Source organism: Macaca mulatta, chromosome 8, assembly GCF_049350105.2.
Source record: "Macaca mulatta isolate MMU2019108-1 chromosome 8, T2T-MMU8v2.0, whole genome shotgun sequence".
Lineage (NCBI taxonomy): Eukaryota > Metazoa > Chordata > Mammalia > Primates > Cercopithecidae > Macaca > Macaca mulatta.
In genome coordinates, this window is record NC_133413.1 from 12,370,832 (window position 1) to 12,659,189 (window position 288,358).

The 288,358-nt window shown below is 43.1% G+C and overlaps 3 protein-coding genes and 4 long non-coding RNA genes across 16 annotated transcripts; 2 read left to right on the top strand and 5 right to left on the bottom strand.

Moving 5' to 3' along the window:
- Window positions 1–551: 551 nt before the first annotated feature.
- On the top strand, window positions 552–108,903 carry MFHAS1 (multifunctional ROCO family signaling regulator 1). Of its 6 annotated transcripts, XR_013397089.1 has the most exons (4): window positions 687–4,106; window positions 27,438–27,548; window positions 95,446–95,572; window positions 106,211–106,734. XR_013397089.1 is itself a non-coding variant. In XM_001090936.5 (3 exons), exons 1-3 carry the CDS (start codon window positions 1,109–1,111, stop codon window positions 106,242–106,244), a joined length of 3,159 nt encoding a protein of 1,052 aa, XP_001090936.3. In that variant the 5' UTR covers window positions 552–1,108; the 3' UTR covers window positions 106,245–108,903. The 6 variants fall into 6 exon arrangements, 4 of the variants coding, with proteins under 4 accessions (XP_001090936.3, XP_077799147.1, XP_077799146.1 ...); XM_001090936.5 differs by lacking the exon at window positions 27,438–27,548 and having other exon boundaries at window positions 552–4,106; window positions 106,211–108,903; XR_013397088.1 differs by lacking the exon at window positions 27,438–27,548 and having other exon boundaries at window positions 687–4,235; window positions 106,211–106,276.
- Window positions 36,957–39,421, bottom strand: LOC144330710 (uncharacterized). Its single transcript, XR_013397092.1, has 2 exons — window positions 39,332–39,421; window positions 36,957–38,493 (listed from the first exon to the last, which is right to left on the bottom strand). It is a non-coding gene; the product is annotated as an uncharacterized LOC144330710 (long non-coding RNA).
- On the bottom strand, window positions 40,947–44,952 carry LOC144330709 (uncharacterized). The gene is made up of 3 exons (XR_013397091.1): window positions 44,885–44,952; window positions 41,747–42,432; window positions 40,947–41,184 (listed from the first exon to the last, which is right to left on the bottom strand). It is a non-coding gene; the product is annotated as an uncharacterized LOC144330709 (long non-coding RNA).
- On the bottom strand, window positions 100,967–141,782 carry LOC106999685 (uncharacterized). The gene is made up of 4 exons (XR_013397090.1): window positions 141,691–141,782; window positions 117,654–118,932; window positions 110,770–110,813; window positions 100,967–101,184 (listed from the first exon to the last, which is right to left on the bottom strand). It is a non-coding gene; the product is annotated as an uncharacterized LOC106999685 (long non-coding RNA).
- A 22,440-nt stretch (window positions 141,783–164,222) lies between these two features.
- LOC144330711 (uncharacterized) lies at window positions 164,223–207,766 on the bottom strand. The gene is made up of 5 exons (XM_077943024.1): window positions 207,629–207,766; window positions 204,290–204,471; window positions 170,942–171,029; window positions 170,116–170,168; window positions 164,223–164,837 (listed from the first exon to the last, which is right to left on the bottom strand). Exons 2-5 carry the CDS (start codon window positions 204,404–204,406, stop codon window positions 164,778–164,780), a joined length of 318 nt encoding a protein of 105 aa, XP_077799150.1. The 5' UTR covers window positions 204,407–204,471; window positions 207,629–207,766; the 3' UTR covers window positions 164,223–164,777.
- Window positions 190,265–192,867, bottom strand: CLDN23 (claudin 23). The gene has a single exon (XM_001091185.5). The coding sequence runs from the start codon at window positions 191,982–191,984 to the stop codon at window positions 191,115–191,117; it is 870 nt and encodes a 289-aa protein (XP_001091185.4). The 5' UTR covers window positions 191,985–192,867; the 3' UTR covers window positions 190,265–191,114.
- Window positions 195,014–221,131, top strand: LOC106999675 (uncharacterized). Of its 5 annotated transcripts, XR_001446560.3 has the most exons (4): window positions 204,485–206,618; window positions 206,743–206,851; window positions 207,593–214,608; window positions 216,481–221,131. It is a non-coding gene; the product is annotated as an uncharacterized LOC106999675 (long non-coding RNA). The 5 variants fall into 5 exon arrangements; XR_013397093.1 differs by lacking the exons at window positions 204,485–206,618; window positions 206,743–206,851 and adding an exon at window positions 195,014–196,089; XR_013397095.1 differs by having other exon boundaries at window positions 204,485–206,851.
- The last annotated feature ends 67,227 nt before the right edge of the window (window positions 221,132–288,358 follow it).

Here is a 288,358-nt window from a genome sequence, read left to right on the forward strand (position 1 = left end):
ATCAGCCCATAGACTCTAGTCAAGTGAAACTGCTGTCTGGAATTTTTTTTCTCCTGTGACCACCCTGCATTACTCCTGTCTCATGCTCAACACAAAATAGGGCCTCAGGAAATAGTTACCAAATGAATGAATGGTTCTGCTTTTGTTTAACCACACTCTTGTCTTAAGCTCCTATGACGATACCCAGGGCCCCCGAGTTCTGCCAGTTCCACTACGGCATAGATGCAGGGCGAGTGGCAGGTGAGCAGGTAAAGGATGAGTAAGGGAAGCCTGCAAATCCGACGCATTAGAGAACAAGAAAAAGAAATCCTTAGAGACTGGGGGCCAACAAAGAGCCAGGCGCGGGCGAACCCACAACGAGAAGCCCGAAGCCCCACATCCGCTGCGGGGACGACCACCCCCCTCAGCGCGGTCCCGGGCGCGGTCCCGCCCCCCGCCCGGCGCCCCCGACCCCGCACCCGGCGCCCTCCGCAGCTCCCGCCCCCGGGGCGGTGCCGGGAAAACGCGGCGCCTCCGCCGGTCACGTGGGGGCCGCTCCGGCGGGCGGCGCTGCCGCTTCCCAATCGCGCCCTCCCAGCGCCGGGGACGCGGCGCCCGCGCTCCCGCCCGAGCCCGGGGAAACCGAGACAAGGAGGCGCCGCCGCCCCCTCCCCGCGGCTGCGCCCCGGCCCTGCGCCCGCAGCATGCCCGCCGCCGGGCCGAGCGCCGCCCTCCCCCAGGAGCTCGAGGAGGCGACGCTGCCGCCGGCCGCGGGGCCGCGGCTGCGAGGGTAGCGGGGCCGGAGCCGGGCACCCCGAGGCGCCGCGCGGCAGGCGGAGAGGGAGGAGGCGCAGGCATCCTCCGCGGCGCGCGGGCGGCGGCCCTGCTGTCCGGCGCGCCCATGGCCCGGTCGCAGGGAGAATGCGAGCTGCCCTGCACGCGCTCGGCGCCCCCCAGAGCAGCTCGCGTAGCCGTCGCCGCCGCCGCCCCCCAGCCGCGGGCGCTCGGCCACTGGCTGCGCTAGGACCCGCGGCCGCTGGCCGCCAAGAGCGGGAGGGCCCGGGGCGCGGCGCGGCATGTAGCTGCGGGCTCCCGCGACCGCGTGAGGCTGTTGGCCCGGGGCCCCGCCATGGCTGGGATGGACAGTGGCAACCTGAAGACGGCGAGGCTGTGGCGGGACGCCGCCCTGCGTGCCAGGAAGCTGCGGAGCAACCTGCGCCAGCTCACGCTCAGCGCCGCCGGGGCCTGCCCCGGGGCCGGGGCCGACGCGCTCGAGTCCCCCGCCTCCCCCCAGCTCGTGCTGCCGGCCAACCTCGGAGACATTGAGGCGCTGAACCTGGGGAACAACGGCCTGGAGGAGGTACCCGAGGGGCTGGGGTCGGCGCTGGGCAGCCTGCGCGTCCTGGTCCTGCGCAGGAACCGCTTCGCCCGGCTGCCCCCGGCGGTGGCCGAGCTCGGCCACCACCTCACCGAGCTGGACGTGAGCCACAACCGGCTGACCGCCCTGGGCGCGGAGGTGGTGAGTGCTCTGAGGGAGCTGCGGAAGCTCAACCTCAGCCACAACCAGCTGCCCGCTCTGCCCGCCCAGCTGGGCGCTCTCGCCCAGCTGGAGGAGCTGGATGTCAGCTTTAACCGGCTGACGCACCTGCCCGACTCCCTCTCCTGCCTCTCCCGCCTGCGCACCCTGGACGTGGATCACAACCAGCTCACTGCCTTCCCCCGACAGCTGCTGCAGCTGGTGGCCCTGGAGGAGCTGGACGTGTCCAGCAACCGACTGCGAGGCCTGCCTGAGGATATCAGTGCCCTGTGTGCCCTCAAGATTCTTTGGCTGAGTGGAGCTGAGCTTGGCACGCTGCCCGCCGGCTTCTGCGAGCTGGCCAGTTTGGAGAGCCTCATGCTAGACAACAACGGACTGCAGGCTCTGCCCGCCCAGTTCAGCCGCCTGCAGCGGCTCAAAATGCTCAACCTCTCTTCCAACCTCTTGGAGGAGTTCCCTGCCGCGCTGCTGCCCCTGGCTGGTCTGGAGGAGCTCTATCTTAGTCGCAACCAGCTCACCTCGGTGCCATCCCTTATCTCGGGCCTGGGCCGGCTTCTTACCCTGTGGCTGGATAATAACCGCATCCGCTACCTGCCGGACTCCATCGTGGAGCTGACGGGACTGGAGGAGCTCGTGCTGCAGGGGAACCAGATCGCGGTGCTGCCCGACAACTTTGGCCAGCTCTCCCGGGTGGGCTTGTGGAAGATCAAGGACAACCCACTGATCCAGCCACCCTACGAGGTCTGCATGAAGGGGATCCCCTACATCGCAGCCTACCAGAAGGAACTGGCTCATTCCCAGCCGGCAGTGCAGCCCCGGCTCAAGCTGCTCCTGATGGGGCATAAGGCTGCAGGAAAGACTTTGCTGCGCCACTGCCTCACTGAGGAGAGAGTGGAGGGATGTCCAGGAGGAGGGGACAAGGAGAAGTGCTACCCACCATCACCTCCCCCTGTGAGCAAGGGCATCGAGGTGACCAGCTGGACGGCCGATGCCTCCCGGGGACTGCGGTTCATCGTGTATGACTTAGCTGGGGATGAAAGTTACGAGGTGATCCAGCCCTTCTTCCTGTCCCCAGGCGCCCTATACGTGCTGGTGGTCAACTTGGCCACCTATGAGCCTCGCCGCTTTTCCACCACCGTGGGCTCCTTCTTGCATCGGGTCGGGGCGAGAGTGCCCCACGCGGTAGTGTGCATCGTGGGCACCCACGCGGACCTGTGCGGAGAGCGTGAGCTGGAGGAGAAGTGTCTGGACATTCACCGCCAGATCGCCCTGCAGGAGAAGCACGACGCGGAGGGGCTGAGCCGCTTGGCCCAGGTGGTGGATGAGGCACTGGCCCGGGACTTCGAGCTACGCTCTGCCAGCCCCCACGCAGCCTACTACGGCGTTTCGGACAAGAACCTTCGACGGCGCAAGGCCCATTTCCAATACCTGCTCAACCACCGGCTGCAGATCCTCTCCCCCGTGTTGCCTGTTAGCTGCAGGGACCCGCGCCACTTACAACGCCTTCGGGACAAGTTGCTGTCAGTTGCTGAGCACCGAGAAATCTTCCCCAACTTACACAGAGTACTGCCTCGATCCTGGCAGGTGCTGGAGGAACTGCATTTCCAGCCACCTCAGGCCCAGAGACTGTGGCTAAGCTGGTGGGACTCGGCGCGCCTGGGCCTGCAGGCGGGTCTGACCGAGGACCGACTGCAGAGTGCCCTCTCTTACCTGCATGAGAGCGGCAAGCTACTTTACTTTGAGGACAGTCCGGCCCTCAAGGAGCACGTCTTCCACAACCTCACCCGCCTCATCGACATCCTCAATGTCTTTTTCCAGAGGGATCCCTCCTTGCTGCTGCATAAGCTGCTCCTAGGGACCAGTGGAGAGGGCAAGGCGGAGGGGGAAAGCTCCCCGCCCCTGGCGCTGCCCACCCCGAGCCAGGAACTGCTCCGGGCCACCCAGCTCCATCAATATGTGGAGGGCTTTCTGTTGCACGGGCTCTTGCCAGCTCATGTCATTCGGTTGCTGCTTAAGCCTCATGTCCAGGCCCAGCAGGACTTGCAGCTGTTGCTGGAGCTGCTGGAGAAGATGGGACTCTGTTACTGCCTCAATAAACCCAAGGGCAAGCCTTTGAATGGGTCCACAGCTTGGTACAAGTTCCCATGCTATGTGCAGAACGAGGTGCCCCATGCAGAAGCCTGGATTAATGGGACCAACCTAGCTGGGCAGTCTTTTGTGGCTGAGCAGTTGCAGATTGAATATAGCTTTCCTTTTACCTTTCCACCTGGGTTGTTTGCACGGTACAGTGTCCAGATCAACAGCCACGTGGTGCACAGGTCGGATGGTAAATTTCAGATCTTTGCCTATAGAGGGAAAGTTCCTGTGGTGGTGAGTTACAGACCTGCCAAGGGAGTCCTGCAGCCAGACACCCTGTCCATTGCTAGCCATGCATCACTACCAAATATATGGACCGCATGGCAAGCCATAACCCCCTTGGTAGAGGAACTGAATGTCCTACTTCAGGAATGGCCTGGACTGCACTACACCGTGCACATTCTCTGTTCTAAGTGCCTTAAGAGAGGATCGCCCAACCCACATGCTTTTCCAGGTAAGCGGAGAGAGGGAAGGGGTTCTTGAAGATACTTGGTTCTCATTTGGCTTATGTTTATTTAACTTCATGGGTTCTCCAGGAAAAGCTGCATAAGGAAAACGAAGATTTGGAGACGAGCAAAAGGCAGTAAGTACCTGAGCATTATGAAATGCAGGCACAAGTGTCATCCTCTCCTAATAGACTCGGACTTCCCAAACGGGTTTCGGTCACAACATTTGCCATCTCCTTTCCCCTCTTGTCGATGTAGCCCACATTTGGTGGAAGGAAATTTCAGGTGGTTGAATAGATGCTGGGCAGTGTCTGATGTTAGCTTCTTACTGAGCCTCGGCTAAAGTGCTTATTAGACACATCTCGAAGGGGTAGATGAGTTTGAGTTTCAAGTGTCCAGTGTCACAATTTTTTAAAAAACTTAAATGTTTGTGGGTACCTAGGTGTGTGTATTTATGGGGTCTGTGAGATGTTTGATACAGGCTTGCAATGCATAGAAATCACATGGAAAATGGGGTATCCATTGCCTCAAGCATTTAAGCACTCTGCTTACATTCAGAGTGTGTAATTAGAAAGTAAAAATTACCGCTCACTTTTCTTAAGAAATTCCAGAGAAGATCTTTTGTAATTGGAGTGAACGATGGATGACTAAAGACAAAAATTTCAGACTGTAATGCATGACTAAATCCTGGGGCTGCTGCTCGCCTCCGCCCACTGGGGCATGGAAGATAGATGACTGAAATCTTTGAGGGGCGTTTCCTCGGGAATTTCCTGGCAATTTCGAGTTTTATAGACGTCTTAAGGTTTGTTTTTTGGTAAGTGTTAAGCAAATGAAGCTTTCTGGGTGCTTAATAATTGAGATGGAAGGGACAAAAGGCTAAGAGTTTTCTGGGGAGTGTTTTCCAGTAGGCTTTTTTTTTGTTTTCTTTTTTAAGCCATCATAAGTAAGTGGAAGAATTACAGGACTAGTTGTCTGGTATTTTTTTTGAAGTTCTTTTTTTTTTTTTTTTCCCTTAGAGCAGTTTTAAGTTTATAGCAAAACTGAGCAGAAGGTACAGAGATTTCCTATATATCCCCTTCCCCACATGTGTAGCTTCACCAACATCAGTATCTCCCGCCAGAGCGGTACATTTGTTTCAGTTGATAAACCTGCAGTGACACATCAGTATCAGCCAAAGTTCATAGTTTACACAGGGTTTACTCTTTGTGTTGGGCATTCTGTGGGTTTGGACAAACGTCCAATGACCTGTATCCCCCATTATAGTATCATACAGAGTAGTTTCACTGCCTTAAAAATCCTCTGTGCTCTGCCAATTCATTCCCCTCGACCCTGGCAACCACAGATCTTTTTACTGTCTCCATAAATTTTGCCTTTTACTTGTATGGGATTTTTTTTTTTTTTTTGAGCCTGGTTAATTGGTATCAAACTAGTTTTTAGTTGGGAGCATGTCCATTTCCTCATCCTTTGTAGTTCTTTAAACAACTGTTTTTGTTGTTGTTGTTGTTGTTGTGTGTTTTTTTTTGTGGAGCAGGCTTGGTTAACAACATTCCAAGTGTCCCAAGCACAAACCAGACAGAACAATAGCATCCTTGCACGTTTCTCACCTGGGTCCTCACCTCCAGGGGACACAGGGGTGACGAAATGGAAGACTGTGTCCCACTCTGATCTTTGTCCTGGTCAGAGGGGGACAACAAGAATGCAGCTGGTAATAGTATCAGGAAGGAATTGAATACCAATATTTCCGAAGGTGACATCTTTCCGTTGCCCTAGATCTAGGTTGAATTTAATTCTTCAGCATGAAAAAAGCCACTGTATTCAGTTACCAGTCAACTGAGCCGTCCATTCTGTATGTTTATCTGGAATCTTGTCACACTCCATGACTTGGTAGACTCTTCAGTTTGTTTTATATTTGTCAATGTGTGTTATTCATGGAAGCAAGATACTTCTTTATTGTGATACCAAATTGAATAAAGTGACTGGGAGTTACACATTCACAGGGTAGTTTACTGAAGGAGCTACCTGAAGCCATTCTTAAACCAAAGTAATTAAAACAAATGTTATTAACAACAAAAGGAGAGACATAGGTTATTGAGCAAGTAAAGATCTTCTAAGAACTTGGAGGAGTAAGGAATGAGCCTGGAGGTTTTTGTTTTTTGTTTTCTAACCTCAGCTCTTTATGTTTGATTTTTACCAGTCATAAATTCCACAGACAAGCTTGTACTGAGATGCAGAAACAAACCCCTTGTCTTGTTGTTTTGTCTATTTGCCTTTCAAATGAGGCACACCTGGTTTGGCAATCCAGGCTATAAGGAAGAGATTTTTTTTCAACGTGGAAAACATGATTGAAAAAGTGTAAAATTATATATTGAATAGGAATAAATCATCAGTTGTTTTTAGAACACAATTATAAAATATATACATATAAGTATTGGTAAATATTTTTATCTTATTTATAGTCTTTGTTTTTTTTTGAATTGTGTTGTTTTTCAAAAGTAGCAAAGGGCATAGAATAGTAGAACAGATGATTATAGTACATTTTTCATTACATTAAGAAGATGCAAAAAACATTTTCCTCTTCTGTATTTTTCTGTGATTGCCATCATTTGTTAGTAATAGTTACAGTTGCAAAAGACTTGGTAAGAGTTAAAATAATGAGTTAGAAATAAAAGCTAGATGTAGGAACAGAATTATGTTGAGTGTTTAAGTAGAGCATACATTAAAAATAGATTCATTGAATACCTAGATTATTAAAATATATATTAATTCAGCAGAAACCCTTTGAATCTGTTGGTAGCCTTTGTCTTTTCGTGTTTTTTTTGTTTGTTTGTTTTTTGAGATGGAGTCTTGCTCTCTTGCCCAGGCTGGAGTGCAGTGGCGTGATCTTGGCTCACTGCAACCTCCACCTCTTGGATTCAAGCGATTCTCCTGCCTCAGCCTCCCAGGTAGCTGGGATTAGACGCATGTGCCACCACACCCAGCTAATTTTTGTATTTTTAGTAGAGACGGGGGTTTTGCCAGGTTGCCCAGCTGGTCTTGAACTCCTGACCTCAGGTGATCTACCCACCTCAGTCTCCCAAAGTGCTTGGATTATAGGCGTGAGCCACTACGCTTGGCCACCTTTGTCTTTTTAAGAAGGCATTTCGCTTTTGGGGACATTAAAAGTTGGTTACTTTTATGTTTTATAAAAGTGTCAAGTTGTCCTATAAACTATAACAATTTTATATGCAATGCTGAAAAAGGACTTTGAATTTTCTTGGGATGTTAAAGTAAGAGTAAATAGTAAATTACTGTCTCCCTTGATTTTATACAGAAAAAAGTAAATTTGCACTAATATCTTGTAAAATATTTTTATGTGAAAAGTCTATTTTGGCCTTGTCCTATTGGATTTTCTGGTCTGAGCTGCCCTACGGTAGTTGACCATAGGAAGTATAATGATAAATTTCTCTTTTCTTATTTTGGTTTATACAAGAAAAGTAATGGGCAGTGTGCAGTGACTCACGGCTGTAATCCCTTTGCTTTGGGAGGCTGAGGCAGGAGGAACACTTGAGTCCAGGGGTTCGAGACCAGCCTGGGCAATGTAGCCAGACTCCGTCTCTACAAAAAAAAAAAAAAATCAGCTGAGCATGCACACTTGTGGTCCCAGCTAGTCTGGAGGCTGAGGTGGGACAATCACTTGAGCATGGGAGTTTGAGGCTGCGGTGAGCTTTGCACTCTGATCCTGTCTCTTAAAAAAAAAAAAAAAAAAAAAAGAAATTATTGGAAAACGCACAGCCAGCAATCACTAGTTTCAGCGTTTTTTATAAAAATAAATCACATTTTCAGAGAGATGACCTGTTTGTCTTATTTTAAATAGGTAGTGTGACAATGTGATTATCTTTTTAAGACACCTTATTTAAGACAAATGGGTTGAGTGACAGGAGATTGTTTTGGAAACTCAGAGATGGCCTGTGATGAAGCCTAAATGTCACTGTGAAAGCCTTGACCTACTTTCTCCATCCTGGCCACCATCCCAGCCTGATCAACCTGGTGAAACCCCATCTCTACAAAAAATACAAAAAAATTAGCTGGGCATGGTGGCTACTGGGAAGAATGAGGCATGAGAATCCTTTGAACTTGGGAGGCAGAGGTTGCAGTGAGCTGAGACTGTGCCACTGCGCCCCAGCCTGGGTGACAGAGCAAGACCCTGTCTCCAAAAAGAGTCTTTACCTGCTTCCTGCAGGTACCCTTTCGTTTTTGCAGACTTGCTGCCCGTAGCAGATAGCCAGGATTCCCTTCCTTTTGCTGTTTTCCTTCTCATTACTTGGTCCTGTGTACTTGTCTTAGAGCAAGTTTCTTCTTGTGGGGTATTTGCTTATGCTTTTATTCTGTTCTACCGATATGACCTCTAAACTCGAAAAGTTGACACTGTTGAAGTTGAGCGATGATATATTAGGATGTGGTGGTTAGAACATAGGCCTGCAGCAAGATTCGAGTGCTTTGATATTCCTTTTAAGCAGATGAGTGAATACTGTGTGTTGTTGAATTGGAAGAGTGTGTCTTAGTGAGTCAAACTTGCATTGACTGCAGATTTTCACTAAATATCCTACTCTCCAAATGATTTAAGGTCATTTTAAAAAATAATGAGAAAGCAATCCAAATCAGTAGATAGAATTAGTTTTGTGGCTTTCTTTAGCTTTACTGTCTTTCATGTACTCAGTAACTTGATGCCTTTCTATATCTCCTGCCAAATGTGTTCTCTCCTTCAGTTTCTTGCAGACGGAGTGTACCTCTCCGACAACACTCAGCATATTTGACTTGTTTTGTTGGTGTTTGGGTGTGTCGTGATATCGCTTTGATTAGGTTGTTCACTTGCTTCTTCTGAGCCAGAGACACACCCCAGACTTTGTAGCCTCTTCAGAACCTCTCAGATGTTTGCTGAATGATAGTTTGGTCTTTTGTGAGAAATATCTTTTTTTTTTTTTTTGAGACAGGGTCTCACTCTGTCACCGAGGTTGGAGTGCACTAGGGCAATAATGGCCTACTGCAGCCTCGATCTCTTGGACTCAGGTGATGATCCTCCTACCTTAGTCTCCTGAGTAGCTGGGACTCCAGAAATACCCTACAATGCCTGGCTAATTTTTATGGGTTTTTTTTTGTTTTTGTTTTTTTTGTTTGTTTGTTTGTTTTTTGTAGAGACGGGGTTTCACTGTGTTGCTCAGGCTGGTCTCAAAGTCTACCTGCCTCAGCCTCCCAAAATGCTGGGATTATAGGCATGAGCCACCATGCCCAGCTTAAGAACTGTCTCTTTTTCTTTGTTATTCACACACTCAGTGAAAATCCCAGGTAGTACTGTAATGATTATCTGGCTTTGTTTCGCTTCCCAACTCCCTCCCCCTCACAGTGTTCCTCCAGCATTCCCATTGTGCCTCTATGACTGGTCTTACCCTTGAATGGGTCCTTCATTTTGACCACTGAAGCAAAGCAAAATTCTTGCCTTATTATATCTAAGTTTTAGAATTACTGGAATTTGAGCATGACCTAGTTGTTTGGATTGAATTAGTCATTGTTTTTAATTTCACAAAGGTTATTCAATATCTCTTTCATTAAACTTTATTAATATTGATGCTTCTTGGCTTTTCTTTTTATGAACAGACCTCTGAACTCCCTGGGACTTTGTTTTATGTAAAAATCAAAACCTTAATCAGATACTAGGATAAACAAATACCGTGCAGAATAGAATTCTAGAAGGCTAGAAAGGCCTTTGGAGTATTTGAATTATTTTAAGTGTTGGGTGCCTTTTCTTTAAACCCTGGAATAGGTTCTCAAGTCCGTCCCGCACAAGTGGTTTAGAATTAAAGTACTTTTTCTTTAAAATTTTTTTTCTTTCTTTTTTTTTTTTTTTGTGAAATAGGGATAGGGCCTTGCTATGTTGCCCAAGCTGCTCTTGATCTCCTGGGCTCAAGTGGTCCTCCCCTCTCAGCCTCCCAAAGTGTTGGGATTAGAGATGTGAGCCACCATACCCAACCAGCATTTTTTATTTAATAGATATTTTATGTCATACTCTGAAGTTATTCCCCTTTGTCTGTGAAGAGGTGAGGGGCTTTAGCTCCATAATATAGGATTGGAATGAGTGGGGAAAGCTGGAATTGGATATTTCTGGTTGTCTTCTCATCTACCCATTAACTTGCTTCTATCCATGGGAGCTCCCCCTCCTTTTTTTTTGGTTTGAGACTGAGTCTCGCTCTGTTGCTCAGGCTGGAGTATAGTGGTGCTGTCTAGGCTCACTGTGACCTCCATCTCCTGGGTTCAAGTGATTCTCCTGCCTCAGCCTCCCAAGTAGCTGGGATTACAGGCATGCACCACCACACCCAGCTAATTTTTGTATTTTTAGTAGAAATGGGGTTCCACTATGTTGACCGGGCTAGTGTTGAACTCCTGACCTCATGTGATCCACCCGTCTTGGCCTCCCAGAGTGCTGGGATTGCAGGGGTGAGCGACCACCCCTGGCCCGTGGGAACTCTTTTTGATTAAGGACACCTGACCATCCATCCATTAGGGCATCAGAATGCCTTTTGATTTTGTTTTGCTTTGTTTTGTTGTGCTTTTGTTTTGGGCAGGTGCAGGCCCAGTACTGGCCTGTCTTGTCTCTGACAGCCTTGGCGTCCCAGTTCCCTGGGGATGGAGGTCTGCTTTGTGTTTCCAGTCCCTGTGGAAAGCACATCAGGTAGGGTCAGCTTGGGGCAGACCCAGTCAGGTCTCAGGCCTGTCTGGTTCAGCTTTTCTTTTCCTTTTGTTTTTGTTTTGAGATGGAGTCTTGCTCTGTCACCCAGGCTGGAGTGCAGTGGCACAGTCATGGCTCACTGCAACCTCCACCTCCTGGGTTCCAGTGATCCTCCTGCCCCAGCCTCCTGAGTAGCTGGGACTACAGGTGTGCACCACCATGCCTGGCTAACTTTTGTATTTTTAGTAGACACAGGGTTTCACCATGTTGGCCAGGTCTCAAACTCCTTACCTCAGATGATCCTCCCTCCTCGGCCTCCCAAAGTGCTGGGATTACGGGCGTGAGCCACTGCACCCAGCCTGGTTCAGCTTTTCTGATTGCAACATTAGTTGCTGGGGAATGGTTGTCAGGTTTACCTTGTTCTCGGGGCTGGCAGCCATCTCTTCAGCAGGGAGGGATTAGGAACCCCTGTTTGACCTGCCTTCTCCAAGGCTGCTCTAGCGTGAACGAAGCTGGTCCCTCCCCCGGCTTGGCTTTTGAAGTCTGTGCAGTGTGTAGAACCCAGAGTGACTGACGGGCATCTCAGACAACCACAGAACACCTGTGATGATGTGTCATTGTTGAACTCTAAAGACCCTCTCGTATGTTAGGAGTGGCAGCATCACTGCACAGGTACATACTGTGCTGTCTGCGTTCTCACACTTCACGTGATGATCCAGGACTCTGTGCAGTGCCTGGCGCAGGGCTGAGCAGGTAGAAGGGGCTCAGAGCAGGTTGGTTATTTTGAAAGAACTCAAGAAACTCTCGTGTTTATTTTATTTTATTTATTTTTTTTGAGACAGAGTCTCACTCTGTCTCCCAGGCTGGGGTGCGATGGCGCGATCTCAGCTCTCTGCAGCCGCCACCTCCCAGGTTCAAGCCATTCTCCTGCCTCAGTCTCGTGAGTAGCTGGGATTATAGGCGCGCGCCATCATGCATGGCTAATTCTTAATTGATGCCTGGCACGTGCTTTTTTGGTTGTTTATGGTTTTGTTTGTTTTTGTTTGTTTTGAGACTGAGTCTTGCTCTGTTGCCCAGGCTGGAGTGCAGTGCCACTATCTGAGCTCACTGTAATCTCCACCTCCCAGGTTCAGGTGATTCTCCTGCCCCAGCCTCCTGAGTAGCTGGGATTACAGGCACGCATCACTATCCCCAGGTAATTTTTATATGTTTTTTAAGTAGAGACGGGGGTTTCTCTATGTTAGCAAGGCTGCCTTGGCTTCCCAAAGTGCTGAAGTTATAGGTGTGAGCCACCATGCCTGGCCTGTGATGTTCTTTATCTTAAAGTATGCATTTTAAAGGAAACCAGTGTCATTTTCCCATATGGTTTTTCTGGTGTACACATTCCTGTCCTCCATATCTATCCCCTAATTCTTACAGAAATGGGGGAAGAGTGGGCAAGGGGCGCTTAGCAGCAGGTTGCAATTGTGCATTTAATGTAGGAGCTGGCCACGGAACGCCTTCTACCACCTGACCTTGAGGCAGTGAACACTCCAACCTTCCAAAGCTGATGGTTCCCTGGCTGCTTCTTTCTTTCTTTTATTTTGAGACGGAACCTCACTCTGTCACCAGGTTGGAGTGCAGTGGCTCAATTATCCTGCCTAGGTTCAATTGATTCTCCTATCTCAGCCTCTCGAGTAGCTGGAATTACAGGCAACTGTCACCATGCCTGACTAATTTTTGTATTTTTAGTTGAGACAGGGTTTCACCATGCTGACCAGGCTGGTCTCAAAGTCCTGACCGCAGGTGATCCATCCGCCTCAGCCTCCCAAAGTGCTGGGGTTACAGGTGTGAGCCACTGCGCCTGGCCCCAACTACTTCTAACCGAGCCCCGACCCTCCCTTGACTTTAGCCTCTATAGGGGGTGCATATAGATGGTGAGGAGCATGAGGTCTGATGGTGGAGGTGGAATAGGTGCAGGAAGGAAGATGTTTTCAGTGGTTCCCAGAAAGTGTGGACAGGTTACACCTGCTGGTGTGAGTTCCTGGAAGGCCATGGAAGAGTGACTGGCGTAATGCAGAGATGATCGCATGTGTACTCTATATGATGGTGGCAGCATGGATAACAATTCCCAGATTCCACTGCCAGCAGGGCTGACTTACTCGTGGAGAGCAAGAAGGAAACATTCTGAGTTATTTTTATTTTTGGCACTAAATGTTTCAAAACATTTTTCCTTCCTCAATCCCTTAGCTGAAAATACTGGGGCTTTGTTTATTAAAAGAGTAAATTTAATGAAAAGCTATCACCAGCAAGTTTTTTTCTTTTTCTGTACATTTGTAGAAGCAAAGAGTCTAAAAGTTCACGTTGGAGCAGGGGAAGGCTGTGGGCAGACGAAGGCAGAGGCACTGGGTTACTGGTGGTGGGCTTGCAGGGACATTGTGAGTTTGGAGCCTGTTTCACCCACTTTAGGAAGGGATGGGTCGGGCGTGGTGACTCACACCTGTAATCCTAGCACTTTGGGAGGCCAAGGCAGGTGGATCACTTGAGGTCAGGAGTTCAAGAACAGCTTGGCCAATGTGGCGAACCCTCATCTCTACTAAAAATACAAAAATTAGCCAGGTGTGGTGGCGCGTGCCCATAATCCCAGCTACTCGGGAGGCTGAGGCAAGAGAATCACTTGAACACAGGAAGCGGAGGTTTCAGTGAGCTGAGATCGTGCCACTGTACTCCAACCTGGGCGACAAAGCAAGACTCCATCTTGGGGGGGGAAAAAAAGGAAGGGATGTCCTGCCCTAGACCGGCAGCCCCCAGCACCCAGCCTATTGCAGTGGTTTCCTTCACTTTTGCAAATCTGAACAAGCACACTTGGGAGAAGGGTGAGGAGGCGGGGAAACTGGAGTCATATTAAGACTGCTGTCTGGAGGTTTCTGTTTTGCGTGTGCCATTCTGCTTTTTGGGTGATGTGGTTTAATGAGTCAAGCCCTGATGACTGATGCTGCTCTTCTTCCTCATCTTCCTCCTCCTCCTCCTATTGAGTGAAAGTCACATAATATGAAAACGTCATTTTAAAGTGAATTATTCCATGTCATTTAGTACATTCCCAGTGTTGTGCACCTGCCACATCTCAGCCAAGCATCTTTGGAGGGGTGGGGCAGATACATTGGTGGCATTCTTCTGGGGCCTGGGAATTCTTTTGCCAGGCTTTGTAGCAACTTTCTTTCCAAGGTATGACTTAAGAAGAGTAGGGGTTTTGGGGCTAGGCCTGAAGATGCAGTGTTGATTGGAGATCTTTGACTTGGTTGTGGGGATTCTTAGTGTGCATGAGAGGACAGAAAGGAGGGCATCCAGGCCTCCTGGTCTGTTCTGGGGTTTATGTGATTTAATGAGGGGCTGATACACACAGGCTCTGTAAAAAACACATAGAAGAGAAGTACAAATGAACGTTGTATAATTCCTGTCTTCTGCATAGAGCTTTTTTTTAAACATAAATTTTAAGTTTAGCTCTGGAATGACTGGCAAGACCCAATTGAAGGTAGGGTGGCAGCCGGTGGTGATGGTGGCAGTGATACACATTTAGATGATTACCAAATTAGACAGATAACTGTCATCAGTCACTGTTGAATACCTGTTCTATACAGAAGTTTGTACTGAACTAGGAGTTCTAGGAAAATAAAATACATGATCTAGGGCATGGGGAACTGTGTTGGGATTTTGGTTAATGTCGTTGATTCTTGTAAATATGGAATCTGACCTCATATGGAGAAAATCATTTGCGTATTTGAAAATTACTTTGGGGGGAACCGTGGCTTTTGATTTTTCCAGAAAAAAAATGTGATCCTCCTGAGCAAAGCAGGCTGCAGCTTTGAATTTCCTTCATATGTATGAGTAGGTGGAAAGTAATGCTCAAGTCATTCTTTTGAGTTGACTTTCAGTTTGGATTATTTGTTTGCGAGAAATCTCAGGCAGAATTTGTAAGGATGCTGGAAAAAGAAAATTCAGTGTACATCAGGCTTTCTAAAAACTTTCCAAACGGATCAGCCTTTCCGAGGAAAAGAAATGCCTCTTCTTCAGAAGTCCTTACCTTTTTTTTTTTTGAGATGGGAGTCTTGCTCTGTTGCCCAGGCTGGAGTGCAGTGGTGCGATCTTGGCTCACTGCAACCTCTGCCTCCTTGGTTCAAGTGATTCTTCTGCCTCAGCCTCCCAAATAGCTGGGACTATAAGCGCGTGCCACCATTCCCGGCTAACTTTTTTTGTATTTTTAATAGAGACGGGGTTTCACCATGTTGGCCAGGCTGGTCTCAAACTCCTGACCTTAAGTGATCCTCCTGCCTTGGCCTCCCAAAGTGCTGGGATTACAGGCACGAGTCACCTTGCCTGGCAGTAGTCCTTACCTTTCTTGTCATTTATAGACTTGCTCACATTTGGGGAAGGATTCAAATAATTAGTCATTTCCAGACACCAGAGATTACATGAACACTGACTCTAAAGACAGCATCCGTTAAAGTGCATACCATCATAATAAAAATATATGACTGCTGGATTTCTTTGCTGAGAGATGCTTTGATGAAGCACTTTTCTACTATTAGCATATTAAATGTTGAGGAAATTAAAGAGTTTAATTTTCTTAGATCCTCCTTATTCCTAAAATGAAGTCTATGCTAGTAACATTGTATTAGTACTAGGTTATAGTAGTAGTGAATTTTAGGCCTATAGAATAAGCCTTCCTCTCTTACTCCTCACTCTTTCTGTCCTTCCTTCCCTCCTGTTTTCCTTTCTTTTTAAAGAAGGAATTTTTAAAAAGGTAATGGAAAGGGAAAATATAAAATCAGAAAAATATTTCCCCTGGGTGCCGTTGTTTGACTTACCAACTTTATTATTGTTTTCATATGATTCTTGTTTTTCATGTCATAAAGGTTATTGTTTTAATCATCATATCAGTCTCCCTATTTTTGAAGAATAATAGAAGAGGTGACAATGTTGACATTTTCTTATGTCGCAGAGACGGTGCTAAGTGCCTCCTAGGGGTGATCTCATTTAATCCCCACAGCAACCCTAGGAAGTAGGTATTATTACTGTCTTTGTTTTCAGAAGGAGAAGTTGACGTTGAAACCCCGTCTCTACTAAAAAAAAAATACAAAAAACTAGCCGGGCGACGTGGCGGGCGCCTGTAGTCCCAGCTACTCGGGAGGCTGAGGCAGGAGAATGGCGTAAACCCAGGAGGTGGAGCTTGCAGTGAGCTGAGATCCGGCCACTGCACTGCACTCCAGCCTGGGCGACAGAGCGAGACTCCGTCTCAAAAAAAAAAAAAAAAAAAAAAAAGGAAATTAAGTGAATTCCCCCAGAGTTAGAGAACTCTGGGGTATCAGCCCCGAACCTCTGCTCTGACCCACCATCGTGTGGGTCTCAGGTTGCCATTGATTTCCAGAATACACCAACTCACCTCCTCTCCCTTCATATTCTAAATTCTGGGCAGACAGGGTCTGGTACTGCATGGGAGCTGCCCGTGCATAGCTCAGTGGAGGTCATGGTCAGGTAGAGGTAAGGTGGGGAGAGCGCCATCAGGGGTCTCAGAAAAAGGTTCCTGGAAAGGCCACACTGCAGTTGAGTGTCAGAGGCTGATTTCCAGTTAACCACCTGAAGAAGGGAGGTGGAGCATTTGAAGTTAGAATGCCATTTAAAAGGCAGGGAGCAGACAATACTTCAGCGGGCCTAGGGGTGGGCATGTGTGCACAGATGTGTTTTGCATTTAGAAATTATAATGAGGGAGAGGCTTCTTTGTTTAAATGACATTCATGGACCGGTAGACACTTGCCAGTGACCCACTGGCCCATCAACTAGAGTTTTGGAAGCATTGTTCTGGCCTGTCCCTTTGGCATTGGGCTGGGCTCTCTTGAGACCTTGGAAGAGATTTATGGCTGGGAAAACGGAAGGGTAGTTTTACATGATTTGCTCAGACTCATAATCAAGTTATTGTTAAGCTGAGAGAACACCTGCTCTGCCGAGCCATGTCTAAGCGTGCTCCTGGTCACTTTCACCGTGTCAGAGTAGAGGGAGAGGAGGAGCGTTGGTTATTCATTCTAACGTTAGCCAGAGAGCTGCATGCCTCTGTAATCCCTAGGAATGTATCCCAGAACATCGATTTTCCTTGCTCTAAATCTTACCCTAATAGACCCTGCAATGAAGGCAAATTCGGATCTGACACAATTACCATTTTATTGTGGGCTGTTTAAGTTTCACTATATGTATTTTATGCTTTTTTGTGTGCGACACTACTCACTGACTGAAAATGCCATTTTTATTAAATTTGTATTAATGGAACACCATAGTTTTTTTGTTTTTGTTTTTGTTTATTTTTTTGAGCCTGGGTCTTACCTTGTCACCCAGGCTGGAGTGTGCAGTGGCACAATCACAGCTCACTGTAGCCTTGACTTTCTGGGTTCCGGTGATCCTCCCACCTCAGCCTCCCCAGTAGTTGGGACTACAGGCACATGCCACCATGCCCAGTTAGTTTTTGTATTTTCTGTAGAGACAGGATTTTGCCACGTTGCCTGGGCTGGTCTCGAACTCCTGGGCTCCAGCAATCCACTCACCTTGGCCTCTCAAAGTGCAGGGATTACAGGTGTGTGCCGCTGTGCCCAGCCCTGGACCACCATGTCTTATGCACTTCATTTGTTGGACACTACTTACCATGCTATGACAGTGGTTTCTTTTTTTTCCTTTTTCTTTTTTTTTTTTTTTGACTAAATCTTACTCTGTCATGCAGGCTGGAGTGCAGTGTCTGGATCTTGGCTCGCTGCAACCTCCACCTCCCCGGTTCAAACAATTCTCCTACCTCAGTCTCCCACGTAGCTGGGACTACAGGCATGCACCACTATGCCCGGCTAATTTTTGTATTTTTAATAGAGATGGGGTTTCACCATGTTGGCCACGCTGGTCTCGAACTCCTAACCTCAGGCAATCCGCCTGCCTCAGCCTCCCAAAGTGCTGGGATTACAGGCATGCGCCACCACACCCGGCCGACAGTGGTTTCTTGCATCTTACCGTCATTTGAGTTTGTCTTCCCTTGCCTGCCAACTTATCAAGTTTCCTCAATTACATTTAACCAAATCCTAGGAAGGACAAGATATTTTTAAGTGTTAGTTTATATTTTGTTTCTATTTGCTTTATAATTTGACTTGAAACAGTTGGGATTTGGTGTTGTTTTCTAATTGAAGCATTATAATATGGTGGTTAGTTGCAAGAGCTCTTGCGGTAGACTGCTGGGCTCTACCCTGTGCCACTGCTTCTTAGTTGTGTGACTTTAGGCATCATAATAGTTTGTGTTGGTCCTGAGGATTGAGTTATATGTGTTAAATGCTTAGAACAATGCTTGAACCTGGCAAGAGCTCAATAGGAGTTTGCTGCTGTTTCCACCATTCCAGAAGGTACAAGAGTCTAAACATACATTTAGAAGAGTGATAAGTTTGTGGATAAAAACTATTTTCTTCATAGAAGAGGTGGAATACAGTATGATCTCTGTTCATATGAACACCTTATGCTCTTTTAAAAATACTTTTTCCTCTTTATAAAAACTTACAGGCCGGGCACGGTGGCTTACACCTGTAATCCCAGCACTTTGGGAGGCCGAGGTGGGTGGATCACGAGGTCAGGAGTTCGACACCAGCCTCACATGGTGAAATCCCGTCTCTACTAAAAAAATGCAAAAATTAGCTGAGCGTGTTGGCGTGCACCTGGAATCCCAACTACTCAGTAGGCTGAGGCAGGAGAATCGCTTGAACCCAGAAGGCAGAGGTTGCAGTGAGCTGAGATCGTGCCACTGTACTCCAGCCTGGGTGACAGAGTGAGAGTGACTCAAAAAAACATAAAAAATTTGGAGGGTAGAAGAAAAAAAAAGTTTCCCATGGTGGGTGTCTAAAGTAATCACTACACATTTTGCTTTGTGTCTTTTAGCTTTGTTTCCTCCTTAAGCTTAGTATTTAAAAATATGTAGTTATAATTGTGTAAATAATTCCAATATCAATTTTTAAACTTAGGCTAACATGAATATAATTTCCTGTGATTAATATTTATACAGTAATTAAAAATGTTTGCATAATAGTACATCAAGGTGATTTTTCACCTTTGTTTTTTTAACTTTGTGTTCTTTTTGTTTATCCAACCATTTGTGCTCTTGTTCCCAGTATTTTTTGTGAGTGATTCTCTGATGACTGTATTTCTTTATAAAAACTCTTTTTTATTTGGGCAGTAATCCCCAAAGTAGAGTCATCGAGTCAAAGGTAAAGAATGTCATTAAATCTCAATACACGTTTACGATGCTTCCCATGAGGGTGGGCACGTCAGATGCAAGATCTTTGTCACTGTACCTCCTCAACATTGGGTATCATCTATAAAATGCACTAACATTTAATGGAAAACAATATGTCACTGGTGACTAAAGATTTTCACTAGTGGATGTGAACATTTTCTTGTATAAATGTGGCCTAATTGTGTTGCTTCTTTTCTGAATCCTCTGATAACATCTTTTGGCATCATCTGGGTGGTTTTTCTTTCTTTCTTTTTTTTTTTTTCCAATCACAGTGTTTTATCTGTTTATATTAACTCTTCATATATGAAAGATAATAACCTTTTGTCTATCATACTTAAAGGCATTTTTTTTTCTAGCTTGTTTCCCTTTTTGCGTTAAAAACCTTTGATGTTTTGAAGTTTTAAATTCCATTCGGTATAGTAATAGCTTCCACTGTGCTTTCTTCTAGAGCTTAAAAAAAAAAAACCTTATAACAGTTTTCTAAATACAAAGGTGACAGCAGGAGTCACATAGTAATTCTTCACCCTTATGACTTTAACTAAATAAAGAATAAAGAAATAAAGAAAATAAAGAAAGTACTATCCATATGTGGATGGTAGATTCATGAGCAAAGGCCCCTTTTTGATAACCCCTCCCCAAACCGTCTCCTCTGTAAAATGTTTCTTGCTGATTTCTTCCAGGGAAAATAAAGCATGTATTTGCATATATTTTAACAGGAATGAGATCATGCTGTACTCATTGTTCTGCACCTCACATTCGATCACTTCAGAATATATTTTTGAGATACCTCCATATGAACAGCTATAACCCTGTTATAGAAGATTGTATGTGTGTGTGTGTGTGTGTAGAATGTTATAGTATATTTTACAAATATAGCCCAGTATTCTCCCAATGGATGTACTGTTTAGTCACGCCTATACTGACAGACCTTTGACCCTTTCCAGATTCTTAAGCTAAGTATGTTCTCTACCTTCCAGAGGTTTAAGAAATACTCAGTTTTATTTCCTTCAGGGTTAATAATCCCTCTCTATGCTCGGAACACTCTTGAGATGCAATTAGAAAAAGACAAATCTCTAAATCAAAGTGGTGGGACCTAAAAAAAGCCTCGAGGGTTATGAAGGCTTCACTTTGTGATTTGAAACAAGGTACTTTTTTTAAATTGGCTTTGGTGATGCATATTGGAACACCATTGTTTTCAGCATAATTTATGTGTTTCACAGCTTAATTCAGCCATTACACGTGATGCAGTGTTTAGACATAGCAATAATTACAAATTGTACATGTTTACAGATAAACATACCTCTGATCAAAACAAAACAGTGGCAGCAAGAATGATGTTCTGTCCATGTAAGAAATCGATGAAGAATAATTAAGAATGAACTGTATCTCATTGACTCAAAACATTGCATCTGCCTTTCTGTCCCATCTGTTTTCTGAACAAAAATCTGCCTGTGCCACGTGGTTGTTTTTATTTGTATCCTATAACCAGCCTCTTGAGTTCCACACCATTGTATTTTCTACACTTAAGCTTAGTGTGTTTTGCACAGGAAATGTTTCTTGGATGTTTTATCCTCATACCAAGTGAGAATTTAAAATTTAAGAGATTACCCACACTCTTTGCTTTTCTGTACATGTGATGAAGAAAGAGTGGGTCTAACCCAGCACACTAAAATGTGTTTGACCTGTAAAAAAAAAAAAAACCAGTAAGCAATTAAATCCTGTTATAGTTGCTTCTGTGTTTAAAACGTACTTAATGGCATATATATTTACTTGAAGCTAACAAAGTCCCCAGTCAGGTTCTTGGGAGTTTTTTTTACAGGGCTCATTGAAGTGTTTGGTCTTTAAAATCCTTCATCTCATGCTAACTGCCAAGTCAATGCAGACAGTATGGCCGAACAGAGCTGGTCACATTTTCCCTGAACATGCTATTAAAAATATATTCGCTGGGATTCTTTTGACTCGTGGCATAGCTGAGGTGCCTTTGATTCAGGAGGGCTGTTGCTTATGAATTGCATGTGGAAGAACTAAAAATAGAAATGTGAATTTTCCAAAAGAACGCTATGATACCAAAAATGGCTCACTGGCTTGCCTAGAGCTGGGCTGTTTTGTGCCCAAGGTACAGTAATAAGAACTGGGATGCAAAGCCCTGTAGGGTGCATCTGTCCCCTTCCCTGACACCACTCACCCCCAGATGGCTCGTGAGTGGCACTGTGTGGTTGTCTCCGTCTCACTCTTGTGCAATGTTCTGCTGCCTGTCTGGGATGGAGCAGGTGTTCTTTTGAATGTATTTGTTAAGCCTCTGAAATGTATGCATTTCCCCCTCCCCAAGAAAAACACACATGTGCATGCTCTGTGCTTTTCCCTGGTTACTGTATTGTTCCCATCGCTTTTTTATTTTTATTTTTTCCCTTGGGTTAGGGAAAATCCACTCATTTTCTATTTGGTCCCTTCTGGAATTTGCCTTAGGGGCTGTTGGGCCAGGCTTCACTGCAGCCAGACAGAGCTTATCAGCTGTGTGTTACCTCTCCCAGACACTTCTTGAACACTGTTCTTGCAAGAGAGCCCATGCATCTGAACCTCCTCTGTGTAATGTGGTGCGGCATTAAAAGCTTACCCAAATAGCAGGGATGATTGCATCTTGTTGATTTCCAGGGCTGATAACATTTTCTTGCTTAGCTAAAAAGAAAAGCCAGATGACTGTTTCCAGGAACTGATAAACTGCCGTGCATCGGGCCCCAGGTGGTCCGCATGAAGGAAGCTACAAGGTTGGAGTCCTCCTGCCGTCCCCTTTTACAGTTCATAAATCTTCTGATTTATGGGGCCATTTGTGATTGCAGACACGTTTATTCATGGGGGATTTCCATCAAGATCATAACCCACTGTAAAGCAGGAGGAAGAATCAGGAATTAGAATGGTGTACATTGTTCTTTGTTAGAAAAGAATCCCGATTCTTTGGTCATAGACAAATATTTGCTTTTGAAGAATCTGGTGGTGTGTCGGTGGCTTCGTTCACATCAGTGCACAATCATATGCTCTCTTGCCGCCCAAGGACGCAGAAGCTTATGTTACACAGATCATTTTATAATGTTTGCCATCCAGGCATGTGTTATTCAAAGTGTGAGTAACTTTTTGCCTTATCTCCTCTTCCTTCCCTCCCTCTCCCTCCTCTGATTTAGCTCATTTCTGGAGTGGGGCAGATTTTCATCTCAGGGAGTTGATAATGGTTTCCTAGGGAGGGTGACAGAACAAGTGTCACCTTAGCTATAGCTGGAGATGAATATTGCCATGCAGCTTATTTGCTTTATGTTAAACCAGCATTAGGGAAAGAGGCCTTGCATCTTTGATCAGCAGGATGTTACCTCTCCCAGACACTTCTTGAATGCCATTCATCCATCTGAGCCCATGCATCTGAGCCTTGGATGAAATTAAAGGCAGTGGATTAGGAAGTCGGGGGCCTGGACCTCTGGGAAGCCCCTTGACCTCCCTGGGCCTCAATTTCTTCTATAAATAGGAAGAAATAATTCTAACAATTCCTAAGCATTTGCTGCTGCTGTCAGTGTCTCCTTAGATGTTGTGAGGGGGAAAGGAATGAATGGAGGTCAAGTCCCCAAGTAGTTTTGTGTTTGTCTGTTTGTGATCACTGTGTCGCCAGGCTGGAGTGCAGTGGAGTAATCTTGGCTCACTACGGCCTCCACCTCCCGGGTTCAAGTGATTCTTGTGCCTCAGCATCATGAGTAGCTGGGATTACAGGCTTGTGCCACCACGCGCAGCTAATTTTTGTAGTTTTAGTAGAAACGGAGTTTCACCACGTTGATGAGGGTGGTCTCAAACTCCTAACCTCAAGTGATCCATCCACCTTGGCCTCCCAAAGTGCTGGGATTACAGGTGTGAGCCACCATGCCCAGCTGCAAGTAGTTTTTGCCATATAATAAGGGCTCAGTAAACATTAGCTCTGATTACCATCATCCTGGTTTACAGATGAGGAGCGGAGACACAGAGGAGGGCAAAGTCACGTGGCCAGGGTAACACAGCACGTAGCAGAGTCGAGGCTGTCCTCAGGAACCTGTGGTCTTTGCTGTCACCCTGTGCTGCTTCTCAGGAAGGTAGTAGCTTGTCACCCATTAAAAATGGGTAGTTATTTGAATGAAAAACAGAATAACCCCAGGAGGCAGAGGTTGCAGTGATGAGCTGAGATTGCGCCATTGCACTCCAGCCTGGGCAACAGAGCGACACTCCTGTCAAAAAAAAAAAAAAAAGTAAGGACTCCTTGTGTGAAATGCACATGCTTGCTTTTAACATTGCAGTACTGGACTATAAACATTTGCCAGGGACTGGCAGTGACCAGCCATGGGGCAGAGCATGGGAGGGGAGCAAGGCCCTGATCCTGGGAAGCTGCAGTCCAAGGAAGCAGTGTAGACAGTAAGCAGAGACTTGCAGGGCTGTGTAATAAATTCCAGGAGAAAAAGAAAAAGATTTCCAGGGGCTAGGAGGGGCCTGTGGGATGGAATCCGTCTTGATCCAGGTGTGTGTGTATGGGGTGGTTAGATGGATGGCAGGTCTCCAGGGGAGGTGATGCTTAGGGACTTTCTGTAAAACCAGGCCCCCTGACGTGCGATGGGCTGTACAAATGACTGGGAGCCTAACTAGTCATTTATCAATGCACGTCTGTAAATATTTTTGTTTTCTTTTTAAACCTGTTTTTTTTTTTTTTTTTTTTTTTTTTTTTTACTAGGAGACAGAGTCTTGCTCTGTCATTCAGGCTGGGGTGAGGTGGCGTGATTTCAGCGTACCACAGCCTCAAGTTCCTAGGCTCAAGCTATCCTCCCACCCCAGCCTCCCAAGTTAGCTGGGACTGTAGGCGTGCGCCACCATGCCTGGCTAATTTTTTTGTTTTTGTTTTTTTTTTGTAGAGACAGGGTCTCACTATGTTGCCTAGGCTGGTCTTGAACTCCTGTGCTTAAGTGATCTGCCCCAACTTGTCCTCCCAGAGTGCTGGGATTACAGGTTGAGCCACTGTACATATCCTGTGTAAGTACTTTTTAGCCTACGTATTCACTAGCTAACACTTTTTCACCAGAAGGAACTTTTGGCAGCTCGATGTTAAGCTAAATTAAAGCCTGTTGGTTTTTTTCAGAGGGTGAGAGGGAAATATTGAAGGGTCAGATGGGGAAATGTCAAATTTCCATTTTGTCAGCATGCTCAGGGCAGCAGTGTGGAAGATGGATTTCAGTGGAGTAAGAATGGAGTCAGAGGGACCACTTAGAGGCGATTCAGACAATAATAAACAATAGAGGCCTCCAGGTAGGTCCTTGGGGATGAAGGCAATTGAGTCCCGGATATTAGTAAGGCAGAGTCCTGGGCCTCCTCCTAGCTCTGAGATCTTGAACCTTCCCAGGCTTCAGTTTTCTCATCCATCAGACAGAAAGCATGACTGATTTGAGTGTATGTTTCAGGCAAAATTTTAACCACAGTGGGAAGAAGACTGCGGCATGTTTTAGAAAACAGGAAGCAGAAGTGATTTGGTAAGATTAATTTCAGCAGGACTGATGTGGGTTGGCTGCTAGCTTAATTGGTTTATTAGGGTCTTGTAGGCACCCTCTTATGATAGATACCAAGTGAATTCCAGGAGATTTATAGTCTTAGGTTTGTCAGTAATGCCATTTGCAGAGGAATAAGGTTCTTTATTTCTTAAATTTGGAAGGGTCTCGTAGAAATAAGATACTTCATAAATATCTAGTAACCTGTCACTGCTTTGAAATACCGCAAAGATAAACGATGCTGATTGCCGCGTGCTTGGCTTGATGAATTATGTATGCAGCCTGCCCTGGAGTTCTTTATGGCCGCGCATAACGAATCAGCTTTTGTTCTAGGTATTTTCAGTGGTAGTGCTTGTAAAAGAAGAGGTCAAAGCAAATGCATTAAAGAGATGTGGTTGGTGCAGGATGATCAGGTTTTGCTGTCCTGTTCTGTGCATTGCTTCTGTTTGTGCTTTGATTTTTCGTTATCAACTTTGGGGAGGGTGGGAGGAGCAGCCTTGTGGCATTAACAGCTGCGTGATAGTACAGAGCAGGCAGCGACTCTTCTTGGTTCATGCACCTCGAAAGCGGCTCTCTTTTTGCCTTCCTTCTCCTCCTCTCTGCACCTGCTTTGCATAGCTCTTTTTTTTTTTTTTTTTTTTTTTTTTTTTTTTTTTTGAGACGGAGTCTCGCTCTGTCGCCCAGACTGGAGTGCAGTGGCGCGATCTCGGCTCACTGCAAGCTCTGCCTCCCGGGTTCACGCCATTCTCCTGCCTCAGCCTCCGGAATAGCTGGGACTACAGGCGCCCGCCACCACGCCCGGCTAATTTCTTTTTGTATTTTTAGTAGAGACGGGGTTTCACCGTGTTAGCCAGGATGGTCTCGATCTCCTGACCTCGTGATCCGCCCGCCTCGGCCTCCCAAAGTGCTGGGATTACAGGCTTGAGCCACCGCGCCCGACCTGCATAGCTCTTAACTACTTTTCCACCTAGTAATAAAAAAAAAATTGAAATAAATGGTTAGGAACATGCCCATGATCTTTTTTCTCACTGACTTTCTCTAGACTCTAGATGAAACTAGAGAGGATTAAGAAATATGAAACACAGCAGAGAATGTCTTGTTTTTCCTCTCCCTTTTTCTCCTCCCCTGGCAAAGATTTCTTTAGAATCTGAGCGAGATATCAGAGGTACTGTTTACATGTGAAGTAGTGATGACCATGGGTGGAAGCCAGTTGTAACATTGCGTTGTCATTTATAACTTCTTTCGATGTGAAGGTTACTACCGACTTTATGAGGAGTCTCCCAGACACAGGTGTCATGACTGACTTATGAGTAATTCATTAGTAAGGGCCAACCTGTGTATTTCATTGTGGGTTTGTGAGCAGCCTCATCTTCCATAAGATGATCATTTGTTGGGCTGATCCAAGGCAAAGATCCGAGTAGTTGGGAGTAGCTACAAATTGAGATGAGCCCAGGCCTACTGTTTGGAAGGGCACATCTGTCTACCAAGGGCTGGTTTCAGTGTATTAGCAGAGTGACACTAGGCAATCAGTTTATAGTCAGTTTAAAAATGTTGAGGCTGTCCTCAGTGATTAATTATGGCTTTTAGCTCATACTGGATTAAAAAAAAAATCTTCACATCTTTGCAAGAATAATCATTAACTTAGTTTGTCTATAATATAGCTGAAAGATGCAACACAATGCTCATGCAATGTAGAGAAATGAGATAACATCTAGAGTTTACGTGTAAGTAGCTATTTGTCAGGATATGTATTCATTGATTCTAGATTCATTTGGTAGGAATTTCCAGAGGCCTTGCCGCAAGGGATAAGCACCTGGGAGATGCAGCTGAATCACCCTTAGAGTCTGTGCGTGGGGAACTTGGTCTAGAAAATGGATCAGGCTTGTGCACTATACCACTTACTATAATAAATGGTAAAAAGTAAATCTGGACAGAGTGCCACGGGAGTTCAGACGAGAAAGAGGATCCTTCCAACTGCGCGGGGCCATGAAGAAACTCGAGTTCCATTTATCAGTGGTAGGAAAGGCATGTTGAGAATAAAGGATGGAGTTAAACAAATGATCTTTCCCTCAAATCCCAGGGTTTTTAACCTGTTACTGGAAAAGTATAGCAATTTATAATGTTTGAATTATTAGCCTATTGACATGTAATAATACTTTGCATACTTTTAAAATCCTGGGGTTGGATTAATAATAAGAGTGGAAACATTGTTTTTATAAAAAAAATTTTCTGTGTAACACACTATAGGGAAGTAGCTATGGGCCTCCTTTTAATTTTAGGCTATTTTAGGCATGTTTTATTTTATTTTTGGTGTCTTAGGAACTGTCAGAAGCATACTTTGAAGAACATGAGGGTATATTTTTAACTTTTGTTGTAAAAATGTAGCAAAAAATTTATATGGTGAAGAATTTAGTGGATTTGCATATGTTAATGACAATTGTGATTTTAATAAAACCACAGCCTGTGTTTAATTGCATTTCCTACTAGCACAGACTTGAAGAGTTCAATCCATCTGCTTTATTATCTTGTTTCCTTTAATCTGTATTAATGCACCTTAGCGGTATCAGAAATTTTGTTAATATGTTATGTGTAGCTGAACTGTAAGCTAAAAATAGATCATACCAACCCATCTCTCTTTCTCTTTCTTTTTTTCCCCACTGTGACCTTCAAATTTATTGTTAGTGACTTGCAAATGATGGGATTATACCTTAAAAATTGTCTTGTATCAGATATATATTTCCCCCTTCTCTAAAGAAAGCTAATTATGCAAGTACACTGTTCTTTCTTGATTCATGAATTCATATGATTTTATTTTCAGATTCCTCGAGGTAATTGCTTATTAGACTGGTTCACAAGATGAGAGATATCCAAGTAGTCACATGAACAGTTTCCATCCCATTCATGCCGTTCTTTCTTCTGCAGAAAATAAGTGAGTCAATCACTGTTCATGAGAATGTGTAAGAGACTGGGGAGAGAGAAGGGACTCAGTGGCCATTTTGTATCATGGATCCTTTTTACTAAGGATAAGAGTGATCCTTACTGGCTGGCTGCAGTGGCTCATGCCTGTAATCCCAAAACTTTGGGAGGTTGAGGTGGGAGGATTGCTTGAGCCCAGGAATTCAAGACCAGCCTGGGCAACATGGCAAAATCCCATTTCTACAAAAAATAAAAAAAATAGCTGGGCATGGTGGTGGATGCCTGTAGTTCCAGCCACTGGGGAGGCTAAGGTGGAAGGATGGTTTGAGCCTGGGAGGCAGAGGCCTCAGTGAACTGAGATTACTCCACCGTACTCCAGCCTGGAGGACAGTGAGACCCTGTCTCAAAAAAAAAAAAAAAAAAAAAAAAGTCATCCTTGCTAAGTCACCATAGATCCCTGTTCTAGGTTCCCATTCAGTGTCAGAGTTTTATCATCTGATAAAACAGGGATCAGTTAGAGAGCTTTCAGCAGGCAAAATGACACTGAGTTTACTGGACCAATGGTAAAAAGAAGTGCTCCTAGGTTCCCAGGCCCTCTTCTTCTATATTCTTCCTGCTTAGAGAAAGAGAATAATAAAACCACTTCAGCTAGGAGTAAAGCTTTCCAAAAACTGCCCAGCCAAGTCCCCAGGGAAAGCAGGATTTCAGCTTCTCTGTCATCACCTCTGTTTGAGCTTGGCATATGCTTTGGCACTTTTTCCGTGGCTCTCACTGTCAGGAGAACCAAGCCGCCTGAATAAGGAGGGGTGCGGAGGACAGTCATTCTGTAGCTGGAATAATCCCTGCCCTAGTTTTTCTGCCTTCCTGAGAAAAATACTAGATACCACTTGTTTTACATAAACCAGGCTTCTGGCCTTTTTGGACTATGAAAATTAAATTCTTCTAAGACACTAAATGTCAAATTTGGGAACCAAAAATAGTTGGACTAAGTGGCTGCCTGATTTAATAGTGGCAACTCAATTCAGATCATAATTACTAGAAATTTCAAAGAAGTTATAGGAGCCTCACCTTGAGTAGACTAGGATATGACAGCTGAGTGATATAAAATTGTACTTCACAGCCACTTTCTAAAATGAAGTTTTCTGGAGAGTAATGCATGTCACGTGTCATCTGTTGCTTTTCTATGTGATTCCACTTCACCAGGGCTGTCCTGGGAGGAGTCCCTGGTTGTGTTTAGCTTTCATCGAATTAGGGTAGTAACTCCTAGTCTCCTTCCTCTCCGTCCTCTGTACCTTGTGTCTCTCTTCCCATTTTTGATTATTGTAAACAGGAGTGTCTAAATTTTGCCTTTTGAGTTTTGTTTCTTAAACTAAGTAGAGCTACGTTTTTATGGGGAAATAATTTCTCAGCCTATCATCTTGAGAGTGAAACATGTTTTTTTTTTTGTTTTGTTTTGAGACAGAGTCTCACTCTGTCATCCAGGGTTGAGTACAGTGGCACAATCTTGGCTCACTGCAACCTCCAGCTCCTGGGTTCAAGTGATTCTCCTGCCTCAGCCTCCTGAGTAACTGGGATTACAGGTACATGCCACCATGTCCGGCTAACTTTTTGTATTTTTAGTAGAGATGAGATTTCACCATGTTGGCCAGGCTGGTCTTGAAATCCTGACCTCAAGTGATCCACCCACCTTGCCCTCCCAAAGTGCTGGGATTACAGGTGTGAGCCACCACACCTGGCCTGAAACATGTTTTTGATTTGTTTTTTAATCTAGATGGATTCCTAATTGATTTGTTGGAAACTAGATATCCTTTCTAGTAACTAATATGTGGTTCATACCTAAAGCCAAAAGAAATCTCAAGTAATTTTTTGGATGAGACAATTTCAGCACCATGTTATGTAACTTTATGATATCATCTTATCTGAGTCCTCTCTCCCTCCCTCTCCCCCTTCCCTTTCCTTTTTTCCCTAGTGCCTATAGGTGTGAGTTTAAAGATAAAACGACTGCCAAGTGACCCAAAGTTCAAGGACTTTTGTCCTGGCATGCAACTGGAAAATTCAGTTTACATGATAAATTTCAAAACTGTCTGGTAGATAACTGGTACAAATAATAGGAAGAGAGTAATTTTATGCTCATTGTGGTTCTATAAGATGATATAAATATATGAGGATTTTAGGAGAAATAAATTAAAAAGTGATCTCACTGAAACAGTTATTTGTAGATTGCATTTTGACTTGTCTGAAACACGTCAAGGTTAACACAAGAATATTTAGGATATGAATTTGCTCCAAGGAACATTAAAAATATTTTTACTTGGTGATTCTGATAGGAAGATACTGTGTCTACTAATGTGGGAGGGTGGACAAAGAGGAGGAGCGGGGCAGGGCCATTTATGTGAATAGCACCTTTGAGTTGTGCAGTGGACAGCCCTCATGGCCAGTAGCAGCAGATTTGGTTGAGCATAGGTGTAGAAAATGGCTTTATTTTTTAATTTACTCTTCTGTGTGTATGTTACTAAAACACCAGAGATTTGGTTTAGGTCCTGCTGCTTGCCTCACAGAAAGCCAATCACTGAGATGAGTGTTGCCGGGGAAGAAGGCTTTAATCAGGTACTGCAGCCATGGAAATGGGAACTCAGTCTCAAATCCATCTCCCTAACCGACTAAAATTGGGGGCTTACATAGTGGGAAGGCAATGTAACTACGTGCCGGTAAACAGGAATTAGGGAGGTATAAGGAAGAGGAGTTGGTCAACAGGAAGCTGGTGGTCACTGAGGCAGCCATAATGGGTGAAGGGTCTGGCGTCTCCTTATCCAAATGCAATGATGTGGTGAGTTTCAGCTCCTTGATATCTGGGAGACCTGATGGTTGGTTTTCTGAGAAAGGAATTCAGATAAAACAAATGTAACTTTCTTAAGTTTTAAGACAGGGAGGGTCAATTTCTAAGCTCATTATTAATATGTTAGTAATTTATAGTATTAATATATTATATTAATTAATATATTAGTTCTGTGAGTTGATGGGGTGGGTTTCAGTTAGAGGTAAGGGCCAGACTCTGAGTGAAACAGGCCATGGTCTGGGTTAAGGACCAGTATGTTAGGGAAATGATTCTCTGAGGCAGTCCAAGTAGGTAGAAAGCAGATGATCAAAATAGAGGTTAGAAACCTTTTAATGATATGGTCTGGAAAAATCTAAAGACTAGAGACCACGGGTACAAGGGGTCGTGGCTAGCGGAACAAGAGAAGAACATACGTGGTAGTAATATAGGTAAGAGTCCATTCTGGATGAGGTCAACTGGGCAGGAATTCTTTATGTTCTATCTAAGCAGGAAATAGATGGAGGCCTTTGAAGGCCCACTGGCATGTGTGCAAGGAGCCACTGTTAATTTACAGAGAAAAAAGGAATGGAGGGAGTAACAGCATTAGTTTGAGGTCCTGTGATATATCCATTGGGGATGAATTGTCTCACAGTTACTAAATTATTTAAAAATCAGTACTGTGTTCTAAGGTACACTGCCTGATTTTAGTGCTTGCTTTCAGGCTATAGTAATCAAGACAGTGTAGTATTGGTGTAAGTATAGACAGACAGATTGATGGAACAGAATAGACCCACACATACATGGCCAATTGATTATGGACAAAGGTATAAATATAATTAAATGAGGAAAAGAATATTTTCAAGTGGTGCCAAAACAATCAGATAATTGTATTAATAAAAATGAACCTTGAGTCATTCCTTGTACCAGATACACAAATTAACTTGAAATGGGTAATAGATCTAAATGTAAGTGCTAAAACTACACAGTCTTACCAAGGAAGCATCGGAGAAACTCTTAGTGACCTTCAGAGGGGCACAGATTTTTATTGTTAAATAGACATTATGTTTTAGAGGGGTTTTAGGTTCGCAGCAAAATTGCACGGAAGGCATGAGATTGCCCATCTGTTCCCTGCCTCCACACATGCGCAGCCTCCCCCGTTAGTAGCCTCCCCAGCCCGAGTGAGACTGATTATAATCAATGAACCTGCATTGACACAACGTTGTCACCCGCAGTCCAGTAGTTCACACTAGGTAGGGTTCCCGCTTGGTGTTCCAAGAGTTTGGACAAATGTGTAATTAGATGTATCCACCATTATAGTATCATACAGAAAAGTTTCACTGCCCTAAAAATCCTCTGCACTCTGCTTGTTCATCACCTCCACCCCTTAACAGCAGATATTTTTTCTTTTTAGCATAGAAACTGTGTAAGATTTTTTTTTTTTACTTAATTTAAATTAAAAACTTTAGGTCTTCAAAAGATCTGTTAAGAAAATGAAGAGGCAATCTATAGTCTAGAAGAAAATATTTGAAAAATATATATTTGAGTTAAAAAAAACTCTTATAGTTGAGACAACTCGGTTACACATGAGTAAAATATTTGAATAGAGATTTTCCAAAATATGATGTATGAATGGCAGGTAAGTATAAGATGTCAACATCATTAGTCATTACAGAAATGTAAATTAAACCACTAGGAGATACTACTGCATGTTCTCTAGAATGGCTAAGATGAAAAAGACTTACCATACCAAGTGTTGGTGAGGAGCTGTGACAACTGGAGCTTTCCTACACTGTTCTTGGGAGTGGAAAATGATACAGCATTTGGGAAAACAATTTGCTAGTTTCATATAAAGTTAAACATATGTTTACTAGCTCACTCAGCAATTTCATTCCCAGTTAATTCACCCAAGGGAAATGAAAGTAAGTTTTAAAAAGACACACAAATGTTCATAACAGCTTTTTCCACAATTGCCACATACTGGAAACAACGTGTCTGGTGCATGGATAAACACATTGTGGTATGCAGTGTGGCAAGGGAAAGAGATGAACTACTGATAAAGCGACATGGATGACTCTCAAAAGCATGCTGAGTGAAAGAAGCCAGGCATGAGTACATATTGTGTGAGTCCATTTATGTGAAATTCTAGAAAAGGCAAAACTGATACAGTGTCAGAAAGTGGATCCGTTGCTGGTGGTATGGGGAAGGGATTTACTGCAAAGGGGTACAAGAGAACCTTTTTGTGGTGTGGGAATATTCTATCTCATGATTGTAGTGGAGGTTACAAGACTACATATATCTGTCAAAATGCATCAAGTTCTACATTTAAAATTGGTGAATTTTATTACATGTAAAATGTCTTTATTACATCTTATTAATTTAAAAAATAAGTTTTGATTAAACGATTTCCTTAGATGTCCTGAAACGTGTCCTTTTCACACTAATTTGGTATATGCCTTGTGATTATATCCTTTGTATATGAATACTTTGGTAAGTGGAATATTGTTGTTGGAGATATATCCAGATTTTCTACCTTAGTTTGTATGATTGACTATATTCTCTTAGACTGAACCGCATGAAATTGTTGATATCCAATCATTCTTTACCTACAAAAGCAACAATTTCACATGGCATAAGTATAGTAGAAATTTTGTTTGCTTTTTAATTCATTGGAAAGACTTGGCAATGGTCACATCTCGATTGTTAAGTTTCAAGGATTTTGTAAGACAAAAGACCTCAGTGTTCTGTTTTAAATTACATGTTTTGTTTTGCTTTTATTCAGTTTGGTAGATGTTTTATATATCTCTACCACTTTTCAGGTATTCTACTTGAAACTACAGTGGGTGAATGTAAAGATGAGTTTCATATTACCTCAGCCCAAGAAACGAATGAAATTAAAAGGCGTGTGTAGACTTTCTGTCATAATCGCTAATAGGGACTGTGAAATAGAACTCCCAGTACTTGTCATGTCCATTGCAGTGATTATAATAAGGTATTTGGGCTTTTATAGTGATGAAATAAGTGGTTGTAGGTTTGTATATGTATGTATGCATATGAGCCCAGAAGAAATGGAAACGAGACCAGTGATTTAATTTGCATGAAAATTAGAACGTTCTGCCAAGAGCAAACGTCTCTCTCAGCCCTTTTTCAAGAGAAGAAAAGGTCTTGTAGTTCGACATTACTCAGTGGATGACCTCACACTGACTCTCCTTTAGTTATTGGTTGAATGCATGGAGCCCTCAGTCCTAAGTGAGATGATCTGGATGATGTTACGGTGTTTCATTTGGGAAAGCGGCTGTCACTTCATCCTTAAGCCTCCTGTTTGCTGTGACGTTGGCAGAGCCACACTCAGCATCACAGGAAGAGCCCCGGGGAATTCCTGAAGACACATTCTAGAGAATCTGGTGCAAGTGTATGTAGGTTGGTCACCTTGATGCCATATTTTCTCAGCCTTATAGTAGAGATGCATCCCAGCAAAATGGAAAGGAACAGAGGGCGTTCTTGAAGTTTCCTAACTGGCATATTTTCTCCTCCTCTTTTTCTGATAATTAAGTACAGGGGACTGAGAAGGCAGGGGATGTTGTTATTTTTACGTGGAATGGACCTACCCTAGCAATCATATGAGACTGTTGACACGTAGCACAGTCTGTTGTCTTTGGGCGTCTGCCACCAAAGAGGGTATACCCAAGAAGGACTGTTGTGTGAGTGGGAGGGATTTCCATGTTTTGTTCTGTGCTCTTTCTGTGGAGTCTCAGGCCTACGTGTGCTCCCTCTGACCATACCTTTGCTCTTGATGAAGGATTTGCAGCCCTGAGAGGGAGTAGGCAGACCCAAATTAATTATTTCCATTTTTTGTGGCACTGTGGGACAGTGGGAGAGAATACAGGCTTTGGAACCAGCCAAATGTGGTTTCAGATTTTTAATCCTCTACCTAAGGTATGCAGTCCTGGTGGGCAAGTTATTTTAATTTGTTGGAACTGCCACTTACCTGAAAATGGGGTTAATACCAGATGTCACTTAAAATTAGTAGAAAATACAGTTGACCCTTGAACAATGCAGGCATTGGGGCCACCGACCCCCCATGCAGTTGAACATCTGAGTATAACTTTTGACTTTGCAAAACTTAACTACTAATAGCCTACTGTTGACTAGAAGCCTTACTGATAGCATTAACAGTCAATAACATGTTTTGTATATTTTATATATATATTATATGCTGTATTCTTACAATATAGTAAACTAGAGCGAAGAGAATGTTATTAAGAAAACCATAAAGAAGAGGAAATATATTTACTATTCCTTAAGTGGAAGTAAATCATCAGTAAAGGTCTTCATCCTTGTCGTGTTAAAATTGAGTTGACTGAGGAGGAAGAAGAGGAGAGGCTGGTCTTGCTGTCTCAGGCATGGCAGAGGTGGAAGAAAACGGTTATGTAAACAGACCTGCACAGTTCACACCGTGTTGTTAAAGGATCAACTGTATTCTATTAAGCTGTCTTTGAATAGCACCAAGTATCTTAGTGTATGAGAAGGCCTCTGAGAAGTTCCACAGTTAGGAAGCATGTTGAGCTTTTTTGGCACAGAGTCTTGCTCTGTCATCCAGGCTGGAGTGCAGTGGTGTGATCTTGGCTGACTACTTGCAGTGATTCTCCTGCCTCAGCCTCCCGAGTTGCTGGGACTACAGGCATGTGCCACTACGCCCATGTAATTTTTGTAGAGACGGGGTTTCACCATGCTGGCCAGGCTGGTCTCGAACTCCTGACCTCAAGTGATCCTTCCATCTCAGCCTCCCAAAGTGCTGGGATTACAGGCGTGAGCCACCACACCCAGCCATGGTGAGCTTTGTTTAACCAAGCATTTTTCAAACGTATTGACTGAAGAATCTCTGTGTGTGTGTGCGCGCGCATGTGTAAGACGTAACATCCCCTGGAGCTGGTGTTGTGCAGAAAATATGCTGAGAAATACAAAACAGAGAGATCTAGCTTATGTTCATCTATATAGTCTTTTTTTGACTGAGAATGCTTTATCCTTGTTGTTATGGATAGTTTCACTTTCTTTATTTCTATTTTGGTCTGAATCATGAGTGTCGTTGATCCTTGAACGACATAGATTTGAACTGCATGGGTCCACCTGTACGCCGCCTGTGCATACGGAGGGCTGACTCATCTCGTATGCAGCTTCCGAGGGCCAGCTTCAGGACTTTACGCATAGATTTTGGTATGCTGGGCGTGGGGGCCCTAGAACCAAACCCCCCATATATACTGAAGGAGGACTGTCTATTTTTGTTTTTTACACAGCTGTATTGAGGTGCATTTGTCATCCAGTGAACTGCACACGTTTCAAGTATACAGTTTGGTCAGTTTTGACGTGTATATACCAGTGAGGCCATCACCACAATCAAGAGAGTATCACCTAAAAGGCATATTTTTAATATAGTTGTAATCGTTGCATTGCATAATGGTTTTCAGTAACATAGGTCTCATCTGTTGCTCCAGGTCTTATAAAATAAATCATTCTTATTGAACCTTCCTAGCCTCTAAAACTGGATGGGCCATTTAATAGAATTTTTTATATTTAGTAGAATTTTAAATACTAAATTTAAATTTTCTTTCATTTATTAAAATTTTCAAAGGGTAATAATGTTATATATTTAGATTTTGATGACATGGAGACATCTGGGACTTGCTTAGTTTTAAAAAAGCAAAATTTATGTCATAGAGCTATTGTAAGGACTGAATAAAATAATGCATATAAAAGTGCCTAAGACAATGCTTGGCATGTAGTGGGTACTCACTAAACAATTTCCTTCCTTCCCTTCCTGGCTCCTTAACTACTCCCTGCCTTGCATACCCCCAGTGCTCTGCCCCAGTTTGTGTTCAGATACTAGACAGATGGCTGTTGCTTTGGGATAGGTCAAAGGCTGTCAGGCATGGAGGCAGGCAGATGACCCAGATCAGTGAACACTAGTCATTGTCTTAGAGCATTTTGTTTTGTTCAGCTCACCTATTTGAATCATCTGGGATTTTCTCATTTGTTTAGAAAAAGGTTTCCCCAAAATTGGTGGTGTTGGGTTCCTGATAGCAAAATGTGTCAACAAGTGGGCAGTCAGCAGATGGAATTTGCCCACCTCTACAGGGAAACTTGCTTTAGGTATTTTAAAAGTTAACTTGTCAATGTCACTGTAGGACAGTTATATATCTATTGAGTTTACAAACAAAAGTTTTTTTTTTTTTTTTTTGAGACGGAGTCTCGCTCTGTCACCCAGGCTGGAGTGCAGTGGCGCGATCTTGGCTCACTGCAACCTCTGCCTCCCAGGTTCAAGAGATTCTCCTGCCTCAGCCTCCTGAGTAGCTGAGACTACAGGTGCCCACCACCACGCCCGGCTAATTTATATATATTTTTTGGTAGAGACGGGGGTTTCCCCTTATTGGTTAGGCTGGTCTCGAACTCCTGACCTTGTGATCCACCTGCCTGGGCCTCCCATAGTGTTGGGATTACAGGTGTGAGCCACTGCGCCGGGCCTGAATTCATTTTTAATTAGAATTATTATTTCAGTGGCCGCATGGAGGAAAAAAGAAAGGACCTAAGCCCAGAAAATTCACAGGTTTGTTTCAGGGTAGAAAAATTTGGCATGTTTTGGCCTGGAAGATGTCTCATTATGGAGTCAGAAATCCGAAAGGGATGTTAAATTAGGAGTGAACTTGTCCTGTGTTGGTTAACCATTGAAAGTTGCATAATTAAACAATAGGGCCACATGTGGAATTTACTGATCTCTCATGAACTTTCTGTTTAAATCTTTATTGCTTTGAATTTGAATTTATTTGAATTTATTGCTTTGAATTTTTCCCTCCCACTTTGCTTAGGGGACTGAATCTGTTTTTGGCGTTCGAAGACTCTCTTTAGAATTTGGCAATGCCTCTCTAGGATGTTTTCTTCTGCACTGCCTCCAAAACAAAATTATAAACAGGCTGACTTTTTTGGGAATTTTTTTTTTTTAACTTTCCTGATGTAAAAGTGTCAGGTTTTGAGCAAGTTTGAAAGATGAGAACTAGAATATATTTTTCTGATCTAGAGAATCCTAGTGGCTTTTAGGGCAGTGTATAAACAAAGCCATGTGGCTGCAAGATTTCCCGTGTGCAGCAATAAACTGATAAATGCTGATGACAGGGAATCTGGCTCATGGCCTTGAAACCATCCATTAACTCATTAATTGATCAGACATCATGGGGGGTCTGCTAAGTGCCATGGTGACGCTCTGTGCTGGGAATGCAAAGATGAATAGTCTAGGAATAAAAGACCAACTTTATGTTTTAAAGTGTCAGTATTTTTAGTATTGAAATGTAGGACCTTATAAGTAAAATACTATTAAGCTAATTTTCCAGTTTGAAGTCTTTGAATTATTGTCTTGGATATTAAATATATTCAGTGTTTTGCACCAGTGGATCCCAAAGCCTCACCTGATAATTTTGGCAATGGTCAGACCCTCTTTTTTATACGCCAGAGGAATTCCAACAGGAAATATGTACACACCACCCCTTACCTCCCTTGCTGCTTTTCTTTTCTGCCTCCCACTTTCTTTGATCTTGAAATAAGGGGAAGTGCAGTAACTTCAGGAGTGTCTTCTGGGCAAGGGCTGTTTCTGTGCCAGGCTGTACAGATAGTGCTTGCCCCAGTGCCATGAGAAAGACACTCGAGTGAGCCTGCGGCATCTCTCCAGCACTGTCCTGACTTGACCCCACCTGACCAGTGACTCTTGTACCTTGCCCAGCTCCTTTGGCTGCTGGTGCAAAAAGAGCTAGAGAGTTTGTTTTCCAAATATGGGCCCCAGATCATACTTTCAGAACTCTGCATGTGAGGAGTTCATGGGGAATCCCTCATCTCAGCAGAAACGGGGAAGGCTGTCTTCTAAACCGTAGTTCCGAAACAGGTCAACTTTCAGTCCCCACTCGCTCTCAAAGCACAAAAGTGAGGAGGCTTATTCGGCATTGAAATAACTCAGCGTCTTTTCTCATCTGTGTTTTTGAATCTGTTATGGCCAGTGTTTTCTAACCCCCTTCACATTACCTTGTCAGTAACTTGCTTCAGGTGCAAATAACGGCAGAAAGCATAATTCTTTTTTTTTTTTTTTTTTTTGAGATGGAGTCTCATTCTGTTGCCCAAGCTGGAGTGCAGTGGTGTGATCTCGGCTCACTGCAGCGTCAGCCTCCCAGGTTCAAGTGCTTCTCCTGCCTCAGCCTCCCAAGTAACTGGGACTACAGGCTCCCGCCACTACGCCTGGCTAATTTTTGTATTTTTTAGTAGAGAGGGGGTTTTGCCGTGTTGGCCAGGCTGGTCTTGAATTCCTGACCTCAAGTGATCCACCCGCCTCGGCCTCCCAAAGTACCAGGATTACAGGTGTGAGCCACCGTGCCTGGCTGAAAACACTTTAGCAAGTTCATGAATTAGGATTAAAGAATCTGTGGGGTGTAGAGAATGATAGAAAAAATTCCATAATGTTCATTTTCATTGTGCAGGATAGAGACATTCGTGTGCATCTCAGTTAGGATTTAATTGCTCCTTCCCTGTGTTCTTGAAAGCGCTTGGTAAACGCCTCTCATCCTCCATTGTATGATTCTAGTTCAGATCTGGCTCTTTCACCAGAAATGAGCTCCTGTGGTAAGATACCATGTCTTAATTCATCTGTTTTCCCCTTGTCCTACTACAATGTTTAAGATTGCCAGATAAAATACAGGATATTGGCTGAGTGTGGTGGCTCACACCTGTGATCCCAGCACTTTGGGAGGCCGAGGCGGGTGGATCCCCTGACCCTGAACCCAGGAGTTCGAGACCAGCCTGGGCGACATGGCGAGACCTCTCTCAACAAGAAATAAAAAATAATTAGCGAGGGGCACACGACTGTGGTCCCAGCTTCTTAACAGGCTGAGATGGGAGAATCACTTGAGCCCAGGAGATGGAGGCTACAGTGAGCTGTGATAGTACCACTGCACTCCAGCATGGGGCACAGAGTGAGATCCTGTATCTTATCAAACAAACAGACAAACAAAAAACCCAGAAACCCAAAACCAAAAAAAAAAAAACAGGATAGCCAGTTAAATCTGAATTTCAGATAAACAATAAAGTGTTGATTATGGGTGGGTCTTATGCATACATCTATTGTTACATCTGAATTTCACATAAGGAATGAATAATTTTTAGTCTAAATATGTTCCATGTGATATTCTGATTTAATTAGTCATAATACAAATTTTTCTCTTTCTTCCTTTTTTTTTTTTTTTTTTTTTGAGACAGAGTCTCCCTCTGTCACCCAGGCTGGCGTGCAGTGGTGTGATCTTGGCTCACTGCAACCTCCACCTCCCAGGTTCAAGTGATTCTCATGCCTTGGCCTCCCGAGTTGCTGGGACTAGAGGCATGCACCACCACACCTGGCTAATTTTTATATTTTTAGTGAACATGGGGGTTTTGCCACGTTGGCCAGGCTGGTCTTGAATTCCTGACCTCAAGTGATCCTCCCACCTTGGCCTCCCAAAATGCTGGGATTACAGGTGGGAGCCACCACACCCAGCCTATATTTTTATTTTGTAAATTGGGCAACCCTATACAATGCCCATGACTTAGAAACTATTTTTTGCTCCTAAATCAGTGTAATGTGAACACAACTAAGACAAATCAAGGTGTTCATGGAGTTGGTCGGTCTCTTTTATGGAATGCAAAATGGAAATTGGAAATAGTAATTACCTTCCTTTACCAGTGTGTTAGTGAATATGGACTGTTTAACCTACAACAACTAGATAACCTTGACAATAGAAATATGTAGCTAAGCCAGGGGTGGTGGCTCCTAGCACTTTGGGAGGCCGAGGTAGGCGGATCACTTGAGGTCAGGAGTTCGAGACTAGCCTGCCCAACATGGGAGAAACCCTGTCTCTACTAAAAACACAAAATTCGCCAGGAGTGGTGGCACACACCTGTAATCCCAGCTATTCAGGAGGCTGAGACAGGAGAATCACTTGAACCTGGGCGGTGGAGGTTCCAGTGAGCCAAGATTGCACTATTGCACTCCAGCCTGGGTGATAGAGCGAGACTCCATCTCAAATGTAAATATGTAGCTAGGACCTGAACTAATGGGTGTGCCCACACTGTTTGCCTTGTACGTGCCAGGCACTTGCAATCTAAGTTTTGCGTGTTTTTTTTTAAGAATGAGCAGACATCTTATGCGATTGTCCAGGTTAACTAACAAAAATAGTTGTCTGGGTTTATGGAACTGTAAGTAGGTGACAGATCCTGGTTCCCTTCTGCCTTCTCTGCTATTTCTGGTTGCTCCTTTTTATTCCCGAAAGGTAGAAAGGGGGAGGTAGGGCAGGAGCTTGTTGCCTGTTGAGCTAGAGGGAGTAGCTTCAGAGCAAACTGTGACAACATGGGGTCTTTTAAGCCTCCCGTTTTTTTTTTTTGTGGGGTGTGTGAGTGTGTGTGTGAGTTGGTGTATGTGTACACAGTGCAAGTAAATAAGCCTGAGTGGATGGCAAGGGCCTCGTTTGTATAGTAGGAGAAATGGAGCCTCGTTTGTATAGTAGAAGAAATGGAGCCTGTAGGGGCAGAGTCGGGGTCTTGAGAGCAGACACACGGGCTGAGTCAGACAGTTGCTGCTGAGAACAGAATTAGGACCTCCTGCTTCCTTTGGGTTATGTTGGGTTTTTAGGCCACCTTCCCAGCCACGAAGTAAGACTCTGAAATACATCTGGGTATAAATGTATAAAATGTATAAAAGTGAAATGTAATCACTTCTGACTTTAAGTATGTAGAAGTGAGGACTCATACCCTTCTCCCAGAATGTAAATTTGACTCACTGGGGCTAACGACAATGATAGCCTAATATAAGAAACTGTTTACCGGACTTTGTTCTGATGTCAGCCAAGCTAGAGCTTTGCACGGTGGGAAGCTTTCTGTGGGCTGTGCCCTATTAGGGAAGGCAAAAATAGAAAGCTTTTTCTCTGGACTTCAGAATGAATCAATGCATGGTTATTAAAAGCATCAACGGCAAATGGCCATGGAAGTCAGAATCTCAGCCTTAATGAAGGGCGATGGTGTCCCCAGGACCCATTATTTTGCAAAGAAATAAAATAATAAAATCCTCCCATTGGTTTAAGAGTGGCTGAAATCAGCAGGCACCAGGTATAAACCCTCTTGCGGGTGTGTGTGTGTGTGTGTGTGTGTGTGTATTTGAGACAGAGTCTCGCTTTGTTGCCTAAGCTGGAGTGGCGTGATCTCAGTTTACTGCAGCCTCTGCCTCCCAGGTTCAAGCAAGTCTCTTGCCTTAGCTTCCCAAGTAGCTGGGATTACAGGTGGATGCTACCACACCCAGCTAATTTTTGTATTTTTAGTAGAGATGCGGTTTCACCATGTTGCACAGGCTGGTCTCGAACTCCTGACCTCAAGTGATCTGCCCGCCTTGGCTTCCCAAATGTGATTACGGGTGTGAGTCACCGCACCAGGCCATTGTGGTGTGTTTTAAGTAGTCATGCTAATGACATTTATACCTTGCCTGGCACTCCTGAAACCTCAGCTCTCTGGAGGACAGAATATCTGCTAAGGGTACGACTCCCATGGTGCTGGAGAGGGGTCTCCTTCGAATGGAATCCGGAGTTCCACCACCCACTCCCTATGTCTCCAAAACTGGGCTTGGCATCGCTGTTCCTGAGGGAGCTCTCAGTCCTTATTCGGGATCTGCCTGGTGATCTGAAATTTACACTTAAGCTTCAACTTTGTCTAGAGAAAACATTTTCTCTCTATCACCGGGAGAATGGAGAACACTATGATTGCTTTTCAAGTCTCACCTGCCAGGAAGTCTTTATTTTGTGGGAGGCATCAAAACTTCCTCTTTTTCCATGTACCTTAGTTTACTATTACTTTAAGTGTTTTGGTTGGATTAACTTCCTGTATTTGTTCTTACTTTAAGTACATTCTTTAGTTAAAGTGTTACTCAGTGAATGGAAAGACAACAACAAGGCAAGAGGAAGGGGTATAATATGAAAGAATAGGGTTTGTTTCCAGTTTTGTTTTGCACCGGTAGATAAGAACCATAAACTTTCTAGTCCTGGTTTTTAAATAGTACATAGAAACTCCATTTTGTTGTGCTACATGGTAGGATGAATTTAATTAAGCTCCCAAGCAAACTTGTTGATTAAGATAACAACTCCACACATAGAGTTTGAAGAGGCTGTTTTGCAGTATCTAGACCTCACTTTCAAGAGTATTTCCCTGAACCTATCCATGCATTTCTGAGACAGTTTTTTGCTGACTGTTCGTTTTATGTTTGTGCAAAGCCTAGTGTCCTACTGACTTGTAGGGACTCATCGAAATGGCAGAAACTGTGTGCATATTAAATGCTGGAGGAACGCTCAGTGTTAATATTTGGGATCAACCACAAAATCCAGTTTCTAAGACACCCAAGACTAAATAAACTGTAGGGCAAATGAAATGTGCACATTCTTTTTGGTAAAATTCAGCATCCTAAAAACTACCAAGAGTTAAGAGAAAGAAAACTTTGTATTTTTCATCTTCTGTAATTCATCTAGCCTTGGGATTTTCTCCTAAGCTCTTGAGGCACACTTACATACATGACCCTATGTAAGACTTCTGGGTGATAAAGTCGAGGAGACCCACTGAGGAAGAAAAGAGCAGGCGTAGGTGATTAGTGTCCAGGGTGGTACCATGGATGGAGCTATCGGGTGAGTATGGAACCTGCTGGCTGGAGATGAGGAAAGAGAAGAGACTGCTGAGGTTACGTGAGTGTTGAAAGGTTAGTTGAACTGGTGTGTAACAGTGCTGGCCTGGTCTTTCTGGGTGTTCTGATTTTTTATTTTTTATTTTTGAGATGGAGTTTCACTCTTGTTGCCCAGGCTGGAATGTAATGACGTGATCTCCACTCACTGCAACCTTTGCCTCCTGGGTTCAAGCGATTCTTCTGCTTCAGCCTCCTGATTATAGGCACACGTCACCACACCCAGCTAATTTTTGGGTTTTTAGTAGAGACAGGGTTTTGCCATGTTGGCCAGGGTGGTCTCTAACTCCTGACCTTAGTGATCCACCTGCCTCGGCCTCCCAAAGTGCTGGGATTATAGGCGTGAGCCACTGCACCTGGCCGTGGGTGTTCTGATTTTATCTCTATTAATAAACTCTGTGGCTTTGGACATTTCAGAGTCTCTGGTTCTGTCTCCTAATCTTTAAAATGAGAAAATGGATTAAATGATCTCTAAAGTCGATTCCAATTTTAAAATTCTACTATCAGCACAACAGTCTATCTCTCTAACATGGGAAGTTTTTTCAGATTGGGTGTCAGTGAAACTTATATTGCTATTAAACATTTTATAAAAAGTGGGAAATTATTAGTGTGTATTATCACAGACATGTTAAGCTATTTGCATTTTAATGAATGAAAGCGAACTCTAACTGTTAACATTTACCAAGGGGTGTAGCTGAGAGCTAATAGTTTACAAGGGGTATAGGTGAGAGTTAATGGTTTGTAAATGTTAACTAGTTTAATAGCTGTCAGTTGCCTCTGGATTTAAAGGTGTACACACTGTTTTTTGGTTTTGGTGGCCTCAAACCTAGTCAAGAATCATACAAAATTACCTTCATTAGAACAAGCATAGTGTTAGCCATCAGTGCTATGTAAGGTAAAGATTTCAAACTCTCTGTGAGGCTTCATTAAATTCCTTTGCTTTCCTGAAAGTTTCTACCATCCTGAGAAAGTCTAGCAGCTTCTTCAGAGACCGGGTTGCTTTCTGTCTCAGAATATTTAAAGGAAAGTACATTTTCTCAAAATGGAATTTTCCCTGGGTCATACCAGGCAATTAGGGCTTTGAGCCATGAACCGTCTTCAGGATTTGGTTCCCTCTGAGAGAAAGGGAAAGGAGATAACTTTTGCCCTTGCTAGAAAGTAAAGCTTATCTACCCTTACCTATTTGCAGTTTAGACAAAGAAATAGTTTATTTATACAAAAGCATAGTTTCCCTTGACCACAATGAAGTATCCACTTAGACTGCTCTTTTCTTGACCAGGAGACACAAAATACATTTTCAGCCCAAGGGAGGCTCTTTGGGGCCACAGTTGGACTGAACAGGACTGTAGCTTTGAAAGTCTAATGTGCAACTGGTAAATATCTTTATAATAACCCCACATTTTTCTTACACAGAATACACACACGCGTAAGCGCACACACATTATGCATATGTGGGCTGGTAAAGGCAGAAAATCAGTGATCTGATAACTTTCAGAATTAATTGCGGCAAGACCGGGTGCGGTGGCTCACACCCGTAATCCCAGCACTTCAGGAGGCCGAGGCAGGCAGGTCACTTGAGGCCAGGAGTTCAACAGCAGCCTGGACAGCATGGCAAAACCTCGTCTCTACTAAAAATACAAAAATTAGCCGGGTGTAGGGGCACACGCCTGTAGTCCCAGCTATTTGGGAGGCTGAGGCAGGAAAATCTCTTGAACCTGGGAGGCAGAGGTTGCAGTGAGCTGAGATCGCGCCATTGTACTCCAGCCTGGGCAATAGAGCGAGACTCTATGTCTCCAAAAAAAAAAAAAAGAAAAAAAGAAAAAGTAAAAAAGAATTAATTGCTGCAGAGCTGTTCTTTGCATTGTGTACCTTTACCCTGCTACTGGGAGGAAGTGGTCAATTCAATCACTTAGCAATTTAAGAAAAAAGTAAGTATAATAGTGTTTTGAATTCAGAAGTAAATCCCCCTTCCTACCTTTAGAAGAAAAAAGGTAATTTGACTTAATCACTTTTTAAAAACACCAGTTTTGAGAACGGAAGCCGGCTTCCCACTGTTTGATAAAGCGGTTCTGTGGCTATTAAATTCATTTGTGTTAAGTAGTCTGTGGGCCAATGGCTTGCCATAGCAGTCTGTGTGTTTCATTTGTTTGCTTTAAAAAACGCGTCCTAATGTAAGGACCAAAATCTTTGTCCATTCTCCATTTAGTGCTTGATTTATGGTTTAAAAATAACTACCTCTTGCGAGATCTGGTTGTTTAAAAAAAAATTAATAAATGCCCAGCTCCGTTAGTAGTAAAAGGGCTTGTCTTTATCTTATGAAGTATTTTAATTCAATTTCTAGTTAAATGATCAGGGGTTTTTGAGTTCTGCCTGAGCTGTTTGCCGTATACATGTGTCTCTTCATGTTAATGGCTTTCACTTTTATTCCTTTGCCTGCAATGGAGAAGAAAGTGAAATGGGATGGCATGGCTTTCCCCCCCCCTCCCCCCGCCCCCTTCCTCTTTAGGCCTGACTGGCCCTTTATAAAATGGAAAGTAGAGGCAGTCCCTCCAAATGGCTATCACGGGTTCAGCGGTGTGTAAATTGGAGTCATAATCCCTTCTTTGAAGACTCGGAGGAGGCTATCATGATAAATGTTGTAGAAATGATTAAAGAGATGAGAACAGCAGGATGCAAGTGGCAACTGCAAACTCCGTGGTGTCAGGTGGGACACCCTGGGAGCTTGGCTAAGAGGGACAGAGGAGCAAAGGGATTAGCCAGTGCAGCCCTGGGCGGGCTGGGTGGAAAGCAGCCATCCCACATTATTGTCCCAGCAGTTCAGCTGCAACCCAGTGTCTAGGCTGTGCTTTGTTTTTTCTCACGTTTTATCCTAGGATGGGGAAAATATCCCCTAACAGGGAAGGATGTTTGTATAATGCTTTTAATTTTACCTATGTGCATCATAGCAAGTATACTGCCTCTTTCAATATTTACAAATCTTTTTCTTAAGCATAACTGTGGTGTGAAATTGAGGTTGTTCAGCAACATGGGCTATACCAGGTATTGATTAGACTAAGTTGAGCATCCCTCAATGAATGAATTGACTAAACGCCTGCTGTCTGAAGTGGTTGGGAATAGAAACCTTTCTATCACTGTTTATGAGAAAATGGATTTTAGTCCATATACATTTTTGAAGGCCCAGAATGTGCAGGGAGTTTACTGCAAAGTTGTTTTATACATCTGTCATGAGATGTCTTCATCAGGTAGTTGGTAGTTGACAATTCTAAGCATAGGCTGTTTTTATTTATTAGTATATAACCACCAGCTGTCTTATCAATAATGAATTTCCATTCTGTCTTTTTTCAAGTAGATCCTACCTGCTTCTGACTAGATCCTGCCTGCTTCTTTGTTTCTTAAGACATTTCTGGCCGGGTGTGGTGGCTCACACACCTGTAATTCTAACACTCTGAGAGGCCAAGGCAGGTAGATCACCTGAGGTCAGGAGTTCGAGACCAGCCTGGCCAACATGGTGAAACCCCATGTCTACTAAAAATACAAAAATTAGCTGGGTGCGGTGGCACATGCCTGTAATCCCAGCTACTCCAGAGGCTGAGGCAGGAGAACCACTTGAACCTGGGAGGTGGAGGTTGCAGTGAGCCGAGATCAAGCCTTTGCACTCCAGCCTGGGTGACAAGAGCGAAACTCTGTCTCTCAAAAGAAAAAAAAAAAGATATTTCTAACTAGTCGGTATATACAAGTACCTGTGTCTCCATTCTTCCTGCCAATTAAAAAAAAATCTCATTGATATTAGCCTCATTTTGGTGATTCCTCTGAAATCTAACAGTTGATTTGCTGAGTGTGTTTAGAGGAGGGGTGTTGGAATTCACTCATTCATTTATTCATCCATTCAACAAATATTTATTGTGTCTAGCATATAGTAGATGCATAATAAGTTTATTCCTTCACTCTGCAAGCATTTGTTGAATGCAGCGTATCAAAGGTCATCGTAGACACTGTGCAAAGTCGTTGTTTTTATGGGTTTTTCATACTTGTGATGAGAGACAGAATGATGGGCGGGGTGGGTGGGTGCTATTTTAGATAAAGCAGCCAAGGAAAACCTGTCTGCGAGGGATAATTGAGCAGAACCATGAATGAAATAAGGGAATGAGCAATCTTGGTATGTGAGGGAAGAGCATTTGAGGAAGGGAGAACAAGTGCAGAGGCCCAGAGACAGCTGTGTTCTTGGTTTGTTTGAGGCACGACAGGAAGGCTGCAAGCAGGGGGAGAAGGAGAAAAGAGATCAGAGAGGTGCCAGCAGCAGAGGGAGATCCTGTGAGGGTTGGGAACTTTGAGCTGAGAACGTCTTAAATGAACTGGTTTTGAAAGATCCTGGAGAGTGTGTGGTGAACAGGTGAGGGTGAAGGCAGCCAGGTAAAGCAGGAGACTTCAGCAATAGTTCGGGCAAGGAACACTGGTACCTTGGACTTGCATAGTAGCAGTGGAGCTGGTGACTAGTGGTCATTTTCTTCTCCTCCTCCTCCTTCTCCTCGTTGTCATCCTCGTCCTCCTCCTTCCCCTTTCCCTTCTCCTTCCCCTTCTCCTTCCCCTCCTGCCTCCCCTTCTTTCCCTCCTCCTCCTCCTTCTTCTCCTGCTTCCCTTCCTTCCCCTTCTCTTCCCCCTCCTTCCCCTCCTCTTCCCCCTCCTTCCCCTCCTCCTCCTTCTCCTCCTTCTCATTCTCCTCCTCCTCCCCACCCCCCTCTTTTATTTTGAGACATAGTCTCGCTCTGTCAGTTGGGTTGGAATGCAGTGGCCTGATCGGGGCTCACTGCAGCCTCCACCTCCCAGGTTCGAGCGATTCTCCTGCCTCACCCTCCTGAGTAGCTGGGATTACAGATGCATGCCACCATGTCCAGCAAATTTTTGTACTTTTAGTAGAGACAGGGTTTTGCCATGTTGTCCAGGCTGGTCTCAACCTCCTGACCTCAAGTGATCCGCCTGCCTTGGCCTCCCAAAGTGCTGGGAATACAGGCATGAGCCACTGTGCCCATTTCTAGATCTGTTTGGAGGATCAAGCTGAAGGGGTTGTTTATGGATTTATTCTGGGTTATGAGAGAAAGAGGTAAAGACAAAGGTTTTTGGCCTCGCAACCAGAAAGATAGAGTTGCTGTTTATTGAACTGGGAAAGCTAGGAAGAGGAGCAGATTTTGTGGGGAAAATTAAAATTGGGTGTGGGACCTGTTTAGTTTTTTAGTGTGGTTGTTATGAAAAGCTATTATTGGCTCATTAAGTCTTCTCTATGCTTTTCTGTAGGGATAAGTGTGCTTTTGTTAAATCTCAGAGTATAACACTAGGCTTAAGATAGGGAAATATTAAGTCAAAGAAAGGAAAATTCAGGATAAAGACTAGAAAAGACCACTGAGGAAGAAGCATTCCCAGGAGCCTGCCATGAGCCCCCCCAGCAGGAGGGTCTTGTCAAAGGCCATTTAATGAAACTCTGAGTGTCTTATTGAGAACCTGTTTCGGCAGCCTCACAGATGCCACTCACAATCTTCTGTTCCTGGGTCTCCCTCTAGATAAGTGTATACCCAGGCTTGGGTTTCACTACCTGATGTGCTCTGTGATATGCTAATATTACTAAAAAGGAATATGATTTTCTGCTGCTTCACAGATACATCAATTGTAATCTTGCCAATGTTGGTATTGACGATGAAAGCACCTTTTTAAAAAAGTTTTTAAGTGTTCATAGGACTGTTTCTGACTTTTATATGAACTAACCTAGAAAACTACCATTATTTGTTTAGCTGATTAAATCTGAAAAGGAATGGCAGTTGAAGCAGAACGTAAAAAATCCATTTGATTTTACCCTCTTTGCATATGAATGACAGGGCCAGTTTAAAATCCATTTGATTTTACCCTCTTTGCATATGAATGACAGAGGGCCAGTTTAAATTTCTGTTCCTAACTCTAAAGGGAAAAAACACATGTGCATTCAGAATACTGAGGGTAGTTGGATCTTAATCCATTTTATAGGTCGTCTTAGTTTTCCTCTTACTCCAACAAAAGTGAGTTCTTTTTTTCTTCTTTTTTTGTTGCTCTTGTTGATATCTTCATCCTAGGATTGCTTTGTCATGCTGATAGTTTTGGGCCTTCTTTTTAAAAATACAGCAACAACCTCACTGACGAGTATTAGAACTTAAATTTGCTTATTTGGCCAGTGGTTATGGCCTCTGTGCCAGACACTGTTTTGATGTAGTAGTAGTGCCAGGTAACACCCCTTCTCTCTAGGAGTTGAAAATCAAGTTGGGGAAGAGGAACCGTCAGTAATCCAATATGCCAATGTATAATTTAAGCTTTGAGGAGATGTAAGAAAGGATCAGGGGATAGAGAGTGATGGGTGGTGCATGGGAGATTGTCTGAGAAGGAGATTGTCTGAGAAGGAGGCATCTGAAGCGGAGAGCTTACCTTGCAGGAGCCTCCCAGAAGGTGGTTTATGCCGGAGAAGGTGGACAGAAGCCAGCCCTGCCTCTGCAGAATTAGAGCACGCCAGTTGTGTCGTTTTTAGATCTTTTCAGATAAGAAGCTGGTGCAAGAGTCAGGCTCACATTAGACAATGACAGGTGTGCTGTGTATACGCCTAGGCATATTTGTATTTTTGTCAACAAGACTGGCTAAGTGTGAATAGAGGCATGTTTTGAAGAAGTCTGGACTATTTCCTGAAATGAGCAAATGACACAGTTGAAGCCTGCATCTGGTGAGACTATCTGTGGGTCATTTTTCCCATTTTAAAGAGAAGTAGTAATATTGAGACAATGATTGTGACTTAGAATCATACAGTTTTTAGGGCTCATATGGAAGGACCTTTGGAGACAACGTTGACTGATTTTTTCCCGTTTCTTTGGATGACAAAGTTGAGCCTGAGAAACTGCCCACAGTTTCCCTGCTAGGTTAGTAGTAGAAGGGCTTACAGTACATTCTGGGCTTGCTGACTTCAGAGTTCTTTCTTCTCCACCTGTCATTCTTTTCCAAAGGATTAGAATCTGTGTCTCCATGCCTTTCAGCATGACACCCATGTGGGTGGACTCCCAGAGAACAGTGGATTGTTAATTACTGAAATTGATCCCACAATCACTTATAAAATAGGATTCTGCTATTTTTTTTATATTTTGTCCTCTTTAGGCAGGTAATTCTGCTTTGGTTAATGATAAAACAGAGGCAATTAATTCTTCAATTTCTACCTTTCCATTTTTGGACCTTAGCGGAAAAGTTAGGTTTAAGAGAAATGCGACTCCTTTCTTTCCAGCCTGTTAGATAGGGATGAGTTTGCTGGTGTTTATGGGAGCAGGTGCGGGGTGAAGTGTGGGGAGAAGTGAGCCTCTGCCCTCTCTTCTGACCTGCTTCTTCTACACTGGACCCGCTCGCCTTTCACTTTCTTCTTTCTCTCTCCCAGATAGACCCCGCTCCCTGCTTTCTCTCTCACTTTCTTTTTATTTATTTATTTATTTTTGAGATGGAGTCCCACTCTTTCGCCCAGGCTGGAGTACAGTGGCGTGATCACCACTTGCTATGGCCTTGACCTCCTGGGCTCAATCCATCCTCCTGCTTCAGCCTCCTGAGTAGCTGGGACTAAAGGTGCACAACACCATATCTGCGAGTTTTTAAATTTTTTGTAGAGATGGGGGTCTTGCTATGTTGCCTAGGCTGGTCTCGAACTCCTGGCCTCAAGTGATTTGCTCACCTAAGCCTCCCAGAATGTTGGGATTACAGGTGTGAGTCACAGCGCCTGACCCTCTTTTGCTTTCTTAGATGCTAAACCAGATACTACCCTTTTGTTTTCCTATTAATTCAAACCATGCTAATTTGTAAATGCAAATTGCCAAGTCCCAAATGAGAAACTGAAGAGATCACAGGGAGCTCTGTGAGCATCCGTCCATGTGTCCTGCAGCATCAGGTGGGAAGGAAGAGGAGGCAGCGTCTGGGATTTCTCCGTGATGGTACATGGGTTACCAGGATTAGGATGTTGCTTCTCCAGCTTTAATGTGCTGTCCAATCACCTGGGCACCTCGCTCAAAATGAATGATGCTGAGTCCAGAGATTGGGGCAGGGGCTGAGGTTCTCCTTTCCTTACCAGCTCCTGGGTGATGCCAGTGCTGCTGGTGCAGACCACACTTGATAGCAAGGCTGTATGGACGAGGCTTCTAGTGCGATTTACACGTGCCTCCTGCGTCACTTTGATGTTGAGAGTTACTGTGTACTGAGGAAGTATTAGCATTCAAAATCAGATGTGGGGTCAGGCATGGTGGCTCACGCCTATTATAATGCCAGCACTTTGGGAGGCTGAGGTGGATGGATCACCTGAAGTCAGGAGTTCAAGATCAGCCCGGCCAACATGGTGAAACCCCGTCTCTACTAAAAATACAAAGATTAGCTGGACATGGTGGTGGGTACCTGTAATCCCAGCTACTTGGGAGGCTGAGGCAGGAGAGTCGCTTGAACCCGGGAGGCGGAGGTTGCAGTGAGTCGAGATTGCGCCACTGTACTCCAGCCTGGGCAACAGAGCGAAATTCCATTTCAAGAAAAAAAAAAAAAAAAGAAAGAAAATCAGACATGTAAAGTTACAGTCTCTCCGGAATAAGGTAGGGTGGGTTGTGCTGCTGCTTTCAGGACTTGCCTTGAAAACCTGCAGCAGGCAGTCTGGTTACTTAGATGATTTTAAAGGCACAGCCTTGTTGGCACTCAGCCTCCCACATTGCCTGTCTCTCCGTTTCATTCTTTCACCATAGAGAAACCGGCCCTGATTATTTTTAACTGCATGCCTTGCTGAGACTGAGTAGGGGTTTTTATTTCTGGAGCTAATGCAGAACACACATCCCTCTTTCTTTAAATGCAGAAAATCTCACATAGGGTTGCCAGAGTAGGATGGCACATTTCCTAAAATTATGAAGCAACATAAGGGTGGTTTATTCTGGGATACGAGCAGGAAGATCAAGTCTTTTTGTCTGGTTCAACCCAAACGCTCGCACCAGTGGGGTGTGGCGTACGTGGGGTCAGGAAGGCTTCGTGGAGCAGTGAAGGGTAGAACCAGGGGCTGCCTTCTTATTCCTGGTCAGTCTCTCTGCAGCCTGGAAGGAGCTACTTAACTCCCTTTTGGCCTTACCATTGCCATGTTTGAAAGAAAAGTCCTCTACTCGACTGGCTGACCAAGCGATTGCCAGCTCCCAAGGCCTCTTACATTCAGCATGTTTGCTTGAGGGGAGTGAGTGTTATGCACGTGGTGGCTCCATTCCCAGCAAACAACAAAAAGAAGTCTTTTTTTTTTTTTTTTTTTTTTTTTTTGAGACGGAGTCTTGATCTGTCGCCCAGGCTGGAGTGCAGTGGCTCATTCCGGCTCACTCCGCCTCCCGCGTTTAAGCGATTCTCCTGCCTCAGCCTCCCGAGTAGCTGGGATTACAGGCATGTGCCACCACGCCCAGCTCATTTTTGTGTTTTTAGTAGAGATGGGGTTTCACTGTGTTGGCCAGGCTAGTCTTAAACTCCTGACCTCAGGTGATCCTCCCGCCTCGGCCTCCCAAAGTGCTGGGATTACAGGTGTGAGCCACCATGGCCGATCCAAAAAGAAGTCTTGAAGTACAGCCTGCCATCAGTATTTTTAGCACATTAAGAATATGTTAAAGAATATGTGAAGAAGATATCACATATTTAGCTTGACCTTTATTAAGGCACTTGGTAATTGCCCTACATTTTATTATTTTTTACTTATTTAAGGTTAAATGAAGACATTTAAAATATTACATGTGATGGGGCTTATAGTTTTACATACAATGTCGAAGTTTTTGTGCCTTGTTTAAAACAAATCCAATATGAGAATATACTTTTGTGTAAGAAGTGTATCATTTTACAAAAAGATTTATAAGATATTTAGAAGCAGGAATCCTGTAGTACTTTATAAAGTGGTACCTTCTACACCATCTTTTTAGGAGCATATTTATCACACAAGGGAAGGCAAATCACTAAGTTAGGCATCCGGGTACATAGAATTAGATTAGAAGCGTAGTGAGGTGTGAGATTTAGGGGGACAGGGATTCTAAGAACCAACGGCATCGAACTAGCAGACTTGTTCCTAAAGGAATGTTGAAGAAGTGATCATCCATCTTAGAAGACTGTGCCTTCGGAACAGTTGAAGGATATTTTGCTCTTGTGTACAGTGTGCCGAGTTTGATGATATGTCATCACTGGGTAGGGTCCATGAATGACCAGCACCGTCATGGCTGCCACGTCCTTGAGATTTGAACAAGATGTTCCAGATGGTAATGAACCTTTTTTTTTTTTTTTTTTTTTGGTGTGTGTGTTGAGATGGAGTCTTGCTCTGTTGCTCAGGCTAGAGGGCTGTGGCACAATCTTGGCTCACTGCAACCTCCGTCTCCTGGGTTCAAGTGATTCTCATGCCTCAGCCACCTGAGTAGCTGGGACCACAGGTATGTGCTACGATACCCGGCTAATTTTTATATTTTTAGTAGACACAGGGTTTTGCCATGTTGGCCAGGCTGGTCTCAAATTCCTGACCTCAAGTGATCCACCTGCCTCGGCCTCCCAAAGTGCTGAGATTACAGGTGTGAGCCACTGCGCCCGGCCAGTAATGAACATTTTGTTGTGTCCCTGGAGTCTTCCAAATAATGAGGTAATGGCAGTGGGGTTGGAACATTAGGTGCTTGGATATATCTTTTGATGGATAACAATTCTTTAGAAACACTGAGTTACACTGTAAAAATACATGTGTGTGTATATGTATTTTTTATATATATATGTATGTATGTGTCTATGTGTATATATATATCTCCATTTACCAGAATTAAGAGAATGCATTCAAATACTAGTGAGTCTGTATCAATTTTTTTGTTCTTTTTCCTCCAATTATTGTGTTTATCTTGACTTATTATCAAAGCTCTGGAAATACTCGTCTGAGACAGTCCAGGCATGGTAGGTTCTGGATCTTCCACTGTAATACTAAATGAAATGAGATATTGTTTCTTAGAAACAGCTGGATTCAGCCCGGTGATTGTTACTCTTTGGGCTTGTGTTACAAGGATATCATGATGGTGTTCCATTGATATATGTAATCAATAATATATTACATTATTTCAGCCAGACTCAGGAATAAATAATACTGAGAATTAATAATACTGCTCTCTTTTATTGAGAGCGGCTTGGTGATTTTCCATTTGTTTATATGCCATCATCAGATCTGCAGAGCAAGCTTATGAGATGAGGAAGGCATGGATTGATTGGTGGACATAAGAAATGGAGGGTTAAGGCAAGTGGTTACTTACCCACAGTCACTAAATTCATAATTGGTAGATTTGGGACCAGAACTAGGATATCTCATTTCCAGCCCAGCGTTCTTTCTTTCTGTGATATTTGTTAAAGAGACCGTCTGGTTAAAGGGACAGTCTGGCTCTTTAATGAGGATAGCTTTCAAATATATAACACTTTACAGTTTGACAGGTTTTTATATAGCTAGCACATTTTCTTCGCAAAAAGACAAATAATGTCTTTACATTACATATGTTGGATTAAGATGTGGAGAAATTAGAGCCTTTGCATACTGTTGAGAAGAAAAATAACTTTATTTTTCTCTTTCTCAGTCAGTTTTTGCATCAAGTCTTTCGTAGTCCCCTTTTTTTTTTAAATTCTCTCCTCCCCAGGTTTAATTTTCTTAAGAGGTGGAATTATAATATTAAGTAATGTCCAGAATAGATAGTTCCTGCAGGAAATGCGTTTATTGTTCTCATAAATTTTAGGGGTCTAGTTTGTCAATATTATTCTCATTTCTTAATAGCATTTGTCTTTCTGAGTAGTAACTTGTACTTGAGTTAAAGTCTTTCACATGTGTAGAGTGGAACGAAGAGACCCTGTGTGTATTATAAAATGGTACATCCCTTTGCTTAGTTGTCATCATGTTAGAGCAGAGAAAGTCCTTTAAACTATGAAAATAACTGGTACTCAGGAAGGGAGAAGAGAAGGTTGAAGATACGTCGAATTTTATTTTATTTTTTAAGGTAGGGTCTTGCCCTGTTGCGCAGGCTGGAGTGCAGTGGTGCAATCTCGACTCACTGCAACCTCCGCCTCCCAGGTTCAACTGATTCTCCTGCCTCAGCCTCCCGAATAGCTGGAATTACAGGCACCCACCTCCATGCCCAGATAATTTTTGTATTTTCAGTAGAGACAGGGTTTTGCCATGTTGGCCAGGCTGGTCTCGAACTCCTGACCTCAGGTGATCTGCCTGCCTCGGCCTCTCAAAGTGCTGGGATTACAGGCATGAGCCACTGTGCCCAGCTGATATATGGAATTTTATGTGAGGCTTACTAGGGCATGTGGGGTATAGGGGGAAGAAGGGCAGCTTTGCTTCTTTTCATCTTTCTATATGAAAGCACAGCAGGATAATGTAAAATTTTTTTAACGATGTATAGTTTGCATACAATAAAACGTACCATTTTAACTGTACGTTTGGGTGAGTTGTGACAGATTTAGATACCTACCATCACAATCAAGAATATAGACCCTTCTCCTCAGTCCTGGGGTTCCTTCCTGCCTCTTCCCAGCCAGGCCTCCCTCGTGGCAGCCTCAGGCAACCACTGATGGGCTTTTTATCACTATAGATTAGATTTGCCTTGTCTAGAGTTTCATAGAAATCCTAACAGATAGTCTTTTTCTGACCTTTTCACTTAGTGTAATGTTTTTGACATTCACTCTTGAGCTGTTGCATGGGTCAGTACTTAGTAGAGACGGGGTTACACCATGTTGGCCAGGCTGGTTTCGAACTCCTGATCTCAAGTGATCCGCCCACCTCGGCTTCCCAAAGTGCTGGGATTACAGGCGTGAGCCACCGCGCCCGGCCAAGCATCTTCTTATGTACTTAGTGGATGTTCTTCTTTGGAGTAATATCTGTTCAACTCCTTTGCTGCATTGCTTTTTAAAATCTTTGGGCTTGAAAGCCCAGCAAGGATAACTATTTTGTTCTTCTGCTCTAAGAATATATAAAGATCTTGCTCAACTCAGCAGAACATTTGTATCATCATTTCAGAACTGCAGTGGTATGAACATCTAGCTGCTAATTACGTATTTAGAATAGTTCATATTTCAGAATGCTAAATAAATATTTGTGGGCACTGAGCCTAGTTATTATGTTTTGCCAGAGTCACAAGTTCCCCCATTGCATGTCCAGATCCAGTTCAGCTTCTACAAAAATGCTTAAAATCTTTTTTGTGTGAAACTGTGTTTTGGTCATGACATTAAGAAGACAGAATGAGGCTTATATGTCTTTGAAGAGTCATTTTAAATAAACAGCAAGATGACTGTTACTGCAGGGGAACAAAAAGGAAAGAAGTAAGGTTAGTTAACTTAGAGAAAAAATGGCAAAATTCAGATGGGAAAGGGAATCAGAATTTTGAGACCCCTGTGAGTAGAAAGGAAACTAAAGAAAGTTATTTAGCTCTACTTCATTTGTTCTCCCCAACCTTGAGTTCATGGATAGAGATGAATTGAGATGCCAGGAAGTGTTTAAAAGGAAAAACCGAGTGGCTGGACGAGGTGGCTCATGCATTTAATCCCAACACTTTGGGAGACTGAGGAGGGAGGATCACTTCAGGCCAGGGGTTTGAGACTAACCTGGGCAGCATAGCAAGACCCTGCCTCCACAGAAAAAACAATATGGGCTGAGTGTGGTGGTAGACCCATCTAGTCCCCAGCTTCTTGGGAGGCTGAGGCAGGAGGATCACTTGAGCCCAGAAGTTCGAGGCTGCAGTGAGTTCTGATAATGCCATTGCACTCCAGCCTGGGCAACAGAACAAGACTCTGTCTCTAAAAAAGAAAACAAAACAAAAAGGAAAGCTGGGTGCTTTTTCTAAGAAGCCAAGAGCCATTGATAATTACAACTCACGGAAGCAGACTTTTTGAGTGGGACACCACCCAAAACCTGAGGCTATTCAAACTATTATTTTGTCAGAAGCAACAGCCTTGCCTGAAATTTGCATTTGAAACAGTATACTTTTCCCGCATACACAGCCTTTATGTAATTGTTCAGTTGTGTTTTAAAAAGAAATAACATCATTGAGGTGTTTGATTTTCTCCTTTTCTTTCCTGTCTGTCTTGCATGGTTCAGCATGTTGTTTTAGGTCAACAGATATATTATAGAAACTTTTTCGGTGAAGGGCTAGATGGTAATTATTTCTCGCTTTGCAGGCCATAGTCTGTCTGGCAACCACCTACCTGTGCCACTGTAGTAGCACTGATTATCAGAATTGCACCATCTTGGAAAGCAATCATAGATAATATGTAAATGACTGGCTGTGATTAAGTTCCAATAAAACTTTATTTACAAGAACAGGCAGCAGGCCCTCTTTTGCCAAATTTTGTTCTAAATAATCACAAGAGGCCATGAAAAGTTTCATTTCCATACATGAGAAGTGGGTCTGAATATTGAGTCTTCTATGTAGTATAATTGGGGTCCCAAATACTCTTACCCAGTAAAGGATCTTTTAAAATTTTAATTTGAAACCATATTCAGTGGCAAGAATCCTGAGGGAGTGAGAGAGGAAAGCTTTATAAATATTAATAAGTGCTGACAATTAAGTTGTTGAAAAAATTGTTCTCATAAAAGATTATTATATAGCAAGTTTGGAATTTAGTTTCAATTTTCATTTCCTTGTGGAAACCTCTTCCTCGTGAGGAAAATCAGGGAATTAGTGAACATATGTTTCCTGAGTGTGAGCTGTGATATCTTGTAGTCACTGTGATGGTGGCTGCATGGTAGGCATCTCCTAATTCTGCTCCGGGATGCCCACCATCTAGAAAGATGCTCAAGACCCATGGGATAGGATATTTTTTAGGGATGTGTGTTTTAAACTTTTCTTGCAGTATTTTATTTCTAAATACACTTTATTAAGGTATACTTTATATACAGTAAAAACGCACCTATTATTTTAAGTGTATGATAGATTCTATGGGTTTTGACATGCATTCACTCCCAATCAAGATAGGGAGCATTTCCATTATCCCAAATGTACCTTTGCTCCCCTAATGCTCACCCTTGAACGGCCACTCATCTGCTTTCTGTCCATGTGAATTAGGTTTGCCTCTTAGAGAACTTCATAAACATTCAGTCATTTAGTATGTACTTTTTTGTGTCTGGTTTAGAGGTTTCCAAACTTGCTTGGTTCATAGCACCTTTAGAATCCATAATTTTTTCATGGTGTTGAAAGTTAAAAGGGATACCTACCAGTTCCATTAGATCCAGGTAACTCATTAAAAGTGGCTTACATGGTGTCCCACAATTATGGCTGTTTCCCTCAAAAAGTTAAAATATTCAGTGGCATGTCTGTGAGTTCACTGGGAGCCCTGGGGTGATTTTGTGCACAGTTGAGGAACCACAGGTCTGGCTTCTTCTATGTAGCATAATGTTTTGGAGGTTTACTTATGTTGTTACATGAATGGTCATGTGTCCCTTAATGATGGGGATACTGAGAAATGTGTCATTAGACAATTTCATTGTTGTATGAACATCATAGAGTGGACCCACACAAACCTAGATGTTACAGCCTATTATGCACCTAGGCTATATAGTCAAGCCTGTTGTTCCTAGAATCCAAACCTGTGCAGCATGTTACTGTGATGAACAGGCAATTATAACACAATGTATTTGTATCTCAAATCTGAACATAGAAGAGGGACCGTCAAAATACAGTTTACAAGACCAAAAATAGTGCACTTGTATAGGACGCGTCTCATGAATGGAGCCTGCGTACTGGCAGTATCTCTGGGTGAGTCAGTGAATGAGTCATGAGTGAATGTGAAGGCCTAGTACATTACTGCACACTACTGTAGGCTTTATAAACATTGAACACTTAGGCAACACTAAATTAATTTTTTAAAAAATTGAGTTATGGCGGCTATGATGTCACTCCGTGATAGGAATTTTTCCACTCCATTATAATCTTATGGGACCACCATAGTATAAAATGTCATTATGGTGCACATGACAGTAGTCTGTTCCTTTTTTTTTTTTAAGACAGAGTTTCACTGTATTGCCCAGGCTGGAGTACAGTGTCACAATCTCGGCTCACTGCAGCCTCTGCCTCCCGGGTTCAAGCGATTCTCATGCCTCAACCTCCTGAGTAGCTGGGATTACAGACATGTACCACCACGCCCAGCTAGTTTTTGCATTTTTGGTAGAGACGGGGTTTCACCATCTTGGCCAGGTGGGTCTTGAACTCCTGACCTCAAGTGATCTGCCCACCTCAGCTTCCCAAAGTGTAGCCTGTTTCTTTTTATCGTTGAGTAGTATTCCATTTTAGGAAATACTGCAATATGTTCATTTGATAGGACATTTGCGTTCTTTTCATTTTTTGGCAGTGTGAATAACCACTGTGAACATACACATGCAAGGCTTTGCGTAAGCATGTATTGTCCTTGCTCTAAGATTAGAATTGCTAGGTCATATGGAAAGCGCATGTCTAGCTTTTTATTTATTTGTTAATTTAATTTATTTATTCTTAGAGACAGGGTCTTGTTCTGTCACGTAGGCTAGAGTGTGGTCGTGCAATCGTGGCTCACTGCAGCCTTGAACTCCTGGCTTCAACCAGTCTTCCTACCTCAGCCTCCTGAGTAGCTGGGACTTCAGGCTTGCACCACCATGTCTGGCTAATTTTTAAATTTTTTGTAGAGATGGGGTCTCCCTGTGTTGCCCAGGCTGGTCTTGAACTGGCCTCAAGCGATTCTCCCACCTCAGCCTCTCCATATGTTAGGATTACAGCATGAGCCACCGCACTCAGCCCATGTCTAGCTTTATAGGAAACTGCCAAACTTTGCCAGAGTGTTTGTACCATTACATTCTGATATGGTTTGGATCTGTGTCCCCACACAAATCTCATGTTGAAATGCAATCCCCAGGGCTGAAGGCAGGGCCTGGTGGGAGATGATTGGATCGGGGGTGGGGGGAAGGGGCGGTCTCTAATTGTGTAGCACCAATCCCCCTTTGGTGCTGTTGTCACAATAGTGAATTCTCATGGGATCTGGTTGTTTAAAAGTGTGCGGCACCTCCCTCTCTCTTTCTTCCTCCTGCTCCTGCCATGTAAGACACCTGCTCCCCCTTTGCCCTCCGTGATGAGTAAAAGCTCCTTGAGGCCCCCCTAGAAGCAGATATTTCCATGCTTTTTGTAAAGCCTGCAGAACCGTGAGCCGATGAAGCCTCTTTTCTTTATAAATTACCTGGTCTCATATATTTCTTTATAGCAGTGTAAGAATGGGCTAATACACACTTCGACTAAAAGTATGTGAAAATTCTTAGCCCGAGCAACAAAAAGAGACCTTGCCTCAACAAAAAATTAAAAGTAAAAACTTAGCCTGGAGTAATGGCGTGTGCCTCTAGTCCCGGCTACTCAGGAGGCTGAAGTGGGAGGAACGCTTGAGCCTAGGGGTTCAAAGCAACCGTGAGCTGTGATTGAGCCACCACTCTCCAGCCAGGGTAAGAGAGAGACAGACTCTGTCTTAAAAAAAACAAACAACCAACAAAAAACAACAACAACAAAAAAGAAAGATAGAATAAAGAAAAAAAAGAAAAGAAAACTCTGGTTGCTCCACATGTTCATCGGTACTTAGTATTGTCAGTCATTTTCATTGTAGGCATTCTAGTGGTTATGTCGTATATCTTAGTGAGGTTACTGTTTGCGTTTCCCTGATAGCTAATGATGAGCATCTTTGCTCACTGTGCCATTTGTGTGGTTATTGGCTGTGTGTGTGTGTGTTTGTATGTGTGAGTGTGTGAAGCGTCTTGTTCTAATTTCTGCCCATTTTTAATTGGGTTGCTTGTCGTCTTACCATTGAGCTGTATGAGTTTTTAAATACATTCTAGAAACACGTCCTTTGCCTCATGGATGTATTACAAACGTTCTCCCAGTTGGTGGCTGGCTTTTTCATGTTCTTCAAGTGTCTTTTGAAGAGCAAGAGTTTAACATTTCAATTTGTCAGAGTCTTCTGGTTAGTACTTTTTTTTTCTTTCTCTCTGTCCTTCTCAAGGTTAAGAAGATCTTCACCTAGAAGTTTGTAATTTTGGCTTTTACATTTAGGTCTAGGATTCATTTCAAGTTACTTTGGTGCATGTGTGTATGTGTGCGTGTATGCATGTGCACACACGCCTGTATGTGTGTGTGTGCGTGCCTTGAAGTAAGGGTTGAGGTTTATTTTCTTTTCCATACAGATACCCAGTTGTTTTAGCACCATTTGTTGAAAAAAAAAGCTATTCTTTCTCCTTTAAATTGCCTGGGCTCTTGTCAAAAATCAGTGATGGCGGGGGCGGTGGCTCACACCTGTAATCCCAGCTCTTTGGGAGGCTGAGGCAGGCAGGTGGATCACTTGAGGTCAGGAGTTTGAGACCAGCCTGGCTAACATGGTGAAACTCCATCACTACTAAAAATACAAAAGTTAGATGGGCGTGGTGGTGGGTGCCTGTAATCCCAGCTACTCAGGAAGCTGAGGCACGAGAATCGCTTGAACCCAGGAGGCGGAAGTTGCAGTGAGCTGAGATTGCACCACTCCAGCCTGGGTGACAGAGTGAGACTGTCTCAAAAAAAAAAATTGACCATTTATGTGTTTGTCTATTTCTGAACTCTGTTCTGTCCCATTGATCTGTATGTCTGTTCATATTACCTTGTCTCTTGTAGCTTTGTGGTAAATTTTGAAATCAGGTAGTTATGGAGATGTATTTTTCCCATCCAAGTACTAACCAGGCCCGACCCTGCTTAGCTTTCAAGATAAGGTAGTACGGCTGTAGACAAGAAGGTGTATTTTTAAGTTGGATTTATTTGATCAAACTTTTTATCAAGTACATTATTCTACTCATAATGAAAAAATGAAGTAAGAGTATCATTTTTCAAAGTTGGCATTGCTTGGGACTGATTTGTGACTCCCAAATTATATGGTGTAGCCCCAACCCCCAATGTATACTGGAGATAGAGTCTATAAGGGGGTATTAAGGTTAAATGAGATCTAAGGGTGGATGCTGATTCAGGGGGATTAGTGTCCTTATGGGAAGAGACCCCAAAGAGCCCACTGTCTGTCTCTGTCGTGTGAGGGCATAGCGGGAAGGCAGCGTTCTACAAGCCAGGAAGAGGCCCGCATCAGAAACCAACCATGCAGGCACCCTGATCTCGAGCTTCCCAGCCTCTAGACTGTGAGAAACTACATTCCTATAGTTTAAACTACCCAATCTGTAGTATTTTGGTATAGCAACTTGAGCAGACTAAGACAAAGAGCAAGCTGACTTTAAAGGAAGGAAAAGTACACTGAGAATATTGGCTGGGTGCAGTGGCTCATGCCTGTAATCCCAGCACTTGGGAGGCTGAGGTGGGCAGATCACCTGAGATCAGGAGTTCGAGACCAGCCTGCCAACATGACAAAACTCCGCCTCTACTAAAAAACACAATAGTTAGCCAGGCATGGTGGTGCTGTAATCCCAGCTACTCGAGAGGCTGAGGCATGTGAGTTACTTGAACCCTGGAGGCAGAGGTTGCAGTGAGCCGAGATCGCACCACTGCACAGCAGCCTAGGAGAAAGAGCAAGACTCCATCTCAAAAAGAAATATGTAGGACAGGATTCCTTGCTTTAGGGCCAGCTTTGGTGACCTCGGGTGTGTGTTTCCTTTCCTGTAAAATTAGAAAATTGGTCCAGAGAACTCTAGAATAGTCCCCACTAGTGTCCTATTTAAATTTAATAACCTGTAATTTTAGATGGATTATGAGTGATTTCCTCTTTTACTTTGTACTCTCTGCCCTGATTCAGGTTTTAAAATAGCTGAAAAAAACAATACTGAAAGCCAAATCGTTTGATGAAAACAGTGGCTGGCACTTAATAATAACTGTCTTCTTTTAGTTAAAATGCTTCAGGAACATCCTAATGTAGAACCAGACTCTAGTTTATTTTAGGAGTTTTTAACAGGCATTCCTTCCCTGGGCCTTTTGCTTGGTGTTTCCTGACAAGAACTCGAAGCAATGCTTTCTCCTTAGTTAATGGTTCCCCAGGCCAGAGGTGTGGGGCCACCTCTCATATCTGTGTCCTGGGACAGATCTCAGGATTGGAGAGAAATTAGAGGTCATCTAGCCCCCTGTGTTTCAAATGTGGTCCCTGGACTAGCAGCTTCGCTCTCTCCTGGGAGAATGTTAGGAATGCAGAATCCCAGGCCACACCCCAGACCTGCCGAAGAGGTACCCCCTAAAGCAAGGCTGAGAAGCTCTGTTCTAGTTGAACAGTGAAGACTCTTCGGTATGGTCTTCCCAGCAGACCATCTGGCCTCTGGACACCTCTGAAGGTGACCTCATGTGAGGCAATCTGTTCCATTTGTGGATAGTTCTGTTCAAGTCTCTTTTCTGTATTTATCTGAAATATATCTTCCCCTACCTTCTAGTTTAACCTGCTGTCATCCATTGGTCCTGCCAGTGTGTCAGGCATTGAGGATACCCCACGCAATCTCCTTTCTCAAAGATCTCACAATCTTTTGTTTATTTGAGACAGAGTCTCACTCTGTCGCCCAGGCTGGAGTGCAGTGGCGCGATCTCAGCTCACTGCAGCCTCCGCCTCCTGGGTTCAAGCGATTCTCCTGCCTCAGCCTCCTGAGTAGCTGGGATTACAGGTGCCTGCCACCTTGCTTGGCTAAGTTTTGTATTTTTAGTAGAGATGGGGTTTTGCCATGTTGGCCAGGCTGGTCTTGAACTCCTAACCTCAAGTGATCTACCCACCTAGGCCTCCCAACATGCTCTTATTACAGGCATGGGCCATGGCACTGGACAGATCTCAAAATCTGACATAGAGATGTCCGTGAATGAACTGGAGCACAGTGTGAGAAATGCAGTGAAGAAGATGATGTCCAGGGTGCTGAGCTGCACGGAGAAGGGTGCTGGAGAAGGCCTCCAGGTGGGGGTGCAGCCCGGTACCCATACTGAGTTGGAATCTGTGAGACTCAGGGTGGGGAAGGGGTTCTGGGAGGGCACTCCAGACCCAGAGAAGAGCTTTGCAGAGGCATGAGAGGTGACATGTTGGGGTCCCTGAAAAGTCTGATTTCCTTATGTTAAAGTAGCAAGGAGCTGGAAAAGTCGGCGGGGGCTGGATCACAAAGGGCCCATTCTGCAGTGTCCAAGGAGTTCACTTGAACGTGGGAGGGTGGGGCGAATAGATTGGCATTGCAGGAGAAAGGCTGCTGGCTGCACTAAAGGAAGATGGACCAAAGGGCCGGAAGAGGGAGGCAGGGGTGCTCTCAGCAGACTGACAGAGCCTAAAGGAAAGACATGAAGGACTGAACTAGGCGCAGGATCAGAGCTCGGCCCCAGGCTGTAAGGAATCTCCCTCAGAAATCTAAAGCAGCAAATCCTGTCCCCTCAATTCTCTACTTTTGCTCCACGCTTATTTATTAGGGGCCAGCCCTTTCCAGGCTATGCACGCCACGAGGAGTGCACAGATAAAGGTGGCATGAGCCTTGCCCGCATTACAGAGTGTCACTGCTTAGTGGGCAGCGGGCATCTCCAGTTATGCCTTCTTCACGTGGTATTGTTTTAAATGCCCTGAGCTTTTGTGTTTTTCCTCTCTGGAGTGGTGTAGTTGATATTCCCCTTAACTGGTCGTGTCTGAAACTGAATTGCAGGCTCTAGGTAGTGGTGTCAGCAATGTGGACCAGGGCCCGGGCTGTTACCTTCTTTCTGTGAAAATGGCCTGGGATACCGTATGGACCTGCATCTTTGAAGGCCATGTGAGAGCAGCTTCAGACAGCCCTAGGTCAGAGCTACTGGCAGCGTCCCAAGGAGGCCTTGGCATGGGTTCTGCCTCTCTGCTATTTCTCTTCTGTGTCTGATGCTTTTGATTTCACCACACCTGAGTGTAAGCCCAAACTATATCCTATTAGACATTATCTTGTTAAACAGTTCCTGTTGCTCCTGGCTTTTGAGATGTTTTTTAATCTCTGGTTTCATCCTGTTAATTCTATTCTCTTGGTTGTAAGCCAGACAAATGATTGACGAGTTCCCTTGTATATTTGCATCAGCATCATTCACTGAAATGTTCATGAAGGTAGGGCATATGTCAGAGTCCTGGCAGATGGAGGCTGCTTCACACTGTGCCTCCAGATCAGGAAAAGGTGGCATTCCTAATCACCGGGGGAAGTAAATTCATCAATAAATGTGGTTTGGGACAGCTGAAGAGCTGTTAGAAAAAAAAGGGAGCTGGGGTCCCTCCAACATTCCTTAGATAAAAATAAACTACCTAGCAAAGAAAATCTCTTAAAAAAATTAAATTGGCTGAAAGATTTAGACTTAAATAATGAAATCATAAAAATTATTAGAAGAAACATGAGTAAATTTTAAATATATCTTGGAATGGAGACAAAAGACTTTTTCCCCCCAAGTGTGTCACAAAACACAAAAGCTGTAAAGAAAAGACTAACTTTCCTAAAAGAAAAATTTCATGAGAAAATTTTAAAGTTCTGTTGGGCAAAAATTCCATAAATAAGGTCAAAAAACAAGGAATATATTGGAGAAAAATATTTGCCGCCTATGTGTCAGAGCTAATTCGTTTCATTTGGAAAGAAGTCTTAGACGTCAGTAGGAAAAATGAAAAATGGAATAGTTAAACCAATGTTCATTGCTAGAAGTGAGCATGTGAAAACAGTAAACTTCACTTTGTTTAAAAATACAAAGGAAAATAAAGAGATCTCATTGTTTTCACCTGTGAGATTGGCTGTGCTTCAGTTTGATAGTACCCACCGTGCTGGTGAAAATCTGAGAAAACAGACATATTGAGTTGACCAGTGTTGTTGAAGGGCATTTCCACAATATCCTTAGACCAGAATTTAAAAGGTTCATATTCTTAGACTCAGTAATTCCACTAATGACCCTATAAATGTTTTCCAGCAAGTACACAAAAATAGCTACACAGATATTTGTAATAATAGCATTTATACTAGCAAAAAATAGAGGCAGCCTATATGACCATCTGTAGGTGTCCAACAAAATACAGTGTAGTGTTAAAAATGGCACAATTCTCTATGTACTAACTAGGAAACATTCAGGATACTAAATGGAAAAGCAAATCACTATGCGTGGAGGGTATTATGTTAAAAAATTAAAAAGATATACAGGATATCAGGAAGATATTAGCTATAAATTAACAAAAATGAAGGGGACATATTTCCCTTGTACAACAAGACATCTGCATATGTCAGCGGTGCAGGGTTGGGACAGGGTCTCACTATGCCATCCCTGCCTTAGGAATGCCATCTTTCTGCTGTGCAGTACTAATTATGTGGGCCTCTGTCCTCATGGCAGCAAGATGGCTGTACTGTACCAGATCTCACATCTTCATTTCTGATGGAAAAAAGATGTAAGGAGGAAAGTAAGAAGCTGGAATCAGAAAGCCCAAAATATTTCCAGAAATGTCCAACAAACTTCTTCTTTTTTTTTTTTTTTGGTTAGACAGAGCCTCACTCTGTCACCCAGGCTGGAGTGCAGTGGCGTGATCTTGGCTCACTGCAGCCTCCACCTTCTGGGTTCAAGCGATTCTCCTGCCTCAGCCTCCCGAGTAACTGGGACTACGGGTACCCACCACCACCAAAAATTAGCTTGGCTAATTTTTGTATTTTTAGTAGAGATGAGGTTTCACCATGTTGGCCAGGCAGGTCTTGCACTCGTGACCTCAAGTGATCTACCCTCCTGGGCCTCTCAAAGTGCTGGGATTACAGGCGTGAGCCACCATGCCTGGCCCAACTTCTGCTTACATTTCACTGGCTAGAACTATCCCATGGCTACCCAGACCTTCAGGGAATCTGTCAAGGCAAAAATTTTGATTAGGCACGTGTTCTTCCCTGGCACACAATCCAGAGTTCTGTGAATATGGAAGAAGAGGAGAAAGGATATTGGGTAGGCACCTAGCAGTGTGCAACACACACACACACCACGCACTCTGTGTTTGCATGCAGTATTTCTGGAAGGCGCCTGAGAAATGGGTAACAGTAGTTACCTCTGTGGAATAGACTGGCAGGAGGAAGGTGGACATTTATTTTTCACTTTACAGTGTTCTTTCCTGCAATTAAAAAAAAACAAAAAAACAAAAACAAAACAAAAAAAACAACGAATATGTGTTAACTTTAAAGGAAGGAAGTTGATAGGAAGCTGACAACAATCCATTATCAGAACCTCTTGGGTACAGCTGTCCAACCAGTTACTCAGAACCAGGTCACTTAACCTCTGTGGACTTCAGCCTCAACTGCAAAATGAGAGGCTAGAATAGATAATATCTTAGGCTCCTTTTACCTCTGAGCCTCCTCCAGTTAATTACACAATCTCCAGGAGCTGAAGGAGAGAACTAAGCGTCACCTCCTTTAGCAAGAAAAGACATCCAGCATTTTAAACAGATTCTTTTTTAGCCTTTGTTGTGGCTGAATTGTATTCCCTCTAAAATTCATATGTGGAAATCTTAATTCCCAGAAGGTGACTGTATTTGGAGTTGGGGTCTTTAAAGAGGTAATTATGGTTCAATGAGGTCATTAGGTTGGGCCCTAATCCAGTATGACTGGGGTTCTTACAAGAAGAGGAAATTTGAACCCAGACTTCCACAGAGGGAAGGCCACGTGAAGACACAGGGAGAAGGCAGCCGCCTGCAAGCGGAGGAGAGAGGCCTCAGAAGAAGTCAACCCTGCCAGCATCTTGATCTTGGACTTCCAGCCTCCAGAATTGTGAGAAAATAAATACCTGTTCTTAGGCTGGGCACGGTGGCTCAAATCCGTAATCCTAGCACTTTGGGAGGCTGGGGCAGGTGGATCACTTGAGATCAGGAGTTCAAGACCAGCCTGGCCAACATGGTGAAACTTCGTGTCTGCTACAAACACAAGAATTAGCCGGGCGTGATGGTGGGCTCCTGTAGTCCCAGCTACTCGGGAGGCTGAGGCAGGAGAATTGCTTGAACCAGGGAGGTGGAGGTTGCAGTGGGCCGAGATTGCGCCACTGCTCTCCAGCCTGGGCAACAGAGCGGGACTCCATCTCAAAAAACAAAACAAACAAAAAACCCCTTTTCTTTAAGTCCTCCAGCCGGTAGCCCTGTGTTATGATAGCCTCAGCAAGCTGATACAGTCTTCTGTCCCTTTACACTTTTGTGAGGGGAGCTCTGCATTTTGCAGAATCTCTAGGACAGCATGAGGTTGCATTGACTTAGCTACTGCCTCTATTCCCTTCCCTGGTGAAAGCAGGTCCCTTCGGAGTCTAGCCTGGGAACTTGCAAATGCTCAATGTGGGCTGGGGGCAGAGAAGCACATCCGACTGGAAGAAGCAAATCTGTTCCCGTGAGGCCAGTGCAGCCTTCCTCCAGGGTCTGATCGCTGTGCACACCTCCTTCCTGGGTTCCTTGGGGCCTTGCCTCCAGCTTGCTTACCTGTTCTTTCATCTATTTTCTTTCCTTGAACTTCCGAATTGATGGATACCCTGTCTCACTCTTGATTCCTTGCCTGGCTTCTGACTGCTAAACCCATCTGGACTACAAATGGCTTATCTTTTAGAGATGATCTGTCTCTCTTCAGTTGGTGAGATTGGAGAGCAGGATCTCATGTTATATGAGTGACCTTATCATAGATATTGGCAAGAATCATTTTCTTCTTCTGATGGAGCAGAAAGGGGTGTGTGTGTGTGTGTGTGTGTGTGTGTGTGTGTGTGTGTGTGTGTGAGAGAGAGAGAGAGAGAGAGAGAGAGACTTTCATTGCCCTTTAAGCCCTCACCCCAGCACTGCATCTGAGCCAGAAGACTCTGAAATGGCCTGCAGTGTTCCAGGCCATTTAAGGGAGACTGGATCTTTTCTGAGGCTAAGTGAGGGCTGGTTTTCCTGAGCTGGAGTGGGTAAGGACTCCGGGGTACCCTGTGTGCTGGGAGGGAGGCAGGCCTGCATTTCTAACAGATGCTTAGATGATGGAAGGTAAGGAGAGGTTGGCCTCCAGGCAGCCTGCTCCCCGCAGAGCCCCTGAGAAGGTGGCCTTATTTATGGAGTTTGCCTGTCTGTTTATTGGCTTCTCATGGGAGCATATAGAGGACCCTGCTGGTCAGGTGTCAGACCAGAGAGCTGTACAGATGCATAGATGTAGTGCTGGCTCGCAGGCAGGTAGCCTGAGCTCCTAGAGGGAACTGTTTTTGCTAAGTAGGGAATGAAAAGCATGTTTATTTATGCACAAAATTAAATCTCTCCTATTTTTATACGATTTACCGTTGTTTTCTTCCCTGTAGGGAAATCTGCTGTGATAGAGAACTGAGTAACAGGCCTTTTATGTGAGCACTCACTCATGCATTATGCACGACGTGGCTAAGATCTTTGAAGCCCGCGGAGACAGGCACATCTCTAGTGGAGAGATGCTCTCTGTTTTCAGCCCTCACTGTCTTCTGTGCTACGTCGGAGGTGGAGGACAGCCTCCGTGGGTCTGTTGAAATTTCACAGATGATGCTTTTCTCGGTGCCCTGTGGGTTCATGACCTGTGTCAAAGGCTGAAGACGGGAGAATTAGGGAACTGGTGGCAGGTAGCCTGGGAGAACCAAGGACATGTTTATGTGCCCTATTTAGGAGATTGTTCTACTTCATGATAAATTTGTGAGGAGTTTTATGAAGCCTAGAAAATTAAGTAGAAAATATATTTTTACAGTATTTTAAGCTGGAACAGACTATTTAAAGCAGGAAGAGACCCTAGAGATAAACCAATTCAGTCTCTTCGTTTCGCAGTAGAAGGGGCGAGGCCTGGAGGACTCTCGGTGTTTGGGGAACTGGCAGGGAGTTAGCGCAGCACCAGGATCGGAGCGCGGGGCTCTGTGTCCAGCTCCTTGCTCTTTCTGTTCTAGCAGCGATGCCCACCGGGCCTTCACAGTGCATTTCTCTGGATACAGAGAAAAACATGATTCGTCTTAAAGCCAAAGTTTCAGAAGCTGTTTTTATAATAATTTGTCAGAGCCACATAATAACTTGCAAATACACATTTACAGTTAATGAGAAAAGTGGATACCCCTGAGGAAAACGGTTTGTAGTTACTGTGTTCTAGTCAGAGCTCTTGAGCTAATTGAAAAGGAAAGTCAGGAGGAGGGCTGTTCCAGATTCCAAGGATGGGAAAGAGAATCTCTGTGTGGACTGGAGTTTAAGACTGGTCTGGGTCCCTCTGTCTCTCCTTCCCGGTCTTCTCTCTGTGTCCTCTGTGCGGGATCCCGTGCTGGGCTCTGTTACCCACCCTCCCCGCCACGAGCCTGTCGGTACCTCCTGTCCGATTTTCTGGTTTTCAGTCATTCCCACCCCTTCTCAGTTCCCCTGACTTGGTCCCTGTCCCCATCATTCCCCCGACTTGGTCCCTGTCCCTGTCTCAGTCCCCCGACTTGGTCCCTGTCCCTGTCTCAGTCCCCCTGACTTGGTTCCCTGTCGCCGTCTCAGTCCCCCTGACTTGGTTCCCTGTCCCCGTCTCAGTCCCCCTGACTTGGTTCCCTGTCCCCATCTCATTCCCCCTGACTTGGTCCCTGTCCCCTTCTCAATCCCCCTGACTTGGTTCCCTGTCGCCATCTCAGTCCCCCTGACTTGGTTCCCTGTCCCCGTCTCAGTCCCCCTGACTTGGTCCCTGTCCCCGTCTCAGTCCCCCTGACTTGGTCCCTGTCCCCGTCTCAGACCCCCTGACTTGGTCCCTGTCCCTGTCTCAGTCCCCCTGACTTGGTTCCCTGTCCCCATCTCATTCCCCGTGACTTGGTCCCTTTCACCGTCTCAGTCCCCCCGACTTGGTCCCTGTCCCTGTCTCAGTCCCCCTGAGTTGGTCCCTGTCCCCTTCTCAATCCCCCTGACTTGGTTCCCTGTCGCCGTCTCAGTCCCCCTGACTTGGTTCCCTGTCCCCGTCTCATTCCCCCTGACTTGGTCCCTGTCCCCTTCTCAATCCCCCTGACTTGGTTCCCTGTCGCCGTCTCAGTCCCCCTGACTTGGTTCCCTGTCCCCATCTCAGTCCCCCTGACTTGGTTCCCTGTCCCCATCTCAGTCCCCCTGACTTGGTCCCTGTCCCCATCTCATTCCCCCTGACTTGGTTCCCTGTCGCCATCTCAGTCCCCCTGACTTGGTTCCCTGTCCCCATCTCAGTCCCCCTGACTTGGTCCCTGTCCCCGTCTCAGTCCCCCTGACTTGGTTCCCTGTCCCCATCTCATTCCCCGTGACTTGGTCCCTTTCACCGTCTCAGTCCCCCTGACTTGGTCCCTGTCCCCGTCTCAGTCCCCCTGACTTGGTCCCTGTCTCCATCTCAGTCCCCCTGACTTGGTCCCTGTCTCCATCTCAGTCCCTCTGACTTGGTCCCTGTCTCCGTCTCATTCCCCCTGATTTGGTCCCTGTCTCCGTCTCATTCCCTATCTCCATCTCAGACCCCCTGACTTGGTCCCTGTCTCCATCTCAGACCCCCTGACTTGGTCCCTGTCCCCATCAGACCCCCTGACTTGGGTTCCTGTCTCCATCTCAATCCCCCGACTTGGTCCCTGTCCCCATCTCAGTCCCCCGGTGTGGTCCCCTGTCTCCTGCTCCATCCCCTGCCCCCATCTCTGTGCCTCTGCCTCAGGCATGGTCACGTCTCTGCCATCTCACCCTCTCCCTGAGGACTTGCTCCATTTTCCTCTCCCCTCAGACCAGCTTCCTCTGCAGCTGCGCACAATCCAAACAACCGCTCCAGCCTCTCTTGGCTTCAGTCCCCCACCACAGACTAATTCTGTCTCTCACCCCAATTTCAATCCCCAAGGAGCAGTCTGATCCGCCTGCTTCAGCTCCTCTTAGCCTGCCTGCTGCTGCCACACAGAGGAACTGGCTGCCCGTGGCCGGGTGGACGGTCCTTGTCTTGTGTGTGGCCAGGGCCTCAAGGCCTCATGCTACACACTTGTGTATAGCCTAGCCTCTCATGCAGGTTTCACCACAGTCTTATGAGGCATGCAGTGACCTCGCCCTTAGACATGTGCAAACTCAGGCCTAGAGCTGTCAGAGCCATTTGCTGAGGGACTTGCTGCTAGGAGGTGGCAGAACTGGAGCCAGCCCCCAAAGCCAGCGCTGCGATGTTCTCCTTTTGATGTGGGCTTATCCAAAGTTAATCAGTGAATTCCTCAGATGTCCATATGTTCCTATGCTTAGTAAACCCAACAAAACCTTGATGGAAAACCTGTGTAGTATCTGCGAACATTTTTGCATGCTTGGGGGCAGAGGAGGATTTAATATATATCAAGTCTGTGTAGCAACATCAAAGGAAGATTTAAACATTGCTGACTTTTTGGTGTGATATTTAAAAAGCACCCCCGCCTTTTAAGAAAATGTGAAGCTCTGGCATAAATCAAAGTGTGATTAATCAGTGATGATTGACTTGTATTTTCATAACCTCTGGCATTAGTAACAACTTTGTATGGACATAAGAATTGTAAGCAAATTTGGGAGGGAGGTGACTGCTTCTGTGCTATTCTCCATGCCGATCTTCATACATACTTACTTGCATTCCATAAAATTCAGCGGGATGAAATCCAAGAACCAAGACTTAGTAGTAAGTGACCTTGTATTTCCACTTCCCTCCTCCTTGTTAAGATTCTTTGACCTCCTGCCACAGGGGCCTTAGAGGCATCCCGTAAGCTTTGCACAGAAGCTGCTAATCCCTCGGCAGGCAGTTCATTCTGTTTCCATCTGGCAGCTGCTCCCTCTCACACCCAAGGACTCGCAGGGAGTGGCGGCTGGGCCTGCAGACCCCGGGGGACAGGCAGGGGGTAATATTTGTGGAACTGAGACCCAGAGGCCTCCCCACTTCCCTGTGCGGACTCATGTAGGCTCTCATCGCTGTTGGCTTTTGAAGGAAGAGGGGTAGGAAGGACAGTGAAATTAAAACCCTTGCCAGGTCTTGCTTGAGAGCTTCTCTCTCTCACTGCTGCTATTTTTTCTTCATCAAATGTGTGATGTGGGTTTGTTCAAAGCATTCAGTGGCTTCTCCACTTAGATCATTTAATTCCACAGTGCAAATGGCACCACAGCTTTGTCCTGGAATCACACTTTGCACTTGGTCAAGGCCACCTTTAACTGCCTGGCCAGGCGGCTAGAGATTTTCCCGGGGCACCCCTGGAGTTTTTCCCATCCTGACTAGAGAGAATCTCAGAGCAGGAGCCAGCCCCAAGTGGGAGGGCCTCTGAAAGACCGCAGGATGGGAACATGGACGTGTAGACTCGCTTCCTCAAGGGGATGCGAGGAGATTGATTAGGAAATGGGGGATTCCATGAAAAAAAAATATTTTATGATATTAGTCCACTTAAGTAAAATTGTTTGGGTGAGCGCAAGCGGAGAGCCAGGCTGGGGAAGAGAAAGACATTGAGATCAAGTGAATAAAGGAATTGGAACCAAATACTGTTCTCACGCTAACTTGACCATCAGATAATATACTGTCAGATGAAAGAAGAGAATGTTGCAGTTACGCTTATGGCATGATTCTGCTTGGAAGAAAAGAAATCAACACAAAAAATTCCTGATGTGTGCATGCGCTTTTGGAAAAAGGTGTAGGGAAGGACACACAGCAGTCTAACGCTGGGCACTTGGGAAGGGGGAGTAAGGGAAAGGATTATATCCTTTTCTTTACACATCTTTATATTTATTTACTTATTCAAACCAGCACTGTTAATTTTTATAATTAAATAAATTTAGAGAAAGACTTTTTAAATGTGAGAGAGCTGTTCTGGGGGAAAAAATCAGAACAAAAACCAGATTTACACTGGGATAGATTATTTTAAGTTGTGTGTTTCATAGATGGTCTATATAGACTGGGTGTGGTGGCTCATGCCTGCAGTCCCAACACTTTGGGAGGCTGAGGTGGGAGGATAGTTTGAACTCAGGAGTTCGAGACCAGCCTGGGTAATGTAAAGACCCCGTCTCTATCAAAAATAGAAAAAGTCAGCTGGGCATAGTGGTGCGCACCTGTGGTCCCAGAAACTCGGGAGGCTGAGGCAGAAGGATTGCTTGAGCCTGAGAGGCTGAGGCTGCAGTGAGCTGTGATCGCACCACCACACTCCAGCCAGGGTGACTCAAAAGGTACAAAAAACTCTGTGGGGAAAAGAAAGTTGTCTGTTCTGTCCACAGCCATGTATTTCCCTTCCTGGAGGCAGCCACTTTGGCCAGATTCTTGGGTATTCTTAAAGAAATGCTCTATGTTTTAAAAAATCTAGAGATTTGTTTATATATAATGTATATATTTGCATGTATATAAGTAGGGAAAGAAAGTTTCCCACCCAAAAATGGCAGTAGAATAGAAACAGTATTTTGTATGCTTTTTAAAAGTTAAATATATATACTGCAAAATACTGGTGTATGCAGAGCCGTTTGATTCTTTTTTATTGGCTGCATGATATTAAGTCAACTTTATTTAGCCAGGCTTCTATTGATGAGCGTTTTGATTGTTTTCAGTGTTTTACTCTAGAAACAACACTAAAGACTTGAGATTGTATTCTTTGACACGTGTTAGTATATCCATAGAATAAATACCTTGAAGCGGAATAATTTTTCTCCAAAAAGGGGCTACAAATAATACACTTCCTTCAGAAACATGTGAAAGTGCTAGCTATTCTTTATAGAACAAGGTCTGCGTTGGAAGTGGGATAAAATATAATGATAACGACAGGGACTTTAGAGAAGGAAGTAGGAAAGTCGCCCTTGCAGTTGCTTCTCTCATAGACACCTCTCTTTCCAGAAGGTATTTTTGCTCAAATTTTGGTTTTTATATTTCAGGGTAACAAGGGTGTGAGGAAGGAAATCAGCATTGAGTGAGTCGCTTTATGTGCCAGGCCTAGGGTTAAGTCAGTTGCAAGTATCGTTGAAGTCTTATAGCATTCCTCTAAGGTCCATGTTTGGCATTTACTATCTGCAGTTCACAGATGAGAAAAATGAGGCTCAAGAGGCTAAGTCAGTTCTGCAGGGTTATCCAGTGGATAAATGGCAGAGTCAACTTTCAGATTTCATGAAAGCACTCATGCTTTTTACAGTCCTTTCTCCTTCTCTTCCTCGTACACAAATAGAAATCTCTATAACTCTTGCATTGTGAAGGATCTGGGGATGCATGAACCATGAACTAGGTGGAAGACCAATTTCACCTGAGGTTGACTTGTGATGTGTGACTTTGCTTGTGCTTAAGAAGTCGCTTTTAATAAGTTTGTGGGGTGTGCAGAGAAAATTTACTGTTGGATTATGTGGATTGTCTTTAACCACAAAGGGCTGTGTTCCAGAAACTCTTTGGAGTCTACTGACTTTAAATGAGAAGAGCCAGCCCCAAAGTGTGATGCTCTGAAAGCTGGTTAGGTTTCAAGGTGGATCCACAAAGCCCATATAACTTAGAACATTCTGAAAGAGTATGGTGTATGGGTGGCCATGATTTCTTGGTGTTCTCAGTCCGTAATGGGATGCATAGGTGAGAATGTATGGATAGGTACACGCTAGACCTCAAGGTCTAGCTCAAGGGGGTGCTCAATCCCTGGGCCACAGACTAGTACCAGTTCATGGGCTGTTAGGAACTGGGCTGCAGGGCAGGAGTGAGCAATTTCATTTGTATTTATAGCCACTCCCCATCGCTCGCATTACCACCTGAGCTCTGCTTCCTGTCAGATCAGCAGCAGCATTAGATTCTCATAGGAGCATGAACTCTGTTGTGAATTCTGCATGCTAGGGATCCATGCACTCCTTATGAGAATCTAATGCCTGATGATCTGAGGTGGAGCAGCTTCATCCAGAAACCATCCCCCTCCCCCACCGTCCCTGGAAAAATCATCTTCCATGAAACTGATTCCTAGTGCCAAAAAGGTTGGGGACTGCTGGGTTAGAGCCACAGCAAGGAGAACAGGAGGGGCGAGAGTCCCCCCATCAGTGGGCTGGGATGGAGTCCAAGGGCACTGCGGCAGCACTGAAGGCTACAGCAAGGCTGGGGCTGTGGCCAAGGATACAGGGCAATAGGCAGCCTCTTAGGTGGAAATGTTGAAAGCCTCAGAGAGAGAGAGCACTGCGAGGAGGAATGAGGCCATTTATTATTTTTGAAAGTCAAGTATCTGTAGGTTGGCGACTGCCCATACTTTTTATTTCAAATGGCTTTATTAAATGAATTACCTCGAAAAAATGGACGTAAATTAACAAAGAGCTTGGATGTAATTTCTCAGCTCAAGAAGTCAAGTGCTTTTTTTTTTTCCTTTCATAAAAGCCAGGGTAAATTTTCTCATAGCTGATAGAGATTATGATGGTAGTTACTCATTTTATCCGAAGTGTTATAATACCCAGTCTAGATGGAGAGAGGATGGTGCTCTTTGGAGCTAATTTTCAGAGTCTGCCACTAGATTGCTGTGTGCTTCTATACTGAAAGCAGCCAGTGTCCTGATCTCTAATTACCCTTAGCCTTGATGTCTCTTTGACGTTTGGAGGGGGATATGTTGGATGAACGAAAACTTGTGTCTCACTTTCAAGTTATAGTTCTCTGAACCTTGTAAACAGGTAGGGAGTCATTTCCTGAGGCTGAAGAAGAAAAGGAGAAAGAAGCCAAGCTTATATATGTCTTTAGTTGATTAGAGATGGGTAAGAGTATGTTAACCTTGACTTACCTTTCCCTAAATGTCAGCTCTTACATATGGGTCCTTCAGTCAGTAGGTGTGTTTCCATGCTATTGCTACTCCTTCAAAGCTTACAACCATCAACTATCTTTAACTACTTTGACCTACTGATGTAATAACCGTTGGTAGGTAGTGTCATCTACCAATTATTATTAGATACTATCTAGTATTATTAATATTAGAACTTTCTACATGTTTGCATATAGCTTCAGCTTGAATTTCATCTCATACTTTTTTACAAACAATACAGTGAGGCACAAATGAAATAATCATAAATATTTCGCAAAAAGATGCATGCTTATATGGCATTTCTGCCTGTGCGTGCATTCGATCTGTGAGATTCCCTGATTCTTTAGCATGAAACTCATGGGATATGGTCAATGAAATTTGTCCCTCTCAGAACCCGTCAAGTATTTTGTTTTCTTGGGGAGGATGGTCATGCCATAACCTCAATTGATATTTCTTAGTGATAGTTTAGGTGTTGGGTTAACCACAGGGTTTTGTGTTTTTGTTTGTTTGTAATTGAGATGTAACTGGCACACAGAAAAATGCATAGTTAAGTGTCCAATTTGATACATTTTCAGATATACTTACACCCGTAGAATCATCACCACAGACCCCATGATGAACATATCCATCACCCTCACTCCTTGCTCACTTCTATTCCTTCCTGGCTCCCGTCCTCACCCCCAGCAACCACTGATCTGCTCTGTCACTCCAGGTTAGCTTGCATTTTCTAGAGTTTTGTTTAATGGACTCATCCAGTATGCACTCTGTTTTTGGTCTGGCTTCTTTTACTCAGCATAGTTATTTCCAGGTCATCGATGTTGGTGTTTATATACATGGCTCATTCCTTTTTCTTCCTGGATAGTAGTCTATTGTATGAATACACCACAATTTATCTGCCGACCTTTTAACGGACGCTTGTATTGCTTCAAATGAGGGAGTTTCTAGTTTTTGACTACTTCAGATGAAGCTGCTACAAGTCTTTGTATGGATGTATAGTTTCTTGTCTGTTGGGTAAATATCTAGGAGTGACATAGCTGGGTAACATGGTAGGTGTATGTTTCAACTTTTCAGGAAATGTCACCCACAGTGTAGGAGAGTTCCAGTTCCCCCACATCCTCACCAACACTTGATTATGCTGAGTGTTTTTCATTTTAGAAATTCTAGTAGGCATGCAAGAAACATATGAAAAAAAGCTCAACATCACTGATCATTAGAGAAATGCAAATCAAAACCGCAATGAGATACCGTCTCACGCCAGTCAGAATGGCAATTATTAAAAAGTCAAGAAACAACAGATGCTGGCGAGGTTGTGGAGAAATAGGAATGCTTTTACACTGTTGATGGGAAGGTAGATTAGTTCAACCATTGTGGAAAACAGTGTGGCACTTCCTCAACGACCTAGAACCAGAAATACCGTTTGACCCAGCAATTCCGTTACTGGGTATATACTTAAAGAAATATAAATCATTCTGTTATAATGATACATGCATGTGTATGTTCATCGCATCACTATTCACAAAAGGAAAGATGTGGAATCAACCCAAATGCCCATCAGTGATAGACTGGATAAAGAAAATGTGGTACATATACACCATGGAATACTATGCAACCATAAAAAGGAACAAGATCATGTCCTTTGCAGGGACATGGATGGAGCTGGAAGCCATTATCCTTGGCAAACTAACACAGGAACAGAAAACCAAACACTGCATGTTCTCATTTATATGTGGGAGGTGAACAATGAGAACACATGGACACAGGGAGGGGGACAACACGCACTGGGGCCTGTGTAGGGGGCGGTGGGAAAGGGAGAGCATCGAGAAGAATAGCTAATGGATGCTGGGCTTAATACCTAGGTGATGGGTTGATCTGTGCAGCAAACTGCCATGGCACACGTTTATCCGTGTAACAAACCTGCACATCCTGTACATGTACCCTGGAACCTAAAATAAGAAAATAAAAGAAATTCTAGCAGGCGTGAAGTAGTATCTCAGGTGGTTTTAATTTACGGCTCCCCAATATGCATTACGTTGAGTGTCTTTTCATGCTCTTATTTATCATCGGTTTACCTTCTTTGGTGCCTGTTAGAACTTTACCCATTAAAAAAATTCTTTTATTTATTTTCTTAAGTTTTGAGAGTTCTTAACATATTTGGTACACGGGTCTTTTATCAGATATATACTTTGCAAATATTTTCTCCCAGTCTGTGACTTGTCTTTTCATTCAGCATTTTGGAAGAGCTTAACTTTTTTAACTTTGATGACAGACTTACCATTTAAAAAGAAACTACAGTGATTCCTTGCTTAACAATTTGGATATGTTCTGAGAAACACACCCTTGGGCACTTGTGTCATTGCGTGAACATCACAGAGTGCACTTATACAAACCTAGATGGTCTAGTCTACTATACACCCAGGCTGTAGCGTCTAGCCTACTACGCACCCAGGCTGTAGCGTCTAGCCTACTACGCACCCAGGCTGTAGAGTCTAGCCTACTACGCACCCAGGCTGCAGGGTCTAGCCTACTACGCACCCAGGCTGCAGGGTCTAGCCTACTACGCACCCAGGCTGCAGGGTCTAGCCTGTTGGTCTTGGGCTACAGACCTGTACAGCATGTGGCTATACTGAATATTGTAGACCATTGTAACAGGATGGTAAGTATTTATGTATCTAAACATAGAAACGCTACAGTCAAAATACAGTATAAAGATAAAAAATGGTGGCTCATGCCTGTAATTCCAACACTGTGGGAGGCCGAGATGGGCAGATCACTTGAAGTCAGGAGTTTGAGACCAGCCTGGTCAACGTGGTGAAACCCTGTCTCTACTAAAAGTACAAAAATTAGCTGGGCGTGGTGGTGCACACCTGTAATCCCAGTTACTTGGGAAGCTGAGGCACAAGAATTGCTTGAACCTGGGAGGTGACGGTTGCAGTGAGCCGAGATCATGCCCCTGCATTCCAGCGTGGGCAACAGAGTAATACTCTCTCAAAAAAAAAAAAGAAAAAAGAAAAAATGTGGTATACGCCTGTGTAGGGCACTTGCTATAAATGGAGCTTGAAGGAATGGAAGTTGCTCTGGGTGAGTCAGTGTGAGTAAATATGAAGGCCCAGGACGTTACTACTGCTGTAGACTTCAACACTGTACATTTAGGCTACATCCAATTTATTGAATCTTTATTTTTTAAATAGTAAATTAACCTTAGCTTACTGCTACTTTTTTCTTTAAAAACTTTAAATATTTTTAACTTTTTGATTCTTACAATAACACTTAGCTTAAAATACAAACATTGTACAGCTGTACAAAAATATTTTGTTTCTTTATATCCTTATTGGATGCGTTTTTCCTGTTTAAATTTTATAGTTTTTTAACTTTTAAAACATTTTTTGTTAAAATGAAGACACACACACATTAGCCTAGGCCTGCACAGGGTCAGGATCATCAGTGTCACTGTCTTCCACCTCCACATCTTGCCCCCCTGGAAGGTCTTCAGGGACAGTGGCGGTGATGGAGCTGTCATGCGCCATCATAACAACGCCTTCTTCTGGAACACCTCCCGGAAGACCTGCCTGAGGCTGTTTTACAGTAGTTTTTTTTTTTTTTTTTTTTTTTTTAAATAAGTAGGAGTATACCCTGAAAGAATGATAAAAAGTATAGTATAGAAAGCACATAATCCAGTAACATAGTCGTTTGTTATTATATACTGTACATAATTGCATGTGCTAGCATTTTATGACTGGCAGTGAAGTAGGTTGTTTACACCAGCATCACTGCAAACATGAGAATAATGCATTGCTCTACGACATCACTAGGTGCTAAGAATGTTTCAGCTCTTTTATAATGTTATGGGACCGCCCTTATAAATGTGGGGTCCACCATTGATCAAAAAGTCATTCTATGAAGGCCACGTGCGGTAGCTCATGCCTGTAATCCCAACACTTTGGGAGGCTGAGGTGGACGGATCACTTGAGGTCAGGAGTTTGAGACCATCCTGGCCAACATGGTGAAACCCCGTCCCTACTAAAAATACAACCATTAGCTGGGCCCACACCTGTAACCCCAGCTACTCAGGAGGCTGAGGCCGGAGAATCGCTTGAACCCGGGAGGTGGAGGTTGCAGTGAGCTGAGATCACTCCATTGCACTCCAGCCTGGGTGACAGCGAGACTCTATCTCAAAAAAGCAAAAAAGAAGTCATTAGACGGTGCCTGACTATGTTCTATTCACTGTATCAAACACTAAAAAACCTATGACAAAAACAAGCACAAAGCAAAAGCAAAACGTGACTGTAGCCACACTGCCCTTCCCGCCACAGCAGTGTCAGGAACCATATTCATTCACACACCTAGGGCAGAAACCCCAGTCAGATATATAAAGTAATGATTTCCAAGACCGTGAGCATCAGGCAGCAAAGGACAGTGATCCTGAGCTAGGAGAAATGAAGGAGGCAAGCCCTGTCTTTGCCCCAGCTTACTGTCCTGAGAGTTTCCAGGCTGTGGTGCCAGGAGGGTGGCCTAGATAGCCGACCCAGAGGAGAGAACTGCAGAAAGAAAGATCTCCAGAGATGTGCCCACCACCCTGGGACCCAGCAGGGTACTGACCAGCCCATCTAAGTAACCGAGACTGGGGGACAAAAAGGGGGATGCTAAGATCTTACTCCAGCTTCAGTCTCCTGCCGCTACCCCACACCCCCAAACCACTAAATGATTCTTCGTATCTCTGCCTTCCCCCTCTCAGAGGAAGCCATTTGCAACTACGATTCACAAGAGAACATTTTGCACTACACTTACGGGCTTCCCCTAAAGAGTCCCTGAGCCATGTAATCCTCAAAATTGAGAAAATATTTTAAGAGGTTGGCATTAGAATCGCCTCAAAGGGAACTTGACTTTGTTGTGGTTTTCTCTTTAGTTTGAAAAAGATCCAGTAATCTGGGAAGACAGAAAAGCAGGGTGACCACTTCCTGGAGTGCTTCTGGTTTAGGGGTTTTTTGTTTGCCCTTGGATGGCATGTGGAGAAGGTGGTACTGCCCAGGGAAGTCTGGAAGCTTCCTAGCCGGGCACTTGTGTGCCCCGTAGAAGAAGAGGGTGTGGACTCTGGTCCCCACAGCCTAACCCTGCGCCACACCAGTGTCAGATTCTGAACCACACACCTGAGGGCACTTGAGAGACCTCTGTGTTTATGCACCAATGTATGGATTCAGGGTTGGATGAATTTAGTTCTTCAACATATATCTAGGGCCTGCAGTGTGCCTGGCACTGTTCTGGATGCTTGGGATTCAACAGTGATCAAGGAAAATCCCGCTTTTGTGGAGCTTACGTCCCTGCAGAGGAGATGCAGCATTAGCTAATGGGTCCTATCAGACCTCCCAGCCACAACCTTCACTCCTCCTCCTTCCTCCCTTCCTTGGAGAAAAATGAATTTGCAGAAATGTTAGGAGACAAGAAGCAAGTACAGTTGACCCTTGAACAACTCGGGGTTCGGGGGCATTGACTACCCCGCTCCCATGGAATCACATCCACATTTAACATTTGACTCCTTGACTTAACTACTGATAACCTATTGTTGACTGGAAGCCTTAACGGATAACATCAATAGTCGATCAACACGTATTTCGTATGTTATATATATTATATACTGTGCTTTTACAATACACTAAGCTAGGGGAAAGAAAATGTTTAAAAAATCATAGAAGAGAAAATGTATTTACCATTCAGTGGAAGTGGATCTTCATAAAGATCTTCATCCTCATCGTCTTCATATTGAGTAGGCTGAGGAGGAGGAAGAGGAGGGGTTGGACTTGCTCTCTCAGGAGGTGGCAAAGGTGGAAGAAAATTCTCCTGTAAATGAACCTGCACGGTTCAAACCTTTGTTGTTCAAGAGTTGACACTATATGGCTTCTCGTCATTTTTTTTTCCCCAAGACGGTCTTGCTTTGTCACCCAGGCTATAGTTCAGTGGCATGATCTAGGCTCACTGCAGCCTCCACCTCCAGGGTTCAAGCGGTTCTTCTGCCTCAGCCTCCTGAGTAGTTGAGATTACAGGTGCCCGCCACGATGCCTGGCTAATTTATGTGTTTTTAGTAGAGATGAGGTTTTACCATGTCGGCCAGGCTGATCTCGAACTTCTGGTCTCAAGCAGTCTGCCCACCTCGGCCTCCCAAAGTGCTGGGGTTACAGGCGTGAGCCACCGCGCCCGGCCTGGCCTCTGATCATTAGTAAGGACTTCACATGATTCCCCTTAGTACTTCAAAGTCAGGTGGATTTTGATAAGGTCCCTGGGGGCTAGTGTTTATCATGTCAGGTCGTAAAGGTTCCTCTCCTCTTATTTTCTGTTGAAAGGAAAATGAATGTTGGGAGGAGAACGTTGTGGTCTGAATGCTTTTATGCCGTCTGCAGTAACTTCTCTGAGCCTGGAACCATTTTCCAGTAAGAAGTAGGTGACAGGCTATCAAAATAAAGAGTAACCTTTTGAAAGTACTTCAGTGCAGCACTGTGGGCTTTTTATAATCTTGACTTGCTTTTTGTGAGAGGAGAGGGCTGAGCTAGGTTTGGGCTCTGCTCCTCCCCGTCTCCCTCTCCCCAACTCTCTTTGATCTGTGAAGCTTGTCTCATCCTTAGCCAAGTCTGCTGGAACTTTATCCAGAGCAGGAAAAGGGGAAATAGTTTTCCTTTCTTGGGTGGATTTGTATTTATATAAACCCTTAGCGAGCAAAATGGAGCCAAGTGGCACACGCATCTGCAGGGAGGCGTGGTGGGACAAGTGAGTGGCGGGAAGAGGCGGCTTTGACTTGGGTCCAACGGTGTCAGACCTTTTAAGGGTCAGTGAGGAGAGGATGGTGTAAGTCCTTGTGCACGTTTTCTTAAGGTCATACTTACACGTAGGGCCATTATAGAGCAACAAAGGACAGGGTGTGTGCGCATCTCACTGTATGGCTGTATCACCATAGAGCAGCTGTCTCCATCCTTGTTTGGCACCACAGACGGTGGAATGGTTTCACCATGACTCAAGGGCATTACATTAATAGTGCACTTTATTTCTATTATTATTACATTGTAATAGATAATGAAATAATTATACAACTCACTATCAGTGGGAGCCCTGAGCTTGTTTTCCTGTGTCTAGTTGGTCTTATCTCGTGGTGATGGGAGTGACAAATCATTAAGTGTTAGATTCTTATAAGGAGCGCGCAACCTAGATCCCTCACATATGCAGTTCACAATAGGGTTTGCCCACTCCTATGAGAATCTAATGCTGCCCTGATCTGACAAGAGATGGAGCTCGGGCGGTAATTTGAGCAATGGGGAGTGGCTGTAAACAGATGAAGCTTTGCCTGCTCACTTGCCACTCACCTCCTTCTGTGCTGCCCATGGACCTGTACCAGTCCATGGCCCCAGTGCCGGGGACTCTTGCTATAGAGTCGTTCCCCTAACACTTATCTGTGAGGGATACTTTCCAAGCCCCCCATTGGTTACCTGAAACCACGAATGGTACAAAACCCAGTTGCCATCAGTTAGAAAATGTTTCCTGTCATGTCTTTCGCCCACAAATGTCACGCCTTTTTCATTTTAACTAAGCACTTAGCAGGTGCTATAACCACACCTTTTGCAGTTTGAGGTGCAGCAGCAAAACTAGCACGGATTTATTTTTCCTTTTTCACAGTTTCACAGATAGAATATTCACTCTCACTGTAGATGTAGTAATTTCAGCATACAATTTTTTTTGTTTCCTTATTAAGTCAAGACCTTTTAGCTTTTTACTAAAGCACTTAACAGCTTCTCTTTGGCAGATGCAAATCACCAGCGTCACTACTCTTGCACTTTGGGGCCATTATGAAGTAAAATAAGGGTGATATATTAAGCACTGCAATACTTTGACAGTGGATCTGATAACCGAGAAAGTGCCTAAGTGATAAGTGGGGGAGGGGTGTCTACAGTGTGGGGACACTGGGCGAAGCAGAGTTCCCAGGGGAGCGTCTACAGTGTGGGGACACTGGGCGAAGCAGGGTTCCCAGGGGAGCGTCTACAGTGTGGGGACACTGGGCGAAGCAGGGTTCCCAGGGGAGCGTCTACAGTGTGGGGACCCTGGGTGAAGGAGGGTTCACCGTGCTGGGGGTATGGACCTGGACAGCTCGAAATTTCATCATGCTACTCAGAACAGTGCTAGGTTTAAAACTGATGATTGTTTATTTCTGGAGTTTTTCATTTAATGTTTTCAGACCCAGATTGATGGCTGGTAGCTGAAACCTTTGAAAGCAAAACCGCAGATTATGGGGACCACTGTATATCTAAATATGTCACTATATATAGTGATACATACAGATGAATGACAAGTTCAAGTTCATTTTACTTTTTTTTTTTATTGTTACTAAGAGAATAATAATGTTGTAGAATCCTTAGCTCTCCTTTGCAACATTGACCTTGGAAGTTTCAGCTTCTCACAATATGTCCCACTATTAATTCACCTCCATGAATTAGTCTCAACCTTTCACACCAGCCCCTGGCCACTTCTTGTGGATGGGGAGGTTTTAAGTGTGCGCGCCATCCACGCGAATGCTTTCTTTTCATTGTAGGGAGTGCAGGGAAAACTTTTCCTTTGCTCTCAGAAGGTTCAGTGAAAATCAACTGATGAAAGGCAAATTAATAAGAATAAGAAGATTACTAAGGCAAATAAATTTATTAACATTCGAGGGGAATCACAGTAGGATACAGAAGCTATACCCTTTTTCATAGGAGGGGGGAAGAGATGAGAATGTAGACAGTTCTTTTGAGAGGCAGTAAGTGATGATTAGGGAGAATGAATGAACCACAGAGACCTAAATGAACTTGTAAGTGATTCTTTCGAATCTGAATGGGCCTGAGAGGCAGACTTTATCTTGGGAAAAAGTCTGTCAGGTGTGGTCACGTTCGTCAGGCTTTTTTCCTGAGATAATGAGATTCCAGGGAGGGCTTAGAAAGCTTTTATGTTTCTTTTGGTAAGCTTTCTTGGTCAGATAAGGACGTTCGAGAAATAGTCCCTGCCCTTGGGATTTGGGAAGGCACAAGATGAGGTTAGAGGAACCTTCATTCTGAGGCTTATTTCTGAGGCCGCTCAGCTTTCAAAAGCGCCCAGCGCACTCAGGTGCCATATTTTGAGGAATGATTTTTCTATATCCCCCAACATCATCAAACCACCTCATTTAAGCTTCGGGTGATAGCCTATGGTTCCTTTCTAGGTTTCCTTTTTTTTTTTTTTTTTGAGACAGGGTCGGGTTGTGTCCCCAAGGCTGGAGTGCAGTGGCACCATCTCGGCTCTCTGCAAACTTTGCTTCTGGGTTCAAGAGATTCTTCTGCCTCAGCCTCCCAAGTAGCTGGGATTACGGTTGTGCACCACCTCACCTGGCTAATTTTTGTATTTTTAGTAGAGACGGGGTTTCAACATGTTGGCCAGGCTGGGTCTCGAACGCCTGACCTCAAGTGATCTGCCAGCCTTGGCCTCCCAAAGTGCTGGGATTACAGGCATGAGTCACTGGACCCCGCCCCTTTCTAGGATTTTTAGAAATTCCAGAGAAATCTCATACAAAATCTAAAGAAATCATCTATTGTTCTTGTGTTACTGCAATTTGTATAGTATCAGGGTTCATCTGGGACTGATGAAGATGCTGAGAACAGTAAGTTTAAAGAACTTTGATATAGAACAATATTTTACTTTGCTATTGTTCTGTCTTTTAGAACCAAAAATAAAGCCCTTCTTAGTAGGTGACTCAGCTTCCTGCAACCTCCCTGGGGAAATTTCTCCTACATATTAATACGTGCCACGTAAGCCAGGTTCACTTGCTGGCCCTGGATGTTTATTCTGGCCCCGAGGAATATTTATTTTGTGTCTGGTAGAGCCTCACACTTCAAAGTGGAATCCTCCTGAAGTTCCCACCTGGCCCGTCATCCCAGTGTTGTAATGGACACTTGGGGAAGGAAACGCCCCAGGGACTCTGGAGATGCCAAGACCCTGACGCTTTTACAGCGGATGGGCGTCCCGGAGGAAGAGTGGCCTGGAGGAGGGGAGATGGGCTCTCCTTCTGTTGCAGGTGTTAGAAACAGAATGCAGGAGGAAGAGGAACTGCAAATAAGCAGGCATGAGGAAGACGTAGGGAAGAATGCTACAGAGGATTGGATGTGTATGAAGTGTTTTTAAACAAAACAAACCCCCAAAGAGGCCGGGTGCAGTGGCTCACGCCTGTAATCCCAGCACTTTGGGAGGCCAAGGTGGGCGGGTCACCTGAGGTCACAGGAGTTAGAGACCAGCCTGGCCAACATGGCGAAACCCTGTCTCTACTGAAAATACAAAAATTAGCCAGGCATGGTGGTGCACGCCTGTAGTCCCAGCTATTTGGGAGTCTGAGGCAGGAGAATTGCTTGAACTCGGGAGGTGGAGGTTGCAGGTTGCCAAGATCATACCACTGCACTCCAGCCTGGGCAACAGAGCCAGACTCCGTCTCAGAAAACAGAACAAAAAAAAACCCTCCAAACAAAAGGTTATTATGAAAGGAAAGTACAGTTGACCCTTGAACACACACGAGTGTGAACTGTGCAGCTCCACTTACAGAAGGATTTTCTTACACCTCTGCCACCCCTGAGACAACGAGACCAACCCCTCCTTTTCCCCCTCCTCCCCAGCCTCCTCAATGTACAGACTGATGAGGAAGACCTTTATGATGGTCCGCTTCCACTTACTGAATAGTAAATATATTCTGTCTTTCTCATGATTGTCTTAATAGTATTTTCTTTTTTTTAGCTTATTTTATTGTAAGAATACAGCACATACTATATGTGACACACAAAATATCTGCTAATCAACTGATTACATTATTGGTAAGGCTTCCAGTCAATAGTAGACTTTTCGTAGTTTGAGTTTTGGGGTAGTCAGAAATGATACATGGATTTTTGACTGCTTGGGGTGTTGATTGTTCAAGGGTCAACTGTATAAGCTTGTAATGTGAGGAAAGAGACTAAACTCTGGTAGAGATTTGAAAAGTAGTTTTAATAGTTTTTTTCCCCTTGGTTTTCTGTGGTTGAACGTTTGCCAGATGCATTGGAAGGGGCATTGTGATCTGAGGCCACAGCTTTTTGATCTCGAAGAGACCTGACTGACGATCCCTCAAGGGGCCCTTGGACCAAATGCAGCTCTTCTTGGTTTAGCAAACCTGAGATCATTTAATCATCTACTTCTCCCTCCTATCTTTCAAACCAAAAAATAATTTTTAACAAGCTTCATGTAATTAGCAAGCAAACATTACTGTCAGGACGATTGTCTTCTGCCAGGACTTGCACTAAACAAGGAAAAGCTGAGCTCATGGGTTCCAGGTGGAGTACCTGCCATGAAAGGAAAACTGAAAGGCGCCTGTCATCCATGCCCAGCGTGTGGGCCTGGCACGGCTCCCCTGGCGTTAATCGTTGAGAGAATCTGAGAACCATTGTGTGAGTCACAGAAGTAATCAAGAGTGGGGCCTTTTTTCTTCCTTCTGCCTATAACCGTCGCCACTTTGGAGGAGGTTTGGAAGAAGTGGAAGCCAAGTGCTGACATTGAGTTTGTTTAGCGTTGTCTAGTGACCAGGCCATGAATACTCGCTGAAGATAGGCGCTGAGGGCATTCTGACTTAAGGGCATCTCTGAGAGGCCCCAACTGGCCTGGTTTGGTTTGCCCTGCCGATTGTACTCTGTGACTGATAAGACTTCACAAATGGTTTCCAAAGCTTCAAGGCACTGAAGCTAGGTGTTTCTGAGTGTTGGGTTTTTAAAAAATTTTTATTTTTAAAGAAGTCTCAGCATTCAGAATCAGAACCGTACTTGAGAATTCCACAAATGCCTGGAAATGGAAATTTTCTTACGTTGTTAAATTGCGCAGAACTCAGTGGATTCCTACATTTTGAAGAGTTGCAGAGATACGTGCTGAAAATGAAAACACAGTTCTAGGAGAGGGTCATAATTTTTGATTGTGTAAGTTTTTGTAGCTGTCGTTGGAACCATACCTTAAGATATATTCAATTATCAAGTGACCCTATCAGTTTGAGTCGTTTTGAAAAGGAATGATATCTGTGGGGCATTGGTTCCAGGACCCCCATGGGTACCAAAGTCTTTGATTGGTCAGGTCCCTGATAGCCAGTGACTTGGTATTTGCACATAACCTACAAACATCCTCCCGTATGCTTTATTTTATTATATATATATATAGATATATTTTTTTTCTTTTTTTTTTTTTTTGACAGAGTCTCACTCTGTCGCCCAGGCTGGAGTGCAATGGCATAATCTCAGCTTACTGAAACCTCTGCCTCCCGGATTCCAGTGATTCTCCTGCCTCAGCCTCTCAAGTAGCTGGGATTACAGGCATGTGCCACGATACCCTGCTAAGTTTTGTGTTTTTAGTAGAGCTAGAGTTCCACCAGGTTGGCCAGGCTGGTCTCTAATTTGTGACTTCAGGTGATTTGCCCGCCTCAGCCTCCCAAAGTGCTGGGATTGTAGGCATGAGCCACTGCTCCCAGCCTTCTCCCTTATATTTTAAATCATCTCTAGGTTACCTGTAATAACTAATACAATACAAATGTTCTGTAAATAGCTGTTATACTATATTGTTTAGGGAGTAATGATGAGAAAAAAGTCTATACATGTTCAGTACAGATGGAATTTATTTTTCTTTTCTTTTCCTTTTTTTTTGAGACAGGGTCTTGCTTCGTTGCCCAGGCTGGAGTGCAGTGGCGCGATTTCGGCTCACTGCAACCTCCACCTTTCGGATTCAAGCAATTCTCCTGTCTCAGCCTCCCAAGTAGCTGGGATTACAGGTGCCTACCACCACGCCTGGCTAATTTTTGTATTTTTAGTAGAGATGCGGTTTCACTGTGTTGACCAGGCTGGTCTTGAACTCCTGACCTCAAATGATCTGCCCCCACCCCTCAGCCTTCCAAAGTGCTGATATTACAGGCATGAGCCACCACATCCAGCCCAGATACAATTTAAAAACATTTTTTTTTGACCTGCAGTTGGTTGAATCCATGGATGCAAAACTCACTGATAAAGGAGGGCTGACTCCGTAATTGAGCCAAGAGCAAACCTTGTTCACAGGAAGAATGCAGCATCCCTACAGTTTTGGGAAACCACTCTTTGAATCCCCAAAACCACCTAAGAGTGTATGTGGCTTAGTGCTGGAATATACCTGTGGGTACCCCAGCTGACTTGTTAGTGGCTCAGCAGGAAGATTGTTGCCGAATCCACCGATAGCCTGGATACCTTGGGTAGGTCCCTCACAGGTTCAGCAGCAACTCCGCCCCCTTAAGGGTGTTCCAGCTGCCTTCCCCGTGAATTCAGCATCCCATGTGGGTGGCCTTCCAGGGACCACAGCTGGTGCCTCATCATGTTTCCCAGAAAGTTCTATAGACTGCTTTCCGCACAGCCTGCTCCCTCACCCCCCAAGATAGCTTCCCAGGGAATTTTGTTGGCACCCAGAGGACAGTCCCCTGCCTGCTAGCTTTGGCCAGCTGATATGGACAGTCTGGCCTAGGGCAGCCCAGCAAGCTTCTCCACCGTCCAAGGAGCTGCTCCGTACCCTACCCTTCATTACTTATAACTGGATAGCTTATAAGGAACCGAAATCTATTTCTCACAGTGTGGGAGGTTGGTTAAGTCCAAGAGCAAGGCACCAGCAGATCTGGTATCTGGTGAGGGCTTTCTGATTCACATACGGCGTCTTCTTGCCGTGTCCTCACATGTGCGTTTATGAACTCTTTGCATATTTAGAAGAGTAAGCCTTTAGAGAATCTTCTCGTGACTACAGTAATAGTGTCAAGAACTTACTAGATGCCAGATACAGTGTTTAGTATGTTTCATGTATGTATTACCTAATGTAAACATCACGATATCCTTGACAGGATATCTGGTAGTGATGAGTTTTGTCAGTCCTGCTGTCGAAGTTCAGCACAGCCACTTCTTCCTGTGACCATTGGCAAATTGCCTCTTGCATCTGAGCCTCAATTTCCTCTTCTCTATATAATGAGGTTAATAATTGTCCCTACCTTCTGGTGTTGTCGTGAAGACTGGGATGGTACATATACAACATCAGCCAATAAAAAGTGCTCGCTAAATGTCAGTTGCTGCTGTGGTCATCTTTTCTTCCTCCTGGGTTAACTTAGGTTTATTTTGCAGTTTGACATACATTACAGTATGATGGTAAGGTACAATGCATGCATTGTTCTCCATTCTGATAACAGACGTTGCTGGGTCCTTCAGCTAAGTGTTCCCCACTCTGAAGTCTTTCCCAATCCTGTGAATCAGTGTGAATCTCTCTTTCTCCTAACTCCTCCAGCATCTCATGTACATTTCCTTGGGGACCTCATCGTACACGACTGCAGTTCTTTGCACACCTGGCCTCCCTTGTGGACACTGGGATCCTCCATGGTGGAGGCTGTGCCCTAAACTCTCAGACCCCTGCATCTTCTTCAGTCCTCACACACAGTAAGGTCTCAGTAGTTAGTTACTCAGTGAAATAATCACTTTATTTTGAAGATCAAGTTTGTGTTAAATGTGAGAATGATTAGCTTCTGTTTTGCTAGATAGCACACACATAAACCATTCTTCATATTTGAATTAAGATCATTTTGAAAGGAAAAAGCTGTTTTTCTTATGTTCTTAATCTAGGAACTGTGCACATTTCTTAAATCCTAAGGATACTGGTACCGTGTAGTAGGTTGTTGGAGTATACAAACGTGCTGGAAATTATGGACTGTTCTTCTTGTTGCTCAGTATTTGTTAACATCAAGTGAATTTTTCACGTGTGTGAAACTTCTCAATGCCTTCCACCTTCATGCTGTGTTTCCATGGATGGCAGCTGCTAGAGATAAGACCCAAACAAAACCAGTTACCTGGCTCTGTGTGACACTGAGAGTCTAGGGTACAGTTAGAGTTGATAATTAAGTTGAGGCTTAATAGTCTGCTGTACATTCTTTCTTCTTCTTCTTCTTTTTTTTTTTTCGAGACAGAGTCTAACTCTGTTGTCCAGGCTAGAGTGCAGTGTCACAATCTTGGGTCACTGCAACCTCCACCTCCCAGGTTCAAGCGATTCTTCTGCCTCAGCCCCCCGAATAGCTGGGACGACAGGCGTGTGCCCCCACGCCCCATTAATTTTTTGTATTTTTAGTAGAGACGGCGTTTTACCATGTTGGCCAGGATAGTCTCGATTTCCTGACCTTGTGATCTGCCCACCTTGGCCTCCCAAAGTGCTGGGATTACAGGTGTGAGCCACTGCCCCCAGCCTATTATTTCAAATTCTCTGGCAAAATGATCTGACCACCGCAAGCTATGATATACTAGCCAAGAAGCCCGCTGCACCAGGCTGGTGCCAGGGATGGGTGCTGAGGACAGGGACTTGGCATCCATCCGCAGTTGTTATTCTGAGTGCCTAGGCAGATAAAAGCAGGTGGAGCTGGGACCCGTGTGGAATTCCAACCAGGAGAGAGTTTTCAGAGGAAACTAAAGAGGCCCCATCTGTGTTCAAGCCCTGGGGATGATTTTAGGACAACAGTAGAACTTGAAAATACCAGGCAAGGAGCTAGGTGAGGGCAGTCCCAGAAGTAAGGGTGTTAAGAGACTGGGGTGCCCACAGCACCTTCTCGTTGGAGTCCTAGCTCTTGTGCATGGTAGGTGGGTTGGTTTACAGACGTGCAGCTCTCTGTGGGACTTGGAGCAAATCTGTTAAACTCAGTGAGCTTCTGACTTATTAATTGATGTTTGGACTGGACGCCTTCCAGGTTCCAGTCTAGCTGGAACATGCTGTTACTTGGGTTCATTTTATTACTTTGATAAGCATTTAACGTTTACATTTTGAGCTTGCATTTTTATATTTGGGGGTCTTTTCCTAGCTGGTGTTTGAAGTACAGTTCTGATATCCACATATCCATGCTACAAGCTAATGATGCTAAATTAACTTTTGTAGCAGTTTGCTGTTTACGGGAGTTTGGTTAAGGAACTCAAATTACATTCAGGTAATATTGCGTGACACTATATAAAAATGTTCACATCAGGAAATTAATGTCTTTCATAAAAGTATGCCGCTTAGTTTATTAATTTAAAATGGTGTTTTTAGATTGCTCATTTAGGAAAGATGAGTTCTGGCATAAAGAAGCAGTCCCTGCTTTGGGAGGAGGCATTAGCCTGGGGGCAAAGAGTAAGGGCCCCAGAAGTGGGTTCCCAAGGTCACATCCCAAGTCTGCCACTGGTTAGCTCCTGACTCTGGGTACGTTGTGTAACCTCCCTGAGCATTAGCATCCTCATTTGTAAAATGAGAATAAACCATCTAGGGGCATTGTGAAGATTAAACGAGGTGTACATTTAAAACTGCCAGCCCGGTGCTGACATGGGCATGTGCTGTCAGTGTGGGCTTTGCGGGGGATGAGACATTTAGAAATACGGTATTTTTGTTTTGTTTTGCTTTTTGAGACAGAGTCTCATTCTGTCACCCAGGCTGGAGTGCAGTGGCCTGATCTCAGTTCACTGAAACCTCTGCCTCCCAGGTTCAAGTGATTTTCATGCCTCAGACTCCCGAATAGCTGGGATTACAGGCACCCGCCACCACGCCTGGCTGATTTTTGTATTTTTAGTAGAGACTGGGTTTCACCATGTTGGCCAGGCTGGTCTTAAACTCCTGGGATTGAGTTGTGAACCACCATGCCCAGCCAGAAATATAGTACTTTGAGGCAAAGGAATTGCATATCATGATATGTCAGCAGATACAGTGGTCCCCTTATCCATGGTTTCACTTTCTGTGATTTCAGTTACCTGCAGTCAACTGTGGTCCAAATACATGTGAATACAGCATAATAATATATTTTGAGAGACTATATTCATGTAACTTTAATTGTTAATACAGTATATTATCATTGCCCTATTTATTTTTGTTAATTTCTTACTGTGCTTAATTTTTAAATTAAACTTTAAATTTTTAAATAAATTAAACTTTATCATAGGTATCTATTTATAGGCAAATACATAGCCTTTATAGTGTTTGGTACTGTCCTCAGTTTCAGGCATCCGCTGGGGGCTTGGAACGCATCTCCCAGGGATGAGGGGACTGCTGTTCTTTGGAGTCTCTAGAATTTCTTTTTTTCTTTTTCTTTTCTTTCTTTCTTTTTTTGAGACAGATTCTTACTCTGTCACCCAGGCTGAAATGCAGTGGCACAATCTCGGCTCACTGCAACCTCCGCCTCCCAGGTTGAAGCGATTCACCTGCCTCAGCCTCCTGAGTAGCTGGGACTACAGGCACCTGCCACCAACGCCTGGCTAATTTTTGTATTTTTAGTAGAGATGGGGTTTCACCATATTGGCCAGGCTGGTCTCGAATTCCTGACCTTGTGATCCACCTGCCTCGGCCTCCCAAAGTTCTGGGATTACAGGCATGAGCCATTGCGCCCAGCCTGGAGTCTCTAGAATTTCAAGTCAGCAGTAGAAGTGATTGGTGCATAGAGTTGAAGTTTTAATTGCGGTAGTGTCTTTCCCCAGTTGGCGTACATTTCACATCCTTGATTTGGTTAATTGACTTTCTAGAAGCCAGACATGGTGGCTCACACTTGTCATCCCAGCACTTTGAGAGGCTGAGGTGGGAGGATTGCTTGAGGCTAGAAGTTTGAGACCAGCCTGGGAAACATATCGAGACTCCCGTCACTACAAAAATAAAGGAAAAGGTTAACATTTAGCCAGATGTAGTGCTGCCTACCTGTGGTCCCAGCTACTCAGGAGTCTGAGGTGGGAGGATCACTGAGCCTGGGAGATTGAGGCTGCAGCGAGCTATGATTAGTCCACTGCACTTCAGCCTGGGTGACAAAGCAAGACCCTGTCTCAAAAACAACAACAAAAAATTTAGTTCCTGGGTTTAAGTAGGGCAGTTTAAACAATAACGTGTCCCATCTTCAGCCAGGAGCTGTTTCTTGAGTACTCTGAGAAAGGGCATGGTGCCCTGGGTATGTGGATGAGAGAATGGAAGTCATCACTGCTTTTAGAGATTTAGTGATCTAGTTGAAGAGAGATTACATCCAGGGCATGCAGAGTAATAGCCTTCCTTTAGGTACTGTGGTGATCCATTAGGTTAATTATGTGTCTAGATAGTGTTGTGTTGGTGCATCCACTTCACACATACCTATCAGGGCAGTCCCCTTGCCCGGAGGAGGCTGGGCTCATCTTAGGCTGTTTGCCTTTTTAACACCTTTAGTCTGCTGTGTTTCCAGATCATTTATACAGGGCTTTGTTGAACGGTTGCTGTGGTCTGCTTGAGTCCCATCGGCCCCAAATCCTAATTATGAACACCTCCTTGGCAGCCCTTGCTTCAGTGGGCTCTGGGGACTCTGGCTCAGCCGGTGACATCTAGATAAAGATCCCTGGAGTCAGTCTGTTAGAAGGAAGGTGAGCAGAGCAGTGACAGATGCTGTCTTTGTCTAGTGTGGGCCTTCCTGCCATGACCACGAGAATTTTCTCCACGGTGACGCAGAGGAGAATGTAGGTGTTGGAGCCGGCGCCCAGGCAATTCTGCTGTTCTTGGTTGCACATTTGTTCTCAGACCCTTCGCTGCTTCACCTCTGCCCTTCTGCCCCTGCTCCCATCCCCAAGCAGTGCTTTCTTTGTAAAGTGAGCCCATTTTTAGGGCACATCTCCGTAACACATTTTTCTCTCTCCTCCTGCAGGGGAGTTGCTGAGTCAGCCCAGACCAGAAGGAGTGGCAGAGATCATTTGCCCCAAGAACGGCAGCGAGCGAGTGAATGTTGCCTTGGTTTACCCACCCACGCCGACTGTGATCAGCCCCTGTTCCAAGTGAGTTCCCAAAGTCCCTCTGGCCCCCGGACCCGGCTCCTGATCCCGGCCCCATAGATATGACAACAAAAATCCAGGTTAAACTGCATCTGCACAAACCTTGCAAAGTCCTCCTGAACAGACATAATTCTTCTGGGTAACATCAGCTTCATGACTTATGCAGCAAAACAGGAACTTTTATTTCCTCTTTTTTGTGATTTTTTTTTTCATAAAGTCAGAACATTTTTTTAACAGCCTTTTTGAGATGTCATTCACATAACACAGTTCACTTACCTAAGTGTACAGTTCATTGGTTTTTAGTTTATTTGCAGGTATATGCAACCAAAAAGAAAATTTTTTTTTTTGAGACGGAGTCTCACTCTGTTGCCCAAGCAGGAGTGCAGTGGCGCGATCTCGGCTCACTGCAAGCTCCGCCTCCCGGGTTCATGCCATTCTCCTGCCTCAGTCTCCCGAGTAGCTGGGACTACAGATGCCCGCCACCACACCCAGCTAATTTTTTTGTATTTTTAGTAGAGACGGGGTTTCACCGTGTTAGCCAGGATGATCTTGATCTCCTGACCTCGTGATCCGTCCGTCTTGGCCTGCCAAAGTGCTGGGGTTACAAAAGAACATATTTTTTTGATGGGCAGTCTTACTTAACTCTGTCATTGCAGAATTAAGTTGGCTCTCACATCCAAAAACAGTGCAGGCCCATTCCATGAGCACAGCCTGCAGAAAGTCAGTAATAGATTGTTTTTTGTTGCATGGTTCTGATTTTTGAGTCAGTCCTTGAAAATCAAGGGCTGTGCAGTTTGCCACCACCTTGCCCCCAAATGGGCTTGAAGACAGAGAATGTACACGTGCAAAGTACATTTTGGATAGAACATTAGAGGTTACTATTCTAGATAACACTCATCCTGTTTGTTTGGGTTTTGTGTATGTGTTTTTTTGTTTTGTTTTGCTTGTATTAAGAACCAAATAGACCACTTTTTACCTCAGATCCTGAAAAGCAGCAGCCACAATATTCTCGGGTCAGGTCTCATTATCTGCGTGACGTCAGCACTATGATTTCTCCAGCACAGTATTCATATCCATGCAGCAAACTCGACTTTTTCTTCCTAGCTGGCCACATGGAATTTTTTAATGAAAAAATTATATATGAATCTAAGCCTTTTTTTTAGGGAGATCAGAAAGTGTGCCTTTGGGAATTGTGACCTGTCATCTCCTCTTGGGAAACTTGCTGTCCAGCCGCATTCCAGGCAGTGTGACAGGTGTCCGTGGCTCGCCCCTCACATGGCAGCTGTCCTGCCTTTGGTGTGCTCCCTGCAAAGCGAGGGTTCCCAGTGGCATTCTCATTCATTAGCTGCTGCAGTAGAAGTAGGGGGCACCCGGCTCAGTGCCCCATTTCTCCAAACTGGGAAACTCATTACATAGAACATCCTTAATCTATCCTTGCTGGAAAATATCACTGAACACCCAAGGGAAACTCTTATCTAATGCCCTTGTGTTCAGAGTACTATTTAACTATCATGTGCGTGGTTTAATTTATCACTGACTCTGAGACATTGTGAATCTTGAAGTGCTTCTTAAATATTAAAATAGGACTACAGAGTAACTATTATTAGGTTGGTGCAAAAGTAATTGTGAAATTACTTTTAACCAGAATAACCAGAATAATCCCCTGTCCTGAACATATCAAACAACAGAAATTTTATTGTTTTTTTTAAATTTCTTTGAAATTGTACACATTGGTCCCTTTCTTTCAGATACACCTGGGTGAGGATGGATAAGGGGATATTATGTGTTTTCTTTTTCTTCTCTCTCTCTCTTTTTTTTTTTTTAATACCCCGTAAGTTCTTAAAGCTCAAGGGGATATTACAGAACCAGCAAGGTATGAAACAGAGGAAACAAAAATTAAATATACTTTGCATTGGCATAAACTTTCCAGAGCCGAGAGAGACATGAATCTATTGTTTTGCCCTAGCCACATGCCGTCGCATAGGTGCAATAGAGGTAGGAGTTAAAATATCCATTTGTACGAGAAACCTTCCCGGCACCGAGCCAGCTTTATCAGTGCTTTTCCGTGGGCTTCTTGTACTGCCACAGAAAGACCACATTTATACCAACCTGAAACAAATGTTAGCAGCTTCTCTCTCAACAGTGTGTTGAACCCGAACGAACAAGCAGCCTTAAAGGCTTGGATAAGCTGCGGTACGTGGCGGCAGACATCTAGATGCTGAGGGAGCCTCTTTAGGGATGAACCACTTTTGACCTAGCGATCAGAATCATTTTATTTTGAAATAGGTTAAAAAAGAAAGTCTCATGAAATGGATGACAGCTTTGCAACATAATTCTCAACTCTAAATGAAGGAATATTCTCCACATAGGAAAGTTTCATATTCCTGGCAAGACGTTTCTTGGACATTACCATATTTTACTGCAGCCGCAAGGGGTAAATGATCTCTTGTGTGACTTTATAGGAAAGCACACGTAGATGTGTAGCCTGTGCTCAAGCTGCCCAGTGTTCCCCCACCTTCGCAGCCTTAAGCACCCACAGTTTCCATCCATGAACATAAAACGAAAACAAAACCATGTGGAGGCCGGACCAGCCTCCGGGGAAGGTCCCATTCATGGGTGGATGACAGTGGATTGGAAGCCGGAGATTTGGGGTGATCCATGAGGATAGCTGGCAAAGAAGGTAGTTAAGTCAACACAGCTTGGGCCTGAACCTGAGACTTGGGGTCTCAGCAGGCGCTAGACATTGGAAGTCCGGGGCTATTGCACTGGCTTTCAACTCCAGCCAAAGTAACTTAAGCAGGTCACCGTAGAGGTCAGGCTTTTTTTTTTTTTTTTTTTTTGACAAAGGGTCTCAGTCTGTCACCCAGGCTGGAGTGCAGTGGTGCAATCTCAGCTCATGGCAACCTCCACCTCCAGGGTTCAAGTGATTCTTCTGCCTTAGCCTCCTGAGTAGCTAGGACTACAGGTGTACGCCACCACATCTGGCTAATTTTTTGTATTTTTTTGGTAGAGACGGGGTTTCACCATGTTGGCTGGGCTGGTCTCGAACTCCTAACCTCAAGTGATCCGCCTGCCTCAGCCTCCCAAAATGCTGGGATGACAGGCATGAGCCACCATGCCTGGCCAAAGTCAGACTTTCTTAATCAGATATGTTAAGTTAGAATTTCTCAGGGAAGGGACCAGGCATGAGTCATTAAAAAACAAAAGAAGCCACCCAGATGAGTCTAACATGTGTACACAACTTTCTGATGGCTCAGTTTTCCAGTCCATGCCTCTAAGGGTGGGCTCCCTGGCCAGTGGGGCCTTAAGACTGCTCTGTGGTCAATACCTGCTCTGCAGCCCAAAGGCAAAACTGTCCATGCTGTCAGCTCTCAGCCTCAGCACAGTCCCTGCCACCCTCAGATAAGGTGAACATATCACCTACTGTTCAAATCACGAGAGGATTGAGAGTGATGGGACGGCTGTCAGTCATCATGCCAGGATGATGGGTGCCCACCAGAAGGCTCCTAGCTAGGTACACCAGAATAATCACCCTAGGTGATTGCTGGCCGGTGTGGGGCTTAGGTGGCTGATCTAGATCTTATGATGGTTTTTAAAAAGACATTCCAAGCTCTTCTTTGACTGGTTTACCCCTCTCCTTTATTGGTCAAATCAGAGACTTGTCATTTAACTGCCTTTGACTAAAGGTGCTGCAATGCTTTCCTTATAAAGAAGAAACCATAGATAACTGTTACCTGATTGGCCTTTTTAAATGAATTCCAAGCTTTTCTATTTCTAATTTTTAAAAATTTCTAGATGTTTTATTCCCCCATGGGGAGAGACAGAGAATAAGGAGTAGGTAGTGATTTTTTTTTTTTTTTTTAAGAACATGATTTACTCTTATAACTTGTCTCAGTGGATTGGTGGTTGAGGTTTCCACCAGCGTTTCATTGGGAAGAGGTTTCAGGAACAGGATGAAATGCCTCGCCTTCTGCACCTCCCCCTCCAGGGAGAAACAGGAGCTGAGTGGCTTCTTGTCCCCTTTGCTGATTATCAGATAGAAATGTGAGTAATTTCCATATCTCGAGTTGATTTTCAAGGATACCTGCATTTAAGATGAGGTGAACATTCACCTAGTAGCAGATTTGCCTGGGTTGCTCTGAAAAATTCTGACCTCTTCCACTATACCGATTGTGACAGATACATTTTTAAAAGCTTTATTGATGTATAATTTCCATACCAGACAACTCGCCCGTGCAATGATTACTGATGTATTTACAGAGTTGTATTTATACAACCATCACCACAATCTAATTTTAGAACGTTTTCTTCACCCCAAAAAGAAATCTGCTGCCTATTTTCAGTTAACTTGTGTCTTATCCAACACCTAGTTCATGCAGTCAGTAAGTTTTTTGTTGTTGTTTTTCTGTTTTGTTTTGTTTTTTGAGATGAAGTCTTACTCTGTAGCCCAGGCTGGAGTGCGGTGGCATGATCTCGGCTTACCACAACCTCCACCTCCTGGGTTCGAGCAATTCTCTTGCCTTAGCCTCCAGAGTAGCTGGGATTACAGGCACGCACCACTGCACCTGGCTAATTTTTTATTTTTTGTATTCTTAGTAGAGACGGGGTTTCACCATGTTGGCCAGGCTGGTCTTGAACTCCCGACCTCAGGTAATACACCCGCCTTGGCCTCCCAAAGTGCTAGGATCACAGGCGTGAGCCACACGCCCGGCCAATAAATATTTTTAGTGTCACTTTCAGGAATGGTTTTGCTGGCTGGTATGTTAGTATGAAGCAGATTTCCCAGTTTTTTGTTTGCTTTTTGCTTTGTTTTGTTTTTGTTTTGTTTTGTTTTGTTTTGAGACAAGAGTCTCACTCCTTCACCCAGGCTGGAGTACAGTGGCGTGATCTCGGCTCACTGCAACCTCTGCCCCCTGGGTTCAAGTGATTCTCCTGTTAGTCCCCGAGTAGCTGGGACTACAGGCGCATGCCACCATGCCCGGCTAATTTTTGTATTTTTAGTAGAGACGGGGTTTCACCGTGTTAGCCAGGATGGTCTCGATCTCCTGACCTCGTGGTCCGCCCGCCGCAGCCTCCCAAAGTGCTGGGATTACAGGCATGAGCCACTGCACCCAGCCGATTTCTGAGTTTTAAAGAGGTTCTCATAAACACGTTATCCTTGGCACAGTTCAGTCTAAAGACAGTGGCTTGTCTTGCTCCTCCCACTGCCAGCCCCCTATTTCCTGGATGGTGGAGAGGAGCTGGAGCTGCTTGGAGAGCTCCTCCTTTAGAACTTCTTCATGGCAGCCTAATTAGACCCTAGATATTTCAGGGGTACTGAGCCTTGACATTAGGAGTCAAAACAGAGGGCAAACATATACTTCTGGTGGGCAAGGTAGGAAGCAAGTAGAACGCATAATCTTTTAAAGCTTTTATTCGTGAATTCCTGTCTCTGTCCAGCTACTCTTCAGGGTGAGACCGAATATTCCAGTTCCCAGGGAGCGTGAGCTTCTCTGGACAAATGACAGCTTGCTGGTTGCGTTTCATTCTCAGGGATCCTGCAGAATGCTTCTTTCTCCTTCCAAAGAGCTTTAGAGCAACTCCCTCCTCCACCAAACTGAAGACTCTTCGATAACCTGCCAGATAACCCAGTTTATCTACTGATTTTTGTGTAAAAGACCAAGAAAATTCAACAGGTCATCGTATGACAATGTTTTACCTTAAGGCATTACTGGAATGCGACCCACATTCTGACATGTGGTTTCTTAATGGACTGACCCTTGAATGTACAGGAAGTGGGCATGTGTTACTCTTGTTTCCTGGTGGTTGACGTTTCTCCTGCAGCAATACCGTATCTGTCTGTGCTCCGATATGTGGGGAGTGGTGGGAGTTCTGAGACTGAAGAAGGAAGTTCATTCTGATTTTGGCTGATCACGTATTATAGAATTACCAAAAAAAAAAAAAAAAAAAAAAGGTGGGGGTGGTTTGAAAATTGTTGAGCTAAGCTTTCTCCTTTTTTAGGAAGTACTACTAATAATAGAGGGGAAGGCTGAGTTATTGCATTTCAAAATTCCCTTTTAAAATGTTGGATTATTGCCTATATACCGTAGAGTTCCCATTCAAGCAAGATCCCCACTAAATTCCAGTTACTTGCTGTTTGTAACTATTCTCAAAAGTACCGTGATGACTTTGCACAGGAATTTCGGCAGTAGCATCGTTTTGACATAAAGACATTTAAGACCAATTGCAGTTGCCTTTCATAAAAAGCAGGATGAAGTTTGTAGCCTTTATATCACCAAATAAACAGGCCATGTATGTCTACTAGCACACAAATTAGTATGAACTTGATAAAAGATTTTTAAAAAGCAATGGCGTGAGATGAATTAGGCTTCGTCACAATGGAGAATTTTTCACTGACCGCAGAATTTTAAAATACAGAGGGTGAGGAAGGGATGGTGTTTGATAAGAAAAGGCCGCTTGTGGACGTTGCCTGTGGGGCATTTCACATCGATTTGCATTGATTTGTTTTGTTCTATGCAAGGAGTGAGACAGCTCTTTGCCTTGCTGTTTTAACAAGCTGGGAGGAATTGTGTTTCTTTAATTATTTAGTCTCCCATCAGCCACATTGATACTGGAATTTTTCCCTCTCTGCTTGGGTATCTTCATACTTTCTTGGAAAATTAAGTGGAAAAGATAGTGCTTCTTTTCCTTATGCCATCATTTTTACTGTACCCAAACTGTGACTTTAGGAGCACCAATTTTTAAGGGTAAGTCTCTGTGAAGCAGAGAGAATTTCTTAAATAGGTAAGGCCCTCTGGGATATGGGGGTGTTGGGATGAAGAGATTTTGGAGAGCAGGAATCCTAGACAAACCTTATACTTCTCTAGAATCAAGTTGCTTGTGGGAATTAGGAAGAAGGGAATTGCTTGATTCTTTTGCTTAATTTACTATGATATTGCATAGACAGTGATCTTAGATCCTTGTTCAAAAAAGGAAGTCATTTTTTAAAAATTTTACTATTATGCAGAAATCAAACATCAGGTGGGTCCACACCTTCAGGAACTACACAGGGAAGTACCGGGATGGTCACACGGAGGGAGAGGAAGGGACTGCGGGCATGAGGGGAAGAATGGGCAAGACCGGGTAGGCAGGTCTAGGACAGGCTCATCTGAATAATCTCAGTGGCCCTGGGGCAGAGGGGTTGCCTTAGTTGTCTGGCACCTGGCTCGGGGGCAGGTGGATGGTGGCCTACAGTGTGAGAGCCAGTAAAGGAGGTGTTCCGGGGGTGGGTTCAGGATTAGTTGGTTTGTATTTGAAGAGTGTACTCCGGGCAAGTTGTTTTACCATCTCTAGGAATTGGCTAATCCTGGGAGAGACAGTCCCTCCAGAGTCTGCAAGGCCCAGGATAGGAAAGCACCAGAATACAGAAAATAAAAGACATAGTTAATACAGCACGCCATGGCTTCAGTTTCAGCCTAAGCATCTCAGTACCTTGAGTTATAATTTCTTTGTTGCATCCCGAAAGGGCAGATTTCGATTCCCTAACCTGGGAGGACTCGGGGGCTGGGCGCCCCCTAGGCTGGCCCCTCCCTTCAACTCCAGACCTCTGTTTCCAGTGTCTCACCTGGCATCATCATCCCTGGATGTCCTGTAGGCCTCACAGGCATGCAGCTGAATTTATTGCCTTCCTCCCTCTAAGTTCTTCCTCAATCTGTGACCTGTCTTTGGCAACGGGGTAGCTTTGCACCATCGGCCCCAAGCTAGGAGTCCGTGAGCCTCAGTGCTTTCCTCTGCTTTCTTCCCTGTGTGTAGTAATTCTCCAACACCTTTTATCCCATCCCATCAGTGTCCTGACATGAATGAATTTGACCCATATCTTCAGCTCCAGCCTCGGGCTTCTTTCTAGGGCCTGACCCCCCACCCCAGCCACCACTTCCCCCATCTCTGCCAAGGTTCCTGTGACTGAGTCTCAGCTGGCTGCCTGCTCTCTTATCTTTTTGTCCTTCAAACCAACATTAATTATCTTTTAACATCAGACCCCATCATGTCTCTCCCTCTTCAAAAGCCTTGGATGGCTTCCTGGTGATAACAGGCTCAAGTTCAAACCTCCTGGCCATGGCTCACAAGGCCCTGCACAATCCGACCCCAGGCACTCTGCCAACACACAGGACACTCTCTTTCTGTGGGAGGTCAACCATGGTGGGCCCTGGCTACCTCTCAGTCCACTGGCTGGCTGCTGCCCTTCTCTCCTACCAGTGAAGGCCCATTGGTTGCTGAGGCCAAGATCATAGGTCACCTCCTCTGGGAAGCCACCGCTAATCATCCTCACTGTAACCAGTCACTCTGTTCTTCACGTTTCCTCAGTACTTTTCTGTTTGTTTCAGACAGAGTCTCGGTCTGTCACCCAGGCTGTGGTGTAGTAGCACAATCTTGGTTCACTGCAACCTCCGCCTCCTGGGTTCAAGCGATTATCCTGCCTCAGCTCCCCGAGTAGCTGGGACTACAGGCATGCACCACCACGCCCGGCTCATTTTTGCATTTTTAGTAGAGACAGGGTTTTGCCATATTGGCCAGGCTGATCTCAAACTCTTGATCTCAGTTGATCCGTCTGCCTCAGTCTTCCAAACACTGGGATTACAGGCATGAGCTGCTGCACCTGGCTCTCCTCAATACTTTTTATATACCTCTTTTGGTAATAATCTCATAGTATCTTGGCTACTTTTTACCTGTGGCTGTTTCATCACATCTGACCCATCCATTCAATAGATCTTTGTTGAGTAATTATCCTCTAGTAGGCATTGGGCCGGGTGTTGAGGATACATAAAGCACTAAAATCAGATCCTGCCCTCCAGAACCTAATAGCCTCTTTGGAGAAGATGAGAATCAAAGCCATAATCAGACAAACTTGTCAGAGTCTAATTATAATTGAAACATGGTACCTGCCATGATAGGTGTATGAACAGAGTCCCGTAAGCACAGGGAAGAAGGAACTCTACCAGGAAGAATGAGAAAAAGTTCTAGGAAGTCGTATTTGAGGTGGGTCTTGAAGGAGGAGGACAAGTTTATGGAGATAGAGAGGCGGGGAGAAACAGAGAAGGCCGGTGATTTTGATGGTGGTTTTCTTTAGGTCCCAAATGTGGAAAAAGGCATAGATGTGAAACAATTTTCAAGCTGGTTGAACAATGGGATATTCCCTCTAGGTGCCCTTGATTAGGTATTCTTGTGTTTCTCAGTCTTACGTGTAGGCCGGGAGCAGACCGTCTGCATTTCCGAAGGTCTGTTAGATTCAGTGGGAAAATGTTTATGTAGCACATCTCTTCGTGAACCCAAAACTCACACCACCAAAGTTAGCTGCTGGGTTGAAACGTGTGTTTTTACACTGCCGTCCTTACAGTTAGGTTGATTATATTATTAGTTGAATTTGAGGCAGTTTTCAAAACGCTGTCTTCCGGGAGTTTACTATATGAATAGGCATTAAAAATATTCTTGTGGCAGAGTGCCGTAGAAATGTGAAATTCTTCCTAGGGCTCCAAATATCCAACTTCTCTTTTAGCTTTGGAGTCAGATCACCCTAGTGAAAGGCCTGGCTCTGCCACTCGCTAGTATGCACCCTTGGGGAAGTTATTTCACCTTTTGGAACCTTAGTTCCCTTCTTAGTAAGATGCTGATAAGACGGAGCTTACATGGTGGGATTGTCAGGAGTTGAAGATAAATAATGCGCTAGAGTGAACAACCTAACTCCTGGCATGTAGTTAGTAAATGAGAGATTTTTGTTTTTCTTGGTTTGTTTGTTTTGGTGATGTCATTATTATCATGCTTGAACGAGCCCATGGCTGAATCTTGTAGGGACTGGAGAAGTGTTTAGGCAGATGCTGAATTATCAGTGTCCATGAAATCACTGTCTCTCCTAACGAGAGATGGGGGATTGGGGAAAACGAATCGTAACTCCTTTTTCCTTTCCTTTCAATGTCTTTGTGTATTTTATTGAAAGTTGCTTAAAAAAACACACACACACTTTACAAAACATTCCATCACGTGTCATTGTAGGGAAGCAAAAATGAGAAAAACACTTGATATTTTTCCTCTAACCATTTTACTGGAACTGAATGCCGCTTTGTTTATTTGCTGAGGCTGCAGTAGTCTCTTCATTCTATATTGATCAGACTCCAGATTTTCGTGGACAACTTAACGTATAACATTTTAACTAAAATCATGCATTTTAGGTGGACAGACATCTCACTTTTTAGTATATATCCCTTCTCCTAGAGGATTATTTGGTGTGTGTCTATGTGTGACTGTGCGTGTTTATTGAAAGGAAACAGTTCCGTGGTTAGAGTTTTGGGTTGTTAATTAGAGGTCTAGTTAAGCTATAAAATTACAGTGGAATAAGTGGTGACAGCCAATTAGTACAGTTCCCTCTTTATAGCTGAACTGAGCTTAACACACCAACAGAAATGTTTGGCAAATAGACTGCTAAAATGACTCTGTCCTTTGTGGGGACATTAGTTGCCTGACATTTACATATTTATAATGAGTCCTAGAAGTAGAAATGAAAATATGTGAGAAAATAGATTTCTATCATCACTTCCTTTTCTTATTGAGGGTAGCATTGTCCAGTACCTTTTTGTCATCTCTCTGCTTTCTTCTTGTCCACCCATACAGGAAGAACGTTGGTGAAAAGCACAGAAACCAGTGATGTTTGTGGCTGTGGAATTTCCATGGAGAAAAGAGAGCATCTGAACACCTGGACCATTTTTTGCACCTGGCAGACCCTCTGCACTCCCCCCAGCGTGTTCTGTGAACTTGAGTGACAACGCGTGCTTGCAGGATGCTTTTTGGAAGATTGGGGAAGAGGTGGGGAGGGGGTGGGGGGGAAGCATGGGCGAGAAGATGGAGCAAATGTTTTACAACCTGAACCTCAGAACTGTGATCCTCCAAGGAGCGCGCTACTTGAAGAAAAGAAAAAAAAAAAAAAGTCGAATGGCTTCTCAGGGATTTTGTTTTCCGTGCACATATAAGCCATAGTTACAGTACAGGTGGCAGTATTTAGAGCACTCAGATTTCAGTTCTGTTAAATGTGAAAGAGGGATCGACTGACGTTCATTGCTGTTCCATAACTAGTGTAAAATATGTATATGTTTATCTTTATTTTTATAATATGCAAATACATTTAAATTTATACAGTTTGAAGCTTCTAGCGTTAGTTCACACTGGGTGCAATATTCTGCATGAGAACTGTGCCAAGATGGGGCTGATTTCTTATTTTAGTATAAGACTTTTTTGTTTTTTCTTTATTCTTTAATCCTCCTCAGCTTTAAAAAAAAAAAAAAAAAAAAAAAAACCTCTGTTAGCCCATGGATTAAGTGTTGGTTCATAGAGATTGCCAATAACCAGAAAGAACCTTAAATGTGCATTTAAGACCGTGTCCCTTCCCTTCTTTTCAATAAAGGTCCTGCCTATATAAATGATCGGGCACGCTGGTGGGAAATCCTTGCTTTCCACACGTTATTAGTGCCGGGCAGAGATGGGGCACACTCAGGGGCCAAAGAGGACAAAAAGTCCATGCAAAACTTGAGTCTTTTAATGGCTTAAGATAATCAGGAGTCAGTTCTGAATCTTACAAAGTGCTCTGCCTAATAAGTACCTTACTTAGCAGAGCACTTTGCAAACATATTACTTATTAGCAGAGCTCTTTGCAGACCTTTCACATCTGGCTGTCAGACCTTAAGGTTGTGAATTTAGACTCCAGTTATGCTCACTGGAGAGCATAATCCCACATGGGTTATTTATAAATACAGAACCTCTGATTGGACAGTCTCCTGCCAAGAACTAGTAAAACCCTCGTTTTAAAATCTTCACGAGGTAAAACTTAAAAAGCAAACCAAACAAATTGCTCTCCATTCTCCTTTTAATTGGGCCAAACAGCATATGCTACAGTAGTAACACGTTTTTCGGAGAGTGTAAAAAACTCTGTTTACATTTGCCTCCTCCGTGGGTTGATTGAAAATGTATAAAACTGACGACTGCTCGCCAGCGTCAGACAAAAAGAGTGAGTTGCTGGTACTCACTACTCTTTTACTTCTTTCATCAAGTATTGACTCTTGGAAGGCCACAGTCTCAACATGTTTTTTAAAAGAAGTAACGAGCAAGCGGCTGCCCTGCTAGAAATCACACACCGATTTTTGTAGAATATTTTGTGCCCCAGGCGTTGATTTCACTGGCTCCAGAACCTGCAGTTCAGAGAATGATTTATTGTGATCATAAAAATCAAATGGGATCAGACTATGTTTGCATTTTTTTAGTACTTGAATAGGACACCTGAAGTTTGAGAGTTTGTTTTCTTTTAGAACACAGTCACACGATCAATCTGGTGAATCCTTTTGTCACAGTTCTCATGTGTGTGTGCGCGTCTGTGTGTGCGTGTGCATGTGTGTAAAACTGAATGGTAACGTCATTGCTTTTTGGACCATTGAATAGTTGGGCAGTAAGAGTTTTTTAATTGGCATGAGACAGTTCCTCAACTGTCAAATTAACCAACTTTGACCCGTCTTTAGAAAAAGACTTATTTGTATGATTTTGGGCTAACTCCCGAGGGACCATATTAAATGACGAAAATGCTCCTTTTGGTGACACACCCTGCAAAGTATTTGCTGTTATGAACATAAACGCCCACATTCATAGTATCTAATATTTTTGACAAGTGATGTTTTGTGCTGTCATCTGAACCCTAGAGAAGCAGTGTCAGAAGAAACCTTGGTGTCACACGTGTCTTAGCAAAAGGGTTACCATGATAGAGGGTCATGTGACCAAAAGATGCTCCAGAGAAGCTTGCGAATTTGTTTCAGGGTGGGAGGAGGGTTGGAGATAGAAAAATCACTCTGCTCTACAGGACTCTTCAGCTGTCTATGCAAGAAATTCTGTTTTCTCTTTCAACACCTGGAAAGACACAGCAGCCCACCGAGGCGACAGGCGATTCACTAAGCACAAGAGGAATGTTTTCTAAGCAAGGCGTCCCTTGCCTCTCAAACAAATGCCCTCCAAGTTTGTTAGGGTTTCTATTCCTGCAACTTGTGGTATCAAAACCACTTCCAGGAATTGTAAAGCACTGCCAAAATAAATGTTTTCCCCCTTCTAAGAAAAAAAAATAAAATGACAGTGCTCGTATTTGACACTTGTGTATTGGACTCTCTTTTGAATGAATAAAAAGGAAAGGGTTTGGTGTAATTCCTGATGGGGTGTGTGTTGTTTTTCATGCCATGATTTGTGAATTGTAATTGTGGTTTCCCATTTCGTTGTCGTAACTGGGCAGAAATTAAAAAAAAAAAAAATCAATAAAAATACAAAGAAATGGTTAAGCAGTTGTATTCCCAGAGCTTCATTATTTCTGATTTTGTTCATTTTGTTTTTACTTTTAATTCTGTCAGTTAAGGAATGACTGTTTTATAGTTTTAGTTCTTAGTGGTACTGTTGGAGCTGTGGGAGGTGGGTGGTGGTAGCTCTCATCTGTTTGGTAGTTGGTCCCCGAAAGAGTCCCTGTTTTAAAACTGCCTCTGTTTTAAGGCTGAGGATGTAACTCTTGAATATCCGCTCTCTTAAATGTTTCTTTTTTTTTTTTTTTTTTCAATGATCCACTATATTCCTAAGTCACAGCTGTTAAATTTCTGGTAGGTTTGGAAGTTCCCCTGATTTGTCTTTCAAAGGCTCTTAGCAGAAGTCCTACCACCACCTGCTACATGTTGCCCCAGGGTGCCCTATTTGCAAACTGGAAGAGCAGGCCCCTCAGGTACCCCTCAGAGGATTTAGTCCTCCATATTGTTTAAAAGGCAAAGAGAAGTAAGGACCAAGGCCAGGGGGTTAACAGCAGTGAATCCATAACAGGTCTGCAGCAACCTCAATTCTTGCCTCCTCAGAAGAAAGAATTCAACCAAGGGGCACAAGACAGCGGGAGAGACCCAGGCAAGTTTTAGGGCCGGAGGGAAAGTTTATTACAAAGCTTTAGAACAGGAACGAAAAGAAGTACACTTGGAAGAGGGCCAAGCAGGCGGCCTGAGAGATCAGGTGCACAGTTTGACCTTTGACCTGGGGTTTTATACGTTGGCATTTTTCCCGAGGCCTCCCCTGATTCTTCCCCTGGGGTGGGCTGTCCACATGTGCAGTGGCCTGTCTGCGCTTGGGAGGGGGCGCATGCGCAGTGAATTACTGGAGTTGTGCGCATGCTCACCTGAGGTTTTCTTCCCTTACTAGTTGAAGGTATAGGACCTAGAAGGTCCTATACCAGTTAAGCGCCGCCATTTTGCTTCTTAATGCGCATGCTTGAGCCCACTCACCCAGCTCCTGACCACTTATCTGAAAGCATCTGATCACCAGTTTTAGGTGTTTTCTATGTATTGGGAGCCTGCCTTTCCCTGGCACCGGCTGTAACCAATTATTATTTTAGAAACACAGTGTAACAACCACCTGACCTTCTCACCTGATGGTTGCTGGGGGGGTTTCTTCTGCCCTGCTCATGTCTGTCTGGCTACCTACTGTAACAAGAGGAGCCCTGCCCTGAAGACAGAGCAATACAGGGAAGAAGGGATTGCCTCAGACCGGGAGGGCCTCCCTGCAAGACTCCTGACAAGGCAGGTAGAGCCGTGGGGTGCCCAGAATTCAAAGCCACTTCTGCCGAGAGTACAGAGGAAACCATGAGGCAGTTAGAATTTCCAAAAGAGAAGTGTCACAAGAGGTGCATCCCACGTGGGAGAGGTGTGACTCTACGGCTGCATCCATCAACCCCAAGCACTCACTCTATGCCACTGCCTCCCTCTTCCTGGTGAAGGTCGTGCAATTAGCACACATCAATTTGGGCCTTCTCTTTCTTCATCAAGAAACTGAGTTCTGAGCAGGCCACACGGAAGCAGGTGTCAGTGGTGACAATTAGAAGTGCATTACTTATCACATATGTCGTTCCCTTCTAAGGCAATTTCCCCCTTTTGTGAGCTTTTTGAAAGAACTTTCAGGTTCACTGAACTTTTGTAAACCAAAAGGTGACTGAGGCAGGTCTCAATCGATTTGAGGTTTATTTAGCCAAGATCAAGGACACTCCTGGGAAAAACACAGATCACAGAAGCATCTGTGGCCTGTGCTTTTTCCAAAGGGGTTTTGGGAACTTTGATATTTAAAAGGGAAAGAGCAAGCAAGAGGGAAAAATAGGGAGGGTAGGCAATGAGGCAGATGCTTACCTTCTTGTGAGGCTCTGATTAGCTTCAGTAAATTTACATTTTACCTGTGAAAAGAGGGAGTAGAGGAAAAAAGCAATTATGCATTGTCTCCAGCTCAGTAAATCTTCATTTTACACAAGATAAAGTTAACGTTTAAAGAGGGAGTAAAGGAAATAAGGCTGTGACATGAGATGGTGAAATTACAGCTGTCTGGGAACAGAAGGAACAGCAGTTTTTGTGTGACTCAGTTCCCACGCTGAACTTTCCCTTTGCCATCCTGAGTTTGGGATTCCGAGATTCTATTTTCCTTTCACTCTTTGAATACAGGGTGCCTGACACATGGTGGCAGCTTCTGTGCCAAATTCAAATGCCCAGGGCTTCCTTTGCCCATGGCTGCCGGTGTCCCCCAGTGGAACTGGCAGTGACAAAGGCCGTCACCTGGTGGAAATGCTGCTGCTGCTGCTGCCAAGTCGGAAGGGGGTGTGGAAGGACTGGACGGGCGGTTAGAAAATGATGACCTGAAGTGATCTGTGTTCGACGGCATGAGAAAATTCACCTGGAAACAGAAACCCTATTTGAATATTTGTAGCCTCTTTCAGGGAAGCAATACCTTCTTCATCTTTATAAACTAGGAATATTTTTGAATGAAATGAATGTTATTCTAAATGCTGAGAGGAATTTAGACTGCGTCATGGAACATTTGTGTCTCCTGAGGTACAAATACATGCTCTCTTTAAAATGATTCTGAGATCCAATAGGAAATGCTGCATTAAAGAAAGCTTAAAAGAGGCCGGTACAGTGGCTCATGCCTGTAACTCCACCACTTTGGAAGGCTGAGGAGGAAGGATTGCTTGAAGTCAAGAGTTTGAGACCAAACTGGGCAACATGGTGAGATCCCCATCTCTACCAAAAAAAATTTCTTTTAATCAGCCGGGCATGGTGGCATGCTTGTAGCCCCAGCTACTCAGGAAGCTGAGATGGGAGGATCGCTTGACCTCAGGAGTTTGAGGCCAGCCTGAGCAACACAGTGAGACCTCATTTCTACAAAAAAAAAAAAAAAAAAGGGGGCCAGGTGCGGTGGCTCACACTTGTAATCCCAGCACTTTGGGAGGCCGAGGTGGGTGAATCAGGAGGTCAGGAGATCAAGACCATCCTGGCTAACACGGTGAAACCCCGTCTCTACTGAAAAAAATACAAAAAAATTAGCCGGGCATGGTGGCGGGCGCCTGTAGTCCCAGCTACTCGGGAGGCTGAGGCAGGAGAATGGCATGAACCTGGGAGGCGGAGCTTGCAGTGAGCCGAGATCGTGCCACTGTACTCCAGCCTGGGCAACAGAGCAAGACTCCATCTCAAAAAAAAAAAAAAAAATAGCCAGGTGTGGTGGCACATGCCCCAGCTACTCAGGAGGCTGAAGCAAGAGGATCACTTGAGTCCAGTAGGTCGAGGCTGCAGTGAGCCATGATCACACCACTGCACTCCAGCCTGGACAACAGAATGAGACCCTGTCTCTAAAAAAGAAAAAGAAAGCTTAATAGAGTCTTTGCTGCAGGACTTTGAGAACCTTTTAGATACCAATGCAAAGTGTGAATCTCCAAAAGCTGAGAGAATGTGCAGCATTTTCATGTGTATCTGAGTGTGGAAGGAAGACACCTTTCCTAGAGCCGTCTGGACATCCCCCAGACCAGCGTTTCCAAAGTAGGGCCATGTACTCCAATGCAATCTCAGGCATTCGTAATTGAGGCACAGATGACATCAAATCATAATCACTTGTCTTTTGCATTATGTAGGAGGCAGCTAGGTGCCCTGACTCCTGCCTGCCTCTATTTGAATCCTGGCTATCCTGAGCCTCTCAAGGTCAGACAACCAGGTCCACACATGTTTGTGTCTTTCCACAGTGTCAGACTGGTATTGATGCTATTTCAATCACAGAAGCCACGAGCTACATAGAATTACCAAGGAGGCGAGTCTCCTTACTATAACCCATTCACTCAGTAGTCAAGCTGTGAGGGTCAAACCATTCCACAAGTCAGTCAACATTGCAAACCATACATAGTGTGGTATGCTTAATGGATATATAAATGTTATAGATTAAACATTCCACATCAAATAAAGTAAATTTTACATCAAGAGAGGCCGGGTGCAGGGGCTCACGTCTGTAATCCGAGCACACTGGGAAGCCAAGGCGGGCAGATCGCTTGAGGTCAGGAGTTTGAGACTAGCCTGGCCAATGTAGTGAAACCCTGTCTCTACTAAAAATACAAAAATTAGCCAGGTGTGGTGGTGTACACCTGTAACCCCAGCTACTTTGGAGGCTGAAGCTGGAGAATTGCTTGAACCTGAGAGGCAGAGGTTGCAGTGAGCCGAGATGGTGCCACTGCACTCCAGCCTGGGCGGCAGAGTGAGACTCCGTCTCAGCAACAACAACAACAATAAAAAATCAAGAGAAAAGGGATGAGGGAAAGGGTTAACCAGTTCAGGAAGAGCAATGTAGACAAAAAGAATGTCCTGGCTTTGTCCAGGCTGTCCATCAAGATCTTGCAAGGAAGAGTCTTTTATGTGGGCACAGACTTCAGAGGTGGATGCCAGGTGCTTATCACAAGTGACAGCAAGACAGTGTCTGTTAAGATGGCTGTTTTGAGCTGGCGAGGTCCTACTCTCCAGAGTACTTTGGTGAGGACTGATAGTGGAAAAGTATGTCTGGTTTTGTCCTTATCTGGTTGGGTGCAGTGTCTGTTGATTAGGTGAACATCTGGTCCCTGTCGGCATGATGCCTTTTAAAATGTAAGATGGAGTCTTTTTCTAAGATGGAGTTGCTTATGTTAATGCTGCTTGATCCACTGCCTCTGCCATTTATTCTATCTTATACCTCAGAGTATTAGTCCATTCTCACACTGCTATAAAGGAATACTTGGCTGGGCGCAGTGGCTTACGCCTGTAATCCCAGCATTTTGGGAGGTCAAGGCAGGTGGATTGCCTGAGGTCAGGAGTTCAAGACCAGCCTGGCCAACATGGTGAAACCCTGTCTCTACAAAAATACAAAAATTAGCCAGACATGATGGTGGGTAACTGTGATCCCAGCTACTCGGGAGGCTGAGGTGGGCGAACCGCTGGAACCCAGGAGGCAGAGGTTGCAGTGAGCCAAGATCGTGCTACTGCACTCCAGCCTGGGCGACAGAGAGAGACTATCTCAAAAAAAGAAAAAGAAAAAGAAATGCTTAAGACTGGGTAATTTATAAAGAAAGGAGGTTTAACTGGCTCACCGTTTTGCAGGCTGTACAGGAAGCATGATGGCTTCTGAGACCTCATGAAACTTTCAATCATGGCAGAAGATGAAAGGGAACCAGACACGTCTTATAGGACTGGAGTAGGAAGAAGCGGGGCGGGGGGGCGCGGGGCTACACACTTAAACAACCAGATCTCGAAATAACTCACTCACTATGGCAAGAACAGCACCAAAGGGGAAATCTACCCCCATAATCCAGTCACCACCCGCCAGAACCCACCTCCAACCTTGGGTACTATAATTTGACATGAGATTTCAGGGGGGACACAGACCCAGTATCACTTAGCTTCCTCTTGTGTAAAATGGGGAAACAATCTACCTCATACAATGGTTATAAATATTAAATGAGGTACCATGTATAAAGTGCTTCTGACAGTAAGCACTAATCAAATACAGCTATTTTATTTCATAGCTCTCCTTATACAGAGAAAGCAGGCCTCAAGTTCAGAGCCTTTAACAGTATCTAGCTAGAATGTTTAATTTTTGTTTTCATTATATTAATTGGCTATTTGCACGAGTGATAAAACATTTGCTTTAAAAATGAACGCATTTAGAAAGAAATACTTGGGCGGGCGCAGTGGTTCATGCCTGTAATCCCAGCACTTTGGGAGGCCAAGGTGGGCAGATCATGAGGTCAGGAGATTGAGACCATCCTGGCTAACACGGTGAAACCCCGTCTCTACTAAAAAATACAAAAAATTAGCCAGGCGTGGTGGCGGGTGCCTATAGTCCCAGCTACTGGGGAGGCTGAGGCAGGAGAATGGCGGGAGCCGGGAGGCGGAGCTTGCAATGAGCCGAGATTGTGCCACTGCACTCCAGCCTGGGCAACAGAGCGAGACTCTGTCTCAAAAAAAAAAAAAAAAAAAAGAAGAAATAAATACTTAAAAGTGTATTACAAAAAAGTTTTTTTTTTTTTTTTGAGACGGAGTCTCACGCTGTTGCCCAGGCTGGAGTGCAGTGGCGCGATCTCGGCTCACTGCAAGCTCCGCCTCCTGGGTTCACGCCATTCTCCTGCCTCAGCCTCCCGAGTAGCTGGGACTACAGGCGCCCGCCACCGCGCCCGGCTAATTTTTTGTATTTTTAGTAGAGACGGGGTTTCACTGTGGTCTCGATCTCCTGACCTTGTGATCCTCCCACCTCGGCCTCCCAAAGTGCTGGGATTACAGGCTTGAGCCACCGCGCCCGGCCTACAAAAAAGTTTTAGTAAGTGCAGGCGATACACAGGTATAGAAAAAAATGTGAAGATATGGTAAAAATGATGAAAGTGGTATGTGAAAGTCTGCATAATATAATGAAACTAGACTGTCCGGGACTCCTGGTCTAATGTGATCCGACTGATGAATGCAACCCATGGGAGAAACCAGGTGATTTGCTGAGTAAGTCTGAAGGAACACAGAAGCTTTTAAAGATGGCCAGGTGCAGTGGCTAATGCCTGCGGGAGAACTTTGGGAGGCTGATGTGGGTGGATCATTTCAGCCCAGGAGTTGGAGACCAGTCTAGGCAACATGGCAAAAACCCATAGTAAAAATACAAAAATTAACAGTCTGGGCAACATGTCAAAAACCCATATCTACTAAAAATACAAAAATTAGCCAGGCACGGTGGCATAGTCCCAGCTACTTGGGAGGCTGAGGCAAGAGGATCACCTGAGGCTTGGGAGGTCAAGGCTGCAGTGAGCTGTGATTGGGCCACTGCAGTCCAGCCTGGGAAACAGGGTTAGACCCTGTCTCAAAATAAATAAACAAATGAAGTAAGAAATAAAAGGATACTTCCTCCAGTTTTAAAATTTCTGCCAGAAAGACTTATTGGGAGATTATAGAACAATTATTATATTATAAAACTAATATTTTTAAAATTTGAAAAGTAAAGGAAGTTGTGCATTCTTAACATTTGTTTCAGCACAGCCTTTTCACATCAGTGTAACTCTGAAACTTGGGAAAATGTATTGGATTTGTGAAAACTTTCACGTTTTTCAGGAGGTCCTTATGGGTAGAATACTTTCTCTTGGAATGTTTTACTGACACCAAATTGAAAAAGTGAACCCGCATGTTTCCTTCATTAGAAATAAAAGCCAAGTCTTGCTAACCGATTCGGTACGCATAGAACAGAACAAATTGCTTGGGTTTATTTTATGCTTGGTGCTTGAGAAATCACAGCATGAAATGAAGTTGGGTACAGGCCACATACCCAGTGTGTGTGTCAAGGGGTTTATGTAATGTCCTGCCAACTAGAAATGCAGCCACTCTTTCCTACTCCGGAAAACATCCCTCGCTGGCGAATGAGCAGGACTTCCAGAATGGAAGGGACACAGAACGCAGCTCCGTTGAAATTCTACCCAGCAAAAACAGCCATTTCACTGGGGAAAAACATTTAATTAAATTAATTAATTAATTAATTTTTATTTTTGAGACAGAGTCTCATTCTGTCATCCAGGCTGGAGTGCAGTGGCATGGTATCAGCTCATGCAATCTCTGCCTCCCGGGTTCAAGCGTTTCTCCTGCCTCAGTCTCCTGATTAGCTCAGACTACAGGTGTGCACCACCACACCCGGCTGATTTTTGTATTTTTAGTAGATACGTGGTTTCGCCAAGTTGGCCAGGCTGGCCGCAAGCTCCCGACCTCAAGTGATCCGCCCACCTGGGCCTCCCAAAGTGCTGGGATTACAGGGGTGAGCCACTGCGCCCAGCTGAAAAGTATTGTAAAAAGCAAAATACAAACAAGTCATAAAGTCTCCAGAAATTGTCCTAAAACACACAGCAGATGGAGAAACAGTCTTTGAGAAAATGTATAAACAGCCAGGCATGATGGCTCACTCCCGTAATCCCAGAACTTTGGGAGCTTGAGGTGGGCAGATCACCTGAGGTCAGGAGTTTGAGACCAGCCTGGCCAACATGACGAAACCCTGTCTCCACTAAAAATACAAAAATTAGCCAGGCATGGTGGTAGGCACTTGTAATCACAGCTATTTGGGAGGCTGAGGCAGGAGAATCTCTTGAACCTAGGAGGCGGAGGTTGCAGTCAGCGGAGATCACCAGCCTGGGCAACAGAGTGAGACCCTGTCTCAAAAAAAAAAAAAAGAAAGAAAAAAAGAAAAAAAAAAGGTACTAAACACTGGTAAGAGGAATAGCCAAAGTCTGTGGCCTTTGAGCCACGACCTTGCCTACCCCTCCTCCCCTACAGCTCCAGAAGCTCTATTCTGGGCCCCATGCTCTGGCATATGTGACCAAGAGATGCGATCAAGAAGACAGAGATTCCCGCTCCACTTAACACCCTGTCTGGGGCTGCAATTTCACCTTGGGAGAGTTAAAGCAAACTCAATATGGCCTGAGAAGGCCTCCGTACTTCTATATATGAGTCCTTGTGGATGAACTGCAACTTAGCTTAATAGACAAGATTGAAAACCTAATTTAGGTTTTCATGCCTGTAATCCCAGCACTTTGGGAGACCGAGGTGGATTACCTGACTTCAGGAGTTCAAGACTAGCCTAGCCAACGTGGTGAAACCCCCGTCTCTACTAAAAATACACAAATTACTTTGGGAGGCTGAGCCAATCCCAGCGGCCATACTTCAACCACTCATAAACCGCTACGTGTTGAAACTGTTGAAATAAGGCAAACACCAACCTGCTACCAATCCAGCTGTTCTGTACCTCACTGCCGGTTTCTGTACATCATTTCCCTTGTTTCGTCTGTAAATCTTCCACCGCGTGGCTGTGCTGGAGTCTCAGTGAATCCGCTGTGATTCTGGGGGCTGCCCGATTTGCGAATCGTTCGCTGCTCAATTAAACTCCTTTACATTGAATTCAGCTGAAGTTTTTCTTTTACCAGGAGGGAGGGGCTGCTGGCATTTCTCATCCGCAGCAGCTCCTTATTGCGGAAGATCTATTCCAAGCAAGGGGAGCTAACACGACTAGGGCCTCCTTGCACTTAAAGGGCAGAAGCTCTGCAGCAGGCCGCGAGTAAGACGCCTGATTGCCCTTGCCAGCTCTCTCACAGGGCAGAGATTCTATACCAGGGAAGGCAAACCAAGAAGACCAGGGCTGCCACATTATCCTCCCTCAGTGCCCCGCTGTAGAGCAGGGATGTCATTCCAAGAAAAAGGCCGGGTGGTGGTGGTGTTGGGGGAGGGCATGCGGTCAGCGTAAAGAGCTTTGCAGCTCTGCCTGAGGGAACTGACTTTATCTGAAACAGCACCTGGAGAACTGCATGCCTAAGGGTGTTGTCAAAACGGTGGAGACTGCGTGGAGAGCAGCGAAGGAGGCTGGAGCTCCAGAATCTGAGTGGAACGGCAGAGCAGCTTCATAGAACCAGGGCAAGAGCCCAGAGCAGCGCTGCTGGGATCCCAATGAATTCCGGGATCCCAGTCAATTCTGCGAGTTGGGGAGGCTATGCACGTGCACTAGGTTTCACCCACTCAAGGCCAGTCAGAGCAGGATGTTGGGCAGACCTGAAAGCTTTCCCCAGGCTGTGCACAGACCAATCAACACAAGGCAGAAGGCTTGTAACCAAATGCAAGTCCAGCTGCTCATTGCCTGCACAGTCCAGTTCATCCAAGAGTGAGGGCTGATAGAAAGAAGGCGACTTTTATTCCAGAGCTCAGCTGAAGGGAAGAGGTACAGGCTTCTGCCTTAAGGGAACCGCTTCAGCTTTCATGGCAGAAAGCAGAGCCTTTAAGGGGGACTTGGAGTGAGTGCTATGGAGAGGAGGAGGCGCGGGGTCTGCGTGACTCGCGACTTGCTGGCTGCCACCATCGAGGGCAGAGCTGGGTTGTAAAGTGACTGTCATCTTGAGGTAATTTCCTGGTGGGGGAGAATCCCAGAGAGTGCCTGGTTTGGTTCAATATTTGGTCCTTAGAATTTCTAAGGAAACATGTAGTTAGATAACCTCTCAGTGCAGGGAGTGCCTGGTGGAGAGAAGGTAAAGGTTAGAATTGCATTCCTAAAGAGCTAAGTAAGAGGTGAACACGCAGGGAGAAGAGAAAAGATAAAGATAAGTTTTAGGAAAATGGGGTAGTCGTTTACAGTCTCACTGGCACAAGAGGTGTGAACACAACCTCTGAGCAAACACTGGCAGAAAAATAAGCTACTCCAACCCAGGGGTGAGGTCTAGGAAGCCAGGCTTAAAACTAAAATTGCTCTCATTCCTGACTGTCTGGAAGACTGTGTGCATGTTTGAGGCGGAGACATCTCAGGAGTGATTAAAGAGGGACTCCGAGTTACTAGTCCCTGGCTGAATGTAGAGCCAAACAAAATGTAAATTCCCCAATGTGTGATAGCAACCTCTGAACTACACACACATCCAACAGTAAACGATGAAAATCTAACTAAGGGGCTTAAGCACAACCTTTGACTAACCAGTGACCTATGCAGAGCCAAGAAGGGGAAATATATGAGCAGGGACATCAAAGAGCTTCAATAAAGGAAATTATGTAGGTAACGATAAAAGCTGCATAATTACATGTCTTCATTTTTCTTCTCTTGACTGATTTAAAAAAGCAGTTGCACAAAACAATAGGTATCTAATTGCGGTGTTGGTCCTATAACATACAGAAATGTAATATATTTGACAATAAGAGCACAAAGGAGCCAGGTGGAACCAAGCTGTATTGGTGTAAGGAAATACACAAGATGGTATCAGTTAAACCACACACTCCCAAATAACTGAATCAAAGAAGAAAGCACAAGGGAAACTAGAAAATATTTTGAGATAGATACAAATTAAAACCACAACATACCAAAACCTATGGGATCTAGCTAAAAAAGTGCACAGGGGGAAATTTAGAGCTGTGAATGCCTATATTAAAAAGAAGAAAGATCTCAAATCAATAATCTAAACTTGACCTTAAGATGCTTGAAGGAAGGCCGGGCGCGGTGGCTCAAGCCTGTAATCCCAGCACTTTGGGAGGCCGAGGCGGGTGGATCACGAGGTCAGGAGATCGAGACCATCCTGGCTAACACGGTGAAACCCCGTCTCTACTAAAAATACAAAAAAAAAAAAAAACTAGCTGGGCGTGGTGGCGGGCGCCTGTAGTCCCAGCTACTCGGAGGCTGAGGCAGGAGAATGGCGTGAACCTGGGAGGCGGAGCCTGCAGTGAGCCGAGATCGCGCCACTGCACTCCAGCCTGGGTGACACAGCGAGACTCCGTCTCAAAAAAAAAAAAAAAAAAAAAAAAAAAAGATGCTTGAAGAAGAAAAGCAAACTAAATGCAAAACAAGTAGAAGGAAAGAATAAAGAACAGAAATAAATGAAACAGAGAATAGAAAAACAGATAACAGCAACAAAATTAAAAGGTGGTTCTTTGAAAAGATCCACAAAATTTGGAAAACCTTTAACAAGATTGATCAGGAAAAAAGGAGAGAAGACTCAAATGTGAAGAAAAGAGAGAACATCTCTAATGACCTCAAGGAAATAAAAAGGGTTATATGGAAACACTATTGTATGCCAAAAAGTTAGATAACCTAGATGAAACTGGGCAAATTTCTATAAAGACAAATGTTACCAAAACTGGCTCAAAAAGAAATAGAAAATCTGAATAGACCTGTATGAAGCAAAGAGATTGAGTTGGTCATTTTAAAACTTCTTGCAAAAAAAAAAAAAAAAAAAGACTGGGACCAGATCACTTCACTTCACTTCACTAGTGAAATCTACCAAACATTAAAAGAACTAAGACCAGTTCTTCTCAATTTTTCCAAAAACGAGAGCACTTCCTAACTTGTTATATGAGGCTAATATTATCAAAACCAGACAGTGACATTACGAGAAATCTATAGACTAATATCCCCAAAGAATATAGAGGCGAATATAGAGATGAAATTTCTGGGGGGGGGGGAAGCTAGAAAACTGAATCCAGCCACACATGAAAAGAAGTATACACCATAACCAAATGGGATTTATCACAGAAATTCAATGTTGGCTTAACGTTTGAAAATTAATTTATGTGGCCGGGCGCGGTGGCTCAAGCCTGTAATCCCAGCACTTTGGGAGGCCGAGACGGGCGGATCACGAGGTCAGGAGATCGAGACCATCCTGGCTAACACGGTGAAACCCCATCTCTACTAAAAAATACAAAAAACTAGCCGGGCGCGGTGGCGGGCACCTGTAGTCCCAACTACTCGGGAGGCTGAGGCAGGAGAATGGCGTGAACCCGGGAGGTGGAGCTTGCAGTGAGCTGAGATCCGGCCACTGCACTCCAGCCTGGGCGGCACAGCGAGACTCCGTCTCAAAAAAAAAAAAAAAAAAAAAAAAAAAAAGAAAATAAATTTATGTAATATACTATATCAATGGAATAAAAGACAAAAACCAAAGATTTCAGGGAAAAAAAAAAGCTAAAACCCATTCATGATTTAAAAATGCAGTAATAATTAAAAAAAAAAAAAACAAAACTAACCATCCAACAAAGTAGGAAGGGAAGGGAACTTCATCAATCTGATAAAGAATATCTATTAAAAACCCACAGCTGATATAATATTTAATAACATGATAATATTTCAGAAAGACTAAAAGCTTTTCTTCTAAGTTCAGGCATAAGATAAGCGTGTTTGTTCTCATGGACTGGCACATAGAATCAGGCAAGAAAAAGAAATAAAGGCACCCAGATTGGAAAAAAGAAACAAAATACCTCTATTTCCATATACCATGACCTTGTACATAAAAAATCTTAAAGAATCCACCAAAAAAAGAGGCATTGGAACTAACTATGAGTTCAGTAAGGTTACAGGATACAAGACCATACAAAAATCAGTTGTGTTTCTACACACTAGCAATGAACATTCCAAAAATTAAGAAAACAATTCAATTTTCAATAGCATCGAAAAGAATAAAATGCTTTGGAACAAAGTTAATAAAATGAGTGTAAGACTTGTATACTGAAAACTACAAAACATTGTTGAAATAAGTCAAATAAATGGAAAAACAATTCATATTCATGGATCACAAGATGCTAAGATGGCAATACTCTTTTTTTTTGAGACGGAGTCTTGCTCTCTTGCCCAGGTTAGAGTGCAGTGGTGCAATCTTGGCTCACTGCAACCACCACCTCCCAGGCTCAACTGTTTCGCCTGCCTCAGCCTCCAAATTAGCTGGGACTACAGGCACGTGCCACCATGCCCGGCTAATATTTGTATTTTCAGTAGACACGAGGTTTCACCATGTTGGCCAGGCGAGTCTCAAACTTCTGACCTCAAGTGATCCACCTACCTCGGACTCACAAAGTGCTGGGATTACAGGCGTGAGCCACTCTGCCCGGCTGGCAATACTCTTTAAATTTATCTCCAGATTCAACACAATGCCTGTCAAAATTCCAGTTGTCTTTTTTGTAGAAGTTGACAAGATGATCCTAAAATTCATTAGGAAATGCTAAAGACCCAGAATATCCAAAAAATCTTAAAAAAAAAAAAAATTGGAGGATTCTCACTTCCCAAACTCAAAAATTGTAACACAGCTACAGTAATCGAGACAATGTATTATAGTACTGGTATAAGGAGAAAAACACATAGACCAATAGAATAGAATTGAGATTCCCAAAATTAACCCTTACATTTAATTATGTTTATTGATTTTTGACAAAGGTGACAAGACAACTCAAAGTGAGAAAGAATAGTTTCAACAAATAGTGTTGGGACAACTGGAATCAACATGGAAAAGAATGAATTTGGAACCCTGCCTCATACCACACACGTTTAACTCAAAATAGATTATAAACCTAAACGTAAGAGCCAAAAACGATCAAACTCTTTGAAGAACATACAGTAGTCAATCTTTGTGACCTGAGGTCAGATAATGTTTTCTTTTTTTTTTTTTCTTTTTTTTTTTTTTTTTTTTGAGATGGAGTCGCGCTGTGTCGCCCAGGCTGGAGTGCAGTGGCCGGATCTCAGCTCACTGCAAGCTCTGCCTCCCGGGTTTTTACGCCATTCTCCTGCCTCAGCCTCCTGAGTAGCCGGGACTACAGGCGCCCGCCACCTCGCCCGGCTAGTTTTTTGTATTTTTTAGTAGAGACGGGGTTTCACCGTGTTAGCCAGGATGGTCTCGAACTCCTGACCTCGTGATCCGCCCATCTCGGCCTCCCAAAGTGCTGGGATTACAGGCTTGAGCCACCGCGCCCGGCAATGTTTTCTTAAGATTCAAAACCAAAAGCACAAGTGACAAAAGAAAAAATAGATACATTGAACTGAACTGTATCTAAAAGTTAAAACTCTTGTGCTACAAACAAAGCTGTCAAGAAAATGAAAACAACACACAGAATGGGAGAAAATATTTACAAATCATACATCTGATAAGAAACTGGAATCCAGAATATATAAAGAGCATTTATCATTCAATAAAAGACAAATAATTCAGTGGAAAAATGGGCAAAGGATTTGAATATACATTTCTCCAAAGAAGATATCAAATGGCTAACGAGCACATGGAGAGATATTAAAAATCATTAGCCATTCAGGTAATGCAAATCAAAACCACAATGAGATACTACTTTGCACCCATAATAATGGTATAATAATGACTATAATGTAAAATATAACAACTGTTTATGAGAATGTAGAGAAATTGGAATCCTGATACATCGCTGGTAAAATGGCACAGACACTTGCAAAACAGTTTGGCAGTTCCTTAAAATGTTAAACATAGAGTTACCTTATGACGACTGGGCAATTCCACTCCTCCAGTTCCAAGAGAACTGAAAATACATATCCATCCAAACACTTGTCAATTAACATTCATGGCATCATTATTTATACTAGCTAAAAGGTAGAAACCCTCATACATATACCGATGAATGGATAAATAAAATGTGGTGTATTCACAATGGAATATTATTTGGCAATAAAAAGGAATGACATGCTATCCCTTGGATGATCCAGAAAACATTATGCTAGGTTAAAAAAAAAAAAAAAAGCCAGTCATAGAAGACCACACCATATGATTTCTTTTTTTTTTTTTTTTTTTTTTTTTTTTTTTTTGAGACGGAGTCTCGCTCTGTCGCCCGGGCTGGAGTGCAGTGGCCGGATCTCAGCTCACTGCAAGCTCCACCTCCCGGGTTCACGCCATTCTCCTGCCTCAGCCTCCCGAGTAGCTGGGACTACAGGCGCCCGCCACCTCGCCCGGCTAGTTTTTTGTAGTTTTTAGTAGAGACGGGGTTTCACTGTGTTAGCCAGGATGGTCTCGATCTCCTGACCTCGTGATCCGCCCGTCTCAGCCTCCCAAAGTGCTGGGATTACAGGCTTGAGCCACCGCGCCCGGCCTGATATGATTTCATTTCTAGAAAATATCCAGAATAGGCCAGGCATGGTGGCTCACGCTTGTAATCATAGCACTTTGGGAGGCTGAGGCAGGAGGATCTCTTGAGCCCGGGAGTTAGAGACCAGCCCGGGCAACGTAGGGAGACTCCATCTCCACAAAAAATTTTTTTAAAAAATTAGTAGGGCATGGTGGCACGTGTTGGTAGTCCCAGCTACTTGGGAGGCTTAGGTGGGAGGATCACTTGAGCTCAGGAGGTTGAGGCTGCAGTGCAGTGAGCTGTGAGCTATGATCACACCACTACACTACAGCCTGAATGACAGAGCAAGACCCTGTCTCAAAAATAAATAAATACATATCTAGAATAGGCAAATAGCTAGAGACAGAAAGATTAGTGGTTGCTTGCAGATAGAGCGAGAAGGAATAGAGAATGACTGCAAGGGTACAGAATTTCTTTGGGGGGAACAAAAATGTTCTAAAATTAGATTGTAATGACGTAATGACAGGTGGCCAATCCTGTAATTATACTAAAAAAATCCCTGAATTGTACACTTTAAAAGGGTAGATTATATGGTAAAAGCAGTAAAATTATTTTTAAAAATGATAGATGAGCAAGATTGCCACTATATGAGAAGGTAAACTGCATATAGTCTTTAGTTTATTACTTACAACAGATTACTGGACATATCTGAAAACTCACTGGGGAACTTCTGTGTGTTATAAACACTTTGTTTAAGAATTTCTATCCTGGGTGGGTGCGATGGCTCACGCCTATAATCCCAGCACTTTGGGAGGCTGAGGAGGGTGGATCATCTGAGATCGGGAGTTTGAGACCAGCCTGACCAACATGGCGAAACCCCGTCTCTACTAAAAATACACAATTAGCCGGACATGGTGGCGTATGCCTGTAATCCCAGCTACTCGGGAGGCTGAGGCAGGAGAATTGCTTCAACCCAGGAGGCAGAGGTTGCAGTGAGCTGAGATTGTGCCATTGAACTCCAACCTGGGCGACAAGAGTAAAACTCTGTCTCAAAAAATAAAAATAAAAAATAAAATAAAAAAGAATTTCCATCCTATATGGTCATGGGAAGAAATAGTAAATTTTACTTTTAATTGTTAACACTGCCTTGAATTTATTCTAAGAGTTTATATTTAACTTTTGTTAGGCAACTCCTTTGAACTTAGTTCCTGAAGTTCTTTCCTGTGTGAATGTTGCTGGAAAGGGGTAGCAGGTAAACACTGCTCTCCATTTCTTTGTTTTGAACATTGAGGAGGTTTGGAAAAGTCAGCTTGATGTCAGGTCACATATAGCAGCACAAATAGGAGTTCTGCAATAATAATAAGAGAAAGATGGAGGATTAAGAGGTTTGGAAATTAATTGCTAATTCTTCTTGTACTGATCCAAGTGTTTTAAGGGCCTTAACCAATTTTATCTTCCCAGTAACTGCATGAGGTAGTGTGTTATTCTGCTGGGAATGCCATAGCAAAGTACCATAGTCTGGGTGACCTAACCAACAGAAATGTATTTTCTCACAGTTCTTGAGGCCCAAACTCTGAGATCAAAGTGTTGGCAGGGTTGATTCCTTCCGAGGACTGTGAGCGAAGGCGTCACTCTCTCCGTGGCTTGTAGACGGCTGTCTTCTTCCTGTGTCTTCACACAGTCTTCTCTCTGTACATCTGTATCCAGATATCCTGATCTTATAAGAACACCAGTCATACCAGGTTTAGGGCCCACCCTAATGATCTCATTTAAACTTAATTACTCCTTTAAAGACCCTATCTTCAAATAAGGCCACATTCTAAGGTACTTTGGGTCAGAAGTGCAACATATGATTTTTATTTTTATTTTTATTTTTGAGATGGAGTCTCCCTCTGTCGCCCAGCCTGGGTGTGCAATGGCATGGTCTCAGCTCACTGCAACCTCTGCTTCCGAGTCTCAGCTCGCTGCAACCTCTGCTTCCGAGGTTCAAGCGATTCTCCTGCCTCAGCCTCCCAAGTAGCTGGGACTACAGGTGTGCACCACCACGCCCACTTAAATTTTTTGTATTTTTAGTAGAGATGGAGTTTCGTCATGTCAGCCAGGCTGGTCTCGAAATCCTGACCTCAGGTGATCCACCTTGGCCTCCCAGAGCGCTGGGATTACAGGCCTGAACCACCATGCCCGACCTACATAAGAATTTTTTTTTAGGAGAGAAATAATTCAGCTCACAACAGGCAGGTACTGTTATTATTATACATCCCCTTCCCTGCTGTTAGAAGAGGTAAGAGCACAGGTTTCTATGAGAAAGTCCTGGGGAACATAGGCAGAGAGTGATGGAGACATATTGAGGATGGAGTGATGATGTTTTCAGGTGAAACACAAGACTGAAATAAAGGAAAAGATTTGGAGTCACAAGTGGTTAGGCTGCTGGCCGGTGGCCTGGTAGAGTCTGAGGTCATGAAGGAATGTCGAGCCAGCAGTCCATGGTCTGATGAAAGCATTTCACAACATTGTGCCTACTGAATACAGCTCAAATTTCTTAGTCAATTGGCTTAAATCTAACTTAACTCTATTCCCTGTACAGGTGTACTTAAGATGGTGAGTACAAGCATACCTCTGTTTCCAAGGGGGACACCCTTGCCCACAGCCCCTGCTTCTCTCCCTGAGTCCAGCATTGCTGGTTGAAGTAGGCACGGGCATCTGCTGGCCTGACATGCAAAAATGGACCAGTCCAGCAAGACTCCTACTTTTAGGACTAGAAATGGGCAAGACAACAAAAAGTAGGAGCAGAGGGAATGTGATTCGGAGACAGGGGTCAGAGTGGCCACTAGGCCACTTCCAGGTCAAAGCTAAGATGGAACAGACCTGGATAAGGCAGAAGAAGCTGGCTGAAAGAGAACTGAACAATGCAGAAAAGCATGCCAGAGACTATAGATTCTGTGAGTGGATCTGAAGACGATCAGGGGTCTCCAGAGTCACATCCATCTCCCCAGTCCAAATATATTCTTAAAAGGAACCATCTTCCCCAGAAACCCACTGACTGCAAGAATTTGAATGGATCCTTTTATTTGCAATGACAATACCCAGTTGAAGCAATGCTCCTTTCCTAAGAATTCCTTCATTCCATTATTGGATACTGCCATGGTCTCAATGCTTGTGTCCCCCCAGAATTCATATGTGGAGACCTAATCCCCAGTGCACTAGTATTAAGAGGAGAGACCTTTAGGAGGTGATTAGGTCATGAGGGTGGAGCCCTCATGAACGGGATTAGTGCCCTTATAAAAAAGGCCTGAGGAAATTGTTTGCCCCTTGCATCATGCGAGATCACAACAGGAAAGTGCCATCTATAAAGCAAAGAGCAAGCCCTCATCAGACACTGTATCTGCTTGTACTGATCTTAGACTTTGCACAATCTAGTACTGTAAGAAATAACTTTCTGTTGTTTATTAAACGACTCAGTCTAAGGTATTTGGCCATGGCAGCCTGAATGGACTGTGACAGGCACTCATGTGCTAGGTGCTATTTGGGGCAATGAAGATTCAATACTAGATAAGACCCTTGCATAGAGCTGATTTGCTTGTGGTCGTAGATGGTAATGTTCGATACTCACTATTGGATTACTCACCACAGCTCCATACCCCGCACTGGCCCATCCTGGCCACAAGCTTTTCACTCACACTGTTCACAGTATTTTCTCATCATAGAATTCCCTTCACCAGCTAAAATCATACCCGATTTCCTAGTCCAGCTCAAATGCTACTTCTTCCTTATAGCTTTCTAGAATGTCTCAGACAAGGTTAATTTCCCTCTTTCCTACGTCACTTAACACTTCTGTGGCCATCGTGGCTCTATGCCATTTGGCCTTAGAGTTCAAGTTATTTACATGCCTAATCATCTTCAGCAATGTAAACTCCTAAAGAACCAGAAATGAGCCTGATTCCCCCTCTTCCTAGGGCTTCTCATGGAACCTTCCCCATATGACCCATTCAATGAATATCGGTTAAAATTAAGTTCAACCTATGAGGAGCCAGTGAGGGAGAAAGTGAGCAGGACATTGACCTTCGTCCCTTATTCCCAGCTTCCATATCCAAGAATATGACCCACCCTGTCTCCTAAAGTAAAATGAAATGGTGATGCATAATGAAAGGCTTCAGTCTAGCTGCCCTCCTACAAATCTAAATTATCACCAGCTCATGGATAAGCTAGTTGTTTTTCAGCCTTGGCATGTGGTCAGAATTGCACAGCTAGGAAGAAAGCATAATAAAACACTTCCAAGTTCTTTGAACTGGCAAAACTGTGTTTATACAATTACATGAAAACAAGCTAATGTGATGGCACTGCGGACATTTAATGATGTTGGGGTCAGGAAATTACAGTTCCCTGGTTCTATGTTTTACTGCAGAGTGGTTTGCATCTCATCAGAAAAGAATCTCACTTTGGAGTTAGCCCTTCATGCACGGGGCTTGCTACAAATAAGGGGCTGGGGAAATAAATTCTTAAGTGAATTTTATTTCTTCCTGAGAGGTGAATATGATAAATGGATTTAGCTTCTGGGATGCACCAGAAAATTCCTCTACTGATGTGCAGGTGGCAGCAATGTGGAGAATAATAAAAGATACCTTCTGTGCCTTTTGTATGTGTGTCCAGGATTTTTTTCAACCACTTCTTCTGTGGAGCCCCACGGACCTTGCCAAGACCTCCTGGACATGGGCCAGAGATGAGCTAATGCAGTACTAGAAAGAGCACTGAACTCGCAATTGGAAGACCTAATTAAAGACTCAGGCACTGAGCAGTCAGGGGATCTTGGGCATCTTGCTGGACTTCTTTAAATCTTAGATTGTTCATCTGTATGCTCAATAATGGTTAAGGTCCCTTCCATAGTTTTGAGCTGAATCTATGTCAGTTGGTTTGACTGTTGTCCCACATCTACAAAATTACTGCAGCTGACCCATCAACATTAGTGTTATTCTTCTAATTACACCAATTCATACACATGTTCTGACCTGGCTCTTTTTGTGACTAATGCTGCATCTTTCAAACGGTGGCCTGGGGTAATGCGATTTGGCTGGGACTGTGACACTGTGTCCATACATGGTATTAGGGGCACAGCTTCCAGGATTGCTATTATCTCCCTAGCAGCATATTCGAATACATAGTTCATTCATGTGATCATCGGCCTTCAAGGATTTTATCACAGTATTATTTTTAAACTCAAACGAACTAAATGTTCAAGTATTTAAGCTGAGAGGTTGGTTGAGGGATACATTTTCTGTGCAGGGGTGATCACTTGTAAAAATAAGGAGATTTGACACAATTATAGGAAAATGGTAAATCTGCCTTCAGAAATGTTTACCCCTTGGGCATCTCTAAAATGCTCTTCTTGGAATCCATGTCTTTGAAACATGGACCAACGAGACTATGAAGTGCAGCATTCCTGAGACCAAACTGCCCAGATGGAATCCAAAACAGATTTGCAATGCATTGGGAAGACTGTAGCTGGGAGTGGCACTGCATGCCTATAACCTCAGCTACTTGGGAGGCTGAGGTAGGAGGATCGCTTGAGCCCAGGAGTTCAAGAACAGCCTGGGCAACATAGCAAGATCTTGTCTCATAAAAAAAAAAAAAAAAAGGATTATAAGATACAGATGCTAAGAGGGATTGTGTCAGTAAACCTACTTTATTTTTGACATCTAGTGCTATAGATGCTTTCAAACGCTATCCCTTTAAAGGTTGCTTTTTTGGAGTCACAGGTCACAGCACACTGAGGTCGCAGCAGTGGAAGGTGGAGCGCTGTGGAAAGCAATTAGCAATATCTATTGAAAGTCATTAATGCATCCAAATCTCTTCATCAAGTAACTCTACTCTCAGAAATCTATCCCAACATTATAAAGAGATGGTCAAAAATGTATGTATAAGAGATGTTTCCAACAAAAATTAAAAGCAACAGGAAAATGATTCAGTACAGTATGTGATAGAAAATGTCACTAAAATGATGCTCCTGAAGACTGTTCTAATAAGATACAGAAATTTGTATGCAGTCTTAGTAAAGAAATGAGGTTGTGAGTTTTATGTACAATATTTTTCAACACACATGAAGATAAATGCAAGACAAAAAGTTAACAGAGGGGCCAGGCACAGTGGCTGACACCTGTAATCCCAGCACTTTGGGAGGTGAAGGTGGGAGGATTGCTTGAGCCCAGGAGTTCGAGACCACCTTGGGCAACATGGCAAAAACCTGTCTCTACAAAAAATAAAAAAGTTAGCCAGGTATGCTGGTGCACATCTGTAGTCCCAGCTACTCTGGAGGCCGTGGTGGGAAGATCCCTTGAACCCGGGAGGTGGAGTGCTGAGATCGGGCCACTGCACTCCAGACTAGGTGATGGAGTGAGACCCTGTCTCAGAAAAATAAGGCTGGGTGCAGTGACTCATGCTTGTAATCCCAGCATTTTGGAAGGCTGAGGTGGGCAGATCACTTGAGGTCAGGAGTTTGAGACCAGCCTGGCCAACATGGTGATACCCCATTTCTACTTAAAATACAAAAATTAGATGGGCTTTGGTGGCATGTGCCATAGTCCCAGCTAGTCAGGGGGCTGAGGCAAGAGAATCACTTGAATTTGGGAAGTGGAGGTTGCAGTGAGTAGAGATCATGCCACTGCACTCCAGCCTGGGTGACAAAGCAAGACTTCACCTCAATAAAAATAAAATAAAATAAAATAAAATAAAATAAAATAAGGTAAAAAGCTAACAGAGATTACTTTAGATTTGGGAGGATGCGTGATTTTTCCCTTCTCCTTAATACTTCACTCCGTTTCACAAATACCCACAATAAGCTTTACCTTAAAGTTTTTATAATAATAAATTTGTAAAATTATAGAAGTCATTTAAGAAAAACAGCTGCTGTTCATCCTTTAATTACTTGTTCCTTATTTGAGATTGCCTTGTCTCTCAGTTCATCACCTGCTTCTTCTCTCCCTGCAGAACATCAAAGCCACAGAATTGACTTCTGCTGGTGATGACTGCAAATCTCACAGCCCATAAAGCCAGGTTTAATGGAAAATCCCAAGATGGTGAGGACAACAGCCTATTTATTTTCAAATGATTATTTAAAGATAACAGAAAGAAACACTGCAAGATGGGCATTCATGGATAACTCTGGCTCTGAATCCCTGAGCAAAGTCAAGGACCAGAGAGAGCAGACCAGTGCCAGCACAACTTGATCCTACAGGAAGGCAAGGATGGTTTCACACTTTTTTGAAACAGGCTTTTCTGTGGGAGCTCCAAACTCTTGGAAGATTCCAATGTTTCCCTCCTAAATTAACCCATCCTAAAATAGTCAAGGTGGAGCCAAGGAAAATCAGAGAGCAGACTTTAAGCTTTGGATTTTGGGGCCACATCCAGAATATGAGCTTTTTCCACAAGTTTGTCTTGAGGGGTAACAGCGAGTGTGCTTTGAAGTGATATTTCCCAGGGTAGTTACATCTCTCAGTAATGAAGTTATTGGCAGTGTTACTTTCCTTTTGATGCTTTTCTGTATTTTCTAATCTGAGTGAGTTTGTGTTGCTTTTATAAGGAAAAGAATAATTTTTATTTTTAACATCATAATTGAGGGCAATATGTAAAAAAGGTGCATAGGAAAGAAGACTCAGAAGGTGGTGAAGTAAGATTTTATATATATACTTACTTATAATAAATTATATATATAATACTTTCTTTGCATTTCCTAATTGCTTTTTAATGGAACTACATTCCATTTCCCATCAGAAAAATACACATTTATTTAAATGTAACTGAGTCCTAAAGTTCCAAATGAACTCTAGAGAAATGTTTATTTTCACTGATGGATATTCTTTTATTTCTGGGGTAGGAGGAGGAATTCATTGGCTCCAGATCATTAGACATCCACATAACTCAAGCTGGATGCTGTCTTAAGAATTTACTGAGCACTTTACCTAGGACTGCACTAGTCTATTTGTTTCACTCATTTATTCGTGCAACATACATTTTGTATATTCTATGCTTAAAAAAAAATTGAGATGGAGTCTTGCTCTGTTACCCAGGCTGGAATACAGTGGCATGATCATAGCTGACTACAGCCTCAAACTCCTGAGCTTAAGCCATGCTCCTGCCTCAGCCTCCCAAGTAGCTGGGACTACAGGTGTGCTCCATCACACCTGGCTAATTTTTTATTTTACTTTATTTATTTCATTTATTTATGTTCTGAAGAGAAGGGGGCCTCACTATGTTGCCCAGGCTGGTCTCAACCTCCAGGCTTCAAGTATCTTCCCACTTCGTCCTCCCAAAGTGCTGGGATTATAGGTATGGGCCACTGCACTCAGTCATAATAGTCTTTACTTTAAGTGTATTGATAAATACGTTTGTCTGTATGCTGAAGGAACTTTCTGTCTTGCTGAGAATATAGACTAATTAATCAACAATTATAGTTCAGCAGTGGTTCTTAAATTTAAGCATACATCAGGCCAGGCACAGCAGCTCACGTCTGTAATCCCAGCACTTTCAGAGAGTGAGGTGGGTGGATCACTTGAGGTCAGGAGTTCGAGACCAGCCTGGCCAATATGGCGAAACCCCGCTTCTACTAAAAATACAAAAGTTAGCCGGACATGGTGACATGCGCCTGTAGTCCCAGCTACTTGGGAGGCTGAGGCAGGAGAATTGCTTGAACTGGGGAGGCAGAGGTTGCAGTGAGCCAAGATTGTGCCACTGCACTCCAGCCTGGGCGACAGAGGGAGGCTCCGTCTAAAAAAAAAAAATTACGTATTTACGTATGCATGAGAATCATCAGGAGGGCTTTTTAAATCACAGATTGGGGGGCTATACCCCAGAGTTACTGACTCAGTCTTCAGCCAGTCTGGGAATCCCAGGAAATGCTGCTATGGCTGGCCTAGGGCTCACACTTGGAGAACCACTGCAATATTAGTGCTTGAAAGAGAGGTATATAGGGTGCAGTGCGACCACCTCCAATGGTGTATTAGTGTTGAAAGCTGTGAAAGTGGAAATGAGATGGCAGAGAGCATGGGCCCACAAGGCAGAATTTGCAATCAGCCCCTTAGAATCCTGGAAGCCTTAGTTACTAGGTAGCTCTTCTCTTTCAGGGCCTGGCAACAGCTATTACCTCCTTCCCTGCTACTCTCTGGGACAGAATTCCGCCAACTCCATTTCTCTCCTGCGTCCTCTCAAGAATCTCTTTAAACTCCAAAGAAATCAGAAGGGGTTCTACATCCTCTGAAGAGGTTAGACTGCAGGCTGTAGGTGGCTAGGAACTGGCCTCAAAACCAAAAGGACCCCACATCATTAAAACAGTTCTGATGCCATTAGACATACAAGGAACATAACCTCACCACTCTTGAGTCAGGCACCAAACCACAAGGCCCTTCAAGAAGGAGGCTTCACTAATAATAGCATCATTGGCCCTGGCAGAGACTCTTCCAAATGCTTGTGTAGGTGGAGATGGGAGGGAAGAAAAGGGCCCACATCCCCGCGGCTGAAAATGCCTGTAAAGTTGACTGTGTGGGATAGATCCTTTGCTGTAGCTGCAGCGACCCCCATTTAGTGACTCTGTGAGTACCTAATGTAACCAGTGGTTTTTCCTAAGTCTGTGTAATCATAAAATGTTGTAAAGCGTTGCTATATTATTTAGTAAGGCCACATATAAAATACCTTCTGGATGAAGGTCAACTAGATGATTACAGTGTTCCCTGAGTGGACTTTCAGCTGTCAAACAGAAGTGCCATGAGCTTTAATTTCTCCAACTGTGAACCTTGTATTTTGTCAGCTGGGTAGATTTAAATGTACCAGGAGAGCTAGTCCTTTAAAGTGACCCACAGAATAGATAATCTTGCAGTAGTAGACTCATTCTCTAGTTTGTATTTAATATCAACTTGGAGTTTTATGTATTGCATGCGAGGGGTTATATCTGCAATTTTTAATAAGTCTATAAAGGCGAGAGTCAGTACACCACAATATTGTATTTCTTTCTTGAACAAATGTGTGTGTGTAAGGAATAAATGTGAGAATAAAAATAGCATATAGAGAGGCCAGGTGCGGTGGCTCACACCTATAATCCCAGCACTTAGGGAGGCCGAGGCGTGTGGATCACCCTCTGAGGTCAGGAGTTCAAGACCAGCCTGGCCAACATAGTGAAACCCCATCTCTACCAAAAATACAAAAAATTAGCTGGGCATGGTGATGGGCACCTGTAATCCCAGCTACTCAGGAGGCTGAGACAGGAGAATCGCTTGAACCTGGGAAGCAGAGGTTGCAGTGAGCCGAAATAGTGCCATTGCACTCCAGCCTGGGCAACAAGAGCAAAACTCCATTAAAAAAAAAAAAAAAAGAAAGGCATATAGAGAAGAAATTTGGGGTAAAATTCTTCGCAGGTTTCTCTTTTAATCTAGTACATTTTGCTCGTCACTTACTTCCTTCCCTTTCTTGTCTTGCAGTTGATCTCATTTTTCTTCCTCTGTATCTGAGGAATGGCCTATCCAGGGACTGGCAAAAGGAGAAAAACAAGATGTAGAGGAATGAGACCGAGAATATCCCAGTGTCAACAGTTCCCCCAAAGTGCTTCATTTTGGCTCCAGGTAAGTTATAATCAACTGAAGCTCTCTTTGGTACATTAATTCAGGGTGTCAGGTGTCAAAATCTATATTTCAAAGTGCTTTCCTTGCATGTAAGAATACACTGGGCCAGGCACGGTGGCTCACGCCTGTAATCCCAGCAATTTGAGAGGCCAAGACGGGCAGATCACCTGAGGTCAGGAGTTTGAGAACAGCCTGGCCAACATGGTGAAACCCTGTCTCTACTAAAAATACAAAAATTAGCTGGGTGTGGTGGTGAGTGCCTGTAATCCCAGCTACTCAGGAGACTGAGGCAGGAGAATCGCTTGAACCTGGGCGGCGGAGGTTGGCAGTGAGCCAAGATCGTGCCACTGCACTCCAGCCTGGGCGACAGAGAGAGACTCCATGTCTAAAAAACAAAAACAAAAACGAAACAAAACAAAAAAACACTAGTCTGGCAGGACTTGAGTTCATGTTTTCTTTCCTTTTTTGAGACAGGGTCTCGCTTTGTTGCCCAGGCTGGAATACAGTGGCATGATCTTGGCTCACTGCAACCTCTACCGCCTGGGCTCAAGCAATTCTCCTGCCTCAACCTCCCAAGCAGCTGGGAGTACAAATGCACACCACCACGCCCAGCTAATTTTTGTATTTTTAGTAGAGCCAGGGTTTCACCATATTGGCGAGGCTGGTCTTGAACTCCCGGCCTCAAGTGATCCACCTGCCTCGGCCTCCCAAAGTGTTAGGATTACAGGCATGAGCCACCGCACCCAGCTGAGTTCATGTTTTCTGTGTGCAATGCAATGATGAGGTGGAAACTGTTATACCCAGTTTACAGATAGGAAAACACAGATGATAAAAATAGAAATATTTGTTTTTTTTTTTTTTTTTAAATGGCCATTTAGTTTTTAAATAGCAAAGATGTCCTGGGAAATATGCTTGACTACATGTGGGAAAAAAGTTAGATTTTTCTTCTTAGCACATACCTAAGTAAATTCCAGAAGAGAATAAGGAGATTAACTGTAAACATCGAAAATACAAAACTACTAGATGAATAGAATGAATATTTACCTAATTTCAAATATAGTAGAATTTTCTAACAAAAGCCATGAAAAAAATTACTTCTTTTGATAATATGCATCTTTTAAAAGTTCCATTTAACAGTACTGAAAACAAAATATAAATGTGGAAAATAAGTTTAAAGAAATATTTGCAACATACATGAATAGAGAGATGGTGTACTATAAAAAGAAATTTTAAAAATTAGGGCCAGATGCAGTGGTTCACGCCTGTAATCCCAGCACTTTGGGAGGCCAAGGTGGGTGGATTATTTGAGGTCAGGAGTTAGAGACCAGCCTGGCCAACATGGTGAAATCCTGTCTCTACTAAATATACAAAAATTAGCCTGGTGTCATGGTGCATGCCTGTAGCCCCAGCTACTTGGGAAGCTGAGGCACGAGAATAGCTTGAACCGGGGAGGTGGAGGTTGCAGTGAGCCGAGGTCGAGACATTGCACTCCAGCCTGGGCAACAAGAGCTATACTCTGTCTCAAATTAAAAAATAATAAGGCCGGGCGCGGTGGCTCAAGCCTGTAATCCCAGCACTTTGGGAGGCCGAGACGGGCGGATCACGAGGTCAGGAGATTGAGACCATCCTGGCTAACACAATGAAACCCCGTCTCCACTAAAAATACAAAAAACTAGCCGGGCGAGGTGGCGGGCGCCTGTAGTCCCAGCTACTCGGAGGCTGAGGCGGGAGAATGGCGTGAACCCGGGAGGCGGAGCTTGCAGTGAGCCGAGATCGCGCCACTGCACTCCAGCCTGGGCGACAGAGCGAGACTCCGCCTCAAAAAAAAAAAAAAAAAAATAATAATAATAATAAAAAAAATTAAACTAAACAATCACCACCCGAAAGGGAGCATGGGGAAGTAACCAAGTATTTCTGAACAGAAGAATTTGACTTTATATCCTCAGGTTAAAGACAAAAACTGTAAGTAATTATTGTAGCTAGTAGGTTTGTAGGTTTGTTTTTACAGTGTTATGTGTTAGCAGTTCTGAAACTATGTATATTCTAGGATTGACAAAGTAATGGAATCCAGGGTTTTGTACTATCAAAGAATGGAATTACAAATACATGAAGGGAGAAAGCTACAAAGCATCTTGTAGTGTTGGATTGGAATTGGAGGTATCAGTCTAAATACATAGCTTTAAATATGTAGTTATAGAAATCAATATGAATCTCAGGACACAGACAAATACCTGGCTCTGTTTGCTGAGAGTGTCTAAAAGCAATGACATTTGGTAGCAGTGAGCACATTTAGTGCCCAGGCATGGTTTTTAAACACCACCCTCCACTGAAAGGAACCAGAGCTCCTTGGAGAGTTGGCTGATTCCAAAAATGAAACATTTTGCTGTGCAAGTAAGTAAAGAAATGCTCAAAGAATAATAGGGACATGTCACAAAGACATAGGAACCAGGTCCAAGAGGCTCCCACTGACCAACTCTGGAACAATTTGAGCATCAAAATAAAAGCGCAGCAGATTATCATTCATCGAATAAAATTACAATCCATGAGTATCTACATTGATATAAATGAATGAATAAATACATAAATAAATAGATGGAGAGAATAAAAAGTGCTTCCTTACAGCAGGATTCAAACTAATAAACAAGGAATGTTGGAATGAGAGAACTGCCTTTCGATACCATCATAATAATAACTGATGCAGCAAGAATCATCAAAGGATGGTAAAAACAGCAAGTAAAATGTTATTTTAGTTTTGAGACAAGGTCTCGCTCTGTCACCCAAGCTGGAGTGCAGTGGTGCAATCTTGGCTCACTGCAGCCTCAACCTCCTAGGCTCAAGCAATCCTCCTACCTCAGCCTCCCGAGTAGCTGAGACTACAGGCACACACCACCACAACCAGCTAATTTTTTTATTTTTTTTGTAGAGACAGGGTTTTGCCATGGCGCCCAGGCTGGTCTTGAACTCCTGGGCTCAAGAGATCTGCCTGCCTTGGCCTCCCAAAGTGCTGGGATTACAGGTGTGAGCCACCATGCCCAGCCACAAGTACAATTTTAAGGATTTAACAGGATATTTATATAGTATCTAGTTGCTCCCTGTTAGATAGCTTTTAATTTCAAAGGGTAAAATGGCAACTTTTACAGTAGAACATGTTGGTAGGAATGACCTTAATCAAATGATGAGAGTTAACAATATCAGTAGTGTGTCAGAACCACAGCACGTGCCTCCTGCACTAAGAAAAACACTGCATCACTTCTGCAATATTCCAGCCAAGATGCATAACATGAACCTAATCAAGAGGAAACACCAAAAAACTCAAAACTCTTTTATAACATAATTGACCCTTACTCTTCAAAAGTGTCAAAGCCAGACAAGAAAGACTGAAGAACTACTCGGATTAAAGGATACCAAGGGTACAAATGTCATAAGTTTTCTTGGATTAGATCCTGGACCAGAATCTTTTATTTTGCTAAAAGAGCAATGGTGAGCCAATTAGTGAAATTAAACAAATTCTGTGTAGATTAAATTCTACTATAATCTCAATGTTAACTTTCTGATTTTGATAAATCAAATCTGGGGGTATATGTAAGACTGGTCTTGTTTTTAGAGAATACACACAGAAGTATTTATTTCTTTATTTTGACTCAGGGTCTTGCTCTGTCTCCAGGCTGGAGTGCACCTCGTAGCTCGATGTGTGATCATGGCTCACTGCAGCCTCAAACTCCTGGGCTCAAGGGATCCTCTCACCTCAGCCTCCTGAGTATCTGGGACTACAGGTGTGCACCATCACACCTCAGCTAATTAAAAAAATTTTTTTTTTGGTAGAGATGGGGTTTTGCTATGTTGCCCAGGCTGTTCTCAAATTCCTGGCCCCACGCAATCCTCCCTCCTTGGCTTCCCAGAGTATTGGGATTGTAGACATGAGCCACTCTGCCCAGCCACATGGAAGTATTTAAAGGGAAGCGGGCATGAGGTTGGCAATTTGCCATCAGATAGTTCAAAAAAAGTAATGTATGTAGGAGAGAGAGAGAAAGCTAGAGAGATATGAAGCAAATATGACAATGTTTGTATTTGGGGAATCTGGGTAAGACTGTATTGGAATTCTTTGTTCTATTCTTGCAATCTTTCTATAAGCCTGAAATTATTTCAAAGTAAATGATAGAGACAGTGAGAATTTTTTTAAAAAGTCTCTCCACAAACACACACAGAGGCATACACATGCAAAAACATGACTGAAGGAAATTGAGCAAAAGTGTTTATAAGATTTATATCTGGATGGTGAGATTACATAGTAATAAAAACATTACATTTGAAATTAATCTTTATGTTTTTACATACTACACATGCTCAATCATGTGTATTTATTTTAAAAATATCCATTTATTTAAATTTTAAAAAGCTCCAGCAGGGCCTGTGGCTCTTGCTCTGCCTGTCACGAAAGGCACCTTTGTGATGACGGTTGTCTGTCTTTGTTGCTGCTTGTCTATGCATGGACACACCCAACTGGGCTCCACCAGCAGCTGTGGTGGTGGCAGAATAGTTCTGAGTATGACCATGACAGCAAGACAGCTGTCGTCTCATATGACTGAGAGTGTCACATGCTTTTCCCCTGAGGGGCTGAGTAGACCGTACACCAGAAGGAATTCTAAAAACAGCAGTGTGCATCCTTTTTGCTGCGGAAGCACCCTGTCACTTTCTTGTGTCCCAAGCATTCCAGAGTGAGAAACTCGGAGTGTGTCTGCATCGTTAAAATGTCCTTGGATTTTTTTTTTTTTTTTGAGACAGTTTCACTCTTGTCACCTAGGCTGGAGTACAGTGGCTGAATCTCGGTTCACTGCAACCTCCGCCCCCTGGGTTCAAACAATTCTTCTGCCTCAGCCTCCTGAGTAGTTGGGATTACAGGTGCCCACCACCATGCCCAGCTAATTTTTTGTGTGTTTTTAGTAGAGACAGGGTTTCGCCATGTTGGCGAGGCTGGTCTCGAACTCTTGACCTCAGGTGATCTACCCGCCTCAGCCTCCCAAAGTGCTGGGATTACAGGCATGAGCCACCATGCCTGGCCTGATTTGTAGAAAATTATTATTTATTACAGATTTATAGCACATGCCCTGTTAATTGTTGTGCCTTGAAAAAGTGTTATTTTCCCTGTAGTTGTAGTTTTTAAAATAATTTTTTCAACAGCACATCTTATAGTATTGGGTAGAAATAACAGAAAATCAATACATACGAGTCTGATTGGCTCATGAAAATATAATAAGTGAGTCAAAAAGGTAAGTGGCTGGAGGGAGCAGAAAGCACTGCAGTTCTGGGCCTTAAAGTATAGATGATGCGATGAGTTCGACAGCTTCTTTGACCAATTTATTTCACAGCTTTCTAATTTCTGCCAGTTAGAAGTGACATAGGTGGGTCACTGAATATTCATTCCTCTGACCTCAGGCCAGGTGACTCTTAATGTCAGGATGTCAGAGGATAGGTTGCAACCCAACTTTCTTCAAAACTTCTAGAAAAGTCTTTCACAATTTTATGTAAGCAGACCTCCTGAATTTTTTATCAATCAAAATCCAGACCTAATTGATGAAGCTCTTTAAATCATAAAGCTGAGTCTTTTATTTACTTTGTGGTTTCAGAGAAAGTCACATGTCTAGTTGTTCTAGATTGTTCTACTTTCCTTCTGTTGCTATGAGAGATCATTTCCTCTATTTATTCTCAAAGGCTGCCACCATCCAAAACATGGAGAAAAACCCTTCGCCTCTCATTAGAGGAATGAGACTTGGAGTCTCTATTAACCCAATTTCTGAGCAACCTCTGTTGGACTCAGACAATTTAAGATATACTCATGTTAAATGGCATGCTCTTCGGGAAACCCACCTGACTTTCTGATATTTACAAAATATTTAAAGAAAGAGAATAAAAAGCCTTTAGAGCAAAACCCTGGAAATATATAATTTACTTCCCAAATATTCAAAAGAGAACGTATGAGAGTGAAAAGCTTTTTGTTCTGGATTAAAATCAGGCAATGTGTTTAGTTACTTTCCAGAAAATAAATTTAATTCAGGATGTGAAATTAAATATACAAATATAACAAGATTGGTGAATGGCTTTAAGGTCTTAAAATTCAAGTGTGTCTCGGTTGTTTACATTGTAATGATTTCTGTATTAATGGTATTAATAATTTCATCACCTTTTCGTAATAGTAATATCTAACACGTATAGTTATTTAAGGTGACTTATACGTAGGGATTCCTTTAACCCTTCCAGTAGCCTTACTAAGTAGGTACAATTATATCTTTTTTACAGATGAAGAGACAGGCACCAAGAATGGATTGCCCAAGTCTACACAGCTAATACATGGCAAAGTACACATTTAAGTCCTAAATCCTGAATACAGAGTCCACGTTTTTAGCTGCTACATTTGACTTTGTCCGAGTTATTATCAGAAGCAAACTGTAACGCCAAACTTTCCTCTTTTGCCTCCCAGCACAATTTATGGGCGGTCTCTCCTCACCCAGGAGTGTTGGGTAAATGTTTAACAACCAACCCTCCTAAGAACTAATTTATAGCATTTGCCGATTTCCATGGTGTAAATATTCCTCCATGGCCAATTTCAAGTTACCGACTTGGTGTCACTGACCATGAGGTTGAGAAAAGACGGACTAAAAATTTAGCAACTGGCTCTCAAGAGCCAGCCCTATCAGACAGTTCACTTTCTGGGTGTAATTTTAAGGATAAAACCGAGGCAAGGGTAAAATTTAGCAATTGGCTCTCAAGAGCCAGCCCTATCAGACAGTTCACTTTCTGGGTGTAATTTTAAGGATAAAACCGAGGCAAGGGTGAAATGAAGGTCTTGGGTTACCGTTTCAACGGCGTCTGGCTCCAAGCCGTCCTCCAGACAAGTTTCTGAGGTTACGGAAGTCTCTTAGGGGAGAACCAGGATGTGGGTTTGCCTTGCGCTCCTGGGAGTTTGGCATTCTCCTGCGCCACCTGGTGGCTGTAACTGACCATTGCTGTTTTCCCTGCCGCTGTCTTGAATTCAGGCTTCAGGGTTCTTCTTTGCCCAGGGGCAAGTTCAGTTACTAATTAGGCTTCTGGTGGGTAATCGGGCTTTTTAATGGACAGTCTCCTTCACTGAGACCTTTAAGATGAATTCCCAGGCAACGGGCCAAAGGGCACTTGAGTGACAAATCAGCAGCCTTGTTGTCCTCGCTGAAAACACCACCACAACTTCACAGCACCCCCAGGCTTGGTTCATAAACGCCAGAACATCCGGTGTCCCCGCAGATGTCCCAAAGTTCTTGTCACCGTTTTCTAGGAGGCTTAGAGGGTCCCCAGCAAATAGGTCTTCAAGTCTTCCACGTTGATATTCCATAGTTCCAGAAGCTCAAGGCATAATCCCCTCTGCCATCGCATAATCCTGCCCTTTCTATCACTGCATAATTTAAAGATTATATATAGATATATAAATTATCTACCTATATAGATTATATATACATATATAGATTACATATATAGAGAGATGGTAGATAGATGGGTGATGGTCCGATCGAAATGGTTTGGAGGTTACCTTTTGGTTGTGGTGATCCATACCGCCAATCTGCTCCTTAGTGTATTAGTGACTGAGCACTAATCCTATATTTGGGAGGTCCTCAAACGTTCTTCCCTTCTTTATTTTATTTTATTTTATTTTATTTTATTTTATTTTATTTTTTGTAGAGACAGGGTTTCACCATGTTGCCCAGGCTGGTCTTGAACTCCTCAACTCAAGCAATCCTCCTACCTCGGCCTCCCAAAGTGCTGGGATTACGGCGTGAGCCACTGCACCTGGCCACCTTCTTCATTTCTGTATCTTCTACTTACTATGAATTTATTCATATAACAAGTATCTATTGAGCACAGCTATGTGCTAGTCACGTGGCTAGGATGTGGCCACAACGATGAATTAGACATAGATCCAGCCCCTGCGCTTGAGGGGCTGCCATGGTGTGGTGGAAACTAGGGAATACATTTGGAAGCCTTAGACAAAGCAGAATGCTGTGGGTGTGATGATGAGGGGCTACTGCACTCCAGCCTGGGACAGAGTGAGACCCTGTCCAAACAAACAAACAAACAAACAACAACAACAAAGCACATTCGTTGCTATAAATTACTTCAACAAACAGTTTCACATGTCCCTCTTCCTAAAGATTCCTTTTCAGCTGATTCGAGACAGAGCCTAGGAATCTTCATGTTAAACGTATTAAATAAACACTCAGATAATATTTGATGCAGGTGGTCTAGGAAAGCCATTTTGAAAAGCATCGACCTAGAGAGGTGGGTTGCTCCCAAATCCCCCTAGCGTCTTGCCTAAACAGCGCTTCTGTCAGCAGCCTGGATGCTAAGCAAGCACCTGCAGTCCTGGAGTTCTGAGTGAGTGGTTTTTAAACTGGGGCCTGCATCCCCCTGAGGTTACCAAGAAACTTTCCAAGGGTTTCTTGCCAGGTGGTTTTCAGGGCATTCGTTTATTGACCCTCAGTTTCCCTTTGTACTATTTCGTGAAATCCATCCACAGAGGCGCTGCGGGGCCACCAGGGAGGATCTTCTCCCCACCTGCTCTTTTGTCCTCCCACTCTCAGCCTCAAGCTCCTGGGCTCAGGCGATGCTCCTGCCTCAATGATTCTTCCACATTTTTGAATATTTGAGATCATAGACTCCATGGATTTGTAACATTAGGTCTCAAACTAACACAGCTTGAGATTCATCTGGGAAACAGGATGAAATCGGAGCGGGGTAGACAGTGGGGAAGCAGGCTTTCTAGGACAGCGGAGAGTGGCAGGCGGAGCTGTCATTCAGGGCCATCTAGGCACAGCCTCTGCTTTCTACCTGGAAATGGAGGTGGCCTCGTAGATTGTGAGGCAGGTTCAGGAACAAGGAGAGGCCGATGCTTTCCAATACTTCCTCGAATGGAAGCGCATGGATTACCAGTGTATATTATTCCAGATTGGCAATGCCCGCCTGAGTCTAAAAGGGTTGTTGCACTACAAGGGTTTAGCTGTTTTCTCAACGTTGACGAGGCCTTACCTGGACAGAGAATGACACCAGCCCCTTGAATACTACAGGCAAGGCAGGGGCCAGGACAAACCTCTCCAGGTCTCTCACTCACTCTCTCTGGGAGCCTCCTTGTTTCTGTTAATTTCCCTCTTTTCACCTAATTGGGAAATATAGCAGGTGTATGGGAATGTGTGTTTCTGAGGGGGAATGTCATTTCTCACTGATCTACAACCCATCTTAAACACTGCAGCATTACATCATGAACAATTTCCTTGGTCAAAACACAACAACAACAACAACAACTCAGTCTAATGAATACACAAGATTCTACTACATGGCCATGTCATACTTTATTCTTCTAGAACGCAGTATTTTTTATATATATATATAAATATATATGAATATATAAGTATATTAAAATATATATGAATATATAAATATATATGAATATAAATATATATATGAATATATAAATATATATAATATAAATAATCAGGTTTCTAAATTTTTATGGTTATATACAAAGTGCTCTATCTTTCAACATTTAGTAAGTTGCTGTACAAATCTTATTCATTCAAAGAGTATTTATTGATATTTACTACGTGTAAGTCACTGGTCTGGGTAATTTAGAGAGTCCAAAGATAAATCACAATTAGACGCTGCCCCAGAGGAGCTTATGACTTACAAGGGAATTAGTACTCTATGGATGGAAGTTATGCTTTATCTCATCTTGGTAAGGATCCTGTGAGACGGGCAAGGCGGTGCTACCATCTTCATTGCTTTTGTGTGGAGGAACAGGAAGTGCAGACATGTTATGACCCTTGCCTGAGGTCACAGACAGTCTTCAGCCTAGCCTCACACTTGACTGATAGCTTGGCTATGGTAATCCAGGTAAATTGTTAAAAATAAATACATTAGGAAAATGTAATGGGATAAACATTTATAAACTTGTGAAATCTTAAAGTTATGTTAAATTGGGTAATAGATATTCATAAAATGTCCGAGCCATTTATAAGTAAGTTAAAATACTGAAACATAAATTGCTGAACATAAATATGTAAGTTTGTTCTTGGATTTTTGAGTTTTATATAAAGACTAAATATATTTCGGTTTATTAATACACACAAAAATTATGTTTTGGGGAAATGTTTTTAAAATGATAAAATGGTTCACATCTACAAAATACTGAGATGTGACAGACACTAAAAAGCATCTTATTTCCTAGGTTTTCACTAGAAATTAAAGTTATTAAGAGTTAAAAATTCGAACAAATATATATAATTCTGCATATAGAGTATACCAAAAAGTACGATATGTTTTTAGTGAGAATTCTCCTTTTATGACCTTCTCTGGCTCTGTATTTTAGAATTTTAAACATGTGACTGAATTTTGATTCTGACACCTTTCACACACCTGCAATGATCTTCTAATTTACTTACCTTTCACCTCCTGTTGTCTTTTTTTTTTTCTTCTTGAGACAGAGTCTCACTCTGTTGCACAGGCTGAGTACAATGGCATGATCTTGGCTCACTGCAACCTCCACCACCCGGGTTCAGACGATTCTCCTGCCTCAGCCTCCCAAGTAGCTGGGATTACAGGTGTGCACCACCATGCCCAGCTAATTTTTGTTTTGCCATATTGGCCAGGCTGGTCTTGAGCTCCTGACCTCAGGTGATCCACCCACCTTGGCCTCCCAAAGTGCTGGGATTACAGGTGTGAGCCACTGCACCCAGCCCCTCCTATTGTCTTTATCAAAAACTATCTGGACCATTTGACCGCAGCTGGCTAATTTTTTATTTTTAGTGGAGATGGGGTTTCCCCATGTTTTCTAGGCTGGTCTTGAACTCTTGACCTCAAGTGATCCACCCACTCTGGCCTCCTAAAGTGCTGGGATTACGGGCGTGAGGCACCGTGCCCAGCCTCTTTCACTTTACTTTTATTTTAGCTCTCATTTTCCCCAAGTTTCCCCCAATCTGGCAAGTTTGGCCCAGCCATTTATGAGTGAGGCATACTTTTGAGCTGATTGTAGGTTGTATATCTCATGAGGTGTGTGTCTAGTGGTCTTTACTATAACAGGGTTGGGAAGTGACTGTGCTGCTTTATTGGGTGACCCTAAGTGTTAATATCCCCAGAGAAGGAAGCATGCCCCTGTTTCCTGTCGGGAGAGTGTAAGCTTGGGTGCGGGTGTGATGGACCCGGGCAGAGGAGGAGGCTGGGTGGAGAAAGGTAGGTAGACTCTCATGTACTCCTTGTATTTTTAGATCTGGCATCTCACTCTATTTTTGGAGAAATCTTGAGAATCATCTCTAAAGAAACGTGTGGCTGTTCTTGCGGGTTTCTTGATGACACTGAGTTATTAGGCTGGTGCAAAAGTAATTGCAGTTTTCACAATTTTAATGACAAAAATCGCAATTACTTTTTTTTTTTTTTTGAGATGGAGTTTCGGTCTGTCATCCAGGCTGGAGTGCAGTGGCGCCATCTCAGCTCACTGCAACCTCCACCGCCCGGGTTCAAGTGATTTTTGAGCCTCAGCCTTCCGAGTAGCTAGGGTTACAGGTGCCCACCACCACGACTGGCTAATTTTTGTATTTTTAGTAGAGGTGGGGTTTCGCCATGTTGGCCAGGCCGGTTTTGAATTCCTGACCCTTAAGTGATCCACCCACTTCGGCCTCCCAAAGTATTGGGATTACAGGTATGACCCACCACGCCCGGCCCGCAATTACATTTGCACCAACCTAATACTAATTTAGCCTGTCTGCATTGTTGCCCTTTTCTTTTCTCTCACGATCTTGTGGCTTTTAGTCCATGTGGACATCAGAGGCACAGCTGTTGGTTCTGTGATCATGTGTCAGGCAGATAAGAGTGATGGCTGAATTAATATTTATACTCTGAGCTACTGAAATTTCAGTCATGATATATAAGGGAGAAAAGAATCAATAAAATGAGCATATTATTGACAACTGCTCAAACACCTGTCAGTATAAGCTGTCAACAGCAATTATTTATAACAGATGATATTAAAAGTCTCATGGCATGAGAAAGATAAATCTGTTTAGAAATCTTTTTTTGGTGACAAAAAAAGTGTCAAGCACAGCAAATAAAAGTAGTCTGGCATCTTCTAGTTGTTGAAAGTAAAGTTTGAAATGACGCCACTGCTCATGGTTCAATGATTCTGAAAACCATAGGCCAGGAGAGCCGCAGTGCATCGTACGGTCCATCTGGTATCATTTCCTCTTTTTATGAGAAGGAGACTGAGGTTCAGAGTGGTATATAAATTGACTGTTCCTCATAATTAAATGTTACATACCCTTTTACAACATAGATGCTGTTTTTCTTTCTTTCTTTTTTTGTTGTTGTTTTAGACGGAGTCTTGCCCAGTCGCCCAGGCTGGTGTGCAATGGTGCGATCTTGGCTCATTGCAACCTCCGCCTCCCAGGTTCAAGCAATTCTCCTGCCTCAGCCTCCCGAGTAGCTAGAATTACAGGTGCCCACCACCACGCCCAACTAATTTTTTTTTTTTTTTGTAGTTTTAGTAGAAACAGGGTTTCACTATGTTGGCCAGGTTGGTCTCAAACTGCTGACGTAGTGATCCGCCCGCCTCGGCCTCCCAAAGTGCTGGGATTACAGGAATGAGCCACTGCGCCTGGCCAGCATAGGTACTTTTTAAAAGTTGGACATCTCTGCAGCAATTACAGTAGGTCTTTTGTGTTTCTCAGATCAGGCTTAGATTGTATGGTGTAATGTTAGGAATGAAATCTCTCTCCTTACATACTTGCTAAAACTTAGATTTCATTTGGTAGAAGACAGGGTTTTGCATTCCATGTTGGGAGATAAAGCTTCCAGAGCAAATTCCTGAGCTCTCATCATCTCCTTTGTTCCCCGGCATTCCTCTAACGAAAGCCCCTCAACAGGCTAGGTAGAGCTGGCTTCTTTGACTGGGTCTGCTATCTAGCCCCCACCTTGGGCAAACGGTCTAGAACCCGTGCCCACGCCTGCTCCAGAGTTCATGTGAGCTTGCAGTGTCCCTAAGACCCTGGCTCTTCGCCAAGCACATCTAATTCCCTTTGATTCTCCAATCTGACTCCCTCACGGAAGCTGTCTGTGAACTTCTGACCCACAGCGAGGACAGCAGGATGAGGCCCCTTGAAGAAGTTGAGTCCTCTGAGAAGATACCAAGACAGGATGAGATGTGCAGGAGATTTCCTGTGGGAATGCCTGTGAAGGGTGAAGGGGAGGAAGCAGGACCAGGTGAAGGAGTGTCAGACAGAGATGCAGGCTGACTTCTACAGGGGAGAGGAGGAAGGAGGGAGGGCGGGGGATGAGGAGTTCCAGGCAGCAGTGCAGCTCTGCGGGCATTGCAGCCAGGCTAGAAGGAAGCTCCTGAGCCGAGGGGCCCATAGAGGAGTTCCAGTCATGGAGGACTTGGCAGAGAGCAGCCCAGGGCCAGGAGCAGTGGCTGGGGGCTGTCAGTCAACTTGCTCCCTGCAGCAGGAGGCTGGGGCTGTGCGTTTCCATGGCTGCTGTGCTTCTGAGCCTTTCGCCATTTGCTACTTTCTCATCTTGCCTCGATGACTTGTTATTTAAGCTTGTGTGGGTAGTAATGATCATTATTAACGTTTATGGAGCATTTACTACATACCCAGTGCTGTGCTAAGTGCTTATTTGCTTAGGAGATACAAATGTCTCAGGCCTCAAACTCAAGCTTTAGAAATTATTTTTTATCCCTGATTTTACATTTTGGGCCCACTTTGCACTGGTGATAGGAATGCAGTCTTAGACACTTCAGGTGTTCTCCAGTTAATCCAGGAGTTCTCACCTCCCTCCTTCCTCCTCTGGTTGCATCTGAGTTCCAAGGGGGTTTAGTGCCAAGGAGTGGGTGAAGGGCCTGGCTCCTGGGGCTTGTGTGCCCACCCTGGCATCTTTTGCTGAATCCTCATTCTCACTGGCCTCCGATAGTCTGCGCCCGTTGGCACCTGGAAGATGTTCAAAGTTCATCTGCTTTCCTAGTGAAAGGCCCTCAGATAATCCTGCCTCCTCCTTTCTCCAGCTTGAGGACTCTCTGGGCTGCTGGCCTCTGACCACATCTGTGCCCATCTTGAGCCCACCTGTGCCAGGCTGCATCTGGAGCTGTCTCCTTAATGACTCCACACTGCCATTTAAGGTTTTTTTTTTTTGAGACGGAGTCTGGCTCTGCCGCCCAGGCTGGAGTGCAGTGGCCGGATCTCAGCTCACTGCAAGCTCCGCCTCCCGGGTTTACGCCATTCTCCTGCCTCAGCCTCCCGAGTAGCTGGGACTACAGGCGCCCGCCACCTCGCCTGGCTAGTTTTCTGTATTTTTTTAGTAGAGACGGGGTTTCACCGGATTAGCCAGGATGGTCTCGATCTCCTGAACTCGTGATCCGCCCGTCTCGGCCTCCCAAAGTGCTGGGATTACAGGCGTGAGCCACCGCGCCCGGCCTGCCATTTATGTTTGACCCTCATGACATCTCCTTCATTTAGGGGTGAGAGATGCTGGGTCCTGCTGCTTTCCCAGGGGGCCACCCAGGAAATAGGGCCCAGGCTCCTTCTATGTGCAGATTCTCAGCCTTCTCTGAGTGCTGTGTCCTTGCTTTGCCCAAATACCCCAGTCTCTGGTTCACTCAGCAGCATTTTCGTGTTTGCTTCCCTTCTGACACCAGTGGCTATTACAAAGTCAAAAGGGCTGGGCGTGGTGGCTCATGCCTGTAATCCCAGCACTTTGGGAGGCCAAGGTGGGCAGATCATTTGAGGACAAACATTTGGGACCAGCCTGGCCAACAGGGTGAAACCCTATCTCTACTAAAAACACAAAAATTAGCTGGGCATGGTGGCGTGCGCCTGTAGTCCCAGCTACTCGGGAGGCTGAGGCAGGAGAATTGCTCCAGCCTGGGTGACAGAGCGAGACTCCCTCTCTAAATAAATAAATAAATAAGTAGTTAAAAAAAAAAAAAAGATGTTGGTGAGGCTGCAGAGAAAAGGGAACTCTTCCACACTGTTGGTATGGATGGGGATGTAAATTAAATCAACCACTGTAGAAAGCAGTTTAGAGATTTCTCAGAGAACTTAAAATAGAACTACCATTTGACCCAGCAATCCCGTTACTGGGTATATACCCCCCAAAAATATAAATCATTCTATCAAAAAGACACATGTACTTGTATGTCCATCACTGTGCTATTTACAATAGCAAAGACATGAAATCAACTTAGGTGCCCATCAACAGTGGACTGGATTTTTTTTAAGCTTATAAGCAACAGAAATGTATTTTTAGTTCTTAAATAATTTCAACTTTTATTTTAGATTCAAGAGGTACATGTACAGGTTGGTTACCTAGGTATGTCGTGTGACACTGAGGTTTGGGATATGAATGATTCCATCACCCAGGTAATGAGTATAGTACCTAAAAGGTAAACCCCTGAGGCCCTCCTGCCCTCTCTCCTCTAGTGGTTCACAGTTCCCATATTTATGTCCATGAGTACCCAATGCTTAGCTCCCACTTATAAGTGAGAACATGTGGTATTTGGTTTTCTGTTTCTGTGTTAATTTGCTTGGAATAATGACCTCCAGCTGCATCCACATAGCTGCAAAGGTCATAATTTCATTCTGTTTTTATGGCTGTGTAGCATTTCATGTGTATATGTATCACCTTTTCTTTATCCAATCCACTGTTGATGGGCAAATAGATTGATTCTATGTCATTGCTATTGTGAATGATGCTTCAATGAACATATGAGTGCATGTGTCTTTTTGGAAGAATGATTTATTTTCCTTTGAAAATATACCCGGTAATGGGATTGCTGGGTTGAATGGTAGTTCTATTTCAAGTTTTTTGAGAAATCTCCAAACTGCTTTCCATAGTGGCTGAACTAATTTACATTCCCATCAACAGTGTATAAACATTCCCTTTTTTTCTGCAGCCTTGCCAACATCTGTTATTTTTTTCGCTTTTTAATAATTGCCATTCTAACTGGTATGAGATGGTATCTCATTGTGGTTTTGATTTGCCTTTCTCTGATGATTAATGATGTTGAGAATTTTTTCATGTTTGTCTTCTTTTGAGAAGTGTCTGTTCACGTCCTTTGCCCTTTGTTAATGAGGTTGGTTTTTGCTTGTTGAACTGTTTAAGTCCCTTGTAGATTCTAAATGTGAGATCTTTGTCAGATGCATCGTTTGCAAATATTTTCTCCCATTCTGTAGGTTGTCTGTGTACTCTGTTGATAGTTTCTTTTGCTGTGTAGCTCCTGTGTTTAATTAGGTCCCTCTTGTCAATTTTTTTGTTGCAATTGCTTTTGAGGACATATGGAGGACTGAGAAAACCAGAAGTTTTCTGAAATAAATTCTTCTCCAAGCTTGATGTCCAGAATGATGTTTCCTAGGTTTTCCCCTAGGAATTTTATAGTTTGAGGTCTTACATTTAAATCTTCAATCTGTCTTGAGTTAATTTTTTTGTGTGGGGAAAGATAAGGGGACCCGTTTCATTCTTCTTTATATGGCTAGCCAGTTATTCTGGCACCATTTATTAAATAGGGAGTCCCTTCCACATTGCTTATTTTTGTTGACTTTGTCAAAGATCAAATGGTTGTAGATGTGCAGCTTTATTTCTGGATTCTCTATTCTGTTTCATTGGTCTGTATGTCTGTTTTTATACCAGTACCATACTGTTTTCGTTATTGTGGCCTATAATATAGTATGAAGTTGGGTAATACGATGTCTCCACTTTTTTTGCTTACGCTTACTTTGGCTAATCAGGCTTTTTTTTTAAATTTTATTTATTTATTTTTTTTTTAGGGGGAGGCTCTATGAATTTTAAAATAGGTTTTTCTAATTTTATGAATAATGACATTGGTAATTTGATAGGAATAGTATTGAATCTGTAAATTGCTTTGGGCAGTATGGCCATTTTAATGATATTGATTCTTTCAATCCATGATCATAGAATGTTTTTCCATTTGTTTATGTCATCTATGATTTCTTTCAGCAGTATTTTGTAGTTCTCCTTGTAGAGATTTTTTACCTCGTTGGTTAGATGTATTCCTAGGTATTTTGGGTTTTTTTGGTGGCTACTATAAATGGGATTGTATTCTTGATTTGGCTCTCAGCTTGAATGTTACTGGTATATAGAAATGCTACTAAATTTTTGTACATTAATTTTGTATCCTGAGACTCTACTGAAGTTGTTTATTGGTTCTAGGAGCCTTTTGGTGGAGTCTTCAGGGTTTTCTAGGCATAGAATCATTAAATCTGTGAAGAGAGATAATTTGACTTCTTATTTGGATGCCTTTTATGTCTTTCTCTTGCCTAATTGCTCTGGATAGAATTTCCAGTACTATATTGAACAGGAGCAGTGAGAGTAGGCAACCCTGTCTTATACCTGTTCTTAAGAGGAATGCCTCCGGGGTTTGTCATAGATGGATGGCTCTTATTATTTTGAAGTATATTCCTTTGATACCCAGTTTGTGGAGGGTTTTTTTTTTTTTTTTTTTTTTTTTTAAATATCATGCCCTCTGCTTCTATCTGTTAAGCCAAGGGAATCATCTCTTCTGGAGTTGAAAACTCGGTCAGTAGCATTTTTCTAAAATCTATTACTCATACCAGAGCTTTGGCTTTTGCTAAGTGCTTTGTTTGTATTACCTCAATTCTTAGAAGTCTATAATACAGAAACAAAGGCACAGAAAGATTAACTGGCTTGCTAAATGCCACATAGCCTGTAAGTGTGGAGCTGGAATTTGAATGTACTTGATCACACTTCAGAAATTATACTTTTTTTTTTTTTTGAGATGGAGTCTGCTCTGTCACTGAGGCTGGAATGCAGTGGCATGATCTTGGCTCACTGAAACCTCCACCTCCCAGGTTCAAGCGATTCTCCTGCCTTAGCCTCCTGAGTAGCTAAGATTACAGGCACCTGCCACCACGCCTGGCTAGTTTTTGTATTTTTAATAAAGACAGGGTTTAACTATGTGGGCCGGGCTGGTCACGAACACCTGACCTCAAGTGATCTGCCCACCTTGGCCTCCCAAAGTGCTGGGATTACAGGCGTGAGCTACTGCACCTGGCCTTAGAAATTACACTCTTATCCACTCCTTGGAATCATCATTGACTTTCTTTTTTAGGGTAGGCTTTGTTTCCTCAATTAACTTTTAACAATTTTAGGAACAGATGATCCAGTAAGTATTTATTTACTCTGTAAAGTTTATATAGAAGCTGGAGAGAGATTATTTGGACTTAAGAAAACATCTTTTTACCTACCCTAGAAGACAAAACACAGAAATGTTTTTTACCTGCCTAGAGTCATCACTACGTCTTTGGTCTGGAAGATATTTAAGGGAGAATAATCTGACTTAGAGGTTTATTCAATCACTTGCCATGAGGCAGAGGCTGAAGTAAGAGGGCTCTAATCTCTTTTGGCTGAGTCTATGGAGTCTGGGAGTTCACTCAAAGGAATATACCTCAAAATGTTAAAAGCCATCCATCTACGAGAAACTCACAGACAACATCACAGTGAACGAGCAATGTTGCGCTGCTCAGGCTGAGTGCAGCGGGTGTTCCCGGGCATGATCATGGCTCACTGGACTCAAGCAATCCTCCTGCCTCAGCCGCTCAAGTAGCTGGGACTACAGGCATGAACCACTGCACCTGGATTTCAGTCTATGGATTCTGAGTGGCCAAAGGGTTATCAAACAATAGCCTTGAAAATTGTATGGGTACACATATAAAGTGGATTTGGGGAGGGGCTTTCCTCTCCAAATGTGTATGTATTTATATGACTCTACAGGGCTGTGTAAATGTGTAGTACAAAATATAATATTTATAATATGTTTTACTTTGATAAGTGGGGTTACTGTGAGGGATGTGAAGAAAAAACAAAGACGGGGTGAAGACAAGCAAAGGAAAAGAAAAAAAAAACTGCCTTGAACCTTCCCTCAGTGATGTATGATACAATCAAATTAATGCATTTCAAGTTACATTATTTAAATGAAATTGAAAACATAAACTTGAAAGAAATAGAAACAGCAATGAAAAGAAAGGCTTTCGTCGTCAGTGGATATATTCTTTGTAGTTTTTGTGAAAAAGGATTCCAAAGAAGAAAAAACAGAAACTGACTTTGGATTAGTGTTAGGATTAGCTGTTAGGTGATATCAAACCCATAGCACACCCCAGGTTCCCCTTACATCACTGTGGATACAGCTACTCCATTGTATCGAGATATGGTTTGGGCGGCTTGCATAGTTGCAGGAGCATGTTGGAATAAATGAATGAATGAACGAATGAAAGTATCTTTACCAGGCAGAAGAGCTCATTGAAGCTACTGTGGCCATTTAGTATGGGCCCTTACTAAGTTTTCTTCCAAAGAATTTAGTAGTTTCATGTGTTCAGTTGCTGTAGATTTTTTGGGAGTTGGACATTGATAGCAACAGGAAAATACAGCATGAAAGTAACACAGTTTACCCTTCTTCAAGGGAGGTTGTCCAAGTTGCTCGGCAATGGGGTTGATTTTTCCATGAATAAATCAAGGATGTCACACTCCAAAGAGCTGTTGAGTTTGAACTGCAAGATACGGGTTTAAACCCAGGATCTATCATTTACTAGTTGTATTTTTTTGGACAAGCTATTTGGTTTCTCTGAAACTCGGTTTGTTTCCTTGTCTGTAAAAAGCGATGACGAGAGTCATTATTTCATAGTATTGTTGTGACTAATAAATGACACAATGCATGGGGAAGATGCTGGGCACATGGGATGCATGGAATCAAGGTAGGTGTTTGCAGTGATGGTCACTGCGATTTCCATGTGGAAATCATATCATATCATCCAGTTCAGGCGGTGGGAGGGCGCATCTCAGGCCCTTGCTTCCGGAGGAAAAGCAGGATTGACTGAGTTGAAGTGATGAATTTCCAGGCTGGAAAGATGGCATGATTCTGGGATTCCATGCTCTGTGGTCATCTCAGGGTCTGGCAAGGGAAGGTATTCCTGGTGAGAATTAATTGCCTTACCGCTGTCCCTGATATGTAGAAGACGTGTCCCTGTAGCTCCTGTCTGGGGATACTTGCCATATTCATGGAGGCTGGATACTCACTTTGGTTCCTTGTGCAAAATGCAATGTAGACACTATTTAAGGCACCTTTTGGTTTGAGTCAAAAGTGGCATTAAGGGCAAAGTGTGCTGCCCAGGTGGAGCCTGTAGGTGGCAGTAAAAACTCAGACTTGGAAAGCCAGCCCACAAAGCTCCAGCTGTTGCCTGGAGGGCTCTGCTTTCAGTGGTTTATGGAAAAGACCTGGAAGCTGGAAGCAGCTGTAATTTTAGTGAATTCAACACACCATTCGCAGCTGTAGTCTTTTCTCCAGCGTGAGTAGAGATATCTCAGATCATTAGAACAAACTTCAAAAAATCACGTGTGCACGTTTCTATACGTTAAAAAAAAATCAGAACCGTCTTCTCGGCAATGGGAAATTATTAGGCTGTTAGTGAGATACCGTCCCCACATGATGACCAATGAAATCATCGTTAATACCCTTTATACTGGAACAAAGAGGTGGACTGGGTTGCTAAGGAAACATGGCACACCCTCCTCGGGGTAGAAAGAAAATGGGGAGGTATCAAATGATTTCTCATCACCTGCAAACTCATGTGACTCCCCTACAGCTGATATCAAAGTCACTGCTTTTGAATTTCATTTTATTTAAATTATTTGGTTTGCCTGTGCTTGATTTATCTCTTCGTATGCCTTAAGTCTCTAATTTTCTGTGAAGTTTCAAGTGTGTGTCTTGTAGGAAGCATATAGTTTGATATCATGTCTTAATCCGTTCTGAGAGTCCTTATCATCTAGTACTGGTGTTCAGTCCATTCACAGTTCTCGCAGTATCTCATGGGTTTGAGTTCACATCTTCTTCTTACTTTGTATTTTACTATTTATTATATATATTGTTGTTCATGCTTTTCTCCTTTTCAAATTTCTTCCAGATTAATCAGGACATTAATTTAAAAAGATTCTCGGTGTCCTCCTTCTAAAATATAAAGCAATACAAATTTTACTATATATCTTGTATATTTTAACTCATAGGGTTAGAAGTCTCTGTGAATATGCGACTATACTAAAATAGTCACTCTGACTCTCTAAAGACTCAGCGTCATTCCTACTCCCCCACCAACTGAGACATTGAGAATTCAGTTTCCCATTGAGTCTTCCATTCCTAATCTCCACATTTTATTAATGAAGTTAAGAATTGAGTTATGGATAATTTTTATAACTTTTTTCTTTTCTGAGATGGAGTCTCACTCTGTCGCTCAGGTTGGAGTGCAGTGGCACGATCTTGGCTCACTGCAGCTTCTACCTCCCGGGTTCAAATAATTCTCCTGCCTCAGCCTCCTGACTAGCTGGGATTACAGGTGCACGCCACCACACCTGGCTAACTTTTGTATTTTTAGTAGAGATGGGGTTTCACCATGTTGGCCAGGCTGGTCTTGAACTCCTGGCCTCAAGTGATCCACCCGCCTCAGCCTCCCAAAGTGTTGGAATTACTGGTGTGAGCCACACCTGGTCAATTTTTATAACATTTTTCAAAACATTTTATAATTAGTAGAATAAAATAGTACAAAGAATATCAGTAATGCCCTTTACTCAGATTTACCTGTTATTCACATGTTATACCATTTTCTCTATTCATTTGCTTTCTCTCTGTGTACATACACACAATGCACACACACATGCAAACATGTATGATTATTTTCAAAACCATTTGAGGGTAAGGTACATATATCATGGCCATGATCCCTAAACACTTAGTATGTACTTCCTAAGAAGAGTGACATTCTCTTACATATCCATAGTATAGTTGCAAATTTCATAAGTTTCTATTAATGTCATACTTTTATCTAATCTAAGGTCCATATTCATGTCTTGTTGGTTGACCTAATAACGTCTTTCACGGGACTCCCCACTCCTCTCCAGGGAGGATCCAGGCCAGGGTTAAGTATCACATTTAGTTGTCATGTCTCTTTAGCCTCCTTTGACCTGGAACTCCCCACAGTTTTTCTTAGTCTTTTATGACATCAATAGTTTTTAGGTGTACATTCCCCTCTGACATTTTAAAAATAGAATGTTGTCTCTTTGCATTTTTCTGATGATTCTATTGTGACTGGATTCAGGTTACACATTCTCATGAAGGGATTTTGTGTCTTCGTCAGGACATTCTATCTGGAGACGTGCAGTATCCGCTGCCCTTCATGAACCATGTTAATTTTGATCACCTACGCAGGTTGTGTCCCTGATCATTTTAATTGTTTCTGATATTTATCTGAATGAATGTAGCCATTCTAGCTTTCTTTTAATTAGTATTTGCAAAATATATGCTTTCCATACTTTTATTACATTTGTCACGTTTTAACCTATCAATATCGTTGTATTTAAAGTGGATTACTTACAGACAGCGTATAGTTGGGACTTTTTGTAAAATGCACGTTTGTCAATTTCTGACTTTTAATTAGTTTGTTTAGCTCACATCTTAGTCTTCTGGGTTTTTATAACAAAATACCATAAACTAGGTGACTTATAAACAACACAAATTTATTCTTAAGAGTTCTAGTGGCTGGGAAGTCCAAGATCCAGGTGCTGGCAGATCCAAAGTCTGGTGAGAGCCCATTTTCCGGCTCACATGGTGGGAGGGGCAGGGCAGCTGTCTGGGACCTCTTTTATAAGGGTATTAATCCCATTCATGAGGGCTCTGGTTTTCATGACCCAATCACCTTCCAAAGGCCCCACCTCCTAATATCATCACTTTGGTGATTGGGGCTCAACGTATTAATTTTGGGGAGATGCAGACATTCAGACTATAGCAAATTAGTATAATTTATTGTAATTATTTATGTGGCTAAACTTAGGTCTACCATTTTATTAATTTTATTATTTGTTTCCTGTTTGCTTTATCTGAAAAAAAGAAAAACAAATCCTGGCAGGGGTGAAGGTTAATAAACACATAAACCACGATACATGTGCAGAGACGTTGAGCAATTAAGTAATGCATGGCAGATGCTGGGAGCTAGTTTTCTCACTGTTGGAGTGAGATGTTACAGATAAACAAGGGGAAAATGCTAGGATGGTCCATATGGTAATGGATTAGAGTTGCAGACATGACATCAGTATGAACTCATTTAGCTTAATACAGATACAGATGGTTGTAGATGGAAACATTGATAGATACGTGTATATAGGGGTTAGTATACACACATATGTTTCTTTGCTCTATCAGCTGAGAAGGCCTGTAAGCAATAACCTGCCAGTGGCAATGGGCATACGTTGCATCCAGATCTTGATTTCTAATCCCATTCTCCAATAAAAGGAACTAGGGCTTCTTGAGAAATGGCTGATTCTAAGGGCCTGAGCAGGAAATATATAAGATGAGCCTGGACACTGGGCGTGGTGGCTCATGCCTGTAACCCCAGCACTTTGAGAGGCCGAGGTGTGTGGATCACATGAGGTCAGGAGTTCGAGACTAGCCTGGACAACATGGTGAAACCCAATCTCTACTAAAAATACAAAAAAAAAAAAAAAAAAAAAAAAAGTGGGCTCTTATAATCTCAGCTGCTTGGGAGGCTGAGGCAGGAGAATTGCTTGAACCTGGGAGGTGGAGGTTGCAGTGAGCCAAGATCACGCCACTGCACTCCAGCCTGGGTGACAGAGTGAGACTCTGTCTAAAAAAAAAAGAAAAAAAGGAGATGAGCGTGGAGTATCCTGTAGCATCAGAAAATGAGGAAATGCTCAAAGAACAGCAATAACAATGACATTAATGGAGGTATGTCAAAAGAGTGCAGGAGCGCTCTCAGAGGTCAACTTGAGCAACAGGTTTTCTTCTCATATTTATTTTTCCTATTTTCACATTTTTATCATATTGCTTAAAAATATTACAAGATTAGAACATATCCTTTTTTCAAGTGTCTTGGAGTATACAAAAATATTAATCGTCTCTCTACTTTCTAATACCACATAGCGAAGAATGGGTGTTAATAGCTGATGCATCTTTTTACATTTCTTTTAACTTTTATTTTAGATTCCGGGGTATATGTGCAGGTTTGTTTTATAGGTAAACTCATGTCACAGGGGTTTGGGGTACAGATTATTTTGTCACCCAGGTACTAAGCATAGTACCCAATGGTTATTTTTCCTGATCTTTTCCCTCTTCCCACCCTTTACCACCGACGTGCTTTCATGTCATAACCATAGTGAAAGGTGCACACCAAGAAAGTATTATTCCCTCCCAGGTTCCTCCTATCCATTTACTGCTCCCCTCCACTCCTGGTAGGCAATCCACTTCTTTGATATCTGGTTTATCTTTCCTGCATTTCTTTTTGAAAATAGAAAAATGTTTGTGTTCTTATTTTTCTTTCTTCTTACACGAAGGTAACATAAATATATGATTGTTTGCATTTCGATTTTTTTTCACTTACAGTAATAATATCACCAATTCCAGATCATTCAATTTTTTTCCTTGTATTTTTCTGTTTCAAAAGCATTTATTACCACTCAGAGTTCACAATTATATTATTTGGGATATAATGGTAGGAAAGTGTCAGACAGGAAAAGTGTTTCTTTTCTCTCTCTCTCTCTCTCTTTTTTTTTTTTTTTTTTGAGATATGGTCTCGCTGTATTGCCAAGGCTGAAGTACAGTGGCACAACCCTGGCTCACTGCAACTTCCACCTGCCAAGCTCCAGCCTCATGCCTCAGCCTCCTGAGTAGCTGGAACCACAGGAGCACGCCACCACACCGGCTGATTTTTGTATTTTTTGTAGAGACAGGGTTTCACCATGTTGGCCAGGCTGATCTCAAACTCCTGGCCACAAGTAATCTGCCCGCCTCACTTGTGTGATGAGGTAGGACCCACAGGGAGAGTACAGATGCCTAGGTGTGCCACAGCAGAGACCTCACTCCAGAGTGTGATGGAACAGAGTGTGGAGAAGCTGCCAAAATTGGGAAGGAGACAATAGTGGAGAGTGGGTTACTTTAAGAGGATCAGTGGCCTTCTTGAAAGGCACGTGGCCAGCACGGGATACTTTGCTAGATGGGGAATGAAGACTCTGACCTCACTCTTCCCTTCCTTGAGACTCCTGGTGGGGCTCCTCATGTCTGAACCCAATGGTAGCCAGAGGACACAGGGCCCCATTGAAGAGTCCATGCCTGTCAGTCTCCCAGGCAGGGTGGGGAAGACAGAAGGTGACCTTCACACACTTTTGTGGTATCTATTGAAATTGTACATTTTACAAGAATATATATTCCGTTCCCAGTATTCTGTATTCTTGTTTTGCTTCCCTGTCATTAAATCTTAGAATTGAATTAATCTTTACTTTCTTTTTGAGCATTTTGTGATTTTCTTTGTAGTGGTACAAGAATGATCAACTTCTAAATTCTTGAAAGTCTAAAAAATCCTTTTTTTTTTTTTTTTGACAGAATGCAGTGCCATGATCTCAGCTCACTGCAACCTTCAGCTCCCGGAGTCAAGCGATCCTCCCACCTCAGCCTTCGAAGGAGTTGGGATTATAAGCGTGTGCCGCCACCCCCGGCTAATTTTTGTATTTTTAGTACAGATGGGTTTTCACCATGTAGCCCAGGCTGGTCTTGAACACCTGACCTCAAGTGATCCACCTGCCTTGGCCTTCTGAAGTGCTGGGATTACAGGTGTGAGCCATTGCGCCTGGCCTAAAAATATTCTTCTTTTGCACTTATATTTGAACATGATGCATCTGTACAAGATTCCCAGCTCGTGGGAAATAAGACTATCAATAGAAACTTCCATGTTTCTTTCTATCGAAAGTCTGAAATGAGAAGTTTCGTGCTAGCCTGGATTCTCTTCCTACTCAAGAACTTGTTTTCTCTAACACGTCGGACAGCTTGAATGTCCCTCATCTGAGTATGCAAAATCTGAAAGGCTCCAACATCTGAAACTTTTTGAGTACCAACATGACTCCACAAGCGAAAAATTCCACACCTGACCTCATGCACAGAAACTTTGTTTCATGCACAAAGTTGTTAAAATAATGTATAAAATTACCTTCAGGCTATGTGCATCAGGTGTATATGAAACATAAGTGAATTTCATGTTTAGACTTGGTATACCATCTCCAGGATATCTCATTATGCATATGCAAATATTCCAAAATTGGAAAAGATCAGAGATCTGAAACATTTCTGGTCCCAGCATTTTGGATTAGACATACTCAGCCTGTATTTTCTCCATCCTCGGGGGTCAGAAATTTCAGTGATGTATGGCCGAGGATATCCAATCTCATTCATTTTGCTGAGAATTAATGAACACTTTCTGACAGGAAACAAGTCTCTTTAGCTCGGGGAAGTTTTCTTTTTCTTTCTTTCTTTTTTTTTCTTTTTTTTTTTTTTTTTTTTTGAGATGGAGTTTTGCTCGTCACCCAGGCTGGAGTGCAATGGTGGGATCTCAGCTCACTACAACTTCCACCTCCCTGGTTCAAGTAATTCTCCTGCCTCAGCCTCCTGAGTAGCTGGGATTACAGGTGCCTGCCAGCATGCCCGGCTAATTTTTGTATTTTTAGTGGAGATGGGTCTTCACCATGTTGCCCAGGCTGGTCTTGAACTCTTGACCTCAAGTGATCCACCCACCTCGGCCTCCCAAACTGCTGGGATTACAGGCATGAGCCACCAAGACTGGCTTTTTTTTTTTTTTTTTTTTTTTGAGATGGAATCTCTCTCTGTCACCCAAGCTGGAGTGGAGTGGCACGATCTTGGCACACTGCAAACTCTGCCTCCCGGGTTCAAGCGATTCTCATGCCTCAGCTTCCTGAGTAGTTGGGATTACAGGCGCCCGCCACCACACCCATCTAATTTTTGTATTTTTAGTAGAAATGGGGTTTTGTTATACCGGCCGGGCTAGTTTCAAACTCCTGACCTCAGGTGATCCGCCCACCTCGGCCTCCCAAATTGCTGGGATTACAGGCGTGAGCCACCGTGCCCGGCCTCAGGGAAGTTTTCATATGTATACATATGTGAACATTACCATTTCTTCATCTAGTGCTTTTTGTCCCTTCGAAACTCCTATTATTCACAAAATTAAACTCCAGGCTAGGTTCTCCATTCTTATCTCTTCTTTCATATTTTCTATTTCCTAGTATTTTAGTTGGTGTTCTCAGCTCTTTCTTCCATTTCTCCTCCCCAAATCATAGTTCATTTATCAGGATTTTTCGTGTCCTTTCCATTAAATGTGTAAATGTGTAAATCATACTTTGAATTTTTGAACATCTTGTTTTTGCTCCCGTTACATCTCCTAAGCTTTCTCTAATGGTTTTTTTTTTTTTTTTTAGACGGAGTCTGGCTCTGTCACCCAGGCTGGAGTGCAGTGGCGTGATCTCGGCTCACTGCAAGCTCCGCCTCCCGGGTTTACGCCATTCTCCTGCCTCAGCCTCCCGAGTAGCTGTGACTACAGGCGCCCGCCACCTCGCCCGGCTAGTTTTTTGTATTTTTTAGTAGAGACGGGGTTTCACCGTGTTAGCCAGGATGGTCTCGATCTCCTGACCTCGTGATCCGCCCGTCTCGGCCTCCCAAAGTGCTGGGATTACAGGCTTGAGCCACCGCGCCCGGCCTCTAATGGTTTTTTTTAATCAATGTTCTCTCCTGTGTTATCAGTGAGCTCTGCTTCAGTAGAAACTACCTGTCTACCCTGACCAGGCTTCCTACCTGTGAACCACCCGTCTACCCTGACCAGGCTTCCTACCTGCGAGCCACCCGTCTACCCTGACCAGGCTTCCTACCTGTGAGGTGGGTACTTCTTCAGTGTCTGCCTGTTCATGAAGGTGGGCTCCCTCGGCCACCACAAAAGTCAGGATTTTGAAGAACCATGGCAAATGGTGGACCGGCAGGAAAAGATGAATGAGATGGCAGATTGGTTTTATGGTGGGCGAGAGGAGGCCTTATTATTCTGAGGGTGAAGAGAGGTTCAAGTTGTGGAGAGAGGCTCAGGGGAGAGAAGAAAAGGCCCTTACAACCACAGAGCCTTGGAGGAATTCATTTCTCAGCTGCAGCTCAGCCCAGGCTCTTCAGTCTCCCGAAAGATCACGTTCAGCAGACATGCAGAGTACCAAAAAAGAGACCCAAGAGAGTTTCTCAGTTGGGCTTCGGCATTTGCAGCCTGTACCCTGGAGGCTTCCTGCTGGGGGGGCAAAACCCATCTCATTAGCCTAGGCTTTCTGCTTTCCACATAGCACAGCAAGCAGTGAGTCTCTGCACCTGCCCGTCCTCTGGAGAATTCAGTCCTCAGGTGCGCTCAAGAATCCCTTTGGAGATCTGTGCTGCTCAAAGAGGAGACATGGGTCAATGGCATTAGCCTTATCTGGGAGTTTGTTAGAAATGCAGAAACTCATGCCTCACCCCAGATCTATTCAAAGGAATGCACATAATAACAAGATCCCCAGATAATTTGTGTGCACCTTAAACAATAACAAATGCATGCCCTGGTCCACCGCCCACAGCCACAGGCACCTGCTGGCATGTCACCCTTATCTCAACTGTTGGGTAGTGCTTGCAAAAAGGTGGGAGGATGAAAGGTTAGGAAATTGTATGCTTAACCCGGCATTTTCTCTGAATCCCTTCCATATAGATTTTCAAGCATGTTTTTAGATGTTTGTAACAATATGGTTTGGGATGTACACAATACTGATGTTTGAAAATATCTGAGATGACTGGGTGTGGTGGCTCACGCCTATAATCTCAGCACTTTGGGAGGCTGAGGTCAGGAGACCAGCCTGGCCAACATGGCAAAGCCCCATCTTTACTAAATGTAAAAATTAGCCGGGTATGGTGGCAGGGCCTATAATCCCAACTACTCAGGAGGCTGAGGTAGAAGCATCCTTTGAATTTGGGAGGCGGAAGTTGCAGTGAGCCAGGATCGCGCCACTGCACTCCAGCCTGGGTGACAGAGCAAGACTCTGTCCCAGAACAAAACAAATAACAACAACAAACTGAGAGACAATTTCTACCATCTGATTTTACATATGAATCCCAGAGGGTCTAAGAAACTTAACAAAAATCATACAGCTAACAAGGAGCAGAGCAATAAATAGAATTCCAGTCTCTCAATTTCTTTGCTGCTTCTTTCTTTTCCTATTTCATTGCCTAGATCTTATTGGGGAATAATTTCTGTTGTTCCATAAACAAATGAACATTAATCTTCAAATATTAGCAGGACAAACCTAAATAAGAACCAAATTGGAAAAAACAAAAACAACAACAGTCACGAAAAAAAAAAAAAAAAAAAAAAGAGAGAAAGAAGAGAGAGAATCTGTTAAATGAAGTAGCGAGTTACACTTTTTAAATTTAACTTTTATTTTCAATTCAGGGATAGATGTGCAGGTTATATAGGTGAACTCGTGTCATGGGGGCTTGTTGTACAGATTATTTCATCACCCAGGTATTAAGCCTAGCTCCCATTAGTTATTTTTCCTGATCCTCTCCCTCCTCCCACCCTCCACCCTCAACCAGGCTCCAGTGTCTGTCGTTCCCTATTCATGTCCATGTGTTCTCATCATTTGGTCCCCACTTATAAGTGAGAACATGCAGTATTTGGCTTTCTGTTTCCACAAAAGATAATGGCAGTTTCTGTTAATTTGCAAAGGATAATGGCCTCTAGCTCCATCCACGTTCCTGCCAAGGATATGATCTCGTTCTTTTTAATGGCTGCATAGTATTCCATGGTTTACACATATAAAAAAGATGGATTCTTTCAAAGTGACTCAGTTTGCCATATTGCCAAACAAATAGCTGGGAAAATTCACACAGATTTGACTTACTTCATAAACAATCCTCTGTGGCATGTATCTTTTTACTTTCAAATTGCTGCTTAAATTTCATCTTGTTCATGAAATCTTTTCAGGCTAATATCTCCTGGCACATCATCATTCGACATTTATTCTCTGTAGTTGTTTGATGCACATAGACATCCACACAGCTCTCTGCTATACAGAATGAAAGAATATAAGGTATTGGTGAATCGACTCATAGATGGAGATTAATATACTTAACATACACAAATCAGCAAATTTCACAGTTAGAAAACAAAATATAACACCAAATAAAAAAATTTATATCTATAATTTGTTTAAAGCTTTATAGCAATTTGCCTCATCCATTTTATTATTTTATTTTTGTTTGCTATTTTTTTTTTTTTGACGAAGTTTTATTCTTGTTGCCCAGACTGGAGTGCAATGGTGCGATCTCGGCTCATCACAACCTCTGCCTCCCGGGTTCAAGTGATTCTCTTGCCTCAGGCTCCCTAGTAGCTAGGATTATAAAATGCACCACCACACCCAGCTAATTTTGTATTTTTAGTAGAGACAGGGTTTCTCTGTGTTGCTCAGGCTGGTCTCGAACCTCCAACCTCAGGTGATCCACCTGCCTTGGCCTCCCAAAGTGCTGGGATTACAGGCATATGAGCCACTGTGCCCGGGCCTGCTATTTGCTTTTTATTTTATTGATACATAATAGATGTACATATTTTCAGGGTACATGTGGTATTTTGATACATTCATACAATGTGAAAGATCAAATCAAGGTAATTGGGTTATCCGTCATCTTAAGTGTTTATCTTTTTTTTAATGCTAGGAACATTTGATTACTGTCTTATAGCTGTTTTGAAATATACACTAGATTAGTGTTAACTATAGTCACCCTACCGATCTGTTAAACACCAGCTCTTATTACTTCTATCTAACTGTATTACTATACCCATTAATCAGTCTCCTTTCATGCCCCCTTCCCTTCCTGGCTTCTGGAAACCACCAATCTACTCTTTATCTTCATGGGATCTACTTTTTTAGCTCCCACATATGAATGAGAACATGCAACATTTGTGAAATGGGCTAAATTCCAAGCTGTACGTGTATAGGGTGGGATTTCATGAGGTCAGGCAAAGAATGACTACTGAAGAGTTATAAGATAAACAACTCATGGATCTTGACATGTTTCAGAGACATTTGAGTTCTGAGCTGTTATTGAACACCTGGGATATTTTGTAGGTTCCTGGAGGGCTACTGGCTCTAGAATAAAAGGCTTAAGAATTATTAAGGGCTGGGCCCATTGGCATATGCCTGTAGTCTCAGCTGCTTGAGAGGCTAAGGCCAGAAGACAGTATGAGCCCTGTAGTTCTAGGCTATAGTGAGTTATGATCATGCATTGCAACTAATCATTAGAAAACTATCACTTCTTGGATTTTGGTGTTAGTATCTATGTTAATTTCCTAGGGCTGACATAGCAAGCTATCACAAATGGGATGGCTTGGCAGAACAGAAATGTATTGGCTCACAGTTCTGGAGGATAGATGTTTGAAATCCAGGTGTCAATGGGACTGGACTCTCTGGGAAGCCTCTAGGGAAGGATGTTCCTTTTGCCACTGCAGCTCCCAGTAGCCCCACACCTTCTTTGGCTTCTAGATAACTCTGCCCCTGACCTCGCTCCATCTTTCCATGGCCTTCTCTCTATGTCTCCTCACATTGGTTTCCTTCACAGATATGTATGTGTTTGTGTCCAAATTTCCCCTTTTCTTTCTTTCTTTTTTTTTTTTTTGAGATGGAGTTTCATTCTTATTGCCCAGGCTGGAGTGCAATGGCTCAATCTTGGCTTACTACAACCTCTGCCTCCCAGGTTCAAGTGATTCTGCTGCCTGAGTCTCCCAAGTAGCTGGGATTACGGGCATGCACCACCACACCCAACTAATTTTTGTATTTTTAGTAGAGACGGGGTTTCTCCATGTTGGTCAGGCTGGTCTCGAAATCCTGACTTCAGATGATCTGCCCACCTCGGCCTCCCAAAGTGCTGGGATTACAGGCGTAAGCCAATGCACCCAGCCCAAATTTCCCCTTTTCATAAGGACACTGGACTTCTCGGTTTAGGCCACATTCTTTGAGTTTGGTTAAATATGCAAAGACCCTATTTCCAAATAAGGTCATGTATTGAGGTACTGGGAGTTAGGATTTCAACATATGCTTTTTAGGGGACATAAATCAACCCATAACAGCACCAAAGAAGAGTATCAGCCATTATCTGAAAGGGCTATTGAAATGCTTTTTCCACGGCCAACTGCATATCTGTGTAAGGCCAGATTTTCTTTGTATACTGGAATCAAAACAACACACTAATAGATGGAATGCAAAAGCATATGAGAGTGCAGCTGTCTTCTATTAATGTCATTGAAGAGGTTTTCAAAATGTAAAACAATACTACTATTTTCATTAGTTTATTTTGGAAAATGTGATTATTCATAAAAATGTGTTATATATGTTAACATGTAATCAGTTTATTATTGCTATTTTAGTTTAATTAATAAATGTCCTTTAAAATTCTTAGCTTTAATTTAGGATATAGTAAATATTGATACATATAGGTAGATATTCATAAACAAAACTTCTTGGTGCGGGAGGGGGCTTTTTTTTTCTTTTTTTTAAGAGACAGAGTCTACGTTGCTCAGGCTGGAGGGCAGTGACTATTCACAAGCACGATCATAGCTCACTACAGCCTAGAACTACAAGGCTTAAGCCGTCTTCCTGTCTTGGTCTCTCAAGAAGCTGTGACTATAGGTGTACACCAATGAGCCTAGCCCTTAATAATTTTTAAGCCTTTACTTTAGAGCCAGTAGCCTTTCAGGCCCCTATGAAATATCTCAGGTGTTCAATAACTGCTCAGAACTCAAATGTCTGAAACCTGTCAAAATCTATGAGTTGTTTACAACTCTTCAGTAGTCATTCTTTGCCTGGTCTCATGAAATCTCACCCTATACGTGCACAGCTTGGGATTTAACCAAAGACACAAACAAACTCCTGTAAAGATTTTGGAAACTCTTTTATGTCGATTTTTTTTTTTTTTTTTTTTTAAGACAGAGTTTTGCTCTTTTGGCCCAGGCTGGAGTGCAATGGTGTGATCTCAGCTCACTGCAACCTCTGCCTCCTGGGTTCAAGCGATTCTCCTGCCTCAGCCTCCCAAGTAGCTGGGATTACAGGCATGCACCACCACACCTGGTTAATTTTGTATTTTTAGTAGAGACGGGGTCTCTAGTAGGTGGGGTCTCGAACTCCCACCCTCAGATGATCTGCCTGCCTTGGCCTCCCAAAGTGCTGGGATTACAGGCATGAGTCACCAAGCCCAGCCAGCTCTCTTCTCTTTAGTCCTCTGCCTCTCAAGTTCCAGCTGCTTCAGGCTGCCCAAATTCTGATCTCTGTGTATCTCTGTCTCCTTATGTATGAGACCACTGTGTTCCTCCTCTATTCCCAGGTTTGGTAAATGCCTCCAGTTGGAAACTCATGGTGATTGTAAGTCTCACCTTGTTTTCTTTCTTTGGGGGATTAATCTCCCTGAAAACAATTTTTTCTTGGAAGTTGACCAGTTTTCTAGGTGTTTGTTTAGAGGGAGGGGGTTGGTTCCCTGCCAGTTCCTCTGTTATACCTGTGACCCTATGCCTTGTATAACAACAGCTCTTCATTTTTTTTTAAAGTTCTGGGATATGTGTGCAGCACTTGCAGGTTTGTTACATAGGTATACATGTGCCATGGTGGTTTGCTGCACCTGTCAACCCGTCATCTAGGTTTTAAACCCTGCCAGAATTAGGTATTTGCCCTAATGCTCTCTCTCCCCTTCCGCTTCATGCCCTAACAGGCCTGGGTGTGTGATGTTCCCCTCCCTGTGTCCATGTGTTCTCACTGTTCAACTGCCACTTACGAGTTAGAACATCTTAATTGATCTTTTAAACATTTTGAATTTCTTTTCGTAACTACTTTCAGATTATCCATAGCTCCTAGGGAAACTGAGCCCGCACCTCGCCAACCTCTCTGCTCCTGCCTGCGAGCACCGCTGCAGCCCGGAGGCGCCGGCATCGAGCGCCAGGTCGCCGACGCCCGACCCCTCCCCGGTCTGGGGCACTGGACACCCGTCCTCCTCCTTTCGCCTGTGCTGGCTGCGCTCCAGCGTCGCGGGGTCCGGGGCAGGTGAGTGGGTCGGGCTGCCAGGGGCGCCCAGGGAGAGGACCGTACCGCGCTCTGCAGGACACAGGCGTCGCGTGTCGCCGAGGGGCGCGGCAGGGACCGCCAGCGGGGTGTGTCCTGTCCCATTCTGCAGCGTCGGGTTGTCCAGGATCTAGGAGGGCGTGGCTGGGCCTTCTGCAGGGGCCGCCATCCATGCCCCGGGCTCGGATCACCTGCTTCTCGGCTCTTTGCAGAACTCCCAGTGGCTGAGAGGGGAGGTGGGCTCAGCGGACAAATTCAGTGTCTTTCCGTTTTTGCATCCTCAAGCAGGTGGGAGAAGAGGCCCTCTCTAAACCTGAGAGCCGGGCGCACCCTCTCACCTGGGCTCTTCCTTCTAACATCGAGGCTGAGTGGGATTCGCTTTCGCCTTGATCCCGGCGGGTCGGGCCCCGCCCCCCGGGGTTTTACAGGCAGCAGGTTTAGCCTCTTGGAGACACCGGACCTCGCAGATAGGTGCCCAACAGCCCAGAGGAAAGGGTGTTGGGGCTTGAGGTGCATTTAGGAAGCCACTTTCTGGAGGCATTTGTTGACACCACTCAGGTGTAGGCAGACCCCAAAGCAGGGGTGAGCTGAGTCCCGGTTCCAGGGTGACCCAGACACGCACAGTTCCCGAAGGGTGAAGGCAGTGCCTGGAGATACAGCCAGGCGCCCAGCACTTGTTAAACCACCTGGCCAGGCAGGTGCTCCTGGTTAGCCCCTATGATTGGATAGCCGATTTTAAGCCATTTTAACTTGTGCACACTCTTTCTTGGTCAAGACACTGTGAACCAGTTTGGAGGGGGCGCCCCTTAGCAACTGAGTTGCATCTCTTTCAGGAAGGATTCGAACCCTCCGGTTTTGCTTCAGATTTTTTGCCTAACCTGGTCCAGCCTCTCTGTTGAAGCTGATCTGCCCACACCAGTTCTGAAACAGGAGTCAAAGTTACTTATCTTTCTTGCTTCTACTAAGCAGTGATTTCTAACACCTTCTAGTGTGAAGACACCTTTGTGATGTCTGTTTTAGAACAGCACATAGTCACTGTACTTGGTATGTTGACAGACTATGAGAAAGCTACCAGGAATTTAATATGAAAATAAATACATTCATAAGTAAATTGCTTACGTATTCACAGCAAGCATTTACCTAAATTTGGAAAGTAAGGTTTGAGACTTGTCTGCAGATAATGTGTAGAACCCACATGCTAGTCCCTGGACCGAGAATCATCATTGTCCAAGTTGTCACTCACCTGATGTGAGTCTTTGAGGGCTGACTGCAACCTTGTGATCCTTCTGGAAGAATCTGTGGGAAGAGGGAGCAAAAGAGTTACTGGTTTATGAGCATTTGTGTGGTGGGTATTGTGCCAAGCGGTTTTGTGCTAACTTAATTCCTGAATCCTCTTAGCATCGCTTATTTACTAGCCTCATTTTATAAACAAGAAAACTGAAGTCCAGAGAACTCTCTCAAGGTCGTGCTTCTAGTAAGTGATCCAACTGAAACTTTGACCCAAATAGCCTGTTGACTGAGCCTGAGCTCCCGTGTTAGTTACTGACATCGACTGCTCTCAATTTAATAGTTTTCTTCAAGTCATGTAGGGAGATAGGGATGGAATGTGAGTAGATAGCGAGGTTGTTAGCCATCCATTAAAAACTAATATTGCCTATGTATTTTATTTTTAATGGTTTTTATAAGCCAGACTTTTAAAATCAAATGAGTATCTCTACTAAGTACAACTTAGTAAGAATTAAGTACTGGTTTTTATAAGCCAGACTTTTAAAATTAAATGAGTAACTCTACTAAGTACAACTTAGTAAGTACTAAGTACTAAGTGCTTAGTGATACTACACTAAGTACCACTAAGTATTTAGTACAAGTACAACTAAGTACAACTGAGACATGATCCCTTACCAAGATACTTGAACACTGGTGTTCAAGAATCTGTTTGAATTTCTGCTTTCAGTTCTCTGGATATAAACCAGAAGTGGAATTGCTAAGTCATATGATAATTCTGTGTTTAACTTTTTGAGGAACCACCAAACTGTTTTCTGTAGTGCTTGTACCATTGACAGTCTCACCAGCAATACTTAAGGGTTCCAGTGTCTCCACATCCTCACCAATGCCTGTTGTCATCCTCTTTTGTGGGAACTGCTGGTCAACTGTAGCCTAATGAGAAAACATTAAATTTAGCATATTTCTCTTATGGAATTGAAGGATTTCTGTCATGGAAAAAAATAGATGTTTGTTACTTCATGGCCATGTCTGAGGTCCACGCCTGGGCATCAGAACAGATTCTGAAATTAGAACCCATTGTATGTTTATCCTTGCTTGTTTCTGCTGGCTGAGCTTCTCCAAATCTTTGAGTCTCATCTCTCATGTTTGTATAATGGGATTCTTGTGCCAGAATGGTTGAAATAAATCTCATATATCTTCACCATTCATTAATGATGTGTAAAGGTTATGGCTGCTATTGTAGCACTTGTCCATAAAAATACAGGATGGTATTTTAGGTTAAAATGTGTTTAGGAGGTTAAAGGATTTGTTGTCTTGATGCTTTGGCCTGTTGGGTAGATCAGTCTTGCCACCCTGAGCCTTAATATCAGTTACCCTTAATCAGTAGTTCACTCTCTACAAGGGCTCTACCTGCAGCCTTACCCATTTAGGTGGGAAGGTGTATTAGTCTGTTTTCACACTGCTAATAAAGACACACTCAAGACTGGGTAATTTATAAAGTAAAAGAGGTTTAATGGACTCACAGTTCCACATGGCTGCGGAGGCCTCACAATCATGGCAGAAGGCAAGGAGCAAAGTCACATTTTACATGGTGGCAGGCAACGGAGCGTGTGCAGGGGAAATCCCCTTTTTAAAACCATCAGATCTCATGACTTATTCACTATCTCCAGAACAGCACAGGAAAGAGTCGCCCCATGATTCAATTACCTCCCACAGGGTCCCTCTCATGACATGTGGGAATTATGGGAGCTACAATTCGAGATGAGATTTGGGTGGGAACAACACCCCATATCAGAAGGATACAAGAGAAAAGGCCCTGGTTTATTAACATGAGAGTTACACTCAATGATGATTTTTATATTGAGAATTCCTAAGTTTTCATCACATTATGAATAATTATTGAAGCCTATTTTGGATAAAACAACGTATTTATTCATTCTTCATTAGGAGTCTGAAGTCGGTTTCTGGCCCTGACCCTGGAGGGGTCTGGGTTTTGTATTATGCATATGCCTGGGCTCCTGGGACATCCTTCTGCAGGCATCCTGCAGCATTCCTGGCCCACTGCAGGACTTCACTGACCACTGAACTTGACTTGTAGCCATACATTGATTATTCTCCTGGGATGGGAAAGCATCATTCTATTTTAGAACCCCGTGGTTTTGGAGAAATGATTTTTTTCCTGGCAATGCCCCAAGGAACCACATTTCTTTCTGCCAAACAAACAACAAACAAACAACAAACACCAAAATAAATCATTCCTGGTCCTGTGACTCATATTCTAAAGGGTCCCTGCCACTGAGCTTTCAGACATGACAACACTTGATCTAAATTTCACCAGTTATACCTGGGAAGCTTAAGTTGTTTCCATCATCTTGGACATGTTGTCCTATGGCACCAGTAGTGAAGTCCGGGCCATAACATTTGTCATTCTGAGTTAGACTCTGGCCAGCTTGACATGTGACACATCCAAGAAATGTTGCTAAAGTAACATAAATCAATATTCTGTACCAGTCAAACATCTGGAGTCCCTCTACTGATGTGTCTGTTAAATGACATTCACGTGAGTGGGAACTCTATAGAGAAAGAGACTGTCTATTCCGGCCCCTGGCTCAGTGACTTCCACATAGCACATATTCAGTGAGCATCTGGGAAGTGGCTCCAGAGAACAAACATACTGAAGAGGTTGTTCCTGGGTCATCTCTAACTTAGGGCTCTCTATCATCAGATGTAAACGAGTGCTCTCTGGCATGTGGTCCTAGTAACCAACTATGTCATAATACCCCAGGCTGTCACTCCTGTGACTGTATTCAAGGTCACCAGCTCTACAATGGCACCAGCTGTCAAGTTACAAGTAAGTTTCAATACCTGAGGCAAAGCCTAGCTCCTGCTCTGTTCTTAGCAGTACTAGATACAAGTGATATAGATGATTCATGTGAAAGTCTAGTATAGAAATGACTTTATTCTTTCCATAGGAAGCTGCTATTATAACATTCCTTGCCCTGTTTGAGTGTCAGTTGCTGTTCAATGTCTTTAAAATGATGTAATCTATAAATTATAGAACTAGGTGCTCCAGAGACCCAATCAATGTAATCTCACCTTGGCCTGGGTTTCTTTACCACTGAGGCACTTAATTACATTCAGGTACTGTGTATGAAGCATGGAGAGGACTTCTGTTAAGCTGGAGAGGAGCTGACTCTGAAACCAAGTAAGGCAATAAAGTTCCAAAGATGAGTTTTAGTGTGTTGGGGTTCAGAAGAAGGAGGGGGTACTAAGGTGATCAACTAGCTTTCTTCTGCACACACAGTCCAGACTTCAGGGCTAGGTAGATTTTGACATAGGAGATGGAAAAACACCTTTAGTTAAAGGAAAAAGTGTGAAGTAAAGCTTCAAAGTAATGTGTCACTACTTTTCTTCTACTTCTAGTACAGCTGATAATATTAAAATTCTTATAGCAGCAGATCGAAAGCTTAGTGTCTTGGATCAACAAACAGACATCTGTGAGATTCTCATATCTTTAAATTCAAGGCCAAGGTTGATTGCATATGATCTTGATAGAAGCATGTATGTACTTCTGGGTGGATGACTTTTTTTTTTTTTTCTTTTTGAGACGGAGTCTTGCTCTGTCGCCTAGGCTCGAGCACAATGGTGCGGTCTTGGCTCACTGCAACCTCTGCCTCCTGGGTTCAAGCAACACTCCTCCCAAGTAGCTGGAATTACAGGCACCCACCACCACGCCTGGCTAATTTTTGTGTTTTTAGTAGAGACGGGGTTTTACCATGTTGGCCAGGGTGGTCTCGAACTGTTGACCTCATGATCCACCTACCTCGGCCTCCGAAAATGCTGGGATTACAGGCGTGAGCCACAGTGCCTGGCCTGGATGAAGGCTTAAATGTGTTTGTCCTCGAGAAGTTGAACTCTATTCTCCTCTATCCAAGTATATTTCTTGGTAGGAAGAGCCTTACCTTCTTCAAGCCCCATAACCATAGTCTAAGAAGCATATATATTTATCCGGACAATCTTCTTCTGTGACTTACCTGTCCTGAAGCATAAATGTATATATAATTTTGATTTGAGACTTCTATAATAAATATTGTCTAAAACTGAGGTCAGATTCTCTTGGATTCCTTGGTTATGTTTCTGCTAAGGTCCTCCTCCTTCCTAATGGCCCTCTGTATGTTGGAAACACCTTAGCACATCTCTGGCCATTATTCCTTGTGTCCTATTTCCCTCGCTGTAGTATGTGAAATTAGAAAATGTAGAAGAGTTGTGCTCTCTGCTATCCAGGCCTGTTTGTAGATGGCAGGGTTTCTGACAAGCCATCAGCATGTAGTTTTCAGCTCATCTTTACATTGAGTGTGCCAGTGTCAGTGTTGTTTTTTCCTGAGCATGTTAATCTTGTCTTCATATTGAAAATTGAGGCTAGAAAATGCAGATGAAATTTCTAGTGAAAAATGGGAGGCTTCCAAAATTCTGTTTTAGAATTAGAGTGCATGCCTTTAAGAACCAGTGTAGCATTGCTCAAGGAACATTCTGTGACCCTGAGCTTTCAACCTTGAATCTGTGCAGTGCCAAGGTTAAATTTACAATTCCAGAGGAAGGCGCATGTTCTCTGCAGGTGGCAGAGCCCAACAAAGGGGTCAAACCAAATATGGCCAGCCTCATCTTAACAATTTCCAATAATTTGTAAGTCACTTCTCCTTTCCTGGGTAGGAGTAACTTCATGGATGTGGGAGAATGCAGAAATGTCATTTTATGAAAGCTCCTCCATATGCAAGTGTGAGAAAACGGTAAAGAAATTCTCCCACTCTAACACCCAGTGTGTAGGAAGAATTTTACAGCACATCAAGCCCTGGGGGTACCAGCTTCCTCATTCTTCTACTCCAGCCCCACTTTCATGCTTTGGCTGTTTGTCAACATCCCTGGTAGTTAATATTTGAGTTCTTACTATAATACCTAGTGATGTGCTGGAAAATGTTTAACAATCAGCCATCTGGGAAACAAAGGTGTGCACATATATACCTACATCTGTTTATAATTAAGCTTACTGATATGTAACACAATGTACAAATAATAAAATACATGATATTCTTTTCTTTGCTTTTTTTTTTTTTTTTTTTTTGAGATGGCATTTCATTCCTGTCACCCAGACTGGAATGCAATGGTGCAATCTCAGCTCACTGCACCCTCCATCTCCCAAATTCAAGCAATTCTCCTGCCTCAGCCTCCCGAGTAGCTGGGATTACAGACACATGACACCACGCCCAGCTATTTTTTGCATTTTTGTAGAGATGGGGTTTCATCATGTTATCCAGGCTGGTCTCGAACTCCTGACCCCAGTTGATCTGCCTGCCTTGGCTTCCCAAAGTGCTGGGATTACAGGCGTGAGCCACTGCGCCCGACCTGTTTTATTTTCTTTTTGAGACAGGGTCTGACTCTGTTGCCCAGGCTAGAGTGCAGTGGCACAATCATGGCTCACTGCAGCCTTGACCTCCTGGGCTCAGGCAATCTTCCCGCCTTAGTCTTCTGAGTAGCCGGGACCACAGGCACATGCCACCATGCCTGGCTAATTTTTCTGTTTTTTATTTTTTGTAGAGATGAAGCCTCACTATATTTCCCAGTCTGATCTCCAAATCCTAGGTTCAAGCAATCCTCCGGCTTCAACTTCCCAAAGTACTGGGTTTACAGGTGCAAGCCACTACACCTGGCCATGATATTTTTTTTACAAATTTCATATAGCTAACTGATTTTCACAGGCTGCTTTTTGATTTGGAATTCTTAGATCAGAAGCCAATCTATGGTTACAATTCAAGATTTGACAAAAACTGTGAATAAATGCTTGATTACTATCTGATTAGGGAAAGAAGTCAGTGAATGAGTATTCTTGACGTGAATGTTTTTTGATGATTTTATTTCCATAAACAAGTGAGGTGAAAGTGAAGCAATGAAGACTTGTGGGGATTAGTCCATCAGTGACATAAATGACTTCTTTGCTGAACTGGATAATAGATTTCAAATGCTATGGAGATATTTCCTCAATTTTTATGGTATTTAAATTTTAACGGTTATAGACAGGATACATGCAGATTTTGTCTGCCTCATTAATACTTCATCACTTTCTTTAAGTCTAGACTAGAGATTGGCAAACTTTTTCTCCAAAAGGCCAGATAGTAAATATTTTAGGCTTGGTGGATAATCTGCCATTGTTTCACAGAATTAGCGATTGATAACATGTGAGTGAATGGCCATAGCTTCATTCTGCTAAAATTTTACAAAAACAGGCAACAGGCTGAGTTTGGCTCAAGGGCCATTGTTTGCCAGTTCCTGGTCTAGAAAACAAAATGAAAAAACCAAGTGAAGTCCCCATTTGTAGTGTTTGCCAATTATCAGGGTGCAAATATCCCACAATGCCAGATTTCAAGCTACCAATGTAACATCATTAAACGTACAGTTGGGAAGGGATGTGCAGTAGCAAACCCTTACATGGTATTTCCACCATATGGACACAAAAGACACAATTAAATGGTACCCATGCTTTCCCCTATCATTGGTGACTTGTTCAGTGTCAGTTCACAAGAACTTGACTCTTCCTTAGGGTTGAAAAGTCTGAGTCGTCGTCTTCTTTTTTTTTTTTTTTTGGAGATGGAGTCTCACTCTGTCACTCATACTAGAGTGCAGTGGCAGGATATCGACTCACTGCAACCTCCGCCTCCAGGGTTCAAGTGATTCTCCTGTCTCAGCCTCCCAGGTAGCTGGGACTACAGGTGCCCACCACCACATACAGTTAATTTTTGTATTTTTAGTAGAGACGGGGTTTCACCATGTTGGCCAGGATGGTCTTGATCTTTTGACCTGGTGATCCACCCACCTCAGCCTCTCAAAGTGCTGGGATTACAGGTGTGAGCCACTATGCTGGAGTAGTCTGGGTCTTCTAAGAAATAGAACATACTCTTTAAACAAATCCTGGAGCAATGGGATTAGAGCAGCCTACGAGTCCTACCTGGTGACTATGGACAAAGCCGCACTTGTACTGTGGAACAAGAGGAGGCAGCAGCCTTCTCAGTATCATGTATAAAGAAAACGATCATCTTGGCAGAGAACCAGGAGGTGGCCAGCTAGCCTTCCTCTGTGGGGTTATTCTTTGAGATCCACTTTACCTGACTCTTTTCAGTATGTTTTTCTAGGATAAAATCCTGGGCATCTTTATGTTTGCACTGGCAGTGGTCCCAACCCACAGTTCTTCAGAGATTCTCTTGAAGTTGTCCATGTTCTGGAAATTTCCCAAAGACTAAAGTTAGTGGGATGGAAAGGAAAAAACACCTTGCCCAAATTACTGTGGGTTGCTGATAGGCTAATGTACCACACTTAACCTAAGGATCCAGGCTTTGGGTCAGTTGCACACTTTCTTCCTGTGAAATAGAAAAATGTACGTACACAGCCATGATGTGATTTTCTGAAGGAGGGGGACAGTAGGGGCACATGCCCATTGCTGGAACCTACTGGACTGACTTGCTGAAATAGCTGTTTGCTCTAGATCCCGGGGTTGAAGGAGCAGCCCCAACCACCCTTCCCGCTCCTCCCGCTCCTCCCACTTATCCTCCACCACCACATCTGCTTTGCATCCATCTTCTGTTCCCTGTGGGAATGGGGAGGAACATGTTTCTTGGGAGCACCTCCATGACGGCACATGCACCTGTCAGGATGGCTCAAATAAAGAGCGATCCTCCCAGTCCTGCCACAGACAGGTCTGCCACCGTCTTCTCTTCTCAGGCTTCTGTCCAGGCACACTGACTCACCTCTGAGTACATGGCATGAATTTCCTGAGTGTTTACTATGATCATACCAACTGTCCCTAGACTAATTAATGTGGATGAAAGCCATCACATGTCAGAATACTGAATCTGTGAGTGTTTGTTTTATCATAATTAAGTTAAGTGTTTTACCAGGTGTAACTTGAGGGGCGAAGAGAACTCACAATGTGGCCCTGAATGAGTCAGAATTCCCCTCAGTTTTTCTTAAGCCATCCAACATCTGAACTCCTAGGCTTCTAAAACCATCCTTTTCCATGAAGGAAGAATTGCCAGTCATTCAGTATCTAGTTGAGTAAAAGGAATTAAATTGAAGAGCCATCTAATTTGGGGAAAACATTTGGGTCCCATAACTCTGATAATGTATTTGTAAAAAAAGTTTGCAGAAGACCTTTAAGAAACCTAATCTAACTCAATAAGCTTTTCATGGGGGTGGTGGGGATATTCTGTAGGTAGTAACAGCTGCTCAAAAGACCATGGAGGATGTGGCCATATTTGTTTCCCAAACCCTGAAGGACAGATTCTTAGATGTCCCAGGGAGTACTACAAGGCTTATGGCAAACACACGCACTGGAGCTGTTGGCTGCTTGGCACCATCACATCCTGTAAGGATGCTCAGACATGCATTTCCATGGAACAAGTTTATGATAGTGCCGCTGACTGTCTGGAGGCATCTGGTAACATGGGCTGGAGTAATTTATTCATCACCACACATGACTTATTTTTACTAATATCTAATTCTGCAATATTCCTCAAGTTTTCATCCTATAAATTATTACCTCATTATCACCATGAGTTCTTTAAACTGAACAATATGAAATATCTAACGATCAGCAACAGATATAGACTATGAGGACTCTAGAAAATTCATGTGCTCTCTGATTCCATTAAATTAAATTAATTAATTAATTTATTTTTTGAGACAGAGTCTCACTCTGACTCAGGTTGGAGTGCAGTGGTGCAATCTCTGCTCACCACAACCTCTGCCTCCTGGGTTCAAGTGATTCTCCTGCCTCAGCCTCCAGAGCAACTGGAATTACAGGCACGTGCCACCACACCCAGCTAATTTTTGTATTTTTAGTAGTGATGGGGTTTCACCATGTTGGCCAGGCTGGTCTTGAACTCCTGACCTCAAAAGTGATCTGCCTGCCTTGCCTTCCCAAAGTTCTGGGATTACAGGCATGAGACATTGTGCCCGGCCTTGATTCTATTTTAGAACAGGCAATAGGATACTGAGTTCCAAAGGGCTAGACTATTTGTATGTTGTCTCAGAGAACATGCTTTTGATCTAGATTTGATTCAGTCAATTTAAATAGATCACATTGTGACAACAGCCAGGGGTGACGGAGGTTGGACAAACTGACCTGCCTTGATGTTCCCCCTTTTAAAAGTGGAAACAGTACTTTCTGCCTTGTAGGGTTGTTAAGGAGCACAAAGAATGTGGAGAAAGCTGTCCTGTTACAACTTGATACTGTCATGTTCGTACTCAAATACTAGTTGCAGATGGTTACAGAAATACCCTGCCAAGGAGAATCGCCTGAACCAGGGAGTCGGAGGTTTCAGTGAGTTGAGATTGCGCCACTGCACTCCAGCCTGCCTGGCAACAGAGCGAGCCTCCGTCTCAAAAACAAACAAACATAAAAGAAATACGCTGCCAAATAGCATCTTCATGGAAAGGTGTTGTAATGGGCAGTCAGTTGAGCAACTGTAATATCCAATTCTTCTGTAACCACCATCCTCTAATTCTACAGCTCCAGCTCCAATGGTGTCTAAGATTTATAAGCTATAGAATAGAAGAGACAGTGAGCTCATTATTGAATCTGATCATAACTTGTAAAGAAAAAGATTTGGAATGGGAATCTTACACTCAATAGTTCTCATTGACTTCACAGTTTAAATTCTCTTATTCCTAAAACTTCACTAGCTGGAAGACCAAGCAGTTATGACCCCTAGTCACTTCATCTTAAATAGAAAGAAAATGAATTTTGACTCCCAGAGTTGAATCTAGACGCTAGCAAATGAAGGTGCTTTTGTTGAAGACCGTGTGTTGCTGTCTCCCGAGGAGGGTCATTGAGTGGGGAATTTGTGACCTTCACCACTTGGTTTTAAAACTAAACCAGAAATCTGATGTACTTCCACTTGCTTTTTCATTCCTGATGGCCTAGGCCAAAGAGTCGGATCTGCTCCTTAATAATTGGGTCACCCTGAGTTTTACATAAAGCTTTGAGTGGGTAGAGGGGAAGGGTAGTGGGTGTATAAAGTTAGGCTGGCTTCCTCTGGATATACCCTGCCGCAGTGGTCCCCCAGCTGCACAGGAGTGGAAATAGCCCTATAATACCAGCTTAAGGCAGAGGCAAGATGTAGTTTTATTGCTAATACTGCCGTCTTCCTACCCAGTCCTTTTGCCTTTAGCATTCACGAGGGGGAGTAATTCTTGTGCCAACAATAATAAAGAATATGGTGAAATAACTTAAACACAAATTTAATTTTTGGATTTCTCTTTGTTAGAAGTACCCTGTTGGCTACTTCCTGCCTTATGTGTGCACCTTCTATCACTTCCACCAGATCCAGTTCCCTATCTGCCATTTGTAGATTTGCTGAACCTACAATTTACTTGGACTCAAAATATTAAAATAATTCCAGATACACCTACTTACATGGGGAAAGTATTCCTAGTCCATTTACTCATCACTTTGATCTACAACATGAATCCTTATAGAATATAACTTTGGTTAAAACTATGCATATGGTCATTTAAAAATAGATTGGTATGATAAATAGACTGCAGTGGTCCTGAAACCAAACATTTTAAGTGTCTTAAGTTATACAGTTTTAAAAATATATATAAACTTTTTATTGTTTTTCTGTTTTACCAAAAGTAATGGTAGTGATAATGATTTCATAAATTCAAACTTATCTAGTTAAGCTTACCAGAATTCTTGTTCTGAAATGGTTCTTTTTTGTTTTGTTTTGTTTTGTTTTTTGTTTTTTGAGACAGTATCTTGCTCTGTTGCCCAGACTGGAGTGCAGTGGGGCAATCTCAGCTCACTGCAACCTCTGCCTCTTGGGTTCAGGCAATTCTCCTGCCTCAGCCTCCTGAGTAGCTGGGATTACAGGCACACACCACCACATCTGGCTAATTTTTTGTATTTTTAGTAGAAATCGGGTTTCACTGTGTTGGCCAGGCTGGTCTCAAACTCCTGACTCCAGTGATCTGCCTGCCTCAGTCACCCAAAGTGCTGGAATTATAGGCATGAGCCACTGCACTCGGCCTGAAATGGTTCTTAACTAACAAATATGTATGCATATATATGCATACCTCACTACTTGTGTTTGTGCGTACCTGTTCATTTAACACTAACACCTAAAAAGCCAGAGCCTGGAAAAAGATTGACTTCAGCCTCTCCAGGCTACCAAATCCACCAAGACTGGATATGTAGGTTGACAAGAGATGCGATATTCTGTCTGGAAAACACTAACCACTCTGTCTTTAGACTCCAGTTTGAGCAATTAAGCATTGAGCAAAGTGAAACATGCATGAAATAGTGATCAAATTTTGCTTTTGGTGGACTTCCACAAAGGGTCCAATCCTATGGTGGGGTGGGCTTGGATGTTGTTAGGGTTTTGGTTGGAGTTACCCTTAAAACTTATGTCCCCGACCAGGCGCAGTGGCTCATGCCTATAATCCCAGCACTTTGGGAGGCTGAGGCAGCTGGATCACAAGATCAGGAGTTCGAGACCATCCTGGTCAATATGGTGAAACCCCGTCTCTACTAAAAATACAAAAATTAGCCGGGCGTGGTGGCGGGCACCTGTAGTCCCAGCTACTTGAGAGGCTGAGGCAGGAGAATCGCTTGAACCAGGGAGGCAGAGACTGCAGTGAGCCGAGATGGTGCCGTTGTACTCCAGCCTGGGCAACAGAGCGAGATTCTGTCTCAAAAAACAAAACAAAATGAAACAAACAAAAACAAACAAAAAACAAAAACATATGTCTGCTCTGCTAACTTTTGTGAAATCTGCTAACTTTTGTGAAATCCAAACCATCTCTGTATTTTTACTTTGTTTTAATGTAGATGCATTCTGTAACTTCAAGTCTCTTCTCCCACAGGAATTGTTAACTTCTTTACAAACTGATCTTATAAAAAAAGGAGCTGAAACATTTCAATAAAAATTGTTTAGACATTTCATGGTGTATTGTTTTAGCTTCCTTTCTGGTTTGTGGTAAGTGAAATTGCTTATTAAAATAACAACTTTCTTAATTGAATGAAGTCATTTGGTTTTCTTACAGGGTTTAAAAAAGCTGAATATTCATAGGTGCAGTCAGATTTCAGTTCAATCTCCAGAAATTTTAGGTTATGGCTTAGCCATAGAAGCTTTCCAATCCCAAAGCTAACCCTGAGAATCCCAGGTTGCATACCAGTCAGAAGTGCTGGATTTGAATCTTGGCTTTGACACTAACTTTGAGCTAGTTTTGTTCTGAACCTATTCCCCCATTTTACAAAAGGTCATGATCTCCATGCCTTTTGGGATAAAGGTCAAATTTCTGCAGCATAGAAAAATGTTCAAATGTTAGTTTCCTACTTAGGTATTATTTCTCTTAGGCATACTTCACTGCTAAGCTAGTCCTTTTGCTTAAAATTTATAAAAAGTATTTTTTGTGCTCTCATTTGATTCCAAAATTCATAGAACTGATAAATATACTTTACCAATGTAGAAGCTCAAAGAAGTAATGTGCCAAAGGCTTATTTAAAATAAATTATGTGTATCCTGTGGTCTGCAACATAAAGTATAGGTGTGGACCAGGATTTCTCTCAACTGGTCTTGCTCGCTGGGGGAACATACAGATGCTTGGACTAGTGACACCTCTGGTTGTCTTCCCAGATTACTACTTTATCCACACCCACATAGGGAATCAAGGGCCTTCAATCTCTGATGGGAGACAGGGTAACAAAGCTGGAGTACGCTCTAAAATCCAGTAGTAACGACCTTGTGCAAGTCACTTAATCCTGTTTCCCAAGTGTTGAAAGTAGGATTAACAGAACCTACATCAGGCCAATTGAGCATTGAATGAAAATGCTTGTATACTGCTTAGCACAGTACCTGAGTTCAACAACATGAGTCCAAATTATAATAAATCTAAGTGGTCTTGGAAGACTTTTCTTGCTAGATCTTTTCTAGACTATTCTTTTTTTTTTTTTTTTTTGCAGAATGAATTTGTGTAAATTGTTAAGCACAATTAGAAGTCCTAGGCTTATTGCTATGGATATCGTATATAAAATAAATTGTGCTTTGCGATCAAGTATTAAAAATTCCAAATCAAGATCAATTTGGCCTTAAGAACAAAGACTGGGGCTCCACCTTCCCTGAGGAGGCTGGGCTCTGTCTCTGTGGCCGGTGGACAGAGCAAGCATCATTAAGTTGCCCCAGAGGCTCCCCTGTATGTCAGAGAAACCACGTCAGCCTTACAGAACTCTCAACCTGTCATGCACAGAATGAATCTTACTATCTTCTCCCAAGAGCCAAGCTCACTGATCATTTTGCTCTTGGCAAGTCTCTCCCTATACACGAAATGCATAAAATGTCATGAAAGAATCAGGCTCAAAAACATGTACAAATGATGTCCTACAGGATGATCACTTTCTGTGGACAGGTTTAAGTTAGTGCCTTGGCCTCCTTTGGACCTTAAGCCTTCCACCAGCCTTTCAGGGCTTGTGTTCCAGCTAGCTCAGCTGACTTCCCAGGCTCTGTGGAAAATGTCACCCTCAGCCCCACTCTTGTACTCTGCAGGTCTCATTCCCTACTTGGATCCAAGAAACACCTGCCATTTCCTTTTCCTGGGAAGGTTGCTGACGATATGTAGCCACATCCCTGTATATCAGATAAGTACCCTGTTCCCCTTGCTCCGTCCCTGGCTTATTTATACTATACCTTTTTTTCCTATCTTTGGTCTTCTAGGAGTGTATGCCTAGGTATTACCCTACCAGAATCTAGTCTAATATATCCTGTTATGCCTTCTCCATTCAAGAATTTACAAAACACATCCAAATGTCTGTTTTATCAGAAATACTTGATCTTATAGACAGATACTCAATATTTTATATTAACAATTCCTAGCCATCCGTGTCCCCTAAATAGAGTTTCATACATCAGTTTTGTAACTGTATCTATTTGTAGAAATGTTTTGTTATCAACTCTAAGAGTCTTCTATTGTGATCATCTCTACATTACGTGTTAGTTTCTTACTCAATTTCTCTACACCCAATAGTTGGAGCAGTGAGCCTGTGGCAGATGTAAAATCTGAAATTCCTTCTAGAAACTCAAGTTCTGTAATACAGTAACAGGTCTGGGTTTTCTTCTGGAAAAACAAGACGCTTTAGAAAAGTTAATTGGTTCGTGCATTAAGCTTAAAGAGCTCTACACAACGCTTGACTTTCTGTGTCTATCTCTAGCAATTAAGAGTTAGGTTAAGCACTTTACATTCATTCTTTTTAGGAAGCAAATGGGTGGCAGTCATGGACGGTGAGAAGGTAGTACTAAGTTTCTACTATGTTAACTCCCAAGGAATACTGATGGAATTCAGAGAAACCAGGAACTAGAATATAGAGTTTGTTGGGTTCAGACTAATAATTAGCTTTTGTTTGTTTTTATTATGTTTTGTTTTTGAGACAGGGTTTCACTTGGTCCAGCTGAGGCTGGAGTGCAGTGGTGCAATCATGGCTGTCTGTGCAGCTTTGACCTCCTGGCCTCAGGCAATCCTCCCCTCAGCCTCCTGAGTAGTTGGGACTACAGGTGTGAGCCACCACACCTAGCTAATTTAAAGGGTATGAACAGACACTTCTCAAAAAAAAGACATATATGTGGTCAACAAACATATGAAAAATGGCTCAACATCACTGATCATTAGAGAAATGCAAATCAAAATCACAATGAGACACCATCTCATGCCGGTCAGAATGGTGATTATTAAAAAGTCAAGAAGCAAGGCTAGGCACTGTGGCTCATGCCTGTAATCCCAGCACTTTGGGAGGCCGAGGTGGGTGGGTCATCTGAGGTCAAGAGTTTGAGACTGGCCTGGCCAACATGGTAAAACTCTGTCTTTACTTAAAAATACAAAAATTAGCCAGGTATGGTGGTGGGCGCCTATAATCCCAGCTACTCAGGAGGCTGAGGCAGGAGAATTGCTTGAACATGGGAGGCAGAGGTTGCAGTGAGCTGAGATGGGGCCACTGCACTACAGCCTGGGTGACAGAGTAAGACTCTGTCTCAAAAAAAAAAAAAAAAAAAAAAGTCAAGAAACAACAGATGCTGGTGAATGGTGAAGTTGCATAGAAATAGGAACACCTTTACACTGTTGGTGGGAGTGTAAATTAGTTCAACCATTGTGGAAGACAGTATGGTGATTCCTCACAAATTTAGAACCGGAAATACCATTTGACCCAGGAATTCCATTACTGGGTATATACCCAAAGGAATATAAATCATTCTGTTTTAAAGATACATGCACATGCATGTTCATTGCAGCACTATTCACAATAGCAAAGACATGGAATCAACCCAAATGCCCATGATAGACTGGATAAAGAAAATGTGGTACATATACACCATGGAATACTATGCAGTCATAAAAAGGAATGAGATCACGTCCTTTGCAGGGACATGGATAGAGCTGGAAACCATTATTTTCAGCAAACTAACATAGGAACAGGAAAACCAAACACCACATGTTGTCACTCAAAGTGGGAACTGAACAATGAGAACACCTGGACACAGGGAGGGAACAACACTCCCTGGGGTATGTTGGGGGAGGATGGTGGGAGGAGAGCATTAGGGAAAAGAGCTAATGCATCCTGGGCTTAATACTTCGATGATGGGTTGATCTGTGGAGCAAACCACCACGGCTCACGCTTACCTGTGTAACAAACCTACACATCCCGCACATGTACCCTGGAACTTAAAAAAAAATTATCATAAAAAAAATTTTACACATCAGTCAGCTTCCTCAGGCTCCACTGTTCAAGTTTTGTTTCTCCCCTCTCAATCTCCTTTCTTAACTGTCACCCTCAGAATAAAGTTAGAGATGCCCTTGAAAATATCTAATTCAGTCTCCCCAGTTTTACGGATGAGGAAACAGAAGCCCAGCAAGGGCAAGGCTTACCCTTTTTGGAGGCAGGTATCATCAAAGTTCTAGAAAAATTGCAGTGATCTTGTCTAGCCTCCCTTAGCCCCGTGGTGAGAGGCAGCTCTTTGGGAGTCATTGTGAAGAGCAAACATGGTGGTAGGGGAAAAGTGTCAGTGGCCTCAGGCTCCATGTCACTTTCTCTATGCAAAACAATAGAGAGGCATTTGGTACCTGTGAAAGGCATCTCCTGCCCTCCCAGGCTCTCAACCCACTGGTCACATTGCTTTACAAGAGGTGCTGCTGGCTCACCTTGTCAGAGCTTCGGTATAACTTGGGCCACCAGTAGGACAAGAGTTAAATGGGTTCAATCAAGTCTTAAGCCATTCTCTCCACATGCCACTGAAGAATCAAGTCCCCTTGTCAGCACTGTTCCCCCTGCTAAGCTCTGTCTATATTTTCCTTGATTTGAACAAATGAAACCTTGTTTTCACGTGTTCAGTCCTACTTAGTGGAGGACTATTCACACATGAAGTTGCTTACTTTTTGCTTACATGGTGGCTCACGCCTGTAATCCCAGCATTTTGGGAGGCTGAGGCAGGTGAATCTCCTGAGCTCAGGAGTTTGAGACCAGTCTGGGCAACATGGAGAAACCCCATCTCTACAAAAATATGCAAAAAATTAGCCAGGCATGGTGATATGTACCTGTGGTCCCAACTACTTGGGAGGCTGAGGTGGGAGAATCACTTGAACCTGGGAGATTAAAGCTGCAATGAGCCAAGATCATGCCACTGCACTCCAGCCTGGGTGACAGAGGGAGACCCTGTCTCAAAAAAAAAAAAAAAAAAAAAAAAAAAAGAAAAGAAAAAGAAATTGCTTATTTTTGATTCTGGAAATGTTACCCCCAAAAAGGGGTAGGTCTGATGAATAACAAACCATGCTCCTTGAGAACGCAGGTGTGTGATCAATAGGAGTTTTATTCCTTGGCACAAGTAAGAAGGGCTCTGGGATTATTCTCCAAAGCAGTGTCTCCCAGAGGGAAAGTGACAGGAGGGTTTTAAGGGGTGATGGAGAGGGGAGGGGGTGCATTGCATGCAGAGGAGGGGTCCCAGTGGCGCCAATGCAGTGAGTCCTCATGCCAGCACATAGGTTGCATGTGGTTGCTCGTGAAGCTGCTGCTCCCTGGGGTGGAGACTATAGAATGGCCATGAGGAAAGTTCACCCAGTTCATCTCTAAGTTGCTGGGACCTGTCAGGAGCTGCTTTTAACCAGCTGGGTGACCACACAGGGTCTAGGAAGAAACAGACTGCAGGGCACGAGGCTGCAAAACAGGCTGATTGCTCAAGTTGATTAAATTCCTAGAATCCCCAGAGACCCTCCCTGTCTGCTTACAGAAATATTCTAGAAGACAGGGTGAATTTGTTCCAGATGGTATTCCCTGTGAAAGAATCTGTTAGCCTGACAAAGAGTAGATGACAAGGTTGACTCAGGGTTACTTCATTGTACCACCAGCTGCTTCTTGGCCTTCCCACCCAATTCTAGAATGAAGGAGAGGCAAAACTAGCTGTAGTGAGACCGAGACGCCCACCTGTTTTCACATTTGCTCTAGTGGAAACTTGAAGTTGTGCCTTCTGCCTAAAAGGCTCCTCTCTTCTTTCAGTTCTCTGCCCAAGTACCTCCTTCTTCCTGACCACTTTTCCTACGATATCACCTGTGGCCAGGTGTGGGAGCTTTCACCTCTAATTCCAGCACTTTGGGAGGCCAAGGTGAGAGGATCACTTGAGCTCAGGAGTTTGAGACCAGCCTAGGTGACATAGTGAGATTCTGTCTATACAAAACCAAAACCAAAACCAAAACCAAAACAAAACATTAGCTGGGTGATGTGATGCATATCTGTGGTCCCAGCTACTTGGAAGGCTGAGGCTGGAGGATGCATTGAGGCTGGGAGGTTGAGACTGCAGCGAGCCCTCATCATGTCACTGCACTTCAGCCTGGGCGACAGAGTGAGAGCCTGTCTCCAAAAAACAAAACAAAACAAAACGAAAAAAACACCTTTCTTCCTCCATTCCTTGATTTCCGGCTTAATCGTTTTCATTTTATTTGTACACGATCACTGGAGAGTATTTAAGTTCCACACAGAATGGGCCCGGATAGTATTGTTTTCTGCGGTGCCCACAAATGTGCTGGCAAAATGTCAGATGCCCAAAAACATACTGAGTGAACGATCTACACAATGAAGGGGAGGATGGTTGCTAAAGCACCCTGACAGCTCCTCCTGCAGCCTCCACAGTAGAGAACCAGCTGTGTGCTCAAAGCCACACCCCTCCTTGGTGAGGGCGTGTGTCTAGATGAGAGCCAGACTGGTGAACGGGTAGAGCAGGGGTGCGTTAAAGCAGTTTCTGCCCTACCTTCACAGATCTCACCGTCCTCTCAGCATCGCTTGAGTAATCTCGAAAAAGACTTCATCCATTACGATGGGGACTCCCACTTCCTATGGGGATGGGGAGGATTAAACATGAGTCTGGCAGGTCAGAAGGGCTTGATGCAAGACAGAAATGCTTTCAGTGTGTTCTCTGCGGGGCAGTTGCTGGGCTGGTCAGTGGTAAGTTTAGGACAAGTTTAGGATCAATTCTTACCCACAGCAGCAACTCCTGAGACTTGCTGTGGCAGAGAATGACCCTCAGGCCAAACGTGGATCCTGGAGTGATGCAGGAGTTTTTTCATGCTGTCCTGATTTTTTTTTTTTTTTTTAACAAACAGTCTTGCTCTGTTGCCCAGGCTGGACTGCAGTAGTGTGCTTTAGTTCACTACCGCCTTGAACTCCTGGGCTTAAGTGATCCTGCTGCCTCAGCCTCCTAAGTATCTAGGACTCTAGGCATGTTGCCACTATGCCTAATTAAAAAAAATTTTTTTTATAGACACGGGGTCTAGCTATGTTGCCCAGGCTGGTCTTGAACTCCTGGCCTCAAAGCATTCCTTCCACTTGGCCTCCCAAAGCACTGGGATTACAGGCTGTCTTGAACATTTCTATAGCAAAAAGCAGTTTGTATTTTTAAAGGGGGAGTTTTAGCTTTTTTGTCTTGATAGGGGAAAAGTAGAGTTTTAACTCTCAGCAACCGAATCCTAATCCTCAGGCAGGAAATATTTTGCATATAAGGCAGTGGAGAATCATTGGGATGGGGAGAAAAGCAAAACACACAAAACATGAGTTTTGTTTGTTTTTACTAAAACTTCCCTGGAGACAGAATTACCACGCAGCCTAGACTCCGCATTTCCCAGGAGTCCGGTACCTGTATGGTGTCTGCTAGGTGCTGACTTCTCAGGACCCTAACTGCTGCCTTCGGAGGTGTTAGTGGAAAAGGGCCCTGTTGCACTTTCTCCATTCTGGCTCTGTACCCTCGAGCAAGTCCCCAAGCTCATCTCGGTGGCAGGCACTCAAAGGTCTGAATACCAGCCATCAGTTGGGATTGAAATTCGAGTGAGACATAGTCCCAGCGAAAGCCTTGCAGCTCCTAGTGTGGCCCATGAGCCGGCAGCATTGGCATCTCCTGGGAGCTAGTTAGAAAATCATTTCAGGGCCTCACTCCAGATCTACCCAAGCAGAATCTGCATTTGAAAGATGTTCCAAAGTGATACAGCCTACACATGAAAGCCTGGCTTCAGAAAGAGAGAAACAAGAGATTCTAGTACCGAATGGCAAGGGAAGTGAATCTCTATCATCCCTTCCACTCTAACAGGCAGCATGGGCTATTAAGTTAGCCCCATCATAGCTATTATCAGGGCTTGCTGAACTGAATGTTCCCACCTCTGACCGGCAGGTTTTAAAGATGAGATTCAGTTCAGTTAAAGGCACCCTTAAATGAACCACTTGGAATTGAAGCCAGCCCTGCTGGAGACCCAGTCCCCGTCATGGAACACATAGCTGCCTTCCTGTGATTCTAAGCACCACTGCTACAAAGGAAAAGATTTCCAGTCTCACCTCAAGTGGAAACTGGTGCTTCTTGTTCTCTCAACAATAGACTTGGCTTTGCACAGAAATAGCATGAACCTGAAAACAAAGTAATCAGGGACTTAAGTGGGGCCCGTTGGCTTTTTTTTTTTTTTTTTTTTTTTTTTTTTTTAGTAACCTTATGCTAAGAGGTGCAAAGATTTGAGTGCTAGATTTCAGACACAAGTGCCCAGGCAGCCAGGAAATTGTCAGTAATGAATGTTTAAACTCCCAAAGGTTGTACTGAAGACAAGAGAGCTTTTGTGGATATACTGAAACTATTGTTTTAAAATTTAATTTATAAATAAAAGATACATACATATGTGCTTTAATGTGATTAACAGGTTCCATTTTGTACAAAATGTTAAACCTAGAGTCGTCTGTGTCCTGGACGAGGCGTCCAAAAGGTGGAATAGTACAGCGTTAGGACCTTCATTCTCCTCCCGGCTTCTGGAAGAGAAACTCTTGCATGCCCTCAACTTTCACAGCAAAAATAAGTGAGAAAAAAGATCAATCCCATTTATGCAATGGTATGTAGCTATGAGTTAATCACGTTATTTCATTCCATGAAATCTATTAAACTGCTGGCATTTGCATGGCTCTAAGTTTATTTTAAGAGGCTCATTCAAACATGGCCAGGAATATATTGGCCTCTTGAGAGTTTGCATGGCAACGAGTTATACAGCAGGAAAAAGAAAAAAAAAAACCCAATAATTATATTGATGCAAGATTCATCAGTACTTTAGAATATTGTCGTTTCAAGGTGTTAAATTGTTTCTGAGCACTGCTGATTTCAACACTTGTTACTGTCTCTGGTCCACGTGACCCAAATGCCACCCTTTCCATATATACTTCAGCAAAAAAAATATGAAAAGCCCGTCACTCCCTAAGAGGACCCTGATCCCTCTGGAGAGGAAAACTAAACTCTTCAAGAAGAAAACCAAACCCGCCCTCAACTAATCGTCCAAGGAGTCCTGTTTGGTCCCACGAAAGGAAGATTTCCATCCACACCAGGGAGGGGCAAGTGTCCGGGTTCCAATTCGGAGCCAGGCGCGCCTGTGCGGGGGTGAGTCCTTTGCCACCCGGCGCCCCCCAGGCTCTACAGGCGTCTAGAGGTCGGAGTCGCAGGGCAGCGTGCTGCCGCAGGGGTGGCTGCTGCACGAGAGAGAGTCCTGGGACTGGGCCGCCTCCCACCCCTCCCCGGCGAGGACGTCCACCGAGTTGGTGTAGGCCTTTGGCGGCGGCCGGGGCATGGGGAAGCCGACCTTGGGCTTGGGCTTGCGGTGCTGGGCAGGCGGCGGTCGGTGCTGGCCGTCGCTGTAGTACTTGATGGCGGGCGTCAGCTCGGGCTCGGGCCACTCCACTCGGATGGTGCTGACGCTGCTGCGGCGAGGCCCGGCGGAGGGCGCCTTGTGGCGCTCCTTGCACCAGGGCGCGAAGCTGAGCGCCAGCGAGAAGCCGCCCAGCAGCAGCAGGCAGCTGCCCAGGTAGCCCAGCACCAGGCTGTAGCTGACCTGCACCGTGACCGGGCTGGCCGGGGCGGGCAGGACGTCGCGGTCCCTCAAGAAGTGGTTGTACCAGGACACGGGTATGAGGCTGAGGAGGCCGGCGACGAAGAGCACAAGGCCCGAGAGTCCGGCCAGCACGAAGTTGGGCTCGTCCTGCCAGCAGCGCACGCCCAACGACGCCAGCAGCAGCCCCAGGACCGTGACGGCCAGCGAGGTGACCATGAGTGCCCGCGCCACCAACACGGGCTGGGCCTCGAAGTAGCCCCACTCGTCCTGCTGGCCGCACTCGCGCTCGCTGCTGCTCTGCTCGCGACACATGTCCCACAGGCCCTGGTACAACTCCACGTCCACTGGCTGGTCCAGGAAGCCCTTCACCAGCCGCCAGCCGGGCGCCAGCGTGCTGGTCAGGTTGAACAGCAGCCCGCAGGGCGCGAACACCATGCCCAGCGTCATCACCACCGGCGTCCGCATCCCGGCCCGCCGCGCCGACGGCGCCCCTGCAGCCTGCCTTCCTTCTCTGCTGTCGCCTTCTCCGCCGTCTTCTCCCTGCTGTGCCCCGGGCTCCGGGGACCCGAAGTCAGCGCGGACGCCCCGGGCTCCGGGTCGGGTTCCTGCGCCCAGATCGCTCCAGGGACGCTCTTTGTCTCCTGCGCGGGGACCGTCCCCACTCAGGCTAGTTCCCTCCTTGCGTCCCGGCCGCTCCGCCCTCCTACTGGCCCCAATCGAAACCAGCCCGCGGGCGGGTCTGACCGAAACCGCGGGTCCGGGCGCGGGCGCCCAGGGGCGGCCGCAGCGGCCAAACCCGGCCCGGGAGGGAGGGACCCGAGGTGTGCGCAGGAAGCAGCGGGGCCACCTCGCGCGCGTCAGGCGAGATGGGGATCCGAGCGGCGGGGACGCCCCAACTTGCAGCCGGGTGGCTGGGCCACGCCTGGCCTAGACAGCTCCAGGCCGGAGCAAAGGTCGCCCCGCCCCTGGCTCCTCGCACCGCCCAGAGCGGCCAGGCGGGCGGTGGGCGGGGAGGGAAAGAGGCGGCGCTGCCGGGACGCGGTGGCTGCGCAGCCCTGCCGCGCAGCGGATCTCGGTTCCTAGAATTTTTTTTCCCGTGCCTGCCCTTCGACCCTGCGCTTATAGCTTCGCCCTCCACTCCCAGAATGTTCCCAATGGCCCCCAGGTTTGCTCAGCAACTTGCAGCCACTCGCAGAGAAGTGGGCGGTGCCGAGCGCTCCCGGGGGTTGGAGGTGCGCTGGGTCAGTGTGCCGCAGCCCACCCAGTCCAGGAGCGTGTCCCAGAACGTTGCACCTGATTGATTTCCTTAATAAAGGCTCCACATTCTGGATTAAATCCGTCTCTAAAGAATCCGTGCCAGTGTATTTCTGGGCAGAAGGGTTACATGAGGATTTTCCTTTCCTTTTTCCGCCTTGTGAAAGAGTTTCAAGGGGACTAGAGGAGGGACGGGTATTCCTGGGTGTCCTGCTTAGCACTTTTTGCAGGTTTATTTAATTTTACAGGGTCCTGTGGCCTTTCCTCCTCTGTAGGTTCTTTTACAACTCTATACATTATGGAAAGCTGGTAGTATTGCAAATGACTTTTGTCAACATCAAAGCTAATGAGTTTGTCCCAGTGGAATGATTATTGCCCAGTGGATACTGACCAGTATGGCATTGATTTGTAAATTCATTTTAGCATTCCTGTTTGCCTGTGTATATGTGTCCTTTTGTTCTTTGCATTTTTTTTTCTTTTTCTTTTGTTTATTTATTTATTTTAAACAGGGTTGGGGAGTTTCACCTGTGTTGCCCAGGCAGGTTGCAAACTCCTGGGCTCAGGTGAGTATCCCGCCTCAGCCTCTGGAGTAGCTAGGACTGCAGGCAAGTGGCCAGCTTCTTTGGTTTTAACATCATACTGGTTTCCTTATTCAATAAGGAGTTAAATAACATCTTCCACACATATTCATTTTATATTTGTGTGAAAGTCACGATGTTTACATTTTTTCTAAAAATTATCCTTTAACGACACTTTTTTGTATTTTCTATATTTTTACAATGAAAATGTATTACCTTTATCATTGTTTAAAATTAAAACTATTTTAAAAATTGAAGTTAATTTAGCGTTGGTTTGAAATAATTTTGAATATTTCAGAGTGGACAACACTAGGAATGGCAATGACTGCCTTTTTAAAAAGAATATTTTTAAATTTAAAAAACCTGTGGTAACATACATGTAACATACTGTTGACCATTGTAACCATCTTTAAGTGTACAGCTCAATGTACATTCACTTTGCTGATACCCTCACCACCATCCACTCCTGGGGCTTTTTCCTCTTCCCAAACTGACACTGTACCCATTAAACACTAACTCCCCTTTCCTCCCTCCCCCACAGGCCCTGGTGATCACCATTCTACTTTTTGTCTCTATAACTTTAACTACTTTAGGTACCTCATATAACTGGAATCGGACAGTATTTGTCCTTCCGTGACTGGCTTATTTCACTGAGCATGATGGCCTCCAGGTTCATCCGTACTGTAGCATGTGTCAGAATGTCCTTCCTTTTGAAGGTTGAATGATATTCCTTTGTACATAAATACCACATTTTGTTTATCCAGTCATCCACCCATGGACACTTACATTGCTTTTACCTTTTGGCTATTGTGAATAATGCTGTTGCATCATTCATGTAATAGTGATATATACATCATTTTTAATTTTTTTAATTAAAAAAGTGTTTTTCGAGATGGAGACTTGCTCTGCTGCCCAGCCTAGAGTGCAATGGCGAAATCTCGGCCCACTGCAACTTCCGGTTCCCGGGTTCAAGCAAGCAACTCTGCCTCAGCCTCCCTAGAAGCTGGGATTATAGGCACCCACCACCACGCCCAGATAATTTTTGTATTTTTAGTAGACACGGGATTTCACCTTGTTGCCCAGGCTGGTCTCGAACTCCTGACCTTAAGTCATCTGCCAACCTTGGCTTCCCAAAGTGCTGGGATTACAGGTGTGAGCCATCGTGCCTGGTCTATACATCATTTAAAATTTGTCTTGTTTCACTATCTGTTTGGTGGTGAACTATCTAAAGCAGGAATCAATTTGCCAACCCTCTTATACAGAAGGTATCATGTGCGACACTGCCACTTCATAAACACTTCATGTGATTTGAATCCTCTTCCAAAATAGTTTCCTTTTTGCTTAGATCTCTGTGGAACGAGTGAAGCCCAGGTGTTATTTACCTGTGGGGAGAAAGGGAATCCTGGGTGTTCTACCTCCTAAATCTGTCTTTTGTCCTTCCACATCTTTCTTCTCTACTGCCTCTTCCCAGTACCGGCCATTCTCCCATCTTTCTCCTTAAGCTGCTACCTGGTCTCCTACACTGGGCTTTGTGGCTCCCTTTTTATTAGCCACACCACCCTCACAGCTGGTCTCCATTAATTCTTTACAAGACCATTCCCAGTCCCACCCAGCCCTGCATTCCAGCCCTGTCTCTCCCTCCCTTCCCCCTCATCTCCTCACATTATAACCCAAAGAAACTGGATTTTTCCCCACATTTTCCCCAAGCATTGTGTGCCCTTTTGCTTCTAGACCTTTGCAAATGCCCTCCTCTTTTCCTAGTGTCCTGCCTATCACTTCCCCACTCCAATGCATCCTTAGATCTTTGCTTAAGAGCCATTTTCTCTGGGAGGGTTTCCTCATCCCCTAGATTAAGTTAATTTCCCTTTCATGTACTTCCATGACCCCCTTCTATCACAGCACTCACCACAATTCCTTAGTCCTTGAATCATCTTGTTTTCTAGCTGGTCTGGGAGTTCTCTGAGGGCAGGGACCACATAGATCTTGTTCTGTTCTGTCCTCCAAACACATCTTTGTGCCTGGGCCACCACAGCCACTCAACAAATCAATTTTATGTCTTTCTGCCCTGTGTTCTTCCACACAGTACCAACAGAATTTTCCAACAAATGACCATCTGGCCAAAACAGATTGTAACATACATCTCCGTAAGCAGGTGGATTTGTTTGAATGTTTCTTTTTCCTCAGCATAGAAAAAATGGGTATGGGATAACTCCAGATATTTACGACAAATAAGCATAGGCCTGTGGGGAGTCACTTTCTGTGGCAATAAGGAAAGAAGTGATTGTGCTAAGCATAGCATCTGGAGATAGAGCTGACCTCTGTTCCCTGGCCTTCTGAGTTCATCTGAAATCTGAGGGAGAAATAAAGCATGAGTCACTGTGTGGCAGGAATGAATGAATGATTGCTGAGATTAAGACCTGGGCTGTGTAAGTGGATACCCAGGTTCTGCCATAGATTTCTTTTCTGAAGAAGGGCCCGGTGGTAATGCAAGAATCTGTTGACTATGCTGCAGGTTTTGAAATGAATAGTGAGCCCCCAGCAATTAATTCTGAAGGGAGTAATGCTGAGTCCCCTGTTTGCCTGCACAAGCTGGGCCTCTGCTACCACCTCGCACAAAGGTGCAACCTTCTGCAACAGCTTCATCTTGGAAAGTCACATCACCAACTTTGGCCAGGACAGAGGTCCACTAGATCATCGGTCCCCAAACTCTTTGGCACCAGGGACAGTTTTCATGGAAGGTAATTTTTCCATGGGGTTGTGGGGGTGAAAGATGGCTTCGGGAGGAAACTGTTCCACCTCGGATCATCCGGCAGCCTAGATCCCTCGCATGTGCAGGTCACAATGGGGTTCACACTCCTATGGGAATCTAATGCCAACGCTCATCTGAGAGGAGGTGGAGCTGAGGCAGTAATGCTTGCTCGCCCGCGGCTTACCGCCCACTGTGCGGCCCAGTTCCTAACAGGCCACAGACTGGTACTGGTTGGTGGCCCAGGGGTTGGGGACCCCTGCACTAGATCACTGTGCCAGGATAAGATGTCCTCAGAGTCCCTCTACCAGGTCTTTATCTTACTTTCTCCAAAGTCTATTTTCTCTTTTCTTCCTGGAACTCTGAACATCCTTTCCTGTGTTTGCTAAGCGATAAGACAATTTTATTTACAATGTTATGCTATGAGAATTCTGAATATGAGTGAGAAATGAACACCTCTGATAATCATCCTATGGTAAATCCACTACAGTGGGTTATAGAATAACATTTAAACTATGAAAAAACTTAAACTATGATCTTTATTTTTAAATAGCATTAAAACCGCCTGAATGGAACCAAGTCCCTTCAATATTGTATTAGTTTTTCTTGCTGGCCAGTAGTCCAACGGCTGTTTTGGAGAGTGCCTAATGTTGTAGAGTGCCTAATGTTGTAGAAAATAAATCAATAACTCTTCACATCCAGTTTAAAGTAGCCCTCCTGTTAGCTGGGTATCATTTCACTCTAATTTGTTCTCTCTATAGAATTTATCACTGCCAGGTGTTTTCTAATATTTGTGTACTGACTTATCTATATTGTTTCCTACCCTGCATTATAAGTTTCAAAGACTAGAGATGTTGCTTGTGGCTGTATCTCAGCTGCTGGAATAGTGCCTAGCTCTTAGTGGGTACTTGATACATATCTATTAAATAAATGAAAGAATTTTTGTGAAGTTCCTACATAGTAACACAATAGAAGAATATAGCATACATTGCTTTTTAAAAAATTATAGTAACATACACATAAAACTTACCATCTTAACCATGTTACGTGTACAGGTTACCTAGTCAGTAGTGTCAGGTTCATTCACCTTGTTGTGCAACCAATCTGCAGAACTCTTTCCAATTTGCACAACTGGAATTCTACACCCATTCATCAACTGTCCATCCTTGCTATCCCCCAAGCCCCTAGCAATTCACCTCTCTACTTTCTGTCACTGTGAATTTGACTACTCTAGATATCTTATGTAAGTGAACTCATACAATATTTGTTATCTTGTGACTGGCTTACTTCACTTAGTGTGATGTGCTCAAGGTTCATCCATGTTGTAGCATATGTCAGAATTTCCTTCCTTCTTATTATGGCAAGAAATAATACCCTATTGTCAGTATATTCCAGATTTTGTTTATCCAGTCATCCACCAATGAACCCTTGGGATGCTTCTCCCTTTTTTGGCTATTGTAAATGCTGCTGTGATGTATATATCTTTTTTTTTTTTTTTTTTTTTTTGAGATGGAATCTCACTCTGTTGTCCAGGATGAACTGCGGTGGAGCAATCTCGGCTCATTACAACTTCCACCTCCCGGGTTCAAGTGATTCTCCTGCCTCAGCCTCCTGAGTAGCTGGGATTAACAGGCGCACACCACCATGCACGGCTAATTTTTGTATTTTTTTGTAGAGACAGGGTTTTGCCACGTTGGCCAGGCTGGTCTCAAACTCCTGACCTCAAGTGATCCACCCACCTCGGCCTCCCAAAGTGCTGGGATTACAGGCGTGAGAGTATACAACATTTTGAAATTGTCTTATTTTGTTTTCTGTGTGGCGACTTTAGATGGCGACTAAAACTGGAATCAGCTTGCCACTCTCTCACACAAATCAGAAGGCATCCTGTGATACTATGCCACTGTTTCAAAAAATATGCTTAAATTGCATGGTGGTGCATCCCTGTAGTCCCAGCTACATGGGAGGCTGAGGCACGAGAATCACTTGAACCCAGGAGGCAGAGGTTGCAGTGAGCTGAGATCGCACCACTGCATTCCAGGCTGGGTGACAAGAGCGAAACTCTGTCTCCAAAACAATAATAATAACAATAATAATAATAATGATAATAAATAAATAAATAAAAGATAGTTTAATTTATATAAAAGGGAAAATTTTAACCAAAAGATGTCAAATAAAACTGTGGTGGTTTGTAAGAGAAATATTGCCCCATCCCATAGGACTTATTATTTTGGATGAAGTAAAAACTAATTAATTTAACAAGCCGTTTTGACTGAGGAATCCTCTGGACTTGGGAAAGAAATAGGAGTATAAAAGCAAGTGGCTCCTTCCATATTTTCAGGGCATAATAGCCCCCCTTCCCTGAACAGTAATACATTGTCATACTCTGAGTAGCAGGACAGACAAGTTGATTTTTCACCAGTCATTGCTAAGAGTGGAACACACTGCAAACCTGCACTGGAAAGTTCTTTATCCTGTCTCACTGCTGCTCTCAGTTATGTTTTACCCGGACAGAAAAGGACAAATTCCACTGAAACAGCTACAATATGAGAAATAGAGGAGTTACTCATTATTAAGATTGATTAATACATACTGATTTCAAAAGTACATCCCATAGACACACGCAGATATGCATATTGCTTGCTTTATGGTTGACATAAGAGTTCTTTAAAGTCTAGTAAATATAAAGTGAATGTCGTAAAATAGAGACATTTCTAAGCATAAGCTTTTGAGAAAGACCATTTTGTCATCAGCTTAGCCTTCTCTGCCACCTCTACCTTATAGATGCCATTCAAAACGGAACCTGTTAAACTTGCCAAACTTGTCATTTGTTTGCGAAACTTGATGCCATGGGTTAGGCATTTTATCAGGTTTTCAGTTCATTTGGATCAATAACAACATATAATGTTAACAACTGGACAGTTCTACTTTCGTTCCTGACCCTGTTACGTGTCAGAAAGACCTGGGAAAAATGCCCAGCAATAGGGAACTGGGCACACCTACTATGGTATGTGCAAATAAACCAACGTTGAGGCCGGAAGGACATTAGAGAGCATGTACTCTAACATCTTACTTTCCTAATGTAAGTACCCCGGTGCAGACAGAAGTGACTTTCGAACTGATGACATGAAGGTAATTAGCGCCAACTCTGGTAGCCTTTTATCTTCAACAGTAAAATGAAAGCCAGGTGTGGTAGCTCACACCTATCATCCCAGCACTTTGGGAAGCCAAGATGGGAGGATACCTTCAGGCTAAGAGTTCAAGACCAGCCTGGGCAACAAAGTGAGAATCTGTCTCTACCAAAAATTAAAAAAAAAAAAACAACTAGTTGGGTCTAATGTTGGGCGCCTGTAGTCTCAACTACTTGTGAGGCTGAAAAAGGAGGATTGCTTCAGCCCAGAAGGTCAAGGCTACAGTGAGCTGAGGTGGCACCACTGTGTGCCAGCCTGGGTGACAGAGCAAGACCCTGTCTCAAAAAAAAAAAAAAAAAAAGTAAAATGAAATGATTAGTTTCTACTCAGTAGGATTTCTATAAGGATGAGTGAGAAAACCTTTATAAAATACGTAACACATAAAAATCATTTTTTTTTTTTTTTTTGGATGGAGTCTTGCTCTGTCACTCAGGCTGGAGTGCAGTGGCATGATCTCGGCTCACTGCAACCTCCACCTCCCGGGTTCGAGCGATTCTCCTGCCTCAGCCTCCTGAGTAGCTGGGACTATGGTTTCGTGCCACCGTGCCTGGCTAATTTTTTGTATTTTACTAGAGGCGGGGTTTCACCATGTTGGCCAGGATGGTCTCGATCTCCTGACCTTGTGATCCACTTGCCTTGGCCTCCCAAAATGCTGGGATTACAGGTGTGAGCCACGACACCCAGCCAAAAATCATATTTTTTATTAATATTAGCAAAGCTGGATTAATCTATATTTGAGTAATATTGAGTTTCAGCCTCCTTATACTCACCATCTAGTGTTTCCAAAATTTATAATAAAAATGAGAACAAAAGTATATATACTACGAGAGTATAGCAGAGAGCAGTACGTTTGTATTGATGACGTTTATAGTGACTTGAGAAGGCAATATTTAGGTATATCTAGTTTTCTGTACCTATGGAATATAAGCTAAAGAGTCAACATACAATGCAACATTTTTATTTGAGGCAGAGTCTCTCTCTATTGCCTAGGCTGCAATGCAGTGGCACCATCTCAGCTCACTACAACCTTCTCCTCCCAAGTTCAAGTGATTCTCGTCATTCAGCCTCCCGAGTAGCTGGGAAGACAGGTGCAGACCACCACACCTGGCTAATTATTGCATTTTTAGTAGAGATGGGGTTTCACCATGTTGGCCAGGCTGGTCTTGAACTCCTGGCCTCAAGTGACCTGCCCACCTAGGCCTCCCAAAGTGCCGGGATTACAGGCATAAGCCACTGCGCCAGGCCAAAAATATTTTTCTCAGTCATTGAAATTGTAATTGAATATTTCTGAAAGTAGAATTTTAAAATTTTAATTTTACTTATTTATTTTAGAGATGAGATCTTGCTATGTTGCCCTGGCTAGCCTCAAACTCCTGGGCTCAAAGGATTTTTCCACCTCCACTTCCCGAGTAGCTAGGACTGCAGGTGCATGCTACTGCACCCAGCAGAATATTTATATGTAATTGCACGATTTGAATGTGAAATTTCAAACTGGAATGATAAAATGAAGCTGTGAAAAGGATACAAATTACAGTGGATAGAATGGGGAAGATAGAAAATCATAAGAAAGCAAACACATTAGGAATTGGCAGCCTTCTTTAAGAAACCTAGAGTGGCCAGTCAACGCCCTATTCTGTTATCCGCCCCCAGCCACATGTTATTTGTGTTTTGATTTAAATAGGTTTTAAATCTCTTAGACGATTGATTCTATTAGAGAGTAATTCATGAACAGTAAATTCTAGTGATGATGTTGCTTGGTTGCTGACTCTGCTCTAAATATCAGATTTAATTAATTGGAAGATATGTGCTCCCTCTCTTGCCTGGGGAATACTTGCTGATCCCATTGGGAGGAGGTGGACTGTATTTGGAGGATTCGTCAGCTGAAAGATACGTGGGAGAGGTAATGACCTGTGTCACCTGTTAGTCACATTACCTGTGAAAAGTTATTTATTGTTCAGGCAATAAAAGTTACCTCATGGAGGCCAGAGTGCCTATCTATCACTGGTTGGCAGAGAAGGAAGTTGCTTGAAAGAAACCTACAAATATGTGAATTTTGAACCGTATGATAAGGAAGACAGAAAGTAAGGGAGAGGACATGGGTAAGAAATGACATACCAGTATATCCCCAGTAATGGGATGGCTGGGTTATATGGTACATCTAGTTCTAGATCCTTGAGGAATCGCCATACTGTTTTCCATAATGGTTGAACTAGTTTACAATCCCACCAACAGTGTAAAAGTGTTCCTATTTCTCCACATCCTCTCCAGCACCTGTTGTTTCCTGACTTTTTAATGATTGCCATTCTAACTGGTGTGAGATGGTATCTCATTGTGGTTTTGATTTGCATTTCTCTGATGGCCAGTGATGATGAGCATTTTTTCATGTGTCTGTTGGCTGTATGAATGTCTTCTTTTGAGAAATGTCTGTTCATATCCTTTGCCCACTTTTTGATGGGGTTGTTTGTTTTTTTCTTGTAAATTTGTTTGAGTTCTTTGTAGGTTCTGGATATTAGCCCTTTGTCAGATGAGTAGATTGCAAAAATTTTCTCCCATTCTGTAGGTTGCCTGTTCACTCTGATGGTAGTTTCTTTTGCTGTGCAGAAGCTTTTTAGTTTAATTAGATCCCATTTGTCAATTTTGGTTTTTGCTGCCATTGCTTTTGGTGTTTTAGACATGAAGTCTTTGCCCATGCCTATGTCCTGAATGGTACTACCTAGGTTTTCCTCCAGGTTTTTATGGTATTAGGTCTAATATTTAAGTCTCTAATCCATCTTGAATTAATTTTCGTATAAGGAGTAAGGAAAGGATCCAGTTTCAGCTTTCTACTTATGGCTAGCCAATTTTCCCAGCACCATTTATTAAATAGGGAATCCTTTCCCCATTTCTTGTTTCTCTCAGGTTTGTCAAAGATCAGATGGCTGTAGATGTGTGGTATTATTTCTGAGGACTCTGTTCTGTTCCATTGGTCTATATCTCTGTTTTGGTACCAGTACCATGCTGTTTTGGTTACTGTAGCCTTGTAGTATAGTTTGAAGTCAGGTAGTGTGATGCCTCCAGCTTTGTTCTTTTGACTTAGGATTGTCTTGGAGATGCGGGCTCTTTTTTGGTTCCATATGAACTTTAAAGCAGTTCTTTCCAATTCTGTGAAGAAACTCATTGGTAGCTTGATGGGGATGGCATTGAATCTATAAATAAATCATGCTGCTATAAAGACACATGCACACGTATGTTTATTGCGGCACTATTCACAATAGCAAAGACTTGGAATCAACCCAAATGTCCATCAGTGACAGACTGGATTAAGAAAATGTGGCACATATACACCATGGAATACTATGCAGCCATAAAAAAGGATGAGTTTGTGTCCTTTGTAGGGACATGGATGCAGCTGGAAACCATCATTCTTAGCAAACTATCCCAAGAACAGAAAACCAAACACCGCATGTTCTCACTCATAGGTGGGAACTGAGCAATGAGATCACTTGGACTCGGGAAGGGGGACATCACACACTGGGGCCTATTATGGGAAGGGGGGAGGGGGGAGGGATTGCATTGGGAGTTATACCTGATGTAAATGACGAGTAGTTGGGTGCTGACGAGTTGATGGGTGCAGCACAGCAACATGGCACAAGTATACATATGTAACAAACCTGCACGTTATGCACATGTACCCTAGAACTTAAAGTATAATAATAATAAAAAAATAAATAAATAAAAAAATAAATAAAATAAAATAAAACCTGTACATTAAAAGTAAAAAAAAAAAAAAAAAAAAAAAGAAATGACTTACCAGTGACAGGTTTGACTAGTTTAAAATAAAATCGCAAGAGACTAGAGAAGTTGGCAATCAGTTTCACTAATTAAATTGAGGATGGCCAGTGCTCACCATACATGTAGCATGATTTCCATCTCAAAGACATAGAGCGTTGAGTCTGTTGGCCTGTGCTGCATAAAAATTACATCCACATTTTGTGACAAACCAACAACGGTTTGTTTTTTCTTTCGATTCTCTGGCTGGGCTGGGTAACACTTCTGCTGGTCTTGCCTGGGCTTAGTCATGGGGCTGATGTCAGCTATGGGCTGGGATCTGGGCTTGGCTGAAATAGATGTGTGAGACAGCACGGCCTCTCTTTCCTTATGGCCTCTCATCCTCTAAAAGGCTGGCCTGGCTTCTTCGCTTGGCGGTTCAGGGTTCCAACAGCAAGAGAAGGCAACTCTAATACACAAACACTTCTTAACCCTCTGCTTGCATTTGCTAAGTCACGTGGCCAAACCCAGAGGAGAGGGGATTATCTGGGGCATGTATAGAAAGAGGTGAGAACAAAGCCAGGATGAAACTCTGACTATGGATCACAAGTATGTTCAACTATCTCTATTTTATTTTATTTTTTTGAGACAGAGTCTTGCTCTGTTGCCCAGACTGGGTACAGGGGCACAGCTCACTGCAACCTCTGCCTCTGAAGTTCAAGCAATTCTGTACCTCAGCCTCCTGTGTAGCTGGAACTACAGGCATATGCCACCACGCCACCATGCTCAGCTCATTTTTTTGCATTTTTAGTAGAGACGGGGTCTCACCGTGTTGGCCAGGCTGGTCTTGAACTCCTGGCCTCAAGCGATCTACCCGTCTTGGCCTCCCAAAGTGTTGGGATTACAGGTTTGAGCCAACATCCCTGGTCAACTATCTTTAAATAGGAATATCAAAATATCTTAGAAATATCTACAACCAAAGAGTAGAATTCCTCTAGATCAGTGATGTCCAATAGAGATATATATAGTTATGTAGGTAATATAATTTAAAATTTTCTAGTAGTGACATTAAAAAAGGTAAAAAATGTGAAATTAATTTTCATACTATATTTTATTTAATCTAGTATATCTAAAATGATTTCATTTCAACATGTACTCATATTAAAATTATTACTGAGAGATCTATATTCTTTTTTTGGTGCTAAGCCTTCAAATTCTATGTCTTTTACACTGTGTCACACCTCAATTCAGGCTCACCATATTCGGAGTGTTCAGTAGCGTCACGTGGTATGTTGTCATTGGACTGGACTGCACAGAACTAGATGCTAACAGCTGGGGAAGAGGAAGAAGTGGAACTGGAAGGCTGAAATCCATTGACAGTCTGTATGCAGAATAGTCATTTCTTGACAGCTAAGGGTAGGAGGCAGGAGAGGAAGGACCTGTATAAAAAACAGAATGAATGCTCGGTAGTAAGAAATCTATTCATAATACCTGTTATATTAATAAATTAAAAAATACTAACAGATTCTTTCTGTAAAATTTAAAATCTTTTTTTTTTTTGAAACGGAGTCTCGCTCTGTTGCCCAGGCTGGAGTGCAATGGCATGATCTCGGTTCACTGCAAGCTCCACCTCCGGGGTTCTCGCCATTCTCCTGCCTCAGCCTCCCGAGTAGCTGGGACTGCAGGCGCCCACTGCCATGCCTGGCTAATATTTTGTATTTTTTAGAAGAGACAAGGTTTCACCGTGTTAGCCAGGATGTCTCGATCTCCTGACCTCGCGATCCGCCCGCCTTGGCCTCCCAGAGTGCTGGGATTACAGGCGTGAGCCACCGCGCCCGGCCAAAATCAATTTTTAAACTTTTATTTAGGTTCAGGGATACATGTGGAGGTTATTATATGTGTAAATCGCGTGCCATGGGGGTTTGATGTACAGGTTATTTAATCACCCAGGTAGTAAGCATAGTACCCAACAGACAGTTTTTCGATCCTCTGAGATTCTATTTTGTTAACATTCAACATGAATGACTAATTTAAACAACCACCACAAAAACCCATGGTGAAATAAAATAGAGGGATATTTCCCTCAGTGGTAAAGAATATCTACTTAAATCAATGGCCAACATTATAAGTAGTTTAATAGCATAAGCATTCCCGGCAAGTTCAGAACTTTTTTTTTTTTTTTTTTTTTTTTGAGACGGAGTCTCGCTCTGTCCCCCAGGCTGGAGTGAGCGGCGCCATCTTGGCTCACTGCAAGCTCCGCCTCCCGGGTTCCCGCCATTCTCCTGCCTCAGCCTCCCAGTAGCTGGGACTACAGGCGCCGCCACCTCGCCCGGCTAATTTTTTGTATTTTTGGTAGAGACGATGTTTCACTGTTAGCCAGGATGGTCTTGATCTCCTGACCTCGTGATCCGCCCGCCTCGGCCTCCCAAAGTGCTGGGATTACAGGCGTGAGCCACCGAGCCCGGCCTCAGAACTATTTTTTAAGCATTGAGCTGGAAGGACTAACTAATAAAATTAGATAAGGGCCTAAATGTAAGGGTAAAAATATTGACAGGAAGAGGCAAAAAAAAAAAAAAAAAAAAAAAAAAAAAAAAAAAAAATCCCATTTACAATGGTGGTGACAAGAAAATTAATAGGATTTCTATGAAGTTCTGGTAGACTAAAAATGACTACAAATTCTTTGCCACTTTGCTTAGAAAGAAGTTGAATCTAATTCACCAATCAATGACTAGGCTTGGCCGTGTGACTTGCCTTGGTCAATGGGACACCCGTAAGTATGACATAGCAGAGACTTGAGAGTTGCTTGTGCATGGGAGCTTGTCCAAGTGAAAAAACTAGTCTAGTGTGTGGAGGAGGAAAGGATGCTTGGAAGAGGACCAAGGCACCCAGCTGCCAGCTCGATCCAAGGCTCCTGACAAGTCCATCTTGGTCCCTGATTTGCAGCCAGCTGAATGTAGTCTCATGAATGAGCCCAGACAAGAACATCAAATGATAGCAAAATAATAAATAGTCAATCATTAACTTCGGGGATGGACTGTCATGCAGCAATAATTAACGGATACAGAAGAAAACTGCTTTAGAATCCTGAAGTTGTAGTTATTTTAGAAATCATCTAATGGCCTTGCCTTATGACAAAGGGATACTGGAAACTGGGACTAGAGAGTTTAAGACAGGGGGTGACATGGGCAGGTCTGAGGCCAGCAACTTCATCTCCATTGATGCATTAATTTACTCATTCTTTCATCAAGCATTCTTTGAGTGCTCGCTGAGCTTGGTGCTCAGAAAGATGGAACAGGCTGAGTTCAGAGGAAGAGACAGGCATAGGAGGAAACAGCCATGATATCAAGAGATAAACAGTGTAATAAAAGTATATGCAGAGGGCTGTTTCCAGGGACATGGGGCCAAAGTGGGAGGGTCACTGAAGTGACATTTGGACTGGGTCATAAAGGATCTATAAGATTTTATGAGTCAGAGAAGGTTGGGGAAGGACATTTCAGGCAGAGTCAGGAGTAGCAAAGGCCCAGAAATGTCTTAGTGTAAACAGAATCAAGGGAATGGTGAGGGGTATGGACCAGTTTCCAGCCAGGTAATAAAAGGACATGATTCAATTTGACTTTTGTCCTTGCAGACCTCATTCTGCAAATCCATTTTGGATTGACTTCCAGGGAATCTTGATTTCAGCTAACTCTCCACCACCCTTTTTGCAACAGGTTTCAGCTAGGACCTACAAAGTGAAAAGGACACCCTCCTGTAATATTTAGCTGGCGGGTTCAGAATTTATACCTTGTCTCATCTTTGCTGTTCTCTCTTTAACATAGTGTAAGTTTCACTGCCGATTCATTTTATCTTAATAGACAGGTAAGCATAATTTTGCACATGACGTTTGGGGATGATCTGCGCTTGGAAAATGAACTGATGTGTTTTCTTCCCTGCAGACGATGGGAAAGGAGAACTCTAATAGTTTACAACCAGTTTCCTTCACCAGCTCCCCCTTTGGCATTGAAATAAACCTTTTAACTTCCTCGTAATATACCTGAATATTTATTTACTAGAATTTGACACAAAGACAAGTGTTCTTCATTGTTTGTATCTGTAACTAGGGAAATATGTTTTCTGAGAGTTTTAACATTCCAATCCATCAGCTAGCTAATCCTTTTAATCCCTGTATGTAAGAAAATAGAAAAAAAGTATCAATCATTGTTTTTATTTTTACTAGCCTGCACCCTCATCCAGAGGTTGCACTATTGATGATATTAAGGCAATCAGGTTCTTTTTTAAACACCTGACGCATTACTTGTTTCTAGTTAATATGGAAATAAATGGCTTTCTCTCTCTCTTTTTAATAAAAGGTTGGCTTGTGCTGTTTCAGTGCTTAAAGTGAAATTGAATGGCATGTGAAGCCACTTGAAAATAAAAAAGGACCTGAAATCATCTTGTCTCTTTATTTTGTGACACATTTCATTCTTTTCATTCCAGCGACTTTTAAAAAATTCATTCAGTTTGTTTCCATTTCTGTTATTTTAAAAATAATCCTCTTGTTTCTTTGATTTTCTTGAGTAGCAGAAGCCATCCCTGCCCGTAGACACACACACTTACTCAGCCTTGTTGTGTTGGGCCATCAGGAGGAACCACTCTCAACTCTAGCTCGACGTGAGCTCTCTTCCAGGAAGTAATGGAGCTGGGGAGCTGGTACTTGAAGGATGAGACTTCACCAGGCAGATAAAGGAGAAAAGCGATCCAGGCAGAGGCAACGGTGGGAGCTAAAACATGAAAGAGGAACTCCAGAGGATCACGAAGTGTGTCCCACTATAAATGTATAAATGTGTGTGTGTGATCTCACCATCGCCATCACTGTGACGCTGCTGAGGCAGGTTCAGAAAAAACTTGAATGTCATGCTGGAGGGTGTGGTCTTTATTCTGCAGGTGAGAGAACTGTGAGTGGTTTTAAAGCCAGGTAATGCCATGCCCTGATTTGGTTTTGAGCCATCACTCTGTAGCAGAACAGAGAGAAAGGGGGGCTGGTTAGGAGGCTATTTAATTGCAGTGCTTCACGTGACAGATGTTAGGCTTGGATGTCAGTATTCCAGAAGAGAAGAGCAAAAGTAATGTGGTGTTGGGGGCGGCGGTTAGCCTGGGGACTGGGTGCATGGCAAAAGCCAAGTTTCACAGCAAGACAGGGAAAAGAGGGTGTACGTGAATGGGGAGGGCAGGGACGGGGATGTGGGAGGGGAGGAATTTGACATTGGATGTTTAAAAAGTTCAGGGAGGAAGATTCCACAGATGACTCTGAGATCTGATATGGATCAGGGTGAGGTCTGATGCCTTTTGTTTGGTTGCTCAATTGCCAACATTTTTAGACACTTGTTTATCTGTTTAGGTGTTCTATCTTTCCACCTGCAGCTCGCTAGATGTTTATGGTTACTTTTCATATATATATACACACACACATATATGTACATGAAATATATATATTTATAGATGTATATGAAATACATACATGTATGAATATATACACATATATGTATATGAAATATATACGTATATAAAATATGTAAATTTCATATACATATTTCATATATATATATATATATAGAGAGAGAGAGAGACAGAGTCGTGCTTTGTTGCCCAGGCTGGAGTGCAGTGGCATGATCTCAGTTCACTGCAACCTCTACCTCCCGGGTTCAAATGATTCTCCTCCCTCAGCCTCCTGAGTAGCTGGGATTATAGGCACGTGCCACCACACCCAGCTAATTTTTGTATTTTTAGTAGAGACAGAGTTTCACCATGTTGGCCAGGCTGGTCTCGAACTCCTGAACTCAGGTGATTCTCCCGCCTAGGCCTCCCAAAGTTCTGGAATTACAGGCATAAGCCACCACGCCTGGCCAACTTTTCAATTATAACAATGAAAATTTCACATTGATTTTTAAAAATTTTTTTTTTGGCTGAAAGGTACTCTTCTAGCATTTAAAGTCAAAATGAATAGAATGTCAGGTCAACCCACTTGAAAATAAAAGGAACCAACTGCCATAACAAGACTTAATAATATAGAACTGCTGCTTTTCCTATCTTTCATGTTTTATTTTTACCGTTATAATTTTCTCATAATTATCCACTTTGATTTTTTCTTCCAATATTCTTTCCCCATCTTCCCACTTAGAAGGAAGCAGTAGATATTGGGGTATTTTTCCTGATCATTTTTAGAGCACTGGTTCTGCACCGCAGGGTTAGTTACCTACTGCCTACCTAGGAGATAGTGGAAGTTACCTCCCCTGTCTCAGGCTGTCTCGGGGAAGTCCTTAGAAACTCAGATTTTCATTCCCATAGCTTGAGCTGTGAAACAACAAGATACATGAAAATATTCTTGGGATATCCTTACCCGTAAATGTCAGAAAATGCCTTCCTTAAAAAATAGAAATGTAAAAATTCTGCTTTTTATTGCAACACTTATCTATGGGCATGTAAGCCCTTGATGAATATTTGTTGAACGAATTAAAATCTAAATTATTCACTATTTTATTATTATTATTTTTGAGATGGAGTCTCACTCTGTTGCCCAGGCTGGAGTGCAGTGGCACAATCTCAGCTTATTGCAACCTCCTAGATTGGAGTGCGGTGGTGTGATACCACCTCACTGCAACCTCCGCCTCCTGGGTTCAAGCGATTCTCCTGCTTCAGCCTCTCAAGCAGCTGGGGCTACAGGAGCAGGCGACCACGCCCAGCGAATTATTTATTTTTAGTAGAGACTGGGTTTCACCACGTTGGTCAGGCTGGTCTCGAACTTCTGACCTCAGGTGATCCGCCCGCCTTGGCCTCCCAAAGTGCTGGGATTACAGGAGTGAGCCACCATGCCTGGACTAAAATCTAACTTATTAAAAAAAGGTTTCTCAGCTCTACAAATGACTCCTCCTTTTTATTACACAGCACCTGTATCGTAACAAAATGATGTTAGTTTTGATCTCTAAACCAGTTCTGTATAATGCTAAAAATTCATGATGATTCAGAGACATGTTGACTGTCATCTGCCACCAAATCACCATATAAAAAGGTAAAGAGCCCTGTATTAGACAGAAAGAGGCCTCACATAGAGGATTCCATCCCCCAAAGCAGGTGCTCATCAAAATAGATTCCAGTAATGATGGACTCTACATTCAGTGGGTGATAGGCTTATGTTACAGCAATCAAAGTGCCTTTTTCTAATTAGTACAAGTTAAATAGAATAGGAAGGTTTGGGCTTCTCCATAATGACATGGTTATTAGTGATTTCTTAGAGTGTTGCAGTAATGGGCCGAGCATGGTGGCTCACGCCTGTAATCCCAGCACTTTGGGAGGCCGTGGCTGGTGGATCACCCGAGGTCAGGAGTTTGAGACCAGCCTAGCCAACATGGTGAAACCCCATCTCTACTAAAAATACAAAAATTGGCCAGGCGTAGTGGTGCACACCTGTAATCTCAGCTACTCAGGAGGCTGAAGTGGGAGAATCACTTGAACCCAGGAGGCAGAAGTTGTAGTGAACTAAGACTGCGCCACTGCACTGTAGCCTGGGCAACAGGGCAAGACTCCTTCTCAAAAAAAAAAAAAAATAAATAAATAAATAAAAGAGAATGTTGCGGTAATGTTAATGTTTTCCAGCATTATTTTAACGAGGTTCAGCTGAATCAAGTTACCTATCCATGGTTTGGCATCAAATCAACACACCTGGGACAGGTTCAAAGTTTGTCTACATTATTTTCCCTTACGGAACTTTCTAAACTCCTGCTAGGCCACAACATGAACCTGACAACTGTTTCTTTCTGAGCGAAGATCCTGTCAGACAAGTGCACCATTGGGACTGGAACCCGCTGTGGGTTTGTGTGTCGTATGTTGCAAAAGGCAGGGTCCCTTTGCATAATGGATCCGCCCGGGACTGAGGCTGGACTTGAGTGTGTTATTCACGATTTTCATTTCCATAATGAAAAACCACTTTCTTAAAGACAACTTTATTAACCAGAGAGTGGAATTTCAGATTGTAGAGACAATGAAAGATTTGGATGAATTTTAGCATCCATTCTGTCTGTAGTAAAATGAAGATGCTGTACCTTCCATATACCGTTTCCTGGGTGCCAGGCATTGTGCATAGTACTTAGCTCACATCAACTCATCCTATTCTTTTGCAATGGGGCATGAAATGTGACTTTTCCTGTGCCCTCCTTGCATTTGGCAGACGCTTCAAAGCTCAACAACCGCAGGTGCCAGACCATCTCTGCAGAACCAGTTCAGCCACCATCACTCATCAGCCACCTCCAGGCTCCATAAGAAAAAGTGCAAAAATTCCCTAGGAAGAGCAGGGCAGAGACATGCCTCTAGAGAGTCTTCTGCCGTGGTGTGGCCTCCCCGTTTTCCCACTATCTCCCAGGGCCCTGTGTACAAGGTGGGCTCTGCAGAGAGATGCTAAACACCAACCTGATTCTTCCTCAACACCATGTCATGTATTTTTCCAAGAATTGTTCTTCTCTGTCCTTGGATGAATTTCTGAGTTCACTGATTTACCTATCACTTTCAGATATTAAAAAATCTAATACATAGTTGAAATGCCAACACACATTTATTTTTTATTTTTATTTTTAAAAAATATTTTAAAAGTAAATACATGAAGACAGGATCTTGCTACGTTGGCCGGGCTGGTCTCAAATTCTCAGCCCTGAGCGATCCTCTTGCTTTGGCCTCCCGAATTGTTGGGATTATGGGCGTGTGCCACTGCGCCCAGCCTCAACCCACATCCAATTCACCATAGTGTTTCCTCTCCTTAGATGCATCCTGCCTCCAGCTAGGAGGTCTACAGTGTGGCCAGGCCACAGTTAACTTCCTTCCTATCCCTTCATCTGTCTTCCACTAGTCCTTTCCCCGAACTTACTGTGCTCCTTTGGGATTCAAGGGAAGAGGGGAGAAGGGCTGAGGGGCTGAAAAGGCTGTCTCTGACTGGGGCAGGGCTAATCTGCCCACGCAAGTGTGGCGCATGGCCACATATGGACTGTGTGTCTCCTGGCTCCCTCTTGTGGGGATCTTGGACAGTCCCACTGGGCACAACCAACGATCATTCCTGGGTTGGCCCCTTCATCTTCTATCCACTCTGACTCCCTGTAGGTGGGGATTACTGCTGCCACCTCCCCTCCTCCCCAGACGGTCTTCTCAGATGGAGTCTCCTTCTTTCTTTCTTTGGCCCAGATCAAGGTGACTCTGGCCCGTGGAAGTCATCACCCCTGTGATGCCCCTGGTGTGGTGCTTCCAGCTCCTCCTAGAGCCCACTCCTCCCCCTGCCTCCAGGGAAGCTCAGCCACAGCCTCTGGCTTTCAGCCTTTTTATGAAATGCAAGCGAGGCTGGGCATGGTGGCTTACCTGTAATCCCAGCACTTTTGAAGGCTGAGGTGGGAGGATCGCTTGAGGCCAGGAGTTTGAGACCAGCCTGGGCAACCTGGCAAGACCCCCTCTCTAAATTTTTTTTTTTTTCAATTAGCCAGGCACGGTGGTGCACACCTGTGGTCCTAGTTCCTCAGGAAACTGAGGCAGGAAGATAGCTTGAGCCCAGAAGTTCAAGGCTGCAGTGAGCTATGATCATGCCACTGTACTCCAGCCTGGGCGACAGAGTGAGACCCTGTCTCTAAAAAACAAAGCAAAACAAAAAACCACCAATGAGACACCAGTCCATGCATACTCTCCACACTTCAAGTTTTCCAACATTTTCTAATATTTTCTGGTTTCTCTCTGATCTGAAGCAGGTGGGTTGCAGAAGGGCACCCCTTTTCTACCTCCCTCCTCCCATTAGGGTGAACTGCATGGCACCCCAGCAATCCTCCACAAGGACACTGTCCCTGGCAGCCTCTCTAGCACATCTTTAATATTCTCTTTTATATCTTGAGAGGAGTAATTGGCTTATTCTGCAACGTTAGCAAACGGGTTTGGGGATAACTCTGCAAGTCTTGTGGAAATGGCCAAAAGCCTGCCTGAAAACGTGGGGGTGCTTGACGCTTCTTGTTTTCAGTTTTGGGTCCTTGGTCCAAACTCTGTTGACACTTAATCTGTGGATTAGGAGTTTACACATGTCCTTTTTACAAATGTTGAAACTAAGACTCAGAAAGGTTAAATAAGTTGCCCAAGTTCGCATGACTAAGAAATGGTAAAATGGAATTCTGCTTACTGCTGTCTCGTGATTTCCCAGAATCCAGTGAGTGTTTACAAAGCCCGGGATGGGGTTAGGAGAGCATGGCTTCAGTTTCTTACTCAGCAGTTTTACTGCTAGTCAAGCAACAGAAAACCATACTCTAAAAAACAGCTTAACAACTGCAACCGATCTGTCGTATGGTTCTGAGTTTAGCTAAAATTTTATTTCTTATAAAAACCGAGGCCATGTGGACTGTAGGTGAATCCTTTTTGGTTCCCAGAGTTTAGAACAAACAGTCAGGAGACTGACCCCACAATCTCCAAAGTCCATTTTTCCATCTGAACCGATAAGTAGGGTCCATTTAGGTGGTGGAAAATAAGAACATTTTTAACGTCTCTCTAGAATAAGAAACACGAGGATATTGTATAATAGCTTAGGACTTTTGTTTCCCTTTTACTTCTCACATTGCTTTTGTGTCATGTTGGCATTCAAAGTTTGTTTATTTTTCGGTTAACACTGTGCTTGTTTCCTAGGGCTGCTGTCGCAGAGCAACACAGAGTGGCTTAGAACGACAGAAATGAATGCTCCTGCAGTTCTGGAGGCTAAGTCTGAAATCAAGGTGTCAGCAGGGCTGCGCTTCCTCTGAGCCTCTAAGGGAGGATCCTTCCTTGTGTCTTCCAGCTTCTTTTGGCCTCAGGCAATTTTTGGCTTGCAGTGGCACAACTCCAATCTCTGCTTCCTTCATTACGTGGCCTTTTCCTTCTGTGTCTGGGTCCAAATTTCCCTGCTCTTAGAAGAACACCAGTGATATTTGACTAAGGACCCACTCCACTCCAGTCTGACTTCATCTTCATTTAGCTAATTACATCTGCAAGGACACTATTTCCAAGTAAGGTCACATTCAGCAGTACTGGGAGTTAGAACTTCAGCATACCTTTCTAGGGGGACACAATTCTACCCGTCACATCTCTCAGTTATATATTTCCATCCCCACGGAAACAGGAGCTACAAAGGGCATTTTTGTGAAAAAGCTAAGGTTGTCTTTGAAGCCTGCCTCCTTTTCCCAAGGGCAGAGGAAAACTTCCGCCAGTCAACTCAGCATCTTAGCATTCTCAAAGCCCTCCGTTTGGGACACGAGGACTTTTATACATTCATGCATCCAAGGTACATTGGTTTGACTGTGTCCCCACTCAAATCTCATCTTGAATTGTAGCTCCCGTAATTCCCATGTGTTGTCGGGGGACCCAGTGGGAGATAATTGAATCACGGGGGCGGTTTCTCCCATACTGTTCTCGTGGTAGTGAGTAAGTCTCTCAGGATCTTTTGGTTTTATGAGGGGAAACCCTTTCACTTGGTCCTCTTTCTCTCTTGTTTGCCTCCCTGTAAGATGAGCCTTTCCGTTTGCACCATGATTGGGAGACCTCCCCAGCTGCGTGAAACTGTGAGTCCATTAAACCTCTTTTCCTTTGTAAATTACTCAGTCTCGGTATGTCTTTATCAGCAGCGTGAAAGCAGACTAATACATACATACATTGCTAGCCCTAAATTATTTTATGGTTATCCCTCCTAGAATCTTTCCCTTTTAAATGCTGGTAATTTGAGCTGAAGGAAAAAAAATTCTGGTTAAAGCAGAGATAGAGAAAGGGAGAAAGAAGCTGACCTTGAGGAAGCTTCCTTGGATACGAATATGCCATAAGAACAAATCAGGAACATGGAGCCAATGACTTCAGCTTTCTGTACACTGCTTCTTACAGAACCAGCAACCACTCTGCAGCACCAGGAGTGTAAAACGCCTCCTGGCTGTCATATTCTACCTCTGTTGACTATTTCTGAGTGCACACCAGCAAGTTGTGCAGAGCAATTAAAGACTGCCCTTCTCAGCTGGGCACCTGTAATCCCAGCACTTTGGGAGACGGAGGCAGGTGGATCACTTGAGGTCAGGAGTTTGAGACCAGCCTGGCCAACATGGTGAAGCCCTGTCTCTATTAAAAAAAGAATGCAAAAATTAGTCAGGCGTGGTGGTGGACACCTGTAATTCCAGCTACTCAAGAGGCTGAGGCAGGAGAATTGCTTGAGCCTGGGAGGTGGAGGTTGAAGCGAGCCAAGATTGTGCCACTGCACTCCAGCCTGGGCAAACAGAGCGAGACTCTATCCCAAAAAAAGAACTGCCCTCCTCAGCCAGAGACCAGCTGAGAGGGACCTGAATTTGGCAGTCGTGGTCAGCTGCAATTCTAGCACGAACAGTTTTTGGCATAGTGTATTTTTCTAAGAGTAACAGATTAGGTTTATTATCTAAAATTAAAACTTTAATATAAATAGAATATTACATGTAGTATGATTATGTATGCTATTGTGTTACATCATTTACATAATAATATAATTTTATCTAAAATTAAAATGATTTACTGTAACTAGTTCTATTCACAGCATATGTGTATATTTTATTCTAAATAGCTATATATTATTTAATATAAAATAGCTACAAATATAGGAACTTTCAACACGCTTTTTAAAAACTGTAATTCTAGGACAATTGCAAATGAATAAAAATGCTATCACCTTCAGTGTATTTAATGAATCGATTGTTTTGCATATAAATTCAATAATAGAGTTTTCTCAGCTCATACCAAATAGGTTACTATTCGCCCCTTGGCAGATTTCTCTGGGCTTGTTTTCCCAGGGTCTCCAGTGGTTGCTCTGTCACACCACTGAAAGGGCACTAGCAACTTTGTGTTTTCTTTTCTTTTTTTTTTGACAGAGTCTTGGGCTGTCATCCAGGCTGGAGTGCAGTGGCGCAATCTCAGGTCACTGCAACCTCTGCCACTCGGGTTCGAGCGATTCTCCTGCTTTAGCCTCCCGAGTAGCTGGGACTACAGGTGTGCACCACCACGCCTGGCTAATTTTTGAAGTTTTAGTAGAGACGGGGTTTTGCCATGTTGGCCAGGCTGGTCTCAAACTCCCGACCTCAGGTGATCCACCTGCCTCAGCCTCCCAAAGTGCTGGGATTACAGGCATGAGCCACTGTGCCCAGCCTATTTTGTGTTTTCTACCAGCCTCCCTCTAACACCATTCCTGGCATAGAGCAGACACTTAGTACATATATGTCTTTTAACCTCAGTAAAATAAATGATTGAGTTTATTCCTTTTAAGGGTAATCTGTCATGGTTTAAGACAAAATTGAACTTTCTAGAGACTGCCAACTTTGATAAATCTTGAAATCTTGAGTTACCAAGTTACCAATTTTAAGAGTTAAAGCAACAATAACAGCAAAATAACTTTTGATGACCTAAAAACTTGTTGTGTCATTTCATAGGAAAGATTTGAGAGATAGAGCTAGAAGAAAGACTGCCAGCTTGGAAACCAAATTCAGGCTCGATCAACGCAGACACCGACCAGTGACTCAAAAGTGACAGAGAGCTTCCTGTGTTTAATTAAAGATTCGAAGTCAACAAGTAACAGAAAGATAAAAACAAGGCCACTCATGCTGCTTGGCATACGACTGCATCATTCTGTTAAACAGGAAAACAAAACTACTTAACCTTTGCTTTTGTATTTTATCGGGAGTCATGAGGGTCCGGTGGAAACAGTTCAGGTCTCGTGTAGTAATAACATTTGCTGTTCTTTAGGTTTTAAAAATTTTGATGCATGGGGAATTCACTTTTCTGTTTCAGGTTTCTCATGCATAAAATGAGGACAATAATAGCTGTAGCATGGTGAGATTGTAAAAATTGAGATAATACAGTATTGTATGTGGTGCCATCTTTAAAAGTTCTTCTGTGGATCTCACATCCCCTTTCTGCTACTGCTCTAGGGCTCTGCTTCTGAACAAAGCATGTCCTCTCAAAAGACTTGATATTAGGCCTCCATTCTCACAGACTCTTGTCATCATCCTGCTACAATTAGTTCTTTGGCTCTAGCCCATCAAGTTTCACAATGACCTCCATATCTGTTAAATCTCTTGGTCAATTCCTGTCAATTTCCTGTCCTCAGAGCAGCATCTGACACAGCTGAACACCCTGCTTTTCTGGAAATGCAGTTTTCTCCAGGCTTCCAGGACTGCACCGTTGCCTGGAATTCCTCCACTGACGCAACTCTTTTACTTACTCCTTAGCGTACTTCTCCTTGGTGGATTTCTAAATCTGGGGGCGCTGCAGGATTTTGATCTGGGACATCTTCTCCTCTGTCTCTCCCTGCTGCTAAGACCATTAAGTCATCTTATGTATATGTTGAAGACCCTTAGCCTCTCATCTGAGCTCCAGAATTACATATGGAATTGTCCACTTGGATTTCTAAGAGGCATCTCAAGCTTAACATGATCCAAAGCAAACTATCCATCTGAACTTCTTCCCTGTCTTCATCCCACCCACTTCTTGCCTAGTCTTCCTTTTCTTACGCCATGAACCTCTCTTTTATTTAGCTGCTCAGGCAAAAAACTAGAAGTCGTCCTTTTTTTTTTTTTTTTTTTTTGAGATGGAGTTTTATGCTTGTTGCCCAGGCTGGAGTACAATGGTATGATCTCGGCTCACCGTAACCTTCATCTCTTGGGTTCAAGTGATTCTTCTGCCTCAGTTTCCCAAGTAGCTGGGATTACAGGCGCCCACCACCACACCTGGCTGATTTTTGTATTTTTAGTAGAGATAGAGTTTCGTCATGTTGACCAGGCTGGTCTTGAACTCCTGACCTCAGGTAATCCACCCTCCTTGGCCTCCCAAAGTGCTGGGATTACAGGCGTGAGCCACTACACCGGGCCTAGAAGTCACCGTTGACTTCTTTCTTTTTCTTTTCAAGTCCAATGCATCAACAGGTTCTATCTGGGCAGCTTCCAAAATCTATCTTGAACCCAGCCACTCTTTATCATCTCCATGACTAAAGCTGTAATCCAAGCCACCATCACCGTTCATCTGGGTTCCTGCCAGTGTCTTGTACCTTGATGGCCCAGTAGCCATACAGAAGCTATAGTTATCTCCTGAAAGCATAAGTCAGATCAGGCTTGAAAAGCCTGAAAGCTCTTATTACTCTTAGAATAGAATACCAACTCTTTGGCCCGGCCTGCGGTCCAACATGACCTGGCCCCCCGACTTGTTCTGCACATATATCTTTCTCATTTTCCTCCTCACCCACCATGGTCTGGCCTCAGTGACGGTTTTTCTGTCTCTTTCACATGCTGTGCTTCTTCTTCTTCCCTTAGAGCCTTTGCAGACGCTCATCCCTCTTCTAGAATTTGCTCCCTGAGGTTGTCACACTGAGGTCCTGTCTCATCATTTAGAGCTCAGATGTTCTCTTCTCAGAGACTTTCCCTATTGTACTTTGCAAAAGGAGTCTCTCACACCATTCCAGCACTTCCCTATGGCCCTCTAGAACCTGGGGTTATATTTACTTTTTTTTTCTCTGTTTTCATTTGAGACAGGGTCTTGCTCTGTCACCTAGGCTGGAGTGCAGTTCACTGCAACTTCCACCTCCCAAGTTCAAGTGATCCTCCCACCACAGCCTCCTGGGTAGCTGGGACCGCAGGCACACACTACCAAGCCTGGCTACTTTTTTGTTGCATTTTAAATAGAGACGGGGTTTTGCCGTGTTGTCCAGGCTGGTCTTGAATGCCTGAGCTCAAGCCATCTTCCTGCCTCAGGCTTCCAAAGTGCTGGTGTAGCAGCCCAATGGGTTTACCTTGCTTGCTGCCTAGACAGAGCCAATTTGTCAAGCCAGGAGTGCTGGGCATGGTGGTTCATGCCTGTAATCCCAGCACTTTGGGTGGCCGAGGCAGGTGGTTCACCTGAGGTCAGGAGTTTGAGACCATCCTGGCCAACATAGTGAAACCCTGTCTCTACTAAAAACACAAAATTAGCCAGGTCAGGGGCATGTGCCTGTAGTCCCAGCTACTTGGAAGATTGAGGCAGGAAAATCACTTGAACCCGGGAGATAGAGGTTGCAGTGAGTTGAGACCACACCACTGCACTCCAGCCTGGGCAACAGGAGTGAAACTCCGTCTCAAAGAAAAAAAAAAAAAAAAGACATAGGAATTGCAATGGGGAAAGAGTAATTCACACAGAGCAGGCTGTGCAGGAGATAGCAGTTTTATTATTACTCAAAGATCAGAGTTTTTAAAGATAATTTGGTGGATAGGGGCTTGGTAAGTGGGGAGTGCTGATTGGTCAGGTCGGAGATGGAATCATAGGGGGTCGAAGTGAGTGTTTCTTGCTGTCTTCTGTTCCTGGGTGGGACGGCAGGACTGGTGGAGCCAGATTACTGGTCTTGGTGGAGTGCGGGGTCTGCCAAATCTCTCCAGCACTGATCTTAGGTTTCCCAATAGTGATGTTATCCCCAGGAGCAATGTGGGGAGGTTCAGACTCTTGAAGCCAGACACTGCATGATCCATAAACCATGATTTCCAATCTCGTAGCTAATTTGTTAGTGCTGCAAAGGCAGACTGGTCCCCAGGCAAGAAGGGGGTCTTTTCGGGAAAGGGCTGTTATCAATGTTGTTTCAGAGTCAACCCACGAACTGAATTCCTTCCCAAAGTTAGTTCAGCCTATGTACAGGAATGAACAAGCACAGCTTAAAGGTTAGAAGCAAGATGGAGTTGGTTAGGTCTGATCGCTTTCACTGTCATAATTTCCTCAGTTATAATTTTTGCAAAGGCGATTTCACAGGGATTATAAACATGAGCCACCATGCCTGGCCTATACTTATGATTTATGTCATTTAGAATGTTTCCCATCTGTACAATGTGTGTGTACTCTGTAAGGATAGAAGCTTTGTCTTCTTCAATGACATATCCCAGAGCCTGGTAGAGCAGGCATGCTCATTATGTATGTGTGGAGTGAATGAAATTTTAAAAATGCAGACAGTAAGACATCCAATAGATTGCGTTTCTCCTGTTCTTGTTTGAGTTTACATATGCATGTGTTTATAAGGAATTTCAAATTGACGATTTCTCTGTGTATTTTTGTATTTTTAATTTGATGTCATTTATTTATTTGAGACGGAATTTCACTCTTGTTGCCCAGGCTGGAGTGCAATGGCACGATCTCGCTCACTGCAACCTCTGCCTCCTGGGTTCAAGCGATTCTCCTGCCTCAGCCTCCTGAGTAGCTGGGATTACAGGCAACTGCCACCACGCCTGGCTAATTTTTGTATTTTTAGTAGAGATGGGGTTTCACTGTGTTGGCCAGGCTGGTCTTGAACTCCTGACCTCAAGTGATCTTCCCACGTCTGCCTCCCAAAGTGCTGGGATTACAGGCATGAGCCACCGTGCCCGGCCAATGTCATTTATTTTAGTTCCTATATGTTAGGTTCTGTGTTTGAAGTTGAGGATACAAAAATGAATTAGATCCGATACTTTGGGAAATTACAGTCCAATGAGTAAGTGAGGCACACAAATAGATTTTTTTAAATTGTAGTATTATGAAATGTACATACTATAAAATTTATCATTTCAGCCATTTGTAAGTATACTATTTATTGGTACCTCATATAAGTGGAATCATACAGTTCCTTCTATCCTTCTGTGTCTGACTTATTTCACTACGTCTAATGTTCTCAAGGGTCATCCCTGTGGCATATATGAAATTTCATCTATTTTTGTGGCTGTATAATATTTCATTGTACGTGTATATCACATTTTGTTTATCCATTTATGTGTCGATGGGCACTTGAGTTGCTTCTATCTTTTGGCTACTGTAAATAAGCTGCTGTGAATATTGTTATACAGGTATCTGTTTAGACCCCGCTTCTAATTCTTTCGGATATATATCAAGGATTGGAATTGCTAGGTTATATGGCAATTCTATGTTTAACTTTTTGAGGAACCAAACTATTTTCCAGAGCAGTAACACCATTTTATATTTCTACCAGCCCTGTTCAAAGGTTCCAATTCTTCCACTTCCTCACCAGCACTTGTTTCCCATTTTAAAAAATGATAGCCATTCAAGTTGGTGTACAGTGGATAAATAGATGTTTACAATTCATTTTGTGCTGTAGATGAACTAACAGAGGAGTGAACTGGATGCTATGGAAGTTCTGAAAACTAGAATGTAAAGAGATGCTACTGATCCATCATAATAAGGTATACTTTTTCAGCTACTTTTATAGTAGTAGAGATGAGTTGTTTTACTCTATCTGTGTACTCTCACATAATTCCCTTTGCAACTGGTAGTATACATTTCTGAGATGGGTTAGTAGAATAGGAATACATGTAAATTGCTCCAGGAATGAATGAAATTGATTGGTCTACATGGGAACAAATCCTTAGTCTCATAAGCACCACATCTTAACTCACTCTATTTATTGCCCAGATTCTCACCCATCCATTCATCCACCCATCTATCCATCATTCATCCATCTATCCACCCATCTATCCATCCATCCACCCACCCATCTATCTACCCATCCACCCATCTGTTCATCCATCCATTCATCCATCCATCCATGCATCCGTTCATCCACCCATCTATCCATTCATCCACCCGTCTATCCATCCATCCACCTATCCATTCACATAACCATCCATTTAAGTTCTAACAGAAAATAATTGCAAAGTCTATTGACTCTGGGATGCAAATATTCAAAGTACATGCAATGTAATAATCTAAAATATTGCAAGACATTTACTTGGAGCCTAAATGGCATTCCTGTAAAAATAGTTTTATTGGTGAAGATCAATTCCCAGTGTAGTTGAAAAATCCTATTTAACCTACAAAGTAGTTGAATAATGATATTAATAGGGTTATAGCAAAAAAACAAAACTATTGTTTCTATGGGAAAAGTTTTAGGTTATTTTGGTAAGGAGGAGGGAGATAAGATGTTGCAGATCAGCGGTCTCATCTAGATAGGGTCTAGAACAAGGTACCCTGATCATATCTCCCCTTCATAGTGGAAGGAGTGCCAGTCCTCTTCCCTTTCTCCTCTTCCCCAACAACTGCCCTCCCCCTCTTGTCCCTATGTTCCCAGAGAGAAAGCCCTGGTGTAAGTGAGAGACTATAAAACAACAGCAGTAGAGGCGTGATGCTCATAAAATATAAATTAATCTGGATGTGCCTTCCAACATATGCTATCCTGTGCTTACAAAGCTCTCTGAATTTCAGTTTCTAGAACTGTGAAATGGGTATGATAATGCCATTTTACAGGCATCCTAAGAGAATTAAATGAGATAATATATGAAAGCACTTAGCATGGCACTTGGTTCATAGTAAATGTCCCAAAACAGCAACTCTTACGATGATTACCACTATGATTGGGATCAAGTGACATGTGGAAATGCCTGAAATACAGTCATTCTCAATGGACATTAGCTTCTTCCCTTTTTCATAAGCAATGTTGAGAGAGAAGTAGCATCTGTGAGGGGTAACATTTTGGCATTTGGATACCTCGATTTGACGATTATAGGCCTGAGATTGGAGAAAGATTGGAGAGGCGATGGCTACAGGAAGAAAGGCAAGGCGCTGCAGGTGGTAGTACATTATGAATAAAAGGACTGCTAATGTGGGGGACATATGAATAGGGTGGATGAATACAAGCTCTTTATAACCTTCTTCACTGATCCCCCCACAACGTAAAGCTTGTTAAGAGCTAGAAAATGCTGGTATCCTCGCCTGGGAAGGCTGAACTGAAATACGCTTCAGGTCTGATCTTTTGGCTCCACCTGCCGGAAAGAGTTGGTACTTCATTCTCTTAAAAGCCCAGACCTCATAGTCGACTTCAGGCCCAATTGTTATCAAAGAGATTTTGGTTTTGTGTATGGGTTTACGGTTTTTAAAAAATTAATACAAATATACATTATATCAATAAGAATTTAGTTAGACTGACTCCTAACTGAAGGAGATGCTCAGGGTTACCCAGTGAGTGGCTAAGGTAGTTTTACTATTTGCATTGTTAGAAATAATCACTGATTACACGTTGCCCAGAACAAAGAACACCTGAGGCCGCTCGTCAGCCCACCCTCAGGGCAATAAGGCGTAGTGGGAGTCCGTGCACCTGACCGCGTGGCCTGGACCGGAGGGGCTGCTCGGATCTCTGGAGACCTACTCCTAGTGCTCTCTGTCCTGGTCTTCATCATCTTCTCCAGAGGTGATGTGGCCTTTCCTGGGTCTGGGGGTTCCTGCAAGCAACTCTAATACTTTTTTTTTTCCTCAGACAGAGTCTCGCCCAAGCTGGAGTGCAGTGGTGCAATCGTGGTTCACTGCAACCTCCACCTCCCAGGTTCAAGCAATTCTCGTGCCTCAGCCTCCCAAGTAGCTGGGACTACAGGCACGCACCACCACGCCTGGCTAATTTTTGTATTGTTAGTAGAGACAGGGTTTCACCATGTTGGCCAGGCTGGTCTCAAATTCCTGAGCTCAAGTGATCCCCATTCTCCTTGGCCTCCCAAAGTGTTAGGATTACAGGCGTGAGCCACTGCGCTTGGCCTCTAATACCTTTTAATGCAAACTCAGTGCAATCCTCTCATTTGTCTGCAGGTGTCAGCAAATCTCAGGGAGTGAAATGCAGTGTACCAAGACACGGTCTTTTGTCACTGCATTGTGGCAGAGATGGGCAGGAGAGGGGAATAAAGAAAATTGACATTGATTTAGAAGCAATGCCTCCAACAGAGTTTGCCTAGGCTTCCTTTAGAAAGGCAGTGTCATCTCTGAGAAATCCCTTAAGATGTGATCTAAATACCAGGGCACATCTTTCAGGGCCTCTGCCATTTTTGCTACTTAAATACCCTAAGCTCTCCAAGCCACAGTGTCCTCATCTGCAAAACTGAGAACAATACTGCGCCCACCTCCTAGAGTGAAGCATGATAAAACATGCGAACTTACTTTTTATAGGTAGTGACTGTACTCTGGAAGTCAGAATACTAAGAAATCCTTTTTGGTGAGAGTCGCCTTTGAGTGCCTCCCCTCATTGCTTCTTCTTGAGCTGACATCAGCCCAGCTTATATTAAAAACTGGATAGGCAGCTTCTGCACAGATAGAATTGGTCATATTGGGGTAAAGAAGGTGCCCAGAGGGAAGACTTGGTTTGCAGGAAGGTTCCTGGGGCCTCTGAGAAGGGTCTTTTAGAGAATCCGGGGACATTCACTTTGTGGCAGTTACATGAGACCGAGCTCATCCCTTAGAGAGTCTCTTGTTCCAGGCGACAGAAGCAGGACAACTGAGTAGAGATTTGTTTTTTCTGACTTGCGTCTTGTGTGGGATGAGGGAATTCTATGAAGGTGTCTGCTCTACTGGTGTCGAAATGAACAGAGGGTTGGTGGTGAATTTCTTCGTAATTTTACACAAATTCAGAGGCTTAAAAACAACAGAAACGTGTTTCACAGTTCTAGAGGGAGGAAGTCTGAAATCTGGTGGAGCTGTTCTTCCTCTTCTGTGTGTTGAATCTCCCTCTTAAAAAAAAAAAAAACCCCACACAACTTGGCAGGGCACAGTGGCTCACGCCTGTAATCCTGTACTTTGGGAAGCTGAGGTGGGCAGATTACCTGAGGTCAGGAGTTCGAGACCAGCCTGGCCAACGTGGCAAACCCCCATCTCTACCAAAAAATACAAAAATTAGCTGGGCGTGGTTGCAGGCACCTGTAAACCCAGGGACTCTCGAGGCTGAAGTAGAATTGCTTAAATCCTGGAGGCGGAGGTTGCTGTGAGCCGAGATGGCACCACTGCACTCCGGCCTGGGCGACAGAGCGAGACTCCGTCTCAAAAACAACAACCACCACCACAATGATGGCATTTAGGACACACTCAGATAATCCAAGACAATCTCCACATTTTAAGATCCTTCACTCACTCATGTCTGCAAAGGCTTTTCTTTGTAAGGCATCATTTACAGGTTTCACAGACCTGACGTCTTTGGGCAACCGTTTTCTACCCACTGCAGAGGGGATTAGAGAGTCTGTCATTTGTTGCTAAGGATGGAACCCAGGGGGCAGGAAATGAGGTTACTTAAGCAGAGATTCTGCTGTAATCTCTCCTGTGCTCCAAGACAGGATATGCTCAAGGAGCTGCAAGAAACTTTCTGGCCCAGCAGATGAGAAATTAGCAGAAGTGTTAGAAGTATGGAGAATTGATGTAATGGAATAGCTTTACATGGAGGCAACCAAAACCTGCAGTTTGCAAAGAAGTAGGCTGTGGAGGAGGACTCAACACAGATTTCCTTCAGTTGCTCACCTCTGCGTTGTAGCAGGGAAACGGCTGCAGACAACATGTAAAGAAAGGGCCAAGGCTCCACTCCAGTTAAACTGTTGCGAAAACAGGATTTCTGCTTCTGGGCAGATGGAGTAGACACACTGTTTCCCATACCTCCCACTAAATACAGCTGGGCATCATGGGCATTGCATGTCAAAGATAGTAAAACTCTGAGAGGTGAAGAGAAGAAGGCAGACCAGCCTGAAACCCCAGGATCCGAGGAACAACACAGTAGTGAATGCCCTGGTTTCTCTCTCTCTCTCTCTTTTTTTTTTTTTTTTTTTTTTTTGAGACGGAGTCTCACTGTCTTCCAGGCTGGAGTGCTGTGGCGTGATTTCGGTTCACTGCAAGCTCCGCCTCCTGGATTCACGCCATTCTCCTGCCTCAGCCTCCCGAGTAGCTGGGACTACAGGCGCCCGCGAGCACGCCGGCTAATTTTTTGTATTTTTTAGTAGAGACGGGGTTTCACCCTCTTAATTAGGATGCCCTGGTTTCTCTCTTTCTTTCTCTCTCTCTCTCTCTCTGCCTCATATATCTCAGATTTGGAGCTGATGAAGCCAGTAACCCAGAAGTCCCAAGCTGTACAGGCAAGAAAGCATCGACAAAACCCTGCTCTGTCTAGCTAAAGGACAAGGAAAGAGACAAGCTAGTAAGATGGGAAACTTTTAGAAAATCATTGCTCTTTTCCACACAAACCCCACCAAAAACTCCCTCCTTGCATGGCTGAATGGGGAGGCTGGGCTTCCATCCTCATGACACTGGAATGAGGCATCCTGACTTCCCAGCCAAGGTGGGGTCACAGAAGTTTCAGTAGGGGACAGGGACATTCTCTTCCCTCCCGTAATGAGCTCCATCCCCGCAGTGCCAGCAGAGGCCGGGGAGCCCAGATTCCTGCCTCCACGGGAAGAAATGACATGTCCCTCTACTTCCCCGCTAGGATGGTATCAGAGGAGGTCCAGGGAAGAGTCAGGGCTTCTGCCATTACCTGGTGGTGATGAAGTTGCCCCACACGTCTTCCTAGTTAGAACTTCGAAAGTATAGTCAGAGCCTGGGCGTGGTGGCTCATGCCTGAGTCCTAGGACTTTGAGAGACTAAGGCGGGCGGATCACCTGAGATCAGGAGTTCAAGACCAGCCTGGCCAACATGGCGAAACCCCGTCTCTACTAAAAATATAAAAATTGGCTGGGCATGGTGGCACACTCCTGTGGTCCCAGCTACTCGGGAGGGGGAGGCAGGAGAACCACTTGAAACCGGGAGGCAGGGAGCTGAGATCGCGCCACTGCATGCCAGCCTGGGTGACCGAGGGAGACTCCACCTCAAAAAATTAATTAATTAATTAAAAAATGAAAGTGGTGTCAGAATTCTGGGATTCTAATCCCAATTCCACCATTTACCAACAGGATAATCCCAGACTTATTTCCTCATCTCTACAAGGAAAACGACAGCATCGCCCACACTTCAGACTGCAGTCCACACTGCTTCTCCCTAGGGTTTGTCGTGGGGCTCAGTGAGATGATGAGGGGTTAAAACACAGTAAGAGTTATTGAAGGAAGAAGTACCAAATAATGGCTATAAAAATTATTTGAGGGTGGGTGCAGTGGCTCACGCTAGTAATCCCAGCACTTTGGGAGGCTGAGGCGGGCAGATCACTTGAGGTCAGGAGTTGGAGAGCAGCCTGGCCAGCATGGTAAAACCCCATCTCTACTAACAATGCAAAAATGAGTCGAGCGTGGTGGTGCAGGCCTGTAGTTCCAGCTCCTCGGGAGGCTGAGGCACGAGAATCGAGAATCACTGAGCGGGAGGTGGAGGTTGCAGTGAGTCGAGATAGTTCCACTGCACTCCAGCCCGGGCGACAGAGCGAGACTGTGCCTCAAAATAATAATAATAATTTTAACGATTATTTGAAAAGAATAAGGAATTGAGTATTATCATTATTATTTTTAGTTGAGGGTCTTAGGTAGCCCTAGAACCTGCAGTATGAAGGCAGGATGGTTCATGACCAGCAATGTCACAGGGACTTCAGACCCCATGTGTCCCTCCCTTGCCCTGGCCAGGTCTTGGGTGACTCACGAACTTTCCTAGTGTCCTTGCTTCTCCCACTTGGTAGAAGCGCCTACCAAGACTGCAGTGCCATTGTCCCTCTTCTGCTGCCTCCCAGCTCCACCTGACTGATGGAGATGCCTTTATTTTAATCTCTTATAGTGCCCTGGAGAAATACCACTTGCCATATTTAATTGAATCTAAAATGTCCTTCATTTTAAGCTCCACCATTAGCTGGTGTACCACAAAGAGAGGAAACATCGTTGTCAATGAGACTACGACACGGTGTCTTAATGACAGGCCTGCCTGATGAGTGAATTGGCCACACCAACCTCTTGCTGCACTGGAATTTCTTTCCTGGATTCTAAAGGGCTTGACAATTTTCCCTGCCTTCAGCTGCACTGCTTGGCTTCTGCTGGGCATTCCCTTTTTATAGCTCGATAATTTGGTGTGACTTAGCCTCACTTTATGTTCACTAAAGCGGTGCACTCAGACTTTAACGCGCGTACAAATCAACGGGACTTTGTTAAAATGCAGATCCTGATTCAGTGGGTTTGGGGCAGAGCCTGAAATTCAGCATTTCGATCAATCTCCCAGGTGATGCTGCTGGTCTGTGGACTACACTTTGAGTAGCAAGGTGGTAAAGCACTTGGTTTGTTCCTCAAGAGAATATGGAATTGCAAGCATTCCTCCCGTCATGAATCTTCACTTCACAAATAACCAATCTATGCCTCCCCCCTACTCTGTCTCCTCACCTTTCTGAATACACCGTAAGTTTTCCTTTCAATGCTGAATCATAGTGTAATCTTTCCTAAGGCATTTTACATGGCAATTAAACCCGGCACATGAAGTGCCAACAGTGCACATAATCCCGCTGAAGTGATGACAACAGCCACAGCTGTGAACAAGTTTGCACATGCGGTAATGACAACGAGGTCACGTGGGCACCTGGAGGGCCGTGATTGTAAGATGCTTTCGATCTATTCCAATGTCAGAGAATTCAGAGCTGTTAACAGGTGAAAAACATCTACATCTTAGAATCAATGGAAAGTGGAAAGTAATTTATTCTTTCAGTTTCTTCCATTTCTCCCTTTCCTACTTCCTGCTCTGCTGTCAACTTGAAGGCATTTTTTTTCAGGGACTGATGCCTGTCACAAATTTCCTTTGTTTTTAGGGAGTGAGTTTGCTACCCCATCCATCCGGGCCCATCCAGAGCCCTGCCTGGGAGATGGTAGCTCTTACCCCATGACCTTGTTGGAGGGTTTTTGTGCTGGGACCCTCTGTCACCTTCCAGCCTGGCTGCACATCCTCTTTCCCAGAAGCCCCTGAGTGATAATCCCTCCTGGACTCTTACTTGACATGAGCGCGCTTTCTGCGAGCTTGCAAAATGAGTGCCCTGCCTGGGATGCTTGCTAGTAATGCACTGAGCCTAGCGCAAGATAGGTGCTTAGAGAATGTCTGTTGAATGCTTTGGAGAGATAGGACTCAACTGATCAGAATGCCTGGAATTCTTGAGTCCCTGAGGATGCATTTTTATCTGCAGAGACCACGGACTACATGAGCGCTTCACATCAGCTGGGGGTGAGGTTGGGGTGGCAATTGCCATTAGTTATGCTTGGAATTTTTCTCACCACTTGCCATATTATCAACCCTTGACCTAGAGTGGAATATCATCCGAAAGAGGGGACAGGATAAACAAACATGGAAAGAATTTAAATCTCTAGCTCCACATTTCCCGAACTATCTTCCAGGAAGAAACATTTGAGTCTCCAGGGATTTCGATAGGTGTGCTTCCAAAATGACTCTGCCTGCTGTGTGAAGTCAGCACACATCTCCACTTGTCTTCCAATGAACTCAACTCTAAAACCTGAACAGAATATGGATCAAATAAGGTTGGGAAATTCCGGAATGAAATTGAAATGCAAGTGAAACAGTTTTCTTTCCTGCACACACCTGGGCCATCTTTACTAAGTGTGCATCTCTAAGAAGGGGTTTATTTGTAATTAACATTTCTCAAACAATTTCATTACAGATTGTTTTTCCCTCAAGAAGCATCACAAGAGAGATGCTGCTTCGTGGCCAGGCCCGGTGGCTCACGCCTGTAATCCCAGCACTTTGGGAGGCCAAGGCTGGTGGACCACCTGAGGTCAGGAGTTCAAGACCAGTCTGGCCAATATGGTGAAACCCCATCGCTACAAAAATACAAAACTTAGCCAGGCATGATGGCGAGTGCCTGTCATCCCTGCTACTCGGAAGGCTGAGGCAGAGGAATCGCTTGAACCTGGGAGGCGGGGGTTGCAGCGAGCCGAGATCGTACCCCTGCATTCCAGCCTGGGTGACAAAGCAAGACTCCATCTTTAAAAAAAAAAAAAAAAAAAAAAAAAAAACTACATTGTTTCAATGTTGTCTATGTCTCCACATGCAGATTCAATGGATATGACACTTTGCATATTTTTTGTTATTGCTTTTAAGACAGAATCTCACTCTGTTGCCCAGGCTGGAGTGCAGGCGTGTGATCACAGCTCACCACAGTCTTGACTGCCTGGGCTCAGGTGATTCTCCCACCTCAGCCTCCCGAGTAGCTGGGACTACAGGCATTTGCCACCATGCCTGGCTAATTTTTGTATTTTTTGTAGAGACAAAGGTCTCACTATGTTGCCCAGGTTGGCCTTGAACTGATGGGCTCAAGTGATCCTCCTGCCTTGGCCTCCCAAAGTGCTGGGATTATAGGCATGAGCCACTACGCCTGGCCACCTTGCATATCTTAAATGAAAGTTACACTTTCTTTTGATAGCTGTCGTGTTTCGGAGAAAACAACCTATCAGTTCATGGTGACTTTGACTTGGCCTATCTGATGAGTGGCTATAAATGGTTACTTCTTGTAATTTACTAATTATACCAGGCTTGCTATTTGTCCCTGCTGAGTGGCTCATGTGGCAATAATTAATGCAATTATATAGCAAGATTAGCTTTTCTTTCATAAAACTCAGTGAGCTTGATGAACCAAGAGGGCAAAGGAAAAGAAGTAATGAAGCGGCTTATAATTGCACAGAGACGAGCGGCTAGATTCAACACTGCTGGAAAGTTGACGCTGAGGAGATCTGAATCTGAGTTATTTCCCTAATTCTATATTGGGAATACAGAGGAAGGAAAATAAACAAAGAGCTTTGTTAGAAAGCATATTGAGTATTAATCAACACTTCGAGGATAACGTTTGCTCAGACGTAAAGTACATAGAATTTCTTTTTTAAGACAGTTTCACGTAGGATAAAGTCTATTAAATTTTGCAGTGTAATAAACTGCTATAAAAATAGAAGATTGGCTGGGCAGGGTGGCTCACACCTGTAATCCCAGCACTTTGGGAGGCCAAGGCAGGTAGATCACTTGAGGTCAGGAGTTCGAGACCAGCCTGGCCAACACAGTGAAACCCTGTGTCTACCAAAAAATACAAAAAATGGCTTGTTGGGGTGGGGTGCACCTGTAGTCCCAGCTACTCCAGAGGCTAAGGTAGGAGAATCGCTTGAACCTGGAAGGTTGCAGTGAGCTGAGATTGTACCACTGCACTCCAGGCTGGGTGAAACAGAGTGAGACCTTGTCTTTAAAAAAAATAAAAAAATAAAAAAAGAAGTTTAATGCAACATCATTGCTTGAGCCACAGTTTCTTTAAGTCAGAAGTCCCGGCAGGCTTCAGGGGCTTTTATGCCTGAGTTCTCTTTTATTGCTTTTTTTTTTTTTTTTTTTTTTTCTGATACAGAGTCTTGCTCTGTCACCCAGGCTGGAGTGCAGTGGCACGATTCCAGCTCACTGCAACCTCCACCTTCCAGGTTAGAGCAATTCTCCTGCCTCAGCCTCCCAAGTAGCTGGGATTACAGGCATGCACCACCATGCCTGGCTAATTTTTGTTTTTAGTAGAGATGGGGGTTTCACCATGCTGGTCAGGCTGGTCTAGAACTCCTGACCTCAAGTGATCCACCCGCCTCGGCCTTCCAAAGTGCTGGGATTATAGGCGTGAGCCACTGCACATGGCTTGATCTTCTGCCCCAGTTCTTACAAGTCTGCAATCAGGTGTCAATTGGGGTCACATTTGAGGCTCAGGGTTCTCTTCCAAGCTCATGTGGCTATTGGCAGAATCCATTTCCTTGCAACTAGAGAACTCACAGAGGCTGCATCGTCAAGGCTGACTGGAAAATCTATCTGGCTTTGAATTTCTCTGACTTCTTTTAAGGGCTCATCCGATTAGATCAGGTTCATCTAGAATAATCTCTCTTTTTTTAAAATTAATTCAAAGTTAACTGATTAGGGATCTTAATTACATCTGCAAGATCTCTTCTGCATATAAAGCAAAATAATGATGGGAGTGGCATTCCACTGTCCCACAAATCCTTCTCACAGTCAAGGGAAGGGGCTCATACTGAGCATGTAACCAAGGGGTAGGACTCTTGGGACCCGTCTTAGAATTCTGCCTGCCATGTGAAATGAAAACACACCTCCGTTTACCTCCCACTAAGCCCAACTCTGAAACCTGGACAGGGTACAAGGACAGCTATTTGAAAACTCTGCAAAATAAACAGCAGTAGGAAATCAGGGAACACCACCAGAATTCTAACAGCCATAGAACCGGCAGATAGAAACAAGACCCAGCATAATACTGAAAATATTCAGGATAAAAACCAAAATTACTTGTGATATAAAAAACCTCTAATTGTGAAGCAGCATCGTTGTCTGGGGTAAATACCCGAGGTTCGTTGTCTCACAGCCACAGAAAACTAGGACATGAAGGCATAAAGAGTGAGCTTAAGAGCAGAAGTTTAACAAATGAGAAAGAAAAGAGCTCTCCCTGCAGAGGGAGGGGTCCTGAACGGGTGGCCAGTCCACGGCGAAGTGCAGAGCTTGAGGCGGTGGTGTCTGATTTACACAGGGCACGAAAGATTGGTCGGACCAGGTGTGCCATTTGCATAAGGCACAAAAAAACTGGTTAGGGCTAGGTGTGCCATTTGCATAGGGTGTGAAAAGCTGGCTTCTCCCACCCTAATCTTGTATTATGGATGGGTTCTCTACCTGGCCGCAGCCAAGTTGCCTGTTTTTTTACTGTACACGTGGTAATAAAAGGGAAGATGGAGCCTGCATGTTGGATGTGCCTGGGCCCGGGGTAGCCGTTTTCTGTTGGTACACTGCTGGCATTCATGCATGCAAGCTTCCAGCTTGCTTATCTATCTTTGCAGCTTAATTTTTCAGGCTACTCCTTGATAGAAAAAATAATTTCTTGGGCTACTTTTTGTTAGAAGGGAAGCCTTGCTGAAGACTCTTTGCCCTCACTATTTGCCTAAATAATTTATTTCTAGCTCCTATATCATTTGCATGGGAAAAGAAAATCAACAGACACCAATGATTAGATGACACAGATAATAGAATATTCTAGAAGGACGTTAAAGAAGCTATTATTAAAGAGCACGTCCAAACACTTGTAACTTTGGATTTAATTTGGTCTTCCTTTTTCTAGTTTCTTAAGATTGAAGATGAGGTAATTGATTTCAGGACGTTCTTCTTTCTAGTGTAGGCATATAGAGTTACATATTTACTGTAAGAACTGCTTTAACAGCCTTCTGAAAATGTCAATATGTTCATTTTCGTTTAACTGAAAATACTTTCTAATTTCTCTTTTGATTTCTTCTTTAATCTATTTAGTATTTACAAGTATATAATTTAGTATTATTTAGTTTCCATCATCCAAATAATTGGGATTTTCCAGAGATCTTTTCATAATCGATTTTGAATTTACTTCCATTGTGGTCAGAGAACATACTTTGTATGATATGAACACTTTCAAATTTATTGTAACTTGTTTTATAGCCCAGAATATTGTCTATCTTGGCAAATGCTCTGTGTGCCCTTGAAAATAATGTGTGTTTTGCTGTTGCTAGGTGGAGTGTTTTATAAATGTCAATTATGTCAAGTTGCTTAATAGTGACTTTCAAATCTTTGATAAGCTTGATGACTTTCTTTTTACTTCTGTCAATCAGGGAGCTAATTATTGAAGTCGCCAAGTATAATTTTGGATTTATTTTGTTCTCTTTGTAGTTCTAACAATTTTTGCTTTATGTAGTTGGAAGCTCTGTTATTATGTGCCACTGTTACTAATTTGCCACTCCAATTTTCTTTTGATTAGTATTAGTATGGAGTATCATTAAAAATAAATTTTAAATTATTTTACTTTACCCATGTTTTAATATATAAAGAACATTTCCTCTTCTTTTTCTTTTTATTCTTCTTTTGACTTAACAACGGAAATTTATTTTTTCACAGTTCTGGAGGCTAGAAGTCTGAGATCAGGGTGCCAGCATGTTTGGGTTCTGGTGAGGGCTCTCTTCTTGGCTTGCCAATAGCCACCTTCTTACTATGTGCTTACGTGGCCTTTCCCTGGTGCCAGTGTGGGTGGGGGCCAGGAGAGCAAGAAGAGCATGTCTTATAGACAGTATTTATTTGGGTCTAGATTTTTAATCCAATCTGACCATTTCTGCAGTTAATCAAGAATGTTTAGCTCATTTACATTTAATGTGATTATTGATATGACTAGTTTTAAATCTGTCATCTTGCTGTTTGTTTTCTAGATGTCCTATTTGTTCTTTATTCACTTTTTTCTATTTTTGCCATCTTTTGAATTAACTGATTTTTAAAATAATTTTATTTTTTATTATTGGCTTACTAGCTATAAATCTTTTTGTCGTTTTAGTAGAAAAATATAGTGTATACAGTTTATAGTGTAGAGCATATAATTCTAATTTTTCACTGTCTTCTTTTATGTGATCTACCACTTTATGTGTAAGAATCATACAACAGAGGCTGGGTGTGGTGGCTCACGTTTGTAATTCTAGCACTTTAGGAGGTCAAGGTGGGTGGATCACGAGGTCAGGAGTTTGCGACCAGCCTGGGCAACACAGTGAAACCCCATCTCTACTAAAAATACTAAAAAAAAATTAGCTGGGCATGGTGGTGGGCAACTGTAATCCCTGCTACTTGGGAGGCTGAGGCAGGAGAATCACTTGAACCCAGGAGGTGGAGGTTGCAGAGTCAAGATTGCGCCACTGTACTCCATCCTGAGTGAGAGAGCTGAGGTCAGGAGATGGAGACCATCCTGGCTAACACGGTGAAACCCCGTCTCCACAAAAAATCAGCCGCGCGTGGTGTCGGGTGCCTGTAGTCCCAGATACTCAGGAGGCTGAGGCAGGAGAATGGCGTGAACCCGGGAGGCGGAGCTTGCCGTGAGCCAAGATGGCGCCACTGCACTCCAGCCTGGGCGATAGAGCTAGACTCCATCTCAAAAAAAAAAAAAAAAAAAAAAAAAAAGAATCATACGATAGAATATTTCTATTTCTCTTCCCCCCGCCCCTGGTTGCTCTGCTAACACTGTAATATATTTTACTTATACATATAAAGTTTAACTACATTGTTCTTATTTTTGTTTAAATATTCAGTTATCTTGTAAATAGATTTAATAAGAAAAATCACATATAGTTACAATTTCTGGTGTTCCTTATTTGTGAAACCCCTTACTTCCTTCTGCCTAAAAGACTCTAAAATGTCTTGCAGTGTGGATTTGCTAGTGAATTCTTTCAGTCTTTCTATGTTTGGAAACATCTTTATTTCATCTTTGTTTCTGAGAGATATTCTTGCTTGGTGTAAAATTCTAGCTTGATAGTTTTTATCTTTCAATGTTTTAAAGATGTACTTTTGCTTACATTGTTTCCTATAAAAAATCTATTCTCATCTTTATTTTTGTTTCCTCTTTATGTAACATCTTATTATTTTCCTCTGGCTGCTGTAATATGTGTTTTTTATTGATTTCTTTAACAATTTGATTATGATATGTCTTGGTGTCTTTTTTTTCATGCTTCTTTTGCTTGGGGGTTTGTTGAACTTCTTGGATCTGTGGGTTTTTAGTTTCAATTAAGTTTGCAATATTTTCAACTGTTATTTCTTCAAATATTTGTTCTGTTGCCTCTCCTCTCCTTTGGCAACTCTACTGCACGTATATTAGGCCACTTGACGTTGTCTCACAATTCACTGATACTCTTTTAATTAAAAAAAATTTTTTTCCAGATGGGCGTGGTGGCTCACACGTGTAATCCCAGACTTTGGGAGGCCGAGGCAGGTGGATCACATGAGCTCAGGAGTTCAAGACCAGCCTGGTCAACATGGTGAAACCCTGTCTCTACTAAAAAAATACAAAAAAAAAAAAAAAGTTAGCCAGGCGTGATGGCACACACCTATAATCCCAGCTACTCAGGAGGCTGAGGCAGGATAATTGCTTGAACCTGGGAGCCGGAGGTTGCAGTGAGCCAAGACTGCACCACTGTACTCCAGCCTTGGCAATAGAGTGAGATTTCATCTCAAAAAAAAAAAAGAAAGAAAATTGTTTTTCCTCTCAGTGTTTTATTTTGGATAGTTTCCATTGCCATGTTTTCAAATTTACAAATCTATTTTTTTGCTATGTCTAATCTACTATTAGTCCCATCAATTAATTTTTTTATTTTAGATATTGTAGTTTTTCATTCACGGAAGTTCAATTTGAGTGTTTTTGTTAAATTATTTTTCTCTACTTAACTTTTTGAACATCTGGAATATGGTTATAATAACTGCTCAATGTCCTTGTCTACTAATGATAACATCTGTGTCAGTTCCGAGTCAGTTTTGAATTATTTCCCCCATCGTGGGTTATATTTTCCTTATACTTTCAATGTTTCATAATCCTTATCAGATACCACCCATTGTGGTTACTACCCTTTTTGGATACGTGATACTTTGCTTTCCTATAGCTTTTCTTAAGCTTTTCTCTGGGATGCAATTAAGTTGCTTGGGTATAGTTGGAGCCCTTCAGGTTTAGATTTCATAATTTTTGAGGTGAATCTGGAGCAGTGTTTGGTCTGGGGCTAATTATTTCCCACCACTAAGACACAATGTTCATGAGTATTCTGCCCAGTGTTCAAAAATTTGTTTTCTCCCTGGCTGGCTGGTGGGAGGGAACAAGTCTTGACAGTTGGTGAACACTGGGTGCTGTTCTCTAATCCTTTCAGATGTTTTCTCCCCTCTGGCATTGAGTCGTATCTTCGCATGCTGTCATGATCAATACTGTGCTGAATATTTGACAGAACCCCATCCAGATCCCAGGTTCTCTCTCTGCACAGCTGTCTCTACTGGTTCTCTGTCCTGTAAACTCCAGCTGCCTTGCTATCCCTGGACTCTCATTCCCATCTTCTTACCTAAAGGAGTCCACCAGCTTCTACCTGGGTTCCCCCTTCCTGTGCCACAGTCTGGAAAGTCTCTCAAGACAGTGAACTGGGGCAAGAATAGGGCTCCCCTAATTTGTTTCCCATCTCTTGGAGATCACTACCCTTCATTGCCTGATAACCAACGTCCTGCAAACTGTCATTTAATACAGTTTGCTGTTTTTGTTTGTGTACGTTCATATTGGTTTCAGGCAGATGGCAAAATGTATCCACCTTCAGTCAAAATCTGACTCCATCGTAAGCAGAAACAGCATTCTTCCACCAGTGTATCCTTGCCACGTATATTGAATAATCACAAAGTATTTTGCTGGTGCAAAAGTGAGATGCCAGGAGGTTAAAGGCCTCACCGCAGAGCCAGTCCATCCTCTCCCCATGATGCTACCTCCTGGAGGAAGGGCATGCACTTTTCATGTTTTTGCCAGAGAAGTTTTAGTAGAATCTTTCCATCCTGGCACGTTACTTGGTGATAATTACATTACAAATGCTAATGGGAGTTATAATCACAATTATGCTAATCTCTGTGTTTAGTGCCTACCATTGCAAGCAATTATGACCAATGAACTCAGTTTGTAAGTTAGCATTTATTAAAGTTAGCCACTGAAATATACTGTTTTAGGCAGACTGCCTCTAACATTTTTGACTAAAGTGATTTACTTAAACAATTTCCTAATAGGGCATAAGTACTTATAAAAAGGCTTTTCATCTTTATTTTCCTTTGATGAAACAGAAAGGAAAATATGCCTGGAGTCAATGTTTTGGCCTATCTGTTAGATAACAAGGGCTCTGTGAAGTTCTTTAAAAATATTTCAGGGAATGTTTTCTGGAGAAACTGCCCAGCTCTGGCTCAGAGCTCTCACAGGAACTGCAGAGGAATTGATGAGGAGAAACCTCACATCCCAAATGGCAGCAAAATAAGAGACTTGGCAGCCTGTGGAGGCAGTGGAAGACAATTAGGACAGGAAGGTAAACACACACATGGTCTCTTTATATTCACGTTTCATGCATTTATCTGGGAGTCCATCAAAAGCAGATAGGCTAAATGGATATAGAAATAGGCAAGATTCTAAAGTGTAATTTTTTCTCATTGGTAAAAGGAGAACTGTAACTGAGATAGTCTTGAGGGCCTCTGCTTTTTCCAGGAGTTGATAATTTTCTGATCACCAACTCTAGGCTCCAGGATCTGATGCTGACCTGAGCTTCCCAGGACTCACCTTGGGGTGTCTAGCAGGACTTATTACACTGGAGGCTGGCATCTACCAGCATGTGACCTTCTCTCTCAGTTTCTGTGGCCTTGGTGAATGTTTTATGGTGGAATCACAGGGTATGTGCCCTTTTGTGCCTGGCTTCCTTCACTTATCACCCTGTCTGTGAGATGCATCACAATGCACAGCAGTGACTACTCAGTCTCATTGTGGTATGAAGATCTATTGTAGGCTGGGCATGGTGGCTCACGCCTGTAATACCAGCACTTTGGGAGGCTGAGGTGAGTGGACCACAAGGTCAGGAGTTCGAGACCAGCCTGGCTAACATGGTGAAACCCCATCTTTACCAAATACAAAAATTAGCCAGGCAAGGTGGCAGGTGCCTGTAATCCCAGCTACTCAGGATGGTGAGGCAGGAAAATTGCTTGAGCCCAGGAGGCGGAGTTTGCAGTGAACCGAGATCATGCCATTGTACTCCAGCCTGGGCGACAGACAGAGCAAGACTCCATCTCAAAAAAAAAAAAAAAGCAATTGTAGAATAAAGTACAATGTCTGCATTCCAAATGTCCATTGTGTGTATCACATTTTTGTTTTATGGATTCAACATATTGTCTTGTCTCTCTGAGAATATTAATATAACTGAGGCAGGCATGATAGCTCATGCCTATAATCCCAACACTTTGGGAGGCCGAGGCAGCAGGATAGTTTGGAGCCAGGAGTTCAAGACTAGCCTGGGCAACAAAGCAAGACTCCATCTCTACAAAAATGAAAATAAATTAGCCAGGCATAGTGGGACATAAATGTGGTCCCAGCTACTCAGAGGGCCTGAGGCGGGAGGATCACTTGAGCCAAGGGGTTCGAGCCTACGGTGAGCTATGATAACACCACTGCTTTCCAGCCTGGGTGACAGAGTGAGACCCTGTCTCAAAAAAAAGAAAAAAATAATAAATAATTTTTTTCTTATCCCCTGTGTAGTCTTTGTTTCCTAAGTTACTTCTAAAAACTGGTTTAAGTCTTTCTATTCTACTCTGTGCTTTCCTCAAATGTCTGGTAATCCTTGGCTTTCTGCTTTTATTTATACTTGAGGCTCTAAAAAGTTGATTGCTAGAGCTCTGTGCCGTTGAGCGGGTTTCTAACTGTGGCCTTCATTTGTAGGGTGATCTGACTACATCATTTTCTTGGAAGACATCCTTAGTGTTGGTATCTTTAATTTTTTCTCCCCTCTTGAGCTAATTATACTACTCAGGCAAAAACCTTTTAAGCCAAGGTGCAATCTGGACTCCCAACAGTTTGAGAGCCAACTGGGAGAAGACTGGAGAAACTCAACTTTGGTACTGAAACCACCTTTGCAAAATTATGACTGAGACAGTGAAAGAGATTTAACTTCAGTGACTCCATCTTGCTTCTAACCTCCAAGCTGTCCTTGTTCCTTCCTGGGCTTAGGCTGAACTAGCTTTGGGAGAAACTTAGTTTACAGTTTAGGCTGGGCTCACGCCTGTAATCCCAGCTACTCAGGAGACTGAGGCAGGAGAATCGCTTGAACCAGGGAGGCGGAGGTTGCAGTGAGCCGAGATCGCGCCACTGCACTCCAGCCTGGGAAACAAGAGCGAAACTCCATCTCAGAAAAAAACAAAAACAAAAACCAGGAGGATAACAAATAGCTGTTTTATGTTTTTAAAAGATAATGTTTTGTCATTGTGGTGAAATGTACTCTGTCTCTTTCTCTCTCTTTTGGCCACATGATCATTAATTTCTTCCTGTAGAGTTCACCTTAAATGCAAATTTGAACACATCTCTGATCCTGCCATATGTTTTCTTGGTTGTTGCCGTGATTTCATTAGCTATTGTAGAGTTTAGAACCAGCTGATGCTCTAAAAGTGATTTCTGATGCTGGAACTTGTAAGATACAACTACCCTTAACTTCATATAAAAATTAGAATATATATAGAGAAGGCAGACATGCAGGTGTTAACTCTTACCTGTCCTATAATATTGGGAATGGCAAATGGAATGAGTTGATTTTTTTCCCCCCAATCCCAGTGGCCAAAATTGAGCACAACAGAAGAACTCAAAATGAGCTGGGAATACTGTAGAATTACATAATCAAGGCAGGCAATTAATATTCATAGTGTGATCTTTACAGTTTTGACAATGTGAAATAAACTTAGTAATTTTTTCGTTTTGTTTTGGTTTGGTTTTTGAGATGTAGTCTCGTTCTCTGGCCAGGCTGGAGTGCAGTGGCACAATCTCAGTTCACTGGCACCTCTGCCTCCTGAGTTCAAGTGATTCTCCTGCCTCAGCCTCCTAAGTAGCTGGGATTAGAGGCACACACCACCATGCCAAGCTAATTTTTGTATTTTCAGCAGGGATTGGGTTTCACCATGTTGGCTAGGCTGGTCTCGAACTCCTGGCCTCAAGTGCTCCACCGACCTCAGCCTCCCAAAGTGCTGGGATTACAGGTGTGAGCCACTGTGTCCGGCCAGCAAGCCGACTTTAAAGACAGGGAAAATATACTGTTAATATAGGACAGGATTTCTTGCTTCAGGACCAGCTATTGTATTTGAGATTCTTGACGCATTTCTGTACCATGTGTAAATAATACAGCTATCAGTCATAAATTGACTGTATTAAGAATAGTATAATAAATAAATGAAATAAAAACAAAAACAAAGAAATCCGTAGTCAGACACTTTTCATGAGAACATCATAAGGAAATGAGAGGGTTGTGATCTGGCCCGGTAAAGTTAGAGTTATCACGAGATGCCTCAAATGCAGTGTGAGATGCAGTAACAAATGCAGCAATCCATAATTGCTGCAACGACTGAGAACTAGCCACTTTTGCCAGAAATGCTGTCACGTCAGGTGGGGAATATTGTGCTCTTTTTTTTTTTTTTGAGACAGAGTCTCGCTCTGTTACCCAGGCTGGAGTGCAGTGGCGTGATCTCTGCTCATTGCAACCTCTGTTTCCTGGGTTCAAACGATTCTCCTGTCTCAGCCTCCTGAGTAGCTGGATTACAGATACCCACCACCACTCTGCCTAATTTTTGTATTTTTAATAGAGACGGGGTTTCACCATGTTGGCCAGGCTGATCTCAAACTTCTGACCTCAGGTGATCCACCCGCCTTGGCCTCCCGAAGTGTTGGGATTACAGGTGTGAGCCACCGCACCCGGCCATCACTTTTCTCTTTTCTATAGATCAAGTGATCTTTCAGGACTTGAAAGGTTCTGATGCTTTTTAGGGTCAACTGGGCACTCCTGGCTGAGGCACGTTCCAGTAGACTAAAGTCAAGTTGTCTTTCGCCTGAGCACACAACCAAGAAAACAAGTCCTGGCATCATGAATGTGACACGGCTCTCCTTGTGTTTGGGGGAAAAAAAAAATTGAACCTGGGCCAGTTAACAATGCAGTCCACTGGTTTGTGCCCAAGACGTTGAATCTGAGAGTAGTGGCCATTTCCAAAAGATGATCTGTGCCTGACGGAAATGCATACCTTTTCTCCCTGTTTGTCTTTGAAGACCCAGTTACCTTGAAGTCACCTCTTTATTACCAGCAGCTGCACTCCAGTCTCCATTCACAAATTCTCTCTGATGCAGCCTCCCTGGGAAAACTTAAAAGCCTATTTAACAAGAGGAGGCTGCTGCCAAGAAGTTGGCTTGGGAGAATGGCAGTTATTAAATGATGCTAATATGTAGGCTCTTGCCGGTATAACAAAGCCTCCTTTCTTTGTCTCAGGTGGGGACATGTTAGCACATTGCCTCTGTCTGGGAAAGGAGGCGAACAAGGGAGGAAAGAGACTATTGTGGGGGTGTGAGAAAGGGGAAGAGGGGAGCAGCGAGGCAGGGAGGGGAGGCTGACTTCTGAGATCTGAAAGAAGAGATTGATGTTGGGAAAGAGAGAAGCTTAATGTTAATATTCATCAGAGATGAGCCCCTTGGCATTGCAGCCTGAGACTTATCAGAAAAGGTGAGATGGAACAAAGCCACATTATTTGTTAAATGGTTTATTGTCTGTGAGAAGAGGGGCAGGGAGCAGCGCAGGGTTTCAGGGAGAGGCCAAGGGAAAGAAGAATAAAGAGAACTGTCCTAGGAAGGATGTACTGGATGAATTTCACACTGTGTACTTGGCTAGATCCAGGAGGCTGCTAAATTCTCAGCAGTAGCCTCAGTTACATTCTTGGAGTGGTGGGAAGAAAGGACTGGGAAGATGGAAACTGAAGTCCTAATAACCAGCATTTCCTCTTTCTGGTTGTGTGATCTCTTGTAAGTTGTGAAACAATCAATCACATCTCTAGGAATGGGGAGCTGCCCGGCACTGGCCAGACTCCCCCGCTGCCACGTGCACTTACAGGGCGTGACCCTGCCATCCTGTTGGTCTGGGTGCACGAACACGTCTGTGCTGTTTTGTCTGCTCCGGTGTGTGCTTGTCTTATGATCTGAGTTGATCCAGAGGTCGGTGTGATGGATGTATCCTGCAGATCTAATAAATAAGTAAATTCGTGCCACTTCCTTCAGCTAAAGCAATTTCATCTCTTCAGCCCACAAAGAGAATAATGGAATGCACAGCTCAGGGCTCAGGGCCAGGGTTCCAAACATGTGGGAAAGAGGCTGTATTCCTCGTTCATTGCTGCCTGAGTTGGACAGACTCCATCTAGGAAGCCTGAATCCAGATCAGTCTCTCTCTCTCTCTCTCTCTCTCTCTCTCTCTCTCTCTCTCTCTCTCGGTCTCTCTCTCTCTCTGTCTCTGTTAGAATTTAACTCTGGATGAGACGATCTGAACCTTAGAGGATTATTGTGCAGTCAAAGACCAGGTTGCTGTTTGCAGCTTCTCTCAAGATTCTCCGTGTTGGAGTTAAGAATGAGTAGTGTTGTGGGACAAGAAAAGAGGAGAGAAATTTAGCCAGAGCATCTTCTTTTACTGAAGAAAAATACATTTGACCTGGCCTTGGTTTCAGATCCAGGATTGCTTACTTTTTGTTTAAGCATGGGAAAAAGAAGTTGGAAAATTCTCCCACTGGAGGACTAGGGTAGGGATGGGGAGGTATAAAGAAAAGAGGAAGAAGTGGGTCCTTCCTTATGCTTCGATTATTGTTATTTTTTTCTGATTACAGATGTAGAGAATATTATAGAGAAGTTATAAAATATAGAAGAGTCCAAGGAAGGAATTTAAGACACTCATAATAGCAACATTAAAGGATAAACACTGATATAGTTTGGATATTTGTCCCTGCCCAAATCTTGTGTTGAACTGAAATCCCCAATTCTGGAAGGAGGGCCTAGTAGCAGGTGTTTGGGTTGTGAAGGTGAATTTCTCATGGCTTGGTGCTGTCTTTGAGATTGTGAGTGAGTTCTCATGAGATCTGGTTGTTGTCTTTGAGATAGTGAGTTATCGTGAGATCTGTTTGTTTAAGAGTGTGAGGCACCTCCTCTTGCTCTCTCTCTTGCTCTTGCTCTAACCATGTGATGTACCCATTCCCACTTCACATTCCACCATGAGTAAAACCTCCCTGAGGCCTCCCCAGAAGCCAACGAGATGCTGGCACCGTGCTTGTACAGTCTGCAGAACCGTGAGCTAATTGAACCTCTTTGCTTTATAAATTACCCAGTATTCTCTGGTATTTCTTTATAGCAATGCAATAATGGCCTAATAAAAACACTTTTAACGTTTTGGAGAATCTCATCATTTTATTACAGTTTTATATGCTGCTTTTTTTCTCCTAATAAGTATTTTGTGGGAATCTTCAAAGGACATTGCAAAATCATGTTTTTTAAAAAGAGTGGATTAGTACTTCACTGATGGATAAAATATAAGTTATTTAAGCATTTCTGATTGCTGGGCACTAAGGCTGCTTTATTTCCCGTTATACAAGAAAAGCCCCAATGTACACCTTTGTACACATACTGTGTGTGTGCAAATACATAATTATTGTTTGAAAGTGTGTTCTTAGAAGAATTATTAAGCTAATTCTTGATGCTCTTCCAAATCCTAGCACGCAGAAGTGTTTTGGAGAACAGCCTTAGCGTTACCCAGAGGGGCTGTAACAGCTCAGCTTTGGAACAGAGGGCATCTCACGTGCTTCTCAGGCTCACTTGAGTGCAGGTGTGTGTGTGTGCTGTTTGTGTGTGCTGTGTTTTGTGTGTGTGCTGTGTGTTTGTGGTATGTGCATATGATGTGTGTGATGTGTGGTGTATGTGTGTGCATGGTGTGTTTGTGTGATGTGTGTGGTTTGTGTGTGAGGTGTGTGTATTTGGTGTGTCTGTGTGGTATGCAAGGTGTGTTTTTGTAGTGTGTGTATATAGTGTGTGTAGTATGTAGTGTATGTGGTATATGTGTTTATGTGTGTGTGTGTGACGTGTGTATGTGATGTGTGTACATGGTATGTGTGGTATGTGGTATGCGTACTGTGTGTGGTGCATATGTGTGTGTGGTGTGTATATGGTGTGTGTGGTATGTAGTGTGTGTGGTATGTGTGCATTTGTGTTGCTATGTGGTGTGTGTGGTATATGTGTATTTGTGTGTGGTTTGTGTGGTGTGTGTGGTCTGTGTGTGGTACATGTGATATGTGTGTTTGGTGTGTGTATGTGGTGCATATGTGTGTTTATTGTGTGTGTGCTTGTGTGTGTTTGGGTAGGAGAGAAGAAAGTGCTGTAACCTTGCATCAGGTGGTCCCTTGAATTTCTGTGACCTCTGACTTGCCTGGATTCTGGAACAAATCTTCCACAGCTGTGCTCCTCCTTAGAGTGAGTGGATGATCCCCTGAGGTGTGACCCCCACCCCTGAGATGTGACCCTCCCTGAAATGTGAACCCCTGTGGTGTGATCGCTTGAGGTGTGAACTCCTGCAGTGTCATCCTCTGAGGTGTGACCCCCTGAGGTGTGAAACCCTGCAGTGTAATCCTCTGAGGTGTGATCCCCTGAGGTGTGAACCTCTTAGGTGTGAACCCCTGTGGTGTGATCCCCTGAGGGGCAAACCCTTGAGGTGTGATCTTCTGAGGTGCAAACCCCTGTGGTGTGATTCCCTGTGGTGTGAAATTCTGAGGTGTGATCCTCTGAGGTGTGAACCCCTGTGGTGTGATCCCCCGAGGTGTGATCCCTTGAGGTGTGAATTCCTCAGTTGTGAATCCCTGCAGTGTTATCACCTGAGGTGTGATCCTCTGAGGTGTGACCCCGCTGAGGTGTGAACCTTGAAGTGTGATCTCCTGAGGTACCAACCCCTGTGGTGTGATTCCCCTGGGATCTGAACCCCTGAGGTGTGATCCCCTGAGGTGTGAACCCCTGCAGTGTGATCCCCTGAGGTGTGATCCCCTGATGTGTGAACCCCTGTGTTGTGATCCCCTAGGTGTGATCCCCTGTGGTGTGGTTCCTTGAGGTGTTAATCCCTGAGGTGTGAACCCCTGTGGTGTGATTCCCTGAGGTGTTAACCCCTGCAGTGTGATCCCCTGAGGTGCGAACCTCTGTGGTGTGAACGCCCGAGATGTGACCCAAGGGGTGGATTTGGGTTATGGCCTGGGATTACTGTGGGATACGGAAGAGGGGGAGCCCCAGGGTTTCTTAATTTTCTCAGGCAGATGGGAGGCCTCTCCTTAGTTCCCTGGGGACTATCAGAGACCACCATTCCCCTTTCTTCCCTGGCTCCCTTGGCACATTTGAATGAGACCTCATGAGATCTCACGATGGCCATTGTGGGAAAGGCTCTATGAGCATAAATGGGCGTCCAGCTTGGGTGCCGGGTGAGAGAAGGTGGAGGCAGAGGGTGACAGTGCCTCACCAATGTCCAAGGGAGAGCAACACCCTCATGTTGGGACCCAGTGAGAAGCCTTGACCACAGTGGGGTAGGTCAGGCCACTGCGTCGTGCTGCATCTGGCCTCACTCCATGCTTATGAGGCATCCTTCTGACTAATGTCAGGAGACAATGACTTTTGGCCCTTGGTAGGGAATGGGGCATTTTCATTGCTGGAAAGAAACATTCCTTGGTAGAAATGAATACGTTGGCACTTGGATTTGTATACTGGAGTGTGAGTGAGTCAGCCTCCCTGCGTCTGTGTCCACCGAGGACACTGCAGGGCTAGGGGCAGCTTTGATTGTGGTAGAGGCACTGGGGCCCCTGTGAGAGCCCTGAGGAGCCTCTTCCACCCTCTCATGGGGACTCTCTAAACCTCTTGGTGTTATAGCTTATGCTTCTCTCATGCTGGCTACCAGCCCACAGAGACCTGTGTTTTTCAGGCCACACAGGCATTGCCTCGCCTCTTTTTGGTGATTTGGAACTGACGTCACAGTCCTCTGACTCCAGCTCTAACACTGGCTGGTCCACATATACGCATCACCTATATGCACACGAAAGCTGTCATTATTCCTCCTGCTATGAACCTGAATTACTGACAGCTGTAGAGTTGCTTCTGTCCTCAGATAGGTATGAACAGTCCCTGGCTTATAATAGTTTTGACTTAAAATTTTTTGATTTACAATGGTGTGAAAATGACATGCATTTAGTTCACTCCTCAACTTATGATTGGGTTATGTCTGGATAAACCTATCAAAAGTTGAAAATACTGTGAATCGAACCACATTTTCTGTTTCTTTCTTTTTTTTTCTGTTGCCCAGGCTGGAGTGCAGTGGCACAATCATAGCTCACTGTAACCTCAACTCCTGGGCCCAAGCAATCCTGCCACCTTAGCCTCTCAGGTAGCTGGGACTACAGATGTGTGCCACTACACCTGGGTATTTTTTTTAATTTTTAATTTTGTAGAGGTGATGGGGGGTCTTACAATATTGCCCAGGTAGGTCTTGAACTCTTGGCCTCAAGCTATCCTCTTGCCTCTTCCTTTCAAAGTGCTGGGATTGCAGGTGTCAGATGCTCGGTCCATGCTTTCAATTTTTAATATTTTCCATTTATAGTGGGTTTATCTGGACATAACCCCAGAGTAAGTCCAGGAGCATCTGTATATGTAAATACTGAACTGTAGAATTCTATCCCCTTTAAAATTTACATATTAAAGTCTCAGCCAGTTATAGCGGCTCACACCTCTAACCCCAACACTTTGGGAGGCTGAGGCACGTGGATCACCCAAGGTCAGGAGTTCGAGACCAGACTTGCCAACATGGCAAAACCCTGTCTCTACTTAAAATACAAAAATTAGCTGGGTGTGGTGGTGCGTGCTGGTAGCCGCAGTTACTTGGGAGGCTGAGGCACAAGAATCGCTTGAGTCCTGGAGGAAGGGGTTGCAGTGAGCTGAGATTGCACCACTGCACTCTAGCCTGGGTGACAAAGAGACTCAGTCTCAAAAAAAAAAAAAAAAAAAAAAGTCTTAACCCCAGTATGTCAGAATGTGACCTTATTTGGAAATAGGGTCACCACAGATACAATTAGTTAAGATGAGTTCACACTGAAGTAGGGTGGGCCCCTAATTCATTATGACTGGTGTCCTTATAAAAGGAATGGCAGGTGAAGGGGCATAGTACCCAGGGACAACTCTACGTGAAGACTGGAGTTAGGGTGCCTCAAGTCAAGGAACGACCAGAGGTGAGGAGAGAGGTGGGGAACAGATCTTTCCCTAGTGCCTTCACAGGAAGCATGGTTCTGCCAATACCTTGATCTCAGATGTCTAGCCTCCAGGACTGTGAGAGAATACAATATCTTGTGATGGCAGCCCTAGGACCCTGATAACACCAATAGCTCAGAAACTTGGTAGATCTTTGAATACCTCTGTTTTACACAGAAAGGCAGGCCAGAGTCATACCCATTTTATAGATGGGGAAACTGCATCCCAGATAAATGAAATGATTTATTTGAAATTACTTTCTTACAAAATTCTTTAAAAGAAAAAAACAGATAAATGTTAACAAGGGCAACATACAAATTGTGTGCCAACTGCTAAGCTCATATTCAATGCTCCTGACCACTTTAAGATTAGGCCTTTGGGATCCCTGCTTTTAGAGATGGAGTGGCCACAGATGAGCAGCCCATCATGGAGTGTTGAACAGTGCACCAAGCCAGGACTCACTAGAATGCTGAGGAATCCATGAAGAATCCTTTTATGTAAAACCTGCTGAAAGGGAAGGGTGTGTACACCTAAAGTGTTTATTTTTATGTCACGAAATGCCAAAGAATGTTTTGATTTTTTTTTTTCCTTACATAGTTTTCACCCTGAAGAAGGAACTCTCTGGGCTCTTAAATTCACATATAAATACCTGGATCAGAATAACAGTTTTATAGCCCAGTCACGAGGGGTTAAACTTTCAAGACTCCAAAAAAACAAGTTGCAAAAAACAGAGGACAGAGCAGGGCTTTGGAGTCAAGAGATGCCTTTGGGGTTCCAGCTCTGCTCTCCCTAAGGGCATGGCCCTGGGCAAGGTGCATTAATGTCTCTAGGTCTTATCTCAAAATGGGATGACCAATCACACCGAGTTCCAGAGGGTTCCAGTGGAATAATGTCTATGGAAGTGCTGTATAAAGGGCAAAGTCACTAAGCAGCACAGGTGTTTGGGTTAAAGGGTGAAACGAGGATAGCTCAGAATTTCAAGGCAGTGCGGCACCAGGGAGCACCCCAGTGTCAACTCTTGAGTTCCAGTGGAAGAGGGGCTGGATGGTAGCTTGGTCAGAAGCTCTGAGATGGATTTCTGACTTGGCAGAGAGGATAATGAAAATGGAAGGCATTTATGGGGGCCAACACTGAATTTTTTTTTTTTTTTTTTTTGCAAAATGTGTCATGGATGTTTATTTTAATGGCGATAGGGGTCTCTGATCAATTCATTCTCCCTCCAAAGAGTTGGGTGCCCCTTCTTTAGAAAAGGTGCAGAGGGGGCTCACATAGAATGGTAAGGGGGCAATGAGCTGGGATACCTTGAAGGAGGTGCACACGACACACTTTGAGCTCTGCATTCATCAAATCTAATCAATAATCCCCTCTTCCCACTTTTTTTTGAGATGGAGTCTCACTCTGTCACCCAGTCTGGAGTGCAGTGGTGCCATCTTGACTCACAGCAACCTCCACCTCCCAGGCTCAAGCGATTCTCCTGCCTCAGCCTCCTCAGTAGCTGGAATTACAGGTGCATGCCACCATGCCCGGATTATTATTATTATTATTTTTGAGACCGAGTCTCGCTGTGTTACTCAGGCTGGAGTGCAATGCAGTGGTGTGATCTCAGCTCACTGTAACCTCTGCCTCCCAGGTTCATGTGATTCTCCTGCCTCAGCCTCCCCAGTAGCTGGGATTACAGGCACCACATCCAGCTAATTTTTTTTTTTTTTTTTTTTTGAGATAGAGTCTCACTCTGTCACTCAGGCTAGAGTGCAGTGACTCTATCTCGGCTCACTACAACCTCTGCCTCCTGAGTTCAAGCAATTCTCCTGCCTCAGCCTCCCAAATAGCTGGGATTATACGCACCCGCCACCATGCCTGGCTAATTTTTGTATTTTTAGTAGCAACGAGGTTTCACCGTGATGGCCAGGCTGGTTTTGAACTCCTGACCTCAAGTCATCAGCCTGCCTCAGCCTCCCAAAGTGCTGAGATTACAGGCATGAGCCACTGTGCCCAGCCCCCTCTTCTCACTTTTTCCACCTGACTCAGCACCCACAATGTCTCTCCTGCCCACTTTCTATGACTAATTTTCACCCTCAAGTCTTCACCTGTGTTGTCTAGGGAGGAGGAGGAGGTGATACCAGAATAAGAAGTGTCATCGGCCTCGTGTGTACCCCCTGGCCCCCTTACTGGGAGTTGGATGTCCTCCGTACACCCATAAGAGACTCTGAAGGAGTGACCGATGTCAGAGTGGTACTGTGAGGCAGTCAGATTGCTGCTCCCATTCTCCCAGGAAGATGTGAGGGAAGGAACCTGAACACAGATGGTTGTGCATTTGTCTGGGAGTTAGGAGGATGAAGGCTGGAGGTGGAGTGGGCAGGAGGAGGGAGGAGAAGAAGGAAAGTGAGAAATGGTGACTCACTTTGAAAGAATTGGGTTGTTGGACCTCATCCATTCTCAAGGGCTGGGAAAGCAGACGTGAATGTCCTCAAATTTTACTAATAGAGAACATTGATTTCCTTTATGCAGCTCAGCCAAATGCATTTAACTTCTACTTAAAATTTTGCCAGCAAGTATTTTTCAGTTCTTATAATAAAATTCTCTTTTTAGGTCACCTTTCAAATTTCCTGGCCGTCCCTTAGAGGGGCTGCATTCAGGGATAACGTCTTAATTCAGCAAGACATCTGACTGTTCATTACAATGCTAGTATGCATTTCTTCCTTCTTTTTTTTTTTTTTTTTTTTTTTTTTTGAGATGGAGTCTTGCTCTGTTGCCCAGGCTGGAGTACAGTGGCGTGATCTCGGCTCACTGCAAGCTACGCCTCCCGGGTTCATGCCATTCTCCTCCCTCAGCCTCCCGAGTAGCTGGGACTACAGGCACCTGCCACCATGCCCGGTTAATTTTTTGTGTTTTTAGTAGAGACAGGGTTTCACCATGTTAGCCAGGATGGTCTTGATCTCCTGATCTCGTGATCCACCCGCCTCGGCCTCCCAAAGTGTTGGGATTACAGGCGTGAGCCACCATACCCGGCTCTTCCTTCCTCTTTTAGCAAAATAGAGAGGAAAAGACAAACCCTCATTTTCTAGAACTATTTTCTTATCCTGTGTTTTAGCACTACTGTATATATATGATCCCCTCTCTGACAGCTTGCCTCTAGGTTCACCTGTCCACCAACCATTTAGCCAGGCCCAATGATAGAATTTATCAGTAGCAGAAAAGCAGTGGATTAATAACAACAGCAACAAAAAGAGCAAGAAGAAAGCATATTCTTCTTTGTTAGCTCTCCTGGCTGCACTGCGTCATAATTATGGTTTCATACAGGCTCCGTATTTTTACAAATCTGACTTTAGGTGACTGTACAGAAAGCCAGTGATGCTTTTACTCTCATATGTCTTAATGGCAAAATGTATACAGAGTTTGTCAACTGAAATTGTCAGGAACTAAAGAATATTTTATGACCCAAACTAGTTGTCATTGTTACAGTGCGTCTAACAAGAGGAAATCTTCAACGGCCCTCCTAACCCGTGGAAGCTGTCTAGGAAACACATCTCAACAACTCAAGACATTCTCATACCATGGGTGTTCCTGGCTTCCTGCTATTTTCTCACTCCTACTCCCCTCAGCCTTCAACCCCACCCTAATGAATATTCAGCCTGCATCCTTCAACCAGGATTTTGAATAGGATGCTTCCTGTTTTTCCTATTAAAGATTAACTGTTGTCCTGGGTAAGAGACTGTTTAGTGAGACCTTGCAGCTGGGAATTCCTGTTTATTTTTTATTATGACCCTGGTTCTGGGGACAACATATATCTCAAAGTTACAAATAAGGCCTTGTATATTCCAATGACTCTGTTAGTCCTAACTCTATACTGCAATTTTTTTTTTTAATCTACATGCCTGTCCTATCTCACTGTGAGCAATTCAAAGGCAGGAATTAAGATTAATTTCCCCCTTCTGTTGCCCAGCATAGTGACCAGAACAGAGCTCAATAAAATGTGTTGAATAGATAAATGGGCTATTAAAAGAAAAACTTTAGCCAAATTAAATTTAAAGGAGTTAAATTGAGCAATGAATGATTCACAAATCAGGCAGCCCCCAGAAATACAGCAGATTCAGAGAGGCTCCAGGGATACCTCATGGTCAGAACAAAAAAGGGAAGTGACATACAGAAATCAGATGTGAGGTGCAGAAACAACTGGATTGGTTACAGCTTGGCATTTGCCTTATTTGAACACAGTTTGAACACTCAGCAGTGTATGAATGGTTGAAGTCTGGCTGCTGAGATTGGCCAGGACTCAGCTATTATTACACACCATAATCCTAAGTTAGGGTTTCAATCTTGTCTGCCCACTAAGGTAGGTTGCAGTTCGTTCACAAGGATTCAAACACAGAAGTATGGGGTCCTTCTCGGGCCATATTGAGTTTGCTTTCACAAAGCATAACAGTGATAAGTTCCAGAGAGAGGTGGTCAGGACCATTCATTATAGTCCTCAGACTAGAAGAGGATAAGGAGGGATGACAGTCATTTGTGCCTTTTTGGCAAAGTCATGATTACTTAGTCATGTAACATGTAACTTAGCATGACCCACTGGGTTCAGAAACTGGATTTAATTTTTTTATCCAACAGTGAATTTTTCCATACTTCACTCAAGCACTTAGTAATTGCTATAGCTTTGCTTCATTGCAGTGGCTTCATAGATCATGGCTGTTGTTCATTGCTTGTGGTGTGCCTGGGAAATCAGTAGCTGAAAATGTCTTGTGAATCCTTAGTAGTTATTACCTGGGTAGGTTTGGAATGTTCCAGAAGAATTAATTTACAATCAGGTGATAGTTTTGTCATTTTATGGGGAATGATGAGCAAATGCATGTTTGGAAGTGCGATTCTATCGAAGCTGTTTATAAATAAGTGCATATTTGCCCTTTAAAGTAGTAGTTTTTCGATCTATGACTTGGGCTTCATGGGATTAGCCATGAGGACATGTCTGGGAGTCTCCTCACAATTAGAATGAGATCCTTGAGTTTTTTTCCTAAAAACTTTATAGATGGTGTTTTGCATTTGTCATCTGCAAGAAGACATGTAAACACCCTGGTATTTCGTTAGTACTCGTTTTTAAGGGCTGCAAATGGATTTTTGCAAACATGATTTCATGAATCCTTAAATAAAGCCTGGGAAACAGTAGATACACTTAACATTTACCAAAACTCTTCAATACCCTAGGGATAGATTCCTCCACAGCTCACCCTTTCTCAAACACTAACCTCCAGTTACACCAAACAATCGTAGGTTTCATCTCGTGGGCACTCTCCTACCTTCAGCTTTTTGTGTACACTGTTCCTTCTCCCAGACCCTCACTCACCAACTCCTAATCCTCCTTCAGAATGAGAAACTTGAATGTCACCTCCTCAGCACAGCTTCCTGATTTCTCCACCCAGTTAGGCCCTTGCTAGTTGCTTCCTCACAGAGGGAATCACACAGAGAAATTAAGGTCCACAATGCAAACATTCCCAGAGTAATCACCACTTTTTAAGTTATTTTCAATGTCAATAGAAAATATTGGAGTTCCGGGCTGTCCTCTTTATGATAATACCATGTCCTTTTATTTATGTATTTGATATTCTGTCCAAAGTTGCTGCCAAAATTACATTTTGGAGGAGCCAGGAAGAGCTTGTCAAACATCTTGATGTGTGGTTTGTATGGTTTCATTTGGTCTGACGATCTTATCTATTCAAAGAAAAAGCAAGTCACACCTCTATCTTTGCCTTCTTTCTCTGGATAGTTTAATATATTATTAATAGTTTGACCATAATTCAAATTCCATTTTTAGGAGCATCGGAAGATTATACGACATTTCTGATTTTATTAGAACATTCTTTCATTTATATTGCTTAAACAAAGTAGCTAGTACGTGGAGGCTGAGAAGCCTTTGGCTATATAAGCTGCTTTATGACGGTTTTATATTAGTTGTATAACATATTTGTGATTCTTAATAATATTCAGAACAGCAGAAGGGTCAAGAGAGCAGATTTTGAAGGAAGTTGTGCCACGTTCGGTACATAAAGTACTATATCTGAGGCTCAGTTGTGTCATTTATATACCGGAAATGACAATAATATCTACCTCATAGGATTACTATAGGGGTTAAATGTAATAATGAGTTATTTCATTAATAAAATGTAATATGTAATAAAGAGTGTAGTATGATATACAGCTTAAGGTAAGTACTCAGTCAGTGCTAGCTATTTTATTGCTCTCTCTCTATATTTATATATATATATACTAACAATGAAGTGGTGTTGTTGGGGTAATAACCTGGGGTAAATACCCGGGATTCATTATCTCACGGCCATGGAAAACTAGGACGCAGGCACACAAAGAGTGAGGTTCAGAGTGGAAGTTTAATAGGCAAAAGAAAGAGAGGAGATCTCTGCAGCAGAGAGGCATCCTGGAGAAGTGGGTTGCCGGTTCCACAGTGGAATGCAAGGGTTTTTATAGATGAACTTTAGGAGGTGGTGTCTGATTTACATAGAGCACGAAAGATTGGTCAGACCAGGTGTTCCATTTGGATAGGTGCGAAAAACTGGTTAGGACTCTGTGTGCCATTGCAGATGGTTCTCTACCTGGCTGGCGCCATATTGCCTGTTCCTTTACTGTACACGTGGTGACAAAGAAAACGGAAGATGGAGCCTCCATGTTGGACATACCTGGCTCCCAGGTAGCCCTTTTCTATTCGCACAGCTGCTGGCATTCACCCGTGCAAGGTTTCAGCTTGCCTATTTGTCTGCAGCTTAATTTTTCAGGCTGCTATTTGTTAGAAAGGAAATGATTTGGGGGCTGCTTTTTGTTAAAAGGGACATTTCACTGGGGACTCTGTTGCCCCTACTATCTGTTTAAATAATTTCTTTCTACCTTCTGTATCAGCAAGCAGCCCTTTTCCCTTCTTGATGAGGCAATTTCCTTTTTCAAGTTGACTTCCTGTAGGTGCCACAAAAGTTACAGCTGTCATAGGGACGGTGAGTTTAATCTAGTTTTCTGTTCCTGTGATGCTAAAAAGCTGACCTAAATTATCTTAGGTCACATAGTCCCATAAGCTCTCGGAGGGTAAGAAGTGTAGCATCCTCATCTTTGGACTCCCTGTAGCCCATTGTTCAGTGGTACAAGACTGGTCTCTACCATTTGCCTCCGTGATGGTGTGCTCGTTCTGTTCTTTCAGCATGGTTTGGATGGCCATCTCTCTCCTGCATGGAGCCGCCAGTGGACTCATACCGATCCTAAGGCCCTCTGTGTCTTGCCCATAGGTGCTCAATGTATGTTTGTTATTAAGAGCATGCAGATGACAAACATTCCTTTTCAATGAGAGCAGATGAGAAAATAACTGCCTTATTTTAATCCCAATGTACTTTTCTTCCATTTTATGGTCTTGGTAAAAAGTGTGAGGAAGGATTTGATCACAATTTTCTTCACTAATTCTTCCCCTACCTACCTAACCAATCAACAAAGCCCTCAGGATTCCGCACAGGCACCCAGCTCCTACTTTAAGGGACAGCTTAAGTCTTTGTGGTCATTATCATTATTAATGAGTTATTGACTAGCAAACGCATCAGTCTGGTATTCAGGCAAGGGCTGCTGACGGAATCATAAAAGGAAAGATGTTTTAAAAGTTCTATTATGATTACTCAAACAGATTACATTGTACATCTTTGGTTCTCATTAATTAGAGCCATGGTGGACACATTTCTAGAGAATCTCCAGCCTATAAAAGTAAAGGAGGAAAAGCCCTCATGGATACGTATAGGTTTTATTAATTTCCACCCCTTATTCAAGAACTCATACCCTGTAAGAGCCAATGAAAACTAATCTGTCTATCTATCTATCTATCTATCTATCTATCTATCTATCTATCTTCTATCTTTTTTTTTTTTTTTTTTTTTTTGCCACTTGCCAATCAACAATGACTCCTGCTCCTGAGGTGTAATTGTTTTGAAACTTTTCTCAGGCCTAAGGTAGAAGCCTCCACACTCCTTCCCATCTTCTCCGTCTCTCACCATTTATTATATGACATCACAGAGAGACACTCCTCTTAGAGTAACAGATTCTGATTTTTATTTGTCATTTACTGTTTTGTGAAAAGAATTCAGAAGGAGTCAAACTAGCCAGTTTTTCAGTCCACAGGGGTGCTTCTCAATTTCCCATCTGTCTGTTGAAGAACTTGCAGGTCATTGAGTGAGACTTAAGCATCCCTAGAACTGTAACATTTTTTCGTCTGCCTGTAGGAAAAAACTGGAAGAGGCCCCCAAAGTTTATAATACCCGAAAGACAAAATTCCTTAAAGCTTTCATTCTGCTAGGACAATGAAAAACCCTCCCATGGACAATACTTGACTTGGATATCGTTATCTATTTAGATGGTAAAGTTATGGGTACTATAATTTATAAGATGAGAGCTACTTCCTGGGCCAAACTTTGAGTTTGTTTATTAATCCTGGAAACCATTATAACCAAGTTAATAGGAAAAAGGAGATCCCTGAACTCCGAGTACTTGAAAGTTCTGAAAACAGCTCAGAGTTAGTAACTGGCTGCCCCCAGGTAAAATCCATGCAAATAGCAGTGGTGAGAAACTTCTCTGGAATGCACCCCCACCTTCTTTCCTTAGTTATTTATGTTCAGTGACTTCCTTAGAATCAAGTCCTTTCAAGAAGGATCATTGTAAGAGTATTTTTATTACAGGAAATTTAGAGGCAGAATGCTAAATTTCACAAATATATAAAGATGCAATCAATTTGTCCCTAGCCTAAGATATGTTCTATTTGCCATGGAATGGGGCTTAACTAAAAGTTAGTCAATTCTGATAACTTGAGGAGAATTCATGATGTTTAAACAGAGGATCTGAGCCAAGTTGCAACTAAATCACTTCTTAAAATTATTTCAGGCCGGGCATGGTGGCTCATGCCTGTAATCCCAGCACTTTGGGAAGCCAAGGTGGGCGGATCACCTGAGGTCAGGAGTTCAGAGACCAGCCTGGCCAACATGGTGAAACCCCATTTCTACTAAAAATACAAAAATTAACTGGGCATGGTGGTGGACACCTATAATCCCAGCTACTCAGAAGGCTGAGGCAGGAAAATCACCTGAATCCAGGAGCCGGAGGTTGCAGTGAGCCGAGATCGTGCCACTGCAGTCCAGTCTGGGTGACAGAGTGAGACTCTGTCTCAAAAAAACAAAACAAACAAAAAAAGTTTCTTCATCCACCACAAAATGTCTGATTTGGTTTGCTGGATTATCAAATGACTAGTGAAAATGGCCGACGTGAATGGAGTTTTCACAATTAGCCACTGGTAAAGTGAGGATGAGCGTTTTCTGCCTTGCCAGCCATGAGGTTGGCATCATGGTTAATGGGGGTAATCTGTGCAAAGAAATTTGAGGAGTGCCTGGCATACAGATGGTTCTCAAAAATGTTAGGTCGTTTTATCATCATCGTTAATAAATAAATAAGCTCGAATCTATGATCAGTGCTAGAGAAATCTGGTGGTCAATATAAACTCACATCTCAGGAAGGTACAACCGTTCATTTTCCTCTAAAATTTTGATAAATTTGCAGAAACTCCTGCCTCCACACTTTCTCTCCTAGCCTACTAATTGAAGGAAACAATTTGGTTTAAATATCTAACTGGGATCTGTCAGCAAGATGGAAAGTCAAGGTTTCCATCATTATGGAAACAGGTTTCTACAGATCATTTTTATTTTTAAAAAGTCATGTTTTTAACCATTCAAGAATACACGTCAAAATTTAAGGATTACTAGAATAGAATCAAACATTGTAAAAAAAGCCCATATTTTTAGTAAAATGGGCATGTGAAAATATATGTTTGTGTATCTTCACATACCCATTTCTTATATATGGCATATGATATGATATGTATTCATATAGACATATATGTGTACATGATATATATTTCATATATGTATATATATATATGAAATGGGTATGTGAAGATACACAAACATATATTTTCATATGCCCATTTTAAATATTTGTGTGTGTGTGTGTGTGTGTGTGTGTATTTATATAATCAGAAAATGGAAAATGTCTAGAGTGTCTGCATTAGGAGACTTCAGGAACCTGGGGAAAATTATTTTCTGACCCGTGGTCTCTGGAAGAGGAGCCAGGCCTTGTGTGTGACCTTGGCCTGGGTCCCAGTCTTGCACTTTCTGCCTCCAGCCTGGTGGGCCAGGGTCAGGGGCCTTTGCTTTAATCCTACAGTTCCTGCTCAATCATTAGCCCTTCCTGTGACCCTCATCTGGATGTAATCGTCCCTCTCTTATGCTCCAGTAACAGTAGTGTTTTGGGTGGGTCAACATCCAAAACACTAGTGTCCTCATTTAATTAAGGTCAGGTGTCCTTATACTGGGTTGGCACAAAAGTCATTGCAGTTTTTGCAATTACTTTTAATGGCAAAGGCCACAATTACTTTTGCACCAATCTAATAACTTCCTTCATGGCAAAAACTTTTTGCTACCTTTATACTAAGTGTCTTGTACTTAGCAGGTGCTTTTAAAATGTATTAAATGAATGAATGAGATAAAGATAAAATTAAATTCAATGGTATATCATTTATCTTGGCACCTGATATAAATTAGGTACTCAATAAAGGGTAGCTATGATTATGAGGATACATAATTTCATAACAAAGTTGTGAGGCATATTATTTCCATATCTCAACTAGTATTTGAAATGCAGCTGTAGGTGAAAAAAAGTTTAGACTTCTAGACCATGTTTTTAAAAAGTTAATCAAACAATGAAAGCCTCGTTATATAGAAGAATTTCTCTTGTATGTTGAAATCCCTAGAATATGCTCATGAACATATTTCTTTTTCAAGATGATTTTAATTTTCATGTTATGAAAATGTTAATGTAATTATACTAATCTTAAAATAAACAAAATCATGCTTAGTTTTGTCATCCAGAGATAACTGTATGAATATGTAAATTTTGTTTTCTAGGCAGGATTCTTGTTTTTCAACATAGTGTGATTCATTCAAATGAGTGAATTTAACAAATATTTGCATTATGTTTTTTATGTGTCAGGGCTGTGCTTATAGTGTGTACACTGTGTTTACATAGATAATATAATTTGGTATTCCATTTTTTAGCAAATATAATAACAGACATTTGCCAATGTTATTTAAAACTCTTTGTAAATATAATCATGCTTTTTAAAAACTAATCCTATGGTTGATCATTTTGGTGCTTTTCACTATTATAATACTGCAACATTGTTTTAGATGGTTAGGATGCTTTGTTTAGGAAAGATTCCCAGATATAGATTTACTGTAAGGAAAGCTATGAACATTTTAAGACTTTTGATTTACCAACTTGCTTTCCAAAATGGGGTACAGATTAACTGAATGGAAAGATAGAAATACAGAAAACAAAGTAAGGTAAATAATCGTAATATAGTATTTTGGAAATGTTGAAATAAATTCTTTATCTAGAAAAAAAAGAAATATAAGAAACATATGTAGAAACAGATAGAAAATGTTTCTATATACAGAATACAGAAAAATACAATTTTAAAAAAGTATACCGTAATATTAAGGCTTCAGTGGCAAACCAGAGTGAGGTGATGTTCAATCTCACTTTGCCAAATGCTTGAAATTCATTTGCAGTTGCCAGCTTATCTGGAGGTTCTGACGGTGCCCAGAGAGAGAAGGAAGTGTCTGTTTGAGGCGCCTTGCTCCTAATCCAGTGTCTCCTACAAGCACAGAACCTTGGTAATTTAAGCAGGATGACTTTCTGGTATGCCTAGAGGCACCTAAAACCATGACACAGTTAGGACAAATATAGTAGATCGTACACACACAGGAGTTTCATGTAACAAGTGAAACCAGGGTTTCTTTCAAAGCTTAGGGTTTCTTTCATGTTAAATATACATTCTTATTTTTAGATAGGAAAAACTCCATGCTGAAGCAAGCAGTGTAATACAATCTTGTATTGTCTTGAAGGAAATTAGCCAGGGAATTGATTCATGTTTAGCCATGTCATTCCAGGAATCCTTTAAGCTGACTATAGGGAGCTAATATTTTCTGAAAGTAATTTTGTCCAAAAGAAACACAGACTTTTGGCCAGGTGCGGTGGCTCAAGCCTCTAATCCCAGCACTTTGGGAGGCCAGGGCGGGTGGATCACCAAGTCAGGAGATCGAGACCACGGTGAAACCCCGTCTCTACTAAAAATACAAAAAATTAGCCGGGCGTGGTGGCAGGCGCCTATAGTCACAGCTACTTGGGAGGCTGAGCCAGGAGAATGGCGGGAACCCGGGAGGCGGAGCTTGCAGTGAGCTGAGATCACGCCACTGCACTCTGGCCTGGGCACAGAGGGAGACTTTGCCTAAAAAAAAGAAAAGAAAGAAACACAGACTTTTGAGGTAGAAGAGACAGACATTGCAGGCATGTTTCAGTTAAATTACATTCTCTCTCTCTTCTGACTGATCAATGACATACAGTACACATTTTAGAAATTTAGGTGACTTTGGTGAGATTTCAAGATTTTCCTTACAACTGACAACTGAGTATAAAGCTCAGAAATTTGGCAGTGAGTAAAGAGGTAGAATATTTACCTGTCCAATTCTTGGAACCCTTCCCAAGGCATGCTCCTAAAGGCTGAGTGTTTAGCTAACTCTTATAAATGCAAAGATTTATCAGGCCTTCACTGGCTGATTGTAAGTGTTATGCACGTGAGGTCATGATTTCAATTCCCACATAACACAGTTAATAGTACTTTATTTCATAGCCAGGCTACCTTGTCCTACACTGAATTGGTGTTTGTAAAGAGACAGCATGAGGTAGGCCCTGGGAAGGAAGAAACATGGGGATAGAAGCCCCTTCGATTGATCCCCTAGTATATGCCATTACTTTTAGAAGAAAGACCAGGTAAAAGAGGAATGATCAATTATTCACTGTAAATTCATCACCAGTGTGGAAGGAGAGTTTATGTGTATGAAGGACAGTTCATTTCAAATTATAATACATACAAATAAAATAATATTATCATTAACCTCTGCATTTCTTTCTTTTTTTGAGATGGGTTCCTGCTCTGTCACCTGGGCTGGGGTACAATGGCGAGGTCTTGGTTCACTGCAACCTCTGCTTCCCGGGCTCAAGCGATTCTCATGCCTCAGCCTCCCGTGTAGCTGGGACTATAGGTGTGCACCACCACACCTGGCTAATTTTTGTATTTTTAGTGTAGACGGGGTTTCAGCATGTTGGCCAGACTGGTCTTTAACTCCTGACCTCAAGTGATCTCCCTGCCTCGGCCTCACAAAGTGCTGGGATTACAGGTGTGAGCCACCGTGCCCAGTCTAACCTCTGTATTTCTTATCTAGTGCATTCACTCATTTATTCAATAAGTATTTATGAAGGGCCTATCATGTGCCAAAGTTTATGCAGGAAAGGTTAATTCCCTTTATCTAGAGAGTGTTATGTGACACAATCTTTAGCAAACAACAAAACCAATTTTCTTAGTCCATATGGGCTTCTATAGCAAAATATCATAAACTGGGTGGTATATAATCAACAGAAATTTATTCTCACAGTCCTAGAGGCTGGGAAGTCCAAGATTAAGGCACCGGCAGATTTGATATCTGGTGAATGTCATCTTTTTACTGTGTCTTCACCTTGTGGAAGGGCTAAACAAGCTTCCCTGGAGTTTTTTTATAAGAGCACTAGTCCCATTCACCCCCAAAGGATGCACACCTTAATACCACGACCTTGAAGATGAGCTTTCAACGTGAATTTTGGGGGATATGGGCAGACCATAGAACCAACCAAAATCTTGGTAGATCATTGGCACTGGGAATGACTTGGGTCTCTTGCTTGGGAGTAACTACATTGATGCATTAGCAATCTCGAACTCCAGATTCTTTTTTTTTTTTTTTTTTTTTTTGAGAAGGAGTCTCACTCTCACCCAGGCTTGAGTGCAGTGGCATGATCTCGGATCACTCCAACGTCTGCCTCCCAGGTTCAAGTGATTCTCCTGCCTCAGCCTTCCAAGTAGCTGGGGACTACAGATGCGTACCACCATGCCTGGCAAATTTTTATATTTTTTGGTGGGAAGGGGTTTCACGGTGTTGCGCAGGCTGGTTTCAAACTTCTGACCTCAAGTGATCTGCCCGCCTCGGCCTCCCAGAGTGCTGGGATTACAGGCGTGAGCCACTGCTCCAGGCTTATATTATCGATCTCTATCAGGTAATTGCTTTCCTGGGAACAGATAAGGCCAACTAAAATCAGATAGAATGAAAAGGAAAGAGGACTGGATACGAGAACTTACAGAGTCCAACATTCCGGGACATTGGAGGAGAAGCCATTGAAGACAATTTAGAAGGAATGATAGAAAGGCAACCACTTTTTCTCTTCAAATCAAACCAAGGTTTTGGCATACTAGAAATGAAAAGCAGAGTTCCTCCTTTGTAAGCGCAGCTTGACCAGATCAGAGATTTGACTTTCCCTGGGGACTTTGTTTCTAGAGATCAGTGTCTCTCTTCTGCCGTATTAGAGATACTTTTCTCCTCCTGTTGAGTTCCAGTTGAAATGTGAACATCTGACATTAGTTCCCTGTAGCATGGCCAAGACAAGGCTATTATATTTCCATAAGACATTCTTAAATTCAGCAGCTTTCTTCAACCTCTCTCCCAATTAACAGTAATAACATGATGGGCGATATTCACTAGGGCCACCTAGGTAAGAAGCAACCGTAAGTACACAGATTAAAATAAATGGTAAAACCTATGTTACATGTTAAACTCTATCATAGATACAAGGAAAAGTAATTTTTGAAAATAAATTAATTTGTTCTGTTCAGGCAAATTTCAGGATTTCAGGGACAAGGATGACATTCTAAACATACACACATGGCTCTTTTTCTCTCTCAGTTTCAAAAAAATGACAAAATAATGTAATTAAAAAATTCTATAGATTACTAAAGATTAGAGAAGGGACTGACTCTGTTTGGAGGCAAGTCTCTATGAGTTTCTTATATTTCTGTACATCTCACAAGCAGAGGCAATGGCCACGCTTGTTCTGGACTATTTTTTCAAGGATGTTTGTATAGCTAACATTCTTGGAAGACAGAGATAGTGCCTCCATACATAACAAATGGCAGGCATTATAAAAGACTCAGATACCCTAAGCTCAGGGTTCCTCTCCTGTAACTCAACCCACTGCATGTGAAGGAGACACCTGGGTGTCTTCCACTCACTCCGTGAGATGTGAGACTCAGAGAATCAGTATAAGATAAAGCAAATGCTCTAGCTACTGCTATTGCTGTGATAAAGTTCTTCGTGTCTGACCCAAGAGACTCATGTCTTCTGTCAACATCCTTGAAACTGGTAGGTTAACCTGCTAATTTGCAATTAGACCCTTTATAACTCTTGATAATTTTGCTGACACGGATGGGATGCCAACAGAGACCCGGCTTTCTGGAAAAGGAAGAATCCTGTGAGCCAATGAATAGGATTTGAGAGAAGTCCATGGAAATCAGTAGTGAAGATATTGACCATTATTTTTACTAATGCCTAATTCTAGGCTGCTTTTAGTTTCTTTAGTTGTGTCTGTTTCAGATTTTTTAGTGGATTCATAGTTACTTTCAAGATTTTTTAAATAATAAAGGCATTAAGCCTATGAGTAAACCATCCCTCAGATCCAGAAAACAGCATCTCCCCCACTGGGAATGGCCATGGACATTCCTGCCACCGACTCACGAGGGAGGGCAGAAGGAAAATGGCTAGAGTTTGGTAGGTAGAGATTGCATGAGAAAGGGTTTCCTATAATGTGCTGGCTTATGAGGGACCATCAGAAACCCCAGAAAAGTTTGTGGGATTCCAGACAGAAGATACCATTGCTTGGCTTACCAGGATTTAACTGGGGAGTCGAAAAAACTCACCAAGAAGTTTCATATGCATGTAGGCAATGGCTGGGCAATGGCTGGAGATGTGGCGAGTAGGCAGGCGGACCTGAAAGCAGTCCCTCAGGATGACATAGGCAAATGAGGGTGCCCTGTCATTCAGGATACGGTTGAGCATGGAAGTCCCAGTGGGGTTCAGTTGAGGAGAATGCAGAGCACATAGAATGAGGGATCAGAAACTGTAACAGGACCATGGACATCGGTGGATATACCATAGCATGATGCCCAAGATCCAGATGCCTTGCCGTGAGATCCAAGAGCCAGGACAGCAAACAAACCCCCAGGAAACTCAGCTCCCTTCTGGGGACGAGAGATGGAGAAGAGAGAGGAGGACAATCTTTAATATTCAATTGCCAGTGTTTAAATCCAAACTGACCTGACTTAAAACTAAAACCAACAGAGATATTGAGTTGAAATGGGGATTTAGGAGGGAAATTAGGTTCTATCATAGACAAGAAGATCAAGTTACATGTATAAACACCTGAGTTGCAAGTTTTAAACCTGCTGCATCTTAAATGCATTCTTAATCCTGTCTCAGGACACCTGTTTTGTCCCCTTTCTCCCTGGTGTCTTCAATTTTGGTCCACTGGCTGCTGTGGACTAGTCATGCTCCTGTGATTCATTATCATGCTCACCAAAAATTCCTTTCCATGACCCCTTGATCCCCTTAAACTACCACTGCATTTCTTATCTCTCCCACCTGAATTTCCTGTGAACACACTTATATCTTTAACTATTCAATTCCTCTTCATTCCTAGAGTCACTATTATTTGGTGTTGGTCACCGCTATCCAAATGGAATTGAGCTCTTAAAGTTCACATGCAAAAAAAAAATCAATCAATAATTCAATCAATCAATCAATCAACTTTTCAGAGTCCCTCTTTTCCCATCTCTCTGTGATATTTGTCAGTGTCGATTGAGCTCTCACTCTCCTTGAAACTCTTCCTTTAACATTTTTTTTCTTATTCTCCTTTCTCTTAGATTAAAGTTGGCCTGATTCTAACTTTCAGTAGGCTTGGGTAATTTATTCCAGACGCTGAAGCTCGCCTTTTGGGTTTTACTTATTCAACTGAGATGTTAGATTGAATTGTGCTGTTTATTTTTAAAGATAAAGAAACGAATTACCATGGCAAAGCCTAGCTGGTGGCTCAGGTACACTGCCACCATACTAAACAGCTGGTGTCTGGAACTCTTTTTGTGCATAGTAGGAAAGCACTAAATCACCCAGTGTTTGGTTATATCTGGCAGAGACCATCTGATGGATGTTGCATACATTTCCATAAATTAGTCTCACGTTTCTTCTTCCTGCTTAACTTTCTTAAAAGGAAGACTGCCCGGCCTTTGAGAATATTGAAGCCAGAAGGCTGAGTTGTGGTGGCCATCTGACGTTGTGGAGTGCTGGCTTGCAATGAACCATGGTAATGACTGCAGGGAGAGTATTGCACTCTTGACACAGGGAAGGCGAAACCCTTGCTTGCTGCACAGAGGAGTCATATTTTCTCTTACTTTTGCAGGGATGCCATCTATTTGGGGATGCTGAAGGCTTAACCAACTAAAGACCTCTGCTCTCTGATTTGGAAAAGGCGCTAGATATAATGCTATTTCTGATTGCTTTTTCTTTGTGTTTTTAACCATATTTTATAGCCAAATAGAAACAGATGCATTTGCTCCCTGAAATAACTTAAGATGTTTTCTTGAAACACTGCTGGTGAAGTATGTGGCTACCCTACAGAAGTGTGGCTTACCAAATGCAAGCACATGGGGTAGGGAGGACAAAACCCCCAAAGGAAAGACCCAGAAGGAATAGAAAAACAAAAGAACCAAACCCCTTGGTATACCCAAACACATGTTTCTATTCATCTCAGAGTATTTTGAAATAAAACATTATCTCCAGAACCTTTTGTGATCTGTGAAAATTTCCTTAAATTCGAAGTGTAGTGTTTACCTTTTGATAGTGAGTCCAAGTACGTGTTGAAGAATAGGATAGTGAGGGAAGGATTTCAATTGCGCAGGATGCAATAGGTCCTCAGAATTGCTAACTGTTATTTATTACCTTTTGGTTCTGCTGTAAGAAGTAGTTGATGACAATATTACTTAAGTATCACCATCTAGCAAACCACCCCAAATCTCAGCAACCTTAAGTAATAATTCATTACTACTCATGAGTCTGTAGGCCAACCTGCAGTTCTTCTGATTTGCATTGAGCTGGCACACATGTCTGTGGTCAGTGAGTAAGGTGGCTGTGTGCTGGATTGGTTAGGAAAGCTACTATGATATATATGGCTGTTGGCTGGCTGCCAGCTGGGGCAACAAGATGATAGAACCCCTTTGTTCCTCATTATCAGATAGGCTAGCCCAGGCTTGTTTTCACTGTGGCTGGACAGGATTCCAAGAATGAGAGCAGAAGTGAGGCTGGACAGCTCAGAACTAGCTCAACACTATTTCCACTTTATTCCATTGTAAAAAGCAAACCACAAGACCAGCCCAGACTCAGGGGATGGGAAATCAGAGTCCACTTCTTGATGGGAGGAGCCACAAAGTCACATTGCAAAGGGTGGAGTGGACACAGGGAGAGGAGAAGAAATGAAGAAAAATTTTGCAATCGATATGCTACAGGGATATCTCTAATAGTTTAATCATTTTTGGAAACTTTGCAAACAGACTTATCCAAGCACTGTGCCCCAAAAGATATGACTGAGCATTCAGATTCACTACAAGAATCCGGTAACTAATATGTGGAAAATAAACATCTTCAGTGTTTCAGAAGAATATGGCATAAATCTGACTTACGTGTTAAACCAGAGTCTTCACAAAAGTAAGAGAACATCGTGGGTATGCCTTCTGCAAATAAGTATTGGTGAAAACCCCTTTAAGTAGTTTCTCCTTTGAACAATTAAACTCTGGTTGTTCTTCACATAAACACTGTCTGTTACCTGGGAAGTAGCCTAGAGGTTATCTAGTCTAGTGATTTTTCAAGTCTGCTCAGTTCTGTGCGCACTAAAGTTTTCATGGAGGCCTCCCAGAGACCCCCTTAGCTGGGGGGAGATGTTGGAGGAGAAGAGGGAGAATGATCTGGGATGAGAAATTCTTGGGAAAGTATGTTAGAGCTCTGAGTCCTCTACATGAATCCAATTCAACCAGGCTAGGGCTGCCTTTTCCTATTTTGCTTATTGGGCTTTGATATACAATTTCACTGAAAGTTAGCGTTTACACAGCTTTTTAAAAGGTTGGAGCTCACAATAAAAAACAAACAATCCAATTAAAATACGGCCAAAGTACCTGAATAGACATTTTTCCAAAGAAGACATACAAATGGCCAATAAACACGTGAAAAGATGTTCAACATTATTAATCATTAGGAAAGTACTAATCAAAAGCACAGTGAGATACCACCTCATACCAACTAGGATGGCTACTACTAAAAAACCAGAAAGTAACAAGTATTGGTAAGGGTGTGGAAAAATTGGAACCCTGTGTACTGTTAGTGGGAATGTAAAACGGTGCTAAGGAAAACAGTATGGCCGTTCTTAAAAAAATTAAAACTAGAATTATCACATTATCCAGCACTTCTCCTTCTGGGTATGTAAAAAGAACTGGCAGTAGGCCGGGCGCGGTGGCTCAAGCCTGTAATCCCAGCACTTTGGGAGGCCGAGACAGGCAGATCACGAGGTCAGGAGATCGAGACCATCCTGGCTAACACGGTGAAACCCTGTCTCTACTAAAAAAATACAAAAAACTAGGTGGGCGCCTGTAGTCCCAGCTACTCAGGAGGTTGAGGCAGGAGAATGGCGTGAACCCGGGAGGCGGAGCTTGCAGTGAGCTGAGATCCGGCCACTGCACTCCAGCCCGGGCGACAGAGCAAGTCCCCGTCTCAAAAAAAAAAAAAAAAAAAAAAAAGAACTGGAAGTAAGGACTCGAGATATTTATACACTTATGTTCATAGCAGCATTATTCACAATAGTCAAGTGGTAGAAGCAAGCCAAATGTCCATGATGGATGAATGGACAAACAAAATGTATATCCATAGAATGGAATATTATTCAGCCTTAAAAAAGGAAATACTGATACATGCTACAAGGTAAATGAAGCTTAAAGACCTTATGCTAAGTGAAATAAGCCAGACATAAAAGAACAAATACTTATGTGAGGTCCCTAAAACCGTGAAATTCATAGAGACAAAGTAGAATGGTGGTTGCCAGGAGCTAGAGAGGAAGTGGGAATGGGGAGTAAGTGCTTAGGGAGTACAGTTTCGGTTTCGGAAGATGAAAAAAGTTCTGGAGGTCATTATCATTAGTGGAATGACTGGGAAATAAAAAGAAAAAATCACATGTTCTCACTTATAAGTGAAAGATAAACAATGGGCACATGTGAACATAGAGAATGAAGACTCCAAAAGGTGGGAGGGTGAGAGGGGTATGAGGGATGAAATAATACCTATTGGGTACAATGGACATTATTTGGGTGATGGCTGCACTGAAAGCCCAGACTTTACCACTACACAATATAACCATGTAACACAACTGCACTTGTACCCCTAAATCCTTAAAAAAAAGTTTAAAAAATGAAAATAACAAAAAAGTTCTAGAGATGGATGATAGTGATGATGACAGTACAGCCATATGAATATACTTAATGCCAAATAATGTCCAAGGACTTTTAAGCGTGCTGTACTTGAGTTAAACACCTAAAAATGGTTAAAATGCTAAATTTTATGTAATTTATATTTTACTTACAATTGAATGAAACAGGTTGGGAAATCTCTGATCAAATCCAAATCCCTCATTTTACATTTGAGAAATGCAGACTTTGCCATTAAAAAAAGAAACCCCTGAGAGTGGTACATTTGTTACAATGAACCTACATCAAAACATCATCACTCAAGTTCATGGTTAATATTAAGGTTTACTTTTGGTGGTGAACATTCTATGGGTTTGGATAAATATGTAATGACATGTAGCCACAATTATAGTATCATTCAGAGTATTTCCTCTGTGTTCTGCTTATTCATACCTCTATCTCCCCTAAACCTGGCAGCCACTGATATTTTCACTGTCTCCGTAGTTTTTCCTTTTCCAGAATGTCCTATTGTGGAAATCATACAGCATGTAGCCATTTCAGATTGGCTTCCCTCGTTTAGTAACATACATTTCAGTTTCTTCCATGTCTTTTGATGACTTGATAGCTCGTTTCTATTTGGTGCTAAATTGCCTGGACATAACACAGTTTATCTGTTTACGTTCTGAAGGATATCTTGATTGCTTCCAAGTTTTGCAATAATGAATAAAGCTGCTATAAACATCCATGTGCAGTTTTTTTGTGGACATAGTTTGCAACTTCTTTGAGTAAATACCAAGGAGTGTGTTTGATGGATTGTATGGTAAGAGTATGTTTAGTTTTGTAAGAAACCGCTAAACAGTCTTCCAAAGTGGCTGTAACCATCTTGCATTTCCACCATCAAAGAATGAGAGTTCTTGTTGCTCCGTATCCTTGCTAGTATTTTGTGCTGTCAGTGTTCTGGATTTTAGTCACTCTAATAGGTGTAAAGTATATCACATTGTTGTTTTAATTTGCATTTCCCCGATGAAATATGATATCCTTTCACGTTTATTTCCCATCTGTATATCTCTTTTGGTGAAGTATTGTTAAGGCCTTTGCCCTATTTTTAAATTGGGTTTTTTTTTATTGTTGAGTTTTATGAGCTCTTTGCATATTTTGCATAACAGTCCTTTATCTGTATGTCTTTGGCAAATATTTTCTCCCAGTGTGTGGCTTATCTTCTCATTTTCGCTTGATCTTAGCCAAAAGGGTGAGAAGCAATGTCTTTTCATTTTCTTGACAGTGTCTTTCTCAGAGTAGAATTTTTCAATTTTAATGAAGTTCAACTTAGCAATTCTTTCTTTTATGAATCATGCCTTTGGTGTTGTATCTAAAATCATCAGCCTAAGGTCATATAGATTTTCTTCCATGTCATCTTTTAGGAATCTTATAGTTCTGTGTTTTACATTTATATCTGTGATCCATTTGGAGTGTTTTTGTTGAAGGCGTAAGGTCTGTGTCTAGTGTGTCTAGATTAATTTTATTTTCTTTTTTATGCATGTGGCTGTGTAGTTCTTTGAACACCTTTTGTTGCTTGTCAAAAATCAGTTGACTCTATTTACGTATGTCTGTTTCTGAGCTCTTTACCCTGCTCCATTGATATATTTGTCTATACTTTTGCCAGTATTTGGGTAGTGTCACTCCTCCAACTTTATTTTCTTCCTCAAATATTGTACTGGTTATTCTGAGTCCTTTCTCTTTCCATATAAACATTAGAATTAGTTTGTGGATATATGCAAAATAATTTGCTGGGATTTTTATTGGGATTGTATTAAATCTATATCAAGTTAGGAAAAACTGACATTTTGACAATATTGATTCTTCTTATCTCTGGGCATGGAATATCTCTTCATTTATTTAGTTTTTCTTTCATTTATTTTCAAAAGAATTGTATAGCTTTCTTCATATAGATCTTATACATATTTTGTTAGATTTATACCAAAGTATTTCAGTTTTAATTTAAATTCCACTTTATTATTGGTATACAGAAAAGAAATGGACTTTTGTATATTAACCTTGCATCCTGAAAATTTCCTATGGTTGCTTATTAATTAGTTCCAGGAAGTTTGTTGTTGTTGTTGTTGTTGTTGTCAATTCTTTTGAATTTTCTACATAGACGATCACGTTATCTGTGAACAAAGACAGTTTTATTTTGTCCTTCCTAATCAGTATACCTTTTTTTTCTTTTTCTTTTCTTGTTACATTAACTAGGAATTTCAGTACAAGTTTGAAAATGAGTGGCAAGGGGGATATCCTTCCCTTGTTCCTGATCTTAGTGGGAAAGCTTCTGGTTTCTCATCATTAAGTATAATGTTAGCTGTGGGTTTTTTGTAGGTGCTTTTTTATCAAGTTGAGAAAGTTTCCCTCTATCCTTAATTACTTGAGAGTTTTTGTGATGAATGGGTATTGTGTTTTGTCAAATGCTTTTTCTGTATCTATTAGTAAGATCATATGATCCTTCTAATTTAGCCTGTTGATGTGATGGATTACATTAATTGATTTTGGAATATTGAACTAGACTTATATACCTAGGACAAATTTCAATTGATAATGGTGTATAATTCTTTTTTTATATAGTTGGATATGATCTTCTAGAATTTTGTTGAGGATTTTGGTATCTATGTTTATGAGAGATATTGTTTTGTAGTTTTCTTATAATGTCTTTGTTGGCTTTTGTATTAGAGTGATGTTGGCTTTGTAGAATGAGTTAGGAAGTATTCCCTCTGCTTCTACCTTCTGAAAGACATTACGGATAATTGGTATAATTTTTTCCTTATACGTTTGGCAGAATTCATCAGTGAATCCATTTGGGCCTGGACCTTTCTGTTTTGGAAGGTTAATAATTATTGCTTCAATTTTAAAAAACAGATATAGGCCTAATAAGAGTGTCTATTGCCTCTAGTGTGTTTTTTGGCAGATTATGTCTTTCAAGGAATAAGCCCATTTCATCTACATTGTCAAATTTGTGGGCACAGAGTTGTTTATTATTCTTTAAATGTCCATGGAATCTGTAATGATGTCCCTCTTTCATTCCTGATAATAATTTCTTTCTTCTTACTCTTTAAGCCTGATTAGAGGCTCATCATTTTATTGATTTGTTCAAAAAAACAGATGTGGGATTCTTATTTTCTCTATTTCCTGTTTTCAATTTGATTAGTTCCTGCTCTAATTTTCATTTGTTTTCTTCGGTTCCCTCTGGATTTTTTTGTTTGTTCGTTTTTGAGACAGAGTCTAGTTCTGTTGCCCAGATTGCAGTGCAGTGGCATTATCTCAGCTCACTGCAACCTCTCCCTCCTGGGTTCAAGTGATTCTCATGCCTCAGCCTCCTGAGTAGCTTGGGATTACACATGTGTGCCACCACGCCCGGCTAATTTTTGTATTATTAGTAGAGATGGGGTTTCACCATGTTGGCTAGACTGGTCTTAAACTCCTGACCTCAAGTGATCCACCTCCTCAGCCTCCCAAAGTGCTGGGATTACAGGCATGAGCCACTGCACCAGCCTGTTTCCTCTGGATTTAATTTGCTCTTCTTTTTCTTGTTTCCTAAGGTGGAAGCTTAGATGATTTTTAGATTTTTCTTATTTTAAATGCTGTAAATTTCTCTCTAAGTACTGCTTTTCCTGCATATCACAAATTTGCCTAAGTTGTGTTTTCATTTTCGTTTAGTTCAAAATGTTTTAACATTTCTTTTGAGTTTTCTTCTTTAAACCATTTTAATTAGAAATGTGTTATTTAAACTCCAAATATTTTGTTATTTTTCCAGTTATTTTTTGTTATTGATTTCTACTTTAATTCCTTTGTGCTCTCAGAGCAGGCCCTGTATGATTTTTATTCTTTTTAATTTGTTCAGGTGTGTTTTATGGCCCAGAATGTGGTTTACCTTGGTGAATGTTCCAGGTGAGCTTGAGAAGACCATGTATTCTGCTCTTGTTGAGTGAAGTAGTCTATGGGTGTCAGTTATGCTCAGTTGATTGATTATATTGTTGAGTTCAAATGTGTCCTTACTGACTTTCTCCCTGCTGGATCTTCATTTCTGATAAAGGAGTGCCGAAGTCTCCAACTATGACGATTCCTCTGTATCTCCTTGAAGTTCTATCAATTTTTGCCCCATGTATTTTAAAACTTTGTTGTTCGGCACATATATGTTAAGAATGTTTATATCTTCTTGGAGAATTGCTTCCTTTATCATTATGTAATGCCTCTTTTTATTCATGGTAACTTTCTTTGCTTTGAAGTCTGCTTGTCTGAAAGTAATATAGCTACTTCTGCCTTCTTTGGGTGAATATGAGCACAGTCTTTCTTTCTGCATGATTTACTTTTTTTTTTTTTTTTTTTTTTAGACTGAGTCTCACTTATGTCACGAAGGCTGGAGTGCAGTAGCGTGATCTGGGCTCACTGCAACCTCTGCCTCCCAGGTTCAAGTGATTCTCCTGCCTCAGCCTCCTGAGTAGCTGGGACTACAGGCACATGTTACCATGCCTGGCTAATCTTTGTATTTTGGTAGAGATAGGATTTCACCATGTTGGCCAGGCTGGTCCTGAACTCCTGACCTCAAGTGATCTGCCCACCTCAGCCTCCTAAAGTGCTGGGATTACAGGTGTGAGCCACTGTGCTTGGCCATCATTTACTTTTGATCTACGTGTATGTTTATATTTGAAGTGGGTTTCTTGTAGGCAATAGATAGTTGGGTATTAATTTTTCAATCCATTCTGATTATCTCTGTCTTCTAATTGGTGCGTTTAGACTACTAACATTCAAAATGATTATTGAATAGTTGGACTGATATCTACCACAGGGACTTCATTTTTTTCCCCTGGCAACATAACTTGGAGAACTTTCCACATCAATCAGTACATGTAGATCATCCTATGATTATTTTAACGACCGCCTGCTATTCCACCATATGGATGTACCACAATTTATTTAACCACTTTTATGATGACAGGCATTGAGGTCATCAAATCTTTTGCCAGTGTATCTGTCTTTTTAGTTGTACCTCCCCTTCTGGACTGTTAGTGCTTCTGAGGGCACAGACTACAACTTACTCATTGTTATTCTTTCAGAAATCTGCACAATGCCCCAGCCTTAATATTACTACTTATTAAGGAAATGAATAAAGGAATTTAGCAAGCTGGGCCCAGTCAATTTAGATTCTGGTCCTGATTCCCTATGCGTGGGCTTTCTGCGCTTGGGCAGGTCCCATCACCTTTCCAGGTTTCAGTGTCAACACTGAAGTAAGTGGATAAAATGACACAGTGCTTCCAGCTCTGAACTCCTATGATTCCTAGTGTTAGATTGACCTAGAAGCTGATCCCCTTTTCAGCCTCAGGAACTGCGGTGAGGAAGACTCCCTCTCCTGCTGTTGAATAGAGCCCCCTTTTACCTGGGCCACCACTCAGAGCGCAGTCTGTTCAAAACCTGGTCGTTTTCATTTGGGAGTAGACATGAAGGGTTGGTTGGTCTTTTAATCCTCAGGGCCATGTGAGGTGGCTCTGCACTGGGATGCAAATCTTTCTGTAAGAGGTATTTGCCTGGTTACAGTGTCTGATACAGAGTTTCACACAGCCTAAGTGCTATTTGCATAAAATGTCCCCATAATGCAGGGCATTGTGCCTTTTCTGTAAAGAAAAAAAAAAAAAAGCATTAACAAAGGGTCTCACAATGATGGGAAAATGGATGTTAACATTTCTGCCTGACTGATAATCTCTGATGTTACCCTTGGGAAGCCCCAGCTTTCAGAATGATTTATTTGTCAGGGTTTGGCGTTTTTTTACTCCCATAATGGGTTATCTGGCAAATGCAGCAATGGGCAGTAGCAGGAGGTTCAGTGCTGGACACAAAATGAGGAGAGTTTTATGTTTTCTGGGGATTTTAGTTGTTTCTGGTTTCTGAGGTGAAGTTTTCATTTCAAACAAAATAGAAAGGGAAAAAGAACCAGTAGGCTTTTTTGGGTTTGTTTTGTTGTTCTTTGCATGTCCTTTTTTCTTACTGCCAAACCCTCAAGTTGAATGTTTGGCCCTCATGGGTGAAGCTGGGGGTGAGGGGTTTTTTGTTTGTTTGACATTTCCTGTGATATCTGTGGTTTTATATTTCTTTGGTATACAGAAACCTTATAGTGATATTATTGGAGAATTCACCAGATGCTATCTTGGCAAGAGGCCGGAGCACAGTCTGTTTTGCAGCACACAGCAGGCATTGGGTGGGAGAGATGCCCAATGACCAGAACCTTAGAACTCCTTTCTGAGGGAGAATACAGGAGATTATTTGGATTAGTTATCTGCTTGCATTTTGCTCTTGCATTTGAAAGCATATTACCTTAGTTAAGGTCCCTGTGTGCTTCTATATAATGTCCATACAGAGGATGGCTTTTTTCCCCCACTGGCTCCTCAAAATCCCCCAGTTTTATGACATAAATATTACACTTAATGCCTGAACTTTTGAGTCCAGGGTTCATATCAATAACATTCGCAACAGTGCTAATTATGGCCTCTAGTGGGTTCTTGGAGTTGGACGGAGTCTTTGTTGTATAGACGAAGGTCCACTTACCACTCAACAGATACATTATTTACGGTTGGCAATGAAATAGGTGTTTTGGGGTAGAGCATATGGTTTCTTCTCTCACTAGATTTACAATATAAGAGAAAGAAGAAAAATTAACCATATAAGATACATCTCAAGTCTATTTTTGATTATGTCAACAAAAAGTCAAACTTTGTAAAATATTTGAAGACATTTACTCCGAGCCAAATATGAGTGACCAATGGCCCATGACACAGCTCTCAGGAGGTCCTGAGAACATGTGCCACAGCTTGCTTTTATACATTTTAGGGAGACGAGGCATCAGTCAATACTTGTAAGAGGTACATGGGTTTGGTCCAGAAAGATCGGACATCTAGAAGTGGGGGCTTCCAGATCATAGACAGGTTGAAAGATTTTCTGCTGAGCAATAGGTTGAAAAAGTTATTATCAATAGAAAGGAATGTCTGGGTTGTGATAAGGTTAAGAGAAGGGGTTGTGGAGAGTGGAGACCAAGGTTTTATCATGCAGATGAAGCCTCCAGGTAGCAGGCTGCAGAGAGAATAGATTGTAAATGTTTCTTTTCTTTCTTTCTTTCTTTTTTTTTGAGACAGAGTTTTGCTTTTGTTACCCAAGCTGGAGTGCAATGGCACGACCTCAGCTCACTGCAACATCCACCTCGTGGGTTCAAGTGATTCTCCTGCCTCAGCCTCCCAAGTAGCTGGGATTACAAGCATGCACCACCACGCCCAGCTAATTTTTTGTAATTTTAGTAGAAACGGGGTTTCACCATGTTAGCTATGGCTGGTCTCGAACTCCTGACCTCAGGTGATTCACCCACCTTGGCCCCTGCAAAGTGCTGGGATTACAGGCATGAGCCACCATGCCCAGTCTTATAAATGTGTCTTATCAGACTTAAAGAGTCTGTTCTAAAGTAATTCCAAAAGGAAGGAGGCTGTAATGAAGCATATCTTGTACCCCCTTCCCATCATGTCCTCAACCAGTTTTTTCAGGTTAATTTTTGGAATACCCTTGGCTGAGACGAGGGGTCCACTCAGATGGTTGGTGGGGGGCGGGGGGGTGCATCTTAGAATTTTATTTTTGGTTTACAATTAAATACCAAGGGAGTGAAAGAAATAGTAATATATGCTGACCGTGGTGTTCAAGATAATCTGTGTCAAGAGGAATCAAAGCTCTACGGTCCAGATAGAGGACCCTTATATCTTTAACCTCAAAAATGTGATGTAACCTGGTGGGCAGCTCAGAGTTCAGACTCCAGTAACTCCACTGACAACACTCCCTGACCTCGAACTTGTCTCGCACGTGAAAGGTTTTTGCTCCATTAGGAAAGAAAGATGACTAAAATGACCTCCATCAGGGGGATAAGATGTCTCATTCATTCATTAAAGAAAAATTCTTCAGGGAGCCTTACACACTCCTTGAGATAAGAATTGCTACAGCCTCCCTTCTGACTTATCATGAAACATGTTTCAGGACAAGGTTTTGGCACAGCAAATACAATCAGAATCTCTCCTACAAGAAGTGTAATTACAGGGGACTTTAAATTGACAGTGGCTGACAAGATTTCAACCAGCACTTTAGAAAATCAATGACAAACACGCTTTTCAACATCAGGGAGCTGTGATGGGCTCTGCTTAATTGACAGCGGGGGTGAAATGTGTAACTACTTGCAGTTTACCTAACATTGGTTTATAGGCTACTTTATCGGCCAACAACAGTGTTTCTCACCTTGCTCTGCCTTCCCTTTGCCAATTCCCCGTAGACAAGAGGAAACTGAATCTTATTCATTATCACTCCACAATGAAGGAGAACTCAAATGCATCACTTTGAGGTCTAAAAAAAAAGTCCCTAATCAACAGTAGATCAATGAAAAAGTGAAGTAAAATATGGTTCATAAAAACTGTTCCCATGCAATAGTGAAGCCGCTCTGCTGGACAGGGGCATGTTTTAAAAGTTTCTATCTCTTTACTTTAAAAAACTATAAAGAGGGATCAGTCATCGTTTGTGTGTGTGCGTCTGCATATTTGTCACAAAGATATCTGCAGTTTTTCTAAATAAAAATGAAAATTTAAAATTGGCCTCACGATTTTTTAAAAAGCATTTTCTAGTCACCCAGTTGGTTCTTAGAAGTAAAACTCAGAATACTCGTTCATTTTCTTGGCTGAACCCTATAAAACTACTTGGTAGGACAAAAGCAACTGAATATTGGCAATTTCATAAGGATCAACCAAATAAACCAGCTAAAAGCCTGATGATATCTTGTGCATTGTGATTTCAGGAGCTCTGCAAAGGACTCATAACCTTAATACTAGATAAATCCACTTGTTCTGTAATCTAAAAAACGATTTTATAATAATACATATTAAATAGTATGTAAATAAAACATTGAGAACAACACATGTCTCAACTTGAACTAAAGTATCAGTGACCAACATCAGAGTCATTCCTTAGAGCTAAATGAGGCAAGCTCAGAGCCCAGATGGCACACAGCAGAGCCCAGATGGCACAAAGGGGTGGTGGGTGGAGGCACAGGGACATGGCCTGTCCTCCGCAGAGCCTCTGGAACAACTTTGCCAATGCTATGATGCTTACCTTTCCGAAAGGTCATCCTCCCACGTTGTAGTCAGTGTCTTGACTGAGGAGTGGTGACTCCAGATCTACCTAGGTCCATTGCATACTCACTGACTCTGCTGGGAAGAGATGGGGCTGCTTCCCGTCCAAAGTCGTGACCGCTAACATGTGACTGATCCTGTATGGCCGTTTGGGCCAAAATGGAGAGTCTAAAGACACAACTGAACAATGGCCAGACCACATATAAAAACAGAACACTGATCTACAGCCTGCTCCAGAAACCAACCCCCTTTTCTACACTAACCAGCCCAGCAACAAGTCGAAACTGTAGGAGGCCAGATTGCTATCTCTAGTAACAGTCCTGAAAGCCAAAAAAAATCACTTCTGTATCAGTTGGCTCTAAATGGCCGGGACCTGATTAATAACTCACAGCTTATCCTCATTTTTGTCCCCGCTTCCAGGTTAGAACCCATCAGAGAAAGCCAAATATGCTTCCCTAACCAATCCTATAGGATGCCCTGCTCTAAGTCTGCCCACCTGCGGCCTCCCCACGTCAGCAGCCTCCAATCAGGACACACCTGAGGCCTTCACTTCTTTCCACTATGAAGCTCTCCCACTCCTTTGCCTGTCTTTGAGTCTCTGCCAAAATGCAACTGATGCTGGCTAACTCTCTTGTTATAGTAAGCTCTAAATAAATGGTCGTTCTGTTTTCCTGTGGTTGGTCTTCATTTATTTCCAAAAGACACTTCACCTCCCACCCGTGGTTCTGAACATCCGCACATTTTAAAGTTACTGCTTCATCAGCTTCTTTGTCCTGGTGCCAGGCCTCTGTCAGTCCTCAGGCACTGGAGGTTTCGATCCCCTCTGGGCCACTGTATACCAGGCGAGGGAGGCAGGAGCGCTGCCCTAAAGCTGTTTATCTACCTTCCTTCCACTGCCTCCTTCTGACTATGGCTTTTGTGCCATTTTGGAGGTGCCTGCGGGTAAGGCCGGGGAAGCAGAGAAAGTCGCTTCTATTCTCAGTTGTTTTTAAATAACCCCCTTCCCGACAAGGTCAGGTGTAAAAGGTGGAGTGGGGATGAACGTTCCGGCTTCTGCTCTCCTTGCTTTCCCCCTTGTGTCTCCTCCTGTCTCCTCCCCAAAATCCTCGGGCAGACTTTGGGCTTTGTTCCCTTCTTCTGGGTCTTATTGTCCACCTCCCATAAGGCAACATCCGTCTCTACGAAACATCCTCTACACAATGAAAGAAACAGGTCGGGCGCGGTGGCTCATGCCTGTAATCCCAGCACTTTGGGAGGCCGAGGTGAGTGGATCTCCTGAGGTCAGGAGTTCGAGACTAGCCTGGACAATGTGGCGAAACCCTGTCTCTACTAAAAATACAAAAATTAGCCGAGTGTGGTGGCAGGCACCTGTAATCCCAGCTACTTGGTAGAACTGAGGCAGAAGACTCACTTGAACACGGGAGGCGGAGGTCTCAGTGCGTGGAGATCCCGCTATTGCACTCCACCCTGGGCAACAAGAGAGAAACTCCTTAAGGCCCAGCACTTTGGGAGGCCAAGGTGGGTGGATCACGAGGTCAGGAAATCAAGACCATCCTGGCTAACACGGTGAAACCCCATCTCTACTAAAAATACAAAAACAAAATTAGCCGGGCCTAGTGGCGGGCGTCTGTAGTCCCAGCTACTCCGGAGGCTGAGGCGCGAGAATGGCATGAACCCGGGAGGAGGAGCTTGCAGTGAGCCGAGATCGTGCCACTGCACTCCAGCCTGGGCGACAGAGAGAGACTCCCTCTCAATAAATAAATAAATAAATAAATAAATAAATAAATAAATAAATAAAATTACAAAAAAAAAAGAAAGAAAGAAAGAAAAAGAAAAAAGAAAGTGCCTCTAGGTCTTGTAGAACCAAGTCTGCATCCACGTTGGTAGATGACTAGCTGCTTCCCCAAGCCCCCTCAATGTCCCACCAGCGCAACCCCTTCCCAAGGACACCTGGAGTAATAGGTAGGCAGCTGAACTCTGCTCTCATGGTAAGGCCTGGACTGTTCTGATTGGCTAGTGCCTGGTCTATTCTGATTGGCTGATTCCCAGTGCTTTGGTGCCTGGACTGTTATGATTGGCTGATGCCTGGTCTATTCTCATTGGCTGGTGATTGGCCTGTTCTGGTTGGCTGGTGCATGTGCAGCACTGGTTGTTGAATAATTCAAATTTCAAGCCTACCCTAACTCCTTATCTCAGGCTGCCTGGGAGGAAGGCAAGACATGCAGAAGTGCAAATGAAAACACATGTGAATATTTTAAAAACTATTAATCCTTTATAAGCAGAGCTCCTAAACTCCTAAGCAAACCCCGAGTGAAGCTAGGTGAGGAAGGCGTGAGTCTTACTTTCTGCAGGCCAGCATGTTGCATTGTGGTTACAGCCCATACCCTTGGAACCAGACAAGGCTGTGCTCATTCCAGGCTCTGCCACTGACCAACAGGATAACCTTGGGTCGGCTATTGACTTGTCTGACCTCTAGAGTCCTGATCTGTAAAGCAGACCAGTGACACTTAGAGTGATGTGAGGATTTAATGAGGTGACGTGTAAAATACAATACACAGCCCAGTGCTTGATTGTTAGACAGTACCTACTATTTTTTTTTTTAAGGAATTTCTAACAAAATTTTGAATTTTAACAGAATCTTATGAAGCTTTGGTGTAGAGTACATGAACATAATATCAACTTTGTGGATTTGAATTTTAACAACATGAAATGGAGTGTTCTTATCAAGGTTCATGGTTGTAAATATGAGAGATGGAATCTGTCTTGCATAAGCAGAAGGGGAATTTAATACATTCATTCTCAATGGGGGTTACATTGCCCAGAGAAGGAGTGAAAATTAGTCTCTGAGGAGCAAATGAAAGCTTAGATATTGCAATAGTCCATTACCCTCCATAGGGTCATCGTCTATAAACAGATGTACTGAATATCTGTGATATTAAAATGTCATTGGAGGGGATGGGGAAATGGGAATGACCAGAGGAAAAAAAGTCTTAAAAAGTGTTTTAGTGGTTATAGGGGGGTGTGAAAACGTTAGGAAACATGGGAGGAAGTGGGTAGCTCTTAGAGTCTATGTGTCTATGCACTGGTCAGAATACCAGGCTCAGATCAGGGGACAGCTGTCAGCCAGACAGAGGTAGGCTGGTTCGGATGTGCCATGATTGCCACTGAGTCACAGTTATACAGGCTCAGTGTCTGCCATCTTCTCAATTTCAGGCAAGCGTATTTCTTACCTTCTAATCTTTGACCTGCCCTCTGGGAGGGAGTGGAGATGCCACTCATTCCTTTCAGGCTTTCCCTTTCTCTCTGGGGGGGATGGGTCTTTGGTTCCTAAGCCCAGTCTAACTTCTGACCTATCCATGGAATTTTCTTGACTCATCCTTTCTTAGTCAGCTTTCTCATTCTCAGTGCCTTCCTTCATCAGCTGTGCTCAGGTTCGCTAAGAGGGTGGCCCATGATTTTCTAAATTCAGACTGGAATGGGGTGGGTAGCTGGAGCCAGGGAAGAGCAGGGGGCAGCTGAACAGCTCTAGAGAGACTTTTGTGGTTGTCGTCATCGGGATTGCCTGGTGTGCTTCTTGGAGACAGTACTTTGTCTTGTCTGGCATAATTAGTGCATTCGTGTATTTTGTACAATGCTTTAGTGTTTAGCGTTTCACATACGTTATCTTATTTGACAGCAACAACACTGTGATGGAACCCTTATTATGAAATTCATCTTGTAACTGAAGACGTATGTGTACAGGAAGTACAAACTATCAAGCTATAAAGGTTCAAAAGGAGAGTTGGAATGAATCAAAATGTATTGTACACTCTGAGACTAATCAAGATCCTCTCTGATTTCAGCCCCATTGATAATTAGGTATCTCTGTCTTTCCTAAGTTGAATGCTCTGTGGCTACAGAGCTACTTGAGACATTCCCTCCCAGCCCTCATAGCTGGCTAGCTGGTTTCAACACAGTATTATTTATATTCATAAAGTCCTGAAACAGTAGTGCCTCTGTCCCTCAGCCACATTAATCACTCCTCTCTCTATGTGCGACCACTGAACCGCACACGTGCCTCACATTCCTGGCTTGTTTAGTATATGCCCAGTACTGGGCTAAGTGGTTTTACATGGAAGATTTCATTTAGCCTGTGCAGCAACCCTCAGACATGGGTACTACTATTATCTGGATTCTATGGATGCAGAAACTGAGGCTGTAAATAAACTGTGATCATACAGCTAAGAAAATGGTACAGCTGGGATTCAAATATCCATCTGCCTGACTCCTGAGCCTGAGTTCTTCTTTTCTGCTCTACCTGCTGCCTCTTTGTTTGTAAATTGGCTTCTCCCATTGGTGTCTAAACTCTCGAGGACAAGGGCCATGACTTTTATATTTTGCCCCTAGGAATAGTGCCTGGAACATAATAGATCCTCAATAAATACTTGTTGGATTAATGAATGGATGAGTGAATGGCTATCTCTGGAGCCTTTCTGAAAACCCAGTGTTCAGGTATCAAGTGAATATCCTTGCTCAGGATGCTTAATAGGCTGAACAATACATTGGCTCAGAACTTTGAACTCTCCTCTAATTTCCTGAGGGATACGGCTGTTCTCTTCAGTCTGGGTGTGGCTGTGTTTGCCTGCTGATGTCTTGTTTTGTTCTTCCTGTTGAATGAGGACAAACACTATAGCCAACTAAATCATGAGGTTATTATAAAAAAAATTGGGGGAGCTCATAAGAATAAAAAGTTTTACATAAATTATAGTCACTTAAAAATATGTATCATACATAGAGTGACTTGAAAAGTTTTCTGTTTTGACTTTTCTTGGCAAATAGTCACCTACTAATCAGGGAATTATTAGATATTTGAAAAGATGGACAGAAAACTAGAAAACTGTGATGAATATGATGTTTTATATATATCTTAGGGTCTTTTCTCAATTTTGCTTCAGAAGTAACATGGTTTTGGGTGCTCTAGTTTGCTTGAAAGCTCATTTTCAATTTCATAGGGAAAAGGTTTCTCTCTTCTTAGTGGTTTATCAGTTTGAACTTCTGTCTCTGAGTGCTATCAGCTCCCTGGGTACCTATAAGCTCCCTGGGTACCTGTGACTCTTTAATTACCTGATTATTAGCTGAATATTTGTCCTAAAGTTTTGCATATTCTCAAAGAGGAAAAATCATCAATTTCTTCAGAAATGATTCACAGAATAAGTTCATAAGACACAACAGTGGAAGGTAAAATTGTGAATGAATTTATGATGTAATTCCAAGTCAGAGAAATCAAGGAAAAATGTAGTCTCTAGCTCCTGTATTGACCTTTCTCCAGTAAAGTCTCTTTGAAGTGACCTTTTCTCCCTGTCTTCAGAGCAGATGACCTGTCTTTGCAAGCAGGCTTCTGAGGCAATTATTTTTGGTTGACTTTCAGGTTAATATTAAAGGCAAAAGAGGGACCCAGACTTAAAAAAAAAATGCTGGCAGCATGGACCAGAGCCAGGCTTATGGGTTCTCTGCCTTCTACACTCCTATAGTGACTGGTTCTTAACTTTGACTGCACATTAGAATCACCTAGATATCTGGAATTCTGATTTACTTTTACTGGTGTATGACCCGGGAATCAAAGTTTTATAAAGCATCCCAGGTGATTATAATGTAGAAGCAAGATTGAGAGTTATTATAAAGGAATTTCATATAACATAGAACAATTGCTGGAAGTCCTAGCTAGAGTAATCTGACAAGAAAAGAAGCAAAGCACATCCAAATTTGAAAAGAAGTCAAATTATCCTTGTTTGCAGATGATATGACCTTATAATTGAAAAAGTCTAAAGACTCCACCAAAAAATTATTAGAACGAATAAATAAATTCAGTAAATTGGCAGGATACAAAATCAACATAAAAATCAGTAGCATGTTTATATGCTAACAGCAAACCATCTGAAAAAGAAATCAAGAAAGTAATCCCTTTTATAGTGGTTACAAATAAAACAAAATACCTAGGAATTAACTAAGCCAAAGAAGTGAAAAATCTCTGCAATGAAAACTATAAAATGTTGATGAAAGAAGTTGAAGAAGACACACCAAAAAATGAAAAGATACTCCATGTTCATGGATTGGAAAAATCCAAGACACACAGACCAATGGAACAGCATAGAGAACCAGAAACAAATCTATACATCTACAGTGAACTCATTTTTGACACAGGTGTCAAGAACATACATTGGGAAAAAAATAGTGTCTTTAATAAATGGTGCTGGGAAAACTTGACATTTATATGCAAAAGAATAAAACTAGAACCCTACCTCTTTCCATATATAAAAATCAAGTCAAATTGGATGAAAAGAATTAAATAAAGACCTCAAATTATAAAACTACTTAAAGGAAATATTGGGAAAACTCTCCAGAACATTGTCTGGACAAAATTTCTTATGTAGTACCCCATAAGCACAGGCAACCAAAGAAAAAAATAGACAAATGAGATTATATCAAGTTAAAAAGCCTCTTCACGGCAAAGGAAACAATAAAAAAGTGAAGAGACAACCTAAAGAGTGGGAGAAAATATTTACAAACTACTCATCTGACAAGGGATTAATAATCAGAATATATTAGAAGTTCAAACAACTCTATAGGAAAAAAAATCTAATAATCCAGTTAAAAATGGGCAAAAGATCTGAATAGACATTCTCAAAAGAAGACATACAAATGGCAAACAGGTGTATGAAAAGATGCTCAACATCACTGATCATCAGAGAAATGCAAATAAAAACCACAATGAGATATCATCTCACCCCAATAAAATAGCTTTCATCCAAAAGACGGGCAATAACAAATGCCGATGAGGATGTGGAGAAAAGGAAACCCTCCTACACTGTTGGTGGGAGTGTAAATTAGTACAGTCACTGTGGAAAACAGTAGGGAGGGTCCTCAAAAACTAAAGATAGAGCTACCATATGATCCAGCAATCCCACTCCTAGGTATTTACTCAAAATAAAGGAAATCAGTACATAGAAGTTATCTGTACTCTCATGTTCATTGCAGCCACCTGAGTGCTCATCAACAAATGAATGGATAAAGAAATTATGGCACCTATACAGAATGGAATACTATTCAGAATAAAAAAGAATGAGATTCTGTCATTTGCAACAATATGGATGAAACTGGAAGTCATTATATTAAGTTAAATAAGCCAGGCACAGAAAGACAAACTTCACATGTTCTCACTTATTTATGGGAGCTAAAAATTAAAACAAACTCATCGAGATAGACAGTAGGAGGATGGTTACCAGAGGTAGTGGAGGGAGGGAGGTGGGGATGGTTAGTGGGTACAAAAATATATTTAGATAGAATGAATAAGATCTAGTTTGATAGCACAACAGGGTGGCTACAGTCAGGAACAACTTATTGTACATTTAAAAATAACTGAGAGTGTAATTGCATTGCTTGTAACACAAAGTAAAGATAAATGCTTGAGATGATGGATGACCCATTTACCCTGATGTGCTTATTACACATTGCATGCCTGTATCAAAGTATCTCATGTACCCCATAAATATATCCACCTACTATGTACCCCCAAAATTAAAAATTAAATGGATTATAAAAACAAACAAAAAAGAATAATTGCTAATGGAGAAACAAATGGGTGAGAGTTCCCACTGACTGAGCTATAGAAAACCAACCTACAAGTAAGAATCAAGTGGAAGATTTGTCCCAGCTCCCTGGGTGGTGATTGCTTAAACCCTCACTTCTGAAAATGTGGTGTAGAGCAGCAGTGGCGGCGGCGGCAGCAGCAGCAGCAGCAGCAGCGGCAGCATCTGGGATTTTGAAGGAAATGCAGAATCTCAGCCGTTGACCTAGGGAATAAGAGTGCATTTTCACAAGGTCTCCAAATGATGCATCTGTCATGGTGAGCTTTGAGAATCCTGACCTAGATAGCCACAGGGTGGAAGAGAATGACCAAGGGTGGGGAAATGCCAGCTCTGGGTTTCATACAAGGCCAAGCATGGTTTTTGTTGACACGTTATTTAGCTGATACATCATAATGGTTCTTGATTCTCAATGCTCTCTTAGAAATTTTCCCTGTTACCCAAGGGAATTTCCTTTAAATGGTGCTTTTCCTGTCCCCCATCTTACCTTTCTTGGGAAAGATGGTTGCAAGTTTGTTTGCTGCTGGTGGTAGTTGGCCTGATTGAGCTCACTCTTACCCCTATGTCTAATTATATATAATACAGTTAAATAACTATTATATTAATACGCCCATGGATACTGAAACTAGGTAATTTTAGAGCACGTAGGATAGACTAAAAGCAAACAATGCATTTTCTCAAGGGACAGTATACACGGGAGTTAGAAATGTATTCCAAAATTGCCTGAAGGCATTTATGAATCACATTTCCAGAAGTTGCCAATATGAGAAAGGGAAGGGTAATGGTCAAAGCTGAAGACTCTGCCACTTGCCACTTGGGTAACTCTTTGAGCTTTTATTTTCTCATCTGTAAACCAGACATAATATTATGCAGCCAACCTCAAAGGACTGTTTTGAGAATCCGGAGAGAAAATATATCTGAAAATTTTTGCGAAGTGTAAAGTGCTTCACATGATTAAAAATTGTTGTGGCTCTTATTATTAAACTCTTTGGAAAGCATTCCTTAGGGAGGACAATGACGTCTTCCTGAAATGTGGCCTGGAGCCTCCTTTGACTTTTGAACCTGGACCTGACCCCCCAGTATGACAGTTCTTATGTCCCTAAAAAATATAACCACGATGTTGGTCCCAGGAAAACTTCCATATATATCTGTTTAATAAATTGGAAATAGAATACATATGTAATTTGAGTCCCCTGCTTTTTTTTTTGTACAACATTTCAGTTTCCCACTAATCATTAACGTTTTCCCATATTGTTAAGTATTATTTGAAAACGTTTTTAATTACTCTAAAATATTTCATATTCTAAAATTTGTTTGTTCTTCTATTATGGAACACACATTAGATCTCTAATTTTGACTCTTATAAGTAATAATACTGTAGTAATTATCATTAAACATAAATATTAACATGCATCTCTTTCTGCCTCTTAGTGTATTCTTTTAGAAATGGATTTATTGGGTCAGGTTTAAAGACTTTTAAGGCCTTTAATGTATACTGTTAAGTTTCCAAAGAAACGTGGCTTGAAGTGTATGAGGATGTTTATTTTACCGTGCGCTCATCAGGGGAAATAATCTTTCTGCATCTGTGTTTGAAAGGCAAATATGATACTTAAAAATTGTAATTTGTATTGCATTGCTTCATTAGTAAGTTTATGTTTTTCATATGTGAATTGACCATATACACTTTTTCTTTTGTTAGTTTTCATCCTCATCTCATTTTTCTATCAGAGTATTTCTATACATCTGTAATTTTATTATCCTCACCCACAGCACTGCTCCCAAAGCTGAAAATTTTAAGCCAGGTGGAGTAAGATGGATGTCTCCTTTCTGTTCCTTTTTGTTTTTAACTGATTTTTTAAAAATTGTTTTTTGAGACAGGTTCTCAGTCTGTCGCCAGGCTGAAAAACAGCGGCACGATTTTGGCTCACTGCACCTTCTGCCTCCTGGCCTGAAGGGATCCTCCCATCTCAGTCTTCCTAGTAGCTGTGATACAGGCACATGGCACCACACCTGGCTAATTTTTTATATTTTTTGTAGGGATGGATTTTCACTGTGTTGCCCAGGCTGGTCTTGAACTCCTGAGCTCAAGTGATCCACTTGCCTCAGCCTCTCAAAATGCTGGGATTACAGGTGTAAGCCACTGGGCCTGGCCTCCTTCCTGTTCTAACAGGGCTTTGCATTGCTCGTAAAACTAGCCACTCATTCTACCAGGTATAGAGGTTGTAGTCAAGATAAAAACAGTATTCTCAAGTATCATAATCTTTCTTATTTTATCACTGAATGATAATTTTAACTTCTTCCACTTTCAAAATCAAATGAATTCAAATTAGCCAAAACTCTAAGCTGAACCTTGCTTAATTGATAAATGATAGAACATCTGTATAAATCTATACAATCCAGCCCAACATTCTATCATTCGAATGTGCATGTCTATGTAATGTCTGGATTCTGATGTAGAATTTGCTGAGAGTGGTATTACAGAAAATAAATATATGTGATTACAGTTGTCCCTTGGCAGGGATGGCTCCAGTCCCTACTCTCATATCAAAATTCTTGTTTGTTCAAGTCCATGATATAAAACGGGATAGTATTTGCATCGAACCTCTGCACATCCTTACATATATGTTAAACCATCTCTAGACTACCTATAATACTTAATACAGTGTAAATGCTATCGAAATAGTTGTTATAATGTATTATTTAGGGAATAATGACAAGTTTGCCCATTTTCAGTACAGATTCAATCACCCATTTTTTTTTTTTTCCAAATACTTTCAATCTCTGGCTGGTGGAATCCAGATTGAATCTGTGGCTGGTGGGAGAACCCATGAACACAGAGGGCTTACTGTACTGTAATATCACTAATATAAATTATGTTACTATTAGATATAGAGATTAGAGTTGATATACTTTATAGAATCTTATATGTACTTTTCACCAATATGCTTATTTTGATAACACATTTCTTATCTATATGCATTAGTATCATCTAAAGCCAAAATTTGCTAATACCAGAAGAAGGAAGTAAGAAATATTTGAAGCTGAGGAGTCTTGCTCTGTCCTTATATACAAGTCTTCATAGAAAACCATTTTCATTCCTCTTAGACCCAGCATTAAAGGTTTGGCAGAAGCAGAGCGCAGAGGAGTCCTCAGGCACGGGGTTTTGCCTGGCAGGTATTGGTATGGCCAACCAGCAGGGTCAGCGTGGGGCGCTGCCTGAGTTGATGCTAAGTTCCTTTCCAGGGATTGCACGGCTTCATTCCAGAGGTCATTTCCTCCTCTCCTAGACTTTACTTCTATGGTTAAGAGAAGTGACAAAGTGGCTCATTCATGTAGGCTTTCTGTGGTGAGCTAAAAGCAAAGATGGGCCCAAGGCGTAATCAATCAAGCTTTTCCATCAGAATCAACTCCGTATTAAAACAGACATCCTGATAAATGCGAATAATCCATACATTCTTACTAAATAAGATGGTAGTTTAAAAGAAATTATAAAACTCACAAAGGATTTTAAAAATAACATATGCCCACACTGTACTTAATTTTACATCAACATTGATTCTGAGACAAACCATCAATTCAAAAAGGGGTGGGGCAGGAGAGAAAAACTCTAAATTACATGTAGATATTGATTAAAGGCAAAATTGATTAAGGCAAATTGATTTATAAAGCGCG

What these genes read in the sequence shown, in the direction of transcription:
- MFHAS1 (XM_001090936.5), top strand. Translation starts at nt 1,109, where the DNA reads ATGGCTGGGATGGACAGTGGCAACCTGAAGACGGCGAGGCTGTGGCGG. An exon ending in CAACCCACATGCTTTTCCAG is followed by an intron (nt 4,107 to 95,445) that starts GTAAGCGGAGAG and finishes CTCCTCCTGCAG; the next exon opens with GGGAGTTGCTGAGTCAGCCC. An exon ending in GTGATCAGCCCCTGTTCCAA is followed by an intron (nt 95,573 to 106,210) that starts GTGAGTTCCCAA and finishes CCACCCATACAG; the next exon opens with GAAGAACGTTGGTGAAAAGC.
- CLDN23 (XM_001091185.5), bottom strand. Translation starts at nt 191,984, where the DNA reads ATGCGGACGCCGGTGGTGATGACGCTGGGCATGGTGTTCGCGCCCTGC.
- LOC144330711 (XM_077943024.1), bottom strand. Translation starts at nt 204,406, where the DNA reads ATGGATTTCAGCCTTCCAGTTCCACTTCTTCCTCTTCCCCAGCTGTTA. An exon ending in TACTGAACACTCCGAATATG is followed by an intron (nt 171,030 to 204,289) that starts GTGAGCCTGAAT and finishes TTTTCTCATTAG; the next exon opens with GCTACAGTTGACCAGCAGTT. An exon ending in CCCTCAAAGACTCACATCAG is followed by an intron (nt 164,838 to 170,115) that starts GTGAGTGACAAC and finishes CATTCTGTATAG; the next exon opens with CAGAGAGCTGTGTGGATGTC.